This window comes from Ornithodoros turicata, chromosome 2 (genome assembly GCF_037126465.1).
Source record: "Ornithodoros turicata isolate Travis chromosome 2, ASM3712646v1, whole genome shotgun sequence".
Lineage (NCBI taxonomy): Eukaryota > Metazoa > Arthropoda > Arachnida > Ixodida > Argasidae > Ornithodoros > Ornithodoros turicata.
The window spans coordinates 62622535-62878067 of record NC_088202.1 but is presented as its reverse complement, the minus strand read 5'-3'; the positions used below and the strand labels follow the sequence as shown (position 1 = coordinate 62878067).

Here is a 255533-nt window from a genome sequence, read left to right as displayed (position 1 = left end):
CCCAATGAAGGCTTCTGAGGGATGTTTGGCATTGGCAGTTTCGTAGGGCTGCCTGTGTCCTTGAAGAAGACTGGCGTAGCTCCCGTTCTTCGTTTTAGGGGCGATGCAGTATTGCTTTGTAATTGTATGCAACGTGGATCAATGAGATCTGCAGAAATGAAAACGCAAAAAGAAGTTAGATGTAATATCAGTGGTGGATATTAAACCGGATAATGCTTTGTTATTACACGGAGTCCCCGGTGGCGTTATCGCCGAAATATTGGCAATATTGGCGCAAAATGGGCTTGCCAATATGGGAAGCCCATATTGGTCCAATATGGATCCTGGCTGCTCTCCCCATATTGGTCCAATATTGGCAGCCCATATTGGACCAATGTTGGCGTGGTCCTTGGGTCTTTTCATGTACTAAATAAAATAAACTCTGTTTTCTCAGTCCGGAGTGGCACTTTAAGGTGCTGGTGTGATCCATGTGGCATAACGGTCGAAAGAAATGTCGAGGACTCTTCAGTACGACGTGTGAAAACTTCAAACTTGTATGCATCAATACGACTGTTCTGAAGGTTCTCGCAGAGACACACTGTTTGTGCCGGCGCTAGAGCGTGTCACATCCCTACGCTGTGCCGATGAGAGCCAAGAAGCTAGAAACTGCGGTCCTGCGGTCCGTTTTGGACGTGGAAGTTAAACTAGAAAACGGTGTCCTCACTACTAACTTATATCGAAAGCCTACCGACTCACAACAGTACCTATCGTACCAGAGCTCTCATCTTAGACATACCAAGGTAGCGATCCCGTAGCCAAGCAACACCCCTAGTAGCACAATTTTTTTGCCGGAACTTTGGGATAATGTTTTACGCAAACGTTGCAGAAACGTGGCTAATGTCCTCTTGAAAATCTCTTGCAGCAACGTTGCTGGAAAACATTTCTGCAGCATTGTGACAGCACTAGAACTATGTTTCCCAAACACATATAGTATATTGAGGCAACATTTCCATCATGTTTCCACAATATTGTGACACCGTTACTGGAATATTCTTCAACGCAAACACAATATTGTGGCAAGATGTTGGTAATATTTTCGCTACATTATGATAGTGTTACTGGCCACATTTCTTTAACACAACACAAAATTTAGACAACAGTTATGTAACGTTCCTACAACATTGTAAAGCGTTACATCCGTATTTCTTGAACATACCCCAGGTAGCACCGAATGGTTCGCAACATTTCATCAATGTCAAACTGCGACGTTGCCCGAACGTCGCTAATGTCCACGACTTCAACTTCGTTTGCAACATTTATTTGTAGCACTCGAGCATTGTGTACACAACACTGCAACAACATCGCGGCAGCGCATGCACACATTTTTCAATGCGCGACTACATAAGTGCCTTGCCCTTACCACCTGACTAGCGATATATAGGGGAGACACGTATTGTCATCAAGCAGGAGAGCTACCTATGGAGGTAGACTGTTGGGGAATCGCATGGGCGTCCCACTGGGTGGACCATATACAGAGACACACTGTTGGGATACTTCCATTAAGTGTAGTGGGGCGCAAAACATTTGTAATGGTGACGATGATGCATATTTGCAATTAAACATGCATCTATAACGAGTCAAGTATACAAACATTCCTGACATCCCTTCCTGTAAAGTACAATGTTTTAAAGTCAGGCTTTTTTCTACATGGGATATTAACTGCGAGGAATGCACGAGACCCCCTCACAAAACCTGGAGACAATACGAATATATGGCCTGAAATGTCGGATTTATATTCCAAGAAACATCGCTGTAACGCTGTCTAAATGTTGCATCCACGTTGTATTTGTGTTGCAGAAATATGGGTGTCACGCTGTCTCTACGTTGCAGAAACATAAGACAAATGTGCCTTTGTATTGCATTTGCATTGAACTAGTGTGGCTGTAATGTCGTCTCAGTGTTGCAGAAATATACAATGCAACGTTTTGCCTCCACATTGTATTTGTGTTGGAGAAATATGGCTGTAACGCCTTCTCTACGTTGCAGAAACATAACACAAATGTTGCCCATATATTGTATTTGTGTTCGAGAAATATGGCTGTAATCTTTTCTCAGTGTTGCAGCAGCATAACACAAATGTTTCTTTAATAGTGTATTTTTGGTTGGAAACATATAGCTGGAACGCTGTCTCAATGTTGCATGGAACATAACACAAATGTTGCATCACTATTGTATTTGTGTTGGAAAAATTTGGCTCTAACGCTGTCTCAATGTTGCAGCGAAATAACGCAAATGTTTCCTTAATATTGTATTTTTTATTGAAAAATATAGCTGCAACGCTGTCTCAATGTTGCAGCAAAATAACATAAATGTTGCCTTAAAGAAACTGTAAAGTGAAATTTGACCCCCCTGTTTCTGTGTGCGACCTGGTAGAGTTTGTGTGATACCGCACACACAGCCTAAGCACTCAAAGCGCGTTAATTATTACACAGCATAAATTAGAAAACTTAAATCGAACGGTAGGTTGCGCCCCACAACAGCTGAAAAGGTCATGATGCGAGTACTCCCGTCACGTGATACCTAAGTAATACACGATGAACTTATGACCGGCTACTAATCACCAATAAACACTACTTTTAGAATAATAAGAAATACTGGGACAATTCTTCAAAATATCGAAGAAACAATATCCCAAAATACTGTCAACGCCGGTCAGCGCCCTCTGTTTGCTCTCCTCCCAACCCTATCGCACGGCGTGTACTGCGTCTGGCGAGGTTTGTGTATGCAAAGAGGTTCATTTCCTGGCGAAATTGAACAGAACTTCACCTGACAGGGATGCCAGGTATCTACTGTAGTGTTCGGGGATACACCCAGTGTTCTCTTTCGACAAGGGACGTTGTGTACCACAAGATTCTCACAGATAATGCTCGGAAGCGAAAGTGGTTGCAAGTGCTTCGTGAAGACATTCGTGATCCACGTCGTATTTGCTCAACCCATTTCTCTGACGTGTCGTACGAAATGGTAGCAGCGGACGGTCGAAAACTTCTCAAACGGACAGCAGTTCCGGCACCAGTGTTTCTCCTTGCGGCGTCTGACGATGCGAACACCAGTGCACACGAGGTATGTACCGATACGCAGGAATAATACATATATAGATATAGTTAATTTCAAATTCAGATTGATTTTTGTGATGCCTACGCTGCGTAATGTACCAAACGCAACATCCCCTTACCATTGGGGAGCCCTGAACACTCGCAGGAGAATATAAGTATCAGATAAATTGTGCGCTATAGATACTGACCGTATTATTCATTTATATCAACGACACAGGCTTCCATCGTGGCTGACAAGAACGTGAAGATCGTAGTGTGCAAACGGATGGTTTACCGTCGACACCTCTCAACCTTTATCCAGTGATGATTTCAGCACCTATTGTCCGTACACACTCATGCTCACAGGGGGGTCAAGCTCTTGTTTTGTTTAACATTTTAGCTTCTGTATTCCTTGCAGGTGCTTCACCACTGGAGGAATCAGCTGTTGAGTCAACAGTTTTGAATGGTACATAGCCTGCCGATACTAGCTCTTCTACTTTGCAGTGTTGTGCCCTCTGCTTCACCAGACCAGAAGAAGTACATCAAATTCAGAACTCCACTATTAGAACTGTTTGAGAAATGCAGGAGCTACGGTGAATCGCCACACTTCTCACCCACTGAAACAGACTGCAACATTCAAATAATTTATTTTACTAAAACACAAGCATTCGAATGGAGTCTGTCCTTCCTTCATCAGGTACGATACACACGCACACACTTGGTACATATATTTATACTGGTGTACAGTCATAAGTCGGCGCGATCATGATCGCGGCAGTCTTGCCAGTGCTTCGTGATCGCACTCATGATCGCGATCATCAGGTTTTGATAAGGCATTGCGATCATGATTGCGCCGACCTATGTGTACAGTAGAGAAAGAGGACAAAGAAGGTGGTAAGGAGAAACTACTATTTCTTGTTAGAAAGGATTGAGGGTGTAAAAAAAATACAAAAGAAGGCACACAAGCTTTGCGTACTTGAATTTTCTGTTACAATAGTTCTATCTGCAACAATGACGTAAAAGGTAAAAAGTACTAGCTTGTAGTTACTTATAGTAAATAATCTCAATATGCAATTGCCATGCTTGGAAATGATTATGGGCCATGTAGTCCACAAGATCTTGTAGCACAGTGTTGAAAAAAAACTTGTGGCTGCGGTCAAGTCCTATGCAGTTGCTGAGCTAAAGCCATGGATGCAGCATACTTGTAACCACCTTTACAGGTGTAGTTCCAATTCTGAGGGAAATCCAGAGCTTCTGCTTACCATGTGGATAAGTATGAGCATACGTATACAGATGAGCTGTCATTCAGGAAACAGTGTATACTAACGTCGAGATAATTGTCGGGATTTGACCCGGCACGCTATCAACATCTGTGACAGCCATTACAGACCATGTTTCGATATAAAGGGCATAGGAAAGACACTTAGACGTGACCATATTATCGTTTCTTGGCAGAGGATGTAGATCATCGCTCCTGAGGAAACACCAACAACATGCAAACATGTGAGCTACAGTGAAAGAGTAGCGGTTTGCAGAGCCTTGAGCCCGCATCAGTGACTGCAATTGGACTGGAATGAGGGAAAACATGGGAAATTTATAATGAGAAATTGAGAAAGGGTTACGAAGATGGATGTGCACAGAAAACGTCAATTTTTTCTTCACATGCTTGTGGAGTCAATGATAGGGATGCCTCTGAAGAGAAGCCTCTGTTGAAGACATTGGCATGTCCCCGCATGAGGCCTTCTTATACTGATGAACTCGTAATGTTTGATAGGCAAGGTGATAGCTTATGTTCTCTTAGAGCTTATGGACTGGAACGAGTTTGTAGCAAAGACCTGTGCATTGAAAAGAAGAAAACAAAAAGCATGCGTTCGTTGCATTACTGGTTGGTAGGAGATAAAGCACTTGGAAATTGATATGGACAAAGTATGGGGATGTCCCCCTTCCTTGTTTGTTGGTTTACTGCTATCACTCGTATGTTCGTTCATAAAAACAGTGATCAATTTACAAGCTTTGGTGTCTGTAGAATGTATTTTACTGTGTAGTGGCTGTCTGGTTACTGCAGAAGGTATATAGCAGACCTCTATTGTGCATGAAAGGGATACTGTTGTGACCAAGCAGTGTTCACGACCAAACCAGCCAGTGTACTTCTGTCAAAATGGCAGGCGTTCAATGCTGCCCACAAGCACCTGAAAAAAAAGTGAGAGCTTCACCTCAGTGAAAGTGAATAAAGATACACATGGTCAGACAGCACCTACTGTATCACACGTCAAAAAAGCAAAAACCTGTATGCTTCAGAAGGAAACTTTCCCTTATTTCATGCGCAGCACATGCTTCGAGGACTTTTCTGCAGTGCTTTCCTAATGGTCTCCAGAGCCACCAGGTAAACTCTTTGTAGGCAACGCACCGAAAGTTCCTGCATGTACCATGGGCATATGAAAATTATGATATGTAACTTTAATGATAACAAACTCAAGGCACACGCGAATGAACTCACCTGTTCACTTCGCTGTTCCTGATAAGGGCGTAATTGTCGCTTTCTCTCACGTAGCAGTACAACACCTGGAGCACCTCAGTCTCTAGCCACAGTATTTCAAAGTACATATTTCTTGAAATGCAACCAGTGACCTGCTTCAGTAACGTCACATTTCGCAGGAACAAAGATATTCGTGTGCCCTCGTCATCGGCACACGTTTGCCGCAAGGACACCTGAACCGAAGGAGCAATACCATATTTCCGCTATGAGGCTCTCAACATTTTCATTACACATGAAGACCGTTTCCCACACGGCCAGGTGACGGCGATGACGGCAATTCATCCTCCGTCGACGATTCTGCGGATGATATCGTGTCATGCTGTGTCTCCGGCGTGCCCTCGTAAGAACAAACGTTTTGCCGGCGGGTCTGTTGGACTATTCCAAGCTCGAGGGCATTCAGGTTTGAAAAAAAAAAAAAACATCACACGGCGTGGACCCCAAAACATTTCGGCCATTATGGTTTCGCCACAGACCAGGACGCGGATAAGAAAGGCGAGACTACCCCGACACGAGCCAACCCAGTATTGTTGCTGAGGGAGTATACTCAGCTTTGCGCTCAAATGCAATCTTCGAAATTCGGTTACTCAAAGAAAAGAGGGATTCGAAAATAAATATTTCGTAACTGAGATATACTCTTCCTAGGCTCTCATAAAATCATAAGGTTACCCTGGGTTGAAATTCACTTTACAGTTCCTTTAATATTGTATTTTTGTTGGAAACCTTTGAATGTAAGGCAGTCTCAATATTGCAGGAACACAACACAAATGATGCCTCAATATGGTATTTGTGTTGGAAAAATATGTCTGTAACGCTGTCTCAGTGTTGCAGCAGCATAACACAACTGTTGCCTCCATATTTTATTTGCGTCCCCGGAATATGGCTGCGACGCTGTCTCAATGTTGCAGCGGCGTAACACAGACGTCCCCTCCATGTTTTATTTGTGTTGGAGGAACGTGGCTGGGACGCTGTCTCAATGTCATGGAAATGTTCTCCAGCATCGTTGCTGGCAAAAACTTTTAATGGGACATTACCCACGTTCGCGCAATGTTTGAGGAAACATTTTCACAACTGTCTTGCAAAATATTGCGACTATAGAATATGGTCAGGTGCTTGGATGAGTAATGTTGTTCGAAGGAGGCTGGGGAACGTTCAGACAGTCTTCCCTAGAAACACTGGAGAAACATTGCACTGCCACGTTGCAGAAACATCGTATAATGTATATACATATACATTATACGATGTTCCTGTCCTGAGCTGTCCAGCGTTACTACAGTAACGTTGGACAACTTTTGGTAGTATTATAATAATGTTAATGAATGCTGCAAAACGTTGCTTAACATTGGACAACATTTGCAATGTTGCTTCAACTTCGCGGCAACAATGTGTGCTACTAGGATGCTACCGCGACAATATGCTCTAACGGCGACGAGCTGGAGAACAATCTGCAACGCCTCGATAGAGAAGATTTACAGAGCGGAAGTATATAAAGGACTTCGGCAGAAATTACTACAAAGACAGCAGTTCTTTCACAAACTGATCACATGAGGGAGGTGTTCGTGAAACCACCGCGGGTTTGTGATAAAACTAACACATCATTGGAAGGTGACAACGGTTGTCATCCATCTAGCGGACGCAGGTGCCGAATCTGCAAATTGATGCAAAATACTAAATCAGCAGTGGGCACGAGCTCTAATTATAAAGTCAAAATTAATGGTTCACTTGGCTAACTCTTCTACCGTTGTCTGTCTCCTTCAGTGCAATGACTGCAATGCACATCATATCGGTCAAACATTTACACCGTTCAGAATTCGGTTCAATAACCATAGATCTGACGTTCTAAAAAATCTAGTCTTCCGGTATCACGACACTTTAGTAAACCCGGTCATTCAATCGACGACGTAGCAATTTTCATCCTGCGATCGGATTTTGCCTCCCAGCGTCACATGGAAACCCGAGAGTCATTCCTGATATACAAATTCCAGTGTCAGATTAACGAAGATACAAGAACGTTGTCAACTGTTCGCAGCTTACAATCGTAATTGCTTCTTCAAAATTCGTACACTTTTCTTTTGCACGGTTTCAAGATCATATGTCTGACAATAAGTGTAGACAGTGCTTCCTACTCCCCTTCCACGCATACGCTGTCTAAACCAACGTGTCTCAATCGGGGTTCCGTGGAGCCCAGTGGCTCCGCGAGCCTTGTCCGCGAACAGTACACTTCTGAGCACCCTCGAGTTTTACCTGACCGCTTACCAAGGATCGCTCTCGGATAGCCCTGTTATCGGACCGCGCTCAACATTTGTTTGCATTGGTATCGACATCGGCATCGCAGGACGAGGTTGAAAGTATCGTGAGCTAGAATGAATGGTGTGCTGACCGGTGACTGAAACCGGGTCATGACGACGGGCCTGCCGATAAGTGGCTACCAAGGGCTCGGCTCGCTGCCGCTTCTCGGGCCCTCACGGAAACGGGACCCCATGTGCATAGAGCACCTGGGAGCGCCTGGGAGTTCCCGCGATGAGCGAAATTGAAGCAGTACACGGGGGATACGGGGGGAAAGAAAAAAAATGTGGGCGCTCTGATATATCACGCTTCGCAGACATGATTACGACGGACGGACGAGTTTACGTTTTGAAATGTTGTGGTAAAGGCAGCGTCTCAATGCGTTCCAAGGAAAGTTCACTCGGCTTATCTCCCGTTTTGGGACATAGTGGAAGGTTGCTAAAAGTTTGGTTGCAGGACTTTTTGACACCCCAACCCAACATAAATGCGCTTGACGCATGGTGCATTGATATACTGGCGCATTATGTATAAAGTTTTGCGCGCGAAATATTGACCATCGCGATACACGCTCTGAAAGTCACACAAATCCTTGCCATGTTCATGTTTAAATTTTGTTTTAGCTGCCATTTCCGAAAATAGCGTCATGCAGATTACTTGGAAAATGAATCAGACAGCTAAGCCAATTCTTGACATCAAATTATGCAAGCTGAAGAACGTCTCCTTATTACCTCATAACAATCGTTTTTGTTTTATTTTTATTTATTAAAAATCTTTTCTGTTTTTTTCAAATTACGTCGTTCGACAAAGCAAAAGTCGCGTTGTACTATGTGTCGCAAACACCTTCCTAGAAGTAGTGGGAGGTGACACCCTGTTCAGACAGAAAGTCGCATCTGGTTGGAACACTCTGTCTGTTTTATACCTTCGTCGTACAGGGAAACGCTTTCGCTAACGATTTCAGAATCGGGTTTGAACACTATGTCACTGCTTTCCCCCCGTTTCCTGGCTTTTCGCGATGTCACAAACTTCCTATTGAATTTTATTTGACAGTTAATAGAGTGAATCAGATAGGCTAGAGTGAATCAGAGTGAATCAGATAGGCTAGAAATCATCGTACCAAAGGGGAAAAACAAAAACACGTGGTAGCAGAAGCGACTCTTGCTACTGGCTGAAGTGAGCGTTTCTGAAAACGAGGGCGCACTCTCAACGCAGTAGCTCTTAGAACTCGCTCCATGCTGACCTGTACTTTGTTTTCATCGACACTAACGCAGAGAAGCCAAGTTCGCAAGGTACATCATGATGAAGAAAAAGGGAAGATAACTTTCATGATTTTAGTGCTCAGGAGCTGGTACCCTCTTACCAAAGCCGTCCAAGTTTTGGAAGATGGCTTCAGCAGAACAAGTAGCCCTAAACGAGGTCAAATCCGAGCCACTGAACGCTGCTGAACCTGCGGTGACCCTACTGGGGCTGGGGTTCACTATGCGTCAGAATGTGAGGCGCCCTTTTATGCTGGCATACCATGCCGAGACTAGGAGGTGACCCGGGTTCGAATCCGGGCGCAGGCTGTGCTCTCTGAGGCTGGGCTTTCCTCAAACACTATAATTCAAATGCCAGCAGTCTTCCCTGCCAGTAAACCACGAATATCTCGGAGACGTCCAGAATGTGTCGCAGACGTCCAAGACGTCGAGACATGCCATTCTCGTCCCATGGTTACTCGTGATATGATCCAAACTATGTAGTAGATGTCACAACTGTAGCTATGTTCCGTGGACGTCACATGGACGTCCAGTCTGTCTCCTCAAAAGATTTTAGTTGTTGGGGATATCCAATTCTGTATATCCTCTGTACGTCCCAAAGAGAATATCTTGGGTACATCGAGATTTGGATATTCTGAGGTGATTGCATCACGAACAAAACAGTACGTGCCAAAGAGGGGCTAAATGAGTTTCTCAGAAACAAAGGGCGGTCCTGTGCAGGATTGCAATATTTCGCTCCTTCCAAAACTGACCGTCTATGTTACATTGAGCATTTATTGCGTAAGTGGCAGAGATGCGGAATTCTGTGGCACTCTCAAATTTGGCCTGAACCTACTGAGTGTCTCAGACCAAGAGCAGTAAGAAACACAGGTGTTATCTTGTTGCAGAGTTAATACACCACGCAACTCCTCACTTGACTGTTGTTTTTGTGCATAATAGAATTATACTTAGACAGCTCATGCTCAGTTTTGTTTTGGAGGCGAGCAGTACCTTCTAATTCGCGGAAGTTCGCGCGACAAGCAATATATAGTATTCGTTCTCTCTTGGAAAGGGAATGCTAGTACCTTTCGAAGCTTTCTGAACTGTGAGCTTTTCCATTTCTCTTTGCTTTATTTAAACCGCCGCGCTTTGTGTCCGTTATGGGAAATACCAGAAACGGCAACAGAGGGGAAACAGAACGAAATAGTTATGTGGTGGCCACTCTGTATAGTTACGGGTCCGTTAATGGTGCCGACACCAGTCCCCCCCCCCCACAACTCTCACAAAATGTTTCAAAATATCCCGTACGAAACTTCCTGAATAACCTGAATCAGACCTGATTCCGGGCACTACCCGGCTGATTCCGGCGGAATCCGGCACTGTTCAGGCGCTATCAGGACATTCCGGCGTAGGTCCAGCCGGATTCCGGACGGCGCTTTCCTGAATCCGCCTGAATATCGCCTGAACCAAACCGGAAGGACGTGCCTGATACTTGGTCGTCAACCGGGATTCCTTTGACAATCTTTGAAAATATTTCAAGTGTGGCGCGCAATAGATATTACGTAACATGATTACAGAGATCCTCGATCACGTTGCCCTCAAAGTCTGGAATTATTAAATTATATGTAGCGTATCTACGACCGTTATCGACAGAATCCCGCAAAACATTTTTTTTCCCGATTATAGCAGCAGCAGAAACGGAAATACATTCAAGGTGAGCAAATACTCGGGATCCCTCAACACAATACACCCAGGAACATTTTTCTGGAGCCACGTGCTGTGTGTACATTATTTCGAGATTCCGTGCATGGCCAGACGAACCAGCCATGAGATGATGTGATTGCAGGACGATCAGGTGAAGTGACCTTGGTAGCGCGGGACTATGTTAAGCTTATGTTTGACGTAAAACCACGAATTAGTATTAATTGCTGAGATAACTTTCTGGGCAGGGAAAAGGGACACCAGTGAATGCCGGAAATGCACAGTATGATATGATTGATAACTAATGCGTAAACAGGTTGACAAAAAGCAATAAAGCTTAATATATCATGCTTATTTTTTCTTTTCTTTTTGATAACTTGATAATACGGATGTGTTGCAAAAGTTCCGTTTGGCTTCGAAACCACCAAATACCATGTACATTGCAGTCCCTCTGGACAAAAGTGTACGAGGAGCTAAACTGGTTTCGACTTTTTAGGTCAGCGGGAAATTCCAGAGCTCAATGGGAAGCATACACTGACCCTTCCCCTTCTGCACCGCTGCTCCCTTCGGGCTGATAGGGAACATACTTATTTTTGGAATATTGTCAGTAGGTCACCTGAAATCCGTAGTCATTTGAAGTGCTAGGCCCAGACAGGAACAGGATTCATTCGCCATCGTCGGCATCAAGACGTCCTCGTGTGAGACAACGCGTTTTTTGTGTGTGTGTGTGCGTGCTCCACATAGAAAACTACAACAGTGAAACGTGTACAGGTAGGGGAGTTAGAGTACGCTGACAAGCAAGAAGAATATTTGATGAATATTTCTGGTAAGTGGCCGCTTCTTACTGCGTGTGTTTTGTGTGTGCGCTTTTTCCTTCATCACTTCGTCTTTCTTTCTTGCAGACGACAAGACTGCACTCCAGGATGAAATTGACGTTTTAATAGAAGAATGCAACAGGAATTTGCTTGTGCTTTCTGAGAAGGCGGTTGTGTGTGTGTTGTGTCGTGCGTTCTGTGTTCCATGCCATGTCGTCCATCGACAGGAACCAACTCCATCGCATCAGCGCTCTCTTGGATTACCACAAGACAAGCCTTCTCCTCCCAAAACGGTAAGTTGTCTTGCTATAAGTATTCGTGCCGCGATTCCGCTTAGTGTCTTCTTTCTCTGTCTTCATGTGTGTGCCTTATTTGCAGAAGTCACTCAGGCACACAGCGTAGGACGGGAGGAATGGAAGGCGTCGCCCCGACTCTACTGAAATCTATTGGGACCAAATTAAGTGAATTGAAAGGCAACCGAAACCATGGAAATAAAGTTGTCAACTAAATCTTACACTTTGTGTTCCATTCATGCATGTAGTATGTAAAGGCACGACAAGGGCGCATGGTCAAGTACCCCGATTTTAGGTTTCACACTAATCCTGCATGCATCTCTTGCTGGTCTAGTCACATTTTTGTTGTTTTCAAATAGATCCACTCGAGTAAAGGTTTATAGCAAGCGAATGCATGTACCACTATGGATTCAGCATTTCTTCCGAAATTATTCAGGCGCTCTCCGTTTTCATTCAGGAATCATCCTGTATTCTATCAGGCGCATATCCGGGTATGATCAGATAAATGGCGAGTTTGTTCCGGTTACATTCAGTTTCGAGTTCAGGACCCTTTCAGTCCCGGAATAAATTACCGGAATAGATCCTGATACCCCATTCCTGAATAATTCCTGATCGTCATTCCCGCCCAATTTTGGGTTCAGTCCGGAATCAGGTCTGATCGAAGAAACCTGATTGGTTTCGGATTCAGGAATTTTCGTACGGGATGTGTTCCTCCGCACAGATCGGAAGGTGGTGCCAATATCCTTTGAATGTCCGTATGTCCATTAGTTGAGTTAGTGGGACCTCCCGTGGATGTGGAAAAATTGGGATAAATGGCCATCCACTGGACGTACAAAAGACATGTATGGGCTCTGTGCGAACCTGCCTGGGATATCCAAACGTCACGCTCAGGATGTTACATGGATGTCGCTGAGATGTAGATGGTTTACTGAGCTATGAAGTCTGTCCAGGACTTGTTCGCTTTACCACTTCTACGCAGTTTCCGCCGCAGCAGTAGGTACGCCGAGGTCGTGCTGCCACGATCATGGATTCCCTCGAATCCGTCTAGACCACTGGTCTAGACGTATTGTTCTCTGGAGGTCACGGTCGCCTTTTGCCTTTGTTTCGGCTTTGCTTTCTTTCCCAGTCTGGTTAGATCCCAATCCCTTACACTTACCCCCCCCCCCCCCCAATCCCCACTTACAATATGCTGCTTCCCGTGTGCCACTTCTGCCGCCAGTTTTGACCTGTTTCACATTTTTTCTCTCAATCATGGCCGGTTTCGGCATTCCTTCCATTATCCCTTGTACTATGCCCGTGGGTCTGTAACCACCCTTTTGCAGCTACGTGGTACAAGTCATCCCTCTGTTAATTTGTATTCTCTACCATCTCCCTTTCCGTACGTTCACGTGCGTGCCATCCGTGTGTATGTATATTTGTAATTTCAATGCTGTCATTTTCGTACCTGACGAAATGCAGTCCACTGCAAGAAAGCTTCCCAGAGGGAACAATGCTGTCCTGTGGATTTCCCACTGATTTCCGCCTGAGGTGGAGAACCTGACGTCCACAGGATGTGACCATTTTGGGGAGTTGACGTGTAGAGGATGTCCTGTGGAGCTCTGCGTGGCCGCAGTTTTGATATCCTGTGGACGTCCTGCTATGATCCTCACAGGTCATAGCAGGGACATGTATGGGACTGTTACAGCTCATGCACCCACAGCTGTCTTAGCAGGATTATCAGCCTTAACAGACACGTATTCAAAATGCATAGTGTTTTTATTGGAAATTATTGTAACAGCATCTAACATATAGAAAAACACCGTAGGAAGTAAGAACAATATGTTTTTAAACGGTACAAATGCAGGTAGCATGCGAATGCAGTGTTAATTTTCCCCGGTCAGCCGACTCACAAATTCTGCACAGCGTACTTGTTTAATTAAAACGCGAAACCCCGCAAAAAAAAAAAAAAGTACAGGCACTCAGTCAGGACCAGTGCACATTTGTGCATAAGAAAAACAGCAACAAGAGATTGGGCCACTTAGCCGAAAAGCTTTGGAAATGAGGTCGTATTCACTTCCAAACAGAAAACAGACACCGTACATTCGTGTTTCCGCGAGCGTCTACAAGTACGAGAGCCCTGTTCGCCTGTGGGTCAAAATGAGGAGTGAGATATGCAAGTTTAATTCGATTGCGTACACAAACAACAGTGATGTGAGAAATTGCTTGGCGTATTAAGGCACTGTGGAGGTAATGTATCTGTTTCTTACTCATTCGGTTTGAGAAACTGAGTTGGTTTATGGCAAGTCGAATTTGTGCTGTGCTACATCATCCCGCGTTTCTCTCTCTCTTGCAATACATGATCCATGCAGCATCCCATCACGGAGCCGATTTGGACAATCCGTAAAACAACCACAACGGGACCGCCTGCGGATATATGGCTACGCGTATACCTCCCAGGAATGTCCCTCCGAGATCCATTTTCGGATATGGACATTGGGATCTATTTCGGACGCCCGTGGGAGATGGTGTTCTGTCTGGGTTGTATCCAATAAAGGAGAGCTCCAGTGTTTTATACTTTTTTTGTTACTCCTACCATATGTTTTTGGAAGAGGGGATGTCATAGATGTAAGCCAGTGTCATTCTGAAACCAATGATTGAGGTCAAGGTTCTAAGATTTATTTCCCTTTTTGCCTTAGTGTACACGTTCTACAATAGCTATATGGTGCTACAACCTTCATCTACAGAACCATCAGCCTGCAGTAAATCAAGGAGAAGAAGAACAGCACACTACTCTGCCAAATTCTATTTGTCTGTGGTCCCTCTTGTCGTCCATTAGTATTCCTTGCATAAATAAGTGGGAAAACATTTCAAGATCCAATATCCTGTGCAGTTGCTCTTCCTGTAAAACAACAAGTTACACTTACACATATCCACAAAATTAGTTCCCATTCCCATTTAAAGCTTCCGGGGTAAGTATCCGACCATCGCACACTTCGACAACTTTTTCTAATCCAATAGAAGCCAATTCTGATCCAATTGTAAACCAAAGAAATCCAGTTTTAATCCAACACAAGCCAATTCTAAGCTATCTGACTGGTCGACTGTAGCTTCACCCCTTTATGCTAATGAGCTGGCTTGGCTTCACCCCTTCACGGTGATTGGCCCACGCCAAGCCCACTGATTGCTGCCTGGTCGAATGTAACTACGCCTCTTTATGCTAATGAACGGGCTTGTCTTCACTCCTTCGCGCTGATTGGCCCATTCCAAACCTACTGATCGATGATTGGCTGGCCTACATTGTTAAAAAAAATGTATAATTACGCGGGGTTGGCCGTTAAAACTGAAGGACGCTCGACCGCTTCGTACGAGCGGTGCATAACGTCCGTTTTCACTAGAACAGTGTGAAAACGAGTTTTTTGACGGTGTAATCATCTGTATCTTTATTGCACGTTTATCCGTATGCTTCAGAAACGGGTAAAACGTCCGTATTCGCCCAGCGCTCTTTGCGTTACGGAGAGGGGTATTACCTTCGAAATGCTCCCACTAGAGGACACCACGGCTGTGCCGTTGACCGTTTACCCGTTTTCCTTTTCAAATTTCCAACGGCGGTGACAGCGACACACGCGTATCGGATTGTTTTCTTTTTCTGCCAGGCCCTGGTACTTGGGCCCTTGAGCTTCTTCACTGCTTGCGCCACCGAAGAAAAGCAACTGACCCTGTACTCATTGTTACTTAAATAGCACAGTGCTCATGAATGTGTATCGCAAAAACATCCCGGCTAAAAGCAACATAAGCACAGACTTCTTATTCCCCAGGCTGTGGTACATCGTCATGCGCGTTCTTATATCCTGCACTCACAACTCGCTGCAGTGTACGAATGTAATAACAATTAGGCCATACACAACTCGGAAGCATTAGTCAGCGTCTCATTTGCATGCCATTCTTGTAGTGCAGCAAAGATTTGTATTTGCTAAATGATCGTTACAGTTTGATTAACATGCCTTTTGTTTTCTTTTATGTTGCAGACGTGGATAGATGTTCCACATTTTAAGTAGCGGTAGTAAGAATTTAAGATACAATAAGTAGAACTCCTTTTCTATTTCATATTACTTGAGTCCTGGGGAAAGTGCTGCCGCAACCATTAAGCTCACGTTTATACATTGTCGTTTCAGGTGGTGACATTATCAGTCAAAGCACTTTTTTTCTTGCCGTGAAACGAGCGATACTCTTTGAAGCTGTTCGGATGTTCCTTGATGCTGCGATGCTTATGTTCTCAGCATACTTTGTCCTGAACATGGAACACCCAGCATGCGCCCATGCGAGCTTCACTGGAATTCATTATTGAAACGTACGTTCAAGGATAAATGAATATAATACTTGTCCACTGATTGTACACCAACTGAGCGGCACGGTGCCTGACAATGTTCTACAAGCCAGCCTGTATTCCACTACTTATACGCATGATACACTATTTCATTAACGATAACGAAAAGCAACACGTGCAGGCCATGACTAGCGGATGCCTGTCAACAGAATTCAGCACTGCGAGTGTAGTGATAGTTTAAATCTTGCCACGATTTAAATCTGAATGAAATCGAATCTCACTTTAAATTACATTTATCAAATCCGTCGCCAAATCCAGAAGGCTGGCAACATCAACAAATTTTCCTAGAAGAACAAGCCAGCTATAGCCAATCTAAATCCTGATACTTCCACAGGAGTACGAATGCAATCAAATTTTGAATTCTTTATTAGTTGCGTTATTCATTCTGAAGCCAAATTAGCTTCCAAAATGAAGTTCATATCTAAATCTATTTTATTTTTTCTTACACTTGATTTTGAATTGATTTGCCACATCCTTTCAAATAACCTCCAATTTGTTTGGTCAAATTCACATCTCTCATGCAGACTGGTATACATTTTATACTGTGAAGCCAATGTACATCTCATTGCTTAGTCGACCACTGAAACTGCAATTCATTAACTGACAAACGTTTATTAGCTTTACATACGACATGTGTCTCTTACTTAAATGCTTCGTGTTTCTTCCTTTAGACAGGTCATGAACCAGCCAGAGGAGCGGGGCACAAGACAAGTCAGGAAGACACATTCAAGAAAGGCACTCAAGGTGATTGAGCTGTTGCGTCAAATGAAGCCAGCCATCCAGTAATACACTTGTTAAATAAATATTTTTATAAAGCACGATTCCGGCACCTGTTGTGTTGGTGGCAAGTAATCTGAGCAGCGAATGTTACATTGTGGATGTATTCAAGTAGGTTTTCCAGCCTAGAAGAGACATATTATCACTCCAGAGAACAATTACATCGTACCGTATATTAGTCAGAGGCTGCGATGCCCTTGTTCTACTATTTGTCTACACATCTTTGTTCCTGTGAAGCATTTATATGCGGTCTCCATAGTACAATTGGGTATGGGTTGAATAGCAGTACCTCGTCATAAGTACCACTCGTGTATAAGGAATGTGCGTCGTACAGGAGCTCGTGCAAACGCGTGGAGCTGTAGAAAAAAGCTAGTACATTTCATGATAAAGGAACAATCACTAGTAAAAAGACGGCGCACCTTAACATTTTATAACGGAACATGTGCGACAAAGAAACAGTTCCCCGTACACCGTAGAACGGACAAATCTCTGCAAGTACAGCATCGGTAAAAATGTCCGTTTTTATACGGCGCTTTCGTAACGTCTTGCAACAGAGCATTTGTTTGTAAAAAAAACTGTGCTCCATTGATCAGAAAACGGACAAATGTATGGCAATATCATATCGAGTACAATTCCCGTTTTTCTACGGATTTATTTTTAACAGTGTAGCTCCGCACCTTTATGCTGAGAGAGCTGGCATGGCTCCGCCCACCTCATGCTGATTGGTCCATGTTAAACCCGCTGACTTTGGCTCTACCACCCCTATGAGAATTAGCTGGCTCCGCCCCTGCTGATTGGTCCACGCTAAGCCCACTGATCGTGGCTCCGCCCCCTTATGTTTATTAGCTGGCTTGGCTCCGCCCACTGCTTGGTCAATTCTAAGCCTAGTGCTCACATATTGGCTCTCCACATTTTCTAAACTTCTAAATAATGTGATGGGCTGATCCTAACTTCTCACCTATTCTAAGCATACTGTTTGACCTCCCGCTGATTGGCTCCACCCATATCATGTTGATTGGCTGGTTCCTTCACACTGCCAAACCAAATATACACGCGGCCAGATGACGCGTTCGGCAATAGCTACACTGCGGCTCTGTGTGAGATAGCTTTACACGATCAGACAGACAGGAGAAATAAATTTCAACGTTTGTTGAGCACATGTTTGCGAAAACTCATGGCAGACTTGGAGAGATTGATCCCCTTGATGCTGGATGTGGTGGATGCTGGATGTGGATGTATCATGGAGGAGGTGTTTGTTCTTTCAGTGTTCTTTTTGATCCCTTTAGCTCTTGCAATTTGTTTTCCTCCGGCTACTTTGATGGAGTACATTTCCAAGCATATTACTTCCTCTATGGCTGTGCTGCCAGTTTCACTTTTGAGGGTGCCCAGGCTACCGCGACTCCTCTCACTGTACAGCGGATGATCCCCATTGAAGAAAGACAAGTCTACCTGTTCGTCGGCAATCGCACGTAACTGATCTTCGCAGTGCTTGCATTCCGCCCGACTCCCGAGATGAGTTGCCGTCTCCTCATCGAAGGCTACTCGAATATCCCGCATATTAATTTTTTTTTAAGGCGTTCTTCCGAAGACTTCATTGTTTGCGATTTTATATATTTTTTTCCAACGATGTAGGGATGCAGGAATGGTGCCTGACGAAATTTTAGAATTCTGTGACTTTTCGTCACCCTCATGCACAATCTATAATAGAGTGCAAGCAGCGCCTAATGAATGATGTACCCAACCTTGTCGTTGCACGTGAGCAGCAGCTTTTTGCTGTGCCGCAGCTGATACATTAATTCTTCAAGGAGGCCTTGCTGGAATGGCGACAGCCATCCATTTGGGATGACCGCCTTCTCGGGAGCCAAGGGGCAGTGCCGAGTCACGGTGTGGATAGATTTTGGATACTCCAAGTCGCACATGTACACGTGCACCACGTCCGAATCCGTGGGGTGACCCATAAAATCCACTGAGCTAAAATCCTCGACCCATTCAAAATCGCCGACGAGATGTTTTATCATACTGAACCCGTAAAGATTGTTGCAATCTGTGTATCATATATACACCTCCCCTCTATCAATAACATAGCCACTGCACAGGTGGTAGTTGGCCCGTAAATGACGTCTGCTCGTCTGAGAGAGCCGTTTCGGAAGGCCGATTTTGCCGGCAGAGCCCCAAAATTTTATGTCAATAATTCCGCTTGGTGTGTTTCTCTACGGATAAATCGTGAAAATTAAAAAAAACCGCCGCTGGCTAATCTGCTATACCGGCTTCCCGTGAGATGGCGAAATGGTTGAGCGGGGCGTTGCAGACTACATCAAACCAAGTGAACAAGTGGAGACTCGTACTCTGCAACGCCGCGGTCGACCGTGTCGCCATCTGACGGGAAGAAGCTGAAACACTGGTATAGCCGATTAGGCAGCGGCGTTTTTTTAATTTTCATGATTTATCCGCAGAGAAACACACCAAGCGGAATTATTGACATAAAATTTTGGGGCATAATACGTCCTCTAACATCTACTTTAGACGGCTTATGCTATTGCCCTTCCCTCTGGGATTGTAACGGAGGCGACTACAAAATCCGTAAAAGACCGCAGCAGAGCCCTTTAGAACGGACGAAACCTCTTTAATCATGGTTCCAAAGAGATATTATCAACGGCTTATGATGCTCTTCTACTAGTCCATTTGTCATGCTCTTCGGGACGAATTAACAACGACAAATACAACGCAAGTTTCTTTTTTCTTCTTCTTCTTCTTATTTACAATGAATATTTGTCTAGCTCAATGCTTGGCAGACGCCAGAGAACGTATCTGCTAAAAGCCCTGTTGGACCACTAGGAGTTGCTAATGTGCCGACAAGCTGCTTTGATGGTCCATCAAAATATTCTAATGGACCATTAGAATTTCTGATGGAGTCTTGATGGATTTTTCGATCGGGAAAATTCGAAGCAGCTTTCCGACACTGTTCTTATTTGTTTTATCTTCATTACAAGCCCTAAAGTTTATCTTGGCGAACCCTGCACATGTTCAGTACACATAGATAAATATCTACTAGGCGACTTGTTCAAAAGCTTGGAAATCGCTTCAGAATCCCTTCACCTTTCGGATCTTCTCGGCTTCGTCTCATGACAACTACTTTGCTTTCCCCCGCGATGTTGCGTCATGTCTCCGTGCAGCCTGCGCGCGTTGGGCTGCCTGTTCGCTGGATATGCTACGCACTTGGGCTGCTACTGCGGCGCGCCGAGCCCCGAACCCCCTATCTGCGGACAGCGGACGCACTCTCCGTGGCCGCACCATAGCGTTGCATCTCATACAATCACGGCAACCCCAGCATCCCGCGCGGCCGCTGCTTTTCGTTGGTTTGTTTTTCATCTGCTCTCCGATTTGCTGTGCGCAAACCAGTGGCGCGCCAGACTGTCGTCGATGCGACGTACAGGACAGGATCTTCACAAAATTGAGCCCTTAACAGCTGCAGCTGTAAAAGACCTATGGGAGAGAACGTGTGGTTGGTGGTTCTGGTGAAATGGCTCGCCGTTCTTGGCCTCACAGAGGGGGGCAACGTTACGACTGACGCCATGGGAGAATGTGCGTCCTGGGCCGGCTTCTAAGGGAACTGTGCCGACATATGTGTGAAAGCGTCTAAGGAAAACGCACGGGAAATTCCCAGACAGCACAGCCGGCCATTCGAACCCGTGTACCTCCCTGTCTCGACGTGACATGGCGAGCAAGTTAACCACTGAACCCCGCTAACCACTGAACCACGCGAGGTGGTGGGAGAGGACGTAACGAGATTGAGTGTACATCCTGTCTGTCCAAAGGAGGCCTCTTGGCAGTCGGAGGAGTCGTGTCCGTCTGCGTGATTGATTAGTATACATAACTGGTAATCAATATGCGCGGGTCCCGTACGCGCCGCCTGTTATCGAGGATTGCCATATTTCGATCTTTCAACGTTTTGCCACAACGTAATACGCACGTTTCAGTTTTAGTGTACAGAGTGGGAAACATGTAGCCTTGCTTCTGGAACGTCTTTCTTGGGTCCCACGCATTCGAGATGCATCACAGCTCTGGGTGATATGTCCTGTTGAACAACTCGATGCGTAATCCCTACATACCTTCCTGCGTGCAGCCATATGCTGGATTGCTTCCTTGGTGGCGTGTTATCACCGAGTGATCTGTCTGCCGGCCAAACCATAATGCAGGAAGAGGTACGTACTATAGTACATAGTACAGCAAAGTGGCGAAAGCGTCAACAGTTGGAGGACACATCTCGTTTAGGATATTTTTATATTTGTCATTATTTTTCTATAATTCAGAGCATAATTCCCGTCTCCAAAATGAACATTATGCAATCCACTTCGTGAAGAAAGTTCTTCCACAAATTTTTTGCTAGGTGCGGATTATTGAACAATGCGCACTTTTATCCGACACGACAAGTTCAGTCACTTTCCATACTGCCTAAAGAAACTTAACATTGGCTTCAGAACGTACTTCTTCATAATAAATGCTGCAGTTCTGAAGTTCAACTGGCCGAAATTTGAGTCGTTGATCTGGTGCCTAAACTTCACGACGTCACCGAGATCTGACACAAGGATCATCACGTCTTCTGGAGGAACCAGCGTATCACCAGTGGAATGGATTATGCCCACGCTGACTTTGGTGTTTTTGATTTTATATTTGCGGACTGGTCCCTGCAATAGGCGATGCACATAAATATTTTCAGTTGAAACACTATTACCCGGGCGTTCTGCTAATCAACCACAACATTGGGCTGAACAATTCTCCTTTTTGAATATGTTCAGACTTGGGAAAACAATCCATGTGTAGCCATCGTCAGGAACCTATACAGGGTGTCCCAGAAAACGTGTAATCGAATTATAATAAAAAACTACAACTAAAATCATGCGGTCAACGGCATTTGTCACTTCCGGATGCGAATGTCATGCAACGTAAGTTTTTTTATGTAATATTTTTGTGACTCAACTCTGGAATTTGCTATTTAAAGGTCACTTTTTTACACCACCAATGTGAAGAGCGTGCCGAATTTACTCCAGTTCTTGATAATTGACAGGGAGGGATATTGAGGTGCTATCTTATCGAAAAAAATAGCCGAACAGTATGCTTTCAGCCCGAAACGCACGGGACCTTTTCCCAGCGTCAAAGCGTCGCGCGCACGCCATGACCTTGCACACGCGGCGGAGAAACGCCAGCGAGGCGACCACCCGAAACGCATGAGACGCGTAAGGAACACTGTCGCGAGCTACTCGCTACGTACGCGTCCCGTGCGTTTCAGGTAGCTGGCTCGCGAGCGTTTCTTCGCCGCGTGTTCAGGCCATGGCGTGCACGCGACGTTTTGGCGCTGGGAAATTGTCTCATGCGTTTCGGGCTTATCTGTGGTCGGCTGATTCCGGCGTACTCCCTCCGCGCACATTGAAAAACTCGTTTTTTTCGAAGTCACACAACGTCGGGAAAACGCTCCATGCGTTTAGGCCTTTACGGAGCACCAAGAGAATAGCGCGTAATCCAGCCCACACAGGGATAGTAGAAAGAGATAACACAGGCACGGCTTATCGCATCCGCCTTCCCTTTATGAACTGTCACTATGGTGATGTAGAATGAACGGTATGCTAAATAGCGGCTGCAACCGGATCAATCCGACTGACTTGCCGAGAGGAGGCTACCTGCGGCTCGGCTTGCTGACGCTTCTCGCACCTTCATGGCTGCGCGACCCCATGTGCAAAGAGCACATGGAAGCGCCCGGAAGAACCCACGATGGACTCATTTAACTCTCTCACTCTTAAATTAACTCACTCAAATTAAAACTCTCATACGGGGAAAAAGAAGTGTGGGCGTGCTGATACGTCACGCTCCGCAGATATGATTACGTCCCCTGGCTTTTGGTCTATCTTCAGATAAGATTACGACAGGAGTACGAGTTACGCGTTTTGAAATGTGTAGAAGAGGCAGCGTCTCAATGCGTACTACGGAAATAGAAGTCAATCGACTTACCTTCGGTTTTGGGACACTTAGAAAGTTCCTGAATTTTGGATGCATGGTTTGTTACCCCCCATTATTGTACACCCCACATAGTTAAGTTTGATGCATGGCGGAGTGATACACTGATACATTATGCGTACATTTTTGGGGCGAGAATAAATCCTTGCCGTTCTCGCTGAAATTTGATTTTAGCCACCATTTCCGAAAACAGCCACAGGTATTAATACACGCCATCGTAGGGTCGCTGTATGGCTTCCGGACGGCATCTAATCGGACGAAGACGTGTTGGGCTCCATCAAGGCCGGCTGGATCGTAAATGGGGCGCTGAACGGAAACTCTGCTGTAGGAATGGCTTCGAGCCAACGAAAGAGCATGTCGATGATGGTACTTGTCGATGGTACTTGTAGACAGTGTACTTCTGGCCGCAGGACAGAGGTAAGGGACCCACGGGGTGGAGATGTAAATGTTGAAATTCAGCGTACGGCATAGAGAAGTGAACAGGTGGGCGAGTAACGTGGCAATGGATCTTGAATGTCTGACGTGGCACACAGGATCGGGCCCGATTGCGCATGTCAGAGCGGAAACGAGGCAAAACGTAGTGAGAGCAGATGAGCCGCTGCGATGCACGGATGCCAGGATGTGAGATATGAAGGCTGTCGAGAACGATGCGACACAAGGTCACGTGAATCGAGGACGTCAGACACAGTGATGACATGCGTGTCAGTAAACCTGAACCTAGGCCAACATATATAATACAGTCCTCAAAGCTTCGCGGTTTCCCCAGTTGACCGCGTCAGGCAGTGGCGCTCGTTCCGTGGCCCAGATTGATGTCGATGTGGTTGGGAACGACCTATTTGTATGGCGGCCTCCGCCAAGTTTCGGATTTCCGTCGCATCTCTCGTTTTGAAAAAAGAAGTGATTTCTCAACGGTAATATGGATTAGCGCCACGATTGCATTCACGACCCGTCTGGAAGGAGGGATGTTACATAACCGTGAGGTATGCGCTGTCGCTTTATATGCGTCTCTCTTGTATTTAATATATATGTATTTTGATGATTTTGATGAATGAATGAATGATCGCGTACTGATGGGGCAATAGCCTGCACTTTCACGTGCCTTCTCAGTGGGAAGGAAAAATTGTCACCAACTTTTCTTACGTGTCGCAAGCAGTACCTACTACTTCATGTAAATAGTTCAGAAATATGACTGTATGTGTCGTACATATTTGTAAATAACCACTGTTAGTATAGTTTTGTTTTAGAGGGACAAATGAGTATTTTTCTACATTTAGCTCAGGAGTGCCAATTAAACTGCCGATGCCCGCTTTTGGCAGTCGAAACTCCCACAGTTCATATTCTTCGCAATATTATTTTCGTATAATTTGTCCTCCTGTTCTGTCACAGTGTAAGAATAATATAAATTCGATGAAATGGCGCAAAATTACTTCAATAAAGTTGGTGGCAATTTTTCTTCCCCACTGAGAAGGCACGTCTACGTGCAGGCTATTGCCCCATCAGTACGCGATGATTCATTCATCAAAATCATCAAAATACATATATATTAAATACAAGAGAGAAGTATAAAAAGCGACACGCACACGCGCATACCTCACGGTCATGTAACATCCCTCCTTCCAGAAATCATTTCGTTTTTCAAAACGAGAGATGCGGCGGGAAATCCGAAACTTGGCGCAGGCCGCCATACAAATAGGTCATTCCCAACAACGCCGACATTAATCTGGGCCACGGAACGAGTGCCACTGCCTGCACACGCGGCGAACTGGAGAAACCGCAAAGCTTTGAGGCCTGTATTATATATGTTGGCCTAGCCTGAACAATGCATCGTCCACGGGATTCGACATGCCGCTACTGTGGCGGTTGCCAGGCGTGAATTCCAGGATAAATGATATCTGCGTATCTCTCGTGGCGACAGATTACCTCCAGGTGAGCGGAAAGCTCCGAGAAGCGCCTTGTGATCTGCGTAGAGCGAAGTAAAGCGAAGTCTCGGCCCTCGACTAAGTAACGAAAACACTTGACTGCTTCAAAGGCGGCAAGGAATTCCCGGCCAAAGGTGCTATAATGAGGTTGAGTGGCGTTCAAAACTGTGGAGAAGACGGCCAGTGGCGACCAACGCCAATTGACGTACTGCTGGAGAATCGCGCCAATTGCCACATTGGAAACGTCGACCATAATGGCAGTATGGGCAGATGAACGTGGTGGGCTAACAAAGTAACGTTAGCCAGTAAAGTCTTGGTCTTCAGGAAAGCAGCGGAGGCGGAGGAGATTCAAGTGAGAAAAGATGGGAGTCAGCATGCTACGACAGCAGGTCGGTGAAAGGCTGGAGTATCGTAGCACAGTTAGTAAGAACCGACGATACAAGTTTATAAGCCCCAAGAACTCGCGCAGACCACGCGAAGTGGTGGGCTGCGAAACAGTTAAATTAGTCCACCTTGTGCGGCAGTGGAAAAATGCCACCCTTATCCACCTGATGGCCAAGAAATTCTAGCTGATGAACACCAAATTGAGATTTGGCGGCATTGACGACAATGCCGTATTCGGAAAACCGAGCGAATAACTGGTGGATGGAGGTGACGTTCATGTCCTTCTAGGGATGCGGAAGCCACAAGAAGGTCTCTATGTAGGCATAAGCGAAGGGCAAGCCACACAGCGCTTGATCCATAAACCGCTGAAAGGTTTTGGGCAGCGTTTGGTAGACCGAAGGATATGCGCAGGTACTCGTACAACCCGAACGGCGTGGTGGTGGCAATTTTTTGAATGCTGGAAGGGTCCTAGGGATCTGATGGTATGCCTTTATGAGGTCTAGTTTTCAAAACATCGTGGCTCCGTGCAAATCAGCAGTGAAATCCTGAACTCGAGTATAGGTGCTCTAACTCTTCCTGAGCGACGGCCCGGCGATCAGGTGGAAGGAGTGTGTGGAGTGTGGAAGGAGGAGTCCTGTCTTTGTCCGCGTCCTTCTGCTGCTTACTCACGATGATCAGGCGGCAGGCGTTGGGGTCGAGAGGAAACGAGCGGCCCGTCAGTTTCAATACAATGCGTGAACGGGTGCTTTGGCTGAAGGCGAAGGTTCCAGGGCAGCGTTAACGTTGGATACTGTTATATTGTTAGGCAGAAAACCGAGACAGGTGTAGCCAATAGAGGTAGGGTTTTTAATACTAGCCGGAAAGGATGGAGGCCGAGAGCAGAATGAATTCGGTGCGGTCTCGCGCGATGGTCAGAGCGATGGGGATGATTGCGATCGGTGATTTTCCTCACAATATTTATTCGAATCTGTTTCGTGGCGCCGGATATATGACGGTGTGCACAAAGAGATGGAGGGGGAGAAAACTCGAGGACGCAAGATAAAGTAACTGCATCAACCAGGCGGTGCTTGCGTACGTCAGCAACTAGATTGAAGTAATTCAAGCAATCGGCTACGAGAATGAGCCAGATCACCTCCGCAACTGCAACGACCCACCGAAACGTGTGGTTAAGGTTAAAAAGTAGTGTCATAGACCGCTCGCCGAACGTGGGGATAGATGAGCCGTTGGATGCTTGCAGCGGGACGCTAGAAGCGGACTGATGACGCTGCGACTGTGAAGGGGGAACAACACTGATTTGGGCTCTTGTGTCAACAAGGAACTGCTGGGATAATAATCGGTCAGTAAGAATGAACAGACGACTGGTTCCCGAGTTTATTGCGCTCGTCGTAGAAAGGTCGGCACCGTCGTTTTCCGGCCATTGACACGTTGGGCGGCACTGACGGGCCGAAGCGCCGAGCATGATGTGATACCATCAGTAAAGCTGGTCTGGACGCGGTGAAAGGTGACGAGAGCGGCGGGGGACAGGACGCTCCGAAGCGCCTTGTTGGCGTGGGCGAGATGAGGAATTCCGCGGAAGAGTGGTGACTTGTGCGTGAGGACGAGTTGTAGGTCTCGGTGTAGGAGATCGGAACCGGGAACTGGGACATGCCTGGAGCTCGAGCCGCAAACTGTCCAAAGACTGCTCGAGTGCCTGCAACCAGGTAAAAAACTCCGCGTCCGTACAGGCAGAAGAACTGGCTTGAACTTGCGATATAGTCGCCCCACGATCGTCCACAACTTTATCAGCTAAAGTGCCCAATGCGGTGAGCAACGAATCCTGAGATACAGCCAAGAGACTGCGGATGAAAGGCGGTAGGCGGCAAAGAAAGAGTTTTCGTAGACATCATCAATCGAGCTTGCCTTGTCTCCAAGTAGAGCATAGAGTCGGCGTAGTAGTTGCGAGGGCTTACTGTCACCCAGTTCCTCGACGGAAAGCATCCTATGAAAACGCTCGGTGTCTGAAGTGTGGAAGCCGGATAGGAGGACTCGGCACGGATGCCCTTGAGCGCGAATTCGAACTCGGCTTGAGCGAATCACAGATTAGGGTTGCTCGGCCAAAAAGCAGGCAGATGACATGAGGCTGCGATCACGGCGACGCTCAACGAGCCATCAGGTCTACTGGCTGGAGAAGCATCGGTGCCGTGTTGCAAGCCTTCCGTGGGCACGTCTGCTGGCTGCGACATTGCGACGTCCGGGTCATCATTTTGTGGAAGGGCCGATGCATCTGCGTCGCCAACAGAACCAGTAGAGCACCCGAAGTGACTAAATCACGAACACGAGGCTCGTGCCCACAGATCGCCCTTGGCTTTGTCCTCTACAAGCCACACACTTCCCTACTCATGATTCATGATCCCGGCCCGATACAACGTGAAAGTATATGTATGACAAACTATGACCCCAAGTCTGGTCCGAGAATCCTTGCGCTGTGCACGAATCCGACCTGTGCTCTAACTTGTGAGCGACAGAAGCGTTTTCAGAAAACTGTGTTGAAATGTTGTGAGAAAATGTAATCTACAACGATCTGTTTCTGGTGACTTCTGATATTGAAACCGTGCTGTATCGGTCATCCTGTAAGGCCCCGTAGTGGCCCCTCCCTGCCTTCGATACACAATCCTGTCATACTTGTGCTTGGATGCCGTCCTTAAGATGCGTCCTTACTATGCCCTTAGGCAAGGCCGAGCGGCATAGTGGGCGGTAGGCAAAGCACACCGAGAAAGCCGGTCGGCATAGTGAGGACGCACCTTTATATGACAGCCCATCTCGAACGCGAGGAAACACGTTACAGTGATTTATCGAGGCCCCCTCCATCCCCTAAAACACGCAAATGTTTGATGACAGGTTGTGCTTTCGATTCCGGCCGATGACGCTATCAACTTGTTGTCAGGGTACAAGTTGCTTAGACACACTGTCTTTGCAGGGGACGTTAAATACAGTGTAAGTGCGCTGCATTTTGGGCGCACGATAAAGAAGCCTCAAGTGGGCAAAATTAGTCTACAGACCGACCACTATTGCGCCGCACATGATTCATGATCATAGTTGTCTCACGACATAAAGCAACAAATTATCAATTACAAGAAAGAGACAGAGAGGCAACTTCATGCAGCGAGCAAGACCTTGTACTGCGCAAGAGTTCGTGATGCCCTGATAGGCCATCCATCAGCATTGTTTGGTTTCTTAGCCGTGGCGGTGCGAACGTCTGAATTTCACGGGAAGAGCATGTGGCTCGAAATAGAAGAGTACCTCGGAGCCGCACAAGAATCCTTCTTCAAGGCGCACTGCGAGCATCAGCGCCTCCATGCAAAGAATCTTAAGTCACCGGGTGCCATTTCCGTGACCAAGCGCTCGCGTGCATTAGATAGGCCGGTAAGCACAACCGCCATTATAGCTCACCGCACTGTCACTTTTTGTATTATCTCTCTCTGGGCTTGGATTGCAACCTCCTTTCGTCGGACTGGCAACGACTGCGCTCAAAAATAGTCGAGCGCTATGCTCTGGGTGCTCGAAAAAACATGAGGTTCCGCTATTTTTTCCCGATGGGATACCTCCTCAATGTCCATGTCAGTTATCATGAATTTGAGTAAATTCGGCACGCTCTTCAGGTTGGTGTAGGTAAAAGAGTGACCTGTACTTGGCAAACTTCCGAGTTCAGGTCGCACAAATTTATATAGTAAAACCTACTTTACATGACATTCACATCAGGAGGGGGTAAAAACATACTAGGAACAAATGCAGTTGACAACATGGTTCTAGGTGCGTAGTTTTTCTATTATAATTATAATTCAATGACACGTTTTCTGGGACACCCTGTACACAGACTGCAGACACCAACCAGTTTGTCGCGCTCGCATCTCAAATGAGTGCACCGAAGCAGACGACAAGCCCTTGAGGCTTCAAACCCGTATTCACGTTCACCTCTGAGGGATCCCTGTGCTTCGAGGGACCCTTCGAGTAGCTTTGGGAATGCATTGTGCACGCGCAGCGAGGGCGCGCCCTCGGGGTTGAGCGAACGAGAATACGGAGGAAATTATGCAATGCATTGCCAGTGGGAACAGGAAATCCGCGAATTGTTGCTTGAAGAGCAAATCACTCTTTAAAAACCAGAAATGTTGGAAAATTCTTGATAAAAAATATTCCAGAAGCTGGGATTCATTACAAGAAAATCAAGATATTGCACCGACTTAACTCAACACAAAAGACAAGGTTTAATCAGACGTTTCGTGACCCACACGGAAGACATCATCAGTGGCAACCCAGGGATTGAATGAGAGAAAGCAAACCAATACAGGCTTTGATGATGTCCCCCTTAATGGGTGACGAAACGTCAGACTAAACCTTGTTCTTGTGGTGAATTAAGTAGGTGTAATCGTTCGATTTTCTTATGAAGATTATTGAGTTCGTTTTGGTTTTACGGCCGGATCCATGATCTTAGCAAGTACGCTGCATACCGCACGCACCTCTCTGCGATGGGGGACATCCACAGGTACATTGCTACTTACACAAAACTCTGGCTTATCTGCGATGAGTGTGCAGTCCAAGGTTTGGAAGCTGTTTCGGACGCTCACCTGCAAGTGGTTTCAAGATATTGATAAAATGGTTCAGTACCGAAGTGAATTATTTCATAATCGCTTCGCTTTATCCCGCGTCGAAGGAATGTCCTTTTTTAACATGGAATATTCAAATAGCTTCGAGGTTCCACACCTAAACCGCAAACAGGCATCAGAAAAGGCAGGCCACTAATGAGTATTGCTGCATGTTCGTATGTACAGGTTGTTGCACGAGAGAGTGACCCTCAATTATTTTTAAAACATCTACGTGGGATAAAAATGGGAAACCTTCTGCATGACACTTCCGAAAGATTTTGCCGCTAAAACAAGCGGTTTGCAGGAGTTTACCTCATTAATTGGGCTAATACCTGAATTGAACTCAAAATTTTGTCAAGGAAATGTAACGTTTTTTTTTTCCTTTGTTAATTAAAAAGTACGTGGCCACAACATGGTAAAGTTTCTTCAACTATTCCCGAATTAATAGGGGATAGGCGAAATAGCGCCATCTGTCGAGCGCGCCGCTCCTGACCGCCATGGCTGGGGCAGATCTCTCGCGAGCTGTAGCGCGGCTAGGGGGGTTCCGCTAAAAACGAAACCACGGCCGAAATTTTTGAAGCACGATTCCTCGGTGGAGTACCGAACATTTCGGCGGAATGTACGAATGACGAACTGTTCAGAACTCTAGTCTCAACAGCAGAAATAGTTCTACAGTAGTGCGGTCGATTCCATTTCCAGCAAGACCTCACACGGCATTTATCATCGACGCTCGGCATCTGTATTTACTTTGTGCACTTTGTGCGCTACTTTTGTGCAATACTTCACTTTTTAGTTTTAGCTGCTATTGCGATGATAAGGTTAAATGAGATGCTCGTCTTATAAATATTTGCATTTTACCGCGTCACAGTAGGGAGCAATTTGATTTTTTCCCCTTTGGGAATATTTTGGTACAGGTGCTTTTCATACCATTTGGAACACTGTGCCGAGCAATCTGTTCCTTAATGTTTTGTTATTCTTGGAACCACGCCACGGTTGTAGTGCTGCTGCACCTGGTAGTTGTGATATATAATTAGACGATTTAGTACTAGGTTTCAGATTTAGATGTTAGAAGGTATCTGGTTGTGTCATTGCTGATTGTTTCTCCTTAAGCCACGACACTGACCCGTTTGTCGAGCACTTGACTTCATTACCAGCATTTATTTATTTGATTTAATGAAATATTTGATCTACATAAATGTCATGGTTCTGAACCTGGCAATTCACACACACACGCACGCGCGCACAAATAAGATTTAAAAATATTCATAGATGACGTCTTATTCTCGTGTTCTGGCTTCTTAGTGGCTCGACTAATCTTCTCTTACCCTCCACTGTATACGAAAAAATAGTTTTCTGAAATGCGTGCGTGCGTGAAACGTACGTGGAATATGCGTGGTCAAATATGACATGTAGAACACGATGGGAACGATGTCCTGAGGCTGGAACACAGTAGAGAACACATGTAGAGACCGCTAATTATTGTGCCCATTTTTTTAAAGTTAGGATCTACGTCATGAGAGCACACTAGGTACATATGCAAAACAGTTGTTCCAATCTATCACACTTGACAATTCACCTGATAGTTGTGACATAATTCACCAAAAGTTCAGCGATTTCATAAGAGAGTCAAATCAGAAACATTCATATCACATTAGGTCCGTCTCTCGGGTTCTGCATCAGTGGTGCTTGAACGAGCGGCAAATGTCCGATTCTAAAGTTGCAGATATCAGATATGAGAGATGCATATTAATTCTCAGTGATCAAGAATGTTAAGCTTTAAGCTTTTAATGTCAGGCTTTAAGGTACCCGTTAGCTTATTCTCTGCTCCGATAGTAGCCTGAAGTACAGGATACTATCCCAGGCGCTTCCCAGTGTTCAGTTACAGCAATTCATGAATACGCACCCTTTTGTCGTTTTATTCCTCTATGCTTGCACAGCTTGAGGCAGCAGTGCGGTGACACCTTGATCGTCACTAAATAAAGTGGTTGTGTTTTGGTTTTGAGTTTCGATATACATAGTGATTTTCACGAAAAAAAGTTGTGGTATTCAGACGATTCTTTACTAAGCAGAACAGAAAGCTTGCAGTGTCGTTCATGCAATGTTGCCGGCTGTTGCCTTGCTGCACAACAAACGTTTGCTAACGAAGTGGTAGATGAGGCACTTTCACATAAAAAGACAAAAACAACACAAGCCCTCTTCAACTGCCACTGTTCTATTCAATCAAACTTACTCACGGGCAACGCAAACCGCGTACACGAAATAGCGGAACCATGCTTTTCAAGCCTTGCCCCACCGAAAATGGCGCGAGTGCGTTTTCGCTAACGGGCAAGAGAGGGCGCTTCATTTCGCATATCTCCTATTGGTGCCCAAATACTTGCCATCTCTGCAAAGCGTTTTCTGATTTCATCAAAGCCGGCACTATCGGCAAGGCCCGAAGACACTCCAACTGCGCGTGGACACAGCTTGAGAAAAACAGAAAAAAGGGAGGGGAACTTGGACCGCGCCTTGATGAGCGACGGTTTTTCTGGTTGTTGTTACGTGTTTTCGGGTGAGAAATTTTTGTGGAAACATTGTGAAAGATACTGTATTTGTGGCTGAAATGGTGTGTCGTGGCCATGGACTTTCTAATTAGCGAAAAAAGAAAAAAGAAACGCTACCTTTGAATGACACATTATTGAAATTAAGCTAATTAGACAAATTAGTGAGGTACACTCACAGAAAACACCTGTATGTGTGGCGAAAAGCTTCAGAAGTGTCGTGTACAAGGTTTCCAACTTTTATCTCAAGTATTTTTTTTTTCTATAGTTAGGACTCACTCTTTTGTGCAACACCCTGTATACATGCAGCATATTCGTACATGAGGTTGCCTGTATGTTGTATAGTCAATCCTTGATATATGAACAGCTAACATTTGTGGAAAAATCGTTCATAGATGGAGAGATTCATTCGTCAAGGCTAGGAATAGGAGCGGCGGGGAGTAGAAGAGCGCGAAACAGGTTGAACTATAGTCAATACATCGTAAACTCGAATTGCGTTCATGGGCGTACCGAGGGGAGACAAGGGCCGTACCCCCCTCCCCCCTAGAACTCCAAGGTCGCTTGTGAAAATAGTGCGCTCCTTAGTCATAGGTCCTAATGATTGTTCTCAGATGTCGTAAAAATAACCTCTGAACACCCGCACAGTCCGCAACGTCCGCCTCGAGAAGAAGAGGTGGAGAGATGGGGGTGCTGCACACTTGCCCCCACCCCCGGAAGCACTTTGCACCCCCACCCCCTTGGAAAAATTAGTTGGAAAGTGTAGTTGGGTAACGTCCATGATTACGTTTACGTTAGAACGTACTGTGTGACAGGGCCCTGCACCATTCTTCCTCCTGTATTAATCACGTTTCGAATAGACGTTAGTAATCTAGCTCTTGACTCGTCCTCCTGGAAGTACTGTATTGCGCCCTGGATATGCGTCCATTTCAGTGCTGGGCTCTAAATTGACAGCTGCGTGCCCGTGCGTGTCCCAGGAATATGGAAACACCTTGTGATATTTTGTCCTATGGCAGTAGGACATGAAATGCTCGATGTTTATGCATTGTCGACCCCTGTGACTCGTTGCTGTGCTGGATGACTATACGCAGTACCGGCGTTTACTTTGCGCCTCCATGGGGACAAGTGTGAAATTTGCGACCCGCCCCCCGTAGTTTTGCTCCCCAAAAGGTGTCTTTTTTTGCTCACGGAGCAGATACTCCCTCCCCTGCCCCCTCCCCTGTAGACGCCGGCCCTGACTATACTTATCCCGTTGATAAATCGAGGTCACAAGGAGCGGCGTGTTCGCCCTCCCACTATGTCAAAATTGCTTGGTCCATGGCCATATACCGCCCACCAATGCTCTGCCCTAAGAGCACCACTAGCCTTCTCAGACACTGCGGCACTTTGAACCTGACTGTGAGGTGACTCATTATTCCATTTCACCACATTACCGCCAGCAATGGGGTAAAATACCGTCGCTAGAGATAAAACTCCTCAATCATCATCGTTCAAGATAAAGCTCTTGGTATCCAAGGTTCATCGTTGAAGCATGGGTTCACTGTTGGGAAATAGGGTTGATAAAGCAAGCAGGTAGTGAGTATTTTGTGCCGTGAGGACTCCTTGATGAGTCGAATGCATTCGTCAGTCTGGGGTTCATAAATCGTGCGTTAACTTAAACGTGTTCAGCTCTCCCATCACAACTATTCGCATGGCTTTTAAAACGACTATTCTCATAGCCCTAGTTCGGTGCTATACATTCAACTCAAACATATGAATGTTTCAAAAATAGGAACACATATGTTCGGTGTTACATCTGTGTGGAATCAAGGCGATAATCAAGGCGTCTGTGTTACCCGAATGATTTCTGCTGTCTGGACGTATCTTAGTTAGACAGGCTACTGGTAGGCAAACATGAATAACATATAAGATATAACGTAACATAACATAACACAACATATAAGATATAACGCATAAATCATAGCTCAGAAATTTGCGCGCAATCCTGCGACCTCCTAATAAAACAAAAATGAAATATGACTAGTGAAAACAGTACGTTAGTTAAAATATGGCTCTTCGTTGGCGCCCTATGTGTTAGTGCATGTGCTTTCTCCTAACATGCAAGAGGTAATTGCACCCCTCGAGCGTGTTTCGTATCATAGCGATGGCTATCCTCGTGTCAAAACAACCTGTACATTCCTTTTCCCTTTCACTTGCTGCAGTTCAGCCCCATCAGACCATTTCTATAAGAATTTAACGGAAAAACTTACTTGGTAGGCGTGTACTAAGTTCAAGACCGACGTACCAGTGGGTATCTGGCACAGATAGACGGAAATCCTAGACTGAAATAAAAACAATAATGTGTCGAAAAGGGACAAGCTGGTACTGCATTTTGCGCTAAAAGGCTTAGAGGTTGCCCAAATTTCACGAGAAACCGGCCAGTCAAACGGAAAAGAGGAACGGTAGTTACGTTCCGGATACGCTAGCAGAGCAAAGCAGAGGCGGAGGAGGAGGAGGAGGAGGAGTGTCGTTGGGAGGAACCCCAGAGGTCTGCCTGCCTGATTAGGCGGGATGTTTCTCGGGAAGGGAAAGGTGGTGGAGAGGAGGAGAGGGAAGGGTGAAGTGGAAGACCGAGCGGAATCCGCTCGGGGGGAGGATAGCTGCGTCCATGGGCCGACTTCAGGGGAACTGTGCCGGCATACGCCTATTACACATCTGAGGGAAACCCAGGAAAAACCCCAGACGGCACAGCCGGCCCGCGGATTCGAACCGCGGACCTCCCAGTCTCCAAGCGCACGCGTTACCGCTGCGCCACCGGAGCTGGTCACACAAAGCAGAGGCAGGGCTCATTGGCCACGCATTTAGAAGTGTGTTCGATGCACCCGATTGGAGTTCTACACACATGCCCTATAAGCTCCGTGCACCTCCCAGGCAGCGCGACCATCGTTCTTCGTTTTGCGTCACCTGTCGAGAAAAGACGCATTACTGACGGGGCGAAGGCGAACGGACCGGGTAGGATGTGCATGTGGGCGGATGGCGTCCGTGAGCGAAACACTGCCGCTCGCTATCACGTGCGGATTTCGTGAAGTGTTTGGGTGTCCTAACTTTTTTCGTGGAAATACTATTTAAAACGGGATATCTTTAGTGGACGCAGGACACGTGTACGATATCAGGGAAACCGCGTATGAGGGGGAAATTGAAGTCCCTGGCCGCTGCATACCGCAGACGCGTCTGAACGATCTACCGAGGTCTGTTTCCATTTCGGTAAGTGCTAAACAATACCATGCTGTTTAATGTGGTTAGTTAATCCTAAAGACATTCACTGTTCCATCATTATCTCGCACGGCACATACGTGGCGCGGCCTGCGACTGCTCTGCTGGAATTGCCGGTAAGTGCAAACATGCAGCGGTGGTAGCAGTGTTCATGAATGCTGACAGATCGTTCACCCAAACAAGTTATGCACGAACGTGGGGTGTCCCGAGTAGCAAAAAAAAAAAGTGTACCCCAAGTTTACAGAAGTAAGCTAAAAAAATCAGGTTAGTGCATACATGAACAGCTTTAGCTTCGCGTTCGACATTCCGTTTAATAATGTTTTCTTTCATACCACTCTGTATCGAAAGGGCATGACGTGAGGCGCGTTTTAAAGTTTTTCGGAGACATTTTCTGTCCATTAAATGATATGTTGAGAGCGGTAGAGAAAGTCAAGGCCGAATCTCAGTTTCAGTTGCGTGTAGGCAGTTCGCGCCCCCAAGTACTACAGCTTTTTGACTGGGAGCCAAGAATTAATGAATTCCCTCGCTTTTATGTACATAAAAGTAACTCAGCACGATTCGTGCTGAAAAAGAAGAACTATACCCAAAGGTCCGTGCTGCGACAATTTTAATTAGGTGATTTCTTATACAAAAACTATGTAGCCATTCAGAAGCAAAGCAAGACGTATTTGAAAGGCATTTAGCAGTGAAGCCAGAAGACGTCGCAGCACTTTCAATGAGAACCTTGAAAAGCGAGTGGAACAAGGAACTTTTAGGAACTTTAGGAACTCTAGGAACAAGGAACTGTTATTTTTAGTCCGTCCGACTCCAAGGAACTTCTTCCTCGGACTAGTGCATTACTCGCATTACAGCCTATAGGCCCCGTGCGAATGCAACTTCAAGGCCAACCAGGGCGCCCCTGCCGGGGAGTGGGGCTCCTCTGGCGGGTCGCTAACTGGCTGCTACTGCAGCTAGTGTACGCGTTACTGAACAGTTTAGAGAATGGTGGGAATCAGTAAGAAGATATGTTGTGTTGTGGGATGCAGCACTACATACAAGAACTCACCGTGCATGAAACTTCACCAGTTTCGAAACAAACCGCACGAAAGAGAACGTCGTGAGGCCTGGATAAGACTCGGCAAAAACAAGCAGATTTACGATCGCTTCGTAGTGCGATCGTAGTGCGAGATTTATGTCGTTCATTTTATTCTATTTTCAGTGATGGCAGAGTTAATCACGTTATTAAATTAAAATTAATGATTAAATATCAATAAAATGAAATATTAGTTCAATAAATTTAATTAAGGTATAATATAACTAATTTTATAAATTAATGCAATATAGTTAATTCAGTAAATAGTTTCCCGATTGATTTATTCAATTAAATAAAATTAAATGATTGAATCACAAATTAAAATTGTCCCAGCATGGATCTTTGGGTATAGTTCTTTTTCTTTCACCAGTCATCTTGCGTTACTGGTATACACACTAAGGCGAATAAATTCATTAATCCTTGGCTGACGGTGAAAAAGCCGCAGTTCTTGGGGCCGCGTACTTTCACCTCCGCTCTCAACGTATCATTTAATGGACAGTCAATGTCTCCGAAAAACATTAAAACGTGCATGACATCATGCCCTTTCGATACACAGCGGTGTGAAAGAAACATGATTATATCGGAATCCACACGAAACAACGAGCTGCACAGCTTCAACTAAGAACGGCATTCGCCCACATGCAGTGCGTACACCGTTTGCCCCGTCAACAATGCGTCTCTTCCCGCCAGGAAGCACCGGGAAGTAAACAATAAGCACACGAGCCTGCGTGTGGAAAATTTACTACTCATCCTGCTCTACCGTATACATACGCTTTTGAGAGGGTCCTTATTAGCTAGTTCGTATCAACAAGGTTGGCATCGTACAAATGCTGAAACATCCAAAAAAGGTGTCAGAATGACGTCTAACTCGATTTCAAATCCATGTTTCAACACTACTTTGAGTTAACGATGACGTAACATTACGTTGAGTGCACCCTAATTTTCTCTCGCAGTGTTTAGTTATGATGTGCATGGACATCACACCAGCCATTTCGGTGTAGTCGGCGGAAAATGCCGACTGGACGTGATTCAACTAGGATTAGCGTTTCGCAGTGCTTTGACATTATCTGTGAGAAAAGGGGTTCATACACTCCAGCAGTTACAGAGGGAAATGCTTACCTTATTCAAGTGCTCGCTTTCTAAATTTAGAGCAACGTCGGCCGCCCAGGCACATAAGAAGTCGTCCCCATGCTCACATGCCTGAGATGCCATCATACTGAGAGGCGTATTTTTAGGAAATGCTTCTCGGTTGTTAGCATTGTACATGGCTGCCTGTAAAAGACAAACAGTGAAGTTGCCGACTTAAGCAGGTTGCTGCTGCCTGAGCAACAGTGCACTGACTGTATAAGAGAGCACGTCGTTCGCACGTTGACTTGCGAAGAGACTTACTGTGATACCTTCGGCTACCGTGAAAAGTAGCTTCGGAAATGGAAATCTGACATGTTGAGCCCTGTAGAGGGGAGTGAGGAAGAGAGCTGCTTTCACCTACCGATATGAAAAGCGAAACTTTACTTCGTGCAGGCACTGCGTGGTGGCATCATAACGGGGAAATTTAGTACGAGGGGTACAAACGGAACATCGTACAATTAGTTGGTGATACGGAACTGTTGACAATCCAGTGTGAATAGCAGCGTGCTCAGAGAAATATTTCGGGAGGGGCTCTATTGGAACCTTACATGGGGGAAGGGGACTTTGCCCTCGTTTCTCTTTCCCAAAAGCACTCCCTAAGGTACCAATTCGGGGGGTTTGAACCCCCCTCCTGGTTACGCCACTGAGTGTGAACTTACGTGAAGACGGAAGGCAACCTGCACGTGCGGGTCTGTCTGGTTGTTTTCTGTTTTCATATGTGTTAAGCGTGAACCGCATGGCGCGAAAAACTGTCCGAAAAGTGTCTGAACCGAAATCGGGACCGAACGTTTTTCTGTGCATCACCGCATACCACCGAAATGCACTCCGAATTTCGTCCGAAGACTTCTGACCTTGGGGAACATCGCCTTTCAACCATCCAGGTCAATGAGTATAATCCCTGTATGCATATGCTTCGACATCGTTGCTATGCTTCTTCCGGGTGAATGGCCATTGGGTGCTTCTACTTTTAGGTTGGCTGATGATGATGATGATGATTGGGAGTTTAGTGGCACAACGACAACGAAGATCATAATGCAACAAAACTCTGATGTGTTAAATAAGTTTAATTTTAAAATATACTGATTGTTTTAAATGGATACAAAAAGTATTGAAATATTCAAAGGGTGTGTAAATCTCTGCATAAAAAGAGAACGGAGACACTACAACTCATTAATGATCCCTATATCTCTAAAAAACTTAAAAACATTCTCAAAGGAAACGACACTATGGCACATGATACCGCTGAGCTGGTCTTGGATGCATCGGTGTAAATTTAACTGTGATCACCGAAGCTCTCTTTGAGAAGTTCAAATTCGTGCTGTATTTCAACAGCAGGGCTTTCTCGTACTTCAACAGTGAAATATCGCATGATATAATAGGTTGCCAGGGAAGGAGCATTTCGCTCCATTGCAAAGAAGACAGGTTGTAGCTCAGAAAAGCGTAGTGTTCAGTGTCGCGTTGTAACCGCAGTCTGAAAGGCAAAACAGCACTGTGCTTGTTAATAAACAACCGTTCAAAACGGGTGCCCTCCTCACAGGGTAAAGGAGGATACCCTCTTACCCTCAGACCATACGACACTGCAAGATAGGCTTTTCCAAGAGAGGAAACACCTGACATGCTGGAGGACGACTTCTGTGACAGAGAGTCGTCGTCCTCCACCTCCATGTTTTGTTGTGTTTCTTGAGACGAGACCTGTATGGCCCCGTCCCTCAGCTTCACAGGAAGCTGAGGCAGTGTCCTGGCTGCTCCTCTGGCAAGCCAGGGAACTTGGAAGGGACACTTCCTGTCCTGTCCTGCTTTTCGTGTTGGAGGGTGTGGGGTGGAGGCTCAGACGTCAGAGTCTCCACTGAAACTCTGAGTGGTGCGCACCCTTGCGCACCACTTCAGAGAAAGTACCTTTTCTTTGAAATTCAACCTGTGCCTTCGCCGCCCTGTATGTTATGTTTAGTGCCTTTACTTTCTAGATTTGCTTCTCCTCTTGCCAGCGTGGGCACGACCTGGAGTAGACTGCATGCCAACCCTGACAGTTTGCGCAATTTAAGGCATTTTGGCACGAGTCAGAAAAATGGTTTTTCCCTGCATATTTTGGGCAGACAGCCTGACCTCGACAGATTTGCGAACCGTGCCCAACCCGTTGACACTTAAAGCAGCGTCTCGGGTTGGGGACGTACGGTCGCACTGTGCAGCTGACATAACCTGCACTGATGCTTGAATGCAGCTTATGGAGTTCAAATGTGAGAACGACATGTGGTGTGGGTATTTCTTTTCCTTCTCTGCGGATGATGATCCTCTTAGCATTGGGTCCTTTAGACTCATGGTCCTTTAAGCCCTCCGTCATCTCAGAGTCAGAACATGATAGCAACTCACTGGCAGATATAACCCCTTTCACTGTGTTCAATCTACGATGTACTGTGACAGAAACTGGGGTTTCTCCAATGGTCTTTAGTGAGGAGAGCGTTGTACTTTGTTGCCTAGTTTGTACCTCGACCTGTATGTCTCCAGTGTTCAGTTTCCTGGCGTTGTAAGACTTCCAAACTACTGTCTCTAGTGTCTTACCCTAGTGTCTTAGCCACAAGAAATGGGGACAACCCTGCAAACGACTTCGTTTCATTCTCTGCATGGATGACTAGGAATTTAGGAAACCACGGTTCTTGGCCGCTTTCAAAGAAGCTCATCGCAATGTCCTCGGTGCAGTGCCGCTTTGGGCGCCGAACAGTTTTTTTTTTAAATTTGATTTATCCACAACGAGTGAATGTTGAATTCGGTGCAAAGGGTGTGTCGGCCACCACCGACCCCAACCAAGGGAACGTGTCCCACACGCTAACACTTGCCTGTGCACTATACCCAAGTGCAGCTTCTGTAGGGTGAAAGACTGCCCAAGGCTGACCCTTGCCGCCAAAGAAGGTGAAAAAGGAAAGGAAGAGGCTGAAGAAGTAGAGAAAAAGAAAGCAATGAAAAGGGTGATGGCGACTAGCTGAATAGTCCTGACCGGGCCTTCCAAGACCAGCCATCTATGGGAAGCAGGGGCCAAAGTGGTGTATTGCTTTCCCAGAGGTGCCCCGAGGGGTCCAAAACAACCTCTGGGTCCACTCAACCACCAGGATCCCCCTTTCCCCAGACACGGGAAAGCCACGCACAGCTATACGTGGGGGTCTACGGCTCCCACGGTGACCCAACCACAGTGTAGGAGCGGGCTACTGCGACAGGCACTGCCTGCCGGACGATGGGGGCGCTAAGTTCCCGACGCCGGGGTTTTTTTTTTCTTTTTTTTTCGGTTGGCGTCACTTCCTATTTCGGATGAGAAATCTGGCTTGGAAAGATCGGGCCGAACTCGGCCCGGAATTCTGCTCTCCGAAAAAAGTTCGGTCCCGAATTCGTTCCAGAAAGAATTCGGACGCTTTTCCTGCCATGCAGTTCACACTTTATAGTACTCAGCTTGCAATGGTTCGGTATGAGGTGTGTCTAGAAAGTAAGCTCCGTTTGCATATACAGTGAACCATCGTTTTATATGACCCCTGTTAATCTGACATACTCGCTTTATGACCGTCTTTCTCGGGAACCGTTTCGCTGGCATGTAAATCCCCCTTGTTAATATGACAATCTGTTTATCAGACAATGACCAAGAGTTTTGTCACAAGTAGGGTCAAACACAGGTATTATCTTCCCGCTATTATGACCGCGTCACGTGACCCTCAGAGTAGCCCCAGGGAGAGGCTATCTCGTACCTCGCTCAGAGGGTGACACGTGTTAAAGGGACTGTCGCATGCAGCAGCCTACAAACCGAAACTTTGATGTGGGTGCATCACCCGGCCGATAACATCCACAACGGTGAAATTTCACCGCAAAAAACGCCATATTTTGCATGCAATTTGAGCAAACGTGCGGCAAGAGCAGACGACGGATGTTGGGGGTATGGCGGAAGTCCTTCGCATAAAAACAGACAAAACGTCACACAGAAGCCGGGCGAAGGAACCAATCACCGCACGCGGAAAACAATTGCTTCGCATTTCGCTTCGAGGTTCCCGCGGTCGATGTCTTGCAGTTTTGACGGCTGTATTGTGGAATCTCGTTCGTGCTGTGTATATAATTAAAGATGATCAACATATCGTTTGCCTGTTAGAGTTTGTAATGCGTAGCTATATACACGTACGGCGACGCAAATATACGAACGCTCAGTGGCAAAACACCGGTGCGCCGCTGGGAGTATCTTCGTCTGTAATAACTTTGCGCTTCCAGATATAAGTCAGTACCAACAGCACTAACATCATTCACAACTGACACCTCTGTGAGCTGTTCACACATGCTGTACTCGCTTCGCTCACGGCGAGCGCCTTGTCAGATGGTGGCAGTGTACACACAACATGGATTACGAGGGAAACAGGTACGTATACCCATAGGTGTACCTTGCTTGCATTATTCGCAAGTTGTTGACACCCCAGCGCCCAATCTCTATTCAAATTTGACAGGGCGCTTTCGTGAGGAATTGCTCAAGCTTTGCATTTCTAAGACGCAGTCACCATCAGACATATAACAGAATACTTCCAAAAACGTTTGTTCTAAATTCTTCTCTAGTGCATTATCAACTACTTCTGCAGGGTGCAGTTGAACAACAGTTACAACATCAAGTTTGTATCTAAGTCCACCTTGCTTTAAGTGTGACCACGGGTAAGGACCTCTTCCGAATTTGGTGATGGCTGCACCGTTTTTCCATGCCCTTCCCCTTGGAGCTACAGGCAGTTGTGTGAGCCACGACAAACAGGCAGCAATGGGCGGAGAAAGGAACTGTGAAAACCTTCCGAAGATATTTAAAAAAATTAAGATTCTGAAAGTGACTAATGTCAGCTGACAGTTACTTTCTTAGGAAGGGTACTTACTTACAATTAATTACAATTAGTAATTACTAATTAGAGTGCCTTGCAAGTTGGGCATAGCTTCTTGACTCTCTATTGGCATGACAATGATGCAGCCACAGATTGTGAGTGTACAATTACGAGTTCTTAAAATGTTCACACTTGTGACGACGACAATAAAGATTCATTCTTTCATGCACCATCTTACATGGAAGTGTCGCGAGCTGCGAAGCATTCGATTTTGGAATGGCCGATGGAAACGGCGAGCCCAGCCCCGGACAACACCTCAATCCCGTCATGATGTCAAGTTTACTACCGCCACCCAAAGCCCTGGACACAACTGCGGCCGACACCTGGCAAGAATGGAAAAAGTGGATCATGGAATTCGACTTATTTGCGATGGCGACACACCTCGCGCAGCAGCCTGACACCGTGCAGGCAGCCGCCTTTCTGATTTGCATCGGAGAAGAAGGTAGGAGAATTTACAACACGTTCGCGTTCGACAGCCAATACGATAAAAAGAAGCTGAAAGTGCTCAAGGAAAAGTTTCAATCCTACCTGAAGCCCGCTGAAAATCTTACCTACCATGAGTATGTCTTCGGTAAACGAGACCAGAAACCGAATGAGCGTTTCGATGACTGGCTTAAGGATTTGAAAGCAATGATACGCAACTGCGAATATGGAGATCTCGAAAACCGGATGCTTAAGAGCAGAATTGTACTGGGAACGATAAACAATTGCAACAGAAGTTGATAACTGAAAACCCGACCTACGAGAAAGTTCTCGAAAGCTGCCGCATAAAAGAGCGGTCACAAGAACAGTTTAAAGAGATTTCCAGCGACGCAAGAAAGCCCGAGGCATGTGCAGCTGTAAACGTCCTGGAACGGAAGACCTCACACTGCCCCAGATGTGGATACCTGGAGCACCGTACTAATTATTGCCCTGCAGCAGGCAAGATCTGCAGCAAGTGTGGGACTTTAAACCACTTCACCAAAGTTTGTCGCAACCCACCTGAAGAGCACAGAACGAAGCACAGAATGAAGGGTCACACAAGGAAACCGGCAGCTGCTCGCAATACCCATGAAAGGGAGAGGGTGAGGCAACTCCAAAATAGTCCGCACACTGAAGATGACAGCGACGAGGATTATTTTTTGGATCATTTGTCAATCGGGGGCGTAAGGAAGCATGATCGCTGGTCAGTAACATTGCGAATTGAACAAGACGACGTGCACTGCAAATTGGATACTGGAGGCAACTGTTCAGTTATCCCATCAAGACTTGTGAAGTTGCTTACTGCAAAGAAGGTTAAGAACTGCTCAACAACGCTCAGTACGTTCTTCGGACACTGAAAGAGAGCTGTAGGGAAAGTGGTTCTACAGGTGCAGAATGCTGGTCGTTGTATTACTGAAGACTTCTACGTGGTGCAGGAAGACGTGCCCACTACACTCAGTGGATCGTTGTGTGAATGACTCTGACTGCTAAAACGAATTGAAACGATATCAGAGACAGAGACCAATCCACAAATGTATTATCCAGTAGCAAAACAGTACGACGGTATTTTCCACGGATTGGGAAAAGTAAAAGACGTCGTGTGCAGCATGAAATTAAAGCCTGGAGAGCAAGGCGTTCGGCCTACCAGGAAGGTTCCAGTCGCTATGAGACAGAAAGTATACGAAGAATTGAAGATGGAGCAGGATGGTGTTATCTCAAAGGTTGAGGGACCAACAGAATGGTCAAGTTACATGGTGGTGGTGGTTAAACGAAACAAAGTCAGGATATGCATTGATCCAGTCGACCTCAACAAGCCCTTATTGCGAGAACACTATCCTATGATGACGTTAGATGATGTAATGGAAAAAGTTGGTCATCCGAAGTGGTTTTCGACACTTGATGCTGCTTCTGGGTATTGGCAAATACTACTCGATCCTACAAGTTCTAAGCTATGTACTATGAGCACGCCGTTGTGGCGCTACCGCTTCAACAGAATGCCTTTTGGTATATGCACGGCTCCTGAAGTTTTCCAGCGAATAATGCACGACATCTTGCATGATTTGAAAGGGGTGCAAGTCGTCATGGACGATATCCTTGTCTTGGGTGACACAAACGAGGATCACGATGAAAACCTTCGGAACGTGCTGAAGAGGTGTCGAGAAGTCAATCTCAAGCTGAACCCTAAAAAGTGCCACTTTGTAAAAAGCGAAGTGAAGTATCTCGGACATCTTCTCACGGTTGATGGCGTGAAGATAGACCCCGAACGAACAAAGTCCATAGAAGCAATTCCGGAGCCAACCAACGTCAGAAGTATTCTTGGGAATGATTAATTACCTGTCCAAGTTTCTCCCGCGGTTATCAGAAAGGGCAGCGCCACTACGAGAATTACTGAAGAAAGACGTAACGTGGGTATGGGCGGAGAGCCACCAAGAAAGCCTTTGAAGACCTGAAAAATGGTCTAAGGATGGCACCCGTAGTAGCATACTATACGCCGACCAAACCGATCACGTTATCGGTAGATGCAAGCGAGACCGGTGGTGGCGCAGTGATACTGCAAGATGGCAAGCCTCTCAGCTATTCATCGAGAACGTTGACTGAGACTCAGCAGAACTACGCTCAAACAGAAAAAGAAATGCTAGCGATAGTTCATGGATGCACAAAGTTTCGCAGTACCTATTCAGACACAGTGTAGTGACGGTGGAAACGGATCACAAACCTCTAGAGAATATCTTCAAGAAGCCACTTCATCATTGCCCACTGAGGCTTCAGCGTATGCGGCTCTTACTACAAGCCTACTCGATCGAAGTAAAGTACATGCCAGGAAAGGAACAAGTTCTGTCGGATGCTTTGTCAAGGTTTCCAGACACCCAGAGGATGGTCGAACTTGAAGAAAATGTATACGTGAATGCTCTGGAATTCGTGCCTGTCTCACAAGAAAGGCTTCGCGATATCAAGGAAGCGACCCATACACATGACTAGTTACAACAGCTAAACAAGTATACGACCTCAGGGTGGCCCACTACAAAAGACAACGTGCATCGTCTAGTTAAGCAGTATTGGTCCTATCAAGAGGACATTCATCTCGAAGACGGAATATTGCTTCGATCAAACCGGATCATAGTGCCGAGAAAATTAAGGAGGACTGTAACTAAGTTGCTTCATGCTGCGCACGCAGGAGTAGAAAAAATGAAAAGAAGGGCGCGAGAGACAGTATGTTGGCCCGAAATGAATGCGGACATCGAACGAGAGTACAACGAATGTCACCAATGTCAAAAATACCAAGTGAAAAACATCAAGATGTCATTACTCAGCCACGAAGTCCCCACATTACCGTGGGAACGTGTCGCAATGGACTTGTTTACTCACAATCAAGAAAAATACGTTGTGATGGTGGATTTTTATTCCTTCTTCGAAGTCAAAAAGTTGAGAATAACAACTGCAAGTACCATCATCAAGTTTTGTAGGACGACATTCGCAACACATGGCCTGCCAATTGCCTTGATTACCGATAATGGTCCACCGTTTTCCGGCACAGAATTCAACGACTTTTTAACCAGAATGCAAGTGAAACACGTCTTGCGTTTCGAAACACGTTATGGCACGGGTACCGTACCATCCAAGATCAAATGGGAAGGCCTAAACAGCGGTGCGCCAAGCAAAACAACTTCTGCGGAAGACAAAAACTGAGGACGAATTTTTCTACGCAATCCTGGAGTGGAGGAACACTTCAAGAGATAACATTCTCAAGTCACCGACACAACGACTCATGAGTAGAACGGCAAGGACTCTCCTTCCCACGAGTGCAAAGCAATTGGAACCGCGAGTCGTTCCACCCACAGCTGTAAAAAGAAGACTGGAAGAAATACAAAGACAGCAAAAGTTCTACTACGATCGATCCTCCAAGAGCACACCGGATCTTGAAAGAAACTCCAACGTCACATTCTACGACACCTTCAGCAAGACGTGGGCGCCAGCAGTTGTTGTAGGCAAAGCCAAAACACCGAGATTGTACATTGTACAGATGCCTGAAAAGTCTTGTGTTCGCACCCGAGAACACCTTCGAGAAGAGAGAACATTCACAGCACCTTCAACTCCAGCCAACAAACCAAGAACAGAGAAGGTTCTTGAAACCGCAGGAACAAATCACCAAAGCCAAAGAGCTGAAGCTCAAACCTCATACAGGAGGTGAAACCGTGAAAGGAGGCTTCCTAAACGCTATCCGGAAAACGACTAAGTTAGGGTTTTGTTGTTGTGTAATCTCCTTCTTTTCTTCTTTTTTTTCTTTCTCTCTCTCTATATATACACGTACACAATTTTTTTGTTATATCTTGGAAAGGGGGATGTAACATGGGTTACGACTGAGGAAGAGGAAGTCAGACTGTTGTGTAGACGACGACGACAATAAAGATTCATTCTTTCATGCAACATCTTACAAGAATCGGGCAACTACTACTAATATTTGCTGTACGTTATTAACATAAGATGCGCGGAATGATAAAGATGCATAAGCACAACGTTCTTACCTCGGTCAATCCGGGAAAGATGGTCGGCACAGCGCCCACTTTCAGTCTTTTTCTTTTCGGCGGTACACCGAATCTCTCTGTCAGGACGTCACTGTCCAGGTACGCTTCGTCGCAAAAGTGGACCGAACACACGCGAAACAACGTTTTTACTTTGGTCCCATGGGGTTGATGACACGCCATTGCAACTTCCGCCAACGCATCGTCCCGGTCTCTCGCCGAAGTATTGCTGCAGCTGGGCGCACTGCAGCGATTGCCGCCGGGAATTGTAACGCAATTCGGTGATGATTGTAACGCAATTCGCAAACCGGGGTGATGATTGTTAAAATTTAATTTCTGGACAACGACGCCGATTTTTAAAGAAATTTCTCGCAGGCCTACATTTTAAAGTATGTGCAATCGAATGGTGGCGTTCACCAAAGCAGCCTTCTATAGGCTACTATCCCTTGAAAGAAGTAGGGCGTCAGGGTTTGAGATGTCCCCTGAAATCGCTGGCATCGGGGTTATACTCATATCGCTTTTCGAACAACCGAAGTGCTTAAAAATGCAGTCACACTGTGCTGTTGTTTTCACGTAAGGATGGCCGCAACAAAACGGTAGAGGGATTTGGCAGTCGGAATGAAGAGCGGCGTTACTCGAAGGAGGCAAGCCAAGCCCTACAGGTTGCGTTGTTATTTTTTGAGCAGATAAACGTCGATAACGTGTCCGCAATTGATGGTGCTATGGTCCATTTAGAAAAATTAATGACGGAAAATTATTTGACGTGGTCAATCTTAACAGATTTTTCAGAAAATAAATCATAATTACATCGGCTTTTGTTGTGCGTAGCGGTGTGTCCGATCCGTGGAGGGTACGTTACACCTTAATATGACAATCCGCTTTTTGACCAAAAATCCACGGGAACGGCAGTGGTCATGTTAACGAGGGTTCACTGTATTGCAACTGGCGGTCACCGTTGTAGGGACGGTTGCGAATTTTCATACCCGCACTCTTGCCTAGTCCCGCGATTGAAAACACCCTCTCAGACAGGGTGCTTGTCGCTGGCATACACAAAACGCACCATTTGCTGCGCACTTTTCGAGCGAAGAAAGAGCGACAGGCAATCCACGTGCAAGGACCACGTGCTATGGAGCGATGGAGCTGATTGGTGTAGGCCTAATCCGTTGGCCAGATAGCCTGCTATCCTATCCTGATAAGGCGAAGCTCTCGTCATTTCTGCGCTTGCAAAGTGCGTACATCTTGCTTCGGTTCATTTGCATAGAGATATTCAGCTATGGATATTTGAGAGCACGTGTGTGTTTTTAAGGGTTTATCAAACATGGAATGGCTTTCAACGACGAATATCTTCCGTTCAGCTGCCTAGCCTCTGCGTGAAATCGCCTAATTAAAGAATTAATTAATGAATTTTAGGTAATTGGTGATCTTGTAGTTGTACAAGATCACCAATTACCTAAAAGTGCGCGTCATTTCTGCGCAATTTCCAAGCGCAGAAATGACGCGACCTTCGCCTTATCTGGATAGGAAAGCAGGCAATCTGGCCAACGGATTATGCCTACACCAATCAGCTCCATCGCTCCATAGCACGTGGTCCTTGCACGTGGATTGCCTGTCGCTCTTTCTTCGACGAAGGCATACCTTGAGCTTGAGGGAACGATAACACACGAAGAAGTAGACAAGACGAGGTCTTCGTGTGTTATCGTTCCTTCAAGCTCAAGGTATGCCTTCGTCGAACTTTCACCAGCTCGCTTGCATGCTCACCCTTATTTCAGCTCTTTCTTCGCTCGATTGGTGATCCTTGTAGTTCTACAAGATCACCAATTACCTAAAATTCATTAATTAATTCTTTAATTAGGCGATTTCGCGCAAAAGCTAGGTAGCTGAACGGAATATATTCGTCGTTGAAAGCCATTCCATGTTTAAGAAACCCTTAAACACACACGTAGCTCAAATATTAATCGCTGAATGTTATAAGTCGGAATGTTATAAGCTGAAGTGTTATAATTGGTGGTCTTGTAGAAGTACAAGGTCACCAATTACCTAAAATTCATTAATTAATTAATTCTTTAATTAGGCGATACTTCTTTGATACAATATTCGCCTGGCCATATAAGTCAAATGCAAAACGGCATCTATTTTCTTCCGCTAGTTTTTTGAATAAAAAATTTGTAACGAATTAAAAAAAAACATCCTGTATATGGATAATGACCAGTGTTATGGTGTTGGCGGATGACCGGCAAACAACCTGCAGGAATTGAATAACAAGTTTTCGTGGAGTTCTACCTCGGGGCAGGGGGGTCAGACTCGCTCAAAAAAGCGTGACCACAAGGGAGCTGCCATCCGTTGGTCATGGAAGGCGTTGCCGTTAGTTGGCTGCTTCATTCCGCTAAAGTTGACGTGATCGTTTTCCTTAATTCATCGCTTGCTATCTAAATTCGGCGTACTATGTGGGTATCTCAGATGTATTTGTTAAACAAATAAGCAGTGAATATTTTCCCGCTACATCACTTGCTTGTGTGCTGTAGTTCGTTCGTCACTTTATTGTCACGAAACTCGACAGACCAGAGAATGGAATAGCGGGTGGTTTTGTTTTTGCCATTTCCGGTTCCCGTTCGTTCGCAGAGCAGCATCAAGATAACGGCTTACGGTGTGTATTCACTTTGTCACAGGTCACACACACACTTTGTCACAGGTCACAGGCGCTTAACATCTTTATCTGTGTTGGTGGAAAGCAAATGGTTGGCGGTGTCGCAAGCAGGTAATCTCATAGATAAAATATGATTCACGTTCGATATGACAACGTTTACTTTGCCATTCCGATAGCACTACTCAATTCTTCACGTATTCCGAAGGTTCGTACGATACTCAACGCAATATCACAGCTTGCCTGGCTTCCTACACTGGACGTCGTTCCCTCTATCGGTTCGTTTCCCCGTTTGTTATGATGATGATGATGATCATGATGATCTTGGGACCGTTCCCTTTGTATCGGGCGGACTCAGCAGCACGCAACTGCGAGTCCTGCCGTAGTTTAGTAGTAGTAATTTAGTGGAGGGCACTGGGTTTACTTTCTTATCCCACGTGACTGCACAGGGTTGGCAACAAACGGAGCAGCTCCGCTGCAGTTAGGGGGCAGGAATTCGTCCACTAACACTGTCCATGACTAACGGATGGCTGCGCCCGGGCGGTCACGTTCGTGTATAAGAGAATCCTGTTGACGGCGCGCCAAGTACGTTCTCTAGAGTCTTCCTATATTATCTCTATGCCTCCAGAGTCGACTGTGAAACGAAACTGTGAAGCATAAGCAGCATATCAGTGACGAAGTTCTTACTGCTAAAAACACGACAAACAAAGCCGGGGACATTCATTCCAAGATGCAAGAAAAACAAACAAAAAGGCTAGGTACGAGACAGCTTTTTTGTGGAAGTCTGATCAAAATGGGTTCATTATACAGCCGCGCCAATTATTTCAACATTGGCGGCGGCGGCGGCGCTTCGGCTCACCCCTCTAGTTCCAACACAGTTTCGAAATAGCACGGCGTCCTCCGGTGTTCCGTGTTCTAGTGGTGTCAATCCACAATACAGTTTGTAGCAATGTGTTTTGCGGTCTTATTCCTGTGTTAACGCGATTCTACGCGTGCTGTTCTGTTTCTGGACACAGCTATTATCCCAGCTATTATCCCACGAACAATCTATGAACTGCGGAACTGGAATGTGCCATGAGTTGGAGTAGAAGGAGTATAAAGAACACGTTCGGGCGCCACAGGATTTCGAGGACTGACAACAGAGAGGATTACGTGCCACACAAGCGCTTTCCGCTTCGCTGTAATGTTTTATGTACTGTAAGCGGCGAAAGAGGATGCTCATCATGCAATGGTACGCACTCATCGGACTCAACGGTGTGTTCGTTTTGCTTCAAGTTCGAACTTGGTTTACGGTGTGTCAGCAACGCAGTGGGCTTTGTATGCACAGTGCACCCATCTAACAGATATTTGAATAAGTGTTTTGTGTCAAATAAAGATTTCTTTTAGAAAGTCAATTCAGTTACTTTAAATACCGAATAACTGCGGCAGACGTGATATCCAGTAGAAGTCGATAGTAGTCAGGACTGGCTGAAAGGCAAGCCTGATTGGCCGACTGGCTATGCATAATATGTACAATGTCGCAATTTCATTTGTCGTGTGCTCAGTGTTGTGTGAATCATCTCAAACTATGGGCCCTTTGGGGTGCTGTTGGAGCCTGCTGACGTCGTGACCGGGTAGCGCGTCGCACTCGCTCCACGCGCCCTCTCCTTCCCTCTCCACACACCGCGCATACGCACCGCGCTGCGCGGACAGACAGACCACGCCGCGACTCTTGCGTAGCGAGGACTAATGCTAACGCATTAAAAAAAATCTTGAGGATGCATAGGCATGCAAGGTCCAACTAAAGAGGATGTGTACTTACTTTGTCATTGTATTCTGGACGTTCCGACATCATTACTAAGAAATTGAATGCAGCTTGAAACATTCCAACATACAAAAGTTGTTGCTGGTAAGTCTGTACCAGGACATGGTCAATGAGGGCAGGTAGATCGTACACACCGAACTGATGGAAACTGAAAGAGAGATAAAGTAAAACGTGGATCACTTGATAGCCAACATTTTACTAACACAGTTGCTTTCTCGCGTGACCATGCGACGGCATTAAAAAGAAAGGAAAACTGCAACTTAACTCACTCACCAAACTAACTTTGCTAAATCCTAATCTTGTAGCACCAGCTTGGTTGTTCCATTGTGCACCGTTTACAAACATTTAGTATTATCTTCGGTAGAACACATAGCTTTTCTACAAACAGTGATGGTCACCCACACATAGGGTATGGAAAATGTGTCAACATTCCAAGTCCTTCCTTTGTAGGAAGAGCAGTACCTATTACTGAGGGGCAGTAATTATTGTAACAGTGAAACGATTTTTTTTTTACCTGACCGTATCCCATGACCCAAGAGCGATCGCAGTACAAGCTAGTGCCTTACACCCACTTCTAGACATGGATGGCACTCAACATCATACCACTTTGGGCAATATAGCATACTTTCCGTGAACGCAGATTCGCAACTACTGAAACTACCGTGGTGAGATTATGGATGACAAGCAGGATGGCAAACCGAAACATACCGCTGCGTACCGTTCGTTCCGGTTCGAGGATGACGGTTCAGCTCTGGTTCAGCTCGGGAGAAACAAACTGACGGTTCGTACCGGATGAAACCAGTTCCGGCTCTGACGTTAACACAGGCGCCATTTATGACTTTTAGTGTGAACTGCTATCGGATTGCCCTGTGCGTGCCGTTGAAACTGAAGTAGACCAGGGTTGAGGGAGGCTCTGAAATCTTGTCTTTTTTTTTTTTTTTTTTTTGTTACATCCGCGACACCGCCCAGATTTGTGATTAGGGAATTTTGCTTCCTAGCTTTATGCTAGTGGTAAGATTTTCTGATGAATCACTTTAGTTCTGAAGAATCTTGTGCGTGGAGAAAAATTTGGAGGTTTCTCAAAGCAAGGGAGGAAAAAAGAAAAGACGAAGAAGAGCTGCGAAAATGTAAAAGAAGGTATTGTGGCCATTCGATTCGGGATTTTGAGACAGATTCAAGAAATGGTCTGTAGCGGCGCCACCTGGAAACATGAAAATGGCAGAGATGACACGATAGAATGTGGTTGGGTGGACTTTGTTAGTCATAGTTGGTATAACAAAACTGGCAAAACCAAAACACCGAACGGCGGTGTAAACACATTGACGGCTTCTGAATGTAAGCCCGCGTTCAACATAATAACTCACAGTGCTTTTCAGTACGTACCTTCGAGCAGCAGATCTCGCAAATTTCCACTTTAATCGAAAACCTTTGAGTCTGTTTTCCGGTTTTGCTCCGGAACGAAAAGATAACATTAAGGTTTTCGTTCTATTCTGATTGGCCCAAAACAGCGGTTTTCGGTTCGGTTCGACACCCTGGTTCTAGGTACTGCATTTTAAATCTCTATCCCTGTTCATAATTTTCCAGCTCAGACTTTAGTATGATCAAACATCAACTCGAAAAGAAAGAACGTATCATACAGCTAGGACTGAGAGTATGTCGGAGACGCAGTGTAGCGGTCTGCGTGATAAAAGCAACTTACGAGAAAGCCCAGAAATCTGGGCTCTCCTGAAGCGATGCATTGATCGCTCGTTTCCCATATAGTGTGCTTCCCCTGAAATTCCCTATCCAAACATCATAGCAGTTGTCAGCGAGGAAGAAACCTGGAAAGAAAGAAACGCTTCTTACAATATCCGTCATCTGACACTTGCCCCCTTTGCACCCCTTTCTTTCGACGCTTACCCACGCATTGGTCTGGAAAGTCGAGCACGAACGCGGTGGAGTCGTCAAGAAACCCCGTAGCGAGGAGGACAGCTGTCTTATTCTTATTTTTACAGTCTGTTCTTCCTGAAGGTATGCGGTGCATTTCAATTATATATCCGTCTTGCGTCGTTACAGGGTGGCGCTCGAATCCATATCCTTTTCCTCTTATAAAGGTCTCCTAAAGAAACGAAACGTGGGAGTTACAAGCGCGGGTTAGTGCATATCATGGGATCTTACATCATGTGCATATGTACATATACGTAGAATATATGTGATGCAAAAGATTTACAAAAACGATGCACAGAGGTAACCTGTTATGTGAAAGCAGAGAGGCTTGAACGTTTAGGCTCTGTACATCTATGTGGGGTAAAGCTTCTTGGCCCATGATCATACCCAAATCACCAATGCACTGTCCTAAACCCTTTGCTATCTTTTGTAGGCAATGTAGTAATAGCTTCACTGTAAGGTCCATCGGTAAACCTTTCACGCAAGTGCTTTTACCAGTGAGGTAGAGTATCGCATGTGCAGATGAATCTCCTCACACATCTTCCCCGAATTAAGCGTCCGCCCTTCTAGTTGTAGTTTAATTGGTAGCATCCTAGGGTAGAAACCTGGTGTCGGCACAGACTGGCTTTGTCGTGAACTATCAATTTACATTCACCAGTCCACATGTGTTGGATGACGACATAGCGGTGCGTTGGTGGCCAGGTGTGCCCAAGAAATGACGACTTCAGTATTCTTCATCGTAAGGCACCCTAAATCCTCTTAAAACATCGCCTATGCCTGCGCAGTCTCCAAGCCATTCACTGACGTTTAGAAATAAAGCCACATACTATTTCAGCGCACCGATCGGGATCGTTATGGTGGTGCCCCTTCTGGATCATTTCCTCGAGCTTCGACATCAGATGCGGCATGTCTTCGGAATCGGCATCTGTCGCGCAGTGTATTCGCAGTAATAAACAAGATACAAGGATTACGAGAACACACGTAGATCGGTTCATTGTAGCACCACGGAACTCTTGCGCAAATTACGGTAGAGCACTACCAGTACATCACACAAAGTAACTGCGCCTCTATTTTTAGTCCTGTACAGGTGGCGAACACGTTTCGCAGCAGGAGGGCACGGTGCGTGGGACGCAGGTCGCAACACGGAAACGACTAACACACGAACATGAGAATTACGGGACGTGCATCAACCCCACAGGGAGTAATGGCCCACGCATTTGGAAACGGCTTAACATGATAATATCAAGCGAATTGCCTCAGGACGAGAGCCGCCGGTATTTCGAACAGAGACTGTTCGCTCAGAAGAACAGTCTCTGTTCGAAATATCGGCAGCTCTCGTCCTCAGGCAACTCCCTTCATGCTTCCTTGCCCTTTTGCTGGATTTCTACCCTTCTAGGTTAACATGATAATAGGTATCATCACTAGTTTGACAGCGAAGAATGCGAAGAATATCAATACGACGGAGGAAATAACATGAATAATTTCTCGATGAATATTTTGATCCACAAATAAAAGTCAAAGGAGAGTTGCGCGGTTGCCATTTTAAAGGGCTAAACTGAAGGTAAAATATACGTGTCTGCGTGAAAGAACTCGCATTTCAGAACAGAGTTCCCACGTACCACACACCGTGGTCAATGTTCTAATGGGTCAGGGTAAAAGTCTTACGTTCAACACCATATTTCATTTCGGTATCTCTTATGCATTCCGAGAAGTAGCGACTACCTTCCTACGTAAATCCAGGTACGGCCAAACTAACGTAGGAACCCACCAATTAATCCAAGCCACATGTAGATCAAGAGGATAAAAAGTACACAGTCGAGCTTGTTAAAACGTCGTCAAGAAAAGTAATAATGAAAAAATGAAACAAGAAGTCAGATTAACTGTTTAATACGTTAGCTTTCAGGCAGAGCCTGCACTTTTTCAGACGAAGTGTCTGAAGAAGTGCAGGCTCTGACCAAAACCTTGCATATTAGTTGCTCTGACTTCGTGCTACATTCTTTCGTTATTATTTTTCTTGACAAGCGATGTGTACACTAATTCTAATCCAGTAAACCATTAATATTCCCAGGGCATCCCAACATGATCGCGAACGCCCTGAATATCCGGATATACGCGCGATACCCTTGGGATGTCCCAGGACGGCATTCGCGTTTCGGATTTCCTAAGTAAATACCAGCTGTCCCAGGTACGTCTACAAAACATCGTGCTTTGGATGTTTGGAAGAAGAAAGTATAGCCTGCAGCCAGATCCCAGAGATATCCATGTATTGAACGTCAGAGGAACGTCGCCAAGACGACGTGTGGTGATATACGAATAACTTGGTGTCGTTTGTGATATCTTGTTCCGACAGCAACTTTTCCTTGTGCGGAGACCAAGCAAAAACTAAATATGGGGAAAACAAGTAAAATCATTATGTATTTCTATCGTTCGCGTGCTGCCCATGCAAATGATTTCTCAGTGCGTAGCACTCGTCACACTACAGAGGAACTCCATCACTTTTGGAGCTCCACTCAGCAGGTAACCACATTATAGACAACAGCTTGAATTCAAAACACAGTATTTGACAGGAAGGAATGTCAGAAACGTTATTGTGTATACCTTGTCTCTGCAGATAGACGGGTTAATTCCGGCTTAACATAACAGTGGAAAAGGCAATTCAAAACCTAGACGTTTCGCCGCCTGTACAGGCGGCCTCATCAGTACACAATAGCCCGTATTCACCAGCCGACTTAAATCATTGGATTTGTGACATTGGGTTTAAATCGAGCACGTGATCTCTCCGGCTATGAAGAGCGGTCCAAATGGTTGACCACAACGCATGTGCATGATTCACATTGTCACGCGGTGGTTGTGGTGAGGGAGAAAGCAGCAGGGCGACAGGACTGCGAAGAGTAAGGGTCCCGTTTTTTCTTTCTTCTTTTTTTTTAATATGAGGTTGTTAACGGAATCAATCAGTCAACCTTTGTCAGTCCCATGAAAGGAGGTGGCAAACCCAGTCCACAGAGTGATATTAGAAAGAGAAAACACAGGTATGGCTAATCGCATCCGGCTTCCGCAGGAGCATGCCTACCTTTTTCAAATTTCAGGAACTGTCGGTTTTTTTACTGGGCTGGGTTTGCAATCTCCTTTCGTCGGACTGACAGTGATTGCGCTCAGAATGTCATCAAGCGCTATGCTCTTGATGCCCGGAAAAGCATGATGTTCGGCTATTTTTTCCGATGGGATAGCTCCTCAATATCCCTGAAATTATCGTGAATTTGAGTAAATTCGGCACGCTCTTCACATTGGTTGTGTAAGAAAGAGTCCTTTACTTGGCAGATTTTCGGGTTCAGTTCGCAAAAATTCACATAATTAAACTTATACTCGATCGACCTTGACTTGGCAAATTTCCGACTTTCGAAATTAAAAAAAACATATTAGACTTACGTTACCCGACATTCGCTTCAGGAGGTGGCAAAAACCTAGTAAGAACAGATGCTGTTGACTGCATGGCTCTAGGTGGTGTACTTTTTTTTAAATTATAATTCAATGTCACGTTTTCTGGGACACCCTGTATATCCACACTGAACACGTGAGCTCAGAAATAAACTATGCCGCCATACAGCAGCTGTCAATAACGTAAAAGAACGATAGCTACTGTTAACGTGGGTCCATGTTCTTCCACGTGCTTGTGTGTTCAGTTAGATATAGACAGTTGCACAAGCAGGACAAATCTGTACCCATGTTAAAGGTACTGTAAAGCAGTAGACATGCATGATATGCCGGTGATATGACTAGAGACTTTGTTGCTTCTAAATACCATATACGGAACCATACGACCGACAACGCGTTATAAATATTTTTAATTTGCCATGAAAGGTGCGGCGTATTGGAGCGGTGCGACGCCTGGTGTCAAACAACCCCCTGTACAGCGGGCAACACTGAAAATTGGTATTACACACTATGACATCGGAACTTCGTTATTTTAGTAACCATATTATTAGTTTTCCTGTTTACCTATGCATTCAGAAACCCCTGTTAACAGTTTAAACTTTTAACCCCTGTTTTTGCGAAGTAACCCAGTGCATGCCGCTGTTCGATGGGGGCTCTCCCTACATCTCTGCTGCGCCTGCGCGCTCCTTTTGTTCGCGGCCTCTTTCGAACGAACAAACTCTCTCTGTGAACCTCTGTGAACAAACAAGTCCCGACGCTGTCTGGCTTCTTGAACGTCTGACACATTTTTTTCAACGGCTTAGCATTTCATTTCAGTTCGCTTATCCGTTTATCCTGAGATGGGGATCGTTGTGTGGATTGCAAGGGCGGATTTTATGCTGGATTGTGGTGGATTGTTATGTCGGGCCCAGTGTTATACGCATGCAATGTGGTTGCCGCCGTTTGTGTCAGAAGTACGGATTCATTTCGAATACCTAGTACAGTGTTCCCCGTAACCTTTAATTGTAATTTTCTAATTAACTGCACCGTCGATTGGAATGAAAGTTGCACAGTTTTTTTCCTGGTGACTTGGATTATCGAATAGCCACACTAAATGACATTTGATCGGTGCTGCTTTACAGTACCTTTAAAGCAAGCTGTCTTTTCTTTTAGATGGTTGACAACTGTCATGTGTCCATGTACAATTTATTCATGCACTCATGTTACAGTTACGGCAGAACCACATTTCCATTTTGATGTTGCATGTACCAGCTGACTACTATTGTAATTGTCAATACCATCTATTGATGAGTCTATAGGCTATGTTTTCTATTCATCTGGAAGGTGCTATATGCACTAATTGCAGTTGATCTAATTGATCTAATTTTCAACTTTAAGTGCAGTGCATTGCGAGCAAGGGAGCTTCAAAGTTTCTGTACACACTGCCCTTTATCCCTGTGCAATTCAGCTCTATTGCAGTACGACACCTCAAATATATTAGTGGATTCAGCATATGGAATGCAACAAGGACTTGTTTCCTTGTGCGCCATTGGTCACTTATGTTCTCATGTAGCCTTGGCAACTAATTCAGCAGGATATCGAGCGTGCACCTTCTACGAAAAAAGTAATCCTTTTGGAACTACGTAATAGCCTTTATTGTCGCTAAGTAAACAAAAAGCTCACGAATACAAAGTTGTTGTGATGAATGAGTCCATAAAACATGTTTTTTAGAAAGGAACTCCAGAGTATCTGTGCTTATACGATGCACGAAAGCCGTCAGTGATTGGTCATGGTCATGGTCATTGGCCGGTTGGCTGTGGCTGGCCGTGAAATCGCATGCACTCATATGAACGTCTCTCGCTTCTAGGAGTAGAATGTGTGTGTTTTGCGATTTCGAACTTGCTTTGGTTGCAGTCTGTCAACGAACGCAACGCCTTCGGCTCTGTACGCACCGTGAATATTTGTGTAGGACTTTTGAGTTAATACGATGCTCCAAATAAAGGTGTATGTTCTCCAAATTTGCCTTAGTTGTTCTGAAATAAGGAATAACCAACGTCAGGTATGAAAACCAACCTACAGTTGGCGATACAACCAACGTCAGGTATGAAAACCAGTAAAAGTCTATGGCGCCAGGACTGGCTGAAATGCGAGCAAAAGTGAGGGACTCCTGATTGACCGAATGGTAGGCACCATTCTTCATTTTCATTGGTTGCATGCCCAGTGTTGCCTCAAATATCTCAAACTAAGGGCTCTATGGAGACCTTTGAGTGGGGGCCTAGCATATTGTAGACAACTCACGTGACCGCCGGCGCTGGACCAGTGACTGAGGACTACCCAACTTTTTTTTTCTAATTTGTGTCGCAAATGACGTAGAATGACGAGCGCGACTATCTTGGGCGACCTTCCTGCTTTCTGCTCTGCTTCCCGTCTTTTGTTGTTGTTTCTTGTTTCTCTTTCGTTGTTTTTTGGTTCGCGTTTGTTCGAATACAGTGGGAGTTACAGGAAAATGACGAAGTCTTGGCTGTTTTTGTCATATTAATTATTTTACTATGCGACATAGTTTCTGCAAGCCATAGGTACACAGCATATGTGCAGTAACGAAAACTACATGACATCACTATTGCTCCGGAACTGGCTTGAACAAGCCTGATGACGTCGGACTGACTCGGGCAAGGACTCTGGTTCGGCGGGCTGGAGCTCAGAGGCTGCAAGATTAAAATTAGGATCAGATGTAGAGATATGCGTGCTGAATGTTGCATGATCAAAGTGTGCAATGTAAACACAAAGACAAAAACTGGCATAACGTGCGAGAAAAAAGGAGGATTATGGTATACGGTTGTGAGGAGCTCGCAGCTATGGGGTGTGATGAGTAACCTAAGCACAAAAAATATCATTTATTGCGCTACCCCACAGTGATACATCAAGGCTGAATACCCAGACAAACATTCATTTGGAGCTATACAACACAGCGAGTAAGTTAACAACGTCGGATAAGACTTGTCGAGCTGAATCACCTAGAATCACAGACTTACCGCAGTATCATGCCTTTAGACAGTACAACGCGAGCAAATATTCTCCTGGTCCTCACACTGGTCCACTGGTCACACTGGACACTGGTCCACGCCGGTGAGGAGATAGCGATTGCTGGAGGACGGGGGCAGCGGACCCACTATGTCCAGATGGACCATTTCGAAGCGGGCGTCCGGGAGAGCGAAACGTCCTAGTGGGGTCACAGTGTGGCGGCGAGTTTTCGATCAGTGACGCTTGGCAGCCTATCGCATTTTTGTCCAAAGGCCTGAAGCCCCCCGAAACCAAATACAACACTTTCGGACGGGAACTTCTCGCGGCGTACTTGGCCACCTTCGCCACTTTTTGTAAGGTTGCGCTTTTACCATCCTGACGCACCACAAGCCCCTCACGCACGCCTTCCAGTACGCCAGCAGCTGGTATTCTCCGAATGAGATTTGGCGCCTACCATTCTTGGCTGAATTTTCGACAGACATCGAGCACGTTAGGGGGTCCCGCAACGGTCCTGCCGACGCCCTCAGTCAACTTTCCTCCATTCCAACAGTCACCGACCCCTCGTCGCCTGACGTCATAGCCGAAGCCCAAGCCCACGACGAGGAGTTCCGCCTTTTGCGCCTCCACCCGAGCCCCTCGCTAAAGCTGTTGGACTTCCCTGTACCCGGTTCTTCTCGCACCTTTTGCTGCGACACCACGACGGCCCGGCCAAGACCCTTCATCCCCGCCCCCCGCAGACGGTCACTCTTTGCTGCGCTGCACAACCTGGCCCATCGTGGCATACGCGCGTCTCAGCGCCTCGTAGCGGACCGCTATGTGTGGCCTTCCTTAAACAGCGACGTGCGACCATTACACTCGATGGCCAGAGGCGTTCCCCATGCCAGACATGTCAGCCGAAACTGCCGCCGCCACCTTCTTGTCTATGTGGATATCGCGTTTTGGCGTACCCTCCCAAACCACAACTGACCGGGGTGGGCAGTTTGAAAGCCAGCTCTTCACCGCTTTCGCTACTCTCCTCGGCACCACCAGGCTGCGCCCAACATCCTATCATCCGGCTTGTAATGGCATGGTGGAACGTTTACATCGCCACCTCAAGGCCGCGCACATCGCCCACGAAGACAGAGATCACTGGGTCTCCCATCTCCTTCTCGTGCTCTTGGGTATTCGTGCCGCACTTAAGCCGGACCTCGGATGCAGTTGCGCCGACCTCGTCTACGGCTGTTCGCTCCGCCTCCCCGCAGAGTTCTTTTGCCCGTCGAAACCCGACATCTCACCTTCGGCCCTCCTTCAGCGCCTTCATCGCTCTTTCAACATTGTGCGAGCAACCCCCTCGACAGCTGCATCCCACCATAGCCCTAACATCCCCCAAGACCTGCCTATAGCAACCCATGTGTTCCCGCGGACAGACTCGGTGCGCAAGTCCCTCTCTCCGCCTTACTCCGGACCGCACCCTGTCCTCGCTAGGAACGACAAAACCTACCGCGTTTTGGTAAACGGGAAAGAGGATACCGTCTCAGTCGACCGGCTGAAACCGGCGTATCTTGAAAACCCCGGCATTGTCGTCTCCTTTGCGCCCGGTTCCTCGTCGCTCCCAACAGCCAGTCCTCTGCATCCGGCCGCTCTAAGCATGTCTCATGGCCGGACAGCCTGGGCTGTCTCCAGCGGGAGGGCCCTGTAGTAGACGACACAGATGGCGTGCGCCGTGCGCAGGCACATCGGGTTTTGCACGCCCCTCGTGTTACGCGCCAGCCTTTGGCCATTCTACTCGGCCACCCTGATTCAGTTCAGTTGGCACCCAGCCGTCGATAAAGAGCCTTCCGTTGCAGTCCTTTCTCTGACTCAACATGTTTATTAAGAAAAAAAGAAAGGAAAGGTCAGCCAGACGGAGGTCGGCTTGCTATTAAAAAAATGGTAAATGGGGGAAGAAAAAGAGGAAAGGAAAAAAAAGAGAAGGAGAAAAAGAAAAGAGAAGGAAAGGAAAAAGAAAAGGAAAAGAAGAAAAGAAAATGAAAAGACAGAAAGGAAAAGGGGAAGACAAAGACAAAGAAGAAAAGAAAGGGAAAGGAAAACTAAAACTGAAAAGTCACACACACGTTCACGCAATCACAAGGCGTTGACAAGGTTCGAAGCGTGGAGAAAGCGGAGCAGCGCAGTGGTGACAGCCCACTGGGACGACTGACGAACGGGACCCAATAAGGTAGTCAGTGTCATAGTGCCGTAGCCAAGTTGGGATAGACGACGATACAGGGCCTCACGGTGCAGAAGGTGTTGCCTGCAGTGTAGGATGCAGTGGGGAATATCACCCACCACGCCACAGCCAGTGCAGAGGGGACTGCTAGATTGACCCATTTTGAACAGTTGCAGCGGTGTGCGGGCGACGTTTAGACGGAGACGGTGCAGGAGCGATTCCTCGTGACGAGTGCAGCGACACGTAATAAGGAAGTCCATTGCGGGGTCTATTGATTGCAGGTGACTGTTGTAAGAGGCAGTCTCAGCTCTGAACGCTTGGGCCCCAGCAGCACACCGGCGGCGTGTAGACATACAACAAACAGAAACATTAAGGGGAAGATGTACCGTAGCATGAGTCATAACTTGTGCAGCACGTCGTACAGTCGCATCTTCCCGTGAATTACCGGATAAGCCCACATGACCGGGAATCCACTGCAGAGAAAGAGCGTGACCACTTGCACAGAGCCAATTTTATGCCTGGATGATCATGCTGTGCAGGTCATGTATGATGGTGGGGTGGGAAGACAGCAAAAGGAGGAGGGACGCCCCGCTGTTAGTGAGGACAACCTAGGACTTCTCAGGTGGCAGGCCAGCAATGTACTCTAGGGCTGCGAAGATGGTATACAGTTCCGCCTCAGTAGAGGACACAGTATAGGGCAACGTGTAGGATTGTTCGTGGTCCGTATCTGTGACGTAAAAGGCTGCCCCTGATGTGTCACGCATCACAGATGCATCTGTAGGTCTGTCTGACGACAGCAAGGGCAGGTGGAGTTGATATGTGCCAAGGAGAGCTGATGGGCTACTACTGGAGGAGCTTCGTGTTTTCGAGGAAGGTCCGGGATTGTAGGTTGAATGACGGGGCGTTCAAGAGTCCACATAGCTGGCGCAAAGGAGGGAGTAGATGTCGTGGGTGGGAGATAATCACTTAGGCGGGCAATCGCGGTACCGAAGGCGGAAGCAGGCCAGCTTTCTGCAATCTGACAAAGGGGGTGGGAAGGGTGGGTCTGACAGCGGGCGTATACGCGCAGGGTGGTTGAGCCTCGTAGAGTAGGAATAGGGTGTTCTCTAGCTTCTGCGAGGACGGAGTAGGTCTCCGTTGTCCGAGGGACCCCTAGGCAGACACGGAGGCTGCGGGCTTGAAGGTTGAGAAGCTCTCGGTCTTGGGTGGGGCTGATTCCATGGAGGATAGGGAGACTATGCCGTAGCGTGCCCAAGAGAAGAGACGTATGGACTCGGTGGAGGTCACGGCAGGAGGGGCCCCAGGACGCCCCTGCGACACGCTTAAGGACGTTAACCAGGCTTGAAGCTTTGGCAACAAGTGTCTTCACGTGAGGAGACCATGTCAAGCCACGGTCAACGGTAAAACCCAAGTAACGGCAGGTTCAGACAAATGTGATGGGCGACCCAGCAAGGGATAATAGGTAATTGAAAAGGCCATGGCTACAGTCTTGGCAGGGTGAGATCGTTAGGCCTCGGTCGGCGAGATACTGACATATTATGTCCAACGAGCCTTGCAGACGACGTATATCGAGTGCTTCACAAGAAAGGTATTCCAATAGCTGACGTTGTCATGCTTGATATACTCTGCAGCAACGAAGTTCAGATTCGCATTGGTTCTCATACCTACTGGGGTATCGTGACAAGCGAATCAAAACGTATCAGCGAGAACCTCTTCGCTGTTAACACAATATTAGGCTGGACGCTTCAAAGACCTACATCTTCAAACAGATTTCGCAGCTTTTACGTCAGCGTAGGCGTACTTAGGATGACGGGGGACAATATTGAAAATGAGATTTGGTCTCAACTTCGACGTTGCTGCATGCTAGGGCACCTTCGGATAACCACAAATGAGAGCGCAGGCGACAAAACAAAAGATGTATTGAACCAGTCCAAGAAAACAATCGAACTGAAGGATAGAATGTACAATGTCACTAGCATGTACGGAAAAGGGGAAATAATTACCTTCTTCGAGTGTCAACGACAACGCTCCGTTCACTGACGAATCGCCTGACGAAAGATAGCGTTGCTATGGAAGAGTATGACGCCGCTATTTGTCTGTATCGCCAGAACGGTCACTCAGAGAGCACTGATGAACGAAGAGTCTGAGAACATTCAGTATTATATGCCGTACCGAGCTGTCACTAAGCGTGACAGAGACACTACAATGATCAGAGTTGTATTTGACGCTTCGTCCAGTGCTCCCGGCGAGCCCTCTCTTAAACCTGAACCCAGAGGTTTTACACCTTCTGGTCAAGTTCCGTACCGAAAGAGTAGGACTGGTCACCGAGATCGAGAAGGAGTTTTTACAAATAGCCTTTTCAAGATCGGGAAGCATTGAATTTTTTGTGGTACGTGACAACTCCGAAGATTGGGCAGCCTCTTCCCGAAACCGCGTACCGTTCAGAGCCACTTGTAGCCCATTTCTTCTCGCAGCAACGTTACGTTATTACGCTATCAGTTTCACATGATGTTTGAAACTTATCCAGACATGAGCCGACTTCTTTCTAAGAGCTTCTACGTCGGCGACGTTTCGGTCTACTCTAGTAGTAGATTCGGTCGGATTCGGTCAGACTCTAGTTACCACGTCGACGACTATACGTCGGCGTGGTAATTAGGGTCAACTAAAGCGGCTTTGGAGACAATCGATTAACATACTCGGAGATTGTGGTATGCGACTTCAAAAGTGGAAAACGAATGATAAAAAACTCCGGGAGATGTTTCTGGACAAATAGGAATGAGATGATTCGCCCCAACGCACCGAGAGAAAGGTATTGGGTCCCATCTGGGACAGTGACACGGATTGCTTAAGAACATCTTTCAAAACCGTCATCGAATCTTGCTCACTGCGGATGACACCAAACGCATCCTACTTCAAGCCACAGCAAGAGTATTCGATCCCCTTGGATATATTTCGCCGTTGGTGATTAGGTCTAAGATCCTGTTTCATCGATTCTGGCAGAAAGGAATACAATAGGATGAGATCCTCCCAACAGGCATTCTCGAGGACTGGCAAAATTGGTGTCGAGAACTTTCCAAAGCCAAGGATGTGTTCATCCCAAGGACAATGATTAGCCCAGGATTAGTCCAGGAGCGAACGATCCACGTGTTCTGCGATACCAGACCTCAAACTTACGGAGCTGCGGTCTACATCAGAAAGCGCGCAATGAGAAAGGCTTTTACACAATTTGTTTGGTGACTCGCGCCCTTAAAGATGGTTTCGTTGCCACAGTTGGATTTGCTTGGAGCATTGTTAGGAGCACGAGTCTGGTACTACGTCAGGAAGAGGTTTTGTAGCAACGTAGCAGCTCTATTCTGGACTGATTAAATGATCATTCTAGGTTGGGTCAAGGGTCAAGCCCAGAAGTACAAGCCATTTTGTTGCCAACAGGATTGTAGAGGTGTAGAACCACACAAATCCTTCAGACTAGCGGCATTGCTCGGGTAAGGAAAATCCGGTAGATCTTCTAACGCGGGAAATTTCGATTGAGTTTCTACAGAGTCGAAAAGACTGGTGGGAGCGACCGTCATGGCTAGAAAAAAAGAGAGGTTTACTGGCTAAAGTTGAGCTACTTGAAAGGAGGATCAAAAGACGAGGAAGATATACGGACTTTCACATTGCTTACATCATCAGTATCGGCCGATCCCGTTTTCAAATGAGGCTTGTGCAGTGACGTCACGTTTGGTCACGTGACATTGAAAAACATTGCCTCAGGAGGGCACGCCGTGACTTGTTGCAGTATACGTGGTGCAATTACGAGAGGAAATTGAAAAAGCACACTCTGCTGCTTCATTCGGCCCACAGTACGACGCCTGTGACGCATCCCGATGTTCCCCAGTGTCACGTGGCTCCAAGGCGCTCAAAGGCTGCGCGTGACGTTATGCGCACAAGCCTCATTAGTGGACTTTTATTCACTAAACAAGGTTATCCGAACTGCAGCGTTGATTTACAGATTTCTCCACAACTCCAAAGAAAGTGAAGGTACAATCACAGGCCCCCTCACCACTTCAGAGATTGACCGCGCCGAAAACTGCCGGGTGGAACACGTACAAGCAGAATCGTTCTCGGAAGAGTTACAAGAGTCATCACAACTGGTGAAACCAACATCAAAGCGTAGAGATTTTCATGTACATTTGGACAACGCTGGACTGCTACGTGTGAGAGGTCGACTGCAACGCAGTCGCGAAGATGACCAAGTAAAGAATCCAGTGGTTCCGCCAAAAGACCATCTTTACACACGGTCGCTTATCACACGAACGCATCAACGCTTACTGCACTAAGGTGTTCGAGACACCTTAGTTGACTTGAGAGAATCCTACTGGATCATCCGAGGCATCACTGAGCTCATCTCCAGTGTTTCTCACGGTAGCTGTACGGACCGACGAAAGTTACCATCACAAATGTACTTCCTAAAGTTTTTGAAGGTTTGCGCCACCTCCCCCAAGAACACACGCGGTCCTCAGGATGTCCTCAAAGTGTCATCGCGTCCTCGTCCGTGATGGCATGAACGGAGGAGATCCACAGGCTGTCATCATAGGAGCTTCCAGTGATTGTCATTTGCGTACATCCTGCGATCGTCAACCACAGGACAAGCACAGGAGAAGTAAATTATTTTAATACTGCGTTGTGCATTTTAATACCTACTAGCAGTAATCAAGTTCCCGTTTTATTTCTCATTACCCAATACGATCAAATAAGGAGTGCTCATGCATAAATAAAAAATACAAACGAAAATATAAAATAAAAACAGATATAGGGGTGCAAATACTGATCGTCGGACTTTAAAAGAACCCGTCCATGTGCAGCGTTTGGTGTGCAGTAAACGACAGTTTGCTAGACTTTTCACTGCGGTCTTATTGCATAAGTGTCCGCAAAGGGTCCCTGGAAGGAGGTTGCACGGAGCATTTTATTTCCGAAGAGGCAAAAAATAATTGCGTTTCACTGCCCAAGCTTCACTTACGATGCGTGCATCAACCCAAAGCAGCAAGAAACTCGGACACTACCTTGATAACGATTTACTACTCCAAGAAATTTCTCACTTCATTGTTAGTTACGTTCGAAATCAAGTTAAACTTAGAACCTCACCCTTTGTTTTGACGGAGATGCGAAGAGGCCTCCCGAATCTGCTGAAGTTCGGAAGACAAGCAATAAGTTGTATCTGTTCTGTCTTGGAAAGGAAATGCTGCTGTATCATATGCCTTTCTAAGTGGTTTCGCTGGTCTTAGTGGCCTACGGGCCTTTTATATATCTGTCTTTTTTTGCTTTTTAAACTGCAACACTCATTGTTTGTAATGAGAAATATGCTGAACAAATACAGATGAGAAACCACGAATAGTAGCTGGTGGTCGAGGTTGAAAATATATACAAAACACACACACGCTGACTAGGTGCTACAAATGTTCCCTCACTTCCCAAAATAAATAATTCACTAAGGTACCTGCTTGCTCCCAGAATTGTACTAGCCGCGTCATTTGGTAGCTCCCATAGGAGGTCCTGAGGATATGACGGGGAGTCTCAGTTTGTCACATTTCTAACAAATTGAGGACCTGGTAGGGAAGTCCTGGGGATGTTATCCCTGTCCGTTGATGACTTTCCTCGGACGTACACAGGAGGTCATTGTGTTCTTGGGGTCAGGTAATGACCCATAGGCGTCGTTTGGTAGACGTGGTCCGCGCATGTTCCTCGGTCATTGGAGGTGGTATCTTTGGGGACGGCAGAACGGTCAATTCACAGATAACGCAAATCTAAGTACCCCTGTCACACTGCACTTTCAATGCGGATTGAATCTGATCCGCATCGAGTTTCTCAAGAGCGTTCGGTGCGCGACGCTGCCACACGGTCCAACTCAATGCGTATTGAAAGGTTGGTTTGTCGACAGGCGGCTCTAACAGCCCCAAGGCTGTGATTGACAAATATGTTCCTAAAAAGTCGTGAATAACTGCATCCGCCTCCGCATTGTGCTGTTTGCTAAGCCTTTACGAGGGGCGCGGTGTCGAGAGTGGTTGAGAATAAACAAATTAGAAAACCCAGCCACCCGTCATATATAGACTAAAACCGTTACCGTGAAATTCCATGGACTTGTATAGGAACATTTGCAAATTAATGGTTTTGTTTACTACTACAAATTCGCTGAGTTAGAGGATGCCAATGGCGGTCTTCAAGCCGTCTTGAGAATCTCAATCCCGTTTTACGAACTAGATCGGGTTAAGCAGGACCAGAGTTCGATCCTGCGCGGACGTGTACGTGTAGCAGCGCCGGATCCACATTGAGCTCGATGAGCATTGGGTCAATGCGGATCGAAAGTGTCCGTGTGACAGGGTAAGGCAAACTGGAAGTCTTTCACATCGTCCTGGTTGAAGTATTCTACCATGGCGACCCACTCCTGAGTAAGCATAACGTTGTCGATCATGTGGTTTACAGCAGTTGCCGCTTGCCTGTCTGTAATCACAGGCTGGAGGTACACAGCAACGTCGTCGAGATCTGTGGGTAGGCGTACGGCACGGGACCCAACGTATTCGTGGACGTCGCTGCGAATATCACGAGGTGTAACGCTGATGGCATCCTTAGCGTAGATGGCAACTCAAGCCTTTCGGTTTCCAGGACGTTTGGCTCCAGTGATGTAGAAAAAAACCCTTGACTTGGATGAGCAAATCAGGATCCATCGCAGTCTCTGACAGTCTAAAGTCGCAGTCGCAGTCTCAGCCTAAGATAACATAACCCTCGTGTAGTTTCCCGCTGCCTTCGTTGTTTTCGTGCAAGCTGCTCCTGTGATAGTATACCCTACCTTCTCGTTTCCTTCTCGTGTTCGCAGACGGATACAGTCGTTTTTCTTTTGACATCAGCCTTCTAATGCTGGCGCATTAAAAGGGGGAAATGTGGTGGCGTTACAGTTGAGAGAGGGTGTGTAGTTCCTCCTGACTTAGGAATAGGGTAGTGGCGAACTGCCCACTGCACAACACATATGATTATGTGTTTTCTTACTAATAACTGAGGAATGCTCGAGCATCCCTCATCAGCCTTCAGTGGGATATGCACTCTGTACCACGGTAACCGCCTGTACGATTCCCGAAGTTACCCTACCTGGGTGTAGAAGTGGACTACACATGGATGCCCCCTCCCCTCATGGTGCTCGTAGACACTACGCCGGGATCTCCTAAAGGCAAGACTTTATGAAGGGAAGCTTCGACTAGTAAATGACGATAAATTACCACAACCCGCAACGGAAGGTGTCACACATTGTGTCTCCATCAGGAGCGTAGACAAGCTAATGATCGCCAAGTACGTAGTAGATTTTTTTTTTTTTTTCACGGACACTTACTGTCCACCATGAGATTGCCCGCGATGAGCTCTTGAATGCTATCGCATCGCAATGACAATCAGCACTGCGATTTCTGTCGTTTTTTTTTTTTTTTTTCGTGAACATATGCCCCCCAAATGAATCGACAGGGATTGAACACAGCGGACAGAGGGGCATAAACCGGAGGCGCCTAAAACTAAACTTCGCAGGATGCAGTCCGAAGATCTTGCATTGTTTCATCTCTCATAGAGCACTATATGAGCTCGTTGTGGTTTCTGTCCGGGCGGGTTAGTCTGTGTTGTAGTTTCTTCTGTCTAGGCAGGGGACCCTTCAGGGCTCTAATCTACAACATTGTAATTTAAACCCCCCCACCCAGTTTTAGTAATTAACCGAATTATTATGAAAACTCATCCAGGCTGGAGCTGGCTGTAAAAGCAATATTACGTCAAAGTAGGCCACACCCCATATAGATATGCAGCGCAGCATTGGATGGAGAAAAGCCTGAATTTAGGAAAACATTGTCCCACTCCACGAGAAGCACGGTGTGTATGATGGAAACGTCGGACGGAGTTGCAGTTTCTAGTGAAGCCACTCTTATCGCTGTAGAAGGCTGGCGACATGTTCATTCCATCTGGTCAAGTGAGAAAGCGTCACTCGTTTAAAGATACCGGTTATCTCGTTGCTTCGCGGTAAAATAACCCAGACACTTTGCGTTGCGGCCGTCTGTGAAACTGATGTAACTCAACTTCTTCGTCGCAGATATATGGGCTTTTAGGGTAATTTCCCGACGGACATCTACACTTTGGATTCTGCATCAAAGACGGCATTAGACAACGCTCATCACACACACTATTATGACACAATTTTGTGGAACTAGTCCATAAACTTTGCGTTGCTTGCACACTGCTGCCTTTATTGACACCGACGTCAAGGCGAAGAAGGTGTTTAGCTGCGGATCAGCATAGCAACAGCTCTTTCCAGGTTCGCGTGTATAATTGGGCATTGAAAAAGCAATGTTGTACACGGGTCTATATGCAGGTAATAAAGTTTGGAGATGGGTCACACTCATATCATCACTCTTCTTTATCTTCGATCTCCAAACTGATACATCTACTCCCGTAAAAAACATTAGTTTCGCGTGGAATATATTTTCGCGTAGGTTTGCGTTGAAAAGTAATTCCCGGGAACTTGAACAACTCTCGATATCATAACTGACACTGCTCCCATAAAACTTTTGCGTGGAATGTAAGCGGTTTTCGGTTGGGTTTGTCTTGCAAAACAATTCCCGGAGACTTAAAGGTACCGCAAAGTAGCAGATAAACAGGTTACGTTGACGGCGTAATTAAACATCTTGTTGCTTGTAAACCCGTACAACAAGTTATACATATGTGACAGGAAACACTAAATATTTTTAATTTGAGAGTAAAATTGCGGCAAAACGGCCCGGGGCGACATCTGGTGGGTAATAATCCCCAATTTGTCAAGCAACAGTGATCTATGTCCACGACTAGCTTGCTGCACCTGACGGCTACGTAGCCGTCACGTAGCCGAGTTCTTTTGTTTTAGACGCAGTGTTACGCGCCTCGCCTGCAATGTAGTTTTACCGCCGTACTTGACGAACAATGCGAGGAGGAGCAATTTTAGCTTTTCTAAAACACTACGAGAGCAATTGGGACGAAAACTGTGACGTAACAGTAACGAAGGCTCAGCCTATATCTAATAGATAAATATTCTGAGATAGCAGCCCTACTGCCTTACAGTACCTTTAACTTCGCTAAAGACGCGGACTCATATCCTTGTATCACTTCAAAGGTCAATCCCAGATCAGGTTACACTCCAAAAAGATTCAGTCCATTTGGCATAGCAATACAATCCCTCGCTGGAAAATTTTCCCGCTTAGTCATCGGCGGGGTTTGCAAACGCGGGTGCCATCTTCTGGAACACTGGGACACCAGGTTTGTGCCTACTAACTGGACGAGACTGCAAGGCGACGACGTTGTGTTCAACAGTGCCTTCAAAAAAGGAAATGAAAGACTGTTTTGTACGTTCGCATTCGCAAGCTGTGCGCAAGGTGATAAGAGACTCAGGCTGCTGCGCCGCTGCGAGTATGGACTTGCGGGCGAGTGTTTTGAAGCCCCTGCACGCCCTTACACGCTTCATACTGATAGAAACATTTCCATCACTTCAAGAGCGAGCAGCTCTCATCCTTGCTTAAAACTTGCTCGCTTAAAGCTTTTCCACAACAACAAACTATATGAGTCATATAATGAATCAACTTATATATATATATAAAGAGGGGAAAAGGCCATTAAAGAAACAAATAAATGACACTAGACGTTTTGAAATTCAAAATTACAGATTAAGATGGCTGCCCTGGTTTGCCAATCCCGAACGATGCACGTATAGCATATGTCTCTAAGTCAAACGTCGCCATGCCAGTACTGGACAGCTGTTTCGGCCAGCTGTTTTGTCCAGTACTGGCATGGCGACGTTTGACTTATAAACATATGCTATGCGAGCAGCCAAAGAGCTCCTGCTATTTTTTTTCTCCCGTATACACTTGACTGGCTTTGCAGTGGGCTTTCAGAGGTATCTTGGGGCACCCTGACGGGAGGCATCACGTGCCACGTGACCTTCTGACGCCATCCGCTCAAACGTTGCCTGCCTGCGTACTGCTGATGAGGCCCAAGAAGGCCGAAACAGCTGTCCAGTACTGGCATGGCGACGTTTGACTTACAAACATATGCTATACGTGCAGCCAAAGAGCTCCTGCTAATTTTTTCCCCTTATATATATATACATATATCTAATATAAAATATATCTTCCCACCTAAGTTTATTTCAGAACGCCTTCATCACGAGTATAAGTCAGAACCTTATCGCTTTCGAACACCTGCTTTCCAACATTCTTTCTTTCCGAAAACAGTACTAGAATGGGAACCACCTTCCTCGTGACCCTGCCCTCTCCCCTTATAGGGACTTCTTTGTCAAGGTGTTGTATATTTACTTTTCTGAGTGATTTTTGTTATATTCGGGTTGTTGTCTTGTTTGCGCATCTATGTGTAAAGCCGTGTACCCCCTCTCCCATACGTAATGGCACTTCCATGGAGCTGTAGGGTGTTCTGAATAAATAAATAAATAAATTTGTTCTCGTTTTCATAAGGCTGTAATTACTGCTGATTCAGAAACAAGTTATGAATAAAGCAATGTCGTATTTGCTATATTAATCCCACGTACTCAAGCTATTGTTTCAGTCGTCTAGGTTACGTACAATGTTCATATTCAGAGTCTATGCCATAAGCGGTATATCCATTTCGCGGCTACTTAAATCCCCGATATTTCGACCAGGCGAACAATACGAGAAACAGTCACACGTGAAAAAACAAAAACAACACGACTTTTACAGAATATATCTACATCTCCGCGTTGGCGTTCCTTTCGCATCTTCTTGCTTTCCTATAAACCACATCATGCACCCGCATCCCGTATTTTCGCACTTTTGCTGGAAAATGCGTTCTAACGATGATGCATTGGGTGGTCTGGGGCTACAGTAGAGCCCTGCACGGGCCCGGGCCCCGGCCCGGCTCGCGGGTCATGCCGGGTTTTTTTATTGGGTGTGTGCTCCGGTCCGGGCCGAGCCCGGGCCGACAAACGACGCCAGCACTGCGGGCCCTGCCGCGCCCGGGCCGACAAACATGTTTCCGATAGTCTGGTTCGGCTGGGTCACGAAGCTAGTTCGGCACAGTGGATGACTATTAGTTCATATCATCATGTGCTTGCGTCATTGTTGTACACATATGTGCAAAAAGCACGCAAATGACACTGCATTCTGCGTATGATTCGACCCTCTAGAACATCCTCATAGCCACTTCACATTGGTCCTGACTCCTCACATATTTTCCAACCACGTTCGCAAAGCTTGGTGAGAAGGGTAGGGATCGGGAGAAGAAGTTCGTCGACAACATCCTCTACCTCCACAAAAACTTGGTAGTGTAATGATAACGCGCTTGCTGGCGTGCGTTCTGGGTTTAATTTGGTCTCATGCTGTTGCGGTGTTAAATCGCCAGCTCTTGTATGTTTGTGGCATTGTCTTCTCTCCTTATAAATTTACTTATGAATTTGTTTGATAAGCGCTAGAAACATGTAAGTCACGACTGGAAATACTTGGCCGGCCTCTACTCGCTGAGCCGCCGGGCCGGGCTTTGCTCACTGAGCCATCGGGCCGGGTCGGGCCATTTTTCGATGCGCGGGGTCGGGCTCGGAAAAGTCGGCCTGTACAGGGCTCTAGGCTACGCCTTCTCTCACAACACTGAATGGGGCACTGTCCACTCTGTCACAGAAAGCGCGCTCCGACGTGCCAGCTGCAATGGCGACATCGCAGGTCACGTGGTGTACTCATCATTGAGACACGATATTGCTACATATGATACTGCTATATATGACTGATGAGCGATATAATTTTTTGATGCGCGCCGATTTGCTGTGAATCAGTTGCGTTTGATGGTTCTTTGCCGATTCATTGACGTGCTGCTTTTCGTTATGATTGTTTTAATGTTTTACGTTGTAAGCGAGTCAAGGAAGCACCAAATTCACGCATTAGAGAATTTTAGTAGATGGTGAAATGTTCACAATAACACTTCCAAAAACGCGACATGCCAATCGCACTAGTCCTTCATTGTGGCTGACATCGCATTGTTGATCTTGAATTCGACAGGTTATTTTTGTATCGTTATCGTGGAGTGCTTCGGATCTCCTAAAATTGCCCATTGACCAGCGCTAGTAAATATATTACACACTCACAGAGACCTGACGCTCGAAACATGTGTTCCAGCATATGCTTCGGACAGTATTTCTCATGAACGCAACCACCTTATTAGCAAAATAGACGAAGCACAAACGCGATTGTCTTGTTCGCGTGTGTCTTCTGTTCTAGTAACTGCCAGTTCGTCAGCAGCTCGTCCTACAGTATCACTTATCTCGACCTCTAGGTTTCATCGACCCCCAAGGACGTGTCCAAATTAGCCTTGTTGATACATCTTAACTGTATTGCTTGAACTACCCCAAAATGGAATCTCAACAACCTAATGGATACACGCGTTTTTATATACATATATAATCAAACTCAAACTCATGTCTCATGGTTGGCGACCGAGAGGCACGGAACAAGAAGGACAGACGACAACTTCTCAGACGATACCAGCTTGCCTGCACCCTCTCCCTTCTTTCAAACTCATGTATTGCATAAAGCGATATTCGCGGTCGGCAGTGCGACAGGACCCTCAGCTTCTTTTCATGTAGACGCTTCATTCTCGTTTTACAAGATACGGGCGATATGCGACACGACTGGGAACGTGTGTCCTCAAGGGTGATTTCACCACAAGATGAAACTTCGGTGCCAAACCCTGCGGAAGTGTTACGTGGCCGTATTTTAACGGCAGAAAACAGTAGCAAAGCGTTCACACCACAATGTGCAGTCCACACTGCGCCATGGTGTTCCTCGTAGTCTTGGGGATACTAACGTGCTTCAATATTGCGTCGGCTAAGTAAGTACTTCATCGATTTGGTCGATATATACGCCTTCCTTGCCCTTTTATTTACCAAGTAGTTGTACCAAAGTAACTGATTACGCTGTCGTTTTCCGTTTGTTGTCTTCCGCAGTGATTGCTATGTGGTGGCCCCCAACGTGCTACGAGTTGGCTCTAAGGAGCATCTATCAGTCGTCGTCGAAGGTCAACAACAAAATGTGGCCGTTACGCTGCGTGAACATTCAGGCCCGCAGAGGACATTGTTTACGTGGAATGGCGTTGTAACGTCTGGTGAGTTTCTGTGTACGCACATACCATTGTAGGTGTTGGAGATACAGGACCGGCTAAGAGTTGTTTATCTTGATACGTTCAACAGTTTACTCGTGCGCATAAAAAGGCGCGTGACATTATTCTTTCTACGCAGTTTCCATCCGCCTTCGATTCGTCGCGTTTCACAGCGTCGTAGAAGTCAATATGAGAAGAGTGCGACATCGTATATATCGAAAGGGGAGAGGGAAAAAATAACAGCGTCTATTCTGTAGATTTCTCGTTGGTTGGCTTTGCTTCGTGTACAGCACGTTTCGCACTGCGGTTGTGGTTTGGAATTCTGCAAATACGCTTCGAGCGCGACGCAGTGTTAATTCCCGTCAGTAGTCATCTCTAGGTCCTGTCGTACCGTACTGGTGCGATGTACTTAACGGTACCTTCTCGGCGTGAGCCTTGTGAGCCATAAGGTACAGTATTGTGCCCGCTACCACAACGAAGTAACGGAATACCGCTACCCGCTATTCCGCACAAAAAAATAGCGCAATAATAGCGTCGCTATAAATTTGAAAAAGTAAATCACTACCGTTTCCGCTGCCAAATCGAAGTAACCGTAGTACTTTTCCGCTACCGTATCCTTCTATAGGGAACACCTTAGTGTAGGCATCTCGTTTTCGAATGTTGATGTTGATCTTGGATCTAAAGGCGTAAAGTTTGTACCCCTTTCGGAGGACGGTCGCTACAGAGCACGGTAGCTCAGTAGCACTATCCGGCCCACGGCATGCTGCGCGTTACAGTTCACCCTGATCGGTGATAATGATTCTCACGTGTGCCTAGTTCTCGAACGGGGCAGTCATGGAGTCATTTTCGCAGTTTTGGTAGATTCGTAAGTCTGTGTGGAAGACGAGACAGTGAAGCAGGTTGACGATGTGTTTATTGCCGTGAATGATATCAGAATGATGTGAACGAGATTCTCGTCACGTGAGAGGGAGGCAGGTGATGACTCATTGTCGTCTTCAGCCATAGATTCAACAGGTTGCCCCCGGCGGCGATGACTGACTATGTGATTGCCGTTCTTCCGATGCTTCTATTCTGTATAAATGTTGCATGGGCCTTCGGATGATGTTCTGATTGGAAGTGCGCAATAAGCAAACTCGAACCCTCCCCTCTGCGCATAGGAAGACTTTCTCGACGATTTAGTGACTCTACGATCCCCATCTGCCGCTGTAGCCTACTACTTCTTCGTCAACGCGGAGCGTGGAAATGTTCAACAGTCTGCTAATACTTCCAGGAATACTGTTATCTACCTTTTCTTTTTTGTGTGTGAAACATATGCACATTCCTGCATGGTCGCAGCATCGGCAACAAGAGAAGCAGTTGTCTCGCAACGTAAAGCACCGAATTATTAATAACCAGAGAAGCCCACTATGGACGCGGTTGATCTTGATATGTTTGGGAAGATTCCCTTTTTTCCCCACTTATAGATAGCTCCCGTCTGGGTGGAAGAGATCGCTTTGAATGTGGTCTATAGTGGCTCCTTTCTGGCAGTGTGGCTCGTCCGCCTGCGCGTCCAGTAATGCTTCATAAATCTTCCTGTGCAAGTGCAGCAGGTCAGCATGTATTAGTACCCGAGGACACTGTCCATTACATTCATGTTTTCCCTTATACAAGTGGCGCCTTATGAGTCATCTGATACCTCAGGCGGTCAAAATGTTCGAAGTATAATACATTTGTTCGACAGTTTGTGCATAAATCCCGGCCATTGTCGAGTAAGCGAATTGTCATATTAATGAGGAGGATGTACAGGACGATAGAATAGTTCCCGACGAAAACGGTAAGGTAGCATGCGTGCCAGGCTAACGACGGTCGTATTAGCTAGACTCACTAAACTGGGAGCAGAGTAGCGACACTGAGCCACGCCGGCAAGCGAGCCCGCGATCCTGAGTGAGGCGTCGCTGCTGCGTCGCCTAGCAATGGGACGCCCATCTCCCCCTTCTCCGATGGAGAACAACGCGCAGTCGAGCGTTGCTCTCAGCCCTGGGCTCTCAGCCCAGGAAACCGGTTTCTTATGAAGGTAACTCAACATGGACGGCGAGTTCTTGGAAGGAGAGACCACGTGACACGATGGGCCCAACCGCGAGCACCAAACGGCGGCTCCGGCGCGTAAAAGGAATGCGATACTGTGTACCCCAATTTAATGACTCTAAAATTACCGAGGTTGGGCTGTATACTTCCACATGTCCTCAAAATATTGCAGAACATTTTTCTCTTCTCGTTGAAGAAAATAGCTTTCGGGGATATCTAGTTCCATTGCCTTTGACTGCGTTAATCATGGCACTCTTCTAACCAAACTGTTCAAATATGTCATCAGGGGCAAACCTCTAGAGGTCATGGCTTCTTATTTAGGGGTTAGAATACAGTTTGTAACCTTAAAAAGTGGCATGTCTGACATACTTGACATACGATGTGGAGTGCCACAAGGACGCATCTTTGGTCCTCTGCTATTCATATTCTATATAAATGACATAGTCTATATTGACCAAGATGCGCAGCCCGTTGTATATGCAGACGACAGAACTGTGATCATTTGTGCGTCACAAGGGTCAGACTTGGTTTTCAAGGGAAACGCCGTTCTAGATAACATTCGAGCTTGGACTCAAAAAAATTGTTTGCGCGTTAACACTTCAAAAACAAAAGCGGTAATCTTTAAACCTAAAAACAAGACATTAACAACAATTTGCCCCTTAACCTTTGGTAAATATGAACTTGAGTATGTATATATTGCGAAATCTTTAGGTGTTATATTTTCTCAGGATATGTCGTGGAATGACCATTGCAAATTTTTAACAACTAAGTTATGTAAAGCGTCTGGTATATTAAGTAAATATAGACAATTTCTTCCTGTGAATGTTAAGCTCATTTAATACAATTCTCTATTTTTTTTTCTAAGCTTTGCTGCTGTACATTAGTTTGGGGTACCGCCAGTAAAACTAAGACACACAAGCTAGATTTAATTGATTTAATTCAAAAAAGAGTTCTGCGTTTTCTGCAAGCCTTACATTTTCGTGATCATGCAGAGCACCTTTTTGTCCAGTTTCAGATTTTGAGAGTAGATGCATTGTATAAATATCGTTTGATCTAGCTTTATAAGAGGATGATGAACGCCGACAATCTACATGTTGATATATTCTGCCTTGAACACATGGAAAGTGCTCACGGCTTTCGACAGCTTTCTTCTTTCGTTGTGCCCCTTTGTCGGACGGGCTACGGGTGTCAATCCATTAGATATCAGTTACCAACCATTCTGGACGACCTTGCATCTACTAATATTAATGCTTTAGCTTTAAACGATGGCAACATTTAAAAAAAATGTTAATTTATTAGTGCAATTTCTTGCTTAGATCCTTTTTTTTTCTCATCTGTATGCTGTGTGAGAGATTTTTGTTGTTGTTCCAGGCTGAGACAGCGTACTGTGTGTTATATTGTGTGATCTATACTATGCTGCTGTTGCTAAAAAATGTACGGGGATCTATGGCCTGGTCAAGCCTTTCAGGCTTTTTTGCCATAGTTATTCCGCACCGTTTGGTGTAAAAATAAATTTCATTCTTCATTGTTTAATTCATTCATTGTATTTCATCGAAGATAGCCCTACATACAGTCGTGCAAGGGTACACTGAACATACCCATAGAAGAGTAACTGACCATCGTCGGTTGGGTATTTCTTTGTTAAAACAATTAAATGTTCTTGGAGCCACCGTTCAGCTTTTCTTCCCTCAGGAAGCATGTCACAATGTTCTCATGCTCCATATGTGCCTAATTATGCAGGTGCGTCTAAAATTGTGGACGTTACGTGGAAGGAAGACGTCCTCCATGCTGTTGATCTCAACGGCACGTCAAACTTTTACGTCGTTCTCAATGTAAAATGTGGTAGCCAGAGTCCCATGGAAACGCAACTGCTGGTGAGCCCTGCTACAGCTAACCACATCTTCATCCAGACAGACAAGCCCATTTACCACCCCAAAAGCAAAGGTGAGAGTGGATAAACGCGCTCTTAATTACATCATTTGAGCGCTTACGTATTCTATAACAAAAACCATTCGGTGCTCTGAACTACACAGAACGCAAGATAGGTTGTGGTCGGGGATGGCAGGATTCTGCAGCTAAAGGCTGTGCCACTTTGTTGCATGCGGTTCCTAACATCATGCCCGCACACTACTGCACGACAGAGTATTCAGGAAATAAATAATTATTTTAACTCGTGTAATGGACGAGATGTAGTCCCCCGAACACACGTCCGCGTCACGATCTGACATGAGAGGAGCGACAGCAACAACGATTTCCATCTGCTCTTGCAAACATGTGACTTTCCTCGCTGGCTCACTGCCGGAGACACCTGCAGTGAAGTCCGATGAATTTTGGTAATTGCAAGGTCGACTTTTTTGCGTTTGTATTACTCCCTTTGCTGTAAGACTCAGATTGCAGGTTCATATCGATGTAAGTAACCGTCTTATACGTATTTATGCGGCAAAGCTTGTAGAGATGTGTCGGAACCCCTTCAAGTACCTGTGATTCTCAACACAATGGCCGTCAACCTATGGCGCTTGTGCCGTACTGTCAATCATACAGGTACTTCATGAGCTGCCTGCACTTTTAGAATCACGCACTTCCTTGATTGGCGCCGCGGCTAATGTGATCGAAAAAGAGAGTGGGTATTCAGTCGCATGTGTGTACAAGGTGCGACAAGAGGCTCCATTTCTGCCATTGTAGGTTCATGCTCCAAATGCGCGTATCATAGCCGTGGAGTATACCTTACCCTGTTGAGATGTGATGACCAGCGATCAGCAGACGCAGTGCATGTGCATTCTTGATGGTGTGCCTCTCACGACGCCTGCTTGAATGTACCGTTGGACACTCCACGTTCCAGGATGAGATAATTGACGACGGTTTTGCTCGTAATTATCACGTCCGAAGTTATTGCGCCGTATCGTTGCTCATTTGATGTAGCTCTTCTTAGAGGCAGTTCTGTTTTACAGTGCGTATACGTCTGATATCGTTGGATGAACGGCTGCGGCCATTGCAGAAGAACATTACGCTCCAACTGAAGGTATGCGACACATTTATTTTCCACTGTCACTTCGTAGTCTTAAAAAGAGAACGCGATTTCTCGATTTTGTCTGATCTTTCTTCATTTGGCAAAGGCACACACGGCGCGCCCAATATCAGAGCGTATAATCGCCTTGGCTTTTTGTCCTATCATATGGGGAGAGTAGCATCCATGTTACACGTGCACTCGCCACTCCGTTGAAGTGACGAGACAATTCAACCCCCATTGGCCCTTCAACGGAATAGGCATTTCGCTGGGGCTACACAGCTCTTTACGTGCGCGCGTATCTGGGTTAAACTATTCTCTCGTGATACTGCCACGCGATAAAATTCAGCGTGTCACTCTTCGTTTAAAGGGACGGTCTCATCAAGCAAAACATCTATGATACAGATACTACTATGTTCTGCACCGGCCGAGAATCTACTTGACCAACTTCTTCGTCCGAAAAGTGCTTAGATAATAAATAGACTCATCTTAAAAATCAGCGTGCAGCTGGCTAATTCCAGCGAATTTCGACTAAGCAAGGGTTCCCCCCCTGCGGCTGAGGGACTGTCCTGTAGTCCGGGTTGTGGAGGGTTGAACGAGAGGTGAAGTCCAGCGAACGTGGCGTGTTGGCGGACGCGCGCGACGGTGACCGCTGATAGCAATGGGCAGGGCAGCAGGGAAGGGAAGGTGGGTTGCGGGCGGCGGGGGTGCGTAGATGTCCGCGAGGTGGGCGGGCTTCAGCCGGTCCAAGGTAATGGTGTCGGGACCGCGCGGCAGCTGCACCTCGAAGTATTTGTCGGCACGGTGAAGTACCTTAAAGGGACCATCATATGGTGGCTGGAGGGGTGCGCGAAGGGTGTCACGTCGGACGAAAACATGTGTTGCTGTGTCCAGGTCAGGGCTACAGAAGATGGTGCGGGAACGGCGAGGGGTCCGAGGAGGTGTTGCGACCATGTCGCGGAATATCGAGCGTAGGCGGTCGAGATAAGAGGAGGGGTCGGGCACAGCTGACGAATCGACTGGTGTGAAGAAAGCTCCGGGCAGCCGTAGGGGCGAGCCGTACACGAGGTCGGCTGAAGAGCAGCGCAGGTCTGTCTTCAGGGACGAGCGGATGCCTAGGAGCACAAGGGGAAGACGATCCAGCCAGGGTCGCGTATCGTTCGCGACACAGAGGGCTGCCTTGAGTTGCCTGTGCAGACGTTCAATGATACCATTGGCGACGGGGTGGTAGGCGGTGGTACGTATGTGCTTGGTGCCGAGCAGGTGGCAGAGCTCCCTGAAGAGGTGGCAGTCGAATTGTCGGCCTCGGTCTGTTGTTATGGAGGACGGCACGCCAAACCGAGAAATCCAGCCAGAGAGGAGGGCTGAGGCTACGGACTCTGCAGTTATGTCGGCGAGTGGTATGGCTTCCGGCCAGCGAGTGAAGCGGTCGATACACTTTTTTTCTTGAAAAAATATATTCTTCAGGGGACGGGAAATGATGAAAAATGCGCCTATATTTAAGCCCCAACCTTCAGCCATTTTCGAGGGAGAAGGGGAGAAAGAAACTGGTCGAAATGTGACCCAGTCGTTTCGGGCTTCTTTGCGGGCTTCTCAACTAGGAACGATGCGGTTCTAAGAGCGACAATTTTTTTCACCTGCTCACTACTACATGGACAACATACATTCTTTTTCCTACCCATTTGTAGCTGAAACTTTTTTCGTAAAAAAATGGCAAAGTCGCAAGAAAACTGGAAAAACGACGTTTTTCGTGGCTTTCCTGTACTGACCCCGTTTATTGGCGAATAATGAAACCTACACCACTCATTTCGTCATTTCATGCCCTATCTGTTTATACCATTTTCATTATTCTAGGGTTAATCTGCAAGAAGCATATTGTAATAATCCCACAGGCGGTATCGCGATTTAGCTGTATTTCGGCCGGCGCTAGCAAAAAATGGCCATCAAAAAGTTGCCGGGATTTTTGTATATGTTGCGCAGAAACCCTTTCCTAACACACGAAAAAAAATTGAGATTAGTATTTGATTGTCGGTGACGCTACGATTTTTGAAGTGACAGTGTGCACGTGCGCTGCCCCTAGGCGGTACTCTCTCGCAGCTGGTTGTCGTTACGGTCACCAAGGGCGGACGCGATTCAGTGAAATTAAGTTAAAAACGCCGTCATATCCGAGTCGCTGACACTATCGATACATATCATCAGAGTTCGTTTTCCTCAAGACCATGGGACACCTTATGTCTAAAGCTTCCTCACGGGACAACCTTTTGGACCAACTGTTGATGATGCCTCATTGGCGGCTTCCAAGAGCCGCTGCATTTGTGTTCAAAGGCACCAAGCTAAAGCTGGCCTTGACGGAGGATATTGACAGATATGGCTCGTCGCCAAAATTGGTCAAGACTGGATCAAGCGATTGACCCGTGTGAATGATGGCGCCTAAATTGTCACCACCCAAGTTTTTGCCGCGGCTGTTTCAGGCTCGCCTTGTAGTCCTGGCGTTTCGACATGAGACATGAGTTCTGCCTAGAGCAGCAAACGGGTCTACTGTGCAGACTATTTGCACACACAAGCACAAGAAGAAAAAAAAAAGCCGTACTAAGGACTTGCGTGCAGAACCAGTGCGTGACTCGGACTGGTGTTGACGCCCTGAAAGCTGTACTTGGTGCCGAAGGTGCAGGTGATATCCGGGAACCACATATGCTGTGCCAAAACTGCTTTGTGAAGTTCCAGAAGTTATGTGAATCACAACAACCCCCAACGACCACGTCATCCAACACCAGTACGAAAGCTGATCCGATTTCAACAGAAGACGAAGAGATTGATGAAATCAATCGATTAATAAGGTCGCAAGGCATCGGCGTGACACCTGTGAGAAAGCGCAACAAGACCTCCACATCGTACGTGAAAAGAAAGAACTCCGAAATTTCGGAAGCTCTAGGTGTCAAGGCACGTCGACAGATTGAAGCAGCGTTCGACGTTTCCCTTCCCGGTACATCGAATAGCAACTGCCAGCTGTGCCTAGTGCTGTTGGGAAATATTAGGATGGCCTATACTGAGCAAGTAAGTCCCTGCAACAGCGATGCCAAATTATTACGCTTCTTCCTGCATCACTGTCAGAGCGCGACGTCCAAGCAATCGTTCCTGAGGCAACCCGGAACATGATTAAGAGTCCCAGAGGTTGGTCGCGGTAAAAGATGTGTGGGCATTGCCTGACCCGTACTCTGAAGGAAGATGATTTGGCGAGAGCAACGAGCTTTTATACGGTGGATGAGCTGGACTGCACAGTTCAGAGCCCAAGATCAAGAGGTGTCGTGCACGTTGAAGGAGGAGGCCAGAAACCCACAAAAGCTAAGAGGTACATGACTTGTTCAATCCGCGAAGCCTACAGGAAATTTAGGAACAAGTATCCAGACATAAGGCTTAGCTTTAACAAATTTTACTCCATTCCCCCTAAATGGGTTAGTATTAGCCCATGCATAGAGGAATGCGTATGGACGAACTGTGCAAACTTCGAGCTTACCACGACAGCTGCCATAACAGCTCCATAACCGCGTTTTCCACTTGATTTCTCTGAATCGCGTCCGCCCTTGGCGATCGTAACGCCGACCAGCTACGGGAGAGTACCGCCTAGAGGCTGCGCGCGTGCACACTGTCAATTTAAAAAATCGTAGCGTCACCGACAATCAAATACGACTCTCAATTTTTTTTCTGTGTGTTAGGAAAGGGTTTCTGCGCAACATATAAAAAAATCGCGGCAACTTTTTGATGGCCATGTTTTGCTAGCGCCGGCCGAAATACAGGTAAATCGCGATGCCGCCTGTGGGATTATTACAATAGGCTTCTAGCAGATTAACTCTAGAATAATGAAAATGGTATCGACAGATAGGGAATGAAATGACGAAACGAATGGTATAGGTTTCATTATTCTCCGATAAACGGCGTCAGTATAGGAAGGCTCCGAAAAATGGCGCTTTTCGCGTTTTCTTGCGGCTTTGCCATTTTTTTTACGAAAAAGTTTAAGTTATAAATGGGTAGGAAGAAGAAAGTGTGTTGTCCATACAGTAGTGAGCAGGTGAAAAAAAATATTGCTCTTAGAACCGCATAGTACTCAATGGAGAACCCCGCAAAGTAGCCCGAAACGACTGGGTCACATTTCGACCAGTTTCTTTCTCCCGCTCTCCCTCGAAAATGGTTGAAGGTTGGGGCTTAAATATAAGCGCATTTTTCGTCATTTCGCGTCCCCTGAAGAATATACTATTTCAAAAAAAATTGGAGATGGTGAGGTTCCTTGCTTGGTCGAAATTCGCTGGAAAATGCCAGCTGCGGAGGCTCCAGCGACAACGCGGTCAGAGTGATGTCACCCCCTTCCAAGAGGAGTGAGAGGGCCTCGCTCGGGGAGAAAGTGGCGTTCACACGCCCACACCGCCGCGGCGTCCTTTTTCTCAACGCCGTGCTCTGATTGTGCTGTTCATTAGCGTCAAGACGTTCAGGGGAAGCTCGTAGGTGAGGCTGGCAGCAACCCCACCGTGGTAGTTCAAGTATCGCTTTAATGCGCTCTCGAGTGTTGGCAGCCTTCTCGTCGACCTCTCTGAATGAGTGGACCAACCCGCTTCTCCCAGCGCCAGGGTGTCGCGCTGAAGAGAAAGTACGTCGTTCGCGTGTTCCGTAAATGTTTGTGGAAAGCTTACCTGACACCTCGTGCGGCAAATTTGGTACAATCTGCTGCAATCCCGCTTGCGCCACTTATGAAAATAGCTAGAAATTGACAACAGTTTTACAAGTTTACAAGGCAGTTTAGAAGGCACCATGTGCACGGAAATCAGGGCCATGTCGGTTGAATCATTGGGGAACGCGATCCAGGTGCTAACCTGATAGCACTGGTGCTGGGGGTAACAGCTTGCGGTTGTTGGCCACACAGTCGTGGTCAGCGTCACGACTATAGCATTAGCTATGTTGTATTTTGCATTTCAGTAAGCAAAGCGAAGCAATCCAGCGCCGTGATATTGACCTACGGTATTATAACGACGGCGTAACGAAATCCAGGCTGTATCACTCACGCATTATAATGATGGCGTCGTGATGAATGCTCTATAACTCGTGATTTTTTCCAGTAACAATGTTTCATCCACCCTAAAACAAGGGCAGCAATTCATGCAGGAGTTTTATGGCGATATGATAGTTAGCTATTTGCTTCCGTCTGCAGAACCCACAGGAAATCGTCGTCCAGGAACACATCATTAGTCCGTGGAATACTCCGATCTTCAGTGGTGAGTTTGACCTTCCTGAGAGAACCATGCTTGGAGAATGGACGATTGTCGCCCTGCACGGCTACAAGGTTAGTGTTACGTTTGCACACAGGTCCGTACAGGTACATAAGCATATATTTAAAAAAAATTGCTGCTGTTGGTGAAGAAAATGTATCAACAAGAGATTTAGATGCAATGTGAAAGCACGTAAACGCCGCTCTCGCAGAGCGTTACAAACAAGCCTTCAAACTGGTTTATTTGTGGATGTCTCATGAGGTTTGAGTGCTTTGCACTTTGTAGAGATGCGCATGCCAAATGCGCACTTCAATGAGTAGCTCAAATGTTTGTTTTGGCTTTTACGTGGAGCACAGATACAAGGCGCCATCCGTTGGCGATGAAACTCCCCATTCATCTTCTTAAAAATAAAGTTCTTATTGTTATGGTTGTTAAGAAATGTCCCAGGTCTTGGTAATGGAGAGAAAATAAATTTGAAGCCCTCGGACGAATGCTCTGGCAGAAACCTACAATATTCTTGTTTGAACTGCATATGCTTGAAGTTTGCTGAAAACATGCAGGCAAGTCACGGACGTTTACCCCAAGGGAAGGAGTCCCGATAGCAGTGTCATTGAATGTAGTTGACCATACTGGACGAGATTGTGAAACGAGCCAATGACGTGCACGTAAATTATCATGTCGTAAGCGTAATAATTTATAGGGAAAACAGGCGTCGCTAGAAGTTCAGTTTCCCTCTTTTCTTCGTTGCTCGTGGCGATATTGCTTACTCAGGTCATACTTCGTAGTACAATGAGACCCACCGAACCCAGCCATAGCTTGCACCCCTACGTCACAAGGTGCCACATGATTCTGCTAAGCACTAGCCGCTTACCTAAGAAAGGCAGCTTGTTATACCCCTGTCAGACGGGCACATATATGACCTTAACGGTCACGGCCGTAAATGCATACTGTCATTAACTTCCTGCCAGACGGTCAGCAATAAGGCATTTGTGACAAAACTGAGGTAGAAGGGCAACGGCGTTCCCGCAAGACAGTCTACGGCATTCCATCGAAACTGCCCAAGCCTCGTTACCAAGCACACCATAAACAGGATTTAGCACGTTTAATTCAATTCGAAATAAAATGCTTTTACCCGACGTAATATTGTCATCTTTCTTTTTTTCGTGTTTTTCTGGCGTTTCTGCACTTTGCTTCGCTTTTAATCCCATCTGTACAAGAGCTACGTTTGTAGTTATCACCTCGAACCACTGCACGCGGCATCGCATCGTGTCGTCTGCATCCAAAAAGTTAGACGCCACTCAAAAAAATATCCAAAGCACTTAAAAGCAAGTATAGTTTGCTGTTGTATTTTGAAAATGCCAACAAAATGTTGTTTTCGTGTACTTTCAGTAAGAAAAAGCATGATTTCGCTACATTACATTCAACGTTCACAGACTTGTTTATCGACGTGGACATCAGCGACAAAATGCCTTCACGGATACCGTCTGGCAGCTCCCCACAGCTTAGGGCCGTATGTAACTTACGACCATTCCTTAATGCCGTAAGTTTAAGGCTCTCATGGCATGCAGCCAATTACACAACACCGACATCGCGCTGTCGTCGAACGCTTCGAGTGTTGCCACTGGTGCTCACTGACCTTTCCTCAACCTGACCGTCTTTCGGACCCGGCAGAGTAAAACAGAGAGGGGCAAGTCTGAGTAATCAGTGCACACACATCCTCTTAGACAAGCCCGAGAGCATAGCAAAGCAAGCAGGGAGCAGTTACAATATTTAATGTTGGAATTGTTCGCGTAATGCTTAGTGTGTGCACCATTGTCAAATTGTGAGTACATTTACAGGTAAGATGAGTGTATATCATTGTCATACATGATACATAGGTATGAACTAGCGTTCGTATAGATTACATACAGCGCTTCACACATAATATATTGCAGAATCACCTGAACTACACAACGACCTTCAAAGTAGACAAATATGGTAAGTGCAGTGGTTCCTGACAAGCTTGTACAGAACGTCTAGTACAGTTCTGGACAAAAGTTCACGGAACACGCTCCCGCGCATTTCTTCCTGAGAGTGACACACTAGCAGCGAATGGCACCATACTGACTTTCAGGTCACCTGCTCGGAAATCCGTACGGTCCCATTTGCTGCTAGCGTGCACCCTGAGGAAGGAATGCGCCGGAGCGTGTTCCGTAAACTTGTGTCCAGCACTGTACATGTACGTGCACGAATGAAGTACCGTCGAAGCATTCTTGTACGCCCAGTCATGATAACAGGTACAAGTGAAACATTTGCATCTCATACTGAAGTACACTAACGTCGTCGAAAAGTCATGTGACGCGCTTTCTCACAAAACGAGATATGCACTATGTTGCGGTCGCATGTAGTGTACTGTGGGATACCATACGCAAACCATGGTTAGCATGCCTTTCTTAAGTCAAAACCCTCCGCACACAGTTTCGGAATGCGAAATATCCGTCGTCGATATCTATATGGTCGACAAGGCAACTGGGACCAGGCGGCCCATACCGATCGCCAACTTTCGAGGTGTTCTTTTTCTCTTCCTTTTTAACTTCTTTTCTTAACCTCCTTTCCATTTTATTTCTCTGTAGAGATAGTGATGGTTTGGTCTTCTCACAAATTCGCAAGGCTTGTTATCGAAAGAGAAAAACCTGTATCGGGCGTTACCCATTCCACGCGTATAGGCTCACGGCGAACCCGTTGCAAGACGGCAAATTTTCGGTTTAGGGAGTCAATACCAGTCAATACTTTCCTTCTGTTAGCATATGGGGTCCCGTAAAATGGGAATGTCTGTGCCTTAAGGGCGTCAATACACGTGAAATCGAGGTAAGCTCAATACTGTTAGCGGGTCACTTTTTTCCTTTGTGAGGTTGTTGCGTTCATGTTGTCGGTTTGAATGCCTTACTCGTGTAGCTAGCAGATAACAAGCTTTGGCCCCATTGTACTGAGGTGCTTATGCCTACTACGGCCGCAAATCGTACCCCTCTTATCTTGCTCCTATCCGCTATCATCTTTGCAGCAGTACACATCTACCATGCGTAAAAGATAATTAGTAAGTCTTTATATGTTACAGTTGCTCCATCATTATGTCTTTTGTTTGCAGTGCTCCCTCGATTTTCGGTGGACGTAAGGACAGAAAAGCCGTACATTTTGGAAGATACCGAATCAGTTGAAGTATCTGCAACAGCAAAGTAAGTGCCGGCTCTTCTCATAGAGCAACCAACGGTACGGTCACGTGGAAACACACCCGAATAAAGAAATATTTCTTACACTGGTGTAAACTGGTTCGCTCCATATTTTTAGGGGGGTTTGACACTTTGATAGATGCATGGTTCATTACATCATGCGCGTATCCTACAACACTCCAGAGTACTGAGGAAAAAAGAAATCTACGTGTCGTGCTTTGCGAGATACAAACCCTCAGATACATGCCCGAGTAAAGCACAGGCACCTGAGACCTCAGAGGTCCTACTGGTAGCCGTAAGCACATGAGTTCCCGCGCTGCTTTACTGGTGGCGTCGCGTGCCGTGATGTTGGAGCCGTGTGTGTTTCCGTATTCGGGGTGCCAATTTTCTGCGGCTCTATTGCCCTCTTCGCTGTGAAACTTTCAATGCAGCCTCATGTCGGTGCTAAGAACCGTCTTTGACGTCTATCTGAGGTAACCTTAAGTAAGCCCGGTTCGCAATATTGCGTTCCAAATGCGTACAGGTTGCCTTGGTAACCAACCACTGCGTCCATCCGTATATTAAGGCACTATGGGCAATCATAGGCCGCGCTTCAGGTAGAAGCAGCATGGAAACGCATTGGAACGGGTTTATATAAGTAAATTTTTACCTGGATACCAAACCGAACTTGCAGACGTTTTCGCGTGAAAAAAAAAAAGAACGAACGCGTTGGCATTTGAACCCTATTGCAGGAAATGCCCCACTTAAGTGCGAATCCTTTGACTGCGTCAGCATATATGAGACGGCAATACAATCAAAATGAGGAAAAACATGTCATATGGGAAATTTCACACTCTAAGAATTGTTCTACCCCTGACACACGGGCACTCTAAAGGTTTTTCCAGAAAAGAGCGCATACCAGGATTGCATTTGTGCCCATTGACACACGGCAACGGTGAATTTCCTTTTACACAACAGGCGACTATCACCTTTCTTACGGGAACGGCATCGAAAAGGCTGCCAGTGATTAACACACAACCGATTAACACTAAAGTGGATATCTTTAACATTTTTATGAGACGTTAAAATAATTTTCTAAACTTACAGGAATCTTACCGTGTCTCTAATGAGAGATCGTAAATTAAGTAGTCTCGAGTGCAGTTCCTCGGCATCCGCTAGGCACGCCAGTATTTATTTATTATTTATTTGTGTTATCGACAAAAGCGAAATTGTGTTTTGCCTCCTCTCCGGAGGTTTTTGAGTATATAAGGTTTGCTGCCGTTAAACTTGTTGCTGTGTAACGATAATTTTTCTATACTCCTTTTCGCGGGTTTATTTCGCAGTTGGTGTTGCTGGTTGTGTTTTGCTTGCTGCGGTCCTGCGTGTGCGTGTGCGTTGTAAAAGAATAATCGTGTTTCTGACTAGTCCTGACTCTAATGAGTGACAATGCTCAAGCACTGAAAGTTCTGAGCGCGCCGAAAGAGCTGAGAGTGAAGTGATGGGTAACAAAGTTGTGGGAAAATAAGTTATGCCTATGTAGTTCACACTGCAGCTTCTTTCCGTTGCGGGTATACGAGGCGCTCTTCAGATACATGCGTTCTTGATAGTGAAAACGCTTGTGTTTGACCAACACCCCTTCACCACGACTCCACTCTCCAGTCAGCCATGAACGGGCAGTGATACGCTTGCGCGGTGCGCCTGCATTCATTAGTCAGCATGCGTATCCGGAAGGTAACCCGTACCGCATGGAATGCGGTCGAGCACAACTCTTGCGTGTCCTGTGCTTCGCGGTTCGCCGTACTTCGTGATCATGACAACCGTGCCGCGCCGCATCCGTAACGCGTGAAAATGACACAGTGTGAACTAGGCATTAGCACGGCCTGCGTGGACAGAAACACAATGGTGAACATGATGAAAAATGATGTTCTGAGGCTGCACTCTTAAATTTCAAACACTTTCTTGGGTGTAATTGGATTATACCCTAACTGATTACGTTTTTGGTGTAACTCAACACCCTAAGATGGAAGTACACCCTGCAGGAGAGTTGCTAATTCAACACCATTTGGGGTGTAACGGAGTGATACCCTAGCTGTTCCGTTTTACGTGCAAATCAACACCCTTAAACAGTGGCGTAACGTGTTCAGCTTTGTTTCCATAGTGAGTGTATCATCAGCCAAAGTAAATGCATAACATGAAAATGTAATGCATTGTGGAGCAATACTCTCCCAATATAGCAATTCCGAACTGCTGCCATATTGGACCAATATACGGTCTGATATACGGATAAGGATATACGCGTTTAAATTTAGCCATACATTTGCAATATCAGATAAACGCGATAACGGACCAAAAGCTCACTTCCTTTCCAGGCATTTCCTTTCTAAGAGGGACCAGATACTATATCCATTGCTCGTCTTGCGAGCGTCTGCAAATTCGATAGCCCTGCTCGCCTTCCAGTTAAAAAGGAAGGGTGATGTGTCTCAGTTTAATTTGATTATATACATACAAAACACTGAAGTGAGGAATTGCTTCGAGTATCAGCTCAGCATCAAGATAACGTCCCCGTTTCTTATGGAAAATTAAAGACTCAGTACACACGGCATTCATATTCCACGACAATGTGAAACATTTTGCTCAGTTACACTCTTTTTACTCCTGTAGCCACATATACACCCCCAAAATCGGGCTCTGTAACTATTACACCCATTTAACACCCCCATACAAACTTAACAGGAAGGGTGTAACAGGGGTGTGCAAAACGATTTATATCCAAATTACACCCCATTTACACCAAAAAGGGTGTTCACAATTTAAGAGTGTGGAAGAGACAGAAGAGAGGGAAACACAATGGTGAAAGATGTATGGCTTTCATGTACAATGGTGAAGTCAACGCAGGAATCGCCGAGGCACTGAGCTATTCCGGTGTGCGGTGAGAGAAAAATTAACGCGAGATCGCCATTGTAGTGTGTAAGCGGCGCGAACTCCTTCCTTCAAGGGGTTCTTCAAAGGGTTAAAGGACCCATAGGAAGGAACACCTTCAAATGAGTTCTTGCCTTATCGTGTGTCAGGGGTATAAAAGAGTGCCGTTTCACTGGAGTTAAAATAAATAATGTTTAAAGTTAATCATCTGCTCCGCGTTTTGATCCGATTACTGGAATAGAAGTTTACACTGTCTCTAAGCGCACTCCGTGCTTACACCAGGCGAATACCAATTTTGAAATACAACTGGAATTGGATGACGAACTCAGGGCAAACACATAGTTACAAACGCCATATTTGACGTGATTGACAATGAGCGAGTCAGACTGACGACCACGCGCTGTGGCGTTGCCAACATTGAGGAACCTCTAATCTAATGTGTGACCTTTGAGGAGATCCTAGACGGTTTAGAGTGTTGTCACATTGCAAACATAGGGGTAGCATTGAGGCTAGCTAGAGTTGCAGACAAAACTTCAAATCAGAAAGTACAAACCTCCTGTACATGCCCAAGAATTAGGGACAAAACGTAAAGCAAGCTTCACCTAAAACGGCTCCCATAGAGCCTGTGTATTCTGGAACGAAAAGCGCGTGCTACATATTCCACTGGCAGCGCTTTGCATTCGTTCTCTAATAGCATCTTGCCTCTGCCAGGACAAAACTTTTGAGCATTTTTTTTGGCATGAATAGTGGCATCTTCAAGGTTCCATTCAGGTTCCAAATTTTGAATCTGTAAAGGGGCCTTCCATCGCCGCACGAACGCGTTGCGGCGAAGCCTACGTTCAAGGCCACGCGCAACCACAGGTTTGGGAAATGGCTCGCCGCAGAAGAGACTACAACAGATAAAGAACACAAACAAGAAATAACAATACGAGGAGCAAAGATGTGTGTGTTACTTCACGCGGTAAGGGTATAGGACATAAAAAGCTAAAAACTTGACAGCTGTTAGGAGAACTAACATCGTTGAGCAAACGTGTGTACACTATGGCTGTTACGAAGTCTGTTGGTATCTGCTAAACTGTGAGAAATCAAACAAAACATAAAATAAAGGCGTGGTCGGAGTGAACGGCACAACAAAGACAACAATAAATGATGACGTTGAGATGGGGTGTTTCACCGCGGAGGTGCGCACCCTACCCCACTGCACGTGGAACATTATGTGAAGATGATGAAGGAAGGATGAAAACACAAGAAAGAACTAAAATGAACGGCAGAAAATAGACCAACGACAGCTTAAGACGAGACATGTACTACTTTGCATTGGAAAATGTGATATCTGAGGTTCTACGATGTGCTAGGGTTGTCAAACCAAGTTTATCGAGGATAAGTTCATAATTATAGACAGTGATGGCCACTAACTACTTCTACAGTAGTTTAACTATAACTACTAACTACTTTGTGATTGAGTAGTTTAACTAGTAGTTCAACTACTTTTACAGGGGAGTAGTTAAAACTACTTTTTTAACTACTGCAATGTAGTTTAACTACATCTATAACTACTTAACGTTGTCCACCAACACCAATCCCTTGTAGTGTTCTTGGACACCTAAATATCAATCACAAGCAATAATAAACTTTGGCTCAAGCCATTGCTACGATCGTCAAATACAAAGCTTGCGGCGGGATTCTTTCTATGCCTACGCGATAAACTACGTTGCAGAATTATTTCACAGCATATGAGGCTTCACTAGACAAGCATTAAAAGTAGAGGTATGCAAATATTCGAAATTTCGAATATTTGCGATATTCGATCAGTATTCGTATTCGAAAATTTGATATTCGAAGTCTTCCAATATTCGTAAAAGTTCGAATATGTATTCGATTTTTTTTTCGCATATCAGAGCAGCTTATTCCGAAGCTGTTTCGGGCTGCGCACTGGAATTTGTACGTTGTGGCGACGAACATGAATAGTAGAACAGCTGCAAAGCGACGCGCGGAGCTTCCCAGGTACACTCGCTTGCGAATGCGTCGCTATACGTTCGGTAACCGAAACCGAAACTAGTACGGAGTTGTGTGCGGTCGCCATTTTAGAGTCCGCCCCAGCGAAACCCGAGACCGCGGTACGTTTCATACATCGTCAGCACTGTCGCGGCTTTAGTGGATTGCTAGCGAACGCTGAACATTCGTATGAGGCCTACAGTTCGGTGAAATTACGGTTAAATATCGAAATTTTGTTGACGTTGAGCTGAACACCGCTGTTCAGCGTCCAATTGCATGCACAGCCAAAACCTGCGTTTCGAATGCGTGTTTTTCGGTTTCGTTTTGTGGTTGTCAGCGATATATGATAGACTCATGGTCGGTTGCGATGACGGCGATAATCGAGGAGTGGGACGTGTTGATATTTCGACATAATTTCTCCAACTCCGCCGCTCTGCGACCGTATGAAAGCGCCAACTAGGGCGACAGTAACGCTGCAGTCATTTGAAACTGCGCTAGCTGTTGTTACAGATGATAGCAAGACGCATATATAGCCTTAAGTCTGACCTTCACGGAGCGATTTTGCTCGCGACTCACGCGCGTCGCCGTCGGCGCGACAAAGTTTGAGGCCCGCGCGCATATTTCCGCCGTGAAATGAAAGGAGCGCTGAACACGAACGTCGCGGAAACAATCACGCGTGATACAGCCATACAACATCGTCGAGGATCGCAGTTTTACTGCGCTATAATGCATGAGGCCGTTCCAAACTATGCATTACCGTAAGTAACGGTTGTCTCACGCGTGATGTCACGCGTGAGAGCAGTGAAACCGTGCAGTTTCTCGCCTTCACGACAAATGCGGAAGGCATTGTCAATGCAAGAAGAGATCACTTGCCACCATCATTTTCCTTCTGAGGTGCTCATCACTAAATCATCCCACACTCTTAACATGCCATTGCTCTTCACTTCCATTCTGTCTGTTTCACCAGCACTTATGCCAACACAGGTGTTCACTGTTCATGAAAGATTTTTGAAATGAAAGTTTTTTCTTGCGGTTTTCAGCTTGCCTCATGAGAACAGCACACTGTTTCATTGTAAAAATAATTTTACTCTACATGTGCATATAAGCATGTATGCCCTATGCTAAGCCAATACATTAATACATATTCCTCATTAGCACTTGGGACATTTTTCTAAGGATCGGCAGAACACAACTGTGACGATGCTTGTTTTCGGGGCTTAATTAACTTAATGAACTCTTAGAAGCCGTTATCCTATGTGTGATATTCGATATTCGATTCGTATGTGAAAATTTCAATATTCGCTCACCTCTAATTAACAGTGAAGATTTAGTACACATGCACGACACAATTGCTCTGCACCCCCGTTCTCATCAAACAAGTAGCTCAAGGCAAAATTCGGAAGCACAATCGTGCCCTAGAGCTTGCGGCAAAATTGGAAGTAGTTGGCGCCTTCAGTAACCTAACTACTGTAGTTACCTACTTAAAATAGTAGTTTAACTAGTAGTTGCCACTACATTTCTGCAAGTAGTTGATAACTACTTTTTAACTACAATGAGATAGTTTAACTAGTAGTTTAACTACATGTAGTTAACTACTGGCCATCACTGATAGACACCAATGTGTCGGTCATAGAGAATGTCAATGACTCCAAGGGATTCGATGCTGTCATTGGGTAAATCTCTTATCTCTGAAATTAGTGAAGCTAATTAAGTATGCCATTTTAGTTAGCCATCGAACACTGATGAGACCGGCTAGGAAAGATATCCGAGAGGCCAGGTATGTTAGGCGCCCAAACGGTACGTCCGGGGCTCTCATAAATTTTTAACAACTGTGGCACCTAACAAAGGACAACCTGTATATCCTCGTGTGTTTCCATACTGACTCCCGGAAGAATTCGAGGCTCGTTCGAGTAGACCGAATGTACAATCGTATTTATGAAATAGCGCACAAAAAAAAAAAAAAAGGAAACGAAAAAAATGACGTGGTTGCAAAATTTGACACATACACAAATAAAAGATTTGACTAAAATTGACTAACGAACCAACATTCAGTTTGATTGCAGAAACAAGGTATTTTGAGGCACGATAGATCTATAAGTTGAGTGAATGTTGGCGTGGATATGTCACGGTGACGTAGATGGTGTCGTCTGAGACGAAAAAAATGCTAGAGGCTGAAGGCTCGGCAGTGCAGAGAACCTACGGATACGCATGTAAGATGAGGGAAGTAGGACAACCATGCACGCACACGCATGACGCTGAACTATAAAACCGATCTGTATATTCCGAAACTCCGAGTGGCTGAACACACCGTTTGTATAGACTGCCGGTTTAGTTTCTTCTTTCTCGCTCTCTCCTTTCTCCTTTTTATTTCCTTTTTTTTTTCTTTGAGGGGGGGGGGGGGGCTTATTAATACCTGAAGACAATTTATGATACAGCTATATATAGATGTCAGGGTGCTCGCTAACGCAGGAGCTTCTCTAGCGAGAAAAGCGCAAAGGCGGTCACGTGGTCAGTTTGTATTACAGCACATTACTCTGCTCTCTTTTGACCACAATAATGCTCGTTGCCTTGTCAATGTCATCTGCATTTTTTAGACACTGTAGATATGTCGTTCACCTCGAAACTACAAAAAAAGTTAAGAAATCACGACTTTCTGCTGTTTTTGTTTGACTTGCGATTATCCGGCGACTTTCTGTTGTCGTTATCTCTCAAAATCTCTCAAAATAAGCACAATTTCAGACAAAAAAGAAAAGAAAACCAAAGAAAATATATCGTTCTGCTTTCCTGTCTTTTATTTTCCATACTTAATACAGCTAAAGCCGTAGTGGCTCAAATCTATCCCTACTGCAGCCTAATGCCGCGTGCTTTTCGACAGCCGTACTCCTGGCTTTTCTTTTCGTCAGTGGAGAGGGTTCTAGCAGGTGTGCTGTCTTATCAGCGTAGTTCTTCTGAAGATTTACAATTTTGATCCAGACGTACATGCTCGCGCTTTCAGCAGACTGCTTGGGACTGTGTTGTTCGCTATCGCTTCTTTTTTCATTCGATCATCTTTGTTTCTGTAGGTGTGAAGAAAAGTTTATTCACCGGTTGATAAGCAACTGCGTGCACCACGTAAAAGTCAGTTGTGTAGCATCGATTGCTAATACGTATGAGTTGAATAAATACGAATGAAGCACGATGAACGTTTGATTTACACGTAAGAGTTAGTGACGTCTTTATTGGGAAAAACTTCGCATGGCTGCATATGCGATCACAATGTCCTCCTTTTAACGTTGAAGCCAAAATAATCGGGGGCACTCCAAACCACGTTACTCAAGCTGTGACGCAACATTTGCCTCAGCTTCCCCTCGTCTGGATCTTTGGACGTCGTTCCCGATTTCCGTTCTTAGCTCACGTCGCGTCATGGAGTCCACATGTAACATGCGTGACACGCGCTGGTTGAGTTCGACACTTATACGTGGCCTCTTTCCTCTTGGATGCCATCTTCTTCCCAGTACATGACGTCACGTTTCTGATATCTCCTAGCCTGTAGCGCAGATGAATTTTCTTCTATCCTTTAACATATTTTAGCACATCCCATGTGCGCCCCATTTGTTTGTTCGCCGATGATGTAGGTTCTCTAAGACACAATTTTTCTTTTTTAGTCCTTGGCTAGAAGGCCGTCCTAGTCAGCGCTGCTGCATGTGGCTCATCGCGCCGTAATGCGAAAAAACATGTATAACGGGGTCACGCTCTACTGTCCGTACCCCTTGCATTTGTTTCCCAGATCTAGAAACATAGTTAGGACGTTTAACGTCTCCTGCTCCTGACGCAGATCTTTCCCTGCAGTATCTTGCTCAAATTCTTTTACCACACATCTAAAAAGATCCCACAAGTGTACTAGTTCATCTCTGGTGTCTGAGGAAAGGACTGCAGTCACAACGCGTGGTAGATTATCAAGAAGTAAATCGACATCCTTTCCTGTTAATGATGTGAATTTAGCAACTTCCGTTTTGCTGTCAGTGAGCAGTGTGACGTTCGCGTCTGTTTCCTTTATAATGTCCACCAGTTTTCTCACGGACGTGTCTTTTGCTTTTGGATCGCGCACTCTATTAGCAGTGTCTACGTCCTGCATTTCCAGAGCAGGTTTTCAAGAAGCTGCTCGACTATTCGTATCTTCATGTGCAAAAGATCAGGGACAATGAAGCGGGGTTCTATAGAGAACAATGGTGGGGGCCGTACATCTGCGTCTGCTTTCCACTGGCCGAATAATAACTTGTGAGTGTTTGTTTCACAAAATTGATTATCATAATAACACCTAAGAGGATCGTTAATTCAAGAGCTTATATGCATTCCATTACCGATGCCAAACAATTTAAGAAATGCTTATGCGACCATTGCGGGCGGAGGGGTGACGAAGAAATTGGAGCGATCTGCATGCCTATACTGGCGGTACTTTGTGGGGGGAAGGGATGAAGAAGGGGAGATGAAGGAGGAAGGCTCACGCGTCTGGTCGGCATTGCTTTTGCGCTGCATTGCCGTTTTTCAATTTCCACTTTGTACGTGTTGTCATTGTTTGCTCCAGTTGACCAAAATGTTTCATGTACTTGTTTATTTACCTCCACGTATCTGCACATTTTTTTTCATGTGGTTGTATACTGCTATGTTAACATTATGCTACGAAATGCTATCCTCCCGTTTGTATTGCTTCCATGGCCAACAGGGGAAATAAATACATGAGCCTGTAGGTCTCACAGCAAAACAACCGTCCACCTTCCGCGTACATACTTTGAGAGCGATAAGAGATAAGAGCGATAATCAGCTTCTTTTGCGGGACTCGCCGATGCCACTCGACTACTGAAGTTTCTCTCTCTCTTTGTTTCTTTCTTTTTTTCTTACAGCGGTTGCAGACCGGCCACTGCTGCACGGCTCATGATGTACTCGTACCGGGGCATCAAGCGCAGAATTATTATTTTATCTGTATCTTGTTGAGTTGCCCGCTTCATCACGGCTTCCGCGTTAACCACATGACGGACAGAAAGGCGAGGTCGATTACAGCAGCTATCAACGAAACCCGTGCACAAAAGTAACGACCGACTTATTGTTTTCTTTGATTTTAGTGACTTTTTTTTCCCCTTCATACTTCATCTAATGAAATCATTCCTTGTTCATCAAGATATCTACTGGACCTGATAGCACTGCGGTCTTGTCTTGACTAGGAAGTATGCTAGGACGTTGCCAAAGCTTATTCGCTCTGGGCGCGTTCTTGCTATTGTTCCTGTATGCAAGAGCTTTTGTGCCCCTATTTTCTGCGGCTGAGAATTCTGGAGTCTGCGACGGATGTACGAACAGATGTGCCTTCCTATATTTCTTCAGACTGGCTGTACGCCATAGAACGAATAATTGCTAAAAGGGTATTCGATAATCTGTATGGGAATATACAAGGAATATATTACACGTCCGTGAGAAAGCTGGCAGAGATTATAAAGGGATCTGGTGCGAACGTGAGACTGCTCACTGACAGCAAAACGGAAGTTGCTAAATTCACATCATTAACAGGGAAGAATGACGATTTACTTCTTGAGAGTCTACCACGCCTTGCGACCCCAGCCCTGTCCTCGGACACCAGAGATGAACTATCACAGTTATAGGGTCTTTTCAGAGGTGTGGTAAAAGAATTGAGCAAGATACTGCAGGGAAAGATCTGCGTCAGAAGCCGTTAAACGTCCTAACTATGTTTCTCGATCTGGGAAACAAATGCAAGAGGTATGGATAGTAGAGCGTGACCCCGTATATACATGTTTTTTCGCATCACGCCGCGATGAGTCACATGCAGCAGCGCTGACTAGGATGGCCTTCTAGCCAAGGACTAGAAAAGATAAATTGTGTCTTAGAGAACCTACATCATCGGCGAACAAACAAATTGGACGCAGCATGGGATGGGCTAAAATATGTTAAAGTTGGAAGAAAATTCTGCGCTACAGGCTAGGAGATATCAGAAACGTGACGTCACGTACTGGGAAGAAGGTGGCACCCAAGAGGAAAGAGGCCAGGTTTAAGTGTCGAACTCAACCAGCGCGTGTCACGCATGTTACATGTGGACTCCATGACGCGACGTGAGCTAAGAACGGAAATCGAGAACGACGTCCAAAGATCCAGACGACGGCAAGCTGAGGCAAATGTTGCGTCACAGCTTGAGTAACGTGGTTTGAAGCGCCCCCGATTATTTTGTCTTCAACGTTAAAAGGAGGACATTGTGATCGCATATGCAACGATGCGAAGTTTTTCCCAACATGAAGACGTCACTAACTCTAATGTGTAAATCATCGTGCTTCATTCATATTTATTCAACTCATACGTGCTAGCAATCGATGCTACACAACTGACTTGTACGTGGTGCACGCAGTTGCTTATCAACTCGTCAATAAATTTTTCTTCACACCTACAGAAAAAAAGATGATCGAATGAAAAAAGAAGCGACAGCGAACAACACAGTCCCAAGCAGTCTGCTGAAAGCGCGAGCATGTACGACGGCTGGATCAAGACAGTAAATCTTCAGAAGAAATACGCTGATGAGACAGCACACCTGCTAGAACCCTCTCTACTGACGAAAAGAAAAGCCAGAAGTACGGCTGTCGAAAAGCACGCGGCATTAGGCTGCAATAGGGATAGATTTGAGCCACTACGGCGTTAGCTGTATTAAGTATAGAAAATAAAAGACAGGAACGCAGCACGATACGTTGTTTTCTTTTCTTTTTTCGTTGTCTGAAATTGTGCTTATTTTGATAGACTTTGATAGATAGAACAGAAAGTCGCCACAAAATCGCAAATGAAACTCAAACAACAGAAGTCGTGACTTCTTAACTTTTTTTTGCAGTTTCGAGGTGAACGACATATCTACAGTATCTAAAAAATGCAGAAGACATTGACAAGGCAACGAGCATTATTGTGATCAAAAGGGAGCATAGCAATGTGTTATAATACAAACGGAACACGTGACCGCCTTTTACAATTGCGCTTTCCTCCCTAGAGAGAGGCTCCTGCGTTCGCGAGGAAGCCTGACATCCTATAGCTGTATCATAAATTGTCTTCAGGTATTCATAAGCCCCCCCCCCCACTCAAAGAAAAAAAAGGAAAGAAAAAGGAGAAAGGAGAGAGCGAGAAAGAAGAACCGAAACCGGCAGTCTATACAAACGGTGTGTACCCGGTGTGTACAGCCACTCGGAGTATACAGATCGGAATATATAGATCGGTTTTATAGTTCAGCGTCATGCGTGTGCGTGCATGGTTGTCCTACTTCCCTCATCTTACATGCGTATCCGTAGGTTCTCTGCACTGCCGAGCCTTCGAGCCCCCAGCATTTTTTTCGTCTAGACGACACCATCTACGTCACCGCAACATATCCAAGCCAACATTCACTCAACTTATAGACCTATCGTGCCTCAGAATACCTTGTTTCTATAAGCAAACTGAATGTTGGTTCGTTAGGCATACTTTAGCCCGCCAATTTTAGTCAAATCTTTTATTTTTGTATGTCTCAAATTTTGCAACCATGTCCAATTTTTTAGTTTTTTTTTTTTTCTTGCGCTATTTCATAAACACGATTGTACATTCGGTCTACTCGAACGAGCGTCGAATTCTTCCCGGAGTAGGTATGGAAACACATGAGGATATACAGGTTGTCCTTTGTTAGGTGCCAGAGTTGTTAAAAATTTATGAGAGCCCCGGACGTGCCGTTTGGGCTCCTAACATACCTGGCCTCTCGGATATCTTTCCTAGCCGGTCGCATCAGTGTTCGATGGCTAACTAAAATGGCATACTTAATTAGCTTCACTAATTTTCAAATATAAGAGATTGACCGAATGGCAGCATCGAATCCCTTGGAGTCATTGTACATTCTCTATGACCGACGCATTGGTGTCTATAATTATTAACCTATCCTGGATAAACTTGGTTTGACAACCCTAGCACATCGTAGAACCTCAGATATCACATTTTCCAATGCAAAGTAGTACATGTCTCGTCTTAAGCTGTCGTTGGTCTATTTTCTGCCGTTCATTTTAGTTCTTTCTTGTGTTTTCATCCTTCCTTCATCATCTTCACATGATGTTCCACGTGCAGTGGGGTAGGGTGCGCACCTCCGCGGTGAAACACCCCATCTCAACGTCATCATTTCTTGTTGTCTTTGTTGTGCCGTTCACTCCGACCACGCCTTTATTTTATGTTTTGTTTGATTTCTCACAGTTTAGCAGATACCAACAGACTTCGTAACAGCCATAATGTACACACGTTTGCTCAACGATGTTAGTTCTCCTAACAGCTGTCAAGTTTTTAGCTTTTTATATCCTATACCCTTACCACGTGAAGTAACACACAAATCTTTGCTCCTCGTATTGTTATTTCTTATTTGTCGTCTTTATCTGTTGTAGTGTCTTCTGCGGCGAGCCATTTCCCAAACCTGTGGTTGCGCGTGGCCTTGAACGTAGGCTTCTCCACTACGCGTTCGTGCGGCGATTGAAGGCTCCTTTACATGTTCAAAATTTGGAACCCGAATGGAACCTTGAAGATGCCACTATTAATGCCCAAAAAAATGCTCAAAAGTTTCGTCTTGGCAGAGGCAACATGCCATTAGAGAACGAATGCAAAGCGCTGCCAGCAGAATATGTAGCACGCGCTTTTCGTTCCAAAATACACAGGCTCTATGGGAGCCGTTTTAGGTGAAGCCTGCTTTACGTTTTGTCCCTAATTCTTGGGCATGTGGCTGCTATGGATTATGGCTTTGTGTGTACCCCATAGCGTCTGCCTAGCGGAAGGTGATTAAGAACCTTGCTTTTCGTTGTTGAAGGTTGTGCAGCCACCGTGGCTAGCAGTTTTGCCAAACGATTTCATTAATCACAGGAAATTTGTTACTTCTGTTTCAGATTCGTGAACAAGCAGAATGTTCAAGGATACGCGATATTTCGCTTTGGCGTAAAGTACGACACGAGTCAAATTGAGTGGGTAGGAAGGAGTCAGCAGCCCAAACAGGTAAATGGCATGACAGTCCTGGACATCCTAATTGAGGTGCCAGGACAACACAAGACATGGGTGGAAGCACTCAGCAATGCGTTGAAAACATGGACACATAATCGTATTCGTATCGTGCTGCCATGATAATACAAATCTGCTTTATTCTATGCACATAGTGCCACTCTGCAAGCATGTACAGTTGCAGGCAGAGATGGGGCAGCTGCTCCACAAAGGGAACTCGTTGTACCAGTTAAGTCACTGTGCAAGATATGTAACTAACTTACTAAAGAAGCTACACGTAATGAAAATGAACTTGAAGTTCCTAAGCTACTTTAGAAAAGAAAACAGTTGCTTTATAACGAGTTTGCTTTAGTTATTTGTTACCAATATATACTGTCTAGTTCTTTTCTTTCTATACTTAATTCAAATCTTGATCTCACAATGGGTGCTGCAAGACGTTTCAAAATACTTTTTATATACAAAAGCTATATCAATATCTGATAAGACGAAAGAAGACTACGTTTATGTGCTTCTTTATGGAGAGATCTGATGATTTTGATCTCGTAGTAAGGCTATTGGACGGGGCAGAAAGCAAGTTTATGTTCTATGAGTTGTCCTCTACGCACATATCGTAGAACCACGCAGAGTTTTATCCTTACTACACAATGCCATATGTCATTATAAGTACACTGCTCCTCACTAAGATGAGCGACACCTGAGCTTCCTAACGTACGCCCAAAACAGAATTCGGAACATTCACCGCGTAACAACAAGGGAGTCAGACGCGCCGTGCACGTATCGCCGGCGTGCACGTTGCTTGTCTCTAAAGTCACAGGGAGGGAGGACGCAGCTCGCGATGTAGACGAGAATCGAACAAGAGGAACTTGCAACTTTCTCCAAGTTACTTTGACGAAATTACCTAAACAATAAACGAGTTCCTCAAGAAGTTACTGGAGCTCACACGCAATGAGCTAAGTTAAAAGTTACTGAAAAAAAGTAGCTTAGTTACACTAACGAGTTACCCCAACACTAGAAACAGGACAAGTACGAGAGAGTATAATACATTGGAAATAAGCAAATGGGTGTACTCTGTTCTGTGGGAAAAACGGCCCGAGACTGAAAAAAGCACTGGCATCGTTTCTAGGAATTTGGTTAGGGTACTATCTTCCAGTATCAAAAGACTGCGCCTTTTAAATGTGCAGGAGAATGTGAGGTACTTGGATTGCTTTTGACTTTATATACATTACAAATCGCGTACTTTGCACGGTATCCTGAGCACATGCACTTTCTATTGTCGCTGTCTTCCACGTTGGTTCGAGGCAGTATTATGCGAAAACGCCGTTACACTTGAAGTAACGCCAACGTTTAGGGGTATGGCCCTGGCACGAAGTAATGCATTGTAAAGTAGACTCTGAAGAAAAAAGGAGTAACGGGTGAATACACCCCCTCCTCCCATTCCTTAACTCCCGCCTCCGTGCTCTCCATAGTTACGCCTCCGTGCTCTCCAAATTTTATTCAACAATTGTAGTATTAGAGTAGCGCAGAATGCAACCAGGACACAGAAGCGGGAAGAAACTAACGCTTAAGTTTCAACACTTTTCAAAGAAACACATGAAACACGTCAGGCAACACTGAACCCACAGACAACACCCCCAACGTCTCACCTTGCTAAAGTTTATTGAACACGTAACGAGTGACATCACAGGCCTTCGTGTGCCGATATTTTTGACTTCTAAACTCGTGTATACAGTACCGACATTCATACGTTGCATCGTCTTCATGTACTTATTGATTTCACAGTAAAGCTGTCAGCTAACAGTTGGTCTAATAAATATACCCCCCCCCCCTCCATCAGCTAGTGACGTTCTCACCCTTACGGGAGGACATCTCGTTGTGTGTGACCTTCTCACACGCTAATTTCGTGGAGTGCTTATCCCAACGTTTAGCGCGTTCGAGGGAGTTTCCTGGTCAACGGTGCTGAGGGAAGCGCGCATCTTTTTTTCTGGCGAATGCGGGTAAGCAAACTTCACACCCACAACCGCGGCGTTATTATGTGGGTATATCTGCACTATCCGCGGACGCAGTGCAGGTACAGCCGAGGTTTACCCGCAACATGGAGCGACACTGAATTCTATTCAGAAGTGTCAACACTTCGCCTCTATTTATCACTTCTAAAGGAATGACCCTGAACTAGAGTCCTGCATTGGCCAACTTCTCCGTGCCCGACCCGGCCCGGACCTTCATGTTTTTATGCAGCCTGGCCCGGTGACGCGGCGAGTAGGTCCTTCCCTAGTATTTCCAGCCTTGACGTACGCGTTTCCAGCGCTTGTCAAATAAATTTATAAGTAAATTTAAGAGAGGCGTAGCCTATTTTTATCCATTATGCACTTGCATAATAGGTGCAAAATAGGCTCCGCCTCCCTTTTCAACAAATCAGGGGCGAAAACGTTGCCATTCGGGATGATGGTTGTCTAGGTGCGTACTGTGAGCGTGCTATGTGGTGAAAATCACTATAAGAGTGTAGAATGAAGTGTTGTGAGACTTGCAATATTATTATTTTTAGCTGAAACGTGACTGTGTGAAGCACTGTTTATTCTTCTTTCAATGCAGCTGAAAGATGGAACAGCAACCTTCTCCCTGAAGAAAGGAGATTTTCGTGGAAAATATACCGACCAACAGTGGCTGGCGCTACATAGAGGACACGCGAAGCTGGTGATTGAGGCGAACGTCACTGAAGATGCGACAGAAGCAAAAGAATCGGGGCTTTCCGATCAATGCGTGTTTTCAACCAGTCCCTACGTAATCTCCTTGGAAGATAACCAACGAACGTTCAAGCCAGGAGTCAACCTCTTCATTCTGGTGAGATGTAGAGCTTTGGTTAATCGTGATACTGACCCGTACGAAAATTCCTGAATCCGAAACCAATCAGGTTTCTTCGATCAGACCTGATTCCGGACTGAACCCAAAATTGGGCGGGAATGACGATCAGGAATTATTCAGGAATGGGGTATCAGGATCTATTCCGGTAATTTATTCCGGGACTGAAAGGGTCCTGAACTCGAAACTGAATGTAACCGGAACAAACTCGCCATTTATCTGATCATACCCGGATATGCGCCTGATAGAATACAGGATGATTCCTGAATGAAAACGGAGAGCGCCTGAATAATTTCGGAAGAAATGCTGAATCCATAGTGGTACATGCATTCGCTTGCTATAAACCTTTACTCGAGTGGATCTATTTGAAAACAACAAAAATGTGACTAGACCAGCAAGAGATGCATGCAGGATTAGTGTGAAACCTAAAATCGGGGTACTTGACCATGCGCCCTTGTCGTGCCTTTACATACTACATGCATGAATGGAACACAAAGTGTAAGATTTAGTTGACAACTTTATTTCCATGGTTTCGGTTGCCTTTCAATTCACTTAATTTGGTCCCAATAGATTTCAGTAGAGTCGGGGCGACGCCTTCCATTCCTCCCGTCCTACGCTGTGTGCCTGAGTGACTTCTGCAAATAAGGCACACACATGAAGACAGAGAAAGAAGACACTAAGCGGAATCGCGGCACGAATACTTATAGCAAGACAACTTACCGTTTTGGGAGGAGAAGGCTTGTCTTGTGGTAATCCAAGAGAGCGCTGATGCGATGGAGTTGGTTCCTGTCGATGGACGACATGGCATGGAACACAGAACGCACGACACAACACACACACAACCGCCTTCTCAGAAAGCACAAGCAAATTCCTGTTGCATTCTTCTATTAAAACGTCAATTTCATCCTGGAGTGCAGTCTTGTCGTCTGCAAGAAAGAAAGACGAAGTGATGAAGGAAAAAGCGCACACACAAAACACACGCAGTAAGAAGCGGCCACTTACCAGAAATATTCATCAAATATTCTTCTTGCTTGTCAGCGTACTCTAACTCCCCTACCTGTACACGTTTCACTGTTGTAGTTTTCTATGTGGAGCACGCACACACACACACAAAAAACGCGTTGTCTCACACGAGGACGTCTTGATGCCGACGATGGCGAATGAATCCTGTTCCTGTCTGGGCCTAGCACTTCAAATGACTACGGATTTCAGGTGACCTACTGACAATATTCCAAAAATAAGTATGTTCCCTATCAGCCCGAAGGGAGCAGCGGTGCAGAAGGGGAAGGGTCAGTGTATGCTTCCCATTGAGCTCTGGAATTTCCCGCTGACCTAAAAAGTCGAAACCAGTTTAGCTCCTCGTACACTTTTGTCCAGAGGGACTGCAATGTACATGGTATTTGGTGGTTTCGAAGCCAAACGGAACTTTTGCAACACATCCGTATTATCAAGTTATCAAAAAGAAAAGAAAAAATAAGCATGATATATTAAGCTTTATTGCTTTTTGTCAACCTGTTTACGCATTAGTTATCAATCATATCATACTGTGCATTTCCGGCATTCACTGGTGTCCCTTTTCCCTGCCCAGAAAGTTATCTCAGCAATTAATACTAATTCGTGGTTTTACGTCAAACATAAGCTTAACATAGTCCCGCGCTACCAAGGTCACTTCACCTGATCGTCCTGCAATCACATCATCTCATGGCTGGTTCGTCTGGCCATGCACGGAATCTCGAAATAATGTACACACAGCACGTGGCTCCAGAAAAATGTTCCTGGGTGTATTGTGTTGAGGGATCCCGAGTATTTGCTCACCTTGAATGTATTTCCGTTTCTGCTGCTGCTATAATCGGGAAAAAAAATGTTTTGCGGGATTCTGTCGATAACGGTCGTAGATACGCTACATATAATTTAATAATTCCAGACTTTGAGGGCAACGTGATCGAGGATCTCTGTAATCATGTTACGTAATATCTATTGCGCGCCACACTTGAAATATTTTCAAAGATTGTCAAAGGAATCCCGGTTGACGACCAAGTATCAGGCACGTCCTTCCGGTTTGGTTCAGGCGATATTCAGGCGGATTCAGGAAAGCGCCGTCCGGAATCCGGCTGGACCTACGCCGGAATGTCCTGATAGCGCCTGAACAGTGCCGGATTCCGCCGGAATCAGCCGGGTAGTGCCCGGAATCAGGTCTGATTCAGGTTATTCAGGAAGTTTCGTACGGGGAGTATTATACTGTGAAAAGAATGTCGCAAACTTAGTCATGGATGCAAAAACATATAAGAGAGGAATGAGGGATACAGAAGGCGTTTCCGTTTCATGACTTCGTCCTGCGTTACCCAAGAAGAAGCTGCCCAAGTGAAATTTGATCTGATGTCATCCAAGTGACATAGCTTAGTATCTTTGTTGTCTCGAAGAATTCAGGAAGCAGAAGGAAAGTTACATGTGTCTTGTGTTAGAGAGGGCGCCTTGTCCACTGCTGGATTGGTCGACCAGCGCCTTCGGTCAGTCCATATGATTTGGAGAAATCGCTGACCTGAATGCTAACTGATTAGTTGTACACCGAGGGTTCGCGATGTATCGCAAACGTACTGGATGGAGAAATGGAGTGAGCTTTCATACTTTATTTCTGGGTTTCGGTTATCAAGAGATAGTTCACTTTTCCAGATTAAATTCTTAGATTTTCGTGTCCACGGGTTGTGCATTCCCTAAGCAGTCTTTGCTGACTTGAGCGGTATAATTTATTATCGATATCATAAACGTTCATACACGTGAGCATGTGTCGTTTCTCCCGCGGAATTCTTCGGGACCCGCTGCAGAGAATACGTGTGTGGAAGAAAGTGTGGAATACGACAGTCCTGCGTGACCATAGTGGCAGGCACATCACAAAACGTCACTCGAGCCCATCAGGTGTTTCTCCTGCTGGCTCTTCCTCGTAGGAGATAGGATATGCATAGCTCCGGAAATACTTCGCCTAGTCACATGCTCCTGCCATATTTATTGTAAGGAATATCGCACGAGTTGCACGATCTGTGACAAACAAAAAAGAGGAACGCAATGAAGTCACTCTTTTTATTCGTCTCTGTCGCTACATAGACATTTATTTCCGTTATGCGAGGAAATGTTTCTCTTCTTCTTTTTTTTTTTTTTTTTTTGAAAGGGACAGGACTTTATTAAGGAAAAAGAAACGATAACCCGTATTCCAATATTTTTTTTTTCGTATCCCACCTCGTCGAATAATCTTAATCGCAGTAGTTTGCTGACGCAAGGTCTGACGAGGATAATAGCGCCATAGTATTTATCGGTTTACTGTGTACCCCTATTTTACCGATCCCACCTGCAATAATGGTGCAATGCTTCCTGTAGCGAAATAACATGGATATCGAGCGACTCATGCATCAGTGACCGTGCTGTGGAACAGTACATTAAGAAAGTTTCCCAACGACATCATCAGCACGGTGTGCAGGCCTCAGCCAAGGTTGCTTGGCTATTTTTGGGCTACTTATGTGGATACTTCTTTGCAATATCCAATTTGAGGCTCCTGTGTACTTAAATCGGAAGAACTTTCACCGTGCGGAATACCGAATTACGTGCAGCGCGTTCTATCCTCTATTTCTTGGTGATCGGCCTTCTCTCAGTCCATATGATGTTCTTCTAACTATTTTGTTTGTGCGTTGGAATTTTAACCCTCGCTACAGAGTCATAAGGTGGCTACAATTAATCCACCAATCCGCATTTGTGGTGTCACTCATGATCGTCGCTGCCTTGCGACCCAAAAACGCGATTTTGTTTATTTATTTGCTTGTTTCAGGGGTACAAATTATGGGTTAGTCTGTACAGAATGAGGTCCCATATATTATACAAATTATACAAACTGTCAGAATCTTGCACACTGTTTGTGCAGTGGGTGTCTAGAGGTGGAGTGTCTGCCGATTACTGACTTGAAAATTTATTTCATATTTGTAGGCTAAGGTGTCGTATCTGACGGGCGATCCTGCCAAAGGTGTTCACTTGATCTTGAAAGCCAATGGGAGCATCGTGAGAGACGCCGAAAAGGAAACAAACGAACATGGACTGGCAAGCTTTCTTATGGAAATTCCAGAAACAACTCACAGCGTTATTACCGTTCAGGTACCTCTTCCTTCACTATGGTGCTTTCAGATAACTGGTAGCTGATGCGCTTATCCCACAGATCGAAACTGCGTCCAGACGTTTGCCAGAAAAACAACGGGCGAAAGCGACCACCCGCCTAGAACCGTATAAAACACCCCGTAACGGCTTTATAGCGATCCAGAGGAATGACCCCATGACTCCCGTGAAAGTAAGACGTGCCACATGAACACTTTGGTGAAAGAAGTTCTTCCGGAATATACTGCCGCACTTAATGCCAACGTTTATTCGCTTCCTTCACAGGTTGATCGAGAGTACAGCGCCGTTCTTTTTACAAATTTGAATGCGAAATTTGGTGCTTACTATACGGTGAGTAAAAGGAAAGCTCGAACGTGTGTTCTTGGAATAAGAGACACACAAATTTTCCGTGCACACGTGTTCACGATGTCGCTTCTTCCAGCAAACACTATAGAGTGCTTTGCACCGCGAGACCGTGCAAACATGCACTGTATGGTGCAGCATTCCTAATTTCCCGCTGAACACTTTGCATCTTTAGGTCATATCCAAGGGGCGAGTGCTCTTCACAGCGGAATTAAAAGGAGGAACAGTGCAGAAAAGTATTTCATTTCAAGTAACAGAAGATATGGTACCAAGCTTCCGAGTGGTGGCCTTTGCAAAAGTGCGTGACATTAGGACAAATACTCTCACCGTGCTCAGCGATTCTATTTACGTCCGCACGGAACGTTCTTGCGATAAGAACTCAAAGGTAAGGATAACCTGCTTGCGACATTCGGAGCATTTAATGAGTGTAAAGGGCGAAAGACAGTCATTATAGGTCACATTGACTGTAATTAATATATGGCATGGGGATGCGTGGCGTTTGTCTTGTGGATTATATGCGCATAAAGTTACCGGTATTTCTGCCGTCGTGTACTATCCTTCTGACGTAACACGTACATACTCTGCGTCATCTTATTCTTTTCCTGTTCACATGTGTTATTGACATGGCAATTGTTATTGTAGTAAGCTGGTGTTTCGATAACGCAATGAGCAACTATCTGCGCTGCAGGAAACTCACAACCACGCACTAATGTTTCAAGCAGCCGGTGTATTTAACCCGACGTTTACCGGACACAGATTGATGAACACAGATTCTATTTCTGTTTCCATGTTTCGCTTTCATTAGACAGAAGTGCTCCTCGAAGATAAGGAAACGGAGCCTGGTACTGCTCAAACAATCACAATCAAGGGAGAAGAGGGTACAGTTGTGGGCCTCCTGGGTGTTGACAAAGCGGTTTACTTACTGCACAAGAAAGGTCTCCTTACATTTGACAAGGTAAGTACCTTCCACTCTTCATTAGGTGACGTATCCATAGTAGCTGAGAAAAAAATATAAAGAGAGTTTGCTTATGGTAAATTCCACTGGTTGTTGCAATGTAGAAAATTTTACAGTGGCTTGGGGGGGGGGTGCGTATGTTACATTGGTTACTTCAGTGCAACCTACGTTACTTATCATTGGTCGTTCTGTTCGTTCTTCGTTCGGTTCTATATTCAACCCATTCGGGCACGCTACACTGCGCATTACGAAAGTGACCAGCGGAAATCTCTATTAATCTTGGTCGATGGAAGCATACATACGTTGCAGTCACGTCGCTGTGCGACATAATGTCGTACACGGGCAACGCCACCTTGATACCGAAGGCCTGCTAGTTGCCTCCTCTCCCTCCTTCGTCACGTGGACATAGAAAGTCAGAATTCGTCGGCTACTACGATTCGCCGTTCTCTGAATGAAACAACTCGGAAATGATTCCAGCTAACTTTGAACCTGTCGACCTGAATCTGTAGAGAAAAAACGCTGCGCGCGCTTTCCAGAAAATCAGTCTCAAAAAGATATGGGACCGTTTTGCGCTTTATTTTAAAGTTGTCCCATTTAGTACGCGGGGACGTTCAATCACTACTCGCAGACGACAGTGGTTCGTCTCCATCGTTACGACCGCTGAAAGCACGTTTGTGATTTGTTACCGCCGTTGAAAATACGATCCTGGTTGGATGACTCTAAGTTGTTGCGTGACGTTGACCAGTAAGCAGGCTTTCTCTACATAGGTGGTGTTTGCACAGGCCTTGCGGTGGTAGGGATGCGAAGGATATGCGCATATGCAGAATCTTGCGATACTAAGATACGATTAACTGAATTATTGGTGCACTGCTGAGCATAATATGATAAGGAGATGGTAAGGTAACATGTCTTGGAGCCTTTCAATAGAAGTTACATTGGGTATGCATATCAACATTCCCAGGCAACCATATATGTCTTTAGGACATCCTCTGGACATCCATCTCTGGACATATGGATGTCCTAAGGACATCCACAAAACTCCTCAGGACGTCCTGTAGACGTCTGCTGGACGGTCAAAGGTGCATCCATGGACGTCCCCTGTTTGTCCTCAAGACGTCATATATGACATTTGTAGGACTGAACCAGGATGTGTCCACCTACGCTATACGGGACCTATACTTCGTGTATTTCAATGCTCCCGCACCTATGCGTGCAGAGGCAGCATCCCAAGCTACTGTAATCTACTGCAACGTACAAGGAAATAGTGGCACGTGTTAATCTGTTCCCTGACAGTTTCTGGTGCTTGCATGTGTAACAATACAAATGGAAAGAGAGTTTAAATATATATTGAAAAGAAATTTATTGAGGAGTTTGCAAGGTACGCAGCAAAACACAGTGGAGTAACATTTATGAAACGCTTGTCGTCATATATATATAGGGTGTTGCACGAGAGAGTCACCCTTAATTATTTAAAAAAAAATTACGTGAGATAAAAATTGCAAACTTACTGCACGACACTTATGAACCTTTTTGCCACCCAAACAGGAGGTTTGCATTAGTGTACCTCAATAATTAGGGTAATTATTTTGAACTCAATATTTTGTCACGGAAAGGTTTCTCAGGCGGTTGTTGGGTGTTTTTGGGTGCCAAATTTTTGTAGAAACGTTTGCGAAACATCCTGTATTTGTGACTGAAATGGTGTGTTGTGGCTATGGGTCTTCTAATTAATGCAAAAAGGTTACCTTTTCTTGGCAAATTTTTGAGTTCAATTGCGCTAATCAGATTAATTAACGAGGGACACTCATAGAAAACCACTGTTTGGGAGCAAAAACCTTCACAAGTGTCATGCAGAATGTTTTCAATTTTTATCTCACGTAGTTTTTTTGCAATAATTGATGGTCACTCTCTCGTGCAACATCCTCTGTACACATACCGTACATGAACTATTCATATCGACACATAATTTATCACAGCCACTCTTGGTGCTTTTAGCAAAACAATAATTGCAGCTACTTTCTTATAACTGAGGAGGGAGTTGTATGCCCAGACTCAAAGAAATAGGGTGCAGGTATATCACAGTTTGACACTGCTGACACTTCATGTGAAAGAATATCCGCGGCACACCTTGCATAGCTGTCTTGGCCGTTGCATATCGAATGCTAGGAACAAAGTATGTACCTGCTAACCAACAGCATTAAATTTTTCCGACAACGGTACAGGTACTGACAGAAGTGTACGGAATAAGCGAGCTGCGCATTTTTTTCTCCGCCAAGACACCCGAGAGGCAGACGGAAGCAGGTGAGTTTGAGCGCGGTCATCGTTTGAGAGGCGTAGATGAGCGGGCTGCAAGCTACATACTGCGGTAGTTTCGGTATTGCTTCTCACTATAGTGCCTGCGAAGTGAGTTCGAAACCACTGCAGTGTTCTGCAGCACCACGTCACTGAAAGTTTGTGAAGACTGGGAGCTCCCAGGTATTATTCGGGACATAAAAATAAGTCATTGGGAAAACACGATAGTGTGTTTCCCAAATTAAAAAGCGAAGAAGCATCACATATGTTCTAAACACATTAATCGTTAGGGAACATAGCTGTGATTATATTAAATATCTGACGTGACCAGATGACAGCTTACGCAGTATTTCAGTCACGTGTTGATGGAGAGCACGGCAGTGAAACCCAACGGGCGTCGTGGGCACGTTCAAGAGAAGCAATACCGAAATTACTGTAGCGAGTTCCTCGCAGCACACTCATTCACGCCTCTCTCAGCAAAGAACTCTACCGCTCCCGAAGACCGCTTGGGTGCCGCACGAGAGAAAAAGTATGCAGCTCACGTGTTCCGTTAACTTTTGTCGGGAACTGTAGAACACAGCAAACAGTAGGCATAAGTTAAGCTAAAAGAGCTACACCCTGTAAATGTGACAGAAGTTCACAAGTTCAGAAGATGTCGCATGCGTAACAATACACCAAATCAAAAATTTCACAAAAGACACAGTAGAAAGGAGCACAGGGTTGACACTCTTATTCATTTTGTGTTTGGTACCTCTTGGTAGTCTTATTTCCTCCTAGGCACACTTGTGCAGCTTTTGACGAAGTTTTTTTTCTTCTTAAAAACGATCTTTACCTGATAGCCCGCTCCTAGCCAACCACAATCCCGAATGACAAAGTTCTCGCCCCTGATGTGTTGAAAACCGGAGGCGCTGCCTTTTTTGCACTATCATGAAATTCATAAGTGGTACAAAAAAGTCGTACGCCTCCCTTGTTCAACATCGCACGGGTGTGAACGATGTCATTCGAGATGACGGCATTGGTAGCAGTATGCTTTACATCACTTACATCATTACATACTTCATTACATCGCTCGTGAACGAACCATGTACAATCGTCCTCGGTCATATGGCTCGGTTCTCTTCTGTCTTGGAAATCACGTTGAGTACTTTTTGTTTCAAACTGTTCAGCACTCTCTGACGTTGAACAATAAGTTTCAACAACCTCCCCTGCGACGGATGATTGGAGAACTACTGAAGACTCACAATTATCATCACTTCCACTCAGCATGTTTACTATAAAGACCTCATCTTAATTCCGGGATCAAGACGCACGGCACTCGTGTTGATCGCGTTGCGTACTCAGAGCGTTAGCCGAAATCGTAAAGAGTTTTTTCTGCAGCCCGACGATCCTTCATGCACACATATTTTTACCCTTAACTTTCGGCGTCATTGCACATTTCACAGGCTCACCTTGAAACTTAAAACTGCACAACGGAATGCGAACGTTCACAGTGGCGAGCGGATGATGACGTGCGTTATTGTCGATGCTCATGGCGCTTTCTGCTTTTGCGCGGCGGTGCAAGTTAATGCAGCAGACGACGCTCAGCAGTGAACGGCGGGGAACGTTTCTTTGTTTTTGTTCACAGGGAAGCTCGCATACGGTTGGTACTGTCGTAGTTCTACGCACGTTATTTTATAGAGCTATTGAGTAAATGAAACTGGTGTAATATTACTCGCAGGATGCCAATCGAAATATAGCTGCTAAGATCCCGCATCAAAATCTTGCGCTATGTAATTTTACGCATGTAGTTATTAGTTGCGACCAGACTGCACCACACCTTCGTTGTTATGAAAGCTGTTAGCCTAATTGGCTGTATCACAACACGTCCGATATTATACATCCACAGGACGTCCAAGGGACGTCCAGCTCGCAACATCAGCACTGGATAAATCCAGGATATTTATGGATATTTTGGGACATCCAGGGGATATCCAGTGGACATCCATCATGGACCTGGACGTTATGACCAAACTGGGATGTCCTGGGGACGTTGATGGTTGTCTGGGTTACTGCAAGGGTGAGCGACACAATTAGGTGCTGTCTAAAACCAGCACTCCGTGGTTTATCTCATCTCAAATCTTCAGGTGTTGCAAGACTATCTCTTTCGAGTAAGGCCCGCCTTCAAATACAACATTGGCACAACACTTTCAAACGTAACAGAGGTAATATGGGACGGCGATGTACTGACGGGCGATTTTAGCTAACCGTGTCCCCAACAGTATATAGGGTGGCTTCCGTTATTCCGCCTCGAAAAAGAAGAAGAGAAAAAGAAAAAAGATAAACCCAGGGTTGTAAAACATAGTTACAGTTTTACCATTTGCAGTTGAACATCTATCAAGTTTCCTGAGAGAAAGATAGAGCGAGTGAACAGCCTTTACCAGTTTCTTCGCTCCCCAAGAGTTCTTGGGGTTCTTTTTTGTTGGAGTTCTTTTTTGAGCTTTCGTGTTTGTGTTTGTTTACGTGTCTTGCTCGTCGCTCAGACTTGCCTATCATGGAATTTATCCAAGAGTTCTTCTTCTTAACTTAACTTAATTCTTAGCTGAACCATCTCACAAGTACCATCCTTCGTCACGAGCTCTCGTTACTGGTGTCGTTGTTGTCGACACCGCAGCACCTCCCATTAGTTTTGAAGCTCACTGGTGGTATCATCCACTGAACACCGTGGCAAAAACCTCGACTCTTTAATACTACAAAGTCAATCCTTCAAAGACTCAACCACCCACAGAATCCCAAAGCAACCCCGCTCCATAATCGTTCCTTCGGAATACACACGTAGTATTTCTCTTTATCCAGATGCACGGCTGCAGCTGCGTTTAACTGCCCATGTAATATTGAATCTCAATTTCATGAGACAACAGCACATCCTCGATAAGCATGATACCCACTCTCAGCTTGTTTGCTAGCATCTACTAATCCACAAACGTCATATCCTCTCCGTATACTCCTGTTTAAAAGAGTTGCACTCACCGGAAACGCACAGGCTATCCGCGGTACCCACAGCGTATACCTTAAGCTGTGCTCAACGCCTCGGACGTTTCTTCGTCAGTTTCCAACTCCATTGATCTAGCCGATGCACACACATGCAAACTATACAACGGAGAAAGCCCGTCGGAGGCGGCTGATAAGGCAGGAATGGTCTTCGTAGTCGGAAATCAATGCCCCTACATCACAGTGCCCCTAGTGGTTAGCGTGCTGGTCATGTCACGCCGATACTCAGAGGTACCATGGTTCGAATCCAGGTGCCGGCTGTGCTGCCTGGGCCCAGGACAAACGTTTGTCCTGGGTCTTCCTCAGACGCTGACAGGCGTCCTCAGCTGTTCTTCGGTGTCGTCTCTCTAGACAATATATTTGAAAAATGCCCCGTCCTACAACACTCATAAAAGTTGGGTAGTTTCATTTTAAATCGAACAACGTGTGAAAGCCGTATTTTTTAATTCGCCCAGAAAAAAAATATATGTTAGAGGACAGCTCAAACGACGCAAATCGCGCCACGTGCGGTGCTCGTGTGTGGAGTAGTTCCCTCGTGGGAACTACTACTTTGCAAAGAGGAGCCTCCTCTCCCGCGTGGGAGAGGAGGCTGCTTCTCTCTCCGGCTGGGAGAGGAGTCTGAGGCTGCTTGAGCGCGCTTTCTTCTGGACCGACTTCGACGGAATCTAGCACCGCTGATTTTTTGCCTAGGAACTGGAGGTTTTCTTGGTGATTATAGGCTGCACCATAGACACTGTCGACAGACACGCACAGAACTCTGAGGGCCACAGATTTTCTGTTAAAAAATTTCAAACTTGGCGTAAACGTTCAAAAAGGCCAAACTTTGTTACCAATTTGCTTCATGACGGAACGTCTGAGGACATCGAGCTTAGCGCCATTCGGTAGAACGTTGAAAGAACTTACGTGCTGTATAGAGTTCATTTTTTTCAGCCCAGTGGTTTCTGTGTTATTAGCTTGAGTATCGCACATGTTAGGCGAAAATTGCCAATGTTGCATCTCAATTTTCTCAAAAATGTATTTTCGATTTCCTTGATTATTTTTGAAATGGTGGCGTCATGTCTCTACTTTAGACCCCAAGTAAGACAATCTTTTATTTTTACCTGATAGACGCGCAGCGATTTTTTTTTTGTCAGGCAGGGTCCACGAGACTGCGGCCTTGCGCGCCCAATCCACGAGCAAGCGACCTTTAACCTATTCTTTGCTACAGGTCTCCCGCTGACAGAGAAATCAATGACCACACTGCGTGAGCTTCTTTTAGTGTGCCCAGAGCACCACTTTACGTTTACCCAATGGTCTCCCAGTTGCTCATTCAAACCGTGGGAGAGTACATAAGTTGCCTGTGCGCCCTTGACGAGAAGCCCCAGTCCGACGAACATACCGACTAAACAGTGAGAAAAAACGAAGAGCTTCGTAAAGATCTTTATCCACTAGTAACATTGTAGCCTTTGTTTCAGGTTGCCGCCAGCCCCCAGGCAGTGTGAAAGTCACATCCTTTTCATTGGTGAAAGAACGTTGTGGATGTTTCGAAAAACGTAAAATGCCACAATTCGAGACCCCTGCAGATGATGGCTGCCACCATTGGATTAGCATCATCCGATAGCTTTACATGACCTTTCACATGATATAAAGTGACTGGGTTCAAGCGCATTTTTTGTCCGCCTAGTATCGCAAAACCACGAGTGGTACGCGAAAATTTTGCATGTTCGAACTTAATTATTTCTAAAACTCCACAATATTTTTCACGATTTATGCCACAGGGGCAGGATTATGCCTGTACTTTGCGCTGCTGGTAAGGTACATTTTCTCTTTTTGATTGAGACTTAGGGCTACCTTTCCGTGGAGCCATTTTTCCACACAAAGGCGCTCCTCGTATGTTTAGCTAGCGCGTTTTGCTTCGTAGTCTTTGCTTTGTAATTTATTGCCCAGATGTGTCATTGTGTACTTATTTTGCACTTATGGTACGTATGTTTATTTTTTCCTTTGGAGACGCAGGGCAATACTTTCGTGGGCGCCTTGAACTTGCTATTACGCACTTTCATGGGATTCGCACGCACGACGTGTGCGTACGCACGTGCGCATATTCACTATTCTCCCGTACATATGCTTGAGGCAATGCACATACGCACGCTATGAGGCTGTCGTGCGAGTTAATATTAGGAAGGCAGAACTACGGCCACAGGGGACAGAAAGTTACAACACCTGAGAATACAAATTTGTGGCCGCGTTGTTGCAGCCGTCTCTTAGCTTGGGCGCAATAAGTGACAGTTCCGAAGCTGTGCATGCTCTCTTTAATTAGTTTTTATTATTTCGTTCGTTATTTCGGAACCATGACGAGTACTACAAAGTCCGTAAGACCGCTGTGATGACAGTATGTTGCTGCTCTCGAGTATAACACATTCGCCCTCCACGAGCTGTGCCAGTGCCACCGTGGGAATCAAAATTTCCGACTGAACAACGCACAACTAAAATTCATCGTTTCCGGTAGCCGTAGGTACCTCAAACCCGCGGCGTGGTCTTCTGTAATCCTTTGGCATCCATGCGCGTGAACCCAGTAAGTTTATATTATGTGAAAGGTCATGTCTATAGCTATAGGATGATGCATGCATGTGGCATGCATCAGCTGCAGGGGTCTCGCAATGGGCACATTTTACGTTTTTCGAAACTTCCACAGCGTTCTTTTACCAACGAAAAGGATGTGACTTTCACACTGCCAGGGGGACTGGCGGCAACCTGAAACAAAAGCGACGATGTTACCACTGGATAAAGATCTTTACGAAGCGCTTCGTTTCTTCTCACTGCTTTGTCGGCATGTTCGTCGGACTGGGGCTCCTCGTGAAGGGCGCACAGGCAACTCATGTACTCTCCCACGGTTTGAATGAGCCTGACGGAACTGGGAGACCATTGGGTAAACGTAAAGTGATGCTCTGGGGACATTGTGGGTTCGAGTCCTACAGCTGGCTAACCTTTTCAGTGACTTTCATCTTTCATCGTTAACTACAACAAGCTCACACAGTGCGGTCATTACTTTCTCTGTCAGCGGGAGACCTGTAGCAAACAAGATGTTGAAGCGTGCTCATGGATGGGGCGCGCAGGGCCGCAGCCTCGTGGACCCTGCCTGACAAAAAAAAAAAATCGGTGCGCGTCTCTCAGGTAAATATAAAAGATTGTCTCACTTGGCATCTAAAGTAGGGACATGACGCCACCTTTTCAAAAATAATCAAGGAAATCGAAGGTGTCATTTTTGAGAAAATTCATGAGTGCAATGATGTGAGACGATGTGAGATGCAACATTGGCAGTTTTCGCCTACCATGTGCGATTCTAAAGCTAATAACACAGAAACCACTAGGCTGACAAAAATGAACTCTATACAGCACGAAAGTTATTTCAACGTCCTATCGAATGGTACCAAGCTCGATGTCCTCAAACGTTCTATCATGAAGCAAATTGGTAACAAAATTTGGCCTTTTTGAACGTTTACGCCAAGTTTGTAATTTTTTAACAGAAAATCTGTGGCCCTCAGAGTTCTGTGGGTGGCTGTCGACAGTGTCTATGGTACAGCCTATAATCACGAAAAACCAGTCCTCCAGTTCCTAGGCATAAAATCAGCGATGCTAGATCCCGTCAAGGTCGGTCCAGAAGAAAGCGCGCTCAAGCAGCCTCAGACTTTCCTCCTCTCCCACGCGGAAACTACTCCACGCACGAGCGTCGCATGTGGTGCGATTTGCTTCGTTTGAGGTGTCCTCTTACATATATTTTTTCTGGCCGAATTAAAAAATACGACTTTCCCTGTTCTTCGATTTAAAATGAAACTACCCAGTTCCAATTACCATGGAGCCGACCTGCACCATGTCTGACCATATCACTCTGAAACAGTCTGGTACCTCTTCCTGCATGCAGCTTGCTCTCACGTGTCCCCGGTGATGTGGAGGTGATGGAGCTGCTTGACGTAGTCGGTCATGGTCAGGCGGGCAACATCACGACTATCGCAGGGGGGTGGGGGTGATCGTACGTCATGGGCCGACTTCACAGGAAATTGTGCCGACATTTGTCTTAAAGCCGGGGAAACCGAGGAAAAACACTCAGACATCACAGCCGATGCCCGTATTCGAACGCGGGCACTGGCTGTGCCGTCTTCGTGTCCCCGTCCCTCTGACTTTCTGCATAGTGTTCCGCCAATCTAGCAATGCCGCGTGGTCTCAATCACTGTTCTATCTCATTCTCATACATCCTCTGCCATCTCCCGCTTTAACCTGTCAGCAACCATCATAGCTGGGCGTCCTCACTCATGAGGACCCTCATGAAGACGCCTCACCCTCACCTCATCGTCGTGAGGTGAGGGTGAGTGAGGCCAGACCACGCTGAATGTTCCTCACGAGTACAGTCGTGAGGCATTGTCCCTCATGAGGCTCACCGTGAGGGCCCTCATGATGCCAGTCGTCGTGCGGCCATCAATACGTGAGGGTACAACGTATTCCGTGAGGAGCCTCACGGATGAGGCCGTGAGGCCCTTTGTGAGGAACCTCACGGATGAGGCCATGAAGCCTTTCGTGAGGGACGTCACGGCTGAGGCTGTGAGGCCTTTCGTGAGGGACCTCACGGATGAGGCCATGAGGCCTTTCGTGAGGGACCTCACGGATGAGGTGATGTGTTCGGGCTCCTCTTTGCTGATGCCAAACACTAACGTTAAACCTCACTGTGTCAGTGACAACTGTTACCAGATTTATCCAAGCACGGCACGAAACACTATAAACAGTTTAATGCCGCGCAGTATCATTGGTACCAACTACTGACACAGTAGTTCAACGCCGACGCGTCATGTGAACATGACGGAAAGTTCTTTTGAGGCTCATGTGCCTACTAGTGACTTGAAGACACGTCAGGCCATAACGGTATTTACGAGGTGAGGGCTCGTGAGGATGAAGGGTCGTGAGGCCATGAGGCTCCTCATGAGAAGAAGGTACGTGAGGCCATGAGGGCCCTCATGAGGTGAGGGCACGTGAGGATGAGGACTCGTGAGGCCATGTAGGCCCTCATTAGGCGAAAGTACGTGAGGCGCCGTGAGGACATGAGGGCCCTCATGAGGTGAGGACACGTGAGGATGAGGACCTCATGAGGTGAAGATACTTGAGGACATAAGGGTTGTGAATAGCCTCATGAGGTGAAGGCATGTGAGGATGAGGATGGTGAGCTTCTCGGGATCCCGTTGCCCTGAGGTGAGGTTTGTGAGGGCAAAATTTAAAATGGAATGTGAGAGTGAGGGTGACTGAGGTTTAGTTACTGGCGAGAAAAATTTGGTGAGGGTGACTGAGGCCAACAAAGTCTGTGCTTCGTGAGGTGAGGATGAGTGAGGCCGCAGGAAAATGCCCACCTATGGCAACCATTAACGTTTTGATATCTGCTGTCAACCTCAGCTCTCTTAAAATCAGATAATTTAATACAGAATAGTGCAGTACCTCCACGCGTCTGACTTGGAGCAGACGAACCCGTGTTTAAGGCAAGCTCTCAAAACGGAGGCGTACAGCACACAGTATGCTGTCCATCTTCGTGCCGAATGCTTGTTTTCGACGTGGACTCCTACCATCTTGCCCGACTTTCTACACTTACGAACGTAAATGTTCACCGAGAAACGGCAAGCTGACTGACCCTTGCAACATCTGATGGTATCTCCAGGGAAGCAAATAGCACATAAATCATTTTTTAACCAAGCAGCTACCATTGTGTCCATCTCCGGCATAGGTACCAGGATCGTTGGCCACTCACTAGCACCGATTTCGCACGTCTCGAGCGCCCATCTCACCCGATATCGGCGACTACAAATTTTAGCTTGTTCAAGTTAATTTACAATTCCAATGATGAGCGTCAAATTCCTACCCTCTGAACCTAGCAACCAAAACGTAATCGTTAGCCTCCATATTTTGTTCAGATATATCCCTATCTTCAATTTACGCCTACCATTCGAGGAGCCTATCCGGCTCCTTACTACTTAATGCACCAGCTCTTCTTGACAGCCACAACAGTACGGCAGAAGAACAGGAGTAGATCTCTCTCTACTCTCCCCGTACTCTCTCCGTACATCTCTCCGTGAAAACCGTGAGAGATCATCACGTCCGTCACCAGTCGGCTCTGCGTGGCTGTACTCATTCCAGCTGTGACAAACTGATGAGCAATTGACCAGGGCACAGATCGCTGCGGTCGTAGCAGCTCAACTCGCCCGCGAGTACTCCGAAGGTCAGTCGCCGAGAAAGTCACCAGGCGAAGCAAAAACTCAATAGCATCATCAAGTGCAGACTCGATCTCAAGTTTCCATGTGTTGTACCAATGTACTATACACGAAAGCAGCAAAGGCCGGCATGTCCCGGTAGAAAATCACCTGTCTGTTGAGTGCCTCAGCTCAGAGTCTCCGTCCTGGTCGTTATATTCCGAGTTCTTATAAGTTTTCTCAGAGAAAGATAGAAACAGGAATCAGCCTCTACCAGTTTACTCACAACCTTCGAGTTCCTGTTCACGACTGGACCATTTAAAGTGTTCCATCCCTCGTCACGAGCACCTGTTACTATAGGGCGGGTGTCGTCGACACTGTAACAGCTTCCAGAAGGCTACGACGCTTTTAATTAATGCAGAATGAATTCTAACGATAGGAATTTCTTTGACCAGTGGCACGGCCGAGCGTGTAAACGCATCCTCATTGGTGGCAGCCAAGGTCGTGGGGAAGACTTGGGAGGTGGCGAATTCCAATCCCACCACCGGCTGTGCTGTCTGAGGTTTCAGCTGGATTTCCCAGTGGACTTTCCACACGAATGTCTGCACAGTTCCCCTTGAAGTCTCCACTCCTTCCTGCTGTCCTCTCTCCATCTGTCCACGTCTGTACACCGCTCACAGCGACAGTTGCTTCGCGGCGCTAACACGGAACAAAGGAAATCACCGTACTCTTTGCCGCACTGCCAAACGCGTACGAAGTGCGACAGCATCGCATCAGATCACTCAAGATGGAAGTTTCGAGAAATATCCTAAGAATCGCGTGTTTCATGCGAGTGATCATGAAAATCCTGTAAAATTTTACCACACAACGTCGCAACACGGAATTCCCGACACACTGCCCGACCTCTGTGCATGAAAAAAAAAAGGGGGGGGGGGCGTTGTGCCCGGCCCCCTCCGGCAGATTGAAAAGTCTCCGCCTCCGCCTACACACTAAATCTGGTCACCCCCAGTAACGGTTAAGAATTTATCATTTTTTAACCCTTACATCAGGGGTTATGGTCTAACCCTGTTGTACGGGTTATGTAGGCGTGTCCTGCACATAAGGGTGACACTCAAGGCCGCAGTTTTGTAGCCTTATGGGTTACGAATCGCAACCCTTCCCGTAGGCGCTGAACCCCGCGTTATGGGTTACCAGTCATCTGCAGCGCTCTTCCCCTCACAGCAGTGTAGCTTGTGGTGAAGCCGCTCGCTGAGTGCATCGCCGTGTGGCCCCAGCCTGATGCACTTCTAGAGAAGTGGCACTGTACAGGCATGAAAATAAAATTGTGTTTGTGATAAAATAAACGCATGCACACTTGTACGTGAAATCCGAGTATGGAACACATAGATTTATTACGACTAAATGACAAATTACAGAATTATTTCACGACTACTGAGAGTCGGGAAACACTAGTTTGCTTCGTTGAGCCAGCTGTCTGTTAATGCGGATCTGAATACTGACAACATGACGGATCTGAATTACTGACAACAAATCTGCTCCTGGGAACCATAACGAAATGCTGACAAGTACATGCAAGATGTTGCATGGGACTTCACTCTGTGGCTTGCGTTATCCTGGTGGTGTACCGTACCTTGCACTCTCACTCATACTAGAACAGTCGAACAGTTGTAGACTGGCTGACTGCGCCGTGAAATTCGGTCCCGGTGTACTCAGGTCGTCACTGTTTCTGAATCTTGAAAATACACATGCATGAACAAGCCTTAGCTTGCGTCAGACAGCTACACTCGCTCTCAAAAGCCGGTCACACATTAAATTAAACAGAGGGACAAATGTAAAAAGAGAAGAGATACACACCGTTGCAAACTCACTGTTTCGTCGCGAATGGTGCCACTGCCATCTCCTCAACGCGAGGCACGTCTACAAAAAGCACCGCCCCTTGTTTGTTTGTTCATGGCTTTAATAACTGCGGAAGACACTCACCAATTGATTCAAGACGCCTCTGTGTTGAACGTGGATGGCCGTAGAACACACACCACCCAGTGCGGTTGCCAGCATGATCCTCAATCTTCCTCATAAACACGGTGCAATCACACTCATTTTGCTTGCACCGACCACGAAGCTTGCCGCGAATGTCCTCGGAAGTGAACATCACAACAGTAACAACAATAAGACGGAAGAGTTCAAAGTCAGCGGGTCGCAGAAACAACGTGATCCAAGCCTTGTAGCAAATTCGTTCTTGTCCTCGTAATAATGGTTACGGTTGAGAGTATTGGTGACTGGAATTACGTAAGGGTGATATTTCAAGGGTGGCATCGATGACACGTCACTGTCACCCTTGTAGCCCGATGCGGAAGCGTTACAGAGGGCGCATGTAACCCTTGGAATGGGTTCTAGACGAAGCAGCCCATGGCTTTAAGGGGGAAATGCCAATGTAGCCCCTGGAACACATGTTACACGCCGTTAAGGGGGACAAGGGGGACCGGATCTAGAGTGATGACTGTGACCGTACATGATGTACATGCGGCCCAACGTCAAACCAGACAATAGGTTGACGTGTGCCTCGCGCAGAAACACAGGTTTTGCCTACAAACACGTTCACAATTTGTTGAGGCCATTGCACTTTTGGTGTGCATTCCTGAACATCTGTCCGAGTGTACAAAGACGGGACGCTTTGTCGCATGCCGATTCCTGGCATTATTGGCTGATGCTTACGTTCATCATTTTCGGTTACCGCGTCCGCATCTCCAGCAGCAGCACCTGCGGCACATCTCGGAACTCTATACTTGCCTGAATACTACACAGCACACCGCCTACGCATTAACTCCGCGTTGGTGCTGCAAGACGACGTGGACGACATCACGTGAGACGTGCAGTGCAGACGCTGAGCGACTAGCGGCATGGCCGAGTGGGTCAAAGCATCCGCCCGTTGGTGGTAGCCAAGGTATAGTACGGAAGATTAGGAGGTGGTGGGTTCGGTTCGCGCCCCAAGATTTCGTTTCGTATGTTAGGTACCGCCATTGAGTTTTCCAAGCGCGTTTTCCATTGCAATCTTGCAGAATATCCATATGCAGTGTGTGATTTCTAATGTATTGTATTGTATTGTGGCAAATGTATCGGTGGCAATTCTTGAAAACTGGCGTTCTGCGCCAACGTTTCTAACTTCTAGGAGAAGAGCCTGAGGACGACAGCCGCCGTCTCGAAACCTGCGACTCTTATCTTTACATTTCCTCATCGGTTCGCTGGGTTTTCTACCTTTCGACGCTTTTACATGTATCTCTATATGAAGGAACTCCATTTACACTATTGCACAAGAAGATAGAACTGTGCACTTTTGGTACTCTTTTGACGAAACTGATTTTACAATTCCTTATCTCGCAAGGTATAAAATAGCGTTTAACACATGCAGGTGTTTTCTGCCTTGGAATCCAAAGACCTGGGCTGCGGCATGGGTGGTGGAGTTGACACCAACGAGGCCATCTTAAAATCAGGGGTAGTTGTCCTATCGAGATACCTACATCCTACTCGCAGAAATGGTAATGTGCTTTTGATATCTGTTCATTTCTCATCACCTACCGCTCACCAGGAGGCAACAGCACTCATGCCGTCGTGAACGCGATGATGTTCACCGTAATCTGGTTCGCAACGCAACATAGAAATATTTAGAAATAACTGTGTGAATACCGCAGTCGAAATGTGTAGCATTGACAACGAGCACGCTGATTCGGTTTCAACTATAAACGGAGTTAGCAGCACTTCAGTGATCTTTTAGTTGTAGAAGTTTTTGGCGACGTATGACGTGTCTTCTTACTTAGGTTAAGTGACGACGTAATAAGTTATTTCACTGAGTTTTGAATGGTGCCCCCTCCTTGTTCTTAGCATAAACCAAACTGAAGTTGGTTGAGAGGAGGTGTAACGTTCGTCATGGATGAGTGATCTCCTTGCCTAGCCTGGCAGAAACACCATCATAAAGGAGCTGAAGAAAAAAAGTCACACACAAACACGGACAAAAATTACAGGGCAGAGGACGGGGTCCAGTGTCTATGTTTTTTTTTCTTGTTTTTTTTTTTTTTGGAGCTCCTCTATGGTGTTGTTTTCGAGGTACCAACAATCCCAAGTCGCCTGCATTATTAACTAGACTGGCAGCACTTTGCACAGAGGAGAGGGAAGCGAGAAGGGGGAAGGAAAGTCTCGTCAATTTGCTGATATGTATAGTTGATATTGGTTGTGCCTCTATGTGCAAGTGCTTCGACCCGACGAGATCTTCAATATTCACTTCGTTTTGCCAGTTTGTCCTGTCTTCGGTTTGACAACACCACAACTTCATTTTGATGATAATGGTGGTGTTTCGTTGCCCCGGGCGATAATCTGCCCCATTATTCGCGGTAACTAGGTGAAAATATAATGATGATTCCCATAGCGATCACACAACTTCTATATTTTACAACATTTTTTTTTCATTGTTCCAGACTTATCATGCCATGAAAGACATCGGAGACGAAGAGAGGCTACTCAAAATATTGGTGAGTGAAATGCACCTTGTGTCATGGGTAGGTTTATTCTATTAAGACCGAAGATAAATCAGCAAGAAGTTCTGACGCTGAGTTCTTATCTGCTAGCGGAAGAGTACGAAGATCCAGGTCTTCGCAATTGCTGTGAGCATGGAATCAGGAGGGATCCTTACCACAAGACGTGCGATGTCCGTGTGCAACAGCTTCAGGAAATAGTACAGCCCGAGAAACAAGCGGACCTGGATTGTATTGCAGCATACCAACGTTGTTGCTTGTTTAGAGAGGGTAATGCACTAAACTTTCCAAAACCCACGTATGAGTGGGCGTATAAAATCAACTAAGCAAGCACTGTCGTCTGTAAACAGCTCAGGGACAGTACCAGGGTGCCCCACAGAATCATCATAAACTTAGGAACTTAAATGATCTCCTATAAGAGTTTCTCCTCTGCAAAACATGCTTGAGAAATTGGAGAAAATATTATTCGGCATTCGAATTGAGTTCATGCTGGTTGAAAACTTGGGATATCAAATTTTAATCATTGTAACTTGTCATTTGTCATGTCACAATCATGTCATTCTAAAACCGAGTTTAGGTTCAAGGCCAACGAAGGATAAATCTTTGGGCTACACCTCCAGTGTATGTCTTCACAGCCCTCACGTGGAAGCTGTGTTTCGACAGCATTGATACACTGCAATCACAACGGCTTCCGAGAGTAGAAGTTTCGTTCAAAGGCTCATATTTTAATCTTTCCGTTCTTTCTTTTTTTTTTTAGTAAACATATACCCCCCCATATTTGCACTGCATAAGGTATGGGCTCTAAGAGGCTGTACCTTCTAAGGACGGCGTGTTCGCCAAAATATTTTACCTGGGATTCGAATACAAATACCTTACAGAACATAATCAATAGATAATGCTGTTCGGCAAACTCTTTGGGAACCTTGTGTTGCGCATATTTCAAGAGTGGGTAGGGTTGTACAGGTATGACGCTATGACTACAATGAGCACATTCCCAGAATTGCGGGACACCTACTCTTAAAGTTGGCTTAACCTGCGAACTCGATACCCTGCATTGAAGCTATACATTCCGTCTGCTTTCCATAAAATATCCATTAGTACTGAGGGTTTGAAAAAAGTGTCCACATCTAGGCGTGACAGCACATCGTTCATCGTTCATGTATATATTAATTTCCACTAAAGGTTACACTAAGGCCATAGCTGCCTTTGGTTGACAAATGCCTTTGGTTTGTTCACAAATAGACCAATCTATCTACCGTGGCATCGCTCATGATCATAGCCGGCGCCACCAATTATTAATATTAAGATCGTGCCTTTCTCACGCGGACCAATCATTTCGGTTCACGAGCTTCTATAGCGCGATTTTTGATTTCGCAACGACATTCAACCAACAGAAAAGGCTTTTACGGCGCCTGCCATATCTCAATCGGGTACTATAGTCCTCTACCGAAGAGACGTCACCGTGACGTAATCATGGCGTTGGTAGGCATAGTGAAACCGAAACAGAGCGTGCGGAGGACACCGTGGTTTCACTAAGCCGTATTCCTTCACGCAGGTCAAAGGTCGCTTTGTACTAATGGTACACACAATTGAGATCACGTGCTTAGTCACTTTGGTGTCTTAATTCGCTTTCCCAGTTCACTGTGGAAAGGCAAGAAGGCTCCTCCCAAGGGTTATGTCGTCTTGAAAGTCAATGTGGTAATCCTGCGCGGAATGTGGTTTGTTACCATGACTTTCCAGTTCGCGTTTGCTTTGTATAGACACCGTTCTGACTCCGAGAGAAACTCGTGCCCTTCAGGCTCCTGAATATGTTGTAGATGGAAGAGTCCGGTAGCCATTGTTAGAAGGGACTATCGAGAAGATAGGGCTGCCGGTAGAATGGAAGAGAACAATGCCATACACCTAATAACATGTAAGGAATTCCATAAAATTCTTAAAAATATGAGAAGCCACATTCAAACGTGACTTTCTTGTGGTTTATTGAGTTCTTCTGCTATAGTAGTTCCAGTCTACCAAGTTGGCGGCGCTGTTGTGCCATATGACGTCATTTGTTTGTACACAGGCAGAGGTCTATCCCTAGCTCCAACTAATGAGTTTCATAAAGTGAATGTCAAACCTGTCAATGTCAAGTCGACGAAGAAAGGATTTGGCTAATTGGGGATATCCTGGAGCACAGACAATTCCCTGGTAAAAGCGTCAGGCTTCCGGAATTCCAGTGTTCTTATTCAGATGAAATAGGGGACGTAGCCCCGTGTCGTGACCTTTTTTTTTTTTCGTGGGGTGCGAATATTCCAACGTTTCGAATATTGAAGCGAATACGTATATGTTCGATTCGGATTCTGACCCGAATACGAATTTCGGATATTCGAATTGCACATCGAATCGAATGCGTCTTCTATGCCGAATATATTCGAATAGTTGCAGCGCAAAAAGCCAGGCAAGAAGAAGCCATTAATCGCACTAGCACTAACTCGTCCTATCCCTTTTCTCAAGTCAAAACGGGGTTGCGCAGCACTGTTTCCGTCCTGGCATGCATCGTCCTCGAATGCACCACCTTCTGAATGCATACTGACAGAGATTTGGCGCTTGTATACTGCTGCACATTAAACTATATCAGAAACTATATTACTTTCCTGCACGTTTCCGCTTTATTTCCACTCCGCCTATGCGTGCAAACCGCTCCATTTTGCGGCTATTCGCTTCGTATTCGAATATCCCAGTCAGATATCGCGTCGTATTCGCTTCGGTCCGATAACTATTCGTCTTGTATTCGCTTCGGGTTTCGAAACACTAATCGCACGGGTGTTTTTTTTTTTTTTTTTAACGAATGAAAATGAACAAAAACAATATATATTTTGACCTGAGAAAGGAACAAATAACCAATGAAACTGAACAAGAACGAGCGTCGGCGTATGTTGTGTAACAACAATAACGATGATGACAATATCGATGCCGACGCGCTCCCTCCATCTCACCCTATGGGTATCAACTCTACCATCGATAATTTCAGTCTAACGAGTGTTTGTTTACTGGTATTACTACTTCATTTGCACCGTTCAGACAGCTCCAGCTTTTTTGTGGGCAAGGGAACGCATCACATGAAACGAAGCTTTTACCACAGTGAAGCAGTTCGGTTTCTATCCTGATACTTTTTTGCCATTCGACTATCACTTCCACAGAAAAGGACGAAGAAGCTGGAGGTATCATGGCAAGATCATTCAGTGACATTGACAGCATTTACCCCGACAATATGCTGGGACCCGTGAATGACAGGGATGTGCGTAAGGACTTCCGCGACACCTGGCTGTTTGATACCGTCATAATTGGGTAAGCGTCCACTTAGCGAATAGGCTGTTCGTGTGGTGAGCCAAGATTAAAAAAACAAAAAAACAAACAAACAAAAAAAAAACAGAAAACGAGAAATACTGTTAGCACTAGATGCACAGAACCTCGGTCATGTAAAATGCTGTACAAAAGTTTACGGAACACGCTCCGGCACATTCCTTCCTCAGAGTGACACGCTAGTAGCGAACAGGACCGTAAGGACTTGCAGACATGTTCCTAACCCAGTCACCTGTTTGTAGGTCCGTACGGTACCACTCGCTGCTAGCGTGCCACCCTGAGGAAGGAATGCGCCGGAGTGTGTTCCTAGTGTTTTGTATAGCACTGTACATCGCTGGTGAGTGGCAAATAGCTACAATCTGGCGCCCTACAAATGTTTTCCGTCCCCTCCCCCCTCCCGCTCCCGTCTTCCTCGAGAACCGATGATGGGTTAACTTTGTAGGCTCACCTGGATTCAGTCCGGAGCTGACCGACACCAATAACGATGGAGTATATTCTATGAGTCTGCACTAGAGCGAATGCTGCAGAATTCGTGAAGCGAGTTTACGCCACTGTGTAATTAAACTAATTCAGTTGACACCACGTGAGGTTCTCCAGCCACGAAACAGATCACCCACCATTTCCACGAGCACCAGATATACCAGTTACAGCTGCATAATTATTTTTCTGGTTCCACAGCGCTTCTCATGAAGCAAAGCACGAGACTACCCTGCCGGATAGCATCACCACCTGGGAGTTGGGAGCCGTTAGTGTGTCTCCACGTGGTGGGATATGCGTGGCATCACCAGCAGAAATCACCACCTTTAAGCCGGTCTTCATAGAGATGAACCTGCCGTATTCCGTCGTTCAAAATGAACAAATTGAAGTACCAGTCACACTCTACAACTATGGAAAGGAGGAGCTAAAGGTAAGTATATCTCTAACCTACTCAATCGCAGGTTAGAGGTTTTACGGCTTTGCAATTATCAGCTTTCGTTTCGTATCGTTTTTTCTCATGGAGTTGTACTCTATAACGATTTAGGAGAAAGTGTTCCGGAAATATTGTGGTAGCATTCATTCTAAATTTAGTACGGTGAAGCAGGTGGCTCCGAAAGAGCTTAGATCTCTAAAAACTGCATACATACAAAACATAAATGCACACTGTAGTGAGGCAGCTGAAGCTTTTTTTCTTTTTTTGCTTTGGAGGGAGAATCTTGCGCCGGACCGAAAATGTCGCATAGAATTTGCCACATAGAATTGTATGCCCCTTGAATATAGTTGCAACAAACTAGGACAACTATAATCTTCGTCCTGGGTTAGGTTAAAAAAAAAGTAAGCATAAAAAATAACCTCGACGTAACTCTCAGAAGCGCTGCCATCATATACATTCCAAGGTAGCAAACATTTCCTGTCGCTTTGTAACGTCATATGAAGGTCATAGAGCTTAATTTTGCGGTCCCACCAATGGAAATTAATATCAATAATACCCTGCGTGAGGTTCATGATTGCTACCTTTTATTATTTCCAGGCTAAGGTGTTTCTTCAAGGGACACGAGGCATCTGCTCGTCAGCCATAGAAGGAGAAATATCTCCAATTCAAAAAATCAAAGTTCCCAAGGGGAGCGGTCGTACAGTAGTATTCCCTATTGTTCCCTTGGAAACTGGAGACCGATACATCCAGGCCTCCGCCTTCACCACCAACGGGGCAGACAGCGCTCGAGTACGATTGAGAGTCGAAGTACGTATGGCTTGCAGTGGTAACATACTACTCATCTGGTCGCTTTTTCTTTTGTTGTTTTGCGTCGGACCTATTTTGCGTATGAAATTCGAAACAGTAAACCTATGAAGTACATAACGTGACACGAATTTTTAGTCGTTTTAGCGTCAACCGCAATGCAGTTCCGTCCGTAAGCGTTTTGAAGCGAGAAGAAGACAGAGAGGGAAGATGAAGCAGTTATAATAATAATTGGGAGCACATTTAGACATAAGGGGTGCGTTTTCTTATTCAACTCTGGCAACTCCGAGTTACTCTCAGTCGGCGAAAAATAGCCATAGTAGCCAAATTAGCGGAAATGACGTCATAACTCTGTGGCGAAAATTAGTCAGAGTTGCCAGGAGTAGCTCTGAAGAAGGGTAGCCGTCATTCTGACGTCACAAACAAGATAGCAGACGACGATACGTCGTCTGCTACCAACCGTCCTGTTGACAGACAATTTCGGTGGTGTTCAATTTGGAAGTGTAGGACTGGTTAAAAACTGTCGAACATTTTCAAAATCTGCTAGAGTGCACGCATGTGCGGTAAGTTGTTAAACAGGCAGTATATCACCACTTCCACATCGTCTCGCCCGTCAGGCCAGCCCGCCATTTTGAGCGCAGAGTAACTCTAGCCGTTCGAAAATTACGGTCAAAGGTGGCTACTCTGGAGTCACGTAATGATAAAGGCTCTGACGTAGTTACTCAACTCCTGTCTACTCCGGTTGAATAAGAAAACGCACCCAAGGAGAATCATGGTAAATGAAGAAGCTACAATGGCAGCGAGACGAGATTGCGCACCCAAAGTTCCCCAAGCAGTACGCCAATATTGGTTCAACATTTGACCCATAAGGGATGCCAGGATTGTCAATGTTGGTCCCAATATGGTCAGCTAATGCGGTCCCCACGGCAAATGCAACCTGGCTCCATATTGGACCAATATGGGCAGCCCATTTCTCTATACGATGCTCACACGTCTACATGGAGATGCCCATATTTGTATACATGCCACAAAAATTTGTTGGGTAGGGTGATGTAGGGGCAAGGCGGCTTGCCTGCTCTAGAATCGCGGCTCGGTGTACCCAGGGGAGGGAGAAGAGGGGAGGGGAGATATGATGGCGAAATAGGAGAGGGAGGGGTGTGCTTGCTCTGGGATTCTTGGACTACCCACCACTGAAAACATGCGAGCATCCCTCACTAGTCTTCATTGGGATGCTCCCTGTACCACGGTAGGCAGCACGATTTTTAAGAAAAAAATCCTGCCGGGAACAGCGCCCCAAAGGGTACTGCCCCGACGACCGTTTTATAGGCCAGGATATTATTTAAAAATCTTCCCGGAAACAGTCCTGCAAGCGATACTGCCCCGACCCTTATGAAAATGAAATTAGCCTGTCTATTGACATACTTTGGACATTATTTGGCTTCTTTGGCTTTTGTTTTCACTTTGATTTCCTATAGACAATTGCACCAATTGTCCAAACACTGGCTGTAGACGGAAGTTGGCTTTTCTTTTTCCTGGATGTCTACAGAGGTTACACCAAAGGAAATATATTGACTGTCTTTGGTCTTATCTTCTCTTTATTTTCAAAAGAAAGCGGTGTATAGGTAGTCTAAAGAATGAAGAAAAAAAAGTGTTCCAACGGAAGAAAGAATAAGAAGACTCGTCTAATATGGAAGGTGGAAGTCTAACCGCAGGGTGTGGGCGTATTTGGTCTTTCTGTACAGCGTGGCACATTCAATAGCGACACCACTTTGCGGCAAAACACCCACTGACTCCATTATCGCGCGATTTTTGGCCATCAAACAGGACAGCAGCGTCAACGCATCGTTTTGACGTCACGCAGTGAAGTGGGTCTACGTATACCTTAATTTGCCAGAGCTTTCAGAACGTCCACCTCTGAGCATGCAGCATATGAACTGCAGTTTCCTTCTAGAAAACAGATACCATATATTACTTGTCTTGCGAGCTTCCAAAAAGTCGAGTGTCCTACTTGCGTCTGTGTCAGAATGAAGGGTGATGTGCCCCAGCTTAATTCGTTTACACACACATCCAACACTCAAGTGAGGAATTGCTTTGAGCATTAACTCACGACAAAGATAACGCCTGTGTTTGTAACTGGTTTCGGTTTGAGACATCCAGTACGTCCACCGAAAGGAAAACCTGTGCAGTGAGACGGCTATTTGCATCAATGTGAACCTGCATGGCAAATTACCCACTGCACAAATTTGACTTTCAATGGACATAATCAATGTCTCAAACAGAAAGCAGTTACAAACACATGTGTTATCTTGGTCGTGAGTTAATACCCCAAGCAATTCCTCACTTGAGAGTTGGATGTGTGTGTAATCGAATTATGCTGACGCTCCTCACCCTTCATTCTGACTCAGAGGCAAGCAGGACACCCAAGTTTGCGGAAGCTTGCAAGAGAAGTAATGTATCGTATCTGTTTCCTCGTGGTACGTGTGCCAATGACGGCTATGTATTGCTTCCCAACACGGGTAAAAAAAAGGCTTCAATACAGTTTCACACAACAGGAACTTAACAGAATTCGAAGAGGTACGCGGTTGCCACTTTCCAACATCTGGCAATAATTTGCCAAAGCTCCGGCAATAGAAAATGTGTAGCCTACATTAAGGCTTTCCTATGAGGAGAGAAAAGGCAAATAATCGATAGATTTTCTTTTGAACAGGTGTCTACGGAAAGTGGGTGCAGAGGGAGTAATCAAAAGAAAAGCCAATGACTGTCAATAGATGTTCACAAGGCACTACAAGTGTGTGTCTGTGTGAAACAACACTTCCCGATAGCCCACCATACCAAGTGTGTGATATAGAATAGTAGCCAAACTATAAATGACAGATGACTTGAAAGAAAAATTAATGGCATAGGGTCAAATGGTAATAGTCTATAGGATTTCCAAAGACAACTTGTCTATAGCCGGCCAACAGAAAAAAAGTCTATAGACTGTCTGCGCCAAATAGCTAAAGACAGGAAAAAGAAAAGAAAAACCTCTATCCAAATAAAGTCTGTTGCCTGTTTGGACTTTTTGCTATATAAATTCAATAGCACGTCCATAGATTTTTTCATAAGGGGACGACCGTTTTATAGGCCGCGCATTCAAAGACACGGCCTACTCTGGGGAGGACCACGTTATCAGGGGCCCTTCTGACCGGCTCCCCTTTGCCTCCCACCACCGCATACACGGATTGGTGAAGTTACGCCATCGTCCGACCCAACCGCCACAAAATTTTCCAACCAGCTCCTAGAGTTGAAAGGAGCAAAACACTTTCATAACGGTGAGGGACATGCGTTTTAGCAGCTCGCAATGCGTCTGCAGCAACATCAAGGCACCTAACGTTACATAAGAGACATTCCTTCCTTGAGGCATTGCCATTGCGTTTTTCAGGGCCAATTCTCACTTGGCGACGCCCGACGCTACGTCGTGTGCGAGCGGCGGAAGTGATCCCCTGGCTCCCACTTAAAAAAAAAAAAAAAGCCAGGCCGTGCCCGCTATGCGCACAGCCTCGCTTTCACTTGTGGACGAGGATCAAAATCTATGTCGTGATGTCCACTCACTCCCATTAAAGTCCACAGCGTCTGCGTCTCTCGCGGCACGGTGCACCGCGCAGTGGCGTCTTCTCGAGCGGAAGCCAAAAACCTAAGAAAACTGTTTCGCGTGCATTGTTGGTGAACGAAGCATGCAGTACTGTAAATGTATTTTTATTCACGATGTATTATTTTCGCAAATCGCGCATTCAGTCATTTGTCAAGTTATTCGCCAGCATTTAATTTCGCGATTCCATAGCTGTTTCCTTTCGCGGGATAAACGTCAAGCTGCGGTCGCGAGTACAATTTTTCGCGAATTTTTAGCGGTCGCGAAATTCCCAAAAATTTATACATCGCGAATAAAAATATGTCTCCAGTAGTTACCAGATCACGGCGCCGTATTTGCTCAGGGCTAAGCGTTCGTTCGTGCTTGCGGTTTCAGAGTTTTGGTTTCATCAAGCTGTTTATTAATGGAACTATTTCTGGTCGCTATCAAACGAAAATCAGTTTTTGAGTCCGAAAGCGCAAGCGCAGCGTCAGAGACGGCCTGCCGTTGGAGCGCATTAAGTTAGCGGCTCCAAAGCGCCGGGAGCGCGACCCTTTTTACTAAACGGTGTTACTCGTTTTCCGGAGCGCTTCCTTCTCGATGAAATCTCACGTTCCAGCTTGCAGGTCGAAGCGCGTAAGGGCTGCTCTGCTCCGTGACGTACGGCTGGAAAACCAATGGGCGGTATTGGAAACTTCGCCTGGGAGCGTATTGTGCTCATGGCTCTGACCGTTTAGTAGACGCACCGGAGTACGACGAACAGAGTACACCGAGCACATTAGGTAGAGCCGCTACTTAACGCCCCCGAAGAACTTTTCGCCCCAGAGAATTCGCTCTGAACGTAGCTCAAATAAAATGTCAGTGTACTGTTTTGGCTTACGTTCATGCGCTGAGGTCGGAAGACGTAAGGCATTGAGACGAGGTACAACGGGAAAGGGGGGGGGGGGGGGGGTGCGCAGGGCGGCGAAGTTTGGGAACCACTGGAGTACGGCATTTCACACGTTACAACGTCCAATATTGGCGGGCTGCTTGGGCATTTGATATACGTACTCAATACGGGTTCTTCCAATTTCCCCATTTTTAGCCAATACGGGCTGCACATAGGCATAATAGGCCCTGTATTGCCAAGATTTTCCCCATATTGGCTGACACTTGGCAATATAAGCCCTGTATTGCCAGGACTTTCTCCATATTGGCTGGAACATTGCAATACCGGCCCCATATCGCCGAGCTACGGCCCATATTTGAAAAATAATGGGTAAAACCAGTGTTTGCCCAATATGGGACCCATATTGCGTGCTGCTTGGGTCAGACTCGGAAGATCGCCCAAGAAAGCGGACGCATTGAAACGCGTTCGGCCAAATATGCAATCAATTTATTACTAATTTATTTATCATAGCAAATGCACTGACTGAGGCATCTGATCATTACAAGTGGTGGAATAAACAGAATCATTTGTCAATCAGATACTAAATTAAATCAATCAGAATAATACAATCAATTCTCAATGATAATATACATCTCACATAAAGCACATTGCCATATGTATGTCTTCGTTTAATTATGATTGTGTGTAACGTATGTGACTTTTTTTATTGTTATTATGATTTACTTGTTGTATTATTAATTGTTATTAATATAATTCTGTGAAATGCATTTGTTATTCTCTGATATCATTGTTTGGAGGAGCCTTTAATTTCTATTTATTCTCTCTGGCTCCTCCTGATGTACATTATATTAATACTCTAACCTTCTGAAGTAAACTTGAATTTTAATTTGCAAGTAGTGAGGCTAGTTCGTTTTTAAGACAAACGCATGAATGAAATGTGCAAAAATTACTGACACAGCTGAAAAAAAAGAAGCTTAAGCTTCTTTGGTTGCGCTTTGTTGAGAAACATGCGTCACGATGTTTGTTGTTAGAGCCTAGCGCAAAAATCCCATACTCATCATGCTCACTACGTGATCTGATATCGTACTTGCTAGATCACATAATGTGACCCACCAGGAATTTTCGCAGTGCCCCGCACACACTCCTGAAACATTTCCCAGGATCTAATCGCCAATATAAAAAGTCTGATATGAAAATATTTCTTGTATTAATACACACGGCACTAGCAAACTGATATGGGTGTCACCCCACACACGCACGCAGATAAGCGGTATTCTAAGACAGCCCTATGATGAGAATCTCGTGCAAATCCCTGTGCCCCATGAAGTATTACATTCTATAAGCCATCAATTTATAGACTTCTCAAGTCCGGGGAAGAAATATCTGCGTCGCGACATTGTGATACATTCCGCACTGCTCCATCGTACAGTTTCTCATGTAATGATGATCTCTATTTATCCCAGCCACCGGGAAAACCCGCAAAAAAGGACATCACGTTGGTTCTGGATCCACTGAACGAAAGGAAGAGAAAACAGAGAAGTGTATCATCACACGAGTACAAAGGTGAGTGTTGGTCCACTTGCTGTAACGAGAACGATACACTCCGGAGCTTGGACAATACTCGTTAGTTGCTTCATAATGGGTACTCGTAACGCAGTGCTTCCACTGCTGCAAATGCTCGCAGTGGGAATGTGATATACTTGAAGACGATAGAAGCTCCTTCTGCAAGAGCTAGCAGAACACATGGCAATACTGATGCTGTCGACTGTCGTGGTGACTGTTTCATTCCTTCCGTGAAAAGTAACGGAGGGACGGCAGAGCCACAAAAATGCGAGTGCCCATTCTACTAACGTACGCAGCTAAGAAGCTGTGTAACTATAGTTATGTTGTTCAACCTTGGAGGGGATGGGAGAGAATGAGACACCTGTACGCTGTTTATGGCGTTTCCTGTTCTAAATGATATGCTCGGAACGATGATGAGCACTAAACGCTTGCGCTTCTCTTTCCAATGTCTCTATAAATCGACACCGTACATCCAGGCCAAAGCTAAGCAAACGCTTTCTTATAATGCTCAGGGTCACCGTGCGAAATATTTCAACTAAATTCGTAAAAGATTATTTCTCAATTAATTTTATTGTCTGCGATTTGGCTTACATGGCGTCAGTGTTAACAGATTCCGCTTTCTTTTCTGCCAAGCAACGGATCCACCGGACTCGTGACGAAACTTGCTCATTACGTTCAAAACAGTCCTCAATCCCCGTGATAAAATGACATCGATGCGCGCGAGCCGGTCGCGAGCCATTCAAAAGAGACGATAAGTGCTTGAGCGGTGTTGCATAGTACCTTTTTACTGTATATCATGTTTTGCCTCAATGTTTACAGCTCTGCTCTTGCAACGAAGTACATACGTGCAACAACAACAACAGCAAAAATAAATAAATAAATAAGAATAATAAAATAAACGATACGAGAAAACTGCAGTACAGAGTGAATCATGCAGACAACTTCATGGAGTGTCAAGAAAAAGTTGTGTATGAATTGCTAATAGATTGGGGCTGAAGATCGAACAAAAAGGACAATGCATGAACACAAGGGTGTGGAAGCACAAGTCAAGTCTAACCTGGACTCCATCGACATCTGGCCACACATTGCAGAGCATGTAGGTGCAGCCGGAATTTCAAACGTGCCGTGGTGTTAAAGGAGCAATGAGGTGACATATCACATCGCTCGAAATCCCGCCTCATCTGTCAAGCTGTCCACCAGGAGTCAGCATGCAAAATATTTTCGCTCTCCGGTGCGATATAGCTGTGGCACGGTCAGAGAAAGCAGCCCAACGACGACGATCATATGCGGACGGACCTGCAGGGAACGGCCCTTTAGCGCTCAACCCGCGAAGCGCACTATGTGGCACACCTGCTACTATGATGATGGACGGAGTCAAAGAAAATTTGCGAATCTGCAACGGGGCTGTGAATACGCCGCTGCCTATTTGACGGCCTCCCACTCTGCGCAGGCACAGGCGAAGGCGGAGCAAAAGCAAACTTGCGAAGCTACGAAATGGTGAGGAATGACGTTGCCGAGAGCACGGAGACGATAGCAAGATAGCGCGTGGCAGCAAGGGCACATCGTCGTCGTCGTCCACGGCTCGGCGCATCACTACCTCCCACACACACAGGCACGGAGCGCTGCGATTGCAGTCCGCGTCAACACCATGGAGGGAAGAATGATGACGACACTTGGGTGAGGGACGGCTAGGTGTAAGGCTTGGGTGTGGACATTGGGCGCGGCAGCAGCAGGATAGCGGGTGCCGACGGTTGACAATATAGTGAGAACTCACAGTACTTACTACGGACAAGCGCCTAGGCATTGACCAGGACTTGCAACTGCACGATTCAGTCCCACTCATGAGCTAGGCTGTCGAAAGGAAAACATGAAACGGTCTTATAGCAAACGCCACAAGCAGAAACAAATTCCACAAATTGAAGTTGGATACCTTATGATAAGGAAAGGGCTGCCAGACGAACACGATCCATTCTAGGCCCCTACCTTATCTACAAGATTGCTCATATGGAAAGTATCCTGAAGAGCATCGCGTATATTGGACCACAGGGAGACCTTGAATGTGTTGCGGAAAAAACAAAAATCTTCCTTACCATATCAGGAGAAACGAACCTCAACCGGAGGGAGCTGTAGGAGGGCAAAACGAGCAATAGGACGTTAGTTTGGAGGAACACGAAGCGGAATTAACACGTATAACTGAGGAGCCTCTCAACCAGTGTCCTTACTCCAGGACGTTGCCGATAGAACTTACAATTCAGCAGTTGCGCGTGGCAGCAAGGCCACATCGTCCTCGTTACCGGTCGGCCTCCCCGTCTCAGACGCGGAGCGGTGTTTGCGGTTGAGGTCTGCGTCAATACTACGAAGGAAACAATGTGGACGACACGTGGAGAGGGACGGTTTAATGTCGTGGCAGTGAATGTGGCAGCAGCAGGATAGCGGCTGTCAACGTTTGGCGATGTCGTTTGCCCTGCATCGTGCTGCAGCGGCAAAGGATATGTCGCTGCGTGTCAGGTAATAGCTGGGCAATAGCATGGAGTATGGTCGCGACCGTCTCCCAGAATATGAGCCGAGCTTTCGCATCGACGCTTATGATGCCGGCGAGTACCATCACGAAGTAGGTGGACGCCTGAAGAAGAGTGCTGGACCATGGCGCACCGCTACTCTTACGGGGCTTTGAAGTCGAAGGGTGCCGGCTCCGAAGACTCGAATGCGACCGATAAAATGGCGTAAGAGTGCTTCTTGTTGTCTTTTCTCTGTCTTCTGCCCATTGTTCGGTGCCATAATTATGGAGGACGCGAGCGTGACCTCCCATCGCGAGACGCCGGTGGAAATACGTGCTTTGTGGCTCACGAGGCAGGTCCTAGCGCCATCGTCTGTGTTCTGAGCAGGTGTGCTGTGGGAAATGGTATAATGATTCGACACATTTATGGTAATCATAACATCATCCTAGTCATTTAGGCAAATTAGAAGTCTTCCACGAAAAAAAAAAAAGCAAAATAAAAGAAAGAAACAGGAGACAAAAAATACAAAGACACGTACACATGTTTCAGAAGATGATGGACACCATCATCTGGACACTATCGGACTTCGATCGTTATTGTGAAGGGGCTCGTTATTTTATTCCCCCCATTCCAACCAGCAATGGGGTAGAGTATCGCCTGTGGCGATGAAACTCCCCACCCTCCAAGGTCAAAAATAAATTTGTTATTGTTGTTTCAGAATAATGTGAATTTCTAATTCCCCATTCTAACAATACTGGGCTCTATACTGTGCTGACAATTACTCCTCCCCGGAACGCTAGAGCTAACGCGAAAGTTACGCATAATGTATACGATGCAACTCCAAAACGTTTCATGTCATCGCTTTTTCCGTTTTGCAGACACAATCTCTGATAACACGAAAACTCAGTTGGTGGCTTTGAAAGTCCCTGATCTCAAGAACGCAGTACCTGGAACTGAGCACTGTGAATTGAGCGTTATCGGTAAGCAGCACAGATGATTCAGCTTCTTACCCGCTTCCTAGCCTGTGCTTCGCAATTTATGTATCTTGATAAACTGAATTGTGACTTTATGTTGTTCAACCTACAAACCTGTACGCCTATGCTTACTAATACTATATCTGGTTCGTCCCTGGCATACCCACCAGGAGATAAATTAGGACAGGCTTTAGAAATAGCGATAAGCGACCCTGCACACCTGGTTAGGATCCCTACTGGATGTGGAGAGCAGACCATGATATATCTGGCCCCAACGCTGTACACCTACGGCTACTTAAAGGCGTCGAACAAAATAACTGGAAAATCAGAAGACAAGGCTCTTGATGCCATGCGGAAAGGTATGTGTTCCTTCAAGTAATTAGGTAAGAGTAAAGTTTCTTCCGTTGTTGCTGGAAGATGGTCCGTTGATGTAGCTCACAGATCGGAGATATTCCCAAGAGACGTCCGACAGGCGGTATTCTCGAACAATAACTGGGCTTTATTTACATAGTCATTTACATAACTATATACAAGACAATACTACAGCGACTGAAGTCACGGGGCTTTCGCCTCGTCTTCATCCAATCCTTGCGGCTTCCACACACGGATTTTCGTGTGTCCTCCGTTTAAAAGAGTGACATTTGGGACACAACCTCCGCCAGCAAACACCAATCCCAGGAGCCCGGTTCAAACGTCTCCAACTCATGGTTGGCCTAGTTTGAATTTGGAACGAACCAGGCACCTCCTAATTGTCCGCCCACTACTCGGTATTTATGGGTAACGGACCAAGCTGTCAATCCGTGCACCATGCAACTTTGGACAGTGCATCTTCCTTGGCCCACTCTACTGATTTATTGCCAGCGAGCATCTGGTCGCGAAGACCCCCTGAGGCGTCAAGTGTCCCCCGTCCAACGTGCCTTCCCCGAGTCTCTTTCGGGTGGCTATTACACTGAGTTAGGAATGCACAATATTCGCGAGGTTTCTAAAAAGTACAACTCTTACAGTAAGAGTTCATCCTTGATAGATTGAATGGGGTTTACACTTAGTTTGTATGATGCCAAGTCCTCAGTGACGTGATCAATGTCAGATCTGTGATAATACTAGCCCTTGGGGCAAGTATATGGTGCAGTTGGAATAAAATATTTCTCTGGTTCGTTGTCAGACCTAGATCAGAAGGTCCCGTTAGTGCTGTGATGCACAACAGTAAGCAAGCAGCCGCATAAAATGATGGAACTGTGGTTTCCTTAGCAATGGGGCAACTCTTTTCTTTCACGGGTGGGGTGGAAGGTCAGATTTAGTGCCGGCAAAGCGTGATAAATCGGTATCGTAACCCTTTGTGAGAGTTCGAGATAGGGGAACTAACACCAGTGCATGCGCAATAGGGCGGAGATGAGTCTCTCTTGAACCGCATGATACGTACATATCGCCCACACGCCGCTGCGCGTTGCCTTCCAAAGCAAGCAAGCACAAAGCACAGAGCGGCTTGCAGGCAGAGAAACACATCCGATCCGTTCGAGTGTACCTCATCACTCTCCACCAATTAGCTGCGTCTTTTTCCTCGCTGCGCTGTGCTCTTTAGTAAATCTAAATACGCCTCCGGGCCTCGAGAACATGTAGAGCAGAGGCGTGCTGGGACCGGGCCTGTGCATGGAAACTGTCGTGTACGGGGTGGGCCCGGGCTATAAATCTATAGAAGACGTCGGGCCCGGGCCGCGTGCGGGCCGTAGCAGCCCTGCCTAGACCGGGCACGGGCCTGAGAATTTGGCACGTGCAGTGCTCTAATGACTACCCCATGTCCTGACTAACCATCTACAGGGTGTCCCAGAAAACGTGTCATTGAATTCTAATAAAAAAACTACGCCACCTAGAATCACGTGGTACTAGGTTCGTGCTGGGTTTTTGCCACTGATGTGCGTGCCATGTAACCTAAGTTTAACTATGTAAATTTGTGCGAAGTGAACTCGGAACTTTGCCAAGTAAGGGTCACTTTTTTACCCCACCAACATGAAGAGCGTGCCGAATTTACTCAAATTCACGATAATTGACAGTGATATTCAGGATCTATCCTATCGGGAAAAATAGCGGAACATCCTGCTTCTCTGGGCACTTGCGTATAACGCGCGAGGACTTTTTGAGCGCAATCGCTGTCATTCCGACGAAAGGAGGTTAGAAACCCAGCCCACGGAGTGATAGTAGAAAAAGTGACAGTTCCTGAAATTGGGAAAGTGAAGGTATGATCCCAGTCGAAGCCGGACGCGATAAGCTATGTCTGTGTTATCTCTTTCTACCATGCCCGTGTGGGCAGGGTTTCCAACCTCCTTTCGTCGGACTGACAATGGTTTCGCTGAAAAATTCGTCGCGCTCTATCCTCTGCGAGCTCCGTAGAGCATGATTTTCGGCTATTTTTTTTAAATACTGTAGCTCCTCAATATTCCTGTCTATTATCATTACTTTAAGTAAATTCGACTCGCTCTCCACATTGGTGGGGTAAAAAAGTGACCTTTACTTGGCAAGTTTCCGAGTTGAGTTCGCAAAAATTTACATAATTAAACTTAGGTTACATGACATGCACATCAGGAGGTGGCAAAAACCTAGTCAGAACAAATGCCGTTGACCGCATGATTCTATGTGGCGTAGTTTTTTTTTTTTTTTTTTTGTTTATTAAAATTTAATGACACGTTTTCTGGGACACACTGTATGTAATTTCTCGATCACATAGATGGTATGTGCGTTCATATGTTAAAAAATGTCGTGTACACTAAGAAACGAACGCTCTCCCCTGCGAAACCAAACGGTTCCATTAATTCTAGGGATGTGCCAACCGAATCCGCGAATTCTCGAATATTCGAATCCTAGGCAGGGATTCGAGATTCGCGAATCCGAATCCCATTGCCGAAAACAGCTAATCGAATCTTTCGAATCCACTAATCACGTTTCTTTGTTTCTTTTTAAAATCGGCGCCTCCAAGCCTGCTTGTCCGGCGGCCCCCGGGGCGCGCCAAAACCACAACATAGAGCTCCGATATTTAGAAGTTTAAAAGTAACATAGTTTTGCCTTGATTGTTTCTTATTTTTATGGAGGGAATTCGGACTCCTGAGTTTATGTATTTCCTGTAGTCGATGTGTTAAATGAGTTACACTTAGGAAGGAGTACATGCCCAGACAGCACAACATGTTGCAAATGCGTTGCATCAATGTTACCTCAACGTTGAAGTGCTGCAGCGATGTTTCATGCACACATTCGTCGTTGTAGCAATATACTTGTTTCAATATTCATGCTATGTCTCAAAGATTGCGTAAAACTAACATTGCGATGATGAATATGTTACACTAAGGTAATGTGGCGTTTACAGTGTCGATGCAATGTTTTGCAAGCAATGTCAATGCTATGTTGCAGTTGCATTTCTCCCAAAACGCTTAATCAATAACGTAAATTGAACGTTTGTGCAATATCTTCTTTTGAATGTTTTTGCCGTATTTCAAGAGGTGCGTAGAGCTAACAGTGTGATGCTCTTGCGAGAGCAATGTTGCACTGGTACATTGAGGAAACGTCGCCGTTACAATGTGTAATAGAAATGTTACCTCTAGGCAACGTCTGAAGCATTGCAGCAACATCGAAACAAACATATTGCTACAGTGTTGCACGTCTTGCATGCAACGTTGCCGAGACACTGGGGTAGTCAGTTCGACTTCGTCGAAACTCACATCCCCATTTTTTTCTTTATCACATCACATCACTTGCTCCGAGTGCTCCAGTAACACAATGTTTGCACGATCTTGTTCTATCTGTAATTCCCACCAATAAACAATGCATTAAATCTTCCGAAATTTCCGTGACGTTCACTCATCATTTATCAGTTTATTTTTGACGACGTGTTCAAATGTTGCGGCAACGTTTCATGCACAAATGAAACGTTACCACAATGCTTCTAGTTCAATGGTGCAGCATTTATAGAGACGGTGCATTTTAGAAACACTACGATTATGTTACTCAGACAATGTTTCACGTGCTGCAGTGAGAGAACATTACAGTTAGTGTTTCCATTATGAGGAGAATAGACCTCTACCTGAGAAACGTCATCATGACGTTAGTAGACAAACTGAAACCGAAACAAGTCGAAAGGGGTGTGCCGGGTTCCACGAATAGGCACTTGTTCGCTGCCTCCTATTGAAGGAAAAGTAAGACCGAAGGTCGCGACCTTTTCAGAGACCATCGTAATCCCATCTAAGACCGTGGCTTTCGGGTGCGACCTTGTTTGCCTAGCTTCGAGCGTAGTTCAACTCTTCCATATTGGTGGCGCTGTCGAACACTATGACGTGATTTGTTTACAAACAGGGAGAGGTCTATTGTGAGAGACATATTCTGTGACAACACTGCGGACCCACTGTGGGAGATGACTACGGACAAAAGGATCGAGACGACGACAACATAATATCAAAGAAAATTGATCTGACCGAGAGCTTGAAATTAATTACAATCCATTCTTACGCACATGTGAATGCGCGCTGACCTTCGATATGGCGTTCTTCTATAGCGTCAGTGCGACCACAGCCCTTGAGCCCTCGCGTGACGTACTGGTTAGAATGATCGGAAAGACTGGGAGGTAACACGGGTTCGTATCCTGACTGTTCTGTGTGCGGTTCTCCCAGGGATTCCCGGTAGGCTTTTCAGACGAATGTCGGCAGCATTCCCCTGAAGTCTACCCAGGAGCAGGACAATTACTGAATATGTAAGCATACTGCGCCCACTTGCACAAACATCACCAAGACTGTAGTGCTCCTCTGGTGTTGCTTTTGTAATGTTGGTACACTGTAAAGGAACTGGTCATTGGCAATGTTGCATCAACATGGCAATATCACAGTTTTTGCAATGCTGTTTCTGTAATATTGTTGCAAAATAACGAAGCCGGTCTTTAGCAGTGTCACATCAGCATTGACATGTTACATTTTTGCAATATTGTTTCGATAACATCGTTGCAGCACAACGAAGGCGGCAATTAGCAACATAACATCAATATTGCATGGCAATATTGGTGCAATATTACTGCAAGAATTAGTGATGACTCTGTGGGTATGTCTTCTCCCGAAATTTGTTTTTATTAAACAAAGATATCAAATTCTGCTTCAAAACCGTTTTCAGTAGAAGAGTTTTTTCCCTGACTTTTTAAACTCTTTTAGAAGGAAGGATTCAAAATATTCGAGATTCGTAAGATTCGTGGATTCGCAGAACCTTCCTTGGATTCGGATTCGGATTCGGATTCGAGAAATTCTGGATTCGTCCCATCTCTAATTAATTATATTCTTGTGGCGTTCTCATTGCGGTGGTACGCAGACCCTAGCAGCTAGGGAAGCCGACCAACAACTACACTTGATGGGCGACAAAATCTTAAGAGATGCCTGGAGCGTGCAAGCCATATATACAGAAAGTAGACAACAAAATGTATTTTTTCGTCCGGGTCACTAATTATGCATCGTGGACTTCCAAGATTACTGGTATGGTGTTGTAATTGGTAGAATCACACAGCCAAGGGCTTGCTGTCGCCTGCTCAGAGCCATAGTGCGCGGGTCGGATAATCCGTTCACCAAGGGCGCATTATCGCTTCCATGTTTCGTCGCATGAGAGACATCTGGAGGAGGAACAACAACTACAGTGAAAGTCAGTCAGTGGCAGTCAACTATTTGAACTCTGAGAATAAAGGACGTAGCTTATGTGGTATATGGCGATATAAGCGAAGCGATTTCTAATTAGCGTATCGTACCGATTGCCTTCGTAGTCTGTTATACCAACCATATGCGCCGGGGAGACTTTTAGAACAACCGAGCTGTCGTGAAACCTTTATATGTCGTTGGTGAAGTATGATAATGTTTCGTTTTTCTAACATGTAGGATACGCGCGGATACTGACATACCGTCAGCCTAATGGGGCATATGCAGCATGGCTTGACCGCAAAGCAAGTCAATGGTGAGTAACAGGAGGTCTGAGTATCTCAGTTCTCCGTAGGCATCCTCTTATCGTTACCGTTGTACGTTATAATGTCTACCACGTCGCAATACCCCGTGTCTTCCTGTCTCCTTTACGTTCCTTTCCTGACGTCGTCCCTCAGTCACCCGATGTTTCTTTGCGCCCTTACCCGCCGACAGTGGTAGCTCTATACCGACTGGTCTTCCTGGGACTATTTCTTTCCTCACGTCCACCCTCATGGTTGGCCGTTTCTAATATGCTCACGCGACTGGGGACAATAGTGGCTCTCGTCTGACTGGTCTTCCTTTTACTTTTCCGTTCCTCATGACCATGGGCGTACCAAGAGGTACGCAGGTGGGGCGGGTGGGGCCGTGGCCCCACCTGGAGAACCTAATCGCTTGTGAAAATAGTGCGCTCTTTAGTTGTAGATCGTAATGGTCCTTGTCAGATGTCATACTAGGAACCTCTGAACACCCGCACAGTCCGCACGTTCGCCTCCAGAAAAAGAGAATGTAGGTGGGGGGGAGGGGTGCACACTTGCCCCCCTTGGAAAAATCCTGGTAACGCCCATGCTCATGACTTCCCTAATAGTCACCCGATGTTACTATGTTAAGTCATTGGCGACAACAGTTGCTCTTTTCCTACTCGTCTTCATGGGACCATCAGTTGACAGGGTGAGGTACATTTGAGACGTACCAGGGGATGACGGCTGAGTGGTGAGCATAACAGCTTATTAATTGAAAGAGTGCGGTTACGAATGCAGCCGATAGTGCCAGTTGCTCGATGGTATGACACAAATGGCTCATGAACGTGTCGTAAGTTGTTTTCCTTTATGAGGCACATTAATGGTCTTAAATCGGAAACTAAGGTCCTGGTACTGCCTCCCATGTGGTGTGAGGATGCCTCGTGAGCTTTCTTTTATATTGATTTCCGTCGCGATATGCAGAGGTGGCTTTGGCTCCGGATGTAAAGCTACCACTATGAAGCTTCAGAGCATCCCTAGACAACAGTGTACACCGCCGGGTGAGCACCCAAATGAAACATGCATGAAACGGCGTTTCATACTCCATTCGCTCAACACGACACATGCGCCATTGCCGCACTCCGGAGTGTCAGACACCAACGAGTGTTTCGCGCTCCCATCTGAAATGGGTTCACCAAAGCAGACGATAAGCGCATCCGGCTTGAAACATTTGGCCTGACGTATTTCCTGTTGAGCGCGCCACCCAATGGGTGCAAGCGGCTGGCGCTCGCAGAAAAGTACTTTTTATTATGCATAATGTAAAACCCCGAGAATAGGGAACTCTGTGTTGTGGAGGTAACTCTGTGAGACTGTGTTGTGTCTGTCCCTTCGTGTTCCCTAGTCTCGGGGTTTTACATTATGCATCATCTTCTCCAGCTCGCTTGCTTCCTAGCCATTTTTTCACTTTTTATTAGTTCGAATGGTACGCTTGCAAGCGAAATACAGACGTACTATGTCACTGGATTTCCCATTGCGAGAAACTTACTTTTTTCCCCACTGCCATCATGCTTTCCTATTACTGGGCAACTTCCATACGAATGTCGTCTGTTATTCACGGGTCATGCTCACGCCAAGCAGTCACCTTCACTCAAAATAAATTGCTCCTATGGAGTAAATTGCAAATTTCCGTCGTTTACATTTCATCTGCTATTGCAAGAAAATGTTATCAAACCGCTGTCGTCGAAACGAAAAGAATGGACACTATGCAGTAGAGACTCGGTACAATTAAAGTAAGAAACAGAGCCACCGCGTTTTCAGTGTACTGCATGAGGAGACGAGAGGAAGTGGCATCACAGAGAAAGGCAGGGTAACGCCCCAAGCTGTTCTTCGCTGTTAAGTGGCCGCTCTGGGTGTCTCAGAGTCCGGATCTCTCCCTTTGGGTGCGCCCCTTGTGAAAAAAGATGAAAAAAGAATTGATTGTCTCTCGTTACTATGTTGACTAATGTCAACCAGAGTATGAAGAAACACGATAGGTTGTCCATATAAATGATATTGACCTTCTCTTCCAAACCGACCACCGTGTATGTATTGAGAAGTGTCAATATACATCATGCAATAGAGACTCCATCGAACGATGCTAAAAAGCTGGTTTGGGAGCAGCAATTCGCTAGACCCTGGCATGGTCTACGTCGTGTATAGCCGTTAGGTCTGTAATGTCAGAACCGCATGAGTTTCGGTAGTCGCGATGCCCATTTTCTCCGTTTCTATTACCCTCCTCGCTGTGAAACTTTCAATGCAGTTCACATGCGGGCAAACGATCGTTTGTTTGCGTTTATCTGGGCTAACTTGGGAAGACCTGTCGCAACCCCTTTAAGAAAATTCTTCCCAGGACGATTACTAGTGGCATTCCCCTCCTAAGAGACAACATGTACTATACAGGGTGTTTCACCTAACATGTCGTACAATTATATTTAAAAATATACATTTCTTAACAATATGGGGTCAGCGCTATTCATCTCAGGGGAGATTTTTCCATTACGCATGAGCACTTTTATTGAATAATTTAATTCGTAGGAAATTGAATTTTTCGCAATTGAACGCCGAAATTTGGAAAGTCAACCTTCCGTTTTTTGTTCTTTTTCTTTTTTTTGACTGAAACGGAGAGAGGAGGTTTACCCCATTCTAGTACAAAATACATTCACTGCTAGAAAGGTAATAGCCGAAAAAAAATTGCGAAAACCGTCATTTCGAAGAGCAAAAATTGGCGGCCAAGCTCAGTTCTGCGTCAAGACAATGCAAGATGCGGTGGAACGAAAATGGTCACCCGCCCCTTCCTGTCTTCTTCTATCTCTTCTTTCAGATAACTTTGCGTCACAGCCGGGCTGCCGTTATCAGAAGAAAGTAGCAAAATGAAAAGTCAAAAGGCAGTTACATGGCCTCCTCACATCGCTTCTTGTGGAGATGTGAGCGCCCGGCCGCCATAGACCTTGTATCACCAACTGTAGGATAGGACAAGCGTTAGCTTGCCCACATCACGCTTCAAAAATAGCCCACAAAATAGCAACCGCCTGAGATCCCTCAGAAGCCTTCATTGGGATCGCAAGCGCCACCTGTGTATCGCCAACTGTAGGATGGGACCTTTTCACAAAAGCATGCGCCACCTCTGGCACGCAAAGGATCATGGGAACCTGGAGCGCCTTAGAGCACTACGAGACGGCAAAGGCAGTGTTAGAAGAACAACAACATTTCCGGTGTGCGCAGCACGAGCGTCAGCCGGTGTACCGCTGACCGAAAGTTTGACCGAAGCAGACGACGGAGCAGTGTCCCTCAAAGTTCCCATGCTGCTTTGCGCCGCTTGCTTGGCGCGCGCATCTTTTTAAAATCGTCTATTTGCGCTATTTGGAAGAATGGTTTTCGCAATTTTCTTCCGGCTATTACATCGTGATTGTAGTAGTGAATATATTTTGCACTACAAAGGGGGTAAATCCTGCATACCGTTTCTCTTTCTTAAAAAAAAAAAAAGAAAAGAAACCTGAGGTTGACTTGACGAATTTCGATGTTCAATTCGGAAAATTTAATTTCTCGCCAATTAAATTTTATAAACGTACTCAGAAGTAATGGTAATACCTTCCCCGGGATCAATAGCGTTGATCACATAATGTTCATACAAGTAGATTTTTCAATATAATTTTATGACACGTTAGGTGAAACACCCCGTATGTTGTTTGTCACGCGAGCTTCCGCTAATTCCAGAGTCTTGCTCGCCTAGGACTCAAGAAGCAGTCTGAGCTGTATATGTCTAATTCGACTACGCACACAAACAACACTCAAACGAGGAATTGAGTATTAACTGTCAAGCAACGTAGCGTCTGTGTTTCTTACAATCAACGTAACGTCTGTAGCGCGTACCGGTACGTGCCACAGAGGGGCTCAATGAATTTGTCTCAAACAAAGGGCATTCCTGTGTCAGATTTTCGTTTCCCAAAATGATGACTGCCTATGTTACATGGAACATTTATTGCGAAATAAGTAGAAATGCGCCATTGTAGCACCGCACGAGTTTGACTTTCGATGGACCTACTGAATGTCTCAAACCAAAAGCAGTCATTTAAACACAGATGTTACGGTTATTGAGAGTTAAGACTACCAGCAATTCCTCGCTTGAGTGTTGGTTGTGTGCGCAATCGAATTATACTTACACAGGTTGCCCTTCTTTTAGGGTCAAAGGCGAGCAGGACTCCCGAGTTAGCGAAAGCTCGCGTGGCAAAGTATACATAGCACCTGTTTTTTCTTAGAAAGCCGGGCAGGAGGTACTGATCCCGCGAAAAAATTTCTCAGCCTTTCGAATTGACATTTTTGGACTAGTTGGTTCTCTCTATATTTATTATATTTTTTATCGTTTACTTTTTAAGCTGCCTAAACTGCCGCGCTCATTGTTCGTGATGGGAACTGCCAGCAGAGGGAGGGAAATTACTTTTATTTTGCGATGTATTGCCATTACTCATTACTTTTTCAGAAGTAATACTCTACATTACTCATTACATTATTGCCCTTAGTATTGCATTAGTAATGTCACTGCTTTAATCAAGTAATGCTATTGCTCTCGCATTAGATTCTCCGAGAAGTGTCTAATAAGGCCCTGCGTTATCAGTCAGGATAATATTGCCCAAATTGGCACAAGTGTATTTGTGCATGCATGCAATATGCATAAAGTATATGTAGGATTTGTTGCAGGGCAGACAATTCCTATAATAGGGCTTATTGCATCGTAGAGGTAGTTGGGGCTCGGTACGAGGCAAAAACAGCCAATCACTTGTCACTTGTCACTTGTTACAGGTGTAGCGGCTAATTCTTTTATTTGTTTATTTTTTAAATATTAATTCTCGTTTGACGGGAAAGCGTTAAATTACGATGATGAATGGAGTTCTAATGGCGCACGGACGCCTAAGATCAGAAAAGCGTTAGTGGAGAAAAAGGGTTATGACACCACCTGGACGCGTGCTGGCCTATTGGGAAATACCACGCGCTTGGTTCTCCTCGGGGTACTGTGAAAGACGGATTTGGAAAATCTGGGATTTTCCGTGCCTCGACACGACATAATTTTGAACTGCTCCTTTAGACAGTGCCTGAAGTCCAGCAATGAGTAATGCCTTGACGCATTATTCGGTCAAAATATGATGCATTACCATTGCTCATTGCCGGTTCGCAAATTTCAATGCATTACCATTACTCATTACCAAATGCAATGCATTACCTGTAAATGGCAGCAATGCATTACTCCGCACCTCGGACTGCAAGAAACGAACAAAGATAAACAGAAGCGAAAATGTGTTGTGGCCGAGGTTCAAAGCAATCCAGAAATGTCTTACTCCCATGTGGAGGGTACGTCCTGAAAGTGATCCGCGGCTACGCTGCATAACATGCAATAAAGCAAAGTAAGAGTAACTATATACCTGTAGCTTTGTGTTTTGCATAACACACACGACGTACGCCGTGCCACGATATAGCGAATGGCAGCTGCCAAACCCGCTTTTTAGCGTTTTTGTTTCGAGTTTCTATAGTATGATATCTATTGACACTTCTCAATACATACATGGTGGTCAGTATGGAATGGGGGTCAATAGAATTTGTATGGCCATGTACATACAATAGTACGTGCATACATAGAAAATCAATAAGAACGGCATAGAGCTGCTATTTACAGAAGTCAATAAACTGAGAAATGCAGTAGAACGTTAATATAGTACAGAGACCCAAAATAACGAGTCAATGTACATTTTCGTAAGGGCGACAAAAGAGGGGCGGCTACTTAACGCACCCATTCATTCCACAAGTACAACAATGTGGACCCGTTGATACGATTCCTCACTTATAGCAGCCAAATACATAGATACAGCCCCCCACACGAGCTCCACTATCGGTGTCGAGTGTGATAATGAAGATTGACACTGGGGCTCGGTGGTCCCTGTCATGGTGTCTTTGATTTTTGCCCGTTCAAACTTGGGATGCATAATTCATGAACGTTTACATACTGTTATGTCAGTTCTTTATTTTATGCACGCACATGAATAAAAAAACCTTTTATTGGCAACTTTAAGGAGAGCATAAATACGCAAAAAGAGCAAAGAAAATACGAAAAAATTTGTGTCAGATATAATAGGGTCACTTATGAAAAGTACATATGAGCATATCGTGAAATTCAGTTTGCTGCATATTCACCCTTCATACTAGGAATGATGTAAAGATATTATGGATAATATGTTACTCGGCGTAAAAGAAGAAGTCAAAGAATGCTAATACGAAATATATGCGATCAACACGAAATCAATTAATTGTCAATTAAATGCGGGTGACTGCAGTACACACAACAACAGACAATAGACAAAAGTATACACTTGGAGCTCTGAACTGCATGTTCTTAACCCAGTACATATGAAACCATCCTTTGCTGATCTTACTCGCCTTCTTTTGAGATAAATAATTATTGTTGTCCAAGGTAAAAGTTGTCTGCTGTAGACGTAATTCAGATTATCATATTTGTTGCATATTGTGCCGTTCTAGGCTTACAGCATTTGTAGTCAAGAATCTATGCGAAGCGAGGAAATGGATAAGAGTCGACGAGCATGCTGTCACCAGCGCGCTTGCCTTCCTCATCAGCAAGCAAAATGTGGACGGGAGCTTTGTGGAAGACTCGCCTGTCGTCCACACCGAAATGCTGGTAAGACATGAGCGGTGCTGAATCGCAGAGCACTGACCAGTCTGTTGTATATTCTTAGCCCACTTTGGCTCTAAACGAGCCGGTTCGTCCCTGTATGCTTTTCGCACACTGTATATTTTAACGTAGTAGATGTTTTTACTATGAACTGACTTTACTGGACCAGTAAGACTTCCGCTTGAATCCTCAGGAATGACGTGCACGTCTAACGGACTAACGAACAGCGGGACATTTGTTGAGACACGCAAGTGACGGATGACGCCCCCATCATGTATCCAACTCTTGCTGTCGAGTGCCCACCCATTGTTAGTTCGTTAGACGCGTAAGCGATCAAGCTCCCCGGGCGACCCACTTTGTTTCCGTCTAAAGTTTTTCTGCTGCGGCGAGCAGGACATGAACCAGGGTCATGCGCTTTTGAAACCAGCAACATGTAGTCCTTAACGGGCTGCTGCTTATATGACCCAGCAGCACTGCAGTGAGGCACACGTATATCTGTGCATGTGCCTCACCTGACCCGAAAGGGACATTACGCGAGCTCGCTTCCTCCCGTGGTCAGACCGCACTTGCAAGGTTAAAATACTGACTGAAAATCATTCGCTGCTATAGACTTGCAAATAACTTAAAAGTGCCCAGCATCCAAAGAAGGAAAGTCATGTCCAGCAGATCATGCTCAGTAGAAACACGCATTGCGAAATTTCTAGACGTATTTAAAATGTAAAGCCACGAATTATTATTATTAAAAATGTATTTAGATGTAACGGTTTTGACAGATGCCACAAGTGCCATATATGATGCTTGCCCATGGGGAGTCTACTTTTTGTGCGCACGTTGTATGCCCTCTTCACAAGCTAAGTACGGTTTATAACCGTCACATCATATTTCATGACACAGTAACCTTCAGAGCTTCGCGGTCGCTCTGCTCACCTTTAAGCCCTTGTTCGCAAACTACCTCGGTTACAACACATCTAATTTTTATGGTGTTCCCCCGAAGTATATCGCGTACTTTTTATATGGTCGCGTTTAATTGTTTTCAACACGAAAGTATTCAGCCCGGTGTATGCATGAATAGAGGAACACTTCTCAAAGTGACGGTACCGCGTCCCAGTCGCGGTTTCACATTTTGAGGGCTATGTTAAGTGACGCAGCATTGTTGAAAACAGTAAGTGGTAGTATATCTGGCAGTACAACTTTTTTTTTGCGCAAATGATTCGTAAACTTTCAAAATTCGAATCGGAGCAAAATTATTTATGTTCGTTTTTGGTGCGATGCAGTGTTGTTTTTGTAACGCTATGCAACGTGGATAAATAAGAAGATCTGCAGCAATGAAAAAGCAAAAAGAAGAGAGAAGTAATATCACTGGTGCATACCATACCGGATAATGCTTTATCACCGGAATCACCGTTAGCGTCATCACTGAAATATTGGCGCGATATGGGCAAAATGGGCTTGCCAGTATAGGAAGCCCATATTGGTCCAATACGGAGCCTGGTTGCACTATTGGTCCCATATTGGCAGCCCATATTGGACCAATATTGTTGATTCTGGCAGCCCACATGGGTGCAAAATTGGACCAATATTGGCGTGCTGCTTGGGCTAATTCAGAGTGTTCAACAGCGTCTCCTCGACGTTATTACTGTCAATAGCACCCCATGAATTATTGAGTGATATAATATAATTTCTGCATATGTGTTGCAAAATCCATGCATTTGAAATGTATTTGAAGCTCATAGTGTCCCTATATTTTTGCACCAATTAAAATTACAAAAATGTGCACAAAATTATATGCCACAAGCTTGTAAAGAAGAACATTATCTCAGGAGACGGTATCAGAGGTAGCGGGACTGCGACGCTATATCGGCATTTTCAGGTGCGTCCCTATATACACGCACCCCAAGGTGTGTCTTTTTTTTTTTTTTTTTCAACGTTCTATCGTGCCTGTGTGGCTAAAGATCGCAGTACGGTTCACTAACGCTCTCTACCTCGCAGAGCGCTAGGAGATCACCTGCATACCACACGCAACATCCCAGATGCTCATTGAGTATGGGTTGATTGTGACGACTAATGTGTTTGCCCTTGTATTGTGGCACATTTCTCTGGAGCATTGTCTATTTTTTGCTACAGGGAGGAGTGAAAGCTGCAGTCCCCATGACCGCTTTCGTCATGATGGCGTTTTCAGAATGCATTAACGACGGAGTACAGGTAGGATTTGTTTTCCATAGAGATTGACATGTACTTAACAGAGTTCATGCACCCTGAATGGAAAGCTGTTGAATGAATTCATGAATTTGTTGCCTGGTCTGTGGACATAATGGTATATGATTTGGGGACAGTTGTGTGTATCCGTTTAGTTGTCCTCAATCTGCAATGTCTCTGCAAAGACGGTGCAATATTCCCTCACATAGCCAACATGCAGCACAAAGTATACCATTACTTAGAGCCAGCCAATATACAGGGTGTGTTTTTTTAGGCGATACAGATTTTTCATTGAAAAAAACTATATAAGGGTTATAGACATGCTGTTTTCACTTCTATCATCTCTGAGTCGGCATACGTTCTTGGCTATATGTTGCTCGATCGTCAAATGATTAATTACCAAAAATCGTTAATTAACTTTTTAATTATAAAAGCTACGAAGTTGTCCCAATGAGAACATCTGTTCCTTTCGGTGACCTCATTACGTAGCAGTTTTCAGAACAAAAATCGGTTCGGTAGATCGTCCGCAAAAAAATCGTGAAGGAACACCAGTTTTTTCTTTATTTTATTCATTGCGCATCTTCGGAGACCCGTCTTTCCTTTGCCTTCAGTGTGAGAGGGTGAAAGAGCACACTGTCGCCTCTTGCATCCTGGAAAAAGATTAATAGAAAATGCAACACAAGAAAGGGGCAGTTCCGATAGCGTCACCCGATATTTGTGTTTTTGTTTTGTTTCCGCAAGTTAAAGCTCATCTTCGACGGATGAGGCGGCAATGTGGCGGCATCTTCGACGCATGAGGCTCCTTCACCATCTCACATTCGAGGTGAAGGAAAGACGCGTCTCCGAAGATGTGCAATGAACAAAATAAAGAAAAAAATGGTATCCCTTCACTAATTTTTTGCGGACGATCTACCGAACGGATTTTCGTTCTGAAAACGGCTACGATATCAGGTCACCGAAAGGAACGGATGTGCTCATTGGGACAACGTAGCTTTTATAATTAAAAAGTTAATTAACGATTAATATGTAATTAGTCATTTGACGGTCGAGAAACATATGGCCAAGAACGTCCGCCGGCCCAGAGATGATAGAAGTGAAAACAGCATGTCAATAGCCCTTATAGTTTTTTATGAAAAATCTGTATCGCCTAAAAAAAAGACACCCTGTATATTATTTCACATTGTATTGACCTTGAGATGGTGGGCATTGAGGCCTAAATCTAATACACATAGCGCATGCGCGCATCTAAAGATTGTTCCTTCACAATGTGTCGAACACAATAAGAATTTCTGCAATAACAGTATTTTGTTGGAGATACCCGCGAATCCAATCCTCAAACTTGTCCGCATGCTTGCTGTCGACGGATTGAGTTGAGCAAATCGAATCATAAGCTTTCACACATCTTGTCATCAATAAGTAGCTAGTAGGTGGTAAAAAGATCAAACGAATCGCATAATGGTTCTTCATACTTTCCTCAAAGCCAACGCTTCCAAGAAGAATAGGCAGCCTTCTGAGTGCCGTTTGCATAACGCACCAAAGCTTCGGCCTCGAAGGAATTTCGAGTTATTGCTGTTGCCTACTTTCAATATTTTTATTTTGTTCTATTGTTGCCAACTTCCATACGTCCAGCCACACGAAGGCTTCTCTTACAAGCCTTCGACTATATGAAAAACTACGTATAATACGCATATCTGGGATGTGAGTTCCTCAGGACGAGTCTACCCGTGCGAGGTTACTTCCGTAATGAAGCAGTTACCAAAAAAAAAAAAAAAATCGTAGTTAATCGTCGTAATCTGTCGTAGTTAGAATGTCAAGGAACGCGCTGTGTACAAAAGACATAGTTGTTTGCGAAACAAAATGGGACATTCAAGAGCATGAGAAAGAACTGTATCAGATTAGATATGTCATATATAATGTGACAAATGGTAACTCGGCACCCTCCTGTTTGCTAGACTCATTGCTCTCGCCTTGCCATGAAAAGGGGCGCCGTGCATAGTATATATTTATTCGGCACTTATGACAGCTTACTGGACAGTGCATAACATGCCAGCAGACGAAGCCGTGTGGTAGCCGCGAGGATCGGAGTCCACTGGGTTGTTGCAGCAAGAGTAGGTTGATGGAGCATTTGCCTGAGTCACTTATCCGGACGGCAGCTCACCACAAAGCTACTGGTCGCGGCTCAAAAAGCCACAAGATGTTCCTAACAGACGACTACCAACGGAGTCACCTGTGTGTCGAATCCAGACCCATTTCCGCTCGTTGAACATGGCTTCATAATTTTGTAGCAGATTGTTTGACGCCAAGGGGTTCACCTGCATAACTAGCATCCTTCTACGTTCCGTTGGTCTGATACAGGGTGGGACAAAAGTTTACGGAACACGCGAGCAGCGTACTTTTTCTTCGGTGTGACATCCTAGCGGCCGCCGGAAGCGGGTGAATTCACCGTTTCGGAGGGATAGAAGGGTGCATTGTTGGCGACACACAGCTGTAGCTTCCACTTCCCAGGCATACCCAAGCGACACCGGAACTACCATTCTGCGCCGCTAACGGCGCATCCTTCCATCCATTCCGAAACAGTGAACACACCGGCTTCCGGAAGCCGCTAGCGTGTCGCACGGAAGAAAAAGTACGTCGCTTGCGTGTTCCGTAAACTTTTGTCCCAACCTGTACCAGTGTACAGCACGGGTCACTTTACATGGTAGTCTTCCATGTTCTCTACCACCACAGAGCATTGTTCATAGTTCGATGTAGGTGCCGCCAACATAACTGAGGTCACCATGATTTTAGCTATATAACGTTGACGGTTCTCTCATAGCACTTTAGTAGTCTTCCATTGTTCCACCCGAGCAACACGCATCTTCACAACTCATCAACAATTAGGAAACATGTGACGGAACTTTTACATTTCGGCTACCATGATGCTACCAAATCGTACCACCAGAGTTGCTGAGAAGTCATTTCTAATTCACTTTACTTATTGCAAATTGTATTCAAGAACTACGCATTGAACTGAACATGTTCTTGTTAAAACCTGCGTTGCAGGTAGATAAATTAAACGTCTCAAACGCGCGAGCAGCCGCGTACCTGGACAGAAATCTAAGGCCATCATCTGAGGAGTACACACTGGCACTTGCTGCGTACGCCTTCGCCGTGGGAAACAACCCTTCGAGGTCTAAAGTGTTGCAGTATCTAAAGAACGTCGCCAGTTACGCAGAAGGTAATCATATGTAGACTTCTATGTTTATTGATGTCTTTTTGGTACGAGGAATCTTTGAAGTTAAGTAGCCTACGTCATTTCCGAAGAAAGCAACACCGTTGCGCGCGCACTTGAGCTACACGATATTCAAGCTGTGTTAATCGTTCCCTCGTTCCCGCATATCAGCAACAGTAACAACAAGTTTGCATTCCATATAAATGACGTTACAATAACATCGTGCAAGACATTGCTCGAAGTGTTCCAGCAGTCTGTGTAATATGTAGAATCAAGACCGCTGGGGAAAGAGCGACACACACACACACACACACATACACAAATTCACGCCTTTTCGCAGCCACGTGCGAAGTGACAGCGATAGATGTATCTAACGAGAGCGCATTAAAGTGGTCTCGCACGGTGGTTGTTTTTGTCTTACGAGCTTTGTCTTAGGGAGGGGAGTCCACAGCCATATTGATGGGCATAGACGACGCAAACCAAGGATATGCACCTTTTTTTTTCTCTCTCTCTCTCAAACCCTTTTCTCAATCACAACATACGCTGTTCTACAGAAGAAGAGAAAGCGGGTCAGGTAGGACGTATCCCAACCAGAAAGAGAAAAGCAGTTGTCAAAAAATTTGATCAAGTGAAATATTTTGCACGCGTGTGATCGTGATCGCCAGCGAGGCCACAGTGGTCCATTTTTGAACTACTTCCCCCACCTGAGAAATATTTCCGCCCTATCAGTATATCTCACATCGTATTTCGCACATTTCGCTAAAGTTTATTTTTTAAAGTTTATTAACCCCCTATTTTATGCCGTGATATCCATCTGCTCTCACCCTTCAGCTTTTAGCCCGAAAGCTTTTAGCCCTAACGTGAAAATTCTAAGCGGACATGAGTTAATTGGCGCCGATTTCTGATTACAACCGAGAAATCCTGTATTGATTTACGCGCATACATAGCGTTTGTTTCACGACACATACGCACAGCGACAGTGCGCTGAAAACCGATGATCATATTTGCGGATACTGCAATGAAGAGCGCTCTTATAGCATTGTACAAGATGTGACATCGGTTCACAGTTGTTGTTAACGAGACACCATTGTGGTGTCGTCGTGCCATAGGCGCCGACTGCGGGGGTGCGCGGGGGCCCTTGCCCCCCCCCCCCCCCCCGGAACATGAACTAGGGGGGGCGCCGCCTCCCCCGGGAAGTCCCGCTAAGAGGCTGACACCAACCTTTGGGGCTCGGCGCGCCCGGGTCAAAAGAGCGAAGAGGCACAAACCAAAAATGAATCTTGCAATTTGTAAAATATGTATCCGCCCACCATACTCATTATCACAGTAGAAGGTGAGGCGAAGAAACACAGAGGATGACACAACACATAGCCTGAATTTCGCCCAAAGCAATCAGATCAGCAGTCGAAAAGGTACGAGCAGCTGCCAGTGAGGTGTAACGGTAGGATCTTCGGAATCTTCATATTCGTTGGGAGCGGGTTCAACTCCCGCTGCTCCATTTCATTGACCATATTCATTATATTGCGCGCATTTCGGGTCAAACATCGAGGATTTAATACATTTTGTTCTTTTTGCACTCAGTTTTCAAAGGCGTAATGCCTTCAGTTGTGCACATGTTCACTGTTTACGTTCTCTCTGTTTTTTCTTTTGTTTTGTTTTTCTGTTCTTCCTTCCTCTTATTTCTATACCAGTTCTGCATAGTACATCATAGGATCCCGCCAGAGTGTGTGATTCTTCAGCTTTAGTTTTGTGTTCTTCATTTTCCTTTTCCTTTACACTCCTTTTTGTTTTTTTTTAATATTTTCTTTGCCTCTTTTGACTTCCCCCTTTCACTTTTTTTTTGGAATAACAAGCCGACATCCATCTGGCTTACCTTTCCTTTCTTTTTTTTTCTTAATAAACATATCCCCCCCGCCCCCGCCAGAGTACTTACTTCGCGGTGCGCCCTTGCCCCCTCCGGGAAAATGAAAACTCTCCGCCTCTGCGTCGTGCCATTCTACGACGGCCTCATGTGACAGGAGGAGCCTACCTTATTTTGCAGTTATTTAATACGAAGTCAGTGTGAGTAGGTTGCGGTTCTTCCATGAAAATCAAAGACAAGGAACGAAAAGTACGGTATAACTTGCTATCAGTAACAATGAAGGATAGATTGGATCCCCTTTTCTCTCCGAAAAACGTTACCACAAAGACCGCTAAACCTAAGTTCGTATTTCGTTTGGTGCACTTGAAGCACTTATCTATATTTCTGGACAGTTATACTGATACGTGTGATTTTCTTGCAGGAACCAACATGCGACACATTCCTGCACCAACGCAGTCGCTTACTATTGAGGCAACGGCATACGCGCTTATGAGTTTAGTCAATGAGGGAAGCGATCGGGATTATATCGAAAGCTTTGTCAACTGGATGAACAAGCGATTTCGCCCAACCGGTTCCTCCAGCTCGACACAGGTTCGATAATTTTGCATTCGTTGGGCAGGGATACGTGCAGGAAGAGCAAACGTTCTTGGAGCGCGCACTAACGTACTACATCTAGCTTTGCAAAGGCACTACTGTTATTAACCATTATGAATAATGATATCCCCATAATCACAGGACACCGTAGTCGGCCTCCAGGCTCTTGCCAAGTACGCCATATACAGCAAGGAAGACCTGATGGACATCACGTGCGATATTACCCTCAGTTCCGACAGGAACTTCAATCAGACCATCAGGATTAAACGAGACAACAGCCATATAGCCAATCGTATCCAGGTATATACCAAATTACATACCCAGTTTCATTGGAAAACTCTGTCTCGCAGCGCGCAAGGCACTGCGCGAACAGCCACACGTGTGGGGTTGTCGATGTGTGATTGCTTTACCTAACCTCAACAGGATTCTGAAAGAGGCATAGGAATGAACAACAGCGGGGATTGCTGTGAACGGCTTTGAAATTTAATTTCCTGATAAGTGATAGTAAAGATAATAATTTTCTCGCAATGTAAAACCAAGAAATTACTAATTAATTTCTGGTCGACGGTAATCATGCAGGGAGAGGTACCGTACTTAAGATAACTGGCATGATTACATCTTGCCATAACCGCAATTTTCTCTGGCTGGCCCACAATAGTGACTGCAACAATTTCTGTCGTGAGCCTAGAAGACCCGTTCTCTTTTTAACTTCCCAGTATGACCGAAACAGAAGTGGTTTCCAACGTAATAACCGAGTTTGGGCTATATATATTTTCTTTTTCTTTCTTCCTTCCTTTTTTTGTTCTTCATCCTAGGTCCCGCATCGTCCTGGGGCAGACGTGTTTCTAACAGCACGAGGTAAAGGAACTGCAAATGTGATGTTCACCACATCTTACAACGTGGCTGCAGGCAAAGATGAACTCTGCAAGGTGAGACTTTCCACGGGAGGGCATAACTGCTAGTTTGATTTAGTGTTCTCTATTCACAATGTCACATCCATTTTCACGTTGTGCACTATGCGACAATGCCGCGTGCCCTCCCGACCGTAAGAAAAAATAATATATATACATATATATATATATATATATATATGAGGGAAGAAAAGCCATTAAAGAAACAAGTAAATGACACTAGACGTTTTTGAAATTCAAAATTACAGATTAAGATGGCTTCTGTGGCAGCACGCAGAGAAACAGATACTCATGGAACGATGCGACAGCACCAGAGGACACGTGTTTCGCCGTGTTTGCGACACGTCAGCTCTCGGTAGCTGCGCATCGTTCGGAATTGGCAAACCAGGGGTCGCTCAGCGAGCGATATACACCTGGGAGGGGGACTGAGCATTCCTCAATGCCACAGTGCAAGCCAGTGAATTATAATGAGGGGAAAAAAGCCATTAAAGAACCAAGTAAATGACACTAGACGTGATTGAAATTCAAAATTACAGATTAAGATGGCTTCTATGGCTGCACGCAGAGAAACAGATACTCATGGAACGATGCGAGAGCACCAGAGGACACGTGTTTCGCCGTGTCTGCGGCTCGTTAGCTCTGGATAACTGCGCATCGTTCGGAATTGGCAACCCAGGGGTCGCTCAGCGAGCGACGTACACCTGGGAGGGTGACTGAACACTCCTCAATGCCACACCGCCACAGTGTGGCATTGAGGAGTGCTCAGTCAGCCGGGGTCACACGGGTTGGTTTCCATATTTAAAGGACAGAAATGTGCTCCCACGAACCATATGCTCCGTCTATTAAAATGATATTATTTTAGCGGCTGTGATTTTTACTGAAATTACTCTAGAACAGAGGTGTTACCGTCTCCACCAAGATATATACGAACTGAGCTCATAACACGGTCAGAACCACCACCAACAATAAATACAAGTAGCTAACAATTGGGAGTAGATTTCCACGCAGGGTGCGTCCGGGTACATTTGTGTGGGTACATGCTGTATGTTGACGCAGTGTAGGATTGCGGACAATTTTCGCATCTGGAAACGTGTGTTGTTCTAGTTGCTTGACAGGTTGCAGTCGAGAGCCGTCGTCTGAACCACCTCATCCTAGCGACTTGTTTTGGTTGCGTTGATCCCTCTTTTAAATCGATATATGCCGGCTTACATGCAGAGGAGCGATCGACTTCTCTCGTGCAGTTGACTTTTGTTGCCTTCATGTAAATGCGCATACTGGAACTCTCCCTTCGAAAACCGCTTCAGTTTTTTTATTTAAAATTCTAGCTACGCTGTGTGTCTTTTGTTCGCTCGAGGCAGTTCAAACCTTCTTTCAGTTTCTATATGAGGCGGTCAGTACGGTTATCAGTGCGCAGCCAGTTTTCGATCTCTATGACTGTTGCCGAAATCTATACTCCGTCTATTCCTTCGACCGGCGTTGCAGCGGGCTCTGCTCAAAGCATCCACTGGGCCCATGCTTTCGCAAGGGCGGTGCTGAACGTTGGAACGGTATTCCTGCAGGCGGAGGTACCCGGGTCGGCCCCGGCCCGTGCAGGGCTCTAGCGAGAAGCACCTGACTCAGGTACTGCCAGTACGACCAGATGATCACTGTGGGCGAGATAGGGACGTCTATTCCACGGAAATAGTGCCCCACAATGTGGTTAGGTGGGTCTGAATGACCGATGGAAGTCGACTCAGGATCCGGCTATTCAATTATTTCTGAACGTATATACGAGCGCCTATGGCCCCTAAGGGCAATACATATTCATCCACTTTATATTCAGCCGCGCGACTTCAGAACGCGCGAATTCCGTTACGTTGTACATGGTTAAGACTCAAGGTCAAGTTCCCAGAATTGGCAACGTGGGACGACACGACCTAATTGAGAAGTATTTTAGGGGCAGCCAAGAAACGGGGGTTTATCCCGAAAAAGGACCTGCGGTCTCCGTCGAGAGTAAAAGTGGGACGCAGTCAAGAGGGCGGGCAATGCAGGGGATGTATTTCTGGAACTCAGAAGGTAAGCGGGACACTCTCGCCCTTGTTGGTTTTAAAAGCAATCAGCATCGGTTGCCCATCGCCTTTCTGTACTTTGAACGTATGTCCGTCACCAGTCTGTACGAATGATGTAAATATTTGTGTCGCCTTCCCCCGTATTCTGCCTACCGCCGTCTGTGTTCGTTTCCCTACATAGTTTGTTGGAGTCCGTCTTCACGCTACCCAACCAGAGGGAGTTGCAACAACATGCTGCGTTCATGTCCCTTTAAAGGTCGGCTGCGTCTTCTTATCCCTGATAGAGACAGACTGGGCATCCCTCGCATACAAATGGTTCGTGCCATTGGGTTCCAAGTTGACGGGTGTCAACCACTCACATGCTATCCCCATACGGCAAACTCTCATTGACTTTAAAAAATTCCATGTATTCAAAGAATTCCAAGAAGGCGTTGGAGAGACCTATTCACGCTGCCACTAGGTCCTTCTGTTCCGCCCATCCGCTTGAAGACAAGAATGTTCCTCTGGTATCATGTCTGAATATCGATGCTGCACTCGATCGCCGACAATGTTATCAAAAAGATTCGAATCCAAAACCAAACCGTTAAGAAAAGTGAGACTGTATAGTGACTATACAATAAGGTAAGATAAGATATTATAATATAAGATTACAATCAACACCGCGATGCGTGCGCATTCGTACCCTATTCCGGTCGTCAGCTATATTTTCTCAAGTTTGTTCGGTGATGGCTGCTACGCAGAAACAGATCTTGCACCATCCTGTCTTCAGCAAAGGGTGGACGATGAATCTGCAGAAGCGCAAGCCAATGTAACGTATCTGGGTGCCTTCAAGGTGGGATGCGTCAAGTGTAGTGTGAGCGTGGCTGCAGGCCTTTTCCAGAACTTAATCGACGAACTCCTGGTAGAGTTACAGGAAGTAGCACTATAATTATTCTTCGATCACGTCTTGATTTAAACTGCTAGTAAGGTCGAACTTACAACACGAGTGCGACGTCAACTTGCCCCATGCTACGAGCCCGAAAAAAATGATTGCTTGTTACATGTCGACTCTGTAGAATTTCTAGCATATCGCATCGACGTTAATGGCACCCACTCTGAAGAATCTACAGAAATCCATGATGCCCGCCATATGAAAAGCAAGCAAGAGCTTCAAGCTTTTCTTCGTTTATTCAAGTTGTACAATGTATTCCTAATAGGCAATGCTACCATTGCAGGGCCGCTGCACCGTCTTCTCCACAAAGACGCGAAGTGGGACTGGACAAGCATCCATGACGACGCTTTCCAGCTTTTTAATTTCATGCTTTTAATTTCTCTTGTAAGATAGCGCACGCTTACCGTTCGACGAGAAACCTTCCATATTCCTGACGTTCGACGCATCACCACACGGTGTAGGGACTGTACTAAGTCAGCTACTGCCAGATGGACGCGAAGCTCCAGTTGCATTCTCTTCACGCACCTTGACGACTGCTGAACATAGTTACGCAAAAATCGAACGTCAAGCTCTTTCATCACAGCCAGAGTAAAGCAGTTTCATCATTTTCTTTTTCTGCGCGCATTTACAATTGTCATAGACCACCAAACACTCCTCGGAATATTCACATGGTCAACATCCTCTCCAATGCACCAATAATATTTCCTTGAACTCAGATGTTAAACGATCGCGGGATTGAGCTTATTCATCGATCAGGGGAAAAAATTACTAATACAGATCATCTAAGCCGCTTGCCACTTCCAGTGAACGATGAAGAGCTACGCCTCCAGCTGAGGTATTATTCACAGAAGAGCTGGTGAGTCCTCCACTTCATGCACGGGACAATGCAACCATGACGACACACGACCCCAAACTATTCCGAGATCTCAACTAGGTGTGAAAGGGATAACGGTATGAAAAACGTCCATGTGCGTTCGAGACATTCTGGTCAAAACCAAATTAGCAATCCGTTCAGAACAACTGCCTCTTGTAGGAAAACATAGAGGGTCGAGAGGTTGGACACATGAAAGCCCTTGCTCGGTCGTACGTCTGGCGGCCGAGTATCGACGAGGATATCGAACAGCGTGTTAACAGTTGCACCGAATGCCAATCCACGAGGCATGCATTACCACGTGCACGGATACACCTCTGAGAGGTTCCACACACTCTATGGTCTCGTCTTCATGCGGACTTTGTGAGAAACGCTTCTTGTAGTGCCCTATCATGCCGCAAGAAATGGACTGGTCGAACGAATGGTCCAAATCATAAAGGGCTCTATGAAACATATTGCATGGAGGCTTGCAGCAACGACTTGCTCGTCGCCTTTTGCAGGCAACAGGCCACTCCCAATCCATCAACTGATTTTACCCCAGCTGAACTTATGCAACGCAGGTTGAAGACTTGTCTGCACAGACTGCAACCAGATCTAATGAGTGAACGTCAGGAGGCAGAAGTGAAGTAGGCTCCCACACGAGACATAAGGACTTTTCTAGGCTTCCACATATGGATGTGCAAAGTTACGGCTACAGACTGTCATCCATCCTACTGGAATGTTGTCCTACAGAGGTATTACTCAGGATGGCAGGGTTCTCCGATGCCACATGAACCAACTGAGAAGTCCCGCCACAGCGAACTACCAACTGCAGAGTCGGTTGTTAATTCGACTGTTCTTTCTACCGGCGATTGCACTCCACAGAGACCTGTAATGCTCACCTCCATTACTATAGCAGGCACCACACAATATTGGGCCCATATTAGCTGGGCGTTGGAGAAGCAGGTCCAATATGCGCACCATATTGGTGGAAAATGGGACGAACCCGTATTGGTACTTGTACCAAATGCCAAAGCAGCACGGCAAGATTGGACGTTGAAGCGTGCGAAATGCCCTACTCAAAACGTCGTTACATCAAACAACTTCCTGCAGAGGATACACATTGTTCTAAATAGTCGACGTGTCTGGCAATCCCACTGTAACATGCACTGTAAAGGACAGTTCTCACGTACAGCGATTTGCTACACAGCGCTATAAAACAAAACACCGCTATGTGTTCCTCCTCTCAGTGCTGGGAACCGCTATAAAACAGCGCTTGTCAAAGTAGAGCCCTCGTCAACTTTTCCAGCGCTATTTTGAGCGCTAATTCTGCGTTAATGAATCGGGAGCTTTTTTCAGCGGTGACGTCGCGGAAGCTGGGGTTTATTTCGCTTTTGGTCACTCGTAGCAGCAAGCCGGGAAGGCGACGACGTGAAAATGGTCACGATCGGGTTTCATCAGCCAATGCATGGCAATCAGAGCATCAAAAGTGTCATCCGCCATGGTGCTTGGGATACCGACGTGGACAGTAATCAATCATGACAGCATCGGTGCATCACGTCGCAACGATGTTTTCAATGACCCGAGCAGGACAGCCCCATGTACTCGGTTGTATGTGAGAACGGGAAGCGGAAAAATAGGACTAGCTTTCGAGCGCTATCTCCTACCACCGTAGAGCGAAGCGCTGTATGTGGGCCTTAACTCAGCTCGTCCACCTGCTGCAAACAGCCGCCATCTTGCTTCACGATGCCAATCGGTCGTAAATGCGGAATGAAACGAAACGTTCCAAACATCCTTTCAACGAAATCGCGCGTCCTAGAACTAATGCGCATGCGCGTCACTCGGGTCGGTCGTTTCATTCGAGCGAAAATGTTTGTGGTTTCTCTAACGACAATGAGAGCGGCAGTTAAAGTAAAAACGGCAATGTCTGATAGAAAGGAATATCTGTGTGTACCTTGAAGTTACTCCAGATGGTAGGGCGAGTTGCTGAGGCGTATGTTCGTCGCCGTCACAAAAGTATTTCGCTGCTTTGTAGGGAGTAGGGTTGCACTTTTGATGTTGCACCAATATTGGCAGCCCATATGGACCAATATTGGCGAACTTGGCATCCCACATTGGTCCAGTATTGGGTCAGTATTGGTGTGCTGCCTGGGACTGACCAAGCAGCTGCTATTTCTCTTATGTATCGCGTGCGGAGTGTATGATCAAAGGTTTCGTAAAGATCGCGGGACGCACCACGCACTCGGGCGTCTCCTTTCTTGTAGAACGGTCATGTACTCCTAGTGTCCTCCTAGTATCAGTCTGAGTTCGTTGTGATCCACACGTACGCAATCCCCCCGACTGCATCAGTCTATCTGGCCAGCAAATCGGCGGCTACTCTAATCGACCCAATCGCTACAAAACACGCGTTCCTCCGACGCGAACGCCTGTCGCACCTTTTGCGCACTAGAAGAGTGTGATCTCGGCTTCGGCTGCTCATTTGCGTATCAAAATTTTGCGATTGATATCTCAAAATACGTGCTCGTGTCAGGGTATTTAAACTTGAGGTTGAATTTAAATAATGACTGGCTAATTAAAAACTAATATTATTTAATTAGTTGTCCAGTAGTTACATACGCTTTCCGCCAAGATGTCTGCCTTGCTGTAGAAACTATACCTGCGAAAACTGCATCTGTATAGCTTTCATATCTTTTTTTACAAAAAAATCCGCAACGAATACAGATGAACACCCTGTAGAACGATACGTAGGATACAATTTGCAGATGAGTGAAATGCGTATGAACTCCTCCGCGGTGGCTGTTCAAATCTGGGAGCACACTTTCGTCACCTTGAACGTCTATTTTTTTAACTAATCTAAAACCATTTTTCAAATGCTATTAAATTGTCCTTCAAAGCCTTTCAAGGTGTTATCACACCCTTTACTTTTTTGCGCTGTTGCTGTGGTGATTTGTAGTGTATTTTTGCGATATCGATTTTATCGTATACCGCACACACAATCTAGCGATGACATGACATGACATGATGCTGGCGCTGTCACGTGGTCTCATGTGATCATATAAAGCGACGGACGGACCTACCCTGGGGTCGGTCTGATCAAGCTATCTGATCAAGCTTAAAATGCATGTACCTTACCATATTGCCCGCACAGCTGAAGGATGTTTATTATTCCTATCATGTTTGTGTCAACTATCACACGATATCTGATTAACACTGATATTCAACCTTATTTCCAGTTTGATCTTCATGTGAACTTCACGGAGTTGTCCATGCAAGAAACATTGGATTACAGAAATCAGACTAACAGTAAGTTTCCATACTTGCCACTATGTGCACTACACTGCAATGCACCCCAATTCGAACGTGTAGATGCAAAAACTGGACAGTTTATAACTGCTACTACAAACAATGCCTCGTGCCTTCAGAATCATATCGAATTTGTGTCAATGCGTATCTGTCAGCATATTGTCCATATGTCTTGCACAATGTTCTCCTAAATCATGACACGGAAGAGTCATAAAATCAATTTCTAGTTTTGAATGCTATACCGTCATGGGGGGTACGGAATCTGCATGCGTCTGCCAAAATTTCTTCTCGAAGGTCGACTTCTGTGCACTCTTCACAGCTGATGGCAGTCTTGCATCATAGGGTAAGAGCGGGGCCCGAGAATGCTCGCATTATATTGCTAGGAGACAGACAAAAGAGCTCGCGTTGTCGTCATTTTCTCTTGGAAAATTCGGCAGTATGAAGTTTTGCGGGCTCTTTCGAAAAATAGTGAAAGCGCAAAATTTTCTCTCATGGCATTCATACTTTGCGCACTACATGTTATTATTATTATTTTTTTTTTCCAGTATCAGTGACATTTTCCTATTCCATTTTGGTCTTTTTCGTAGTCCGCCCACAAAGGGGACCCAACCTGAGATGTTTGGTATAACGTTGTGGTTCACCAAACACAAGTGGCTGCGCTTGTGTATCTGGTAACTGTACCACTTGACTGGCAAAGACAACTAGATTGGTGTTTCCGCCTTCAAGCAAAAAGTTACGACGGGAGCTGCGGAAAGCACGCAAAGTATTTGGGTGCCGCACGTGCATTTTCTAAGATAGCGGGCGCACGCGACGCCTAAGGCAGCATTCACACGGGGCAAGTTTTCCCAGCAACTATAAGCAAGCCAGTCAACCGACACCGGCAAACTCCAGCAACTCGAGTTGCTCGGAATCGCTCCCCGACCGAAATCTTGAGGAGCTGCTCGTGCACGGAGCCAATCAGCGAGGGGAGCATTGCCACGTGACTCCCGATGGCGTGATGTGACTTGGTTCGTGGGTTCAAGTCCTGCCAGGGGCAGCTGAGAAATAACTTATTTTTCTTTACTAATGCCACACAAACATATCAATCGCCGTTTCTTCGAGCAAATGATTCTTTTCTTTTTCTTTTTGCGTATTAGACTAAGATTTGCAGCTAAAGGAAAGACATGCTGTGAGGTTGTTCATGGGTAGAGAATAGAATCCTATATCTTACATGCCTGCTGAATGAGGCAAAATCGGCCGGTCACGCTACCGTATGATGATGCCAGTTTCCTAGGATCGGAAACAGAAACAGTCAGAGCAGAAACTATCCCGTAAGCGTACACTGCCGTATGCTCGGTCAACGCCACATAGATGCAGACGGCCTGCTTATTGCCTCCTCTCCCTCCTGCGCTACGTGGACACATATAGTCAGAATGCGTCTGCTACTGCGATTCGCCGTTCTATGAATTCAAGAACTCGAAATGGGTTGCAGCTAACTTGAAACCTGTAGACATGAATCTGTAGGCAAAAAGTGCAACACGCTTTCCAGAAAGTCAGTCATGAGAAAGCTATGGGGCTGTTTTTAACTTTACTTTAGAGTTTTCCCGTTTAGTACGCGGAGACGTTCCATCACTGCTCGCAGATGTGGTTCGTCTCCATGACTACGACTGCTGAAAGCTCGTTCGTGATTGGCTACCACTCCTGGCACACGATCCTAATTGGCTGACTATTAGTTGTTACGTCACGTCGACTAGTAAGCAGGCTTTCTCTATCTAGGTGGTGTTGGCTCGGTGCTCTACCGCTCTCAGCGGAGATAAGCGTCTTGGGTGGGTGCACGCTGTGCAGGCCTCCGTCATGTTTTCTACTATCTGCCACAAATTTTCATAAAATGGGGAGTTGCCTTAGGGCGGTTTTACTTTTGGCATTGGATTACTTGACGGAGCTGCTACTACGAAAGCAATTTTTTTGCTCAGTTGGGGAACTAGTTAAAGATATATTTTGATCAACTTTTTAACTATTGACTTTAGGGAGCACATTGCAATTGCAATATTAAAGCCTGGTCACCACATGATCCGCTCGAACCACTGGTGAAGCACTAAAGTTGTCTGAGTGCGTGCCGAGTATTTCACCTCGGCTGTCCGCTGGCAACAGAAAGTGATCTCAAAAAGAGCGACGGTGACGTCGATATCTCCGCTCTCACTTACCGTCACAGAAAACTTAATGATTCACGATCTTTGTTTTCTTTTGTTTTTCTTTTTGCTTGCAAAGAACTCTGCACATCACCACTAAATATAAGCCCTTGTCGTACCTTGGAAGGGCAAGAGCTGTGTCCGGCAGGATGAAATGATTGATACGGCAAGCGGCTGCGAACACATGAAAGAACGAAAGGAAGGAAAAAGAAAAAGAAAACAAAGATCGTGAAACATACCGCGATAAAGGTTTGGCAGCACCGCGTATGACATTTTTCTTAGGGCGGAGATTTCGACGTCACCGTCGCTCTTTTTGTGATCACTTTCTCTTTCCAGCGGACATCCGAGGTGAAATACTTGGGTCTATAGCACGCGCTGAGATTACTTTAATGTTTCATCAGTGTTTCGAGCGGATCATGTGGTGATCAAGCTTTAATATTGCAATTGCAATGTGCTTCCTAAAGTCACTAATTAAAAAGTTGATTAAAATATATCTGTTAATTGGTTCCCCAACTGAGGAAAAAATTGGATTTCTAGTAGCAGCCCCGCCGAGTAATCGAATGCCAAAAGTAAAACCGCCCTAAGGAAACTCCCCCTTTTTTGAAAATTTGTTGCAGATAAAAGAAAACACCCTGTATATGAGGCTATAGGTAGAGCTACCGAGTAGCTGCGTGTAAACGCGATCTGGAAGTTGCTAATAAATTGTTGTTTGTGTTTGGGAAAAGGTTGTCCCGTGTGAACGGAGCCTAAAGGTAGCTTCGTGTTGGAGACGCGGGCATTGTGCGCTCGTTATTTCCTTGCGCACGAAACTCCGCCGCTTTACTAAGCCACTCTATCGCCCTGCTTGCTTCCCAACTGACACAACAGTACTCGGTGCGCAGCATACGATGGCGACGTTACGTGAGAAAGTGCAAAAAAAATTCGACGATAACATACTTTACGTGAATTTGCATAGAGGCGACTTCTAGTTAATGGATAGGCTACAGCGTACAAGATCTGACATGCTACGCATGAGCAGTAAGCCTATATGACTGATGACATGATTTTTAAAGGGACTATGAAATTTCCCGAACCCCCATACTTTTTTTCGATGGAAACTGTTCTTCCCGCAGAGAAACTAATATGCCACAAATTTTTCCGGACGAAATCGCTCCACTCTGCGAGGAGCGCGCGCTGGAAATCTCTCTTCCGCGTTCCTCCTCTCCCGCGCATATTTCCCTGCCGATGGTGTAACTGTACGGACCGCTCTTCGGTTCCCCGTTACGTCACCGGTGTTGCACAATGGCAAGTAATGCCGCGAGCTCGCGCTGTGGCTGCCGCCACTGCCGAAATCTGCCGATCGCGCGAAAGCTGCTGTCATGGAGATTTCCACTCCCGATGAACGCATACGCGGGATCCTACGGCGCATGCTCCTGGCGGGATTCCTCGGCTCGGCAACACGTCACGATGACGTGTTGCTGAGCCGGCCGTGGTCGCGTCAAGTTACCCGTTGTGTCTCCGCTCGGCAGCTCGTCACGGCGCGGCGCCAGCTGTCCTCCCTTCGCCGCTCCGTTTAAATTCGCTCCCGAGAAATCCGCTCGCGTGACGAAAGTAAAATTTCGGTTCTAGACTCAGAAAAATGTCTTCTTTCGAACGAAACGAAGAAAAAAATCGTTTCATAGTCCCTTTAAGCCTAATGTTGCGTATTTGGAAACTGGATACGTTGCCTATTTCGGCCACAGTACCTATATATTGCCACGTGAGATCGCTACAGCCCTGCGCAATTTGTTTTCCGTGTGACATTGCAGTTACGTTTGTTTGATGTGCGACTTTAACACTTCCAGGGAAACTAAGGAACAAGAAACCCTACAGGATGAACGTATGTGCCAGGTATGCCTGTTTTAGATGCATATGTAGTTTTCGAGTGTATTTGGTTAGGTAATATGTCACACTGTATTAACATGTAAATCCTAACACCGTGTGAAGGTCCGCGAGCTGGAGTCAGGAGTAGCATGGAAAAGGGTAATCAGAGCGCACAGCAACTGGGGCGAACTTCTTTGACATACCGCCATATTTATGGGTCTCTGAGTGGAAGCAACAGCCAGCTGTGCTGTGTGCCTTTTTTCTTTTTTGTGTGTGCTTTATCACTGACTTCTATCTCTCACACTCAGTCAACTTAACCTTTCGTCCTTCCTCCCCTCATCGTCGATGATTTTATCCGTCCTTTGGCCTATACATTGCAGTGGCCATTAAATCGTACATTTTAAGGAACCGTGTAAGCCGATCCATGTGTCTGAACATTGTAACATACGTGAAGAAACACGGACGGACAGAGGAAACGTTTACGAGCAACGGAAACACAATGGACCTTTTCAGAGTGAGCATATGGGCATGCCACCTGCAGGCAGCTGCCATGTCATTTTGGGATAGGTAATAGGTGGAAGGTTGTGCGGACGTTGGAGGCCGCAAAACTCCCTTCTACGGCGGGTGGACTGACTCCACTTGACCACTGCTTCCTCAAAGACGGGTGACAATTATTGTTCAGACACGTTCAGACTATAAGGGCACGGGTAGACAATTTTTGCTACATGGAACGCATCCACCATATTGATCCGGTGGGCGAACACGTGCGGGTTTGGAATGCCCGCAACTTTTTCACGCCTTTCCGGAGTTGTAGCCGGACCATTGCTGAGAACATTAGGGGCAAGTGAAATATGTTTGACGATGGAAAGAATTTTCGTATGAGGACATCGTGCAGAGAACAACCTTAAATGTTGATCAGAAAGACATCCGAAGCACATGTGGTCACAAGACCGCGACAAGGGTGATCTTAATGCCGACTTCACTACACTGTGGTTTACGATCCGGGTGTGGTAGCTATTGAAAGTCAGTTGTTGTTTTTTTTTGTTTTGTTTTTTGTTGTTGCTACGTTGTTGGTAGGACAAGCAGATGCCGACAGCAGAGATACGAAGAGACAAATCGAGGAACTACAGACAGCCATTATAAGGAAACTCGGCCCTGAATTGAAGGCCTTGACTGCGCTGTATGAAAACCAGATATAGCCTTCACTGCACATTCGAAGCACATGTGGTCACAAGATAGCGACAAGTGTGATTTTAGTGCCGACTTCACTACACTGTGCTTTACGATCCTGGAGTGGTAGCTCTTGAATGTTAGTAGGGGCTTATTGCTACATTGTCGGTAGGACCAGCAGATGCCCACAGGAGAGGTACAAAGAGACAGATCGAGGAACCGAAGAGAGCCATTACCAGGAAGCTAGGCCATGAATTGAAGACCTTGACTGCGCTGTTTGAAAACCGATATAACCTTCGCTGATTTGAAGGACCTGTGGTGTATACTATGAGGTAGTCGTCGACGTAGCGGAAGATGCTCTGAATGTTGTTCTTGAGGGGGATCTGACTCGCTTGACACGGAGCAGACGTTGAAAAATCATTGGGGCTCATGTCTGAATAATTGTTAACCCCGTCTTTGAACAAGCAGCTGTCAAGTGGAGGTGGTCACACCACCAGCCGCGGAAGGGGGATTATCGAGGCGACATTCATTGAGCGCGCGGACAACAATGTGAGCATGGAATCCGTCAGCCTGTTTCCATCGGAAGTGGCCTTTGTGGCGAAGGATTTAGCAGTCTAGACTGGACGCCAGTGTCGTTTTTCTTTTCGTTGCTAGTAAACGCGTGCCCTGTCACCCCGTGTTTCTTCGCGTTTGTTCCATGTTATTTAACCAACATGCTATACATCTCGCACGTGCATGAGATGTGAAATAGCATATTTTCTCTTGTGCATGAATTTGTGCACTTCGCTGCATGTATCTGTGCGCATAGCACAAGCACTCTAGGCGAGGTTGTAGAAACTACTGTTATGACTGGGACAACGGCTGCTTTTGCTGCTATTATTGTGATTATGACACCAGGAACCCTAATTTTAAATCACTGCTACCTAGGAAGCGCCTTGAACCATTCACGCAATAGGCAATTGACTCCGTTCGTCAACAGGGCTTCCAGAGTCGGAGACACCGGCATGGCGATCATTGATGTGGGCATCCTTAGTGGATTCTCTCCTGACCCTGATGATCTTGAAAAGGTACAGTGGATGGGGTTCAACACAGTATCTGTATCAATTACAAGGACCCTGTTATATTTAACTAGACCTTTGCGACTTACACATTCGCGTATCTTATCTCATGACTCGAGGACACGACTCATGACATTCTTCTGGGGCAGATGGGAGAAATTGACCTTTTTCACATTCGCGTCGTATCCTAGCGGCCCTCCAGCGAACCGCACTCGGCGAGCACCAGAACAAACCTACGTGAACAGTATGGAACATCGAAACTGGTCTTGAACGGAGGGCGGCGAGATAGCGCGGTGTCCCCACTGTTCCACTCCATTCTGCTCCCGTCTGCAGTGCCGTCTATGCCAAAGGGAGTCTGGCCATTAGGAGGAGCCTAAAAAAGAGGCTCGACCTGTCAATCAAACTTAGGCGCATTTCATTGGTTACCGTTTTCCATGGGAGCTGCCATGACACCAAATTTTCTCCAAAATGGAGGATGGTGCTTGGAACGGCGAAGCGGAGATTTCGTGACAAAAAATTTTCACAGACTACTTTAATTTCATACTGTGAGTATATATCCTCATGTACGCATGTGCAAAATCAGCTTCAACTTTCGCTCCGCCATCATTATTTACGTGAAAATGGGATGTTTCGTCGCTAACGTTAGGCCTAGTTAAGATCGTGATTTCAGGAAAATAGCAAGAAGGACGACCCTTATACGTAGGATTTTGCATTATATATATATATTGCATTTTATTTATACATACACCTTTGCTCCTTTTTGATTCAATGTACTTACATTACGTGATATAAAACTTCATACCGGCTGTCGTCTGCTACGAAGAAGCGATTGTACCGCCATCCTGGCCAATCACTTCTGCCAGCAACCATTTCTGCAATTCTGAGCCTTCCCAACATGCCTCTCTCCGTGCAGATGGCGTTGATAAAAGCGGGCGCAAAATCCGTTGTTTTGGTCTGTCACCAGTGATATCCGTTTCAATCCAAATCCATCAATTTTCTCCAAAATGGTAGCGCCCAGTAAATAAGGGTGAGGTATAAGTACTGGATGGATGTAACAATAGACAACTGTATTTCGACCTGTGATTGGCTAGATACCTCAAAAAGTGGGTGGAGCCTCAGGTATAGGCAGGTCCCATTAATGGCCAGACTCCCTTTGGCATACACGGCACTGCCCGTCTGCCCCATCCAGCGCCATCTATTGGATGCGGAGATAACCTTGTACTGCGCCCCCAAGGTCATCGGCGGCACGGCGCATGCGCATTAGCTGTTGTGAAAAAGGTCAATTACTATTGCGCCTGTGGATTGTACCATACCGCGTCTTAGACCAGAGCTCCAGCTCAGTTTTTCTGAGATCATGCTATATGGCGAGAAGGCACTATGTTAGGCTTTTACAATACGCATAATTGCCCTGTCGCCCGGCGCGATATTATAGGCTTTACTGGAATAAAGTAAAATTCCGGGATGGTTTGTGATCCATTCTAAAAACGAATTCATTGTCCCTTTGGTTGTCCCCTTGCACTGGGGTTCTTTTATCGTTTTTAGAATACGTGTCAGTCTTCGTTGGCCTCGGAAATAGGGGAAGGGAATACATCTTCTTGCACAAGGATCACGCAAGTCAAATTCTTCAGCTCTGGGTAAAACAGATGTATAGAGGTGAGCCCGCCTATGTTCACCCGTCTTCCTTATCAGGAATGCTTTAAAGCATTCCTCCGGCGTTGTCACGTAACTTGTCTGGCGCAAAAGAGGTGTAGGTCCTCACACTGACTTGAGTCCACTCCCATCCCCGTTCAAGTGGCGATCCCGAGGCACCACGGCTGGCGAATGAAGGTGGGCGAGTAACAAGCGTTGAAAGTTGAAGGTGAGGTTAGGCTGTGCCCCCTTTAATAGCCTGGTGCCTGTAGTAACGTACGGTCTCACCAGCACCAAGAGTGAGCTTCACTGCATGCTGCTGTCATGGATGTGGTTCAACTCCTGTGCCGGGGAGAACAGTACCCACCGTTGCGTTAGTCCGTTCATCGGCATCGTGGCATTGTCGTCATCGCAGCTGGGGTATCGACCGCCTTGGCAGCAGCGTTGGAGCTTCTAGTGAAATCATCTGTATCTAAGTAAAGTATAGCCATGTCGATTTGGAGCACATATCCCCGGTTGCTGCAACGATGCTCATTGCAGAAACCTGTTCATAGGGCAAGAAGAGCTCGGTTCCAGTCTCCGATCGTTGCACCGAACGTGCTCACCGTCCTCAAACTCACATTCGGCTCAAACCTCCAATCAGCGGAACCATATAGTTAATGTAGAAGGACTCTAGAGAACGGACTTGGCGCGCCGTCAATGCGGTTCTCCTACCCCGGAGTATGGCCGCCCAGGTGCAGCCATCTGTTTGTCATGGACAGCGTTAGTGGACGAATTTCTACCCCCTAGCTACAGCGGAGCTGATCCGTTTGTTACCAACTCTGTGCAGTCACGTGAGATGAAAAACGGCCAGACGTGCCGATGGACGGGATAGCGGGAACGACGTCCAGTGAAGGAAGCGAAGCAAGCCGTGTTGCGTTGAGTACGTACGACCCTTTTGGGTGCGTGCAGAATTGAGTAATGCTATCTGTGTCATAAGGTAAACGTTATCATATCAAGCGCAAATTATATGTTATCTGTAAGACTGTCTGCGACACCGCCAACCCTTTGCTTTCTAGCGACACGGATGAACATGGTTACTGCCTGCGACGTGTTGAAACGGCGTTTGTGTGCTTTGCGAGCCAAATCAATAAATCGTAACTAGTGTAGGCATGTATTTACGAAGACAACAGTAATCCAAGATGATTACACACAGTTAACCGTCATCTTCATGCTGCTCTGCAAACCAACGGGAACCGGAAATGGCAAAAACGAAACCATCTGTCATTCCATACTCTGGTCTGTCGAGTTTCGTGATAATAAAGTGACGAACGAACGACAGCAGTAGGAAAATATTCACGACTTAGTTGTTTAACAAATACATATCAGATACGCACATAGTATGTCGAATTTCGATAGCAAGTGATGAATTTAGGAAAACCAGCAGGTCAAGTTTAGCAGAATGAAGCAGCCAACGGAAGGCAACACCTTCCATAACCAACGGATGGCAGCTGCCTTGTGGTAACGCTTCTTCGAGCGAGTCCGACCATCCTGACCGGATCTGTTGTTGTCGGCGGCTCAGGGCGCGGAGCCGACATTATGCCGTCAGCTGTTTTGTCGGTTCAGTGTTGAGATAAGTCGTGCGGAGACGACAACGAATGGTTTTCAGTCATCCTTCTTCTTCTTAGCTAACTGGGTTGGAGATTGAGCTTTGTGGCTACTATTACTCATTACTAGGAGGAAGCATAGCGTCGGCGGTTCTTTTGCGGATACAGCATCCAACAATCTGGTTTCTGCGTCACTCTTCGTGTTCGCCCAAGTCGACGATGTCGACTGCAGCGTTACCTCGAAAATTGTACTGTCACCCATGAGGGTGCCTTACGCACTCTTTTGAAAGTTGTCTTTTGTGTGGTCCCGTTCCCACTGCCTGTGAAAAAGTTTAGCTGCACAAGTGCAGGATTGTTCTGGCAAGTTCCGTCGTGTTGTGTTCTTGCCATGTAATAATACTGCTTATTACTAAGCGTACATGCATTTATTATTTACTGAAGTGCATTTGAGCATCGCTGATTTCTTCTCTATACCGCGTATTCATCGGTGTGCAAATTGGTATGCTGTCACCGGACGGTAAAACGTAACAAAGACGTCGTCTGCTAAGTGAGGCGTGAGGTGGTCATGTGACCTTAAAAAGCCAGCGGCACGCAACCCTGAACGCAGACGAACAAAAATACCCAGAATTCCTCAACATGGACTAGATTTTGCAAAGTGACGGGCTTAAGTGACCGTGAGGTTTGGGACCGCAACGTACAGTTGAGGGCCTCCCTCCGCTGAAAGTAGGTGAGGGAGCTTAGCGATAAGCCGCACTTACGGGAGCGGCGATTTAACTGACGAAGCTCGTTATCAAATTTCTTAATGCTCACTGAAAGAAATGCACAAAAACATGTAAATGTCATTCGAGAGTGAAGACTGCAATATTTCGCTGCTGTACACTGACGTAAAATATTGTCTTCTGAAAACGAAAACGAAGCGAACAGTACCCGTACCGCATCAGTATTTCCATTCCGAAATTTGTGGGTTTGTCCCACTTCGAGCTCGACATCAGAACTAAAAAATGGTTTTACGAGTTTTCTTTTCGTGTTTTTTCTTCTTTCTCCTTTTTTTCTTGTTTTATTAGGTTTACATTTTAGCCTGAACATCTGAACTAATGTTTTGATCCGAGATACCTCGAATCCCGAAATACCGGGATGCCGGCTGTTTTTCCACGAATCCGAGTGCTTTTTGCGAAAAATCTCGAGATTTCAAAATTTGCGGTGAATACTGCAAACCTACTGTTGGAGCACTCAGCACGCAGAACAGTGACACATTTGCGAGTTATGTAATTTCGAGTACACGTTTTGAATGACAATTCTGTGGCCTCAGCTGGCAGTCACGCACGCATATGACTTCAATTTTTGCCGGGTGCACGTAGGCAGGCTTTCATTGTTGACGCCTGTGACGCCGGACGCTGTGTGTGTTGACGCCGGAGCTTCGTGCGTTGCTTTCATCGTTTGAGGGATATATCGGCGGCGTCAAACCGCCGTTATAGAGGCCCGCACAAGTGTTGCGGTGCGAAGAAGGGAGAAAAGAAAAAGTGTTTTCGGAAGCCAGCCTTTTCCTCAACAGCGGATGTATTCACATACTGTTGCTTGGCAGGTTTTCATACTTCAGTGATTCACTTTTGGAAGTCAATCTTTGTTTCGTATACGGTGACAGCATGGAATAAATTGATGGGCGTTAAGGCTGGTTCACACTGTCACGTTTACCCTTACGTCTACGGGTTACGGGCGCTTACGGTGGGGGTTGCCATGACGACGAAGAGACGGCGCCTGCAAGATCGTTTCCGCAAGGAGTTGAAGCAACTTCAACTTTTCTCCCGCAAGCTCCGTAACCGTAAGCGCACTGGCCAATAGGATGGCACAAAAGTTCGGATGCCGCGCAAGCGTTTTGTCTCGCGCGTCTCCTTGCAAAGATGGCGGAAACATTGGATGTCTCAGAAGCTCTTATTCTCCTAGTTGAGAAGTTTCCCTGGCTATACAATAGCAAAAGAAGCGACTACAGGGATGCCACGAAAAAAGAAAACTCATGGATGACAATTAGCATAGCAGTGGGTCTGTCAGGTGCATCTTCACTCAATGAATCTGTCCGAAGTAGCGAGTTGTACGTTGCACTGTCGACGATGGCGTTAAGTTAAGAACATTAACAGTTAAGAGTTAAGAACATCGTCAAGGAATATCCGATTGTCTTCCAAAGCAGCCGGCACTGGGGTGCTGGACGCCATGCTACTCTGTGGCTCTATTTCACTTTTCTTCGGAAGGATGGCGCACTAGGAGGCGGCACCTCATTGGAAGAACGGAGCGCCGAAACGTAGTAATGCGAGCGATGGAGGAACGTAGCCGGCAACCAGATGGGTACTACGTAAGCGCAACCCGTAGCCCGTAAGCGCGAACGTGGCAGTGTGAACCAGCCTTTATGCGTGAAAATTGCGAATCAAAACAAGTCTTTAATTTGAGGAGAACATAAAGCAGGCCTTATCAGTTTTTGGATAAAAAGTGTCGAATATTAAAAACGAATGTTTTGATTAACACGCAGTGATAAAACGCCTATGAGACACACAAAAGACGCACACAGGAATCATTACTACACAAAGGCTGCCTATGTGTGCTATTTTGGTTTTAGATCAATCCCGAGATCAGCCAGTAAAATCCTGAAATCCCGGAACTATAAAAGTGACCCTCGAACCTTGAAACTCGCTATGGTACTCGACCGGTTATCGAGAGGTGCGTGGTTGAAATCCCGTCGTTGGGTGTATCCCGTTTGAAACTCTTAAAAATAACCTTTCAAGAATAAACGCGTAAGTAGCCACGGTTAATAATAAATCTCCCAAAATATATGCTTAAAGACCAACGCACAAAAATAATCGTTCAAATATCCCCGTGTAAATAAAAACGCTAATGAATCCCCGGTGAAGAATGTGTCGTTAAAAACAAATCGTTTCAGAATCCCCCCAAATCAACCATACGGTTGCTACTGTCACGTGGTATGGCCGCGAGTGAAATAGACAATCCGCGGGTGTATCCCGTTTGCAACCATTAAAAATAATCTTTCAAAAATAAACCCGTATGTACCCACTGTTAAAAATATATCTCCCAGAATATATGCTTAAAAATCAACGCACCAAAATAATCGCCGAAATATCCCCATTTAAATAAAAACGCTAAGGAATTCACGGTTAAGAATATATTGTTAAAAATAAATCGTTTCAGAATCCCCACAAATCCACCCTACAGTTGCCAGAGTCATGTGGTATGGCCCAAATCAAGGTGAACTGCAAGCAAGCGGCTTAAACTAACCTCACAGGACCAAACTAGCCTACACTATCCCAAGCTAACCGAAACCTAACCTAACCTAACATAACCTGATCTAACCCGGCGCAAATTGCAGTCAACCCGCCTCCGTGCTAGATGGTGAGGGGATTTTGAAACAGTTTATTTTTAATGGTGGATTATCAAACGGTGATCTCTAAGCGGGGATAGTAATCGGTTTATTTTAGGATATATATTTTTAACCGTGTATATTTTAAGCGGATTATCCTTGAATGTTTTATTCTTAAGCGTTTATGCTAAATGGTGGATTTCGGGGACCCCCCGAATCCACCATTAAGAATAAACCGCTTAAAAATAAAACATTCAAGAATAAATCGCTTAAAAAATACGTAGTTAAAAATATATCTCCTAAAATAAACCGCTTACTATCCCCGCTTAGACATCACCGTTTAATAATCTACCATTTAAAATAAACTGTTTCAAAATTCCCTCACCATCTAGCACAAAGGCGGATTGATTGCAATTTACGCCGGGTTAGATTAGCTTATGTTAGGTTAGTTTAGTTTGGTTTCTTTTAGTTTGGGATAGTTTAGGCTAGTTTGGTCCTGTGAGTTTAGTTTAAGCCCCTTGCTTGCAGTTCACGTTGATTTGGGCCGTACCACATGATTCTAGCAACTGTAGCGTGGATTTGGGGGGATTCTGAAACGGTATATTTTTAACGATATATTCTTAACCGTGGATTCCTTAGCGTTTTTATTTAAAAGGGGATATTTCGGCGATTATTTTTGTGCGATTTTTTTAAGCGTACATTCTGGGAGATATATTTTTAACAGTGGGTACTTACGCGTTTATTTTTGAAAGGTTATTTTTAATGGTTTCAAACGGGATACACCCGTTTATTGTAAAACAATAGTTTGTGTAAAAAGTATTGTAAAACAATAATCAATATATTTTGAAAGAGTTTTTCTTAAAGGATTTATTCTTAAAGATGTATTATTGTACCCCCCCCCCCCCCCCCCGCCGTTGTCTGGTTTCTTTGGCGACTGACTTATTTCAACTGTTGTGTATATATCGGGCAACCTGAGGCTTGCGTTGTGTTTGTCCGTTTGTATGTTCCAGCCTCCGAACAATTACTTTCTATCATGTTCGCTATGGTTGCTATGACAATATTGACAGTCGGGGACAATCGCATAGAAGCGACATGAGAAAGTTGACTTAAGTTCTGCAGTGCACCACAAAGCAGAAACGACGTTCGAGTAAGAATCCCGTACACGTGGATAACTTAATTCCACTGCTATTCATCTACTGTTAACTGTCCATCCATATCCTACTTGTGATATATTCATTTGTATACAGCCCGTTTTCATGTTCACTGTATAATAAACTATAACAATAGAACTGTTTTATTCTCGAAGTTAAAAAAATGTACCGAATGCACATTCAGCCCACCATAGCTGATCATTACCATAGAGACTGATGATGTCTTAATGCGTGTTTCAGATCCAGACTAAGGACTTTATCGACGCTTTCGAGACATCGAACCGCGCCGTCGTGTTCTACTTGAAATCCATCCCACATGACAAGGAAGTCTGTCTGCAATTCCATGTCATCAGGCAATACATCGTAGGAAATATGCAATCCAGCTACGTTCGCGTTTACTCATACTACGACGTTGGTAATTATGTTCAAGTTTATTGTATTTTTGTGTGTGGTCCACGAAGGACAGTATCTGCTACATCCCTTCACAATTTATTATGTCAAACGTGCAAATACCGCCAAAACGCGCACGCACGAACCGTCACCTGGAGTATGGGATTGCGGTGATGTATCTCGTTCAGCTACGAGCGATATGTGTAACTGGAGATGGCCATTGGTTGTTCAGTAGGGTCCTGTGTCTCCTCCTCAACTTTTTAGGGAAGGACTCAGACATGTCATTGAAGCAGCTTTTGAAAACTCGGGATAATCATCGCTCCCGTCGCAGCAGGAGCCAGGTTCTGGACCGCGTTCATCCTCCCACTACAAGCAATAATCCTGAGCGTTCGGACACGGAACTGGTAGTGCTGTATTTGGGAGCGGAAGAAATGATGGATGTGGCAGATACCAAGAAGAACAAAACGGGCGACACTCGGAAGCACATGATTCCTTGATGTTTTCCTTGGCGAGCAAATGGATGGTAACTTGCTGTTCGGCACTTGCAATGCTAGGGCCCCTTCGTGGAGCAACTTGGAAATGTTACGGAGGGGGAAGGATATAGGGTGTACGAGACGCTGGGTATATAGGTGCTTGTTTTGTTAATAGCAAGCGAGTGCATGTCATGCAATGTCTTACCATGTACTTGCATCCGTTCCTCTTTCGATGAATATGTTATTTAAAACATGTTGCAGATCTTTTCTGCTTCCTACAGGTACATGCAACCGATGACACATTTCTTCTCCTTCTTTAGAAACCGCCTGCACGCAGTTCTACGCCCCTGACTCGGCTAGCCCTTTGCTGAAGACACGGTGCGAAAATACAGGTGTCTGCCGATGCGCAGAAGGTAAGCGTTTATAATTAAGCATAAGATCTACAGTCTGATACGTCTGCAACACACATGCGAGACCAGGGGTGTAACAGGCCTCGCTCATAAGCTTCTTACAACAAAATTGAGGGCGATTAATGTAGTTAATTCGATGACAATACGCTAGCATTAGACGTTAGTCTTGCTTCTGACTGCTTCTCTTATGCTTCGTTTCTGCTTATATTTTTATATCCCTTGACTAGTATTTTGACCAGTAGAACGTCCGGAATCCATTGGAGGACGTTGCAGTTTAAACTACCACACAGACGTCATTTTTATGAGTAGAGCCCGGAACTTTATGCACGAAAACCTTCCAAAAGATGCTAGCAACTATGTGATGCAAAACGTCTAGTTATGGACAAAATATGCTGAAGTATTATGATGCCGGGAATATTGCTCCGGAAGCCTTTGCGTAGCCAGAAACTGGAAGTGATCTAAACAACGATCTACAAGCGAAAACGCACGTTCCTTATTGGAAGCTGGAATGTTCACGTTCACGCTTGTTCACTCAGGTATTGCTCATTGGTTAGTGCAGTACGACACCACAGCCGTACTCAGGTTTTCAAAAGTGCACACATAGATGCATATACATTGGATGATTGACACTTCCTGTTTTGCCAGTTAAGAAAGCCACGAGCTTTGAAAATGCGCACTCTATGTCGCTGGATGTTATTCTTGCGAATTCACTAGCTACCTAGATCATCTACGCTATGTGAAGACAGATAGCTCATCGTTTTGTTGTTCATCGTCTTCGAGAACGGCGCTCACAGACTGCAACCATTAGGGTCTGCCATCTTTATCAAGCACAAGTTGAGGCATCTACCAGAAAAGAGTTTCCAAACTCCGGCAATTTATGCAAATAGGAAAAAATTAAAGTTAGAACGACTGGCCGCTCAGTCATTTTCCACGCCAATGTCTTCTAAAGGGAACATAAGGATGTTTGTGGCATCTTTTTTCTTTTTTTTTACTCTGTGTCGCTCGACTATTTTTCAGCGCAATCGTTGCCAGTTCGACGAATGGAGGTTGCAAACCCAGCCCACAGAAGGGTAGTAGAAAAAGTGACGGTTCTTGAAATTGGGAGAGGGCTATCATAATCCCAGCGGAAGCCGCATGCGATAAGCCATGCCTGTGTTCTCTTTCTACTTCTCTTTCTACTATCCTGATGTGGGCTGTGCTTCCTACCTCCTTCCGTCAGATTGATAATTTGACGATTGCACTGAAAAATTCGTCGTGTGCAATGCTCTGGGTGTTCCGTAAAGTATCATGTTCGGCTATTTTTTTTTTCGATGGGATAGCTCCTCATTGTCCCTGTCAACAAGGGGTTTGTGTCACCCCTGTGGTGAGGACCAAATTACCGCGGCAGTGGCGTAGGTTGTCTCCCTCTTGCGATGAGACACTAAAAAATCTTCTCCAAAATGTTGCTGTTATATATCTCCTCAACATATGACAGACAGTTTTACCTTGTGAAGGTGTGCTTCGTTTCAAATTTCTGTCTTTAAAACATACTTGTTTCTGATTGTGCAGTTTTTGCACTTTCCCACGTGTATTCACCGAGCACATGAAATAAATGCAGGTAGTGCAAATATCATACTGAATATATATATATATATATATATATATATTTATATACAGGGTGTCTTTTTTTAGGCGATACAGATTTTTCATTAAAAACTATAAGGGCTATAGACATGCTGTTTTCACTTCTATCATCTCTGGGCCGGCGGACGTTCTTGGTCAAATGTTGCTCGACCATCAAATGACTAACTGCCTAAAAATCGTTAATTAACTTTCCAGTTACAAAAGATACGAAGTTGTCCCAATAAGAACATATGTTCCTTTCGGTGACCTGATATAGTAGCCGTTTTCAGAACAAAAATCACTTCGGTAGATCGTCTGCAAAAAATTCGTGAAGGAACACCATGTTTTTCTTTGTTTTGTTCATTGCGCATCTTCGGAGACCCGTCTTTCCTTCACCCCCAATGTGAGAGGGGGAAATCTACCGAGAGGGACGATCTACCGAACTGATCTTTGTTCTGAAAACGGCTACGATCTCAGGTCACCGAAAGGAACATATGTTCTCATTGGGACAACTTCGTATCTTTTATAATTAAAAAGTTAATTATCGATTTTTAGGTAATTAGTCATTTGACGGCCGAGCAACATTTGGCCAAGAACGTCCGCCGGCCCAGAGATGATAGAAGTGAAAACAGCATGTCTATAGCCCTTATGGTTTTCTTATGAAAAATCTGTATCGCCTAAAAAAAGACGCCTTGTATATAGCCTGGCCAGTGGCCACTCCGCACGTCACATTTATCGAAGAGCAGCGTGTATTACGTCACAAAGAGAATGCCAATACTGCACCTCAGTAAGATAGTGAAATCGTTGAAATACAAGAAGTTCTTTCAGGAAGGAAGTTGCCTCAGGACAGAAGCCGCCGATATTTCGAACAGAGACTGTTCTTCTTCTGGGGAAGAAGAACAGTCTCTGTTCGAAATATACCGTTCGAAATATCGGCGGCTTCTGCCCTGAGGCAACTTCCTTCCTACATCTCTACCGGTTCGCTGGATTTCTACCCATCTAAGAAGTTCTTTCAGTACCCTATCTTTCCGCAATAGAGTCTAGTCACAGCCCACCTATTCCCACATGTACACTGAGACGATCCATTCATTCTTACCATGTTTGGCGTGTTTTCAATACGGTTGTCCTAATGACAAGGAGGAGTCCCGAGGCAGGGGAAATTAACAGACAACAAATTATCAGTGGTGTTCCTACTAAATGCGATTCGTTTACCATCCATTTAAGATCATACCACACAGTTGTAAGACCTGCGCACTGCTGGACGCCTGCTGGACACCTGCTGGACACATAGACTAGGCCATTTAGACTAAAGGAGGTCTCGTTGCTAATCCTCGGTTGACGGCGGGGTTTAACCAGTAGGACTTCATGAACAACAGCCATGTTCTAGCGTCTGTAGCCCTGGAAGCAATCCGACATCATCCGTATAAGCAGCTGCTCGTAGTCAGAGGCCCCTTTCTCTGTTTGAAATCTTCTCAGTCGGGTTTCTGAAAGCTGACCACACTGTTAAGTTATACGTATAACTTAACAACACTCTTAAAACAAAGCTTCACCACATAGCACGCTGAAGGCCAACCCTTGTACAAAGTGATACCTCTATCACTCTTAATTTGTGGAAAGCGCAGGGCGTACGTCTTTTTGTGACAATTAGCATTTCTGCATAAGTGTCACAAAAAGGCGTACGGCTCCCGTTTCCAACAAGTCCGGGGAGAGAACGATGTCACTCGGGCTGATGGTTTGCTAGGAGCGTGCTATTTGGTGAAGTTCATTCTTAAGCGTGAGGATGTCATTCAATTCCTAAAATATAGGTTTTACTTCAAAAACTTACGAGACTACTGGGAATACACTCGTATAGAGATTGGCCACAAATTAAGGCAGTTTGCATACGTGTCACGTATTAATCAAGCTAATCTGCATAATTAAACTCGAAAATTGCCAAGCAAAGGGGGCATTTTTCTTCCTGAATTCGCAAGCCTATGACCATAACAGACTGTTCCAATCGATATCATGTGTCTTTTCACAACGTTTCTGTAAACAAATTGACGGCGGAAATTCAGTCTCTGTGCGAAACATGCTCAGTGAAATTTGCGTTTCCGGAACGCTTGGTTACGCCTTTATCGGGGCGAAGTGGAAAGAGCGACACAGCTTCGTTCCGATCGAGGGCCTTGTCGCGCAAGTCCTCATTATCAGAGGCTGGCGGCTGTCATCAGTGATGACAGACGCGTTGATAAAGGGGAAAGGTAATTGTGGCGTGGCTTCTTTTCTTCTTGCATAGGAGGGAGGGTATTTGCACGGAACCAACAATTCCGGAAACATAAATATCAAGGAGCGCGCTTCGCCCATCGACTGATTTTCGGTTGTGAAATTTTTGTCAGAATCTTGCGAGAAACCCCGCGATTTTTATTGGAGTAGTGTGTTATGCCCATAGCCTTCCGAATTCAGGAAGAAAAATGCATCCTTTGCTTGGCAATTTTTAGAGTTTAATTATGCAAATCAGCTTAATGAGTGCGTGATGTGAATGCAAACTGTCTCAATCTGTTGCAAAACTCTGTATGAATGTATTCCAAGTAGTTTCATATTTTTTTATGTAAAACTTTTTTTATTGAGTGACATCGTCTCGCTGAACACTTCGTATGTCTACGTACTGAAGAAGAGAGAGAAAGTAGAGTATCGAGCAAATCTTTGGTCTATATGGGGTACCCATAACGAGGCAAGACCCTGTTGCTGCTCTCTGGGAACTCCTTATAGTACCCCAGATACACGGAGAGGCACGAATGAATATTCAAACCAATCACCATTGAACATGCGCGGAGCGCCTCCAAGCATTTAACGTAACAACCTGGCAGGGGGCGTTGGATTCAATACAGGTTGAGATGTCGACACTCCACACGCTCAGTGACACTATGCGCATGTTCAGTGGTCCTTGGTTTCAATGGCCATTCAAGACCGTCCAAGTGACTCGTGTATAACACACTTTCAGCCAAGTAGTGTACAGAATGACTTCCTTTTTGTTTCCTCCGCACCGCTTTCTCTGTGTATCACAACTGATAACTGCATCATTCTGTTCCGTTGTGCGATACGGGGAAGTTCTGCCATTAAAATCTACCCTCACCGCAGCTACCTTCCCCGCAGCTGTTTCGCCGGCTATCGCGGACGTTCTTTTCTGAGATTTGTAAGGTGCGCTGATAGAAAAAAAGAAAAAAAAAACAAGGTCGCCATTAAGGCGCTCACGTAGGCAGTGTCCACGTGTATCTGTACATCAACGTGACCACGTTTTTTACGTTACAGGAGGATGCCCGTTGGAGAACCCCCTTAAGAAATTTATGGAGGATCCGCAAGCAAAGCTGGTTGGAGGTAACGGAACCATCTCACGCGATACACAGAGAGAACTTCTCAGGGAATTCGCATGCGATAAAGCGGATTTTGGTGAGTGGTCCCGTTTCTGAACATCACGCCCTCAGTCAGGGACGAAAAGAACACCGGAAAGAGAGACGAAAAGATAAAGTAACGACTATTCAAAAGGTAATCCAAGAGGACTCGCTGTTGGGCACGTTGGTGACTATACATGAAGATCGAAAACACAGCGCGAGAGTTCAAAGTTCAAGTTCACTGCGTTCGTGCAGCTTCTTTATTCGTCCATTTGTCACGCGCGAGAATACAAAAGTAGGTCCAATGTATTCAACATCAATATTTCTTGTCCAACCTCATGAAGCAGTGAGCTGACGTCAAATGCAAGTAATTATGGTGTCGGGTAACCACTACGTACTTCACCTCGTGTCTGCAAACTTTAGCCGCATTTACCTGAATACGACACAAGCGTATCGAATCGAGTTGAAACCGGAGAGAAGATGAAACGCCATCGTTTACATGGATGCGCATCCAGTCCAGACCGAAGATGGAACCTAACCGAAGATGGCTACGCCGTGTCATATCGGAAAGTTACAGGCGCACTTCGCCAACACTGTCGTTTGCTGCGTCCCGCTACCTTCGTACCGAACGTCAAAACGTCGAAAACGTATACGCTCCATTTTCAAGCGTACATCCGAATGAACTCAGCTCTACGGCTGCAAGCCCTGCTGCTTCTGTCAGTGTAGACTAACCTATATATCCAAAACGGAGCGTGGCTGAGAACTCCCTAATATCACCATTTTGTCATTCCGACTAGGAGAGTAGCACACGACGCAACTAGCCCGCAGCCGAACTCCCCTTCCCATAATCCTCTCTTCTTCCGTCGATGCGCATCGTCTGTTTACATGCACAATCTGAATGCGCATCCACCGTCTCGATCCCCCTCTGTTTAGTGGATTGACTACGATACGCTCTCCTAGCGAATTGACCCGTTTACATGGGTGGATTCGATTCGACAACTGGGTACGATACGCTTGCGTCGTATTCATGTAAACGTAGCTTCTTACCACCTTTGTCATTGCAACATACGTGTCCGAAACATTTTTCTCCGTGTAACACGGAACGGAAACGATATTTTAATGCGTTAGTATTGGAGTCCTCGCTAGGAAAGAATCGCGTCGTGGTCTGTCTGTAGCCACGGCGCGGCGCGCATGCACAATGAGTCAAGAGGAAAGGAGGGAAGGAGAGGGCGCGTGAAAAGCCCGACGTAGCGTCGGCGCGTCGGCAGTACAGCTGTGGTGGTTGGCAGGTAGAAACGTGTCTGCGTGGGGGCGCCTTGGGTTATGAAAGCTGTGCGGAGGAGCGGCGGCGAAAGCAGGCTGGGGCTGCGAGACGGCGCCGCCAAGGTGAATCGGAGGAAACCCGAAGGGCTCGTCTAGCTGTGGATGCTGCCTTGCGTTAGCGTTTTGTGTGGTTGTGTGAAGGGTTTGTAGTGTTTGTGAAGGGTCGTTGAAGGGTTGTGCAGCGTTGTGAAGGGTAGTTCCCAAAGAGTTTTCACGCTTGAATGACAACGCATTTCCGTCGGATGCACCAATGGATTGGCAATGATTTTTTGTAGTTTGTTTTAAATCTAAAATTATTTCTCGTTTCTGGGGGAGTGTGACATCACAATGCATGCAATCTGCCAATGTCGCTTTCTCTCTCCCCGCCAGGAAGCTTAATCGCTTGCACATCTAACGAATCTACGAATGAGTTGAGTTGAGTTGAACCAGTGTTCTACCCGGCACCAAAACGAAGTACCGCTACTCGCTACTGCACGAAAAAGTTGCGCAATACCAGCGTCGCTACAAATTTAAAAAAAGTAACGCGAGACCGCTACCGCTACGAAATAAAAGTAACGTAAATACTTTTCCGCTAGGAGACCCAGCATGGAATAGAATAGAAGTACAAAGAAAAATATGGAAACGTAGGGTAGCCGACCCTTCCCTACCCCAACAACACCGAATATCCTGTGGGTGTACGAATAATGTCCTAACGTCCGTGATCGGATTCGTACGTCCGATGAATACCCCTCAGATATCCAGCGCAGTTGAAGACACAATATCCGTATAACGATCAGCATGGATATCCCTGGGAATGCCAAATGCAGCACGCTGTAGTTCGTGAGTGCCGCGCACAGCCATGGTCGGCCGCAAGCGAGATTTGTCAAAAAATTACAACAAATTTGATCGTTTATCGGTCGTAGCAACATTTAGCAAGAGCTGGCATTAGTGTCTCACAATGAGCTCTCACAAAAGTGTTTATAGATTTTAAAATTCCTGCGAAAATATTAGGAAGGGAGTTGCCTCAGGACATTAGGTTTATTAGAATACTACATGTCAACTAAGGTCAGTCACACAAGGCAACAGATGGAATCGGAATCTTTGTGCCCGTGTGACTACTAATTATACGTGCTCGTATTTTGCGAACACGCCATGCTAAATATAATTCTAAAATTATACAGGAATATTTTTGGTACCCTTCTCCTACACTAGTGCTCAAATTTATTTCCAAGTTCTATGTTATGGCCTTCCGGGCACTTGATGTACTCACATAAATAAACAAACGAATAAATAAATCGCCGGCCACATAAAAGCCCAAAACAACTAGAATAACAATGTCCATGAAACATCCATCCATTGTCTGTTCACTGTGTCTGTGGATGTCCGTCGGACGTCCCTCCGGAGTCCGGACTCCTAGTTTTTCTCACTTGGACCTGTGAGCATACATGTTAGGGACGAAACACATTATCCGCAGGATATCCAAATATCCCGTTTCGGACACACATCAGATATCCATAGGACTGCCTTGGGTTGTCTGCGTAGGCAACACCTTACCGTAGGCGTCTCGTTGCCGAATGTGTCTAAAGATGCTGAGTATTTATGTTCCGTCACATACCCAGCATGCAGCATAAAGTATACCACTGCTTATAGCCAAGATATATTATTTCAGATTGATCTTGATCTGGAGATGATGCGCACTAAGACATAATTTCATGCACATAGCGCATAACTGCATTTAATAATTTTCCTGTCAATGTTTCGCATACATGACTGTGTTTCTGATATCCATGAATCACAACCTCAAACTTTTCCTTCTGCTTACTATTGACGGATTTTTGAGTTTTCCCTGTGGTCAAGTGACGCAAATGCCATCGTAAGCGACCACTCATCGAGTCGTCAATAACTGACTACCAGGTGCTAAAAAGATCAAACGAACGACATAATGTTTGCTGTCGCCAAGAAGAATAGACAGCCTCCTGAGTGTTGTTGGCATTATGCACCAAAGTTTGGGTCTCACATGAATTATGTGTTACTGTTGTTGCCTATACCCCCTGCTTCCATTCTTCCAGCCAGTGGCTCACATACTTACAGTGTAACTTATTTAATGTGAGAAAATAACTACATCCTGTTCGGCAACCAGTGTAAGCTTAAGTGATTCTAGAGCGATTCACCTCCACGGCACAAACACCTTAAAGCAAAGTCGGCAGTACGTTTGGAGTGCCAATGACTATAGCGATATACCGTTTTGTTCGCGATATTTTCGTCTTCCTGTTTCAAAAGACGTTTTGTTTATCTGCTCCGATTAATCAAGTTGCAAGACACAGTTTTAAACACATGCTATCAACACGAACGATAGTTACGATGGGACGCAGAACACATCCTTCTCAGGTATAGAAAATACGTTGACACTCGAAAGGTTTTATAGGCGAGGCTGTCTCGTATGCACTCCCGAGCCTTCGACATCGCGAAACTGTTAGGTTCTCAGTCGCTCGACAAGGCGCTTAGGGCACATGAAGATTTTCTACGTACAACTGGGCTTAAGGACATTCTATGACAATTGCTAAGTGTCTGCTGTGTGTGCGTCCAGCGATTCCTCTGCTTGTTTGACATTTTACACTCACTCGGTTGAAACTTTTAAACTACATGTTGAATTCCATCACTTTAACCCGTTCATCTGTTTGTATTTACCATTTGTAGATCCTGGGGTAGCCCCAGGTCGAACTGGGGTAGTCAGTTCAACTTTGTGGGGACTCACATCCTTATTTTTTCTTTACCACGTCACCATCACCATTACGACAGTCTTGCAACTGATTGTATGACGGAGACTAGCTTCATGCACTCTCAGAAAAAAAGGTGTAATTTTCTACCTTTTGGGGTAGAAGTATTTTGTTACAGATTCTCAGCCCTTTTTTGGGTAGAAAATGAGGGGTAGAGACAGTTCTACCCCAGAGTGTCTAGACAATTCTACCCTATCAGTGGCAAAGTTCTGCATAGCCCATATTATGCAGCGTTTCGCAAATGTGAGCTAAAAAAGTTAGATTGCGCTTAGCATATGAAAGTTAGCAAAATTGGGTGCGATCTCACATTAATCTGCCTGATAAACAAGTAACTAAAAGGAATAATGAGAAACAAAAATTCTGCTTCGCCGATATCTCGCTTTTTTCTTCTCTGTGTGTTCGACGTCTTTCATATTATGAAAAGTAGCGGTAGCGGAGAAAGAGTCCGCCGCTACCCATACTTGTAGCGGAAATACTTTTTCCGTTATCAATGTAAAATGTAGCACGATCGCTACTCCACTACTGAAAAAGTGACGAATACGGTAGCGGCGCTACTAGTAGCGCCGCTATGTACAACACTGAGTTGAACCAACAAGGGACGGAGCATTCGTCATGAAGGGCACAGATAGCCCAGGTGGACTGAGCCCTTCACATGATATGTAAAGGACGTGGATGTCTTAATGAATCCCCTGCTCCTCGTTAGCTCGTTAGACGTGTAAGCCATTAAAACCTCAGAGCTACTGTAAGTATTTCAACCTGAGACAGAAAACGAGAACGCGGAAGTGCATGGCCTTTTGGTAGGAGACAGACGCCACAGCGTACGCTATTTTAAGCGCGGTTGATTTCGAATACGAAATAAAATCAATAGCATTTCTTTCTGTAGTCAGGATTCCCACTTGCACTGGGTGACGGCAGGCTCTAACAACGGCGTGCATTTCATCAGTCGCTGCCGGTTGGTGACAGCATGGCAAACGCGCAAATATATTATATCGTGATGGCCTGGACATTTTCGCGATATTACCTGTGCTGCCTTTCGTCATGTTTCAGCCACAATTGTGTGAGAGGGAGGTAGAAAAAACGTACTGCAGTAATGCTGCGGAGATAGCGAACTTATCTCAGAGTGGAACAGACACAGAAATATTAAAGGGGGGATAAACAGGTATACAAGGTGCACGTTTTTAATGCATTGTGGTGCGCTGCCGACGGTGAGCGTTCTCCAAAAATTGTTGTCGCAAAACAAGTAAATAATGGCTTCAAACACTGCACTCTTTCGCGCTCATGCCCCGCCCTGCGATGCCTTGCCGATCAATAGCCACACCTCATTCTGACGTCGAGCACCATAAACCATTCAAAATGTCGGGCGCTCATACATTCATTGTGTTGTAATATCGGAAAGTAAGGTAAATTACAAACACATTTCCAATTGTCAACCCCAACAGAGCCAGTTCAAACCGTACGAAAAGTCTGGAATGTTTCATTTCATGTGCGCACTATATTTTCAGTGCTGTATTTCTCTGTGAGGTCACCGCGATGTTCCCGCAACCGGTTCCCTCGCGAGCCGCAGCTTGTCTCAATGAGGATCGTCATTGGCTAGGATAGCGAAATCTCCTCATCTCCACTGCCTGGAATACGGTGTAGGTATACGTTGGAACGTTGTGACGGGACTCCGTTCCAAGAAAGAAGGAGAGACTCACCCGGATTATGCTTTTTGAATGGCATTGTTTCGTGGTAAATACGCTCACTAGAAGTAAATGATTTACATATTGCGATGTCGTGAGCCACGTTATTTCATGGAGCATAATAATTGGAGAATGTTCGCCGATCTGCTTAGTGCCCCTTTAACGGTTAAGCGTCAGCACAGTGTGGCGGAAACATCTGGTCAACACCGGCAGCAGTAGTTACCTCTGCTTCTGGCAGTGGTACGTTTGCACGAGTGTTTCTACGCGCCATATGTACCGCAAGGGTAATGACAGCAAATGGATAATTTAATCTTCAGCTTCTAGTATTGACACTAATACAAGTTGTTCCCATGCATTACAACTTTGCACATGAATGGATAAATAATGTACATACTAACTAACATGTGAGTTATGCGAGTTCAAGGAACTAGCACATCATATTTATCAATGTCCCTGGCAAATCATTATACTTGTTGCTTCACTACACTACACAATGGTTTTGTGCAGTTTGGATCGGAACGATAGAGCAGCAGAAGCCGGCAGACGGATTCTTCAATATCGGCTTCCGGGTCAATCGGACTCTAAAGCAAGGTAAGACATTGTATTAAGAATAGTTATTCTGTTGCCGTACTACAGCATTTTTAAGCGAAAATGTGGTTCCGTTCATTACGTATTGAACAGGAATAGCGTCCAAACAATTATTATTACCCTGCTAATCCCGACTGTCAAAGAAGTATAAAGCTTCTCATTTTTAACACTAAAGACGGGCTGCTCAATGATGTAGCAGAATGTTTTCCCCTAGCATCCCAAAGCGTCGTTCCGCGATTATATCTGTGGGAGCAACTCTGCTCTGTTTACCTTGCTTGCGTGAGACCGATTTGACTAAGTGTTACATACCTAAAGTGAACACACGTCCCATTCTTATGCGGGACTGGTTCAGTCTTTACGGCAGTTGTCCAACTGTCCCAACAGCTTTATGTTGGGAAGGCGTCTTGCCCGGATTTGGCTGCGCCTAATGCCGAATGATAAAAGTATTCGGCTAAGCAACAGCAGGACTTTTTCTAGCACAAAACAAAGGAAGAAACGATAATGCCGAAATGGCGAACAAACAAATGCACGAAAAGACAGCAGATACGGGTGTTACGCCCCTCCCGCGAAATCCCAGCACCAGGGTTTTCGTATCAGGTATACTGTGCAATTTGGGGACGCTGACGGACGAGGACAGAAAAAACCACACAGGACAGGCATCACTCAAAACTGAAGTGTATTGTAGGTATGATATCGTGTAGGTAAGGTATAAGCAGAGCCGCAAGCAGAGCAGCAAGGTAAGGTACAAGGAGACGTAAGCACACAAACCGGTAACAGGCGACAAGTGCCGACATTCAAGAACACCACCCTACACGTGCGGAACAACGCATTGCACACCGTGCACAACAAGAGTAAGTTAACTGTTTAAGAATGCAACCTCCTTATGGGACAATGTAATAGTTAATTGTAGATAGACAATTGTCATAGATAATAGTAGATATAGGTGCTAACAAAATCAGTGGCAGACAACGAAGATGTAGGAAGTAAGTAAAGGGGGAGTTACTTATTTACTAGTGGAAAGTTAAGGGGGAAGTCAGCGTTGCGACGGTGACAGGACCTTCGTTAGGACTTAGGACAAAAGCATTAAGTCTCCTGAAGCGGCCTGAGGCTACTTAATACTTTTATCCTGACGAAGGCGGAGCTTCCGCCATAATGGAGACTTAATTGTATATTTCGCTTAGTGCACTTTAAGCAACTAGTTTACTTCATAATAAATGTTTTTTTTTTTTTCACTGAATAACCCTACTTCTCTTGTCCACGTCCCACTTCCACTTCCACCGAAATTGGCTGTGACCAAAATTCTGTCACACGCGTGCCTACTAATTTCAAGCAGCTCAGTTCTCATCGATTTTTGAAGAAACGACCTTTTGCTTGTTTCCTTTTCTGGAGCTATAAAGAGGTCTCCCAAATTTTTCGTGTTTCCCCGGAAGTCAGCTTGGTTCAGTTATACAAAAATTCGTTATCTGGGTGGAAAGGGACGGAAGGTGTCCGGATAATCGAGACATGACTCGATTATGCGGACACCTCGGGAGTCGTCCGATTTCCGTATAGCCGAACCAAGCAAACTTCTGGGGAAACCCGAAAAATTTGGGAGACGTCTCTATAGCTTCATAAAAGGAAAGAAGGAAAAGATCGTTACTTCATATATTAATGCGAAGTGAGCTGCTTGAACTTGGTAAGCACGCGTGTGACAGAACTTTGGTCACAGCCACAGCACTCGCTGCGTCACCCTGTTGTTCAAAGAATGACAATGTTTCAGAAAGTTGGTCCCGCGCACATGTTTTTGTCTTTCTGCAAATGTCTTTACCACAGGCCCAAAGTTAGGCAATGTTTTCGGACGGCCTGGACATTGACGTTCACATGTGCATTTCTTGCACCCGGTGGATACAGGACATATTTTCCGTGTATCTACCATGGTCTACCATCTCTACCAGGCACGCTATCCGAAAAAAAAAAGAAAAAATTCAGAGGTCAGCAGCGCGATTCATATTATCTGTGTTTAGAAGGACCACTTCGATCACACCTATGCTGCGTGAACTAAATTAAGACTCACTCGCACATAGGCGTAAAATACGTAAGCTGAAACTGTTCTATCGTTTTACAATAATTAGTTCAATATAAATACTGATAAAGACATTAATAGGGTGTATAGAACAGATCGAAACGGAAGGGGTGGGGCGTTGCTATTGTATTAAAAAAAACTTTATTATGTCAAGAATCGCCCGCTATTCCCGATCATGAAAGCGTATGGTGTTCTCTGACAATGCTGGCCTATACACTTGTCATAGGTTGTGTTTATCGTTTCCCAACTTCCCCAAATGAATTTCTTGTGGTATTATCCCAATACCCTGATGCGTTTCGTTCCGAGCGGACTAAGTTTGTTATTGTTGGTGATTTTAACTTACCGGGCACTGACTGGACTCAGCTAAGACATGGGAGTGGAAATATCACGAGTACTCAAATTTTGTTTGATGCTATGCTTAGCTGTGACTTGACACAAGTTGTTCGTAAACCCACCACAGGTAATTCTTTGTTAGACCTTGCTTTTATTAGTAACAGGATTAGCGGCTATGACGTCAATATTGAGCAGGGCATTTCAGAACATCTGCTGATAGCTCTCACTTGCGAAGTTCGTGGTCCCGAAACGTCTATTCCACTGTCGAAGGTACCAGTCTATCAATTTGGAAATGCTGATGATGTATCTGTACATAATGCTCTGGAGATAAGGCTTGCTGACCAGCGATGTAAATGTTTTGTGGGATGAGTTTAAGAGTATCGTATTTTATTGTTTGAGGCAATATGTACCATTGTCATGGAAGAGGATTAACCGCAGACACCCTTGGATTACTAGAGAAATACTGCATATAAAAAGACGGTTAAAACGCAGGAGGCGCAGCTCGAACACGAGGAGATCTTAAATCGATAGACTTTCGCGGCTGTTGAGACAAAAACTGTCTGATGCCAGAACAACATTCTTTTCCGTCAATTTGCCAAACTTTATGAAAGAATCACCAAATAAATTTTGGAAATCGCTCTCGCCAACTAAGGACGTAATAGACAAAATCACGATAAACGGTCAACTGGTGTCCGACCGGCAGGTCATTGCTTGCCATTTCAATTTCTACTTCCAATCAGTCTTTTCGAACCCTGATCTGTATCATTCTCAGTCTGGGTTAGGGGCAGAGTCATCAATGTCTGATGTTTCAATATCAGAGGATAGGATTTTCCAAATGTTATTAAATCTCAAAGAAAAGAAATCCACAGGGCCTGACGGCGTTTTGAACGCGTTTCTAAAAAGATATGCTCAATGGGTCTCAAAGTATCTGTGCATTATCTTTCGCTGTTCCTTTGATTCTGCAACCTTGCCCAACGATTGGTTGTGTGCAAGGGTGGTCCCCATTCATAAAGTAGGAGACAGGACGCTTTTAGAGAACTACAGGCCGATCTCACTTACCAGCACATGTTGCAAATTATTCGAACATATTCTATAAAACACATAATTTCGTTCCTGGAAACTAACGGCCTGTTTAGTAGCTTTCGACATGGTTTTCGTCAAAAGCTTTCTACTGTCACGCAACTTGTTGTCACCATCCACGACTTCGCTGCTGCGATCGACCAGAAAGGACAAATAGATGCCATTTTCTTAGACCTGGCAAGGGCATTTGATACCGTCCCTCACTCAAAACTTATTCATAAACTTAGAAGAATAAGATTATTTAACAAGATTACGAACTGGGTGTCTGCCTACTTGAGAAACCGCTGTCAATACGTTGATATATCTAACGCAAAATCCGGTGAATTGAGTGTGTTATCAGGCGTGCCGCAGGGTTCGGTATTAGGGCCCTTGCTCTTCCGTATCTATGTTAATGACATTACAGAAGTCATGGATACCAACGTACAGATAAGATTGTTTGCGGATGACTGTGTAATTTACTGCCCGATTTCTTCCCCCAGTGACGCATTGCTTTTAAATGACAACTTTACAAGGGTTGCAGAATGGTGCAACATGAGGAGAATGAGGATTAACTATAATAAGACAGTGTTCATGACTATAAGTAATAAGAGGCAGGTCACAGAGTTCACTTATCACATTAACAACAGGGTGCTTCAAAAGGTTGATGAAGTTAAATATCTGGGAGTAACGATAATGTCAAATTTAAGTTGGAATAACCACATTGAGAACATCTGCAGTTCTGCATTTAGGAAGCTCTGTTCACTCGGAAGGAGCCTAAGACGTGCTCCGCCGGATGTTAAGTTAACGGATACGCCCCATACTAGAGTACTTCGCAGTTGTATGGGATCCGTCCGCAAACAGACGCATTGACATGCTCGAAAGTGTTCAAATATCATCCGCTAGGTTCATTTACTCAAAACACAAATATTCAGACTCAGTTTCGGCATTGTTGCGACGGGCACACCTAGAGTCATTGCAGGTCAGAAGGAAAATACAGAGGTTGAAATTTTTTTACCTAATTTGTAATAACCGTCTCGGTATCGATTCCTGAACGTACCTTTTCCCACCTGCCCTTCATTCCTTCCTTATTGTCTATCTTGTGATACGTTAAATATTCTTTCTTTTGCCGAACAATAGAAGAATGGAACAGGTTGCCGTCCAATATTGCATCCGTTGATTCTGTAATAGGATTTGTTAGTACCGTTTATACGTTGCTCACATAGGCCTCGTTTTGCGTATCTTGTAATATGTTTAGCTTTCTTTTTAACGTCATTGCTAGTTGTGTATTGTTGTGCTTTATTGTACTGACACCTGCTTGGGCCCGAGTCGGGCTCGCAGTATTGCTAAATAAATAAAGTGCGCCCACGGTAGACACGTATAAACCATCCTGAAGCAGTCCAGCAGTACAGAGTTTGAATAAATGTTTTCAAGAGGTCTTTTTTTCCAGATGCTATATCTTTCTGGAACACGCTTCTTGCTCTAATAGTTCTTGAGAATTAATCTGGTTTTGAAGCTTCAGTTCCGCAATACTTTCGTGCCAAATGATTTTTTCACGAAACTCTCCTGTAACGATCCCTTTGCTGGGATCAACAGTGCGTCAAATAAGTAAATAAAATAAATAAAGCCCAATGGTAACATGTTCGTTCCCGGTAATGTAGTCCGGATAACGAGTTTTCCGGATATCTGAACTCCGGATAAGCGATGCGTTGTTCCACACGAGTGGGTTGGCGTTCTTGTCGGCACTTGTCGCCTGTTACCGGTTTGTGTGCTTATACGTCTACTTGTACATTTTCTACAATACACTTCAGTTGTGAGTGACGCCTGTCCTGTGTGGTTCCTTCTGTCCTGGTCCGTTAGCGTCCCCAAATTTCACAGTAGTATGCAGCCCAACTTTCTGCACTTCCTCATCAGGTGTAAATCCCGCGCAAATTCCCGAAACGGCGAAAGCGCTTTCGAGCACGTCGGACAAACATTAACGCGCCCTGTACGTGCCAGTACGCGCCCTGGTTGTAGTCCAGGTCTCATCTTTGCTCGATTGAGCCAGTGGAACTGCTTGACGTATTAGCTGACGAGCCATCACCATAATCAAAACCTATGTCGAAACCACAGCTCGCTTGCGTACGCTTTGTTCACCAGACAGCCCCACTGGGAATATATTGTTTCCGTTTAAAGCGACAGTCCGGAACTGCTTTCCAGACAATCTGGATAGCGCTTCATCTGCAGAGACGTCATCGTCAGTCGTTACGCGTTTCTCTCCTGCGCAGCATGGTAGCAAACAATTTCAGACAAAAACCGCTGATCAACTAATTTAGCCACCAATTCATTATAGACCAATTCATTAATTAATACGACAGCATTTGTGGGCCCACTCTTCAGAAATTACTGGTCTCCGGGCCATATGGGGCCAGGGGAACCGCAGGCGCTGACGAGTTTATGGCTCTTCCCATTTCCCCGTATGCAACTCGCTAGCGACTAGGAATGCGTAGTAAAGCATAGTACCGGGCACCTCTAATAGGTGAGGCTATCACGGCAGTTGCGGGCATTGGAATGCTACGTCATACAGGGTGTTTTGTTTTTACGCTTTAGATAATTTTTATAATAAAGCTATCAGAGCAGCACAGATGTCGTTTTTGTAATTGAGTTATCCGGCCAGGCGGACAGCCTCTCGAGGAAAGTATGCAACTACAAGATAAGTAATTACCTAAAATTCATTAATTAACTCTGTAATTATGGGATTTCGCTCAAAACCGAGATAGCAGAATGAGAGGCTATTCTCGTTGAAAGCCATTCCGCGTCTAACAAATACTGAAACACGCACGTGCGTTAAAATATCCATCCCCGAATTTCGGTATGCAAATGCGCCAACACCGGAACCGCGACTGGGCATGGGACTCCCGACAGGGAAACTCATGGAGCACGGCGCTGATTTCACGTCAGAGGGCCACGTGAGGGGCAGCGATGGAGGTGATTGGAGTAGGTCCCGATCTGCTGGCCACATAAAACGCTTTCCGGCCCAGATAAGCTTCCGTCGTCGTAGATGATGCGCTGTTGAGGAGCGCTTTTTCGGTTTTGGCTCATTTGCATACCGAAATTCAGCGATGGGTATCTCATGGCACACGCTCTTTTCTCAATTTTTAAAAGATAGAATGGTTTTCAATAAGGATTGTGTCCCGTTCATCTATCTGGCTTTTGTCCAAAATTTCCTAATTAAAGAGCTAATTAATGGATATTAGGTAATTAGTCACGTTGGAGTTGCACACTCTCTTCCAGCCCAAGGAACACAAAATATTGGGCCCATATTGGCTGGTCATGATACGGGTCCAATATGGGGCCCATATTGGCTGAAACTTGGCAATATGGGCCCCATATTGCCCAGTTTGAGCCAATATTGGGAAAATCCTGGTAATCTGGGCCCCATATTGCCCGTGTGCACCCCATATTGACTGAAAATACAGAAAATGGAACGTACCCATTTTGCGCAAATGCGCAAGCAGCTCGGCAAGATTAGATGTTGAAACGTGTGAAAGGCCCAATCCAGTACGTCGTTACATCCAACAACTTCCCGCAGATGATACACATTGTTCGAAACAGTCAACATACGTGGCAATTCCACTGTAACGTTCACTAGAACTCGACAACTCAACTTTCCAACTTGCCAATCGGTCGAGCCGACTGAGAGCGAGCGGGTCGTTTGAGCGAAATCACTGGTCCTACGACTAATGCGCATGCGCGACAGCGGGATCGGACGTTTCATAGGGGCTAAAATGTCGCTGGTTGCTGTAATGGTAACGGACTTGCTGGAGGTCAAGTAAAAAAAAACACAATGTTTGATAGGAAGGGATGGCTCTTCTGTAAAGTTAGGTGCTTTCAAGTTGCTGCAATCAGTGTGAGTTGCTCTGGCGTATGTCCGCGCCGTCACGAAAGTGTTTCTCTCCTTTGTACTCGCGGAGCGGGATGAACGTGTAGTATGTTTCTATTGTCGGGAAAAACTCACGTGACCTCTAGCGTTGGGCCAATCGTTGGACGACGGTTGAGTAGCTTTTTTGCTTTGCTTTTTTCTGTCTCCCTGGGTGACCTGTGACGCTGGCGGTGCTTTCCCTCTCTCATCTGTTCTCTACCCTCCCCCCGCTTTGGCGGTTCTGGGTGGTTGAGGATTTTCGTTCGCGTCCAGTGAAATAAATAAAATGCGGAAGCGTTGGCCGTTTCTGTTACACAAACTGCTTTATTTTTCGAGATAGATATTTCCAGATCACAAACTGCAGTTTGCTGTAGCTGTGCAAAAGACGAACATGATATGAACATTGTTTCTGAAGTTCGAATGGTATGCCGAAGCAACTTTGCATTCACTGATAGCTGATGTCTCACGTGGACGATTTCACAGTAGAACAACAGTATATTGGCCGCAAAGGCACACGCATTCAGATATCCGGCATGACAGAGAACATGTCCATATGCCTTTGCTGCTTATGTAGGCGCCTGGTTGACCCGCCACAAAGGAACTTGTGCAGCTGCTATGCCGAAAGATGATCCTCCAACCACTCTCAGTGGCTTATCCATTCTACTGTATCCATGCAGATGCTATTCTGAAGCAGATATGGGTTGAGTGCTTATACCTGAACAAGAAAGATAGAGATCAGAAACGTGAAAACCAAAAATTCTACCTGTCAAAATGCTGCGTATATGCCGCAGGTGTGGCGCTATGCTATGCTAAGCGGCAGAATGGAATAGGAACTGACTTACCTGTCATCGAGTGGGTAGCGGAAAAACTCAGTATTCGTCCTTCTTGAATCGTTGTCGCACCAAGCAATGTGAAGCAGACCTGCCTTCCACTTATCTATCACTGAATTGACTTGCAGAAGTATCCATGAGGCATCGAGCTTTTCAGAGTCGGTATCGACAACATGCTAGGACACTAAAAACCATCCAAAGCGGTACCGGCATTGATGCTTTGCTTGCGTCCCTGCTGCACCCAACACATTCCGAAACTTTGCTGCGAGTTGCTCCGGCACCCGGCACCGCCGACACGGTGTCGCCGGCTTGAGCGCGCCAAGGAAAGTTCATAATCTCAAACCAACCAATGAGCGCTCACATACCGGAGGAGCGGCCTCAGGAGCCAATGGGCTCGTGACGGTTGAGAACTCGCGCTTCGACGTAAAATTTCTGACGTTTCGTGACGTTTGATGACGTGAAAAGCTCGCAGCGCATCACTTTAGTCCGCAAGTGAACTCGCGAGTGTCATCCCCTTGATATTGTGATCCCAATGAAGGATTTTGAGGGATCTTTGTGGTCCGCCCGTGGGTGGGCCATGTCTTTCAACGGCGCGGCCGATAACAAGGTCGTCGTACCGCTTGCGGTGCTGTTCTGGGAAATAATTTTTCTTTCGTCTTTGGCATTGGCAGTTCCGTGGGACTGCTTGTGTCCTTCAACAAGACGGGCGTAGAACCCCTTCTTCGTTTTTGGGGCGATGCAGTGTTTCTTTTTTTTTTTTTTCTAATTGTATGCAACGTCGATCAATGAGATCTCCAGAAATGAAAAAAAGAAACAAAAAGAAGAGCGAAGTAATATCAGTGGTGGATATTAGACCGGATATTGCTTTATTAGTACACAGACTCCCTGTTGGTGTTATCATAGAAATATTGGCAATATTGGCGCAAAATGGGCTTGCCAATATGGACATGCTGCTTGGGAGAGATTGTCCGCCTGGCCGTATAACTCAACTGCAAAAACGGTGGTCATGTTGAGGGTGATGTGATAAAGAAAAAAATGGGGATATGCAAAAAGGATATCTGTGCTGTTCTCATAGCTTTTTTTATAAAAGCTCTGTAAAGGATCAAAATAAACACCCTGTATTACATCTTGCAAGCGAGATTGCCAAGACGGGAGAGCGACCTCATGCTTCGTCGTGGCACGGGCCTGCAGACATGAACAAACGGTCGTTCTCGGACTTCCCATGTTGGTGGCCTCTATCTAAACGGTGCAATAAATCCATTTAGGTCCGTCGTCATCCCCACAGGTTTCAGGTGGGGTCACATGTCAATGCTTCAGATCATTAAAATCAATGGCTCTGGACACACCGCAAAAAAATAAAAAAATAAAAAAATAGAAAAAGGCGTGCGTCATTCACTCGAGGTGTTTCCCACCGCCAACGACACGACGATCGAGTTTGAGGTCAACTTGACACACTGAAAAGTACCGATTGTGTAAATCATATCAGCAATAGTATGCAGTAGTATTACCCCGGTACGAGCACAGGGGACATAGTCGCTGAAATGTCTAAGGAGCTAACGAGGTGCGAGATACTCGCCGAGAGGGGCACGTGATACCGAACGTGCACGGCTGCCCTCTGCGTGATACATGAAGGGTGCATCGTACGTCACGAGCAATGTGTAGCGTACCCGTCTTTATGAATTTCTCATCCCTTGTTAGCTCATTAGACATGTAAGCGATTAAGCCGCAAGGCCATCCTCATCGCTCTAAGGGAAAAAAAAAAGCTTTAGTAGTATGGCGCCCACCGGTGCCACAAAAGCTCGTGTATGGCCCACTAAACGGATGTGCAGGCGAAGGGTGGACAGTTGCCGTGCTGTGCGACCTGTGATGTGCGGGCTCGCGGTTCCTTCACTTTCACATCGGGCAACTAAATACGTTGCGAGATATCTGCGGCCAAAAAACGTTTTTCTTCACGCCAAACTTCACAGCGCGTTATCCTTTCTAGCATTACACACTACCCCGACGTACAGGAATAAAACGTGGATGACTTCTTCTGCTCGGAGAGCGTTTCTCGAATACAGCTCGAGCGAAAGGTCGATTACAGAATTGTTTAACAGGGCATTAGAGTAGACATGAAGGCAGTTTACTTCTCTGTCAGTTTCCCGTTCTACCTGGATAGATTAAAGGACAGATCAGTAATGAGAGGATTGCTATTTTTCATTAATCAATCAATGAGCATTTATTGATTTCATATTGCTCTCACGTATTTGTCACGCACAGTGTTTTAGCAACCGCACGGTAAGGCTATACTATAGTGTGTTTGTTTATTTCGAAAACAATGAACGAACTTTAGATTGTTGAGCTGGGGTCAGTAGCACAATAGCACTTGTGCTCCATGTAGAGCACATGTGGCAACTCAGAACGCCCTAATCATATTTGCAGGATATGAAGATGACCTTAATGGACAAGTTCGTCGACTAAAGATTCGCGATAGGTGCCACCAGTTCAAAAGTCTAAAACCAAACAAAAGGTACATTCTGATGGCTCCCGACTCTGAAATACAGGAAGAAATTGAAGGAGTTGAACAGTAAGTAAACGTGTATTTCTATCTCCATCTCTCCAATCGTTTCTAAATCGTAATTGGAGTGCCGGTATTCCATAATCCTATGGGACTATTAGGACACCGTGAGCAGTGAACACGTGTGAGAAGAGTACTAGGATATATGGCTTTTTTCTTCTGTAATATCATTACCACGGCATACAGTAGTGTTTATCAACTACGGAGCACCGAAAAGCGTGCGATTGTTTGCTCACCAGAGTTTCTTCGGCTCTGAGTGTTTCACAAGTTCTTCCGCAACACTTCAATACGTTCCTCTCGTGTTGTTACGGCCACTCACATTTCAGCTTGACCAGATGACCTGCAAAAAATAAAACTATACATCAGCCATGTACTAAGCGCTTTTCCGAGTCTCTCTTAATTTCTTTTCTTACAAGTACCGAGCGTGAATAGAATGATCTTCCCTCATTCTAATAAACCCTAATTCGAATAAATAAATATAAGAAGTATCCAGTACTGCGGTTCTGCTCCTCCTGGCAGGCTTTTTTTTTTCTTTTTTGCTGTGGCGTGTTCTGCACTCAATAAAATGAGCTCTTGCGAAAGTATGAAGTGCACAAGTGAACTGTAGCGCGAGAGAGCCCTCTGTTCCACAGCTTTGGAAAATCTTCCACACTTGGAGAGAGCGGATCGCAGAATGAGGGAACGTCGTGACGCAGCGTATTCCCCTGGCATGTGACTCGTGGCGTAGATGGGCGCAGATCAAATCGGGCTTAAGCAGCGTGTGATCAGAGAAGAAATAAGCGAAGAGGGCAATCACCGAGGGTTTTCGACGTCACGCGAACATAATGTCGGCTGTCCGCGTCTGCTTTGTCCCACTGGTTTTGTAAACCTGGCTGCACGGTGACAAATGACAATACACCACACAACGAAAATATTTTGGGTGGTGACCCCACATGGACAGATGGACGAATGAGGCAGCAAAGGCTTGGAGCTGTCATGAGCTAAATGCCACCGCATTACTCCTTCATGTCTGCAAACTCACTAATGGGGGGGGGGGGGTATATTTATTAGACGAAAAGAAAAAAAAAAGGGGGGGGAAGATCAGCCAAACGGGACGTCGGCTTGCTATTCCGCAAAGAAAGAAAATAAAGGAAAACAAAATAATTAGGAAATAAAGGATAAACTAACAAAGGGTGAAAGAAGGATTAGATAGATTAAAGACAAATATGACCAAAAAAGGATGACTAACAAACGGTGAAAGAACGATCAGATGGATTACACAAGATGACTTTAAAAGGAAATCATGAGGTTAATGCGTTGAGGGTGAGAGTGGGGCACTAATGGCTTGTGCCACACCTTTCAATTTTTTGAAGATGTCCCGTAGCCGCCCGGTAAATGAAAAGTTCGGCCGTCAAATATAATGAAATTATGTTTTCTGTGCTTTGCCAGGATCGTCTATCACATCGACCAGAGTTCGCTTCTGTTCGAAAAAGAGCGGAGGATGAGAGCGGAAAAGCAACTGGTAAACTGGTTCGTGGGAGAGTTTGAAAAAAATAAGGGAGAGTACTGCCCTTCGTGAGGCTCACTGAGGGTCGCCCTTCTCCAGCTTGTGACGAAACGAGAAGACCCAGTGGATAAGAAGGAAGGGAAATACTCATCTGGTACCAAAACCTTTATTGTGTGTGTAAAATGATGTGGTGCAGAGAAAAAAATGTTGACGTGAGCACAAAATATGCGACCCATTTATGTAACACATTGTTATAAGTATGGAGAATAGAGGAAAGACCAAGATAGTATCAGCTTGCATAAAAAACTAAAACAACAAATATGAAGGAAACACATATGTTATTTAGTCTAATGGTCTTACTGCTGATCGTGACACTTAACAAAGCAATATGTTACCTAATGAAATGGATTTTGGATTGTTATCTGTTCAGTGACAAGCGCACACCTTCATTGGCCTCTTTCTACGTGTCTGTGTAACCGAAATCCGCTTTTCACGCTGTATCTCCGTGAGGAATCTATTAAAGTTTCATGTACTGACTTGGAGAAATTTCTTCACTGATATGCAGTACTAACTGCTCACGTCTGTCCCATAAGATCACTTTAACGCGAAGTTACAAGTATTGTACGTCGTGAAATCGATTGGCGTGCGTTTCCCGGCTGAGCGAACTCAGGATGGCATTCGCAAACTCCTGATCCAATTGGCCGTGATTAGGCTTCGCGCACGACATAATCTTCGGAGTCGGAATTCTCAAGCTACATGCCAAGTATGTCGAAAAGAGCCAACGAACGTATCTGTCTACCTTTATTTGTTGTCGCATGCTGCGTTTTACGTTATATGGTAACGCGAGCGCGCTGCTCAGCAAAATGAGAGGAGCATCGAACTTCCCTTTCCTGTGTCACATTGCTGCATATGGGAACATACAGAGAGCGTCACGTTAGATTTTAAGAAAAAAAGTGTTTCCGGGAACAGCAGCGCAACGGTACTGCCCCGACGACCGTTAGAGTGACCAGAATTTACTTAAAGGGACTGAAAAGTGAAAAATAGCCCCCATATGTTTGCCAACTATCGTGCACAACATCATTGTTTGATAGCACACAGAAAGCATTACTTCTCAATTCGGCAAATTTTTTTACGTATAAATATTTTGAAGATTGCCTGAACATGGACGGTGCTGCCAACGAACGGCGAAAAAGAGCAACTTGTACGATGAAAGATGAAAGTCACTGAAAAGGTTAGCTAGCTGTAGGGATCGAACCCACGTCTACTGGATTGCCGGTCCAGGGCTCTACCAATTGAGCTAAGCTAACACGCCTCTCCAGCGACTTTCGGGGTGCGTCATCTGAAGGGACGACAAACCAGCCACTCACTCTCACTCACCCTCCTTTCACTCTTACATTTTTGCTCACTCATACACACATTCATACGACGGAAATCGACGCAAGCGGCACCTGTTGAACAAGAGATAAACTGATGTTCTGAGGCTGGAACAACACAGAAGGGACAGATACAAACAAAGCCTCAAATTGCCTAAGAAATCAACGATGAAAGATGAAAGTCACTCAAAAGGTTAGCCAGCTGTAGGGATCGAACCCACGTCTACTGGATTGCCGATCCAGGGCTCTACCAATTGAGCTAAGCTAACACGCCTCCCCAGCGACTTTCGGGGTGCGTCATCTGAAGGGACGACAAACCAGCCACTCACTCTCACTCACCCTCCTTTCACTCTTACATTTTTGCTCACTCATACACACATTCATACGACGGAAATCGACGCAAGCGGCACCTGTTGAACAAGAGATAAACTGATGTTCTGAGGCTGGAACAACACAGAAGGGACAGATACAAACAAAGCCTCAAATTGCCTAAGAAATCAACGATGAAAGATGAAAGTCACTGAAAAGGTTAGCCAGCTGTAGGGATCGAACCCACGTCTACTGGATTGCCGGTTGCCTGATTGGTAGAGCCCTGGACCGGCAATCCAGTAGACGTGGGTTCGATCCCTACAGCTGGCTAACCTTTTCAGTGACTTTCATCTTTCATCGTTGATTTCTTAGGCAATTTGAGGCTTTGTTTGTATCTGTCCCTTCTGTGTTGTTCCAGCCTCAGAACATCAGTTTATCTCTTGAGCAACTTGTGTTTCGGGTCCAGGGGTCCCAGAGATTGGTCAATCCTTACCACGTGAGAGTTAATTTTGTAGAGAACAAACTTGACGCACACTATCTTACAGCTAAACGCCATTTTAAAAATGACGCTTACCTCCATAGTTTCTACATTAATGAAGCATTAATAAAGCATTCAGCTACTTCGCCGCTCCCATCGCTACGAGCTACGATCCGCAACGCCATCTGCTAGGCGTTCATTGTGGTTTATTGTCTACGTCGTGGGTGGTCATGCTGGTCATGCTGGTCGCGCGAAGCAGAAAATGGAAGTGAATGATATGTCTGTGACTGCTGTGTCATGTATTCGAGTGGCCGCCTGGCGTAGTTTTGGTGTTCGGGGATGCAAAAATCATCTTCGTTCATCTCCGACGACGGGCGTTTCCTACCACAAGATTCCACAGGAGAGTTCGCGAAAACGAATGTAGTTCCAAGCACTCTGCTATTAGATACAGCAGTTGTGTCGTGTGTGCTGAGCTCATTTTGCTGCCGATGACTACGAATATGACGTAGAAAGCGAATTGCGCAGACGTCCGAATCAAGCTGCCATTCAGTAACCAGTGATTTTGCTTCATCGAGGTGACGAGTTCAACACAACCTCTTAGGTATGTGCAGGTGTGACGCATGTATGAATTATAATATAGCAATTCCATTTAACTTGTTATCCTACTTGTCCCGTGCTGAGCATTGTCAACATCAACAAATTTGATCTTAGGGGCCTTTCAGTGTTGAAGTGGCGCCAGACTGATTCGTGTGTGTGTGATCCAGGCACTCAAGTTGACCTGACAGAAATAGCTGAAAGCAGGTATGCAAAGTCCACAGATAGAATCACTAGATCTGTTACGTGTTGCAGACTTCGTGACATTTTTGGCGTCTTTTGGTAGGTGCAGAACATTAGTATGACACCAACAGCAGGAGAAGAAACCGATGAGAACTACTAGCTTCTTTGAAGGGTAGAGGACTACTTCCTGTTGAGGTACAGTTATGACTTGGGAACATTAATTAATTTTCTAGAGATACATCCTCTACACTTGAATGCCCACTGAAACAGCGAAAGTTCATTGTATTCGAAGCCCCCGTACTGGAATTGTTCAAAGCGTGTCACAGCTGCAGTGAGCCACACAAGGCTGCATCACATTGGTCCTAAATTTGCAGAGTTCCCCTATCTCGGACACAACGGTCATTTCTCTTTATTGCTCTCTCAATCCCACCTTCTCCTAGATTAAGGTGGTCCTGCGTTGCATGGGCACTGCTTATGCTTTTTCTACGTATGCTTTCAGTTTCTTGTTCTGTTGAATAAATCTTCAGTTGAGAGTTTGCAGCCATCACGCTGTCTACTGTGTTTGCCCCTCATGTATATTGATGTGTTATAACGGTATAGCACATCAACATGCCGACAACTTACCAACAACAACCAAACAATCTTGACTTGTCCTACTTTTGGACGGAAACTACACAATGTGGTAGCATCCACATGTATAAAATTTTAGTCGACGGAAATTTTCTGTTTTTGTACAGCCTTCATTGTACATTTCTTTTGTCTTACTTAGCACGCGTGAAGAAAAGTTCTCACCTTCATGAAGATGACAGGTCATTGTTGGATCTATCTGCAGCATTATTGTTCCTGTAATTTTCTCATCAACAAGAGAATACAAATGTGCACACCATGGTGAAACATAACTTGCTTGTTAAATTCAAAACGGAAAGACAAAACTGCTTATACTTATCTTGTTTATTTTGTTACAGGTTTTAGAATTCTATCAAGTACGTGAAAACATCAGAGGGCAAGAAGCCCTACTCTGTTTCCTAAATTTCTGGGCAATAAAAAATTAATACATAGTTTGAGGTGTGACAAAATGTTGCTTCTGCTCTCATATTATATTTCAATTAAATGTTACGATGCATTTGTCGTGTACACTGAAGCCAGCTGCAGTTTACGGGGCTGTCAAAAGAACTTTACAAAAGTACATCTTAATTACTGTAACAGAGAACTTATGCACTAAATTATTTCACCATTTTTGACTATTATGCACACCAATGCTGCATGGTTGACTTTGTACCCAGATCCGAAGGGTTGATAATACTTGAAGTCAGCCCTCAAGTCCTTCGTTACAAATGTTAGTTGGCGACGTGATAATGAATCAGTTACAAGTACTCATTTTAGTAAAACAGAGTTAATCAAGTGTTAAATTCCAATCTTGGTTCAAATATTAATTGGCATTTGGAAACGTGATCAATAAGAAGTATATTAAAAGGCTATGAACACAGTTCAGCTGAATGACACTGATGAAAATTATCGTATTCACTGCTCATACAAGACATTAGTATAACCTACAAATACAGATTACTTAACCCTCAGGATCACTTAGCCCCCAGGTTACTTAACCCTCCAGGAACAAACTAATAATTATGCTGTGACAGCAAAGAAAAAGCAACGAGAAAAACTTGCAGCAAGCAAGAAATGAAAATTTTCTGACATCAACATTTCTACAAGTCAGCACACTGATGAGAAAGCATCCCAAATAGCATGCGACGCAGATCGAGATTCAGTGGAGTACTTTCTATTGTATTTTCTCGGAGCACCCAGTATCCTTCTTGTGACTGGCCGACAGGTGATATAACGGAATTTGCTGCAGAAATAAGGGTTTTCCGTCCAGTTTGCCGTTCAAGTAGCGCGTAAAGGCCACACGGCGCTGCCGAGTATGTAGCAATGTTCTTCACTTTCTCGGATGTATGTAAAAGACACTTGCAGTACTTCGGTGCCAACGCACAGTATTCCGAAATATTCGTTAGTTGTGATGCAATTGTCTGTCAGCTTTCCAGACGCATTCTCTACCTCCTGGCAGCAAAAACCGTAGTATCCGTCGGTTTGCATTTCACGCGTGAACACCTGCACGACGAAAAAAACAGCGCTTGTTTCGGCTTACACAAGTGCTTCTCCCTCATACGTGGAAATTTCAGAAAGCAGTCTATGTTCACGGCACGATGAGCTACTGGTGAAGACTAATGTGACTCCGGTTAATCCCTGGACGAGGAATCTTCTACTGCGAAACACACAGCAGTGGCACACACTTTCCACCACGCTTACGTACGAACAGAAGTTCTGTGAGCGACAGTTCTCTAATGCGGATTCCAGCGCACTCATGTTCAAGAGGCTCGACATTCTCGGCGTAAAAAGTGGTCACAAATGCCCACTGCCATTTTCCTTTTCGCCGGATTAGCGACCGAAAGCGCGCGTATTACACGCGTCCTCGACAGTTGGCGCGGGGTCATGCAAGTGTTGACAGACTCCTCTGTTTCGTACTAGGTCCCTGGACATGCAATTATGGAAAAATTCGATTACAGAAAAACTACAGCGATTTCAGCGGAGTTCTTTGATATTTGAACTTTTGAAGGTTCAAGCTTTTCGCTGAACATAAAGTTTCGATAGGTTTATATTCACTTTTCGGTCCTTTTAAATTCGTCATTTGTTTTTCTATCGGAAAAGTCGTTGAATATATCTATTCCCGGTGGGACCCACTCAAAGGTGGTGGTGTATCACTAATTAGTGCAGCCGTGAATTTCTTTCATGATTAATCTTTATAATTAATCAACAAAGGTTGATAGTTTAAATCACAAACTGGGAGAGCACAACCCTGAGGTGTATAGTCCGCCGCAAGAACCGAAACCGCAGCGCTCTTATGTGCAGTAGTAAAAAAGATAAGCGAAAATGCACAATTTTAGAGCGTCCCGTGCGGCTTGCGGCTGCTCTTTCTTTTTCATATTACATTCTCGGTGTCACCCATTCTCAACTAACGTCAGGTCGTTCTGCAGAGCATGGGGCTTCTTTAGTTAAACATGCTATACAAAAGTCATCCCAGAAACAGAGAGATTCTCTTTTAAAGCCAATAATTAGAATGGAGAGGTCAAAATAATTTTCGCTACTCAATACAACAATGCTTTAAAAAAACGCAAGACAATTTTAAATCGTCATATTGACATCCTACACGCAGACAGCAAATTAAAAGAATTATTCCCGCATGTTCCTACTGTAGAGATTCGGCGCCATCGTAACATCCGTGACATACGTTGTTCCTCTAACGTACAAAAACAGCCCTGCGGCTGCACCCCTTGTAATAGGACACGACGCCAAACTTGAAAACATCTTCCATTGCACCAGGGTCAAAAGTCACGCCAGCAATTTTGCGTTCAAAATTAGACAACCTTTAAACTGTTGCTCACGTAACATTTTCTACACAATATTTTGCTCAAGATGTGGTTTACAGTACTTTGGAGAGTCTCGCAATTCCATGCGCGGAATATTTTATGGACACAAGGGTGACATCGTCCATAAACGACAGGCTCCCATATCTGCGCATTTCAATCTCTAGGGTCGCAATTATAACAAAGATTTAAACATTGTAATTTTAGAATCTGGCTTTGCTAATGCTTATAAGCGTAAGGATAGAGAAACTTTTTTCCGAAGTTTCGCAGTCTGGTTCCCCATGGTATAAATGTACGTAGCAGCCCGATTCACTACCTGGTGAAAAGAAACGTTGGTATTTCCCCACCTGGTTGCAACAGTCGATAATACTGTAACAAATGCTTGTCATTTGGTTAATTAATTTGATTAAGTGATTGATGGGTTATGCACAATAATGCAGTATGCTTCCCCTGTACCTTAGCATTCTATAATTGTAAAAATTGTCCAACACCTACCCTCATTATCTTGGTTTGTGTGCATTGTTTTTATAACATGTCACTATCAATCTTAGGATACACAAGTAATTCTTTCGCGCCAGTCACATTAGCTGTTAGCAACGTGTATGTAACCGTTTTCTTAGTTTTCAACAGACAGGAGCGGCCGGCAGAAATTCGAAGGGCAAAAGAGGTATACATTTCTTCCAACGCTCTTGGCGTCACATATCTATCCATTGCATACCCTTCTGTTTTGTTCTTTGTGATTTCATCCTTGCTTTACTTCTCTCTTATTCTTCGGTTCCTCCTCCTACCGATATCCCACTCCTCATATAAGCAATGTCTTAACTGCTCAGGGCAGGATCTGTCAGAGAGCTTACTTATTCAATAGTTACTCTAACTTCGTGCTTCATTCTTTCGTTATTGTTTTTCTTGACTACGTTTCAACAAGCTGAACTGTATTATTTTACCCTCTTGATCTCAACAGATTCAGGTCTACAGGTTCCAAGTCAGTTTCAATTTTTTGCAAGTTCTTGAATCCGTAGAACGTCGAATCGCAATACACCCTTTCCGAAATAAGAAATTGGTCTGGCAACACTCACTCACAGCGGCCATGATGCAGTCAGTTCTCCGCGGCGGAGGTATCTGAGCGTTATCTGCGGTTATCTGTCTGTGCATTGCGTTCCTTTTCTTTAGTAAATAAGGATGGGAGAACCCAACTGTCGTGTGTCATACCCGACAACGGGCTGGGTAAATGACATATCTCGTTTGCCCACCGTGACGGACAACGCCATAAAAGACTTTCACGCCAGGAAAAGTCTAGCCAATCGACATTACCGCCGCAGCTACAAGTTCACAACGGAATCTTACGTTGTTGCATCGACGCTGAAGGCTTGCTACAAGGACGAAACGTAAGTTTTAGAGAGTTTTGGTGTGGAACAATCAGAGAGAGCGAGGAAAGCAAAGAAGAACGCCAGTGTGCGTCGGCGCTGTGACGCAAACCATTTATAACTTTAGTTGTCGCTTGAAGATGTCTGAAATGTTTTTAGGTGTAGTTGGATGTTCTTAAATGCCTGTAAATATACACACCGCTCCTCAGCTATATTTCGATTATCACTGTGCCAGTCCATATTGCCAAATGCCACCATGCCGTTAGATATACAGCGAAACATTTAACAACTAGCCGTCGACCGTAATTAAAACAGTATCATTTCAAGGAATATGATGTTCAGCATTTGACATTCAGTGTGATAGAGGAGGAGACATAATTTTGTACTGCTTGTTCCGCAGGCACAACATGCTGTATGTGACATGCAAATGTTACCGGAGTCAGAAGAAGAGAAGCGACCCATATACGATTCTCATCTGTCTCAACAACACCGGCGTTGTTATAGATAACAGTTGTGGATGCCCTATAGCAAAACGTGCGTAACCACAGCCTTGGTTCGCTGCGATTTTTGGCACTGCTGCAGCTGTAAGGTTTTAAAGAGGCACCGGCTGAGCTTTCCTGCACAGATTTACCACAAAAATGGCGAGTGCCAAGGCAACAAGTTGTTAACGGTTATGCAGTACAGGCGGTTGACTGGAGGCGACCAGAAGAAAACGGAAACGAGAACAGGATCCCTCTGCGACTTTACGATGCAAGAAAGAAGGCACAATCTAAGGAAGAGGAAACCGAAGCTATAAAACGATTTGGAGAGCCCTTGCATTGCTCGACGGTGATAAAGGGTTTGCTGCTTCTCTTCTTGACGCAAGGCATGAGTTCCAGCAAACGAAGTTCGGACAGTCTCTTTGTGGGGCACTTTTAACGTACCAACAATCACTGACGCCATCGGGGTTCAAGTCCTTCTTGTCTCCAAATTTTTGTGGGACACACTGTGAGCTTCAGGATGCCTTTAGTGCCACCTTTTACAGGAACAACAATCCCTGGAAAGTTCATGATAGCCTCCCTACGCCATACCAAGCCATTCTGATGGTAAGGTCACCTCACTTTACGTTCATCTTACCCAGCAGGGTTTATTACCATGCTGTCGTTATTCATGTTGTTGCATATATTTGCAACCGCTGTGCTTGACACCGAGTGCTGCAAGGGACCTAGAAAAGAACTCACGGCGGCGCAACATGGAATGAAGCCAGGAATCACCGGGTGACAGCATCAAATTTTGGCACCATCTTGAAACGAACAACATGGACAAGACGAGGGCTGGATAACCTTTTCAGGCGAAAGGATCTCTCCAGAGTTCGTGCTGTCCAGTGCGTCGTTCAACACATACAATCCTTTGCAGTCTCACTCTATACGTTCCTATCTTTATAGTGGCATGGTTTCTTTGGTTGTGGAGCCACTTTTAGATCTGAATACCTTCCTGCCTTGTTAAAAATTTTCACTAGGAGATGGTAAAATTGATGGTAATATCGTTGTATCTGTGCCAGCAGGCATTAGTGCATTCACAATGCAGCACCTGCGTCACTGCATGGGTCATTTGATGTTACAGATATGGCATCAGCAATGAGGCCGCGGTTGTCCAGCGTTACAGACAAGTCATGTGCTCAGTTGGCCATGACGTTGCTCTATTATCCTGTGGACTGTTTGTCGACCCTGCAACTCCATGGCTCGGTGCTACACCGGATAGGATTGTCTTTGATCCCACCGAGAGGAGCCCACACGGCGTGCTGGAAGTTAAGTGCCCCTATTCACTCCGTGACACACCAGGGGAACTACTTAAGGAGCAAATCTTTTATATGACATTCAACAACGAGCACCCCCAGCTTAGAAGGGACCACGACTATTATGCCCAGGTTATTGGCCAAATGGGATTAACAGGTTTGCAGTGGGCAGACTTTATGATGTATGGGCCCGGATTTCTGACCGTGGAAAGGATTAGATATGATGAAGAGGAATGGGGGTGATATGAAGGCGAAGCTCACAACGTTTTATTTCAGTGATGCCCTACCATATTTTGCAAGGCAGGAATGTTCATAGGCTTGCACCATATTTGTAATGTGCTTGTTGAAAGATAGGATGATAAGATAAGATAAGATGTTGATAGATAGCAGCGCTAGAACAAACTTTTGTTATGTATTAATAAACTTTTAAAACTTGAAGCAGTGTTTGATTTTAATATTCTAAGCCATTTTGGTTACATTAGTTGCCTTTCATCCATGCAAGAGAGAATAAATAGCCTGAATAAGTAGTTGTAAATAAATGTATACATTTTTAAATATGCACACATGAGGTGTACTGGGCTTTGTACTTCTGGTGTCTCACTGGTAGCTCAGCTATTCAATGTCTTTGATCAGTGGGCTTTGGAGGTTAGACAAAATGGCACAAACTGTCCATATCTGGTTTGCGATGGGTCCTAGAGATATTGGTAGGCATCTGTCAAATATGTGGTTTGTCTTGATTCTCTGTATCCGTCTTTCCACGTGTATCCGCAAAGCTGCAATTTCCTGAGTTTCCAATGTCTCCTGTGCGCTGAACTGTCGACTTCTAAGGAAGGGCGGGATATTTAAGCCTACGCCTCTCTTCTCTAGCAGGTCTGCTTTTTTAAAACCTTTATCTGCCATCACAGAGTCACCTGCGGCAAACTCTAGGTCCAGAAACCCACTTTTGACGACTATCTCTCTGTCTGACACACAGCCTGTAAATAGTTCTGAGACAAACGTGAGCCGTCCATCAGGTGCAATTCCAACACGTCCCTTGAAGGTATTTGTCGATTTGTAGTGCGAATAGGTTGCAGACTGTAGTGCAAGTGAGCTATGAACCTCGCATCGGATTTCTGTGGCGTCGATAATAACCCTAGTCGAGGGGTATTTAGCTTTGAATTGTGGAGGCATGGTGGCATCAATCACACTTCTGGGTGCCCAGATCGGTAGCTTGCCAAGCTTCACATACATGAAATCAATCCAGGTGGTCAGTATTCTGGACACTGTGCCTATGGAAATGCTGAACAAATGTCCTAGGTGTCTGTGGAAGAGTCCGAGCCGAAGCTTCACGAGGACAAGAAATAACTGATTCTCTGTGCTTAGTTTTCTCTGTGCTTAGTTTTCGCTTGCGGCACCGTGAGACATCACCGGCTTGTCCTTTAGAACCGTGCCACTTCATGTTGCTTCCGTCGATTCCGGGGTCCAGATAACTGTGAAGTGCGTTAAAATGTGCATAACTTGGGAGGCCAGTATAGAAGCTTATGTCGTCTGCACTGCTCGTAAATTTGTTGACAGAGAAAGGAGGACACAGGTCCTGCAAATGAGCGCTTTCCTGCTTGGCACTGCTAAGCTCTGCTTCTAGTCTAAATATGGTGGCGTTTTTCTCCTTTATCTCTGCTCGTGCTTCTTCCACTTCTCGGTGAAGCTTTCTGATCTCTCTGTCGCGCTCAGTCAATTCTGCTTTAACTTTCTGAAGCTCTTCTTGGTTGCCACATGAACAAGCTTCGACTAGTGAGGAGTCATGTGTCGTCCAGTGTCTTTTCAAAGTTTTCGATAGAGCACAGTGGATACTCGGGACTTGCCATAGTTGTTCTCGGTTTTGGCGCCTTGCGCTCCCTCCTTGGCTTGTTGAAAGCAAAGATGGATGGAACCGCACCATCCCGTAGTATCATCATTCCGCTTGCAACATTGCTGAGGAAATCGTCCTCCTTAAAGTGCAGTGAACACACCTTTGTGTTTTTCGTAATTTGGAAATGCTTCCCCGGATCCCTCTTGATGGCGACGATCCACAGCTTACGAACCTGACTGTCCTCCGGAAATCTGTGAAAGGAAACCTAAAAATAAGAGAAGTGCGTGATGAAAACGTCCAGCGAACTGCACCAAACACACGCGCTCACGTGTAGCAAGCGCTAAACGAGTGCGCGTTTTATCACGCTGTCATTACCACTACTTAATATTTTCGCGAGACAAGTGCCGTCGCAATGTGTGACTACGTTTAGGTTATCTGCTGAGTACGAAATACTAAAAAGAAGAAAGGAAATCAGTCCACCTTTCGACGTTACTACGTGCAACAAGAAATCGAAACTATCCGATTGATGTTTACGGCGGCGTTTGTAACAGATGAAGAGTTGTAAACCCTATTTCTGTACATACCTTTTGTCCATGTTCGTCGACGCCACACTGTCGGCAAACGGGAACGCAACAGTGGTACGGCATGCGGAACAACAACAGCAGTCAACGCCGCCCACGCGAAACCGTATGACACTAGCCGCTTCGACTGCATCATGGCCGCCGCTAGGGGCTTCCGACGCGCGGCGATAGATGGCGCTGATTTTCGAAAAGGGTGTATAGCAGACGAATTCTCGTATATCCACGTAGCAAAGGAGGAAGGGGAGGCATCAAATAAGCCTTCTGTATCTTGTTGGGTTGGCTGTGCGTGGACAACTGCGTCGTCTGCTATACGATGTCTGCCATGACGACTTCAAACGGATCCTGCGCTTTACTGACGGATGTTGATGCGATAATCAGCTGACTGGGCAGAGCGCTATTGGTCATGTGGGATACACTTCATAGATAACAATGCGGCGCTATCTACGGACACATTAACGCTGAGAAAAACGCTAACGGACAAGAATAGTGAACTTTACTGTATCGTGTCTATGGCCTTTGGTTACGTAAGGCCCATTGGTGGTCCTGTGCACTTCAAAACATAGAAAGAGTTTCGCGCTGTGCGCAGAATCACTACGCCATCTGCTACGTACGCGAAGGCGATAGTGTACGATTCACTAACACTCACAAGTATCGTGGACGGCAACGGATCGTTCTTAGCGCATGAAAAATCAATCAAAACAATGTAAAGCGAGGCGCTCATATTCGGTTGTACTGTTCATTTATAATACCTGCCTATCAGCGCTGTAGGGTGGTTATAATAAAAAAAATACCGAATTCAAATTTATCCCTAGACGTTACCTTTTGTATAGATATTCCTCATCTCATTAGCGTCTCTTTATGTGTGTGGGTGTCTGTGTGCAACGATATTCATAGCACAATTCGAAAAAATGTGTACAGCTGCCAACTGTGATAGTAACAAACAAATGAATGCTGCGCATTTTTTTGTGGATGGAGAGGCACCATGCAAATTGAACGGAGTAAAAGTTTGGCAGCGCCGGGAGGAATTTCGCTTTTCTGGAAATCATTCGCCGACGCCATTCTTGATTTCACCGGCCTCGGTGGCTCAGGTAGTAGCGTGTTCGCCTAATGATCGGGTTCGAACACTACCGAGGACGCCAGCAGCTTGGTGGTAGTGTAGAAGTTGCTTCCACACACGTCTTCCGCGACGGACAGCAAATACTGTGTGCGGTGTGCTGAGATTTCAGTGAACGTCAAAGAAGTACTGAGGTGACCCCCCCCCCTTTTTTTTTTCTCGTTTTTCGGTGCAGAGAGTTCTCCATCGAATAAAATGAGTTCCTGCGCAAGAACGATAAGCCTAGGTGACCTACAGAGCGAGCGTGAGGGCTCTGCTCCGCACAGTTTTAAAAGGTAATTTTCCTCGTGAAAAGTGTGCATCACAGAACGAGAGGACGTCGTGAGGTATGTACTCCCCTCACGTGACAAGTGCCATACAGCGACACAGCTGAATCATGTATAAGCAGCGCGTGAACTGCGAAGGAAAAAAAAAGAAACAATTAAGGCACGGAGCATTCACCACGTCACAAGCGCATCGTGTCGGCCATCCGCGACTGCTTTCTCCGACTGTTTTTTTTTTCTTTAATTCCATTGCACAGCTATAAAGCACCGCAGAGCGAACATATTTTGCATGGTGACCCCTGGTGGACAACTTGACGGACGAGGCAGGATTTCGAGCCATGTTTAATGTCACCTCATCGCTCTTTTAGAGAACCACCAGATGGTCAAAATTAATTGACAGACTGACTGTGGCGTCGCTGATGATCATAGTTGACAACGTGACGTAAAATCACGAATTATTTATTTATATTCCTGACTTTTTAATGAGATATAATTTGCAAGAGAGAGCAGTTAGTGGTCTCGCACATGAGGTGGAGGATTTCAACATGAAAAAGTCATAAGAACGCGTAACTTCATGAAAATGCGCTTTACGAGGTCACATACCATATTGCATACATACGAAATTTCCCGAACACATACCTTGTTGTCCCAGCATAGCCAAATGACTCATTGCGACGCTAGCCGCAGGAATATGGAATGCACCGAAGGCGACTCCGTCTGGTTGTGGAAACCGGACCGTAAGGTTGGTCTCAGAAAAGCTCATGCGCCACTACTTTGGTGCACACCAAGTCCTTCAACAGGCACGGCCTGCCAACTATGTCTTCAACACAGGACCATAAACCCCGTTATCTTCCAAAGAGGATATTGACCATGTCTCCCGCATCAAGCCTACAATACCTGTGATTGATCAGGGTGACCAATACATCCAGTACGAGCTCCGGCAAGTTGCGTCGTCGTCTAGTTATGACAGTATGTAGCACGCCACCAACAGAATATACAGGGTGTTTTTTATTCGACACATAATTTTTATTAAAATTCATTACCTAAAATTCATTAATTACCTCTTTAATCAGAGGATTTCGCGCAAAAGCGAGGAAAGAACGGGAGATATCGCCTTATCTGGCTCGGAGAGCTGTCTATCTGGCCAACAGCTCAGCTGCTCCTAACAGCAGCTCCTACTCCAGTCAGCTCCATCGCTCCAAACAACACCTCCTAGGTAGCACCAGGCCTGCGCCCCACGTGACACAGCTTCACACATGAAGGCCTGCTGTGGATGCTGCTATTACGTCAATGGAAGAGCGAACAAGAGAAAAGCTCGAAGCAGCTCGCAAAGGTCACGCAGGCCTCCGTGAATTGGGCAGTGCGAGCATGGAAATCATTTGGAACGTATATTTTTCACCGGTTGATATGAACGTACTACCTTCATAAACTGTCACGCAAAGCATTCCTTCGAAAAGCGCGAATTTCCTGAGAAAATTAGTTTGCAAGAATGCGCTCCGCGGCGACAGTGTCCCCCAAGCCGAGTCTGGTGTGTGGTGAAGTCAGGTGGCCGAGGACTTCATTGCCTGCCGGAAGTGTCCGCTCTCCGCCAGAATCGTCTGCTAGCTCCGGAATCGTGGCGACTTACCGACTAAGACGCTGTTGCTATTTATTTGCGTTTGACATTCACTTGCGTTCTTACATGATTTGTCTCGTACGTTTTGCATAAAACAAGACTGCGGGTAGTGTAAAAGGTGTGGCTATAGGCCTCTGTGTTGCCGTGACGGCCCGGGTTGAGGTGGATCGTACGCGGTTGTGGTTTCTGTTATATATATGATACGACTAAATACATTCCTGTCAGTTGGAGCTTTATTCCATGTGCCATTGTTGTATGCTGCATATGACAATTAAAAAAAAAGAAAACGCTTATTTGGCCATGTGTTGCACCCATCGTGGTTGCGCCCCTGGCATCAGTAAGATATGGTAAGCGCAATGTTACACAACTATGCATTCATCGGTCCGCTCTTTCGTCTCGGAGATGACAGTGTCCATGCGGTTCAGAACCCATAGTGTCGACCACAACACGGAGAAGTCGTGATGGTCGACGACCTATTCAAATGAAAACACTGGTCACTGCGCCGCGTCTTCATGACTATGCATTTGTAACCAAAAAGAAGCACTATATTTCAATCCCAATGTTTGTTTACACTTAGCAGCAGCAGTCTCCGGGACATTCGTGTGGCGAAATCGAAGTTGGGAGCTTAGGCTCCAACTCCACAAAAAGTTTTGTCAAGAAGAGCAGACGTGCCGCCTGTAGAGTGTTCAGTTCACCTGTCCTTTCCACGGTGTCCGATGAACAACAACGCTTCCTGCTCGGTCGGCTTGCAGGCGCCGCGACGCCGGACAAATCGCAAAAAGGAAAGAAAAAGACGGCGTGGTCACATGACGTCAGCGGCTGGGGCCGAGAGAGGGGGCCCCGAGAGGGGGGCAGATTCAAAGCTTCCTCGCGCGCCAGGATTGCGCGCTACGCTCAAACATTTTGTGCCAATATGTATCACAGGGCTCAGAATCGTAATTGCTACTTCTCCTGTCATATTTCATTCCGATCATTTCCATGCTCCTTTAAGGGATTTTTAAGCATGGAATGACTTTCAACGAGGAATATCTCCCGTTCGGTTATCTCGCTTTTGCGCGAAATCCCCTAATTAAAGAGTTGATTAATGATTTTTAGGTAATTAGTGATCTTGTAGTGACATACTTTCTTCGGGAGAATATTTGCCTGACCATATAACTCAACAGCAAAAACGCAGCTATTTTGTTCTACTAGTTTTTTCATAAAAATTCTGCAGCGAATGAAGAAGAACTGTATAGAGCATTAAGCAGTCACTGTCCTGCCAAGAAAGCACCGTAGTGGTATAGATAAAAATGTCAGTGTTCGTTAGGGATCTGCAGTTAATTAACGGTTACACAACACAGCCTTGGCAAGCTGTGAAGTTTATCATTGTAAACTTGTTTCCTGAGGTGTTCTTCCTTTCTTATGGGCACCCGCTGCACGGTGCTTCCTCTTGAGTATCAGCTGGGAAGATGCAGACACAAAATTTACTATACCTGTCTTGACACACTCTGTTAAAAAAGAAGCAGACCCACAAGTTCTGTTCTCTGCTGCTTTCATAGCAACATCATTACTGGTTGCCACTGGGACAGAACCTTGAGGTGCACCACGCGAAGTTAGGGCAGTAGTACCACATTGTGGTAACATGCCCTGTTTGGGCTGCTGATGACGGCTTTACAGCGTTAGAAAAAATATTAAAAAAAAAAAGACAGCCTTCGCCGTCACAGCCTTTGGGCTTCCTATATAACGCGACTAAGCCGTCAAAAAGGACCGTTTTCTTAATGCCATTCCGGGGTTGACGCGTGTTCGTGAGACTGCACTACAACGTTAAAAGCACGCGTGATTTCGACGGCTTTATGCCGTCACGATGTGGCTGGCGCATACAGGAACTGGCACTGCCGATTTACGCGCCAGCATCGTGACCGGTGGTGGAACCAGAGCTCCTGTGTCTTCCAAGTCACCTGCCAAAGGTGCTGGTCATTCGCCTAGAAGAAATCAAGCTGAAGAAGCAAGGTACAGAATCGCGCAAAATGTAACGTAATAATGGAAAGTTGTAATGTGTCTTATATTTATTAGGCGCCGTTTTTACATTGCCAGAATGTATGACGCGGACGCAGAGCATCAACGAAGTTATGAGGGTGGTTAACGGTGTCACGAGCGGTAGAACAAAGTTACATGGGTCATTTCGCGCATCTGGAGCCACAGGCACTATACATTTCGGATGATAAAGGAACACAAGAAGGGATTATATATTACACTTGCATTAACAAAATGACAGTTCATCACATCGTAAAAAAATTGTGAAACTCACCACAAACACTGTTCTGCTCATTTCAAACTGCACGCATCTGATTCAGAACTCCTGTGGTTGGATTTGTAATTTACATTTTTACAAATCGGGCAACAATAAACACTTCACGAAATAATCCCCTCAAGGTAAGAGAATCATGCCCAAAATTCGCGGACCCGCCTCCCTAGAGTGCGTCTAGCTTAATAACACGTGTTGTGCAAGCAAGACCACTTTACGTTTGTACACGTGTATAGATGAGAGGAGGCATGAAACCCGAAAGGGAAGAGGAGGACACGAATGAGCGAACACTTATCACGGATCACTTGCGTTTGATTGGTGATAACGGATACTGCGCGACGGGCTTGATAAGGATTCTTCGTGCTGTTTGATTGCTTTCAAGTGCCAGACCTCTTTGTAGACGACGATCGCTGGTACAAATGGCATTCCCAATGCTATCATACCTCCGACACTTTGTTTTCTCTATTATTGCAGGGCATTTAATTTAAAATGAGCCAAACTTTGTTTATAGAAATGGTGCATTGCACTTGAACGAGACTTAGTACGTAATGCTAGTAAGGGTCCAGAGGTACTCAGTCTATGTTTTGTTTCCTCTTTAATTAATTAACTCGATAATAGAAATTAATTAATTGGTGATCTTTTTAAGTTTTAAGTGCAGGGGCTAGAGCAATGGCGGAGTTGTAGAGGGGGAAGGAGTTCTTCGATTATTTTATCCGTGAGCTGGGCGGCGGACCAGATACCACGAAGCGCGGTGTCGCGTGGTACTTAAAAATTTCGAAAGTAGTTCTTCGGAGCCGCGAAAAGAACAACAGATAGGAGGCACATAATATTTTTTTGTTTTTACTGACTAGGTATTCATTTCAAACGGCGATTGTGTGCCATTATTACCGAACGATCTGTATCGTCGACGTTGCAACATATTGGTCGAGCGGGTGGGCCAGGAAGTGCGCCTTGGGCCGACGTGGGAGTGAACTGGGCCGACACTCGATCGGCCTTTGCACCGTTTTTCTGCCTTTCTTGTATTAAAGGTTGTCCTTTCTCTGCGTTCTCCACTCTGCTGTGCCCAGTGTCCTCTTTGTCACCCTCCTCGCTCACCTGTTATCACCATGAACCATCCGCAAGAACGGCTTGCTCGAATGTCGATCCAGAATTGCATTTCACGCGGGTACAAGACTTGAGAACGCACCAAAATGTCAGCTCACATTTTGTCACAGAAGAACTACTCAAATACGTTACGTTACGTTACCGAGAAACACAAATTATCATTACGGTTAAAACTTTCATTTCGATTTCTACTTTCCTATAGTATTTACTAATGATTTCTTGCGATATGAGTCCGTTACTTGAGTTATCATACAGACTTGCTTTAAATCACTGATTTTCATCGCGATTTAAGTCATTGTTAAATTGCTTCCTTCTAGTTGGTCACGTTAAATGGCTGCGAATTTACGTTTAGTACGTTGTTGTGCAATAGAAGCCAAGTTCACCACGCAAATGAAATTATCAGTGAAAAATGGCGTGAGAAGGTAGATATATTTAGAGAATTTCAACTTAGAGCTCAGTTACCCCGTCACAAAGGTAGAACAATGCTATATGCAAATGTCGTAAGAAACCTGTAAGGTATACACTAAAAAGAAAAGAAAAGAAAAAAACAGTTGCACAGAACAATGCATATCTGCAAGCATTTGCTTAAAGGAATTAGGATCAAAAAGCGCGCTTCGTGCACTGTATTGTCAAGTTTCTGCACAGGTACGTCGCCATGATCGGCTTGAAGTCAAGTAAACATTGACATAACACGATTTTATGCGCCATGTCCCGGGTATATTTGAACCTAGGTTCCAGTTGAACATAGATGCATATGTCTTACTTAGATGACATTTACATTTTGTTCGTGAATGACACTGTCGAACAGCGTAGGCGCAACAGCTCGGCCATGCACAATTTCAGCATGCTGTTGCCGAGACAAGTGTACGCATGAAGAAAAGCAACAGCAAAATTGCCTTCCGTTCGCTTCTTCTAAATGGAGGTATGTCGTTAGGAAAATGTACGCGCCCACAGCCATTAAGGTACCCATCAAATTCCATATCGGTGGCAACCATGTTTCCCCGTGGTGCTACGCAGAGAAATTAAGAAAAAGCGTGGAACATAAAAATAAGCATACATTATATACATACAAAAAATCATAACTGTCACGGATAAGGTAACGATTAAAAGGGGATCATCGTCGGACAGATCACTTTGCAATAACGATACACCACAGCCATACGTATTTTTGTATAAAGAGTTTGCCATAAAGAGTTTTAAAAAATGATACGAAGAAGAAGAGGGCGTTCTATTTCCCGAAACGGGAACCTTAGGGGAACGCAGTACCTGCAGCGTTGTCTTTTCTTTTTTTAAAGCAGAGGTCATCAGAAATGTTCTTCAGTCTCTTTGGGTCTCTTTGGCTGTGAAAGCATACCCTTGTTTTGTAGGTGTTTTCTATGAAACACGTCTTTCGGTGCTCATTATCAGAGGACAATGCGCGATGAACTCTGATAATTCCCATCCCTTTCGAGTTACATTCCTCGCCTCATTTACACGCGCTCAAACCCGCAGTTGGCTTTCCTATATGCGTAAGTGTCGTTGGGTTAAGCCTTCTTTAAGTGTGATGCCTTGCATTTTAGCCGCGCTTTCGTGCCCTCGGATACAAAATTGGGTCCCCAAGCAACACAATGTACTGAAAGTCGAGTGCAATAGGGGTGGACAGGTAGGTGGAAGACCTTGAACAGACTCTTGAACCTAAGGGACATTGATAAGACACATACCGTCCACCCCTATTGCACTTGACTTGCAGTACATTGTGCTGCTTGGGTCGGTACATAACCAAGACATTCACGTTAGGTTCCAAACATGGTCCCCCTGATTGGGAAAATGCAGTGACAAATTACTTAAAGCGGATAGCTTTCGATGTATAACAAGACTGTGAAATCACGATGGAACCCGAATTCTACTTCTGCCCCATTGAGTACAATGTGTAAGATTTGAAACGCCGGGGGAACAAAAGCCCCCACAGTTTGTGGCATAATTTCTTTTATATGAATCTCACAGGATCCAGTGTGGCACCAGTGAAAAGTGTCGACCTTTTTTCCGCCGAAATGAAATAATACGTTTCTTATGCATTGCGTCTATGGGTGTAACGTAGTTGAAGCACGCTTTAAGTTTGTGTTCACGAATCTTGGGCATGTGTACCTGTAGTCACTTCACTGCTGATGTCAGCCTCATCCCTCAAGTGAGCTGCAAGTACTTCATTAAAGGACGGCATGACAGCTATGTCCGTTGTGTGCCCTAAAAATGCAGTATGTCGCACTTAGAACATTTTTAGCAGTCGAAATGCATAGTAGAAGGTCTAACACGCGTCCTTACATCTGCAGTGCTCGAGACAATTTTCTCAAGATGTGCTTTCCGTGAACCGAAGCGCTTACCCAAGGGTGTGTGCACTGTCGGGGGATGATCACAGTAAATACACCAGCTAGGGATGTGTGGTGCCTGCACGATAGCACTTGCACCTTCCTGGTTTTATGAATTCCGAGCAGTCTCAGTACCCTTCCCTGCACTCTCCTCGATAGAAACCCTTACATATCAGCTACGCCGATTTCCCCATGTGTTGAAACGGTTTTGTTTTTCGTGTTAGCACCGCGAAGCAACTGTGGCTATGAGCGGCGTACAGACGTGGACAGATGAAGAGAGGAAAGCAGTGGAGTGGGCGGCAGGGGGGGTTAGTATCCGTCCAGGTCCGATATTCGTCTGGAAAGTCTTCGGAAAGCCCAGGGAAAACCTCAGACAGCACAGTCGGTGACAGGATTCGAACCCATGTCACCAACCAGTCTCGGCATGGAAAGCGATCAGCGTAACCACTATGCCACGGGAGCTGGTAAAACGGTTGTGATATTCAGAACGAGCACATCGAACTTCCCCCGAAACGCATCTTCGTTTCTCAATTTCGTCTTCCTAGTACGAAAATTAATTAATCAAAGAAACCAAAACAGGCCATGGGCACAGCCATTTTTGTGACGTAGATGTGGAAAACATGTCCCATCTACGTAGATGGGGGTGTCGTGTTTCCGATTGGGTAAAAGCTGAGGCTTTGTCCGACTTTCTTGGCGGCTTCTCCCGTTTGCGAGAAAACCCAGTTATGGCGGTCGACTACGTAACCCACAGAGCTATTGTACGAAGGAAACAACTGTGAACTCTTCTCAACAACATTCTGGACGAGAAAGTGTGATCATGTGCTCGAGAAGTTCGCACTTCAACTGGAATTCACGTCAATCCGTTCGTTGCCTTTACCAAAAGTTACAAGTATGGGAGCGAGTGAGCAACAGCGTCAGCAGGTGGTCGTGTGATCAGATATCTGCAGAGGAAGAAGACGGTATTTCATGCAAATCGCGTGATTGCCATACTTGTTACACGATATATACAGTGTGTCCCAGAAAACGTGTCATTGAATTATAATAAGGAAACTACACTACCTAGAATCATGCGGTCAACGCCATTTGTTCTTACTAGGTTTCCGCCACCTCCTGATGTGAAAGCCATGTAATGTAAGTTTAATTATGTAAAATTTTCCGGACTGACCTCGGAAATTTGTCAAGGAAAGGTGACTTTTTTACCCCATCAATCTGAACAGCGTGCCGAATTTACTTAAATTAAAGGTAATTGCAAGGAACATTGAGGACCTATCCCACCGGATAAAATAGCCGAAGATCATGCTCTGCCGAACTCCCAGAGTGTAGCGCGCGACCAATTTATCAGCGCAATCGTTGTCAGTCAGACGAAAGGAGGTTGGAAACCCAGCCCAACCAGCGTTGTAGAAAGAGATAACACAAGCTTGGTTTATCACGTCCAGCTTCGGCTGAGATCATGCCTTCACTCTCCCACTTTCAGGAACTGTCACATTTTCTACTATCACTCTGTAGGCTGGCTTTGCGACCTCCTTTCGTCACAAGTGAGCTCAAAAAGTCGTCGCGCGTTATGCCCGAGTGGTCCGAAAAGCACGCTGTTCAGCTATTTTTTTCAATGGGATAGCTCCTCAACGTCACTGTCAATTATCATGAATTTGAGTAAATGCGGCGCGCTCTTCATATTGGTGGGGTAAAAAGTGACCTTTACTTGGGAAATTCCCGAGTTCAGGTAGCAAAAATTCCCATAATTAAACTTACGTTACATGACATTCACATCAAGAGGTGACAAAAGCTTAGTAAGAACAAATGCCGTTGACCGCATGATAATAGGTGGCGTAGTTCTTTTGTTATACTTCAGTGACAGGCATTTTCTGGGACAACCTGTATATTCTGCAGCATGATAGCGCGCCCACAATCAACGACGTACGGATGTATCGTGATTTTAGAAGTCGGTAAATTAACCATGTGCTCATTCTACTATGAAACCTTGCTGAGCAAGCTCACTTGTCCGGTGATTACCTGCTACTTTGACATGGATTCTTTGATCCTCGGCCTATTCTGCAAGGTCTACGAAGATCAGTTACGAGCGATCGCCGACGACTACTTAGATCTGTCTTCCTTTGATCGGGATCATCCACTGTACAGTGAAAAGAATCGCGGAAGGCTTGGGGCATTCAAAAGCGAAACTGGTAGTGTACCTATTGAGGAAGTAGTATATTTGAAAGCTGAAATGTATTCCGTCAAATTAGCTGGAGGAAAGCAAATTGCAAGAGCTAAAGGGGTCAAAAAGAATATTGTACGCAAGCACCTCCTCCATGAGACATACTACGATACGTTGTTCAATCACACGAGCGTATCGAATGAACAAGTATCAATCGTTGGAAAGAAGCAGTGTATGTACACCATCAGAAATGTCAAAAGAAGAATGGCATACGACGACAAGAGATACCTGTGCAATGACGTCGACTCCTATCCTTATGGAAACTACGAATATGGTAAGTTTAAGTGGGTGATATAAATAGTGAAGCTCATAATGTTCTTTCATCTCTTCAGAAGATGTGCAGGAAGAGAATTAATGCTTCTGTCACATACTGTTCTCTCCTGCGGTTTGCCTCTGGGTCATGGACAGAGAAGGACGAGTGCCTGGGTGATCCACATGGTTCTTATGCGAAAAACGCCATGGATGCGAGCGGAGATGTACGGCGTGCATGGATGTGTTCCCAGGGAGAACTACAATATCTCCGAGACTGCCATGATGTACTCAATAAACATTGAAAACTATTTACCATGTTTTTGTGTCCCAACCATTGCTGAGAGTTGCTCAGGCTAAAAAAGAAGGCCTCCCGGATCAATAAGCAATTTGGAGGAACTGTGAGCTGGCCTAGAAATGAATGGGATTGATCAATGAGTGGGTGTCTATTATGCAGCTGGAATTATGAAGCAATATGCAGTTGAAAGCGTGTGAACTAGTAACCTATGAGTGGGAATGACCAATGAGTCTATCGAACATGTATGAGAGGCAGCCAATAGGATCCTGAGCCAATCACTAGGTTTTAGAAATGAATGGAAGTGACCACCCCCAGACCAATAGACAGGTGAGCGATTTGGAAACCTATGAGCCGACTTAGAATTGAATAGAATAGATCATTTTGGTGTCTGCGAACGAGTGAGCAGATGTTGTGGCAATGAAGGGTAGCCAATCATGCAGAAATTGAATGGATCACTGTGAAGGGGTGGAGCTGTGACCAACCAACTAGACGACTTAGAAGTGGCTTGACCTGGATTTGAAATGTGTGGTGGATTAGAAATTCCTGGAACTGGATTAGAGAGTAGAGCGATTTGGAAGCCTATGAGCCGACTTTGAATTGAATAGAATAGATAATTTTGGTGTCTATGAGCGAGTGAGCAGATGTGGCAATGAAGGGTAGCCAATCACATAGAAATTGGATGGATCACCATGAAGGGGTGGAGCCCGGATTAGATCTGGCTTGACCTGGATTAGAAAAAAGTGGCTGTTGTGCGTAACGGCGCTATACTACTACCTGATATCTACCCAACATCATTGTGGTCCTACAACTTCTGGTTGTAGGTAAGCTGTTGGAAAAGTGAATCATAATGTCAGCAAAGAGAGCTATTTGTGTCAACCTATATGTAATCCTTTGATAATCCCCTACCGCAGGAGAAAAAAAAGACGAACTTTTGTGGAACTTGGACATGTGTTTGAATACCACGGTCATTCACAGCCCCAGTTCCGAGCGGGAATATAAAGATTATTGTTTCTCGTCCCAGTGTCACAGCAGTGGCTTGTTTCATATGCCTTTCGTTTCACCAGAAAATTCCCCGATTACATATCAAACAGATCGTAGCAACCGATTTCTCCCCGAATTCGAAAAATCATAAAACCCGAAAACGAAGAACCCTCTATGGTAGACTGGTTGCTGCAAGTCCCTGGCCAGTCCCTGAGCAGGATGTAACCAGGTGTATATGAGGAGTGAACATGGGGAGTATATATAGTATGGTCCCGTAGCATTGCACACAGTGTTGCTGTGAACCATTGCTGTGTTGGCAACAATAACAACAAAAGTACATTTGTGTTGTTTGAGAATTGTAAGGATGTGCTTGTTTTTAGCCCATGGGAATTTGCTTAAAATTTACTTTCCCGAACCGGTTCGAACCAATATTTTGCACTGCTGTGGAGCTGAAGCCGAACCAAACGAATATGCCTGAACCTCAACCCGAACCCAACTGAAAAAGGTAACGGTTCTGATCCCTGCATGCAAGTGAACTTCATCAGTATTGTGCACTGATGGTGGACACCAAAGGCCGGAAAAGATGGACAAGCCAGAAAGCAGTCATGGGAGAATGCTTTTTCTTGTTTTCTGTTGCCCATGAAACCCTGAGGATTTACGTATAAATCTCATTTTGCGGGAATGTTATTTTTTTACAGCAGAAGGCTAGAAACTTTAATGATAGTGTGCGTGTACTACTGCATGCAATGTTCTTATAGATTGAAATAAACTTTGCAAACAGTACCGCGTGTGTTTATTCCAACATACTGGCACTAAGCTAAGAGGGCACCAATACAAACCATACAGCCATGTAATACTTTGAAAATCACGGCACTTTTTATAGGATCATGTTAATTTCAGCACTTGAAGTGTGCATTTCTGTGCAGTGCAGATCTTCAAAAGTAAAGCTTTTGGTGACCAGATATATCACAGCACTGGAGTTTCATTGTTGCGACAAATTTGTCAAATAATTTTACCGTATGTTATTCCTTCATAGTATATTAAAACGATGGACATATACACCCCATCGGTTCATCTCACATGGGCCTAGATTGTACCCAGGGGTATTTATGCAGGATGTGAAAAACCACCTCATAGCTTTGGATGTGCTCTGTAGCGTGATATGGGATTAAACATGTTTCACTTGAGATATCTGATCTCTATCGAATTCTGTATTGCTTCACGTAGGTCCTACATCGCGTGTATGATAAGACTACGCGTGGCACCATGTTGTTACTATAGATCAAGGCATGGAAGTTCATAACGTCATGCGTGTGGCCACATACAGGTGTTTTTCAATATGGTCTACAATTAGCCAGCTATTAGATATAAAATTAGACGTCTACTGTACGTTCAGAAATTATACATCTATTGTACGTCAAAAATTAGATGTCTGCTGTGCAATGTCTGAGCGATGTCTAGTAGACGGCTTTCTGTAGAGGTCTAAATAACGTATAGGCTGTTAGACGTCTTAAGACATCTACACGTAGCCTTAGCCACAAAGGTTCGTCCTAGACATGTTTAGACGTCTACTATCCCACCATGTGCTGCCTAGGTAGGCAGGCGATGTCACGACTATCGCGGAGGGTGGCCGTACTGGCCACCCTCCACGACCATAAGAGGGAATTACCGGGCGACCATAAAAAGGAATTGTATGGCAGAGTCGGAGCAAGTGGCAGATTCAGCAATGGAGCGGCTTGATCCGGCCTAGAGCAAGTGATCCGAATCTGCGACTGGAACACTTGCGCCCAACTTGGAGTTTAGCCCTGGCCAATCTCCCTTGGTGGATAGCGGCCAGAAACGGAGGAAGAAGAAGGTACTCATGTTTCATTATAACGCCATGTTTTGCAACCAACAAGGTCCTTCTAATCTCCTAACGTTGCCATTGTAATGTCTGACTTATCGCTTCCTTCATGAAACAAAATTGCCAACGTACGACGCGAAAGACTAATCACGGCGAAAACGCGTTGCGAGGCGGCCATGTTGGCGAAGCAGAGACAGGAAATAGGAAGCACGAGCGACAAGTGACACGTCACATAGAGTTCCGGTTGAATATGCCTATTTTGGCGGAGCAGTCTGGGTTGCTCCTTGGAGCGACCTTGGCTCCAATGCCGCTCCTAAACTCCCATAGGAAGACTCCAGAACTGTTCTCAATCTGCCAATCGAATAGACTTGCTCTCTGCGGAGCAACAAAACTTGCTCCAGAGGCGCCCCGAACCTGCCATTGGAATTCAACATTAAAGCGCACAATGATGTGGACTTGTGCAAGTTGGTGAATACTCATGAAACAGGAAAGTGACTCAGAGACAAAGTAGAAGCACTCAATCCAGGCGTCAATGACTGATGACGAAGATGCGCATGTGCTCTGTTTTATGATTTGCGTTTATGTTCTTTTAGTAAATCAGTTGTGGGTCGCCGCCTGGTTGGTGTACATCTACTTTGTCTCCTGTCTCTGCGTCGTTTTCCTGTTTCATGCACCCCTCTCACCGTCTCTGGACAACCCAGGGAATACACCCGTACAGTACATCCGGTACTTCCCAGTTTTGGCGTACAATGCCATCACCGTAACCACTAGGCCATGGGAGCTGGTGTGTGTGCTACGGTGGTGGTGGTGATGAAAGCGGTCGCTGTTGTCCGCCTCACAGAGGGCACTACCTTTTGTTGCGAAAACGCCATCGTTGGCGGCGGCCAATCGGATCGTCAAAATGTAGGAGCGACACCGGCCATTCGAACAACATAACGCAATCCAGTCCATGATATAAAAAGCGTCCATGATATTATACCCGTTTGCCGCTTCGTACATGTTGCAGCGTTTTAGACCTGACTTGCTTAATTACCAATGGTTACACTAATAAGAAATGTTCTGATGCAGCGAATCATTGATAAATCTTAACAGCATGTAATTATCGATAAATCTCAACAGCATGTGCAAGAGGTTGAACCTGTCCCGTTTTACAGGTCGGACGATTCCTTCATAGCGAAACCCCTCCGTAGCATAGCTGGTAGACCAACAGCCCAATGCGCCAAGTCAGGTGGTACTCACAAGGTGCTGCAGAGAGACGAAAATCGTAATCCAATGGCGGTTTTGAGTAATAGCTTCCACCTCAGCCTCTAACGTAATTTGAAATCAAGTTCTAGCGAACATTTTAGTGTCCCTCTAAGTCTGGATAACACACAAAGCTTTCGTCGACGGACCGTTCCTGTTCTGTTTCAGTAGTAATATGGTGTCCAAGCAACGTGTCTGGAGTGGTGTGTCTGTGCAGGTCACTTATCATTGTCTTGGCAATCTACTGTAGTCTTGCACGGCTTCCATGCCAGTATGTCTATAGCTGTTTGTAGCGCACACCAGTGGTTCCCAATCTTCGCCGCCATGCGGCCCATGAAAATATAGACGGCTGGTCGTAACCCCCCCTCTCCCCGCGGGTTGCACTCGTCTCGACGCCGGGCGTCTTCCGATCTCAGCGTATGAATGTTAGCCTAAACGATACACTGACATTTTGTTGGAGCTGCATTGAGAGCGAGTCCTCTCGGTCAAAACGTATTGCACAACGGCATGCTTCGCTCACCGACAACGCACACGAAACGGTTTTCTTAGGTTTTCATGTCAGCTCTAATTCGGGGCGCCCGTGTATGCCGTGGTAGACGCAGACGCTGTGGCCTGTGGGCGAGAGTAGAGCCCTGCACCATCCGCGGATGGAAGCGGATATCCGCGGATATCCGCAATATACTTGCGGATTCGGATGAAAATTTAGCACTTTCTGCGGTGTGCGGATCGGATGCGGATGGCTCGAGGTCGGATGCGGATCGGATGCGGATACGAAGGCAGCGGATCGGTAGCGGATCGGATGCGGATATACCGCGTGCTGTCATTTTTCCACCCGCAATTTATTTGTATTGCGCGCCGACAGCCGACAACGAGCGCATGCTCTGGTTCACCTTTGACCATGCACGGCGCCAAGACGGGAGAGGAGGCATTCAGGCGTCCCGAACCGCGCGAGCGCCGACGAGGTAGCGTTCCACGCGTTCCAGAAGTCTTTCCATATCGCGTTTGTTGAAAGGTTTACCTTTGCTTGTCGTCATGACTGAGTCCTTCCGTGACAGCATGGAGGCATCCGAAATTATACCAACATGCTTCCGGCGGTCTTTACGCTTCTTTCGAAACGTGCGGATTTTTGCGGATCGGATGCGGATGGTGCGTTTTGCTGAGCGGATCGGATGCGGATGTAAACTGTTGTGTATGGTGCGGATGCGGATCGGATGTGGATAACGTGTGCGCGGATGCGGGTCGGATGCGGATGCCAAAAACCTCATCCGCGCAGGGCTCTAAGAGTGGACCTGACAACATAGATTTTGGCCCTCGTGCACGAGTGAAAGCGGGCGTGAAAGCGACGCTCTGTGATGCATCGCAAGCGTCGCGTACCCCGCCTGCGAGCGCGTTTATGAGAAACCTCCGGGTCTTCTGCCACGGGCTTCCTGATAACGCAGAATAGCGAGCACGGAGTGGCATTTTTCAAAATTTGTGGGCAGAATCGCGACCCCCCTCGGAACATGTCGCGACCCACAGTTTCGGAACCACTGGCGCACACAATGACTATACTGCAGAGAATTCTCGGATTCTCTACGCATTCGTGTCGCGGAGCACGGTGCCTCTGTCTGCTGTTCTGTACACGCTTTGGTTTACGTGGTTTAATTTCTTCCCTGGGGGTGCGTCAGGCTGTGCGAGGGGGGGGGGGTGACTTCGCAATTTGCAGGATACTCCTTTATGGCCCCCAGCGAAATATTGCGTAATCTAACAGAATTTTACGGGGTGCCCCCCAGATTTATGGGAGTGTTAGAGGGCGTAATATGGTGTGGATAAATCACGTATTCCTCGTCTATCACCCAGGTTTCTGCAGGAAATATACAGGTTGCATGATATGTTCGGGGGAAAGGCAGTCCTAGCACCTTATCGAAGGAAATCATTCAAGCACTTCATACCACGGCACACATACCATATTCAATATACTCTGTGCATACAGGTAAAACTCTGTCAACTTCCTCAGCATAACAGCTGTGTTTTGCCGGGATTTCAAATATGGGTCGCTGAGGAATATAACGTTCATGGACATCCGCAGGAACATGATATTGTTAGGGCCGGTGCCTTGAATGGCCCCAAAGTCTGAATGAACATGTAGCAGCCGCATCGCCAGTCCTTAACATCCAGCACCTGCTCCGTGGCGCGAGTAAATAAACATCCTCGGGCCAGTTGGAATCTGGTAGCCGACACCAACGGACTACTGCTTTCTCTCTCCTCTAATTCCAACGTTTCACGTTCCACGCCGTTCACCATGTCTACAGGTGACGGTCACGTCACCACGACTCCCGGTACCCCCAGCATGGTAGAACAGCACACTTCCGTGACCGCCGTTAGTATTAAACTTCCACCGTTTTGGGACCGGAATCCAGCCACCTAGTTTATTCAGGCCGAGGCCCGGTTTCATCTGTCCGGCATCACAGCCCAGACCACGAAATTCTATTACGTCATCGCAGCCCTCTCTCCATTCGCCGCCGACGAGGCCTATGGTGTCATCGCTTCACCACCTGCGGACGGCCCGTACGACAAGCTGAAGTCCGCACTTCTCAAGCGAACGACCTGTTCCGACCGCGCACGTCTTCAGCAGCTTCTGTCTGCGGAGAAGCTCAGAGACAGACGCCCCACGTAACTGTTATGGCGCATGAAGCAATTGCTCGGTGACCGAGCCGCTTCCACAAGCGACAGTTTCCTGAGAGAATTCTTTCTGCACAGACTTCCGAGAAATGTGCAGATGGTCCTAGCCACTACGACAAACCTTTCAACGGACGAACTCGCCACCCTCGCCAACGCTGTAATGGAGGTTGCTATTCCATCACCCTCCGTAATGCATGTGGAGACACCACACCCTCCTTTTCCAGAGCCCACACCTTCCGCCGTTTCGCAAGTATCTACCCCCGCACCAATGCAAGACACCTCTCAGCGCATGGCCGCAATGGAAAGCTTGACGGACCAGGTGAACAACCTAACCCATCTTGTCGCGACACTGGCAGCGCGGAGCCGTTCGCCAAGCCCCCGGCGCTTCCGCCGACGATCGCTTTCCCCTCGCGGCCGGCGCAGCCAAACCCTCAGTCCAACGGCATGTGTTGGTACCACCAGCGCTTCCGCGCCGAGGCCCGGCACTGTTTTCAACCCTGCTCGAGGTCGGGAAACGCCCCGCCCATTCACTAATGGCGACAAGTGCATCGGGTCAAATCGAAAGTCGCCTTTTTCTACGTTGTAGTGTAGTGTTGTTGTGTTGTTCTTACTAGGTTTCTGCCACTTCCCGATGTGCATGTCATGTTACCTAAGTTTAATTACGTAAACTTTTGCGAATCGAACTCAGAAATTTGACAAGTAAAGGTCACTTTTTTACCCTACCAACATGAATGGCGTGCCGAATTTATTCAGAATCATGGTAATTGACAGTGATATTCAGTATCTGTCCTGTCGGGAAGAATAGCAGAACATCATTTGCTTCTCGGGCACAGGAATATAACGCTCAAGGACGTTTTGAACGCAATCGCGGAGTGAGAGTTCATGAAATTGGGAGAGGGCAGGTTTAGTCACAGCCGAGGCTGGACGTGATAAGCTATGTCTACGGTGCCGGTGTGGGCTGGGTTTCCAAACTGTTTTCATCGGACTGACAATGATTCCGCTGAAATATTCGTGGCGCGCTATCCTCAGCGAGCTCCATAGAGCATGATTTTTGGGCTAGTTTTTCGATACAATAACTCCTGAATATTCCTGTTAATTATCATGTATTTGAGTAAATTCGGCACGCTCTTCGCAATGGCGGGGTAAAAAACTGACCTTTACTTGTCAAATTTCCGAGTTCAGTTCGCAAAAGTTTATATAATTAAACTTAGGTTACATGACATGCACATCAGGAGGAGGCAAAAACGTAGTAAGAACAAATGCCACTGACCGCATGATTCTATGTAGCGTAGTTTTTCTTTTCATTAAAATTCAATGACACGTTTTCCGGGCACCCTTCATACACATCTTATAATGCAAACTACTCCACAAGCTCAAACACAGGCACAAGCCTGTTCACAGTGAATAGTATTTTATTGAATATTCAAACACAAGAACCTCATCTGTATATAACCTGGCAACGAGATAGCTATGTACCGTGTCAGCATCAGTTCGTTGAATGAGCAACTAGATCTACGAGACAAATGGGTGAAGTCCCTGAGAAATGCAGGAGGTTAATTAAGTTACAAGCACCAAAACGGGAATATAGAAGCAAGCTAGTCCAGACACTTCTTTACTCCAAAAAATATGAAAATTGCTCCCACCATAATATGAAGATATTACCGTGCAGGGCTGACATGTACTGTAAACAGCAACTGCCACCAAGGAATGTTGGAGGCACAGTTATACAGGCAATTGTACTGAAACAAATTTGCACACAAACTTCCGCTTGCCCTTTTGACCAACCCAGCTGAACTCTGCAACAACGCAGTCCGTCAGAAGGTGCTCAAGTATTTTTTGGTGCAGATTACTTTACTACACTGCCCCCAAGCCGAGCAAGCTTTTGAACCTGAAAGTTGGAAATACTCCAAAAGCTCATCGCACTAACCACAAAAGATTGCCACTGACTTCACGCAACACAAAATTGTGACTTTTCCTGTTCTATGCGGACGACTGATGGCGTCCTCGCGGTCTGATGATATTTCCTACATATATTGTATTCGACATCATGAGCTCATGTAATTTAATGACACCAGTAGTTTCACCCGCAATTTGGAAAGAAAAAAAGTCAGAAAACTTTTGGCTCTAGACTTGAGCTCGTGTAATCACATGACACCTATAGTTCGAGCAGTTTCTGCATAGCAAAAATATCTGAATAGAAATAACCAGTGATGGCCAGTAGTTAACTACATGTAGTTAAACTACTAGTTAAACTACCTGATTGTAGTTAAAAAGTAGTTATCAGCTACTCGCAGAAGTGTAGTGTGCAACTACTAGTTAAACTACTATTTCGAGTAGTTAACTACAGTAGTTAGGTTACTGCACGCGCCAACTACTTCCGATTTTGCCGCAAGCTTTACGGCACGATTGTGCTTCCCACTTTTACCTTGATTCATGATTGATTACCTTGATACCTTGATTGTTTGATGAGAACGGAGGTGCAGAGCAATTGTGCCGTGCATGTGTACTAAATCTTCACTTTTATCACTGCTTGTGGTTCATATTTAGGTGTCCAAGAACACTATAGAATGGGATTGGTGTCGATGGAAAACGTTAAAGGTCAGCTATGCCACCCATGGGGTGTAAAAGTGTTAGAGGCAATTATGTGACTTGTCGTCCTGGGTGACATTACTGGCCAGCCTCGGAATTAATTTCATTCTCAGGAATTATTGTACAAATCACTTTGTATGTAGGACATGATAAGCAATATGTAAGTTGCAACCTTGTCTGCAGAATTCTCGATTGCCTCTTACCTTTACTGTTAGAGACACGTTACCAACCCATTTGCAAAGTGAACTCTTACAGGGGCCGTGTAACTTGGGTTTTTAATTTATAAAATTTATAAAAATATAAGTATACAATATGTAATATGAAATGTATATAAAATAAAAAATAACATTTATAAAAAGAATTTATAAAAATCAATAAAAATGCTTCATGGAAGCAATCCGTTAGCATACCCATTGCACATCAAGCACAATTATATATGCCTGGACATCATCTAATTAATCTTCTGAACCATGTGGCTGCATACGAAATTTATGCGCATGCTCTACCTTCTTATTCCTACATGTGCACACGAATAACGGTGAATATATGTGAAGTGGCAGAAAGCAACGCTAGACTCTACCATCATTGTGCCTCTTTAACTTTTCCACATTTATGTCTGGTGAACAGGGAATATCTCACTAGAAAAGAAGTCTTTTTCCATTGTTTGGCAAGCAAATAAATATTTATTTACATTTTCCATCAATCAACAATGTTGTGACCTGGTGCAAATGTCAACAAGGAAAGTACTTACAAATTATTCCTATGTACTCAAATGCAGATATGACTATTATCTTTTGTACCTCAGTACAGTACAGTTTCAAAATTAACAAACTGCACAGCATCAGTAATCTTAAAGTATCTCAAGAGGGGAATCACATAAAGCTACAATAATAGACTGTGCAAACAAAGCTAAAAAAAAACAAAGTACTTCAAGAAAAATCTGAATAATCGGTTGCCGTTGTGATATGTACTACTATGCACAGTTCATGAATGGAACATGCATTAACTCATGGCATTGTCTCCATGTGAGCACTAGGACAGGCAGCTTTTTAGGACGCTCTTTTTGTGTTTTTCTATTGTCCTTTTTTGTTTTCTGTTTTTGCAATAGCAAGCATGGCCATAGTGAAACACAAGCAGCCAAGGACAGGATGAGACATCCCTCAGGCTTGCCTATCATGAGACATCTACAATGCGACTGCTAGCTCTAAACTGATATATTTATTAGCAGACTCTAGAATATACACATATATGCTGCTAAGCAAATGACAATATAACCAATATAATAACAGACAAGAAAAAAGGGTTATATATCTCCCCCTCTCCTCATTCTATTTCACAGGCAGCCCTAGTATCATTCTGAGTGTGCCCGTGCGTTCCCTTTGAGATAACGTATCTCGAACAGAAGCAAATCCAACAGCGGACTGCTTACACATGCAACTGTCTTGGATTTCTCTAACCACTTGTTATTTAACCGCTGCCTTGAGCTGTGTGTTCTGGAAATTTAGGCAGCATCCGGAGTCCCTGCAATGTGTTGCCATGTGTCTCGAGGGTATCAAAAGTCTGTCCTTGGCTGCCTGTGTTTCACTATGGCTCTCAGATACAAACTACCCCATTTCAACACAGTAGAAAACACAGATTTGTAAACAGCATCTGTTGATTGCACTGTACATACCCCCCATATAAAGGATCATAGTGGATACTACATCTTGTGCGACAATGTCAGGGACACAAAAAAGCTAGATTCGAAACCACTCTTACGTCGTAGTGGTAGTATTTTTGTGAAGCTACGCAATTCCTGTCCTGCAAATAATTTAAACCATATGTTTCATCTGCCAGCGTGATGCTCCCCTGAAAAGCAATTCACACTTGCCCGGAACTACCAGTTCTGAAACCTATTCCTGACATGTGTAGCCATCAGGGAGGAAACCCAAGGGGAAAAGACAAACACACACGGACTACGTGCTCACTGTGTATCAGCTGCTCTGGCTACTAAGAAGAACATGTTCCAAATTAATATAACATGGCTTGACATGATACGCCGGCGAAAGCTAACCAATAAAATTAGTAGTTAAATGTACAATACGTACACATTTGCCATAACATGACAGTTTCCTTCCTGCATTCATGCGCTACCACTCAATCCACATAAACAGTGTATTGAATTTTTTTATAACATTACACGTCGTTTGACAGAACTTGAACAAGATTATATAGCACACGATAAAAGTAGAGTGAACATAATGTGCAGAAAAAATGGCTAGGAAGCAAGCGAGCTGGTGAAGATGATGCATATGTAAAACCCCGAGACTAGGGAACACAAAGGGACGTGTTTGTGTCTGTCCCTTCGTGTTCCCTTGTCTTGGGGTTTTACATCATGCATAATGTGCAGCTTTCCATTCACGCTTTATGGCCGTAGCAGTAATGCATGAAGGCTACTGCTAAGTTGTGTTGAGAAACACCACTTAATGTTTGCCATGTCTAAATGAAACGTACCTGACCTGATCCAAATTAACTGTTCTGAGTCTGGAACACACAAAGAGAAAAACGCAAAACACGCCACAACATTAACAGATAGGCAAATGCGCTGTGGCGAGCTCCACCTTGGGACAAAGTCAACAAGTAATTCACCAAAAGTCAATGAGTGCCTGAAATGTAACATCTCTGACTGGCAGCAGGACGGTCCACGTTCAATTCCTGGTGCTAGCACTGACTGGCTTTTTCATGAATTATTTGTTGAAGTTTCGATGTGCTTGAGAACCACTCGTCAACCAATGTATCCTCATGAGGTGATGAGGGTTTGTGACCCCAAAGAGACTCCCTTTCTGGCATGTGTCCTTATGGTTGCTCATCACTGCAGAAAAAAAAAACGAAAAAACTAAAAAGCATTTAATGACAAGAAATGGATAGTCGTATTTACTGTGTAATGATTGTGCACAACAGAAAGAAGACTTTCGCACAGAAGGCTGTACTTCTTGAGGCCTAACATCAAGTTACAAAATTCCAAAATATATAAGACATGTTGTAAGGTAGAGAACAAGTGGAGTTATTGAGTTGTCGAGTTGAGTTGAGGGGGGAGTTGTACCCCCTTTTTATTTTATTATATATGATTGTATAATTATTTTTGTCTGTACCAACCCTCGCTCTCTACATTACATGTTTTACATATTGTGGGATTTTGTAACTTCATGTTAGACATTAACAAGAGTAGCCTTGTGCACGAAAGTCTCGTCCCATTAAAATTTAGATGCTCCCAACAGACTTCTTTCTGTTGCGAATCTCTATCGCAGCATACCTGCACATTGCTGTTCCACGTACTGTGACTTTGCAGTAAGAGTATGGACTTTGGGTAAAAAGACTACACAGCACTGCTCAGGTATTTTTGCCAATCGAACAGTATGTATATGTATGCAGTATGGATTTTAACAGAAAATTTTAACAAAATTTTCCTCAACTCACCTCACCTCCAAAATTTTTCAGAAAATGTATCTCATCCCACCTCACCTCAGCCTTTCTGGAGAAAAATTTCCTCACCTCACCTCACCTCAAAAAGTTTTTCAGAAAATTTCCCTCACCCCAAAATTATTTCTGAAAATTTTCCTCACCTCACCTCTCCTCAGTCTTTCCCAAGGAAAATTTCTCTCACCTCACCTCACCTCAGCATCTTCTAGGATGATTTTTCCTCACCTCACCTCAATCATTGCTCCAAAAGAGGCTCCTCACCTCACCTCACCTCAAATTCCGTGAGGTGAGGGTGAGGTGAGGGTGAGGGAGCCCTCACCCTCACAAGCCCTCACGAGGGTGCCCACCTCTGATCGTGACAGTTCTTCATTGTTTCCTTCCGTTTCAAGAACGGTGATGCGTCTTTTGACATCTTGGATTTTTTTTCCTTGTTCTGAGATTGTTTCAGAACGCCATCGTATTTGGCAGATAGCATTTCAATGGCAGTTATTAACAGTAGTCTTCATTGAAAGCAATCTGTCAACATTGATCTTAATGTCATTAAGGTTTACAAGACTCTGAGTTATTGCACTTAACTGGTCTTGGATCAATTTCATGCTGTCAGTTTCCTTAGGTGCTTGTTTGCTGCGGAACTTGGCTGTAGTGCACGTAGCACATTTCCATTTGCTTTTCTCGAATAGTCGTTTGTTGTAGATGTGCTCTGTTATCCCGGAACATTTCTCGACATGGTAGAGAAATGCGCATTCTAAGCACTTCAGAAATGCAGTGTCATCATCGCACTTGTCTTGACAAACATACAGCACTCAGCTGTTTCGCACATGACTAATATATACACTGAGCAGTCAGCGGTGGACACGGACTAAAATTATTGTACAGAGGCAGTGTTCCTCACCTAGGAATAGGTTGTTAGCAGTATGCACGATCACCGCTGACTGCGAAGGCGCTGATTGTGCTGGCTTTTATCCGTCGCGATTCAGTTGGAAGCGGTCCGTAAGGCGGCATCCGTTGCACTGGGGTTTGTCTCTTGACCTGTTCAACCACTTTGACACATTGTTGAAAAGCTGTGTCTGGATGCCTCTTGCACGTTTCCACTCGTCGTAGCTTGTTGCTTGGGTCGGTACGGCATTAACAACTGTCACCTAGAAATGTACGATAGGTTGTTAGCAGTATGCACGATCACCGCTGACTGCAACTGGCAGCGACCGCGTCAAAGTACTCCTGCCAATGGCTCAGTATCATAACTACTATTGTAGTTTTAATTCAGTTAGTGTCCACGAAATCTCGAACTCATGTACTGCAGAAAGTACCTGTCATTGTGTCACAAGTACGAATGTCCATGGATGTGCTTTGAATATGCATGGGTTTCATTCTGAAAGCAGAAGAATGCAACACCAGTTTACAGCGATACTATTACTTCAACGCTACGCCATCTGTATCTCGCGAACGTAAGTGGACTGGGATTACATTACAGATGTATGGCCAATCTTACCTTCATATCTTCTCCGGAGGAGTCGTAAAAAGATGGTCGGCACAGCATTGACTTTTAGTGACTTTTTCTTTTCTTCTTTGTCAGCGGCACGCTCACTCTCGCTTTGAAGATGTCACTTCAAGAAGCTTCGAAATCAGGACAGAAGCAGTTGGAAACACTAGCAATTACGTCGACTGCCCGGGCGCTATCCGGGAAATCTTAAACAACCAATCAGCTGGGATTCCCATAGAACGTAACTTATAGCTGTTGTTGTCAGCTGACTTTTGTGTTGAGAATGCGCTGTGAATAACTGAAAATTAATTGTCTACAATGGCCATTGTTTGCGGCATAATTTTTATGCTTACATTTCAAGCTACGGGTAATCGAACGGTGATATCTCGCAAAGCGAGTTGCTGCATGCTAGCAAAATTAATCTACAGACAGACACTGTGGCGTCGGTCGTGATCATAGTTGTCTCGCGACTTAAAGCAACGAATTATCAGTCATCAATCACAAGAGAGAGAGAACATGCAGGAGTATACTACACAAGAGCTCACAAATCGTGATGCCCAGATAAGCCATACACTACCACCGTTCTGTTACTTAGCCGGAGCTGTACGAACCTTTCTATTACACGGGAAAGTCATGGGGCTTCAAACAGAAGAGACAGAACACTTCAGCGCCGCATGAATATTATCTCACAAGGCACGGTGCGAGCGACAGCGCGTTCACGTAAACAATCTTATGTCCCCCGCTTCCACGGCTGCGACGAAGCGCTCCCGTGTACTGAATATGACGGTAAGCGTACCAGTCATTTTCTCTCACCGTACAGGGGCTGTGTGATTGTCTGACGGCACATGTCTCGATCATTTCATCCAGTGCAGCATTGAGCAGCTCCCTCTTGTGGACGCTAACGAGCCTAGTTTTACACATTCAAGGGCTAGCGTCGCCGGTTTCTACCTGATGCTGCAAGATATCGGTCAGACCCGCTTTCCCCATAAACATGCGAGAGAATGGCAGCAGGACTTGCGTAAGCATTTGTCACTGCTCTGACATTCCTTAGAATGGCCTCAATGTTTCTGTCAAAATAGGAGGCTTGATTACGGCATTATGCTGCTCCGTAAGGCTTTCCAACGGGCAATGATTGTCCAGCATTGTGAAATAGTTCAGCACTTGTTACCAACTGGTCTCCAGTCTCGCCTTGAGTGGGTGATTCAGGTATACTCCCCAGCCTGCTTCCAGTTCGTTTCATGAGATAACCATATTATGAAAGGATGTGGGGCCTTTCTGCTTCCGTGCAAATAGATCCAGAAGGTTTCCTGTCTGAATAATGCAGTGGCGTACTACGATAATTGCTCCTGCCAGTCCAGTGAGATCATTGCCTGAAGTGTCGTTCATTGACGGTTCAGCATATTGTGCCACTGGCTTGTTCACTGTTAATCTCAAAACACCTGTATATGGTGCAATTGGGGCGTAATCAGAGTGTAATTGTTTCAGACATCTTCAATTACGTCATTTGTGGAAGCAATGTTGTTCATCAGGGGTGTAAAAGAGGTGTTTGAGCAAAATAACTCCTCATTTCCACCATATTGAGAACCATCTGGTGTAAAAATGTGTTGGCAGTAGACACAAAGTCCAGTTCACATGAAGGCTGCCCTTTGCTTTCTTCAGTAATGGAAAAACAAGGTGGGTATTAAGGCACGCAAGAAGTTTGTTTACTGTTCACTGTTACATGCTGTACCTCATTTCCAAAACATACAAACTTGTATTCTATGTCACGAAAATTTGAAAACCGCACGTAAAAACAAAAATGAAGAATCCAGATGATTAAACCAGTGCCTGACATGGGTGTATAACGTACATATCGCCTGTCGTGTATACTTTTATAGATGGTTCTCTTTGGTCTCAATCAGCTCCAGAAAGAGACATTTCTTTGCTCTTTTATTTATTGACTATAGTTATTCTAGTCAGACTTGTGTCAATCACAGGGACAGGGGAACGCTGTCCCACAATGTCCTCTAACAGTTCAGTGACTTTTGTTCCATCTGAAAATCACACTGGGGTGGACGTAGCAGGGAAGGGTAATGGTAGCGGAAACAGAAACGGTATATTACCGAAATTGGAGATGGAAATGATAACCGAAGCGGAAACGCATTCCACTGTCCTCCATTACCGGAAACAGAAACGGAAACGAAAATTATCATCCAGTATTGAATTCGGGTAATTTGCTATTACTGTTGTGCGATGACATTTCAGTGACTTTTCATTTTATGTTTTGTATTTTGATGACTCCATTCCCTGTAATGCTCTAAGTACTACATGGCAGCATGGAAACAAAGCGCAATATCGGATATCGAAGGTGCATCACTCGCTTACCTACTCGTGACATTGCCTACCTACATGACGTCAAGACATGTGACTTACACAACATAGACTGCACCCACTGTACTCCACCATAGCACGAGGATGACAGCATATGATTTTTTATTTCAATTTCTACATTCTTCATTTCACTGTCGATATGGCAGTATTGTTTACTACTGAAAGCGCCCGCCTATGATTGTGACAGTGGATGAAGGTGTTGCGTTCGCGGCAAAAGTCAAGAACGACGAGTACTGCGCACGAACTGCTTTATTCGTGCAACTGCATGGAACATCAACTGTGCAGCAACTGGGCTGCTCACAAAAAGCGTTCCCTCCTTTTACAGGCAAGGAAAGGGAAGTCAGCCGATAAGATAAAGCGCGTGACAGCGCAACACCACCTGGATAACACAAGGCCTCTTCATGCACGCCGTGACGTCACGCTAGTTCTCCCTCCGCTGATTCCCTCTGATACTTGGAGGGTCGCCAGAGCGTGCCTAAGCAAGCGACGTCGCGCTCTTCTTGTTGAAAGCGATGTTTTAACGAACGTAATGGAATTTAGCATCAACTCAGGAGCAAGGCCAATTGATAAATGAAGCACTTCTAAGTTTATATATTTATCCGAACGTTAAAAATACTACTTTATCCCTTCGAACATTTAAATGATTACATAAAACCTTAGGTGCGATGATGGGATGCCTTCAATGTGGAGAAACATCACACACTTGTCGGTCACACTCATCGTCCAGAATTGGCGTTGCAGATGCCTCCTAACTTGCTTTATAGGTCGCCATAGGAGACAGTGAATTCTTCATCACTTCTTCTCTTCTGGTTCCTAGTGAATTTTCTAGGGCCTTCTGAAAGGTCGTGTTCTTCATACTGGCGCGTTTGGAATTCGTTGATTCGCGACGAGCACGCGTAGATGACATGTAGGCCGGGCAGTTTGAATAAACTAAAGGCATAGCACCTGGCACCAATCGTAGTCGATCGCTTTCGATTTCAGTCGTCTCCCCAGTGGCTCCATCGCTGTGCGTGAGTTTCGCGACAATTTCGATTGCTGAAAATGCAGTTCGCAGACCTGCGAGAGAATGAGGACGACCGTATTACAGTCAACATGTAAGCAAGATCCCACAGCGCATTTCAGCGGCAGTGGCTTCAAGTTTAATTACATACCTTGAAACGAACGCTCGGTTTAAAATCTGCGCGTGGAATAGCCTTCAGCTATGATACCTTGGGAGCTTCATCCCTTGGGAACGAGAACACATGCACTATGGGGGCCTTGTCGTTGTTGTCTCGACAACGAGGAACGCAGCACCGGCCCATGTTGAACTAACTCACCAACATCGTTTCAGTTAACGGATACTGCCTATCTCCACATAGATCGTTCCAAAAGCATACGTACCTGTCACTCGAGAAACCTGACAATGCAATACGCGACGCACAGGCCAAAGTCTCACGAAACAGCATGGAGAGATGACCCGCAAGTTGCACAACGCTTGCGTCAGCATGCATCGGGCCATCGGACTCGGGATCAGGCTCGAGCAACTAGCGTTACGTCACACGCTGGGAGAGGCAAGCATGAAGAGGCCTTGTGTTATCTAGGTGGTGTTGGACAGCGCCGAACCAACACTCGCGAATATCACAGATCTTATCTCCCTATACGTAACAGAAGGTTACACCCATCTTGGGTTGCTGGACTCAGAGTGACTGAAGACAAAAGACCGACTAAAGGCATGTTCCTACACTTCTTTAACTTGCAAGACGTGTGCATCCCAACGTCGTAAACTTACTAACTGTGGTGTGTACGCGTGACACCGAAGCAGCACTTGGGCAAAACAGGGTCTGCTGGGGGGGGGGGGGGGGAGGCGTGCTTTCAATGGGGGGGATGCTTGGTGAAGGTTCCACTTGCGGAATTTTTCTGAGACACGGAAATAATCGTGGCACAATGCTGACATATCTGGGCAGCTTTCCCGTTTTATTTGTACATGTTATTACGTTAGAACACAGTACGTGAGAATACAGATTCATTATGAACGGCATTTCAACATTAAGGTGCGTTCAAACGACCGACAAAGAAAGAAGACTAGCGCCTTGTCTCACGGAGTTCAATGAATATCTAGCAACCAACGGTGAAAACCTTAGACGAAAAAAGCAGAATACCTCGCTTTATTGAGTTGGGCGCAAATGGTTCTTGATGATCCACATTGAGTTTGCGTGCCCGCACGAATTTTTGCTCGTATATGCGCGCAATATATGTATTGAACAGTCGCTTTCAAATGATTTTGGACAAATGCATGGTACGATCATCTGCATGTCTGTGGTCCTACAGCCCTAGTTTGACAGTACAGGATGTAATTCGCTGCGCCCGACTCACTACCAGACCGTGTTGGTGGCCAGCTGGTTGGGGTCACCTGACAAATTTCAGGGGGGTGTTGCAAAAATGCAGGGAGGGTGTACACCCCCCTGCGGGGTAGTAGGGAAATCCCTGGTCCTCCCGCAGATCTGTAACAGCTGTTCCATTACCAGAAATAGCAACGGAAACGCAACTGAAGTGAAACTGAAAAGCTGACATCAGAAACGGATAACGGAAACGAAAATGTAACGAAAATGGAAACGGTACTGAAAATATGTCCGTTACCTTTTCCTGGTTTGAGGTGCTCACGCTAAATCTGATGTCCGTTGTGTACCTCTTGTGTACCCCTCCAAAGAAGCGGGGATCCTTGGGATAAGGTACACAAGCGTTATAAAGAAGCGAGCACTGTTAGACAGCGGGTACACAACCGTTCCGGAATGAGGAAGCTGCGGATTTGTGAGGTTTCACAGCAGGTACAGCACGCTGTACCACATGAAGGCGACTTGTACTTCATACCTTCAAGCACGCCTTCAAGCCGGGATTTTCCCTGTATCCCCCTATACCCCATTAAGACACACACAAAAATCTTGCAATACCCCTCCAAGTTTGCTGCCAGAAAAGCCAGAAAAGCTGCAAATATGGGTCTCCCCCCCCCCCCCTCCTCCCCCTTTGAGCAGTGGCTGCAGTCTTCGCTTGCGTCCCATCCATGTAAGCATGTACAAAAATAAGTTCATGGCCGGTGTTACTTCTGCTATTTTCAGTCTGGATTTTGTACGCTTCGCTTTGTGGAAAGGTAAGCTGGTGAATCAACTTACAGTTCAAACATGACAAATTTGTGATTGAACACCTCATTTCAGACTCGGATTTCTGCATGCCGCAATTCAATTGGATCTGGAAATGTAATGAGATTCATCGTAGCATGATCACTAGATGAAATGCGGACTGCACCGAGTCATTCTCAGGCGAAATTTTTTTTTGAACTGGCACCAGTTGTGTTATCGAACAGGGACCAGTTCAAGTGGAACCACGTCAACCGGTCCCAGCTCAATTGGTTCCAGTTGGGACAAGTGGTCCCTGTTGGATAACACAGATCACTCAGTCCCAGTTGAGACTGGGACCAGTTAGGAACCAGTTAGCCCAACTGGTTTCTAACTGGCCCTAGTCTCGAATGGGACTGGTTGCAAACCTCGTTGTCGAGCAGGGACCGGTTGAAGTGGCTCCAGTTGGAGTGGGCCCTGTTCGGCCCTGCTGGTGACAGCCCAACTGGTATGTAACCGGTGCCCCTTTGCAGGATTGCTGTTCCTTACAAAGGCAGATCCAAGGAACTGCAATGCAAAAATTCCTTTTATTTATAGTCAACACTACACGTATTCTAATGTACATGTAGCGTAACCATAACGTAATTAACTTAGGCTGTCTAGTAAGCCTCTATGCTGGAAAGGAAGCAGTCAGCAGACTTCAGAAGCTGTAGACAGATAATGTCAACATGAACAAATTTATACGAAACAGTGTGCACAGTGAATGTGCTGAAGCAGGTCATCTTATACTGCATTAAGGATCTCATCCTCGATGCTGACGCGGGGGCGTCGGAAACCGCCTCATTCACAGTTTTTTTTTTTTTCTTGGGTGTCGTTACCACCACACAGATGAACACAGCAGAACTTCAACATCAAAACACAAAACAAAGAGGGGCACTACAGTGAACAGTAAAACACCAAAAAGAAACAATAAATGTGACATGAACAAAATTATGGCGGAAATGGCTGTGCAGATTGCCATTCAAATGTGATAGCATTTATGAGCTCATCGCGGGCATTCTCCGGCGACGTACAGTAGATGCATGCGGAGGCTGAAGTGGCTGACGTACTTGGCAATCACGAGCTTGTCCATGCCCCTGACAAATTCACTTCACATGTCGGTTGTGAGATTTTTATCATCACTGGTTAGATGCAAATCGAAAACTTGTCGAAAATCGAACCAGTTGCGCTGTGGCTTTTGATGTCCATATTGAACACCTTCATTACAATCATGGGTGGACTATTGTACGAAGGTGTTTAGCTTGCACAGTAATTGAAGAGTTTAACTAGAAGGAACCTCTTGATCTCACCTTGAGAGGATCCTAAAGTAATATATACCAGCACGATGAGAGTTGGGTAGCCTTAGTAGTTCACTTCTATATGACGCATAGCTTGAGTAACCTCGCCTATAGTGGTGGCAGATACCATGGAACAGAGACCATCCCAATCAAGGCTACGGAGGGAAGATTTCTGTGGTTGGTAGTCCACGACTTCCTGATGACTTCGTTCACCATTCGTTCTCCCCTCCCCAGTGTGCACCTAGCCGCCACACTAGAACAGGCTGACCGCATCTTCCCCAAACACCCCGCAGCATGCATCAGTAAGCGGTGGCACCACGGACCCCAGTCCCAATGTGCTATTCGTACCCTGCCGAGGTGATGTAAGGCGAAGGGAGTCTTGAACGGTGGCAGCGTGGTCTTCGTCAAGCCCTGGCTGATGTGTTTTCTTGAAACTCTGGGCTTTCTCACGCGTATGGACGTTAAATGTAAGGGACCGTTATGAACGTCCATTTCTTACGCAGCTGTATGTGTAAACATTCTAACACTTCTACGGTCGGGGGCGGTAAGCGTCCCTAGACCGAAGTCTCAATACCGAGGAACTACTCATTCAGTGCTAAGTACATAATCTTCTCAGCCATGTCCCCCGACAACGAAAAGAACATACCCTTTGCGCAGATGTCACAATTCTTTATCGAAACAGTGCTGATATCTGTGTCAAAAAATATAACAGCAGTCAAGAAGCTAAGATCAAGGGACCTTATCAAGTGTACACTGCTGGACAAAAGTTTACGGCACACGCTCCGGCGTATTCCTTCCTCAGAGTGACATGCAAGCAGCAAATGGGACCGTAGACAGGTACCTACCCAAGCAGCACGCCAATATTGGTACAATGTTGGACCCATATGGGGAGTGCAACCGGCTCGCTATTGGACCAATATGGGCTGCCTATATTGGCAAGCCCATTTTGTGCCAATATTGCCAATATTTCTGTGATAATGCCAACGGGGAGTCCGTGTAATAATAAAGCATTATCCGGTTTAATATCCACCAATGTTATTACTTTTCTCTTCTTTTTGCTTTTTCATTTCTGCAGATCTCATTGATCCACGTTGCATACAATTACAAAAGCAGCACTACATCGCCCCAAAAACGAAGAACGGGTGCTACACACGTCTTGCTGAAGGACACAGGCAGTCGTATTGCCAACTGTAGGACGGGACAAGCGAAAGTTTGCCTACATCACAATTCAAAAATAGTACCACTCTCGCCCTAAAAACGAAGAGCAGGATCAACTATAGTGCTAGGCAGGCAGTCCCACGGAACTGCCAATGCCAAACATCCCTCAGAAGCCTTCATTGGGATCGCAACACACTATGAACCTAAAATTTCCAAGCCGTTCCGATAGTACAATAGAGCGAAACGCTTTCGCGACGGTGACGGACATACGTCAGAGCAACTCACACTGCTTGCAGTAACTTGAAACTACCTAAGTTTACAGAAGAGTCATCCCTTTCTATCAAAGATTGTGTTTTTTTTTTTCGGGAAGTTGTTGGACGTAACGACGTATTGAATTGGGTAGTTCACACGCTTCAACGTCCAATCTTGCTGTGCTGCTTGGGCATTTGTGCAACACGGGTACGTACACTCTCAGAAAGAAACCAGATACTAAGGGTTAAAAAACGATGCGTTTTTTAACGCATATTTTATGTGTCAGGCGCTTACCCATAGAAGCGCTGACGGATAAAAAGGGCAAAAAAAAAATGAAGCGTCCTTGGCCGTGCTTTAAGAGGTGTAGGGTGACGGATACCCCATCTGTCACCGCATAACGTTTACTTTTCGCTTCCCCCCCCCCCCCATACACACACTCTCCCGTACGTTGTAGGTATAAAAACGGTTCTCGTCCAGAACGGGGCGGTCGTCGGCTCCCGCGAAATTTAAATAATTTGCAG

General features: G+C 45.5%; 3 protein-coding genes, 2 long non-coding RNA genes and 1 other non-coding gene across 6 annotated transcripts; 4 read left to right on the top strand and 2 right to left on the bottom strand.

The window, feature by feature from the left end:
- Positions 1-21335: 21335 nt before the first annotated feature.
- On the bottom strand, positions 21336-60874 carry LOC135384708 (lipase 3-like). Its single transcript, XM_064613897.1, has 9 exons — positions 60817-60874; positions 53694-53798; positions 53494-53614; positions 51792-51942; positions 38250-38345; positions 37980-38132; positions 34786-34857; positions 29919-29984; positions 21336-21756 (listed from the first exon to the last, which is right to left on the bottom strand). The coding sequence occupies exons 1-9, from the start codon at positions 60872-60874 to the stop codon at positions 21508-21510; spliced, it is 1071 nt and encodes a 356-aa protein (XP_064469967.1). The 3' UTR covers positions 21336-21507.
- Positions 60875-61038: 164 nt separating this feature from the next.
- LOC135384707 (uncharacterized) lies at positions 61039-61830 on the top strand. The gene has a single exon (XM_064613896.1). The coding sequence runs from the start codon at positions 61039-61041 to the stop codon at positions 61828-61830; it is 792 nt and encodes a 263-aa protein (XP_064469966.1).
- Positions 61831-75039: 13209 nt separating this feature from the next.
- LOC135385488 (A.superbus venom factor 1-like) lies at positions 75040-209700 on the top strand. The gene is made up of 39 exons (XM_064614826.1): positions 75040-75219; positions 75335-75492; positions 79291-79494; positions 80499-80569; positions 85752-85883; positions 87744-87786; positions 88934-89021; positions 102809-102914; positions 105507-105755; positions 109743-109907; positions 109969-110097; positions 110190-110255; positions 110443-110652; positions 111073-111222; positions 126145-126271; positions 127205-127258; positions 127355-127531; positions 130441-130588; positions 131282-131510; positions 132111-132320; positions 138277-138376; positions 141753-141854; positions 142019-142207; positions 147734-147809; positions 154333-154489; positions 156608-156685; positions 159722-159896; positions 162173-162342; positions 162487-162645; positions 163161-163274; positions 170319-170388; positions 174380-174425; positions 176548-176635; positions 184594-184768; positions 185537-185629; positions 190514-190651; positions 196859-196942; positions 207543-207687; positions 209107-209700. Exons 1-39 carry the CDS (start codon positions 75143-75145, stop codon positions 209234-209236), a joined length of 5082 nt encoding a protein of 1693 aa, XP_064470896.1. The 5' UTR covers positions 75040-75142; the 3' UTR covers positions 209237-209700.
- Positions 209701-210398: 698 nt separating this feature from the next.
- Positions 210399-210471, bottom strand: Trnaa-ggc (transfer RNA alanine (anticodon GGC)). Its single transcript has one exon. It is a non-coding gene; the product is annotated as a tRNA-Ala (tRNA).
- A 1344-nt stretch (positions 210472-211815) lies between these two features.
- On the top strand, positions 211816-213018 carry LOC135383617 (uncharacterized). The gene is made up of 3 exons (XR_010419971.1): positions 211816-211925; positions 212036-212125; positions 212205-213018. It is a non-coding gene; the product is annotated as an uncharacterized LOC135383617 (long non-coding RNA).
- A 3586-nt stretch (positions 213019-216604) lies between these two features.
- LOC135383616 (uncharacterized) lies at positions 216605-219099 on the top strand. The gene is made up of 3 exons (XR_010419970.1): positions 216605-216908; positions 217288-217972; positions 218490-219099. It is a non-coding gene; the product is annotated as an uncharacterized LOC135383616 (long non-coding RNA).
- Positions 219100-255533: the final 36434 nt, after the last annotated feature.

Excerpts from the sequence above, each read along its gene's own strand:
- LOC135384708 (XM_064613897.1), bottom strand. The coding sequence starts at position 60,874 with ATGAAGGGTCTTGGCCGGGCCGTCGTGGTGTCGCAGCAAAAGGTGCGA. Across the intron at positions 38,346-51,791 it reads GTCCAGAATACAATGACAAA|GTGAAAGCAGCTCTCTTCCT; the intron begins GTAAGTACACAT and ends TCATATCGGTAG. Across the intron at positions 38,133-38,249 it reads CGGTAGCCGAAGGTATCACA|GCAGCCATGTACAATGCTAA; the intron begins GTAAGTCTCTTC and ends TGTCTTTTACAG.
- LOC135384707 (XM_064613896.1), top strand. The coding sequence starts at position 61,039 with ATGTCAGCCGAAACTGCCGCCGCCACCTTCTTGTCTATGTGGATATCG.
- LOC135385488 (XM_064614826.1), top strand. The coding sequence starts at position 75,143 with ATGTGCAGTCCACACTGCGCCATGGTGTTCCTCGTAGTCTTGGGGATA. Across the intron at positions 131,511-132,110 it reads ATGGAAAGGAGGAGCTAAAG|GCTAAGGTGTTTCTTCAAGG; the intron begins GTAAGTATATCT and ends TATTATTTCCAG. Across the intron at positions 207,688-209,106 it reads GAAATTGAAGGAGTTGAACA|GATCGTCTATCACATCGACC; the intron begins GTAAGTAAACGT and ends GTGCTTTGCCAG.